The sequence below is a fragment of the Acipenser ruthenus genome, chromosome 3 (assembly GCF_902713425.1).
Source record: "Acipenser ruthenus chromosome 3, fAciRut3.2 maternal haplotype, whole genome shotgun sequence".
NCBI classification, from domain to species: domain Eukaryota; kingdom Metazoa; phylum Chordata; class Actinopteri; order Acipenseriformes; family Acipenseridae; genus Acipenser; species Acipenser ruthenus.
The window spans coordinates 63,070,730-63,359,087 of record NC_081191.1 but is presented as its reverse complement, the minus strand read 5'-3'; the positions used below and the strand labels follow the sequence as shown (position 1 = coordinate 63,359,087).

At 37.8% G+C, this 288,358-nt stretch overlaps 1 protein-coding gene across 1 annotated transcript; it reads left to right on the top strand.

Annotated features, from left to right (window-relative positions):
- The first annotated feature begins 58,205 nt into the window (after positions 1-58,205).
- On the top strand, positions 58,206-236,603 carry LOC117394325 (uncharacterized). The gene is made up of 20 exons (XM_059014740.1): positions 58,206-58,586; positions 98,558-98,624; positions 98,933-99,109; positions 108,794-108,895; positions 119,418-119,501; positions 120,532-120,710; positions 122,777-122,853; positions 123,661-123,778; positions 130,462-130,701; positions 134,216-134,479; positions 135,217-135,421; positions 147,580-147,668; positions 148,454-148,563; positions 175,976-176,194; positions 176,819-177,071; positions 178,127-178,290; positions 190,063-190,222; positions 211,469-211,672; positions 229,051-229,192; positions 229,997-236,603. The coding sequence occupies exons 2-20, from the start codon at positions 98,621-98,623 to the stop codon at positions 230,068-230,070; spliced, it is 2,865 nt and encodes a 954-aa protein (XP_058870723.1). The 5' UTR covers positions 58,206-58,586; positions 98,558-98,620; the 3' UTR covers positions 230,071-236,603.
- Positions 236,604-288,358: the final 51,755 nt, after the last annotated feature.

Genomic DNA, 288,358 nt, shown 5'->3' with positions numbered 1-288,358 from the left:
CAGGTAAGTAAGTTACAATATTTCATTACATTACTATTTTTGACAGAAATCTACGGTCATAATATCGACACTCACTCTTAAAATGATATAGAGACTTGTGTGTGCATCACCAGGATACAAATGCCTGTAAATAGTTGTTATGGCATTGCCATATTGGAATATAAAAACCTGTATTTCTGGATTATAAACAACTATCTGAACTTTACTGCATCAGAAAATTTATACCACTGACGTAATGGTGAAGAAACATTTATTTTTCCATATTCATTACTGAAGTTGTCTTATCTGCTTTATATAAAGCCATCTTATCAATCCTTATGTCTACTGTACATTATTTTAATTTATTGTCTTTGAAAAGATTTCACAGTGTCACTGTCAGTGGTCTGCTGTTCTGTGACAGTCTGTGGCCTGTCATCACAGACTAAATGAAAAGGCCATAACAGACAATCGCTAAACTAATATAAACTAATTATATAGTGTAGATACTGAAGCATATATTATTGATAATCAAACACATTAGAATTTTGGAAATTACACTCACCATGCAGTGTTGCCGATTCGCCACAGGTTTTGGAAGGTCCACAACTCTATTTCTTGTCGATCCCCATTTAGTCGCTGCCTCTTTTGATCAGTGGGATCCCGCTGCCTCGCCGGCGGTTCAAAAATGTAGGGTTGTGGCACCTGTTCCCTAAAATGAATTGAGTCTTTGACTTCATCTTCTGTGTTTTCACCAGCAGTTGCCATGTGTGTTTACCTTTTCGTACGTAATTTCCGTTTTTATTCCAGCCAGCACGATTTTTGAGTGGGTGTGGCCACACACCACACAAAATCCATCATATCTTTGTTGTTTATTAATATTTTTAACCGCATAAAAACAATTTTATTTCTGTTGATGAAATCTATACAGAAATGTATTGGTGTGTTTGACCTGCAAGATACACTTTAACATAGTAGGGCAAAAAAAAAAAACATAAGGCACTCAGGGCAGGATTTTCTAAAAACAGTGTTATTGTATCGAACTTGTGGTATAGTAATGAGAGCTTTAGTAGCAAGCGATTTTCTAAGGAAATGTGTTAATTAAATCAATCCGGAATTGTCGCAGGTCGCGTACATCACTTCCTGTCTCAATGACTAAATAAGGGGAACTCAATCAAAATGCATATTAACTAGATCAAGAAAAATGAGTGGAAGGCTAATTTGCTGTAATGGAAATGACTAGCGTACAGTGAGACAGCTCTCCCACTGGCGAGCAGCAGCCAATTGGAAATACAAAATAATGAGAATATCTATTTTGTGTATAATTTTTAAACTTCATTTAAAATGGTGCATTTTGTCATGCAGAATGTACATTTATTTTATTTTTCTATCTTCACACTTTACAATTATCTGCCATGTGGGTAAAAATTGAACAACACTGATTTTTTTGGATGGGGCGGGGGGTAAGCCATCTATGTATATTGGTTAAAATTAAAATTTCTTTTTCTTTTGTATGTATTTTAGTATGTACGTTTGTAGGCTATAAATAAATATGTTTGAAGTGTCATTTGTGTTTGTAGTTCCGGCCTACCGAGGAAACAAATAGTCACTCCACGGAGCTCACTTCCTCTTTTGCTTCTCAAAAGCAAAAAAGGTAAGGTAGGTATAACTAACCTGTCCAGTTGCTATGATTAAGTGTGTTTGAAAGCGCTCTCACTCGAGTTTTCTGGAGTTCCCCTGTAATATATATTGCTGGAAGTCGGCTCGCTACTTCCCTGGAATCCAAAACTTGGCTTCTGTGAACTAAACTGAGCTATAAACGCTGCGCAACTGCGCTTTGTTTAATCTTTTTTCTTTTCAACAGCCTTTGCAATTGTAGACTGCTTTTCTAACCCATAGCGCCTGCTGTTTTATGTTTTTTCTTTTGATATTGCAAGCTAAAAAAAAGGAAAAAGAGACGCGTGATTCCTCCACCAGGACCCGGCTCTGCCACGTGCCGCTGTTGAGTTGACTCCGCCAGATTGTCTCGGCCTGCCCACTCGGTGCGCTCGGCCCAAAAGAAATATCTTTTACTGTTCACCCGACTGGTGTGGTGACTGTTCCAACCCCACAGCTTGCTGTTGTGTGTGTGTGTTTTCTTCTAATATATATATATACCTCTTTCTTTTTTCTTACTGTCTGTTGCATCAGCAAGCCTACCACAACTCTTGAGCCTGTGCTCCACTCCGGTGTACGCTATGTGCTCCCCCGATTGTTGACTGCACACGGACCAGGTAAGACTGTCGCCCGCGCTATACCTTGGTACAGCTCCGTGCGCTCCCTATTACTGCTCTCCTATTGCCTGACCATAGTTACCGAGCCTGTGTATGCACCCCAAAGTATGCTACGCGCTACCCCGGGTTGTGTGACTACACGCGGTTAAGGCTAGGCACCCTTGCCCAGTACCCTCAGTGCCTCAGAGCCTCTGTGCTTCAGCTCCCTTGGTGCTTAGATGCTCCATGCCTCGGTGCTTCTGCACCCTCAATGACCGAACGCTTCAGCAATAAGACGCCCACAGTGCTTCGATGCCCTGGTTGCATCTGCGCCATGGAAGCTTCCTCCAGATGACAAGCACCTCCTCTGCATCCGGTGCCTGGGCATGCAGCACGCTTCCTCTGTTACTGGTACTGTTTGCTCACCTGCGATAAATAAGCTCAACATGAACAGAAGTAGCCACCGAACACTTACAGTATTATACGATGATGTTATAATATGTGCATACAGACGTGTGAAGGTGAGAGTGCACACTGTACATACAGTGTGGGGGGAGTCTGACAACATTACAAATACGTTAGGCAAAATCCATGTCAATGATCTCGATCACATTAGGTATTCCATTCATGTCCGTGGGGATATCTTTTGAAAGCAAGCCCCATATTGCACTTTTTAACTATTAGACTAAATGTTTACAGAATACTTAACAACTGCTATTAGGACCATGCTGCATGATTTGTTTACTATTATTAATAGCGTTAGAATTAAATTATACCAAAAATATTTCATAACTACAAATATTGAGTTGTCTCTGTATCGTCGGCGTCACAGCCGCGATCTGTTAAATTTTAGTTTCAAGGTGAGTTAGATAGTCTTTCGTTAATTAAAACCCTCCTTTTCCAAGTACAAGTTAACTCCTGATAAATTATGACAATTAACACAGATTTGCTTTTAAATTAAATTAGATTATGAAAATGCCAAAATCAATTTACATAACGATTTGTTGATTAACATCGGAGTTATCATTTATGAACTTTTTGAAAACCACAGGGCAAGGATATACTCATCAAAGTGCCTAAACTGAACAGTTTTTTCAATCAAGCGGTAAGTGACACTGACCCTGCAATAGGGGGAATGTCAAGTTCAAGCTGTACTGTTGAAGATGGCCTAGTACAGTCTGAACCAGAACAAGCTGAAGGGGCCCCCTCTCCAGCTAGAGATGTCTGAGGCTAAAACATGGATAGGTGATCCTAATGCACATGATGTTCTCAAAGCCGTTTTAAAATGGAGCCGCACATGGCGCCGCGGGCGCGGCGGTTGTATGTAGTCTGAAATCTCGGCAGTTCTAGTGTTAAACCCAAATATTTAGTTGTGCCTTTTTTTATATACAATATGTGTGCTTAAAATGTGATTCATCCTGCAAATATATATATATATATATTTTTCAATCTATGAAAAATTGACCGGGGGGACCATTTTTCATAGGCTGGTCTATGAAAAATAGTCCAGGGGGAACATTTTCCAGGGGGGCACAAATTTCATGTGACAGCGTCATGGGCCCCGGGGAAGTTTGGAGTCTGGAGTTTGCATACATTTTTCTGTAGCAGTCACAGTCGACAATGGTTTTGTTTCTATTTTCTTTATTGATTTGTGTTTAATTATCGTTATATTTTTTATGTAACTTAACATTTGAAAAAGTAGAAAAAAGCTGCAATGGTAGTATCAGATTCATTTAACCATTCATGAATGTTGTATGCACAAAACCACCTCTTGTCCAAGACATACACTATTGTAAACAAGTCAAATTTTTATACATGTATAACAAATTAGTTTTAACCATTAAACTAATCTGTATGTTTTATGCCAGTTTTGTTGTCCAGCTGAGGTCAACAACACATACTTAAAAAAAATAAAATGCGCAGGCAGCTTTTCGCAAAATATAAACAAACAAAACATTTCAGTAAAAACTGGTCTGTGAAAGTTATCTAACAGTTATTTATTAATGACCTTCATTCCCAACTTGTCTGTACTTATATAATAGCCACACACACATACGTTGCTATTACACTACCCACACACAATCATGATAAAAAAGATCTGATTTAAGAATATATTCAAGCACTGTGTAACTCGTTAACCTGCTAAACCACGTTGATGGTCATTGCAATAACAGAGGTGTTTCCTTGGCTTTACTGCAAACATGCTTCTAAACCAAGCGATGATACTTGCAATCTTAGCAGTGTCAGAGGAAGATCTTTTCAACTGATACAGTATTTTGATAATGGGTTTGAAGGAAACTGTCAATGACGTGTAGAAGTTTCAATATCTCAATTAAAATCTGCAGCAGGATTGTTTACTTTTTCTCAAAGTAGTTATGTTTAAGTTATTTACAGTGTTCACACTTTTTTTTTTAGGTAAGTGAATACATCTTTTTTTTTTTGTACAAACTCCACATGTGTAACAGTCATTCATTGGAAGCTTACTTAGCATCAAACATACGTTTTTAGCATTAAAATACATTTTAATGTTGTTATTATACACTATTTTATTTATCCTGTGCCAAAAATAAACCACTCATCTATGCTATTAAACATGAAATAAAAACAATGCACAGAGCAAATAAAAACAAACTAATAAAAACAAGCAAAAAAAAAAAGAAAGAAGAACAGTGATCGGCACGCTGCTCCTTGGGTGAGTCATATTGCAGCAATGACCAGTCCAACAGCAATAAAACCACGGGTCGCCTGTCAGAACAGGTGAAAACGTGAGCTAGATTCTCTTCCCTGAGGGTCTGTGCGTGCTATGAGGCAGCATCTGTGTCTTATCTGTCTCTGTAATGCTTGATTTTATGCACCTTTATCATCTAGAGATGTCCATGTTAAAAGAAACAATGAACACCTTGTTAAACATTTTAGGGAAGTCCTAGTCACACCTGTTACATTCATATATGTGTGAATTGTAGTATTACTCAATTTTTTGTAAGCATTCGTTTTATAGCTTGCTGTACTCTAGGCCATACTGTGATATTAAGATTACCATGGTATTTTTATTTTTATACCGGGGCCCATCTCTAGTCCACAGTATTTTTACAGTGCCTGCACTGCCACCGCGTACACAATCATTACACAACAGAATGTGGTGGTGGGAACGCAAAGGGTCTTGTGCAGGGCTGCTTTTTTTAAAACTTTTTATTTATTTAAAAAAAAAAAAGTTCCCCCTTCGGGGCGTTGGGCCCCAGGAAAAAAATTCCTTGTCCTCCGTCCTCTCAGTGGGCCTGGTGTTAGCACAATGCTCTGCTAACTGCTTGCTGGCAGAAATTATAAGAAACTAGTTGGAACAGTGAATGGCAGTTGTCAGTTTCAGCTTGATTGCTTTGAGAAATATTTCCTTACCTCAAGGTATTGAGTCAGGATTGAGGAGGATGTGCTTTCAGAGCAAGTGGCTCTTTCATTGTGATTGCTTCTAGCAAATTCAGATGTTATGATAAATAGAATGAACACACCATGCATGTATAACTGTCCCTTATTTTGCTGTGCATTTGAAAAAATTAAGAAAAAAAAAAAATCTATGAACGTTATACGCATGTTTAAATACCTCACAGTTCACTTGCTTTTCATTTGGAAAATGCAACAAACCCAGCTTAGACTGCCTATGAAACAAATGACTAATTTTCTTTCTTTCTGCTGCCATTCAGCCTCAAGGTGGTCAGTGTGGGCCTCCCACAGCATAGCGAGAGAGGGAAAAAGATTTGCCTTGAAGGGAATAGCTGCAGTGGAGACTGCAGCAGGTTGCTGTTGTGTATATAATCCAGTACACAATGTGCAGCCTAGCACACATTTTTTCATTCAGCAAACCTTTGGAACGAACCCAGCAATAGGGCCCAGGGTCAGGCAGACACCATAACTCCCAGCAGCAATCTAACCTTCAGGGAGATGGGGGAAGTACAGTGTAGTGACGGCAGGTGGAAAGGCATTTAGTAATCCAGCCTAGCTGCTGGGGCTTGTTGGGGCTTGCAGAGCAAGCTTGCTGCTGACTGGAAAGTTTTATCTACTGTTCAACATAGTGTGCCAGAGGGCTGATGGGACACCCCTGGTTTTGGCAGCAGGTTCCAGCTGCAGCCAGTCCCCTATTTCACGTAAGGGAAGGCAAGGGAGAATTAGAGAGAATGAAAAATACACAGACAAAAGGGTAAACTACAAAACCCTGCCAGGTCCATTCCTGAGTGTATGCACACTCCAACTCCAGCCCTTCCCTCCAGCCATTCCCTGCCCTTAACCTCTTGTGGCTGAGGTTGCCTGCTTGCATTAAATACCTTCCACACTCTCAAGACACATTTATTTCAAAACTACCTTTAGGGTTCACAGTGCAGCAGAAAAACTGATCAGGGTACAAAGCAATTAACAAACAGGTTATTTTAAATTAACTGCCCCTTTTTAGCAGCTGCCCAGAACAACTTAGTTACCCAGTGGTCTGTCTGGTAAAAAAAAAAAAAAAAAACAGCACAGAATCTTCCAGTATTACCAATGTATGACTACTGTTTAACGCTTGATCGACACAGTATATCAACAAAATGAAAAAAACCTACATACATTTTTCTCATCTATATGTTTGAAAACAATTCTGCCTATTCAGACTTCTTAAAAACTATTTCTATTAAAAAGAAAAAAGGAACTAAATAAAGAATGCAGACAATGCAAAGCTGCTTTTGACAGAACAGTTCCCTTACACGTTGGTTAACACAATAACACTGGGACACTTAAAATACAAATGAAAAACCATTAAAAATATAAAAATAGAAGAAATATTGCACAGTGACCCTTATTGGTAGCACATCAGTATTGATGGTAACATGTAACTGAAATTAGTTACCAGTGTACATGGTCAAACTACCGTGATATCACTAGTATGTCCAAATATTATTGTGTACCACTGTTCTACCAATGGCTCATACCATTGGCATTCACTTGTGCGTCCAATGTATTGTCATTGTAGTGCCAATGCATTACCATGCATTACCATTAAAGCCAGCAGTCAGTGTTTTGTAACACAATGAACAAAGTTCAGTCAGAAACCTCATGCGATAGATTATAGATTATTTATTTAAAGAGACTAGACAACACTACTACAATGCCCATGATTTATGCTACATTCACTGACCTTTGGCCTCACCTTTCGAATTACCCCTGCCCATGCATTAGCTTGCAGATAAGTGGAGAGGCTGGCCGGAGGGGAGCCATGGGCAGGGGGGCAAGATAGCTGCCCTCCCCAAAATGACAAGGCCATTTAAACCGCAAAACGAATGAACTGCTGCACTATAAGATAACTGACCTTTAGAGCCGTGCAAGGGGCAGGTAGCTTCCACTCCCCAAATTTCAACTCAATACCAGAAATTACCAAAACACTTTAGCCACCCGAACAGCTGACGCTACCCCCTGGCTAGGTGAGAACACAAACGCAGATTGTTGATCCCTGAGTAAGCATTGCATGGTCCAAAAGCTTTTGTGGCCTGAGTAATGAAGGCGGGGCAACGGTTTGGTTGTTGCCCCATAGAACAATGCAAAGAAAAAGCCAGATAATAGTATGATTCAATTTATGGCCAGCCCAGGGCACGGTAGCTACCTACAACCTATGGGGTTGCTCCCTGGGTTTACTAAGGTAGTGACAGTGTGCGTGCCACTCCCTGGACCGGAATGCCCAAGGAATCCATGCTAAGCGCTAGAGCATGATGCTACCTACCGCCAGCCCACGCTGCCCCCGAGTGAGAGCATGGCCCAGGAACCCTGCAAGACTGCAGAGCACAACTCGAGGGCACGACTGCTACCTACCGCCAGCCCACGCTGCCCCCGAGTGAGAGAATGGCCCAGGAACCCTGCAAGACTGCAGAGCACAACTCGAGGGCACGACTGCTACCTACCGCCAGCCCACGCTGCCCCCGAGTGAGAGCATGGCCCAGGAACCCTGCAAGACTGCAGAGCACAACTCGAGGGCATGACTGCTACCTACCGCCAGCCCACGCTGCCCCCGAGTGAGAGCATGGCCCAGGAACCCTGCAAGACTGCAGAGCACAACTCGAGGGCACGACTGCTACCTACCGCCAGCCCACGCTGCCCCCGAGTGAGAGCATGGCCCAGGAACCCTGCAAGACTGCAGAGCACAACTCGAGGGCACGACTGCTACCTACCGCCAGCCCATGCTGCCCCCGAGTGAGAGCATGGCCCAGGAACCCTGCAAGACTGCAGAGCACAACTCGAGGGCACGACTGCTACCTACCGCCAGCCCACGCTGCCCCCGAGTGAGAGCATGGCCCAGGAACCCTGCAAGACTGCAGAGCACAACTCGAGGGCACGACTGCTACCTCTGAGTCCTGAAGAATGAAGCGGACAACGGTGCGGCTGCTGATTACGAGATCCTAGGAATCCATTTGCTGCGAAATAATGTGGAAAAACATGGATCAACACAGGCAATTTTGCTTTAAATTTATTTAAACATAGTTGTTCAATAAAACTGCTTCTGGTGTGCAGAGGTCAAGGTTGAACGAGGCGCACTGTCACATTCATGTTGAAACGTAGCTGCAATTCACTTCAGTATCCAGTGTGTTGTTACTCTTGAACAATGACGAAAATGATAAAAATCACCCCTAAAGATAGGGTTAATGAGTTGCAATAGCCATCCAGAATACCAAGACTAACTCGGAGATAAATTAATATGAATACTATTTTTTGTTTTTTATTATTACTACACAGAAGTATTTGTGTAGTATCAACTAGTTTTTTAAGGGGGTCAGATTGGAAAAAAAGTTAGGAGTAGGCAGGCCAGAAATATTTTACTCTGCACATTTTTAAGCAATATAATAAATATTATATAACGTAATGTTAGTATATTGAACAAGACTTTTTACAGAGTACCATTACAACCATTTAAAAAATGTATGTGACATATTAATATTATAACTGTTATACTAGAATGCATACTATTATATAATATAATATAAAGTCTGAGATAATGATGTGACTGAAAAAAAGAGTAAAAATGCACACAAAAAACTTTTATCACACAATATGTGAGTGTGCCACTTAAAACAAATAAACTTGTGTCTTTGTTTCTATTCCATCTCTGACACAAAAATGAAAACTTGAATAAGTTAAAAACAAACAGATTAGTCCCATGGAAAGGGATAACAGCAGCACCTGGGAAATCGATGGAATCATGTTTCTACATTTTGGTTAATTTCCCAAATAATGACATTTGATGTTTCTGACCAAACTGTTAATCTCCTTTGTACAGTATACTTTTTAATGAGTCTCAAAAAAAAATCCATGAGTGCAAAATCGCACAAGAGTTGCACAAGCACGTCGGTATGAAGAGGTCAGCGCCTCTTCTACTGCTGAGCCTTCTGGATACTTATTTACAAAAGCTCCATGTTTGGTTTCAAAATGCCTTTTCACATTGTATTCCTTAACTACTGACATACATTCATTGCACAATAAACACATTGCCTTTGCGTTAGGTACAGTTGGTAAAATAAATAAGTATTTACTGGTCCACTCATTGTTGAATCTACGATTTTCACCATTGTTTTCTCTTCTTACTAGCTAGAGTAGAGAGAGCCACGTTTATCACTTTCAAAATAAGACAGAAAAAAATACTTTTAATAGCAACACAGGTAAAAAAAAAAAAACTAAAATCACCCACAGAGTACACAAAGCGGAACTCAATGAAACTGGCTTTGCTGGATACAAAAATAAGACATGTTTTAATCACAAATTGATTTATGATGTTACTTTTTTTCCATATTTATTTTAGTTAATTTTTATAATTTTTTCTGACTGTCAGTGGGTCACTTGGTTGTCGCCTGTGGGGTAGATGTGGCCCACGGGCCACCAGTTGAAGAACCCAGACCTAGAATGTAAGGCGGCAGCTCAATTGCTACCCCCTAGAACTATGGATGTACTGGATGCAACATTAATTAAATAAGGCATAATAATTTTTTTTTTGTTTTACCCACCAGCCATATTCCACCTGCTTAAATACAAGATAGTAATACAATTATTGTATTACTTGTATTGTAACGCTTGAAATGTTTTTGCTTACGATTGTAAGTCGCCCTGGATAAGGGCGTCTGCTAAGAAATAAATAATAATAATTAGGACTGTCGATTATGGTTACAGATAGCCATAGGCAGACAGGAGAGGAACTAAAACCTGCAGGAAAACAAATCTCTGGAGGTCTATGGCCCTAGGCTGCCTCCCCTCCAGGCATATACAGTAGTCGTTAATATTACTGGACTTCGGAACCAATATGTTTTTTAGCAGATATAATGTCTAACGTTGTTTCTTAAGTAGTTCGTAAGCCGAGGAAGTCCAGCAACCTAGGATTTTAATCATGTGAGAGGGGATGTGATGTTGAGCTGCGGTCATTGCGGCACCAATTTCATTGTGACAACAAAGGGTACTTTATTGTTAACCTGTATCCAGCAAAGGGCTTCCGAGAAGGAATCAAAGATGTGTGGAATGCTACGACAGCCAAAAGTAAGTCTAACTGCGAAATAGAATTGTGAACTCCATTTAATTTCAAAGAGGTGCCATTGAGATGGGTGAAGGGGATGATTTTAAATGCATGTGTAATTTCCGCTTTTGCTAGCCAAGCTCATGAGCTGGCAGTTTTAATCATTTGATTGGTGTTGTCTATTGTGGCGTAATGCAGGGAGAATGGCTCGGAAGATATTAAGCTATTTATGCTTTGAACATTGCAGTTATGGGGAGCAGACAAATCAATTATCAGACTTTTTCCAGAATATTTGCAAACTGCACTTCCTACTGGGCTAACTCCAAAGGTTTTGAAAGGAGGAGAGAAAAAATGGTTGGTTAGGTAGCCGTTAGATGTTTCTTTTAGGAGGAGGTTATCGACAGATTCCGGATCGTGAAGAGGAGATTGGAGATTGTGAGAAACGTACATTTTTAATGGAATTGATTGAAGCCCAGCTCGAAATCCTTGATTTAAACCTCTTGTAAGATCATTTAAAAAAGTTATATTGGGGTGTCCATTAAGAGCTTTAGATAGTTGTGGAATGTTGATAGGAGTAGAAGGATGTAGCAGATTGAGTAAAATATAAATCCTTCCTTGCCAATCATTGGACATATTGTTTATCGAGGGACAAATAAAGAACCGCTTATTCGATTGACGATTTGGTCTGGTATTGGAAGAGCTTAACATATGTTTGATATTTATGTGATTTGAACTAAGGTTAAAGTGAGTTCCCTGCCAGAACCATCGCTTTGCTTAATTTATAAGGTAGCATGTATAGTAAGTTTGTGCTATTCATATATAACACCGTGTAACAATTTTTTTTTTTTTTTTTTATGGTTCCTGGGTAGTAAGTGTTATTTCCTAATTGCTTATGCCTCAAAAGTATAGAAAATGGCTATTATTCCCCACAAACTTTGCTTTTGTGACCAGGACAGTGATATTTTGAAATGTACCTATTTCCAATGAGAAAACGGGCGAATTTGTGTCTTTTTGTTCACATAAAGTCAGAAAAAAACAACATATGAATCCAAATTAACATGTATTTATACTAAAGTAATACAAAAATGACTACAAAAGATTTAGAAGTGAGTAGTTTTTTTAGATTTATGATTATACTGTAAATCACTTTCACAAATCAGCCCCTAAATGTAGTCTCCCATCATGTTCTTGTTATACTGTCCTTCATTGACAGCTCATCCAGGAGCCTCAAAGCCGTGCTGCTCCATAATTATTATTATTATTTATTTCTTAGCAGACGCCCTTATCCAGGGCGACTTACAATTGTTACAACATATCACATTATACATTATTTCACATTATACAGATATCACATTATTTTACATACAATTCCCCATTTATACAGTTGGGTTTTTACTGGAACAATCTAGGTAAAGTACCTTGCTCAAGGGTACAACAGCAGTGTCCCCCACTGGGGATTGAACCCACAACCCTCCGGTCAAGAGTCCAGAGCCCTAACCACTACTCCACACTGCTGCCCTCACTGGCTCACTCGGTGCACCTCAAAGAGGATTACAACAGCATCAAGACCTTGCTGGGTCTGGGACCCCCGGAAGGTGCTGATGCCACCACTGCACATCAAATTGGGCCTTATGAAACAATTTGTCAGAGCTCTAGATAAGGAGTCGGCAGCCTTCAATTACCTTCAAGACTTCTTCCCTAAACTGTCTGAGGCAAAGGACAAAGCCAGTGTCTTCGTCGGACCACAGATAAAGAAGATCCTGGAGTGCAATGAATTCCCCAAGAAGCTCACTAGTAAGGAGAAAGCGGCTTGGAACAGCTTTGTCGCAGTGGTTCGGGGCTTCCTGGGCAATCACAAGGCCAAAAACTATGTGGAGCTGGTTGAGACTCTGGTGAAGAACTACGGCACAATGGGCTGTAGGAGGTCCCTCAAAGTCCATATCCTTGATGCTCATCTTGATAAATTCAAGGAGAACATGGGAGCGTATTCGGAGGAGCAAGGCGAGCGCTTCCACCAGGATATACTGGACTTTGAACGCCGCTACCAAGGACAGTATAACGAGAACATGATGGGAGACTACATTTGGGGGCTGATTCGTGAAAGTGATTTACAGTATAATCGTAAATCTCAAAAAACTACTCACTTCTAAATCTTTTGTAGTCATTTTTGTATTACTTTAGTATAAATACATGTTAATTTGGATTCATATGTTGTTTTTTTCTGACTTTATGTGAACGAAAAGACACAAATTCGCCCGTTTTCTCATTGGAAATAGGTAAATTTCAAAATATCACTGTCCTGGTCACAAAAGCAAAGTTTGTGGGGAATAATAGCCATTTTCTATACTTTTGAGGCATAAGCAATTAGGAAATAACACTTACTACCCAGGAACAAAAATTGTGTTACATAGTGTAATTGCTTTCAGAGGTAACTTTAGTTGCATTTTAGTGACTTTAGTTATATTTTTATATTTTAGTCACTCCTTGCTTGCTGGCTGCACCTACTTGTGTTTTCAGTTCTGAACTTTTATTTAAGTAGATTTATTTAATTGGCAAAACACTTTCATCGTTAATGGCACCCTTATTGGACTTATTATAATACTAGCATGGGAATGCTGACTTTCATTATCTTTGTGAAAAAAAGAGACAACTGTTTGACTAGGATTCAAAAATGTAAATAATTCTGACAGGCAAAAATGGGAACAGGCAATCCTCACCTGCTAGGTAGGAGTTAAGAGAAAATGGAAACTCATTGGTGACTCATCTGTCAAGAGGGATAAGGGCATGTGTGTGTATGTGCAGCTCAGCATTTAAAGTGTGTGTGTGTGTGGGGGGGGGTTATAGTGTGATAAATAGAGGGTTAGTGTCAGGATCTGCACTAGTCTATGACTCAAATAAGGGAAGTCATAGTTAGTTGGTTGTTATGGGGTAGAAACCGGGACATTCCAAACACTTGCTTCAAACATAATTTACTGTGGTAAAGTTGAAATAGCCTTGTTTGGAAATTCAGTCCTGCATACAATAAAATGTGATGGTTAAAGCTGGCAAAATAATTAAGTCTTAGAAGCCTTGCTATAGAAATGCAATGGGAATCAGTGGTTTTTTTTTTCCAGTTCGATCTTGTCAGCATCCCCTGGTGACATAAGTTGGATTTGGGTTTGTGTGAGTGTGTGGGGGGTTGTAAACTGAGGCTTTGGAAATAGTGCATTTGGTATATTCAGGATAGATGATGTTTGTCTGTGATTGGTTGTAAGATATTGTAAGACCTGTACTTTATACAGGATACATATCTAGTGTTTAAAGGGAGAAAGAACTAATGGTCTCTGAAACTGATTTTAAGTCCTAAAGGTGTGCTTTGGGGACAAGAAAAAGACCAGTAGGGATTAAGTTAATTAACTGACCAGATGGTGATCATTCAGGTTACCTCAACATAATCTACCAGTTGGTGCCAAATGGTCCAGCTAGGAAAATATTTAGACTCAAAGGAAATCAACACAATAGAATGAAATGGTCTAAAGAAATTACACTGCCACAGGAACATGGTGCTATTTACTGATGCACACAAATTTGAAGCTTTCCTTAGCAAAATGGGAGCTCACCTGAAGATGAACTATAAAACTCTATAAAACATTAAATGGTGCTACAGCTTCGATGTTATTAATGTTGAATTTTCCTGCCTTCCCCAAGTTTAGATTTAGACTATGTTCCCACCCTTTCTATTAAAACGTTGTAGGCAGTGGTCCAGATAAGCTGCTTACCTAATGTTTTTACGCATTAAAAAATCAGAAATACACACTAAATTTAAATGTAATGCTTAAAAATATGCAGAGCAATATGCTGCACAGCTTGACTGCCTCCCCTCCTGCCTGCCCTAAAACTTCCACTAACAACTACATCCCTGTGATAAAGAGAGAAAGGATCGATGCTGCAAATCTCCCTCCCGATTAGAAAGGGCGCTGTGTAAGGGGGAAGGTAAGCTGCCTCCTAGATCTGCCACCTCGATGGTAGGTGGAAACCGGAAGGTGACCATATTAGGAGGGGCGCGTAGCTGCAAGTACTCAGGACGATTCCATTGCAGTCAGCTGCGGGGCAGCCCTCTATTGGAGAAATCATGGCGACGCGTGGGCTGCAGGGAGGAGTTTGCTGGGTACAAAGGGGAAGCAGCTATGTCAAAACCTCCCCTTGCGCTGATAATGAAAGGCAAACGGCCGGAGCCTGTATTGTTTTTATGATTTTGGTTTACGTGTGTTTTGTGTTGCAGAGGAGGAGTGAGCCGCGGACCGGCGGTTTATAAAGAGCACGTCCTTGCACTGCACAGCACAGCACAGCACAGCACCGCACCACTCACGGCACCACGCTTCTCTGGAGCGAGAGCACTGCGCGCACAGAGAACGCGGGGACGGACAAAGTCCCGTTGTTGTTTATTTTTGGAAAAGCTGCCGTGTACCCCCCAATACCATCGCTGGTAAAGGGGTGGACTTATTTTGTGTTCATTGTTATTATTTTTATTATTATTAAAGTCCACAGACTGTTTTTGGGAGAAAAGGATTGTGTGGACTGGATTTATTTACTGCACCACTGCACCTGATCACACTTGGTGTCAGAAGTGGGATTATAAATGGACCCAACCGCATTGGCAGCGCTGTTGGAGGCGCAGGAGCGGAGGCATCAGGAATCATTGACGGCCATGATGGAAAGGATGCATGGCTTGTTCCTGGAGGCCAATCGGGGGAGGGAACCGGTGGTTCAACCAGCAGTACCCCTACCAAGGGTAAGGGTAGTGAAGATGTCGCTGGAGGATGACCCTGAGGCTTACTTAGTTGCCTTTGAAAGGCAGGCAACAGCAGCTCAGTGGCCTCGGGAGTGGTGGGCTACCCAGTTGGGCCCCAATTTGATCGGAGAGGCCCAGACAGCCTACCAAGCCTTGACACATGAGCAAGCCCTGGTGTACGACCAGGTGAAGCAGGCCATTCTCCAGCGGCTGGACATCACAGAGGAGACACACCGCCGCCGGTTCCGGGAGTACCAGCGCCCCCCAGGACTGCGACCCCGCGTGGTGGCCCAGCAACTTGTGGATCATGTGACCCGGTGGCTCTGCCCCGGCACCAACGATGCAGAAAAAATCACCGAGCTGATTGCCGTAGAGCAGTTCGTGAAGGTGCTGGGGCCGGACACCCAGAACTGGGTCACCAGGCATCGACCCACCACGCTAGAGGCAGCAGTCCGATTGGCTGAGGGGTATGAGGATGCCTTGGCATCAGCTCCCGTGGTCGTTACCCCCGCTCCTCCCTCCAACCGACCCCGGACAGGACCGACTCCGAGGACAGGACCCCCACAGCACTTCACCCCCTCCCCCCACGGGGCTACTTCTCATCGACACCCCACGGGCGGCCTTCCTCCACCCCAATGGAGGGCGAGGTCGACCCCCAGCGGGGTGAGAACAGAGAACCCCTCCCCACTGCCGAACCGGCAGCGGGACATACAAGCTCCGTGGGCGCCCTTTCACCCCACGTGTTACCGGTGCCATGAGGTCGGCCACCTTGCGCGGAATTGTCCGGCGGCGATGGAATGTGGTGCGGCCTCCCATTACCTACCAACAGCACCAGGTAAGTCCAGGGGTAATGATTGGGAGGGGCCTTGCATTGTTGATGTACGGGTTGGTGATGTGAGTACCCACGCGTTAGTGGACTCAGGATGTGGGCAGACTTTAATTGAAGAAGCTCTGTTGGCGGGGGTACCTTGGTGGTCACGCGGGGTCGTGGTCATTTCCTGTATTCACGGGGATAACAAGGACTACCCCCTCACTAAATTAGATGTGACGATTGGATGTCATACCCGCCGCGTAATCGTGGCAGTGGCTGCAAAGTTGCCATATCCAGTTATTTTAGGTCGAGACTGGCCATATTTTGAAACAATGATTAATAAAACGGTAACGCCAGTCTCCGGTAAGACCATGGGAGCAGCGGGGGAAACTATTGGGAAAATATTCCCGCTGCAAGCTGATTTGTTCTATTCCCGATTTCGCCCGAAAAAAACAAAAAAAGAGCGAAGGGTTGAAAAATGGGAAGGAATGTCAATAAGACAAGGCTGGGGTTTGGTGGGGGAAACTTCAGAGTCTGTTAAATGTAAGGGAAAGGGGATTGGGACTCAGTGTGACCTGCGGGGGCAGGTTACTGGGGCCCCCAGTGCTGAAGCTACTGTAGCTCCGCTCGATATCCCGAAGTTCTGGGACCGAGATGTGGACCTAGCGTTGGAACAAAAGAATGATCCTTCGCTGGCACACATCTGGGGGCAGGTTCGGTCTATCGAGGGGAAGGATGTAGAGGATAACCGGCCGCTTACATATCCTCACCACATTATTGTCGGGCATTTGCTGTATAGGGTATCCCAAGCCACGAGCACAAGCCAGATTGTAACACAATTACTCGTTCCTCAGTCTTTTTGACGTGAGATCATGCGGTTGGCTCACGATGTCCCATGTTCAGGCCATTTAGGTAGCGATAAGACTCGGGAACGAATATTGGCTCGATTTTATTGGATGGGAGTCTATAGTGAGGTGACGCGATATGTAGCGGGGTGTCCGGAATGCCAGCAAGTAGCGCCGGGGCGGGTTCGCCCGGCCCCACTGGTCCCACTGCCCCTGATCTCAGTTCCCTTTGAACGCATTGCTATGGACATAGTGGGTCCCTTGAGCCAGTCTGACTCTGGATACACGCACATTTTGGTAGTGGTGGACTACGCGACCAGATATCCAGAGGCAGTACCATTGAGATCCACTAGTGCCGCAGCAGTTGCTCGAGAGTTAGTACAGATTATAACGAGAGTAGGGATTCCAAAAGAAATCCTCACTGATCACGGAACGAACTTCATGTCACAGTGTTTGAAAGAATTGTATAAATTGTTGCAAATTAAGTCCATTCGAACCTCTGTTTATCACCCGCAGACGGACGGTTTGGTGGAACGTTTTAATCAGACTTTAAAACAGATGCTGAAGCGGTTTGTCACCCAAGAGCAGAAACATTGGGCTAAACTCCTCCCCTACCTGATGTTTGCAGTGAGAGAGGTGCCTCAGAGTTCGACCGGGTTCTCTCCCTTTGAGCTGCTGTATGGGAGGCAACCACGGGGCATTCTGGATCTTGTGAAAGAAGGGTGGGAGGAGCAAACAAAAACTTCCAAAAACATAGTCAAATACGTAATCCTGTTAAGAGACCGTCTGGAATTGGTTGGTCGTTTGGCACAAGAAAACCTAAAACTAGCTCAGCATCGCCAAGAGCAGCAGTACAACAAACAAGCAAGAATTCGGACTTTTCGGCCAGGTGATAAAGTACTGCTGCTACTTCCTTCATCAGAGTCTAAGTTGTTTGCTAAATGGCAGGGGCCATATGAGGTGATATGGGGAATTGGTAATGTGAATTATGAAATTAGACAACCCAATCGCCGAAATAAGACAGAAATTTATCACATTAACTTGCTAAAACCCTGGAATGAAAGGGAGGCCCTGTTTATAGCTGGTGACAGTTTAGAAGAGGATTTTGGTCCCACTGTCAATCCATTAGCTGCAACTAACATTCCGATGGGAGAACAGTTACTTCCGGATCAGAAACGTGAGCTCTTCCAGTTGGTGGAAAGGTTTAGTGATGTTTTTTCTGATTTGCCCGGCAGGACTAATGTTATTTCTCATGCTATTATTACTCCGCCAGGTGTCAGGGTCCGAGAGAGACCGTACCGGATCCCGGAGAGTCGCAGGGGTCCCGTTCACGAGGAGGTGGAGGATATGCTCGGGCTTGGAGTCATTGAGCCTTCCCGGAGCGAGTGGTGCAGTCCTATCGTGATGGTGGGCAAAAAGGACGGCTCCACTCGGTTCTGTGTGGATTTCCGGAAGGTCAATGCCATCTCTAAGTTTGATGCATATCCAATGCCCCGAGTGGACGAGCTCCTCGACCGACTGGGTAAGGCGCGGTTAATTTCGACTTTGGATCTGACGAAGGGGTACTGGCAGATTCCACTCACTCAGAGCTCAAAAGAGAAAACTGCTTTCTCTACCCCAGATGGCTTGTTCCATTTCCGGACCATGCCCTTCGGGTTGCATGGAGCTCCCGCCACCTTTCAGAGACTGATGGACCAGGTCTTAGCTCCTCATCATCAGTACGCAGCCGCATACATCGATGATGTAGTGATTTTTAGCTCCACCTGGAAGGAGCATATTATTAGGCTTTCAGCCGTCCTACAGTCTCTAAGGGGGGCTGGGCTAACAGCCAAGCTGGGCAAGTGTGCATTTGGCAAACAGGAGACCCAGTATCTTGGCTATATTATGGGTAATGGCCGGGTAAAGCCTATCGCCTCCAAAGTCCAGGCGCTGGTGGAGACGGCAATCCCGAGAACCAAGTCACAGGTGAGATCACTACTGGGGTTAGCCGGCTATTATCGCCGTTTTATCCCCGAGTATGCCACCATAGTCAACCCCCTGGTCGATCTCACCCGAAAGGCTGCTCCAAAATTAGTTAAATGGACAGGGCAGTGTCAGGAAGCATTTGATATGATTAAGAAGCGACTCTGTCAAGCTCCCGCTCTGATTTCACCAGATTTCAGCAAAGAGTTCATCCTTCAGACTGATGCCTCCCACATTGGTCTGGGGGCGGTCCTGTCCCAACAAGTTGACGGAGTGGAACACCCTATCATTTATTTGAGCAAAAAAATGGCTCCTAGGGAAATTAACTACTCCGTCATTGAGAAGGAATGTTTAGCCATCAAATGGGCTACTCATGCTCTTCGCTATTACTTGTTGGGGCGTTCTTTCTCGCTTGTCACTGATCATGCTCCTTTAAGGTGGTTACACACGATGAAGGACAATAACGCTCGGATAACTCGGTGGTATCTGGCGCTGCAACCCTTCCACTATACAGTGAAACATCGTGCGGGTAAGGAGCATCAAAATGCAGATTTTTTTTCAAGGGAGGGGGGACCATTGGGGAATGTAGTGTTGGCCGAGTGTTCCTTCGGCATCACTCTGAGGGGTGAGATATGTGATAAAGAGAGAAAGGATCGATGCTGCAAATCTCCCTCCTGATTAGAAAGGGCGCTGTGTAAGGGGGAAGGTAAGCTGCCTCCTAGATCTGCCACCTCGATGGTAGGTGGAAACCGGAAGGTGACCATATTAGGAGGGGCGCGTAGCTGCAAGTACTCAGGACGATTCCATTGCAGTCAGCTGTGGGGCAGCCCTCTATTGGAGAAATCATGGCGACGCGTGGGCTGCAGGGAGGAGTTTGCTGGGTACAAAGGGGAAGCAGCTATGTCAAAACCTCCCCTTGCGCTGATAATGAAAGGCAAACGGCCGGAGCCTGTATTGTTTTTATGATTTTGGTTTACGTGTGTTTTGTGTTGCAGAGGAGGAGTGAGCCGCGGACCGGCGGTTTATAAAGAGCACGTCCTTGCACTGCACAGCACAGCACAGCACAGCACCGCACCACTCACGGCACCACGCTTCTCTGGAGCGAGAGCACTGCGCGCACAGAGAACGCGGGGACGGACAAAGTCCCGTTGTTGTTTATTTTTGGAAAAGCTGCCGTGTACCCCCCAATACCATCGCTGGTAAAGGGGTGGACTTATTTTGTGTTCATTGTTATTATTTTTATTATTATTAAAGTCCACAGACTGTTTTTGGGAGAAAAGGATTGTGTGGACTGGATTTATTTACTGCACCACTGCACCTGATCACACTCCCCCAGAATACAGTGTCTTCAGTTACTAGGAAACTACACAAGAAAAAACAACCCAACAAACATTATCCAATCTCTGGCTAGCCCTGTTGTCTTTGCAGCCAATCACAGTAAGAATAAGAAAAATGTGAAGCTACACAGGTTGAAGCGTAAACACCCCAGTCCAGCTACAAATCCAACTGGAACCATCGTCAGAGCCAACTGCTTAAAAAAGGTGCCTATAATATTCAAAGAACGGTTTATAACTTATTCATGCATTTCCTTATTTTATTTATCTGTATGGCTTCATATTGAAGTTTTAACATTTTCACTGAGTTTAAGAATTTAAATTTAAAATTTGCAGAGTCATATGATACCTCGAAAAAAATGCACTGAGCCGATAAAGAACCCTGTAGAACACACACGTTGTTGTACAGTAGTTCAAAGTAACATTGCAGTTAAAATGGTAAGTTGCTCCCAGACCCAAAACTTTCTCTGGAGCGCTGGTTGTAGGAGAACATTTTGTTAAAACATTCAAGTCATTTATAGAGCAAAACATGTAAAATCTAAGATTGCCCATTCTGGGACAAACTTAGATCAAAATAAACACAAATACATTTTCAGAGTTTCAGACTCAGTGGGCATCTTGTTAAATAAATATGTTTCTGCACACAAATGGAGTTATGAGGTGACTCCTACAAAGTCATAGTTTCAAAACATGATTATTTACTGCTCTGGTAAGGTACTGGAAGTTTGAACTCAACCCAGTTAATGACCATGAATAATAACAACTGTTCTCTTCTTTGTCTTGTCTTTTGCATAAGCTAATCTGCTCTGACAGTTAGCGTTGCTCTTTTATTAACTCTGCGTCACTTGCAATCAACCACAGTGAAGTCAGGCAGCACAGCTTACTTGTATGAACTCACACCATTGGTTCCCTCACTAACTTTAGCAGGAGTAGGCTCCTAAGTGAACATCATGAAATGATGGCACTTGAATGTGGGTATTTCTACAGAAATGGGTACTGATTTTGGTGCCTGTGTTTTATCCACAGAACCCTAGTAACGTTTTGTGTACATTAGAGCAGGGTTTAGTACAACCTTTTTTATGCAGTCATGATTGTCTATATAAGAAGATACTTATTTGTTTATTAATAATATCATTATTTACAAAGTCAAATGTATGCATTTTTTCAACCAGCATACAGTGACAAAAGCCATTATGTGTTTACAATGATAAAGCTGCAGTGTCCAAAAAACATATTCAACCGTATCGTAATATAACGTCTAGGTGACTGTTTTACTACATTCTTCCATAGTTTCCCATTGTGTGTACTTCTCAGAAAGCAGACGTTTATATTCCCTAAAGGTGATTTTAACTGCACACCCACAAGCTTCTTCCTGTTTTGCAGGCTTCCTGACATTCTTTTTACACCTGAAGTGTGTTGTGACTACAAACTGCAGTTCTAAACTAGGCAATGATATGCAGTTGAAATCAGCAGTAACAAGCTTAAAGAGGAGGTAAAGCAGAGGCCATACTAAACTCTTAATTCTGTGCTCCTGCATAAGTATTACCATGTTATTAAAACTATTAGGGGGTTCAAGCAAATTCTTATGTGATTCTAATGAACAGTATATTGTTGATTACAGTATGCAGCAGCAATTGGTTACTAAGGAGAGGCAAAGCATGAGGCTTCTTAGAGGTTAATTTCCTTTAAATCTCCAAGTTTGCCAAGTAACTTTACTCCTCAGTAACCCATTGTGGCTTTTCCAATGGCTCATGTGTTTTCAGTATGTATCTTTGCTCATTATGTGACCGCTTGAATTGCAGGGATGCAGCAGAAGCACAGCACTGAAATATCTGGAAGGATCAGTAAATGTAGTTCATGTGTGTCTTTGAAAAGAATATCATTAAAAATCAAATAGATGTTCACCAATCTAGCATATTTTATAAGAAAAAAGTACTGTACAAAATGATAGTAATTCCTATTAGGTAAGATCTACTTATGTTTGTGTTTCTTCTGTGTAAACACAATGGTGCACTTTGGAAGAATTTAGTAAAACAGTCACCTAGTAATGATACTACAATATAATTGATGCCAAACATTCCAGACACCACCACCTTCCAGAAGCCAGATAAGTCATTTATTTATAAACAAAACTCAAACATATACAGTAATATATTTAATTAAGATATGCAATGCAAAGTTTTGCCTATATTTAAAATGATACAAGCACACACATTTTTCTTTTTTAAATGCATTTATTTATTTATTTATTTATTTATTTATTTATTTATATTAGAAAATAGATTTTGCACCCTTGGAAAGCCCAACTTGAAAGGCCAATATCCAAAGCCTTACAACCCTTAATCCAGAGATGTTATCAGTTAGAGACTGTGCAATGACTGGAAAAAAACTCTGTCCCAACTTCAAAGCCCCTCCTGAAATCTTCCCCACAATTCAAAAATGAATGAACTGGTAATCGTTTTCTAATCTCTGACAGTCCTTATTCCTGTCTGGTAGATGACCTTGTCTCGGGTTTGATTTTAAGGCTGGTCTGTTTGCCCAGGACATTAAAAAATGTCGACATTCATGGACAAGTGCTTCAAACATACCCGGTGGTCCATTGGACATGTGCTTCATAACTATATTTAACAACGTCTTGTAAAATGAAAGTGAAACATTCGGTAAGAAAGCTGACCCTTCCTCTATTAGTGTGTGCCGGCATCTATGTGGTACAGTAGCTAAAGAGCATACAGCTGCTGGGAACCAGCGAACACCACTTCTGCAATGTACACAGCAATACCTCTTTATATACCTCTTGTGTCTTGCCAAACAAGTTGCAGTTTCAGTCAACCATGCGTAGTACTGCAGTACTGTTGTACTATTGTATGTCACTGTGTGTCCCACACTGGCGACTGTACAAAGGTAAGTGGGAGTTTTAATTTGTCGTTGTGTGGGTGAATTATAATAGTTCTGCATGTTTTACATTTATTTTGCATTCTAGAAATTCAAGTCAAGTGACATGAATAAAAATATTTACTGTACAAGTTCCATTGCTTTATTTTAAGTAGATGATGTGCAGCACCAACCCACAGTTAAACTAGGGATGCACCAATTATCGGATTGGAATCGGGTCGATTATTAATAAAATACCATAATCTGTAATCAGCATTTCACTGTCATTGCCTATTATTATTATTATTATTATTATTATTATTATTATTATTATTATAGCTTGTGAAATGAGGAGCTTAGAAGCAGATTCTTTTATTTTACAAAAAAAGGTTAAACAGCACCCACAAGCTGGCAGGCCGCTTATATAGCCACAGCCACTTCAATGTTGCAACATTCATGCAGATTAGACAATAGTCCTGTTCGGATTTAGTACAGTAGAAAGGCCTGTCAGGGTGCTTCCGTCACGCCCCCCTCCCTCCCCTTGTTTCCCGCCAGCCGAGCCAGGCGGTCCCCGGGACACTTTTCCTGCATGCGGCAAGGTTAGCACGGATAAGCACAGCTCTACTGATGCAGACAGCAATGAGCAAATCCCTCTGCCAGCCCCTGCTACATGATTTTTATTATGATTATCCATGCTTCAAAAGTTCAGTCTCAAATCTGTGATGTTATACTTTAAAGTTCAAGATGGGGGTCAGAGGTTTAAGCGCCAACACACGCTCTATACAATTGCCAATCCCGTACCTGTGGATCTTCCCATCAATCAAGCAAACTCGGCATTGTCGTGGATGTGGCGGCTCACGGTAGGGAGTGCAGTCTTCACACTAGCATGCTCTACCTGGGTTGTGACCCGCTGTCATGTGGGTCGGCTACATGATTTCACAGTGCTTTTTGAAGAAGCAGGGTCGGGTCGATCTAGGTGACAAAGAAAGTACACAATGCACGTACGCAATCCCCAGCAGCAGCATTCACATGACCACCGTTTTATCTGTTCAGGCTTTCAAGATGGCGTGCTTGTTACGGACACTTCCATCCAAACTTCTCTGGATTGAATCGTTGGCCCACATGTTGATTAGAGCATGTTTCTTCATCGCTCCACACCATCCCTGCAGCAATCTGGCTCAATCCACAGAAATATGGATAAACAGAATAAAGTTCCTTGTGGAAGTGAAACCTTCATGCAGGCGTGGCTGTTTGTTACTTGGTCCACTTACGAACGCCAATCATGCATTTTGTCTCGCTCAACCCGAGTCAAAGCGCGTCTACCCATATCCTGAGGTGAGTCACTGCCGGGCATGTAGTTTCACACTATGCAGGATTGTGACCCAGTTAGCCAGAACCTAGGTCGGGACCCGGGTAGGAGCATCAGTGTGAATGGGGCTTTATTTATACTTATATTTGTGGTTGCAAACTTTTAGTCATGTTAACACATTATAATACATTTTAACAAAAATCTATGTAATGGGAAGAGATTATTCAGAATAGTTATCATGTTGTGTTTGTCTTTTCCGTAAGGCTATGTGTCTGATATGAGTATGTTTGATGCACTTTATTATTTACTGTTTCTTTGTAGTCTTATTATAGCATATTTATATACTAAAATATTTCAATATAAAACATTTTTCAATGCTTGTCTTTATTATTTTAAGTAGTACACTAGTTTATACGGTAACGTCACTGATTTTTCATGTTTGAAATGTTAAACAGAAATACAATATGAATAATACAGTACAGTTTGTAAGGTTTTAATGTTGCTTGACCTCTAAATACAACCATTTAATAACTCCACCCATCATTTAAGGTATATACATTTTTTAAGTTCAGAAAACATGTCACATTCTATTGATTTACCAGTGTTTTGCTAAATTCACTTCTGGCAGAATGTATAATCCATCAAAATACATACAATAAGCAAAATCTGTGATGTGTTCAGATTAACGGGAAAAAAAATGGTATTGGTCTCTGCCATTTATTAATTTGGAATACTGGTAATCAGAACTGGCCTCAAAAATCTAAATTGGCGCATCCCTTGTTAAAACTGACTGTCACCTTGAGCTATGCAAGCTATATGGTTTGGAGTGGCATTCTTTATAAACAAACTTTAAGAGCTATATATATAGAGGATACTGAATGATCGTTCGTGGTATACGGTTTTTATTCACCGCAAGACGATGTCCCAGTAAATCATGAGCCCCAACCGGACATACTCCTAAGGAGAATAAAAACGCATACCACGAACTGTCATTAAGTATTCTGTTCATACCACAAGTATATATTTTAAATAAATAGCAATATTAAATCAATTAATTCAGGGATTAATTTACCTGGCAGTTCTTTACTTTCATTGACTACAGACTGCTGCGATGTGGATTCATTTCGAACCCTGTTTATGGCCTCTTCACAACCCTCTTTTTAGACAGAACCTTGCGCTCAGTCTGTCAATTTATATCCTCTGTTGTTTCCTACCATTACCGGTATTAATGAAGGGGCTACATGCTGTTTGGATAAGTCAGACACAGTCAGATAGGTAACTGGCATTTTTTGGCTAAACTCGTTCTCAAGGAAATCGGGAGTACAAAACAAAACATTATTTCAGACATTTTAAAGTTGTATATAAAAAACGTATCAGTGGCAGTATTGTTTGAAATACCGACACGCAACTCCATCCTGAATTTCAGCAGCACACCTCTGCATTGAAATGTAAACAAAGACATATTCGAAACTAGTCCCGGTAAGCATGTTATCCCACTTGCGTGAGATAACAAAAAAATATCCCACGCTAGATATACCCACTCTTGTGGTATAAACAGTAATAAACTATGGTATATTTGCATATTAATAATCCTATGTATATGTATAATATATATATGTGATGCATATGCCAACATTTGGAAACTGTTCAGCTGGACACATAGCATGAAAACAAATATACAACCCGCCCCTCAGAATAAATACATATTTTTTTAATCCAGTCACTGTTAAACAAGCACTTTTTTTTTTTTTTGATAGATGCCATTTTCAATTACTAAACCTGACTTTATTAACATATATTTCAGAACCTTCAACACTTCCCATGATCAATGAATGCTGTACGGAAATGAAGGGTGTCACTAACTCCAGTCCTTCACATTCCATTGGCTCCTACATTATACTCAAAAGTATATGCATCATCAAATCATATTGAGCAGCAGTACGGAAACAATAGGCTGCTGCAATATGACTGGATATGACATATGCCAATAAACTGAGTTCTGGTCACATGTGAACACAATCCCTGCCAGGCAGTGCAGGGTTAGCAGCCACTAAAGAGAGAGAAAAAAAAACTGTACAGTGCGAGAGCGAACCACCTAGATTTGCTGTGATGAATTTTAAAGGATAAATATCAGGATTTTCTTCCTATGCATTGGGACACTGCACATTTGCTAGGAAATCAGGACTGCCCCGGTGTGTGTGTGTGTGTGTATTACCACACATTATAAAATGGATAAGAGATTTCCTTTAACAAGGGCTTAAATCTCTGATAAAGGACCTTGAATGTTATCTTTCAAACTATGTTTAATCACTGTTCCAAATCAATCCCTTTGAAAATCCGTTCTTGTACACGCACTCTGGATGTTTTCTGTCAATGTAGACTATTCTGCTTCCTCGCTGTCCTAACTATCTATTTAAATTTAGTATAGCAAATACAGTTTAAAAAAAAATCAAAATTAACAAGAATAGTTTGCTGTCAGTGGCAATACAGTAACCACAATAGCAATTAGTCTCCGGTTTGAATGACGAGATGAAATCAAACAACTGGACACAGTCTATTTACTTTCAGCAACTTTATTTAAGTATATCACAGTAACAATACAGGCACGTCGCATCTGTTCTCTAAAGCCAGGAGAAGGAGGCTTTGACTTTATGAACACACACTGTGAACAAGCTACTGAACAAACAGCACGATTAGGATTAACACATTCTGCAGATAATATTTGTATTGTATATATTTCCTAATAAATGTTAGGGCCTAATGGTAATTTAAATACTGAAACTTACACAAATACACGAACATGCACTGAAATCCAAAATAAAATAAAAAAATTTAGTCAAGTTTAATCAAGTTAGCTGTACTTTTATTCTTTACATGTTTTACAAACAGTTTACAAACCATGTTTCTTTTTCTGTACGAGGTACCTGATCTGAAGAACGGCTTGGGACATTTAACAACACGAGGCTGGCCTACTGACTATAAAGCCCTCTTCTTCGGGTTCTATACACCTTATTCACACCAGACTCAAAACGAGGCTTGGAGTGCAGCTGCTAGCTATATATTTTTATGAAGAGAAATCTCAACTTTCATTTCTGTGTGAATGTACATATTCTTCATTATAGTCACAAATTTGATTACATTTCAGTTATACTGTCCAGGAGCCAATTGAGCATTTCCAATCAGTCCTAATCAATAGATAAGTAAGATGCAGAAGCTTGAGATTATGCATGGATACTAAAGGGAATGTGTCTTGTGGGATGCAATGCCCAGTTTGTATTAAAAAAACGTATATGACACACCGAGTGTACTAAAAGAGACTTTATTAAGCACAACTGAACAAAATTACAAAAACGTTTAGTAACGCGAGTTAACAAAAAATATGCTTGAGTTACACAATACTTGGTCAGAAAGGAGATCCTTAACGTTACATTAACTCCAAATAAACTGTACAGGAATAACAGAAAGAGGGACGTTTGATTCTTGTTTTAAAAATGTCTTCACTTGCCTTATTATTATACTTAGACTTGTTCTACACACAAAACATTGAATGTGCTAATGGAACAGCGGATTAGTATACAACTGAACAGAATCTTAATAATGGGATTAATAAATGAACAGAACTAAGCTTGGAAAAATAACCCAAGCCTAGGTTATCGGATATGGTGTTGCCTGAACCCTGTAAGGTGACTCATTCTTTTTCATTGACCGGAACGCCTTAGCCCTCGCTACATCCATTCTCCTGCCTCTTAACTGTATTTAGAAAACAATTAACATATGCTTATACCAAACCAATAAATGTGAAACAATACAGAGGCTTGATATCAACATCAATATTAATTAAAGTAAACATTCTCTAACTAAAACTGCGAGATCTAAACATATTTTACGAATCTAGTATAGGTTAGTAACTTATTCACTTTCCGATCACAAATACGCTTGCTAATTTATCTTCTACTTCATGAATATAACCCTCAATCCAATTGCTGTACCCTTTCTGCTGCATATATTTTTGGAATCCTCACATTATTATCTGCCCAATTATCAATTTCTTCAACTTTTGTTTGAGGAACACATATTCAAGATTTTGTCCACATAGTGATATTATCAGTAGCTGTGGCGGCCATAACAGTTGCTCGCACACCAAGCCTCGTTTTCAACCAAACATGGCCGCTGCGTGAATAAGTCGTATTGTTTAAATAATATGTCTGTGTCTGGACTTTTCCACATTTTGTAGTGTTACAACCTGGAATTAAAATGGATTTAATTAGGATTTTTTGTCACTGATCTACACAAAATGGTCCATAATGTCGAAGTGGGGAAATTATTTACAAATAAAATTATTTACAAATAAAAAAACAGAAAAGTCTTGATTGCATAAGTATTCACCCCCTTTGCTGTGACACCCCTAAATAAGCTCTGGTGCAACCAATTGCCTTCAGAAGTCACATAATTAGTTGAATGGAGTCCACCTGTGTGCAATTAAAGTGTCACATGATCTCAGATTAAATACACCTGTTTCTGGAAGGCCCCAGAGTTTGTTAGAGAGCATATCTAAACAAACAGCATCATGAAGACCAAGGAGCTATCAAAACAAATCTGGGATAGCACCAATCAGGGTTGGGTTATAAAAAAATATCCCAAACTTTGAACATCCCCCGGAGCACCGTTAAATCCATTATTAAAAAATGGAAAGAATATGGCACAACCGCGACTCTGCCTAGAGAAGGCCGTCCACCAAAACTCAGTGACCAGGTAAGGAGGGCATTAGTTAGAGAAGCATCAAGAGGCCAATGGTAACTATGAAGGAGCTGGAGAGATCCACAGCTGAGATGGGAGAAACCGTCCATGGGACAAATATAACCCGGACGCTCCACAAAGCTGGGCTTTATGGAAGAGTGGCGAGAAGAAAGCCATTGCTGAAAAAAACATATCAAATCCTGTTTGGATTTTGCCAAAAGACATGTGGGAGACTCAGCAAACATGTGGAAAAAGGTTCTCTGGTCTGATGAGACCAAAATTGAACTTTTTGGCCTTAGCGCAAAACGCTATGTGTGGTGCAAAGCCAACACTGCTCATCACCCTGAGAACACCATCCCCACGGTGAAGCATGGTGGTGGCAGCATCATGTTATGGGGATGCTTTTCATCGGCAGGGACTGGGAAACTAGTCAGGATTGAGGGCAAGATGGATGGAGCCATATACAGGGAAATTCTAGAGGAAAACCTGTTTCAGTCTGCAAGAGACCTGGGACTGGGGCGGAGGTTCACCTTCCAGCAGGACAATGACCCTAAACACACAGCCAAAGCTACACTGGAGTGGTTTAAAAACAAGAACCTGAATGTCTTAGAATGGCCCAGTCAAAGCCCAGACCTCAATCCGATTGAGAATCTGTGGCAAGACTTGAAAATTGCTGTTCACCAACGGTCCCCATCCAACTTGACAGAGCTTAAGCAATTCTGCCAAGAAGAATGGGCAAAAATTGCAGGATCCAGATGTGCAAAGCTGGTAGAGACTTACCCAAAAAGACTCACAGCTGTAATTGCTGCCAAAGGTGCTTCTACCAAGTATTGACTCAGGGGGGTGAATACTTATGCAACCAACAAATGTCTTTTTTTTTGTTTAATTAACTTTTGTGTCACAATAAAAAATATTTTGCACCTTCAAAGTGTTAAGTATGTTGTGTAAATCAAATGGTAAAAATCCCAATTAAATCCATTTTAATTCCAGGTTGTAACACTACAAAATGTGGAAAAGTCCAAGGGGGGTGAATACTTATGCAAGGCACTGTATTTGTTCAAAGTCATCCCCATTATATTAATTGTTTTTACTGACAAGATGAAATTCGAAAGGTGTGTGTCCAGGTATTTTTCAGTTAACTGTTGAAATTATCTCGTTTCTCCAGCTGAACGCAAAATACGACATGGTGAGTTTCCATGCATGTTTTTTTTTTTAGCTTGAGACATTTGCTCGAGAAAAATGCCTTGTGTAAAATGCTTTTTTGGGTTTCCATTCGCTCAGTTTATTTTACTTGAGTATTTCACCCGATGTCATGCAAATGAATGGGAAAGAGGTTGCTATGTAAATTAGCTATGCGTAAAGTACGCTGTTTTTGAAGAATACCAGTGAGATTTTGTGAAAATGTGGTTTCCATGCGCAGAGAACTGTTACACAAGTGAATCTAAGCTGCTGTAATAAAGCAAAATACCTCGTGCCTGGTTGGTTAATAATGTGTTTTACTGCTCTTGCCCAAGTTGTTTATTATTATTATTATTATTTATTTATTTCTTAGCAGACGCCCTTATCCAGGGCGACTTACAATCGTAAGCAAATACATTGTTACAATACAAGTAATACAATAAGAGCAAGAAATACAATAACTTTTGTTCAAGCAAAGTACAAGTGTGACAAACCACAATTCAATAATACAGCAGATAATAGTGATAGTGACATCAGGATATGACTAAATAGTGATAGTTACATCAGGATATGATTAAATACAAAGTACTACAGGTTAAACACTTGGCAGATTACAGTATTCTGAAGTACAGGATTAAATGCAGTAAAATAGGGGGCAGATAAGAGCAAAATAAAGCACATTTAAATGAAGGGTGATAGTGTCCCAGGATACAAACAGAGGAGTTCTACAGGTGCTGTTTGAAGAGGTGAGTCTTGAGGAGGCGCCGGAATGTGGTCAGGGACTGGGCAGTCCTGACATCTGTAGGAAGGTCATTCCACCACTGCGGAGCAAGGGTGGAGAAGGAGCGGGCTCTGGAGGCAGGGGAGCGTAGCGGAGGTAGAGCTAGTCTTCTAGTGCAGGTGGAGCGGAGAGGTCGAGTGGGGATGTAGGGAGAGATGAGGGTCTGGAGGTAGCTGGGTGCAGTCTGGTCAAGGCATCTGTAGGCTAGTACAAGAGTCTTGAACTGGATGCGAGCGGTGATCGGGAGCCAGTGGAGCGAGCAGAGTAGTGGAGTAGCGTGGGCAGAGAGAACACCAGGCGGGCAGCAGAGTTCTGGATGAGCTGGAGCGGACGGGTGGCGGACGCAGGGAGGCCAGCCAGGAGGGAGTTGCAGTAGTCTAGGCGGGAGAGTACCAGGGCCTGGACCAGGAGCTGGGTAGCATAGTTGGTGAGGAAGGGTCGGATTCTTTGGATGTTGCTCAGAAAGAATCGGCAAGTGCGTGCCAGAGTGGAGATGTGCTGGGAATAAGAGAGGCAGGGGTCCAGGGTGACTCCAAGGTTCTTAGCTGAGGAAGAGGGAGAGAGTGTGGTAGATTCCAGAGGAACAGAGATAGAGAGATCAGAGGAGGGGGAGGAGGAGGGAAAGAAAAGGAGGTCAGATTTAGAGAGGTTGAGTTTGAGGTGATGCGAGTGCATCCAGGAGGAAATAGCAGACAGACAGGTAGAGATACGGGAGGAGATGGTGGAGTCAGAGGTGGGGAAGGAGAGGAAAATCTGAGCATCATCAGCATAGAAATGGTATGAGAAACCATAGGATGTGATGAGGGGGCCCAGGGAGCGGGTGTAGAGAGAGAACAGGAGAGGACCCAAGACTGACCCTTGGGGGACTCCAGTTAAGAGAGAGTGAGGTGTGGAGGTTGCTCCACGCCAGGTTACCTGGTAAGTGCGGTTGGAGAGGTAGGAGGAGAACCAGGCCAGAGCAGTGCCAGAGATCCCCAGGTCAGCAAGAGATGATAGTAGAATAGAGTGATCAACAGTGTCAAAGGCAGCAGAGATGTCGAGGAGAATTAGGACAGAGGAGAGAGAGGCAGCTCGGGCACACTTAAGTGAGTTGGTGACAGACAGGAGGGCGGTTTCAGTGGAGTGGGCAGAGCGGAAGCCAGATTGGAGAGGGTCAAGCAGAGAGTGGTTGGACAGGAAAGCAGAGAGCTGGCGGTGTACAGTCCGCTCGAGGGTTTTGGAGAGGAAGGGTAGGATGGAGACAGGACGGTAGCTCTGGAGGGAGGTGGGGTCGAGGGTAGGTTTTTTGATAGAGGCTTTTTTGAAGGCAGAGGGAAAGATACCAGAAAGTAAATATTAAATGTCATTAGTGGGGTGGCATGTCATTAGTAGTGAATACTGTTTCAACTAATTTATCTAACGACATAAAATGAAACTGACCAACAGGTATTGCAAATCACCATGGCTGAAAACCGGCGGAGACGGCTGACAGCTGCTGAGGAAGCATTCAACACCTTGGGCAAATACGGGTAGTGGGCACTTGAAAGGGAGGTGGCAGTTACTGATGAAACGGACTGAAGTGCAGCGTTAGTTTGTTCCCAAAATTGCCACTGCCTTCTGTATCTTGCACAAACTCTTGTCAACAACAAAATGAGGTGTTCAGGAATCAGTGGCTGCCTGTGAGACAGACGGGGAGGTTACCAGTGATGCCAAGTCTCACGAGAAAAAAAAGTGGCACTGCCTTTCAAAACAAGCCCACAACCCATGTTAGAATATGGGTCTTTATGCAAATTCCAACCTGTGACTCTCTAAAGCAAGCCCAATCCCACTTATTATAAGTGGACTTGGCAACTGTGAAGGTTACCTCAGCTGCCAGTTTCAATTGGACAGCAGCGACCTGAGGCTCGTGCTGTTAGAGATTCTCTCCTTTCTTTTAAGTTGTGTTGGATTTACTGTTGTGTTAAATATTAATGATGCAAACAAATAAAACACAATCAATATGTTAATTTGCAGTTTTATTTGGTCAGTTCTGAGAGGGCATCAACAACTTGTTGGATGTTGTTGTGCTGTTTTGTGCGATCAAGCTTGCTCATGACATCCAGTTCACCAACTATATTTATTAACGTGGATGGCAGACACGTGTTGTCTTTGGACATAGCTGGGATCAAAAAAAGTACAGGAATTAATTCAGTTTGACATTTAAGCAGCTCACTTGCTCTTTGTGTTTAACTTTAGTGTAGTTTTTACATAAATGTATTCTCAAACAGCTGCTTTAATACTATAACAAGGGTTATATGATAAGTTTATGATAAGTGGTTTTATACAGAACTGTAAACCCACAAGAGATTTACAACATGACAAAAAACAATAATAAAAATAGCTGCCCGCATTATCATTAAGGTGAACTACTCCACTGCTAACCATAAAATCGCCCATCAGCCTCTACTTTCTGCTGTCTTGGAATCCACAGTAACAACTGACCAGCTCCCTTGAAATATTTACAGTTAAGGATAAACACGCTCATCAACATTTACACGTGAAATGTGTAAAACTGGGCGTGGTTTTCCCGTATGTTTTGTCATTTACACGAGTAAATGAGATAGACCCTATCCCTCTCTTTGGCCTTTTTTTCGGCCACAAACCTGATTTACCCGAGTAATTCTCCCAAACGTGCATGCGAATTGCCATTTCACGTGTAAATTGCCCCGCATGGAAACCCCATGATTGTGCCCTTTGCAGGCTTGTTGTTAGTTACATATATAGCGGCTGTTGACATTAAACGGTGCACGCTGTGACAACCAGTGATCTTCTTTACGCATCTGGGCCTTACTATAACTTTATTTAACAATATGGTTGTCTGGTGTTTATGATCTACATTAAAGTTATACCTTCCATAGGAATTCCTAGTTAGTATACATGTAATCAGCCCTAAAGTTATCACTTAAATCAGTGGTTCTCAAACATTTTACAGCGCGGCCCCCTACTTCCGGTCTGTAGTAGTTTATGCCCCCCCGCCAACACAAGTACATACACAGCAAAAAAAAAATCCAACATACCACTCTCGCTAAATATTTAAAATAGTAGCGCATCAGAGGTTCAAACAGACATCCATAATATAAGTATATAGTAATGTAATTTTTAAGTGAGATACTGCTTACCGTAATTAGTGCGATGGGAGTGCCTGTTTTTTGGAGCAGAGCAGTTCCATCCTGGGCTGGATGCTTGCGACAGCTATTTGGAGATCCCCTTCTACCTGAAGGCGAGATTGTTGTTTGCTTTTGAAAAGCAAGACAGCCAGATCTCACTCAGTGGGGTCGAAGCAAATACTGTCTTCAGTGACCGGTAACTTGACAAGTCTAAGAGGGCTTCATCTGCCTCTGGCAACAGATTTCTACAGAGGTGGTCACAAATGGTTATCGAATCCAGTCATACTTATCGAGAGTCAATTTTGTCGTTCAACAGCAGAATGTTGGTGTTGGGACCTGTCTGCTAAATATGTTAGGTTTGAAAGCCACTTTGAATCATGCAGGTGTTCTGCATAAGGTGATCCAGTGTCAAGAAGGAAGAACCGCAGTTCATCCTTCAACTCAAAGAAATGCATCAGGATTTTTCCTCGAGATAGTCGCCGGACTCCGGGATGGAAAAAGCAGTGACTCGTATTCTGATCCCATTTCCCTACATAACACTGAAAACCATCTTGAATTCAGGTGGAAAGATTTAACAAAGTTCACTATTTTTATTACGCTTTGCAGAACGCAATTAAGTTCTGGTTCAATCTTCTTGGAACCCACAGCCTCCCTATGTATAACACAATGTGTGAAAGCAACATACGGTGCCACTTTCAGAACTTTTGCTTTCAGTCCAGTGATTTTTCCCAACATAGCACCGGCCCCATCTGTACATACACCAACACAACACAACCACTGCAGCCCTTCTTTACACATGAAGTTGTCAAGATTGCAAAATATTTTTTGTCCTGTTGTCTTTCCTTAAAGTGAATTGCAAAATAATAAATCTTCTTGCAGCTTCCCGTTGTGGCAGTATGTCACATACACAAGTAGCAGAGCTGAACTGGATATGTCTTTAGACTCATCGTGTTGCAAGGCATGTTTGGGGCTCTGTTTAGCCTGATCAATCAGCTGAACCTTTATGTTGTTGGCAATATCATTAATGCGCCGTGCAATGGAATGGCTTGAAGTGGAGTAGCAAATGTTTCCCCATGCATAATGCGACACATGGCTACCGCTGCAGGAAGAATGAATGTTTCTCCCACTGTGTGTGTGGCTTTTTACATTTAGCAGATAGATGGGAAACTTTGTAGGAAGCCATTAGTGCTTTTGCAGGGATTGTTGTTTGTTTGCTCATAAAATCCTATTGACCTTTCATTTCTCTTTCTTTCCCCTGAAAATACTCTGCTGGCTTATTATCCTGCGCGCCGTGTTTGGTGTGCAGATGCCTCTTCAGTTTTACCGGTTTCATGCTATCTTGTGCAAGCACTTCTAAACAGAAAACACTGTGTGAGTACTGCTCATTTTCAATCATTGAATAAGTAAAGCCTCTTGATATTTCCTCCACTTAACTTTATGTTGTGTTGTGGCCTTTTCTTTGCACTTCAATGCCTGTGTGGCTCATGTCTCAATATCTCCAACCGGCAATTAAGTTTAATTAGTCTCACTGTCTTGTCTGTCTCTCACTTCTGTTGTGTTTTTTTCTTTACCACGAACCAACCAACGCTTTGGACTCTTGACCGGAGGGTCATGGGTTCAATCCCAGGTGGGGAACACTGCTGCTGTATTATTATTATTATTTATTTCTTAGCAGACGCCCTTATCCAGGGCGACTTACAATTGTTACAAGATATCACATTATACATTATTTCACATTATACAGATATCACATTATTTTTACATACAATTACCCATTTATACAGTTGGGTTTTTTACTGGAGCAATTTAGGTAAAGTACCTTGCTCAAGGGAACAACAGCAGTGTCCCCCACTGGGGATTGAACCCACAACCCTCCGGTCAAGAGTCCAGAGCCCTAACCACTACTCCACACTGCTGCCCTATAGCTGTACCCTTCACCAAAGTACTTTACCTAGATTGCTCCAGCAACAACCCAACTGTATAAATGGGGAATTGTATGTAAAAAATACGTATGTAAAAAAAATAATAATGTGATATCTGTATAATGTGTATAATGTGATATCTTGTAACAATTGTAAGTCGCCCTGGATATGGGCATCTACTAAGAAATAAAATAATAATAATAATAATAATAATAATAATAATAATAATAATAATAATAATAATAATAATAATAATTAAAAGGTGCCAGTGAAATGCGCAGCACCGTCTATAGGCTTCGATATGTCTGGAGGCATTATGTTATACAGTGCTGTAAAGGTAAAGATGTGTGCGGTAATGTTTTTCCTGAAACTTTTCCCCCAGGATATATTCTGATATATTCTATAACCAGTAAGAAAAAAATGAAAACATTTGTTAACATGTTAGTTATTCAGTTAACAGTAAATAAACAAAAAAAAATGCTCCTTAAAATAGTGTGACTCAAATTGAATATGAAAAAAGTTGCCTCTGTAAAAACAGTAATGATGAAGGTGTTACAGTAGTGAGAAATATCATGTATCTAACTTTCAAGAAATACCAATAAAATGTGCTGATAATACCACAGCAGTAAAGGGGAACCATGCTTTTCTTTTATTATAGAACGGAAGTAAAATACCAGAAGTAGACATGAAAATGAGTCAACTTTATACATACAAGTAACTGGTATTATGTAATGTTGTTTTTCAACGTCAACTATAGAAACTCTCTGAGCAGTTTTTAATTGCACATTGTAATTGATAAAACTTACCATGGGTTTTAGCAATATTCATTTCTTTACTCACATATTGCTCTGCAATTATCCTTATACAATTACATTTCTGCTCAGTATTATACAGGCTGATAAATATGCAATCAGCAACATCCCTGTTTGGGGATTTGGCAGCACATATACAAATGTATTTCAAAAGTTGGTGGAAGTTTTTTTTTTTTTTTCTGACGAGGCAGTTGCACATTCATATCAAAACTTGGTAATGACACTTTTAACTTTATTAAGTACATTTATTGGCATAAAGTTACCAATATAAAGGCAAAAAACATGGGAAATGCTTTTGTATTTTTTGTGTATAAACATTTTACAAAAAGCCTTTTTTGAAAGGGTAAGATACTATTTTAAGAACATTTTAGATTACATAGAAGATTTGTCTTACATAGCCCTCCCTGGACTGTATTCCAAACTCTGAATGCAAGTTATGAAGAAAAATCTCTACATTCTAAACGACTATTAAAGTCTGCATTAGATATTTTAAAGATTGTATAGCCTACTGACACATGGATGTAGTAGCTAGCCTACAGTACCTAAGCCTATAGCTAGCCTACAGTAGCCTAATAATAATAATAATAATAATAATAATAATAATAATAATAATAATAATAATAATAATACATTGTATCTGGCCCATGTGTAGGTGTGGAAGTTGTAGAAGCTATTTACAGCAAATTAGGGCTCTAATTTCAAGCAATCAGCCCAATGCACTTTTATGAGTTGGTTTTTACAAGTTGTTTGCTTTTCCACAATCAATTAAGTGGAAAACTTGGACTGGATATGAGAAATCTGTAGCAGCTTGGGAGCTGTATTATCAGGTTCATAAAAAAAGCACTGTAAAATCCAATTACTTAAAAATGTGTCTACAACAAATTATAAAGATGATTTAAAAAAATGTGTTTTATACATGTATAATGGTTAATATTGACACATACTGAAAAATATCCTCAGATGAAGCACTGCATTTCCATTTCTGCTACTGTATTTTAAAACCTACTTCCATTTAACCCAATGTACAGCTCACAAGATTAGAGCTTCCCAATAACATCAAAATAGGACCCAAGGTTAGTGGATACTTAAATAGACCACAGTACTTTGGGAGGTTACACACTACGTAGTGTTGGGACAAACATGTGTTTTTTTTCTTCCTTTTTGCATTTTCTTTCATTTTGAACTAGCTTGAAAACAAAATAATAATTTGTACCACAATAAACTAAAAAAAAAAAGTCCCAGGACTAAAGAAAGGAGAGCAACACTGTTCTGTAGAGCAGAATGTGTGTTATTTATTTTAGAAGTCATTTATACATTGGTTTCCTTTGTATGGTTCCTTTTTCACGCGGTCATGTATAACAGGAAATTAAACCAAAACCAAACAAAGCAGACATGCATGTACCACTATTTCAATGCACTAGCTGTGCTGTTTCAAACTATTCATGATAAACAAGATATTTTTGTATGGAATTACATCTAGTAGGGGTTCACTATACAAATAAAATATAGACATGCCTACATTTAATAATAATAATAATAATAATAATAATAATAATAATAATAATAATAATATGGGTTATGCAGGTTTAGACAACATACAGCAATCAGTTGTTAGAATAGAATAACAATAATGTATCAGTTTAATATGTAGGTGATAGTTTTGCTAAAAAAAATATTCTAAGAAATTAAAAAAGGCAGGCAAGCAGCAGCATGGATGTTTAATAAAGTTCATAGGTATAGCTGGGAGATTGGTAAAAAAAAAATATATTTAAATATCAGTACTTCTATTAACTGAATTGTATTGACCTGGATCAAAGGGAATGTGTCTGTATTTGTTTATTTATTTATTTATTTATTTATTTATTTATTTAGGTTATCATCTGATTACATTCCTTGTTATTGAAATTACGGTACAATGGTACACTTGCTAGTATTGATTACAGTAGCAATATCCATAGTACCCTTACATAGAATATAAAAATAATTTCAGTGTATTTAGAACAACCAGTAAAAAATATATACACACAAATAAAAGATACATTTTAGCGAAACCACTTTACTTGTGTCTAAGTTTTATAATTCCAGGTCTGCTAATGTAAAATTATAGAGGGGCGGTAGAAATGCTCTGGCTAATATGTGCATCTGTTTTTGAAAGAGTTAAGAGAGAGAGAGAGAGAGAGAGAGAGAGAGAGAGAGAGAGAGAGAGAGAGAGAGAGAGAGAGAGAGAGAGCAGTGATGGAAGATTAAACCAAAATGCAAGAGTCTATGAGATTTGAGAAATTTTTCAAAAATCTATAATCCCATGTTTTTTTTTTATTATCATTGTACAAAATCTTTCTGAAACATTTAATCAGTGATCAAATACTGATATGCGGTATAGAGCATAGTTAAGCAACTTCTAAGTCTTGCTTTGTCATTTTAAATAGAAGACAAGAGTTTGGAGTTTAATGGCAGTCACTTCTGCAGCACTATGCCTTCCCAGTCATGTTGTACAAAATGGGAGGGGCGGGGACTATGTAGAAACCCAGTTTGTTTTTAATTAAACTGACAGCAGAGAAGAGCATTCTGCTAGTGGCTCGTGTTTCAGTTGATTTCTGTATTAAAATTTGTATTCATTCATTGGCTGCTAATAATGTAACTCACTTGGCTTAGTGTCAGCTTCCCTTTTCTACCTAGCCATGCCTAAATCCTTAATCATTGGTATTAATGAAAGTGAGAAATGCACTGCATGATGAGACATAATCAGCTTTTTAGTAACCCAATCCTGCTGAGTTTCACAAGACTAGGTAAACCCCAGCCCATTTTAAATTTATGATGTCAACCTGTAACATCCAAGGAGGAGAAGCATGCTTTATAGCTGAAAGGTAGGTGATCACTGTTGACAAAACTGCCAGAAAAGACTTGGCCTGCTCAAGCTGTATTAGACTGGGTAATCTCATAATGTACTGCAATAAAAGCACAAATAGCAGCTGCCGACCCTGACAGCTGGTCTGGACAATCTCTGTCTTCTCGACTGACGAACAGACGGCAAGCTAATAAAGCCCTGAAGAAAACCAACATACTCCTGAAGAGCACCTGTTCAGATTGTTATTGTCTCTTATTTATTACAATTATACCTTATATTTTAACACACTTTATTAAACCACAAAATTCTTCAGGCTGTTCCGTGCATTTTCCCCTATACCTTTTTTGTAATTAAAGAAGTCATGCCTCTCTGCTGAAGTATTTTCTTTCAAGGTTCAAGCTTCAATTTACAATGGTTCATACAGGTAGCTCTTTGTACCACAACACAACGGCTTTATTAGTGTACAAAACAACTGCATCCTTTTTTAGTTGTTTGCAATATATAACATGAGAATATTCTGATTCATATGCTGTGCTCCATGTAACAAAGCTTAAGCTGCTAAAAGGTTTCCAGAATGTCAAAACATACAATTTAATTACTGTCACTACACCAAACTCCAAGTTGATCCAGTTTCTCCCATGTGAGCTGACCACAATTTTAAGCATGGCATAGCCTGAAAGATTGAGGAATGTATATCCAGCAACTTTCAGGTCACTTCATTGTTCTTGTGAATGCATAAACACTAGCCTGTGATCATAGTGGTCATGCTTGAGCTGCTATGTGAAAAACGGTTGTGCCATAAGAATTTACTAATCTGGTTTGTACTGACAGCAGCTTGCATTTACTGTATCAACATTTTTTTCTCTCCTGTTATGTACTCCGAGTTTCTTCCTCTGTTAAGTAAATACCTGCACATTAGTCATCACACCATTCAAGTTATGATAAACAATGTTTTCATATACCATGATCTGCAGAGAAATAAGGGATTATAATACAACAAATGTCCAATTGCGTGCCTATGAAAAATACACGTTGGTGGAGATAGGATAACCTTAGATGCAATTGATTTTGCCAGCTAGTTCCACATCACTAGGGAAGAAGGAAGTCACCACCTTTGAACAAGGATTTGAAGTTGCCAGGTCAGAGGGTTGGACCGTGACAAAGCCACACACTTCCCACACATGTAGAAATGGAGGATAAGGCAGCAACTCACCAGGTAAATTAACCTGAAATGTATTTAATCCCCTCTGGATTTCAGTCATTATTATTAGTGTAATGCAGTTAAGGGATTCTAACCATTTTTAAAAAAAATGAATTACATAAATAAAATAAAACATATTCTAATAAAAAATAATACAGTTCTTCTTTGTTATTTCATGATTCATAATTTTAGGTAATGCAGTTAGGCCAAATAAATCTAATACATTCTAATAAAATATTAAATAAATATTTTGATGAATAACACTTAATGTATTTCACTAAGTAGCTTTTTAGTACTTTTATGTATTATACTAGACTGTCTAAGGCCCTTCACTAATTCACTGCTCTCAATATTTTTGATATGGAAGTCAGGCTTTAATCCTGATGGTATGCATCTTCAAACAACCCAGGATAACATATGGAAATAACATGCTAAAACAAGGTTGTCGGTTGTGTATTCCTTATCCTAAAATGTCCTACCGCACTAATGGAAGATGAACATAGCTATTGACCCCAGTGACCTTGCACATGTTTCCATAACCCTCTTGGAGAAGAATATATATATATATATATATATGCAAAACACTACTCTACATTCAAATAATCATTACAGAATAAGGGACTGTAAGTACCAGTGTTACCCAGTCAGTCAATCTATAGTCTCATCCAGCGGTCCAGATAAGCTGCTTACCTAATGATTTTACGCATTAAAAAATCAGAAATACACACTAAATTTAAATGTAATGCATAAAAAAATATGCAGAGCAATATGCTGCACAGCTTGACTGCCTCCCCTCCTGCCTCCCTAAAACTTCCACTAACAACTACATCCCCCAGAATACAGTGTCTTCAGTTACTAGGAAACTACACAAGAAAAAACAACCCAACAAACATTATCCAATCTCTGGCTAGCCCTGTTGTCTTTGTAGCCAGTCACAGTAAGAATAAACAAAATTTGAAGCTACACAGGTTGAAGCCAGCTACAAAGCCAACTGGAACCATTGTCAGAGGCAACCGCTAAAAAAAAAAAAAAAATGGCTATAATATTAAACAAACTGTTTTTATAACTTATTAATGTATTTCCTTATTTTACTTATCTGTATGGCTTTATATTGAAGTTTTAACATGTTCACTGAGTTTAAGAATTGAATGTTAAAATATAAGGAACGTAATTAATTTGCAGAGTCAGTGTGATACCACAGAAAATTGAGCCGACAAAGTACCTTGTAGAACACACGTGTGGTTGTACAGTAGTTCAAAGTAACATTGCAGTTAAAATTAAAGGCTCTTTGTTAATGCCTACCCCGTTACCATTAAAGATTGTGCAATATCTAAGAACATAAGAAAGTTTACAAACAAGAGGAAGCCATTCGGCCCACCTTGCTTGTTTGGTTATTAGTAGCTTATTGATCCCAGAATCTCATTAAGCAGCTTCTTGAAGGATCCCAGGGTGTCAGCTTCAACAAATTTATCGAGATTACTCATGACTTCAAGGTAATGTTGTATTTTACCCCTTGAAAATACATTTTACTCTCTCGGTGTTAAAATTAGAGGGTAAGTCATTCCTAGACCCACAACCTGGTCACATCGCTTCTATTTTGTTGTGTAAAGTACTGACTGACCACCAAAACTACAATTTACAAGATCTACACATTAAATACTTAATACTTTGTCCCCTTAAAAGCAGCTACATATACCTGTAAAAAAATAGAAACAATATTGAGAAGAATATTTGTGTTGGTTCATGTCTTCCCTTTAATGGTAGAAAATAAACAGAAATCTGACAGTTTATGGTAAAACAAATAATCCCATAGTTAGTTAGTGGTTGCCTACAGTAGCTACACTTCACTGAAAAATACCCAACGATGGGTAATACAAGTAATTCTGAATGCATAAAACATTATCAAAATATAGCTTCTGCTCGCTTGATGGTATAAACTCCAACTAAGGCTTCCTAAGAGGTGAGTGGTAGATATTTCTTAAAGAGGCAGATTTATTAAAATGGGCCCCATTCCCAAAGCTTTAACTCATGAGTAATTTAAATAATGTTCTTTTCAAGTTGTATTATTAGTCAGGTAGTGTTCAGTAATCCAGAAACTATTCCAGGCGGTTATTGGCTTCTTTAAGAATAGTCTTGAACTGCTTTATCATTTTTTTTTTTTTTAATTGGGCTCAGTGTGTACAGGACAATACTTTTAACAATGGCAGGTACAATTTGGAGCTGGGTTGTGAATAACATGATGCATTCCCTTGGTTAAAAACAATACATTCTACTAGGTTATCATGGTATTCCTGGAAACCTATGATGGAAGCAGACACAATTAATAAGTGACTTTTTAAGTAATAAGACCCAATGAAGTGGGCACTGCCATCTGGTAATGCGCAACTCAAGCAGTCAAGCACTGTGATCCCAACCCAAGGGCATTTAACATACTGATAAGGGTATTACCAGACCATAGTGGTATGACAGATATCTTAAGACAATTTTGTTTTTAATGTTCAAAGTATTAATTAGAAAATAACTTGTATTGCTACATTTGTTCAGTCCTGTTTTTGTGAACCCTTTATGGGCTTAAGGCTCATGGCTCATAAAAGAAAAGACTAACTATCTGGCTGACAAAAGGGTTATAAATTCTTGTTGGGGCAATGTTTCTAAACAGGATATGCTTTGATTATCTGCAAAATTGTTCTTAATGGAGCTCAAGATGTTCTCTGAATGCTCCCCATTTTTCAAAGATCATGCCCTGATGATAACCTCAGGGACCATTTTTATAATTATTTTCATTGGCCTTTTAACAAATATTCCACTTCTTTGCTCAATTTTATTTCAAGCCCAAGGTGGTTTCCCACATCTCTGCCTTGTAGTCATAATCTTGGTGGACCACATTCGTTATTTTATCACACATAGCAGGCAATATACAGTACTGTGCAAAAGTTTTAGGCAGGTGTGAAAAAATGCTGTAAAGTAAGAATGCTTTCAAAAATAGACATGTTAATAGATTATATTTATCAATTAACTAAATGCAAAGTGAGTGAACAGAAGAAAAATCTATATCAAATCCATATTTGGTGTGACCACCCTTTGCCTTCAAAACAGCATCAATTCTTCTAGGTACACTTGCACAAAGTCAGGGATTTTGTAGGCATATAGTCAGGTGTATGATTAAACAATTATACCAAACAGGTGCTAATGATCATCAATTCAATATGTAGGTTGAAACACAATCATTAACTGAAACAGAAACAGCTGTGTAGGAGGAATAAAACTGTGAGGAACAGCCAAACTCAGCTAACAAGGTGAGGTTGCTGAAGACAGTTTACTGTCAAAAGTCATACACCATGGCAAGACTGAGCACAGCAACAAGACACAAGATAGTTATACTGCATCAGCAAGGTCTCTCCCAGGCAGAAATTTCAAGGCAGACAGGGGTTTCCAGATGTGCTGTCCAAGCTCTTTTGAAGAAGCACAAAGAAACAGGCAACGTTGAGGACCGTAGACGCAGTGGTCGGCCAAGGAAACTTACTGCAGCAGATGAAAGACACATCATGCTTACTTCCCTTCGCAATCGGAAGATGTCCAGCAGTGCCATCAGCTCAGAATTGGCAGAAAACAGTGGGACCCTGGTAAACCCATCTACTGTCCGGAGAAGTCTGATCAGAAGTGTCCTTCATGGAAGACTTGCGGCCAAAAAGCCATACCTCCGACGTGGAAACAAGGCCAAGCGACGAAGTCATTAAGAACTATCTTCAGCGTAAAGAAGAACAAGGAGTCCTGGAAGTGATGGTATGGCCCCCACAGAGGCCCCCAAAAAAAACCCCAAACATGAGCATACACTCAAAAAATTTGTTAGGGCATTCGCCAGGTAGATCTTTTATATGTTCTTCAATAAACTGTGTCAGCTCTTGAGAAGCATTTTGCACCAGTTGCCCCCCATCCCCCCCTTCCCCCCTTAAAAGCAGGTACCTCCAATTAAACTTCCCTTTGATCGTTAGACAAGTGATTGCACAGGTGATAACACTGTTTGTAGTTGTTGGTTTGGGAATCATGACTTCTAATGATGCCAGTTGGTGCCAGAGCTGTTCAAATTCTGGAATCTGGGGTTACACAAAGATGTGAAGCTGGTTTGGTGTGACCCCTTCTGTTGTTTCCAGATTGTGGACATGTTATGAAACCACAGGTTTGTACATTAGACGTCCTGGACAAGGTTGTGGGAGGTCAACGACACTATGCAATGGCCGACATCTACACAATCGGCAATCCATTGCATATGGGCTCAATATCCACCAGGACAACAACAGGAGTCCCCAAACTATGAGAAACAGTGACCAGACTGTGAGAAACAAACAGATTGTATGGGTCTGGATGGAGGTCAAGAAGGCCAGCTACAGCTTCTCAATTGACTCCAGAACACCAAAGAGACCGTTGATTACTGAGTCATTCACCAGAACTGGCAGTTCCATCATCTGCACCTGTTTTGTTTACTGATGAATCGAGATTTCATCTGTCCACTAATAATCACATGAAATGGTGATGCCCGAGGAGAAAAATGTTCTCAATGTTGAATATGACCATAGGGACTCACTTATGCTACGGGGAGGCATCTGCATTGGAGGTCACATAGATCTTATTGTGCTTCCAAGGGGCAGATTAACAGCTCTGTGGTACTTGGACCCTGTAGTAAGACCATTTGCTGGTGCAATTGGTATTGCGTTATTTCTGATGCAAGATAATGCATTATGTTAAACTGCCAGCTTAGTCATGAATTATCTTGAGCAGGAGACTATATAGGTTATGGACTGGCTAGCAAGAATTTCAGGCCTTTTCATAGAACACCTTTTGGACTATCTAGAATGTTGTGATCGTCAGCATTGTAAACTTCCATGTGATATCAGATAACTTTGTGTTGAACTGACTGAAGAAATGGATAGGATCCCCCAAGTCATCATTTGCTGCCTGATTAGAAGTATGCCCTTTCGACAGGGGCACCGAGAGCCTTTGAAACTTTTTTAATTCGACACCATACTTTACTCGTAACTTAACACTTATTACCGGTACCAAAGGTATAAAAACTATTAAAAAGACTAGTGTATTCTTAAGGAATAGAAAGAAGACAAGCATTGACTTGACAACAGAACTGACAGAAGGCACAGGTGTCATTGTCCATCCATCAATAGTCCAAAGCACCATTGACCATTGTTCCATAGTGCAATTTCTGTGTTCTTGTGCATATTTTAGCCTTTTAGTCTTTTTCCCCTTTCTTAACAGAGGTATTTTTACTGCAACACACCCCTTAAGTCCTGATTTCAACAGCGACCTTCGTACTGTTCATTTGATGGACAACGACACCACCTGTGCCTTTTGCCAGTTCTGTTGTCAATTCAATGCTTGTCTTCTTTCTGTTCCTTAAGGATATTATCTTCAAGTATTGCTCATCCTTATTAGACAGCTTTTTGGGTCTCCCAGTCCTGGGTTCGTCAATTACAGATGATGTTTCTCTGTACTTGTTGATTATGCTTCGGATACCACACCTTGAAAATCGAGTGATGCGAGATATTTCACTCAATGTTTTTCATTGTTTATGCAAGTCAAGGTTATTATAATAGTAGAAAACACTAGTGGAGGCTTTGAGTAAATTGTTGATGCTCATAATGCACCAGAGTAGAAAAATGAAACATGTCTAAGACTTTTGCACAATAGTATATATATATATATATATATATATATATATATATATATATATATATATATATATATGGTCTCTGCAACCTCCCACCACCACTACCACAAACACATGCACAGTTGCTTTTTATTGTGGTCAGAAGTCATGATCATTATTGGTTGATTCTAATTTTAATATACAGTGATTTTTCAATTTGATGAAATAAATAAACATCACTAATAATAAAATGATAAAAAAAGGATAAACAGGTATCCAAGCTAGTCTATAGAACACTTTGTTTGCAAAAAAAAAGTAGGGACATGACACCTTTTTCAATAAACAGCAAAAGCACATCATCACAAAGCTTGATGAAAGTCTCATATTTCTAACTTAATCACATTAAATGACAGTTATTTCCAACTTGCTCTTTCAACCCTTTCTCTTTCACCAAAAACTGGATTAGGTACTCTGAATGCATTCTTCTTATTGCCAGTTATAGGCCCTCTCAATTTGAGGTAAGTATCATATGATACAAAATATTAAATAAAAATCCAAACAATTTAAAAATAATATATACTATCAATAATAAATGGTATGACGGTTAATGCGTCTTCTTCCCTGAGGTGTTAAAAGACCATACAATGTATAACATTTTATTGGGGAAAAATGTGACTCACTGTTGAGAGCCACATAAACTTGTAACGTATCAACAGTAGACCATGATGAAAGGGATATGGTTAACATCTTACTAGGAGGAGTTGCCATAGTGCATTAATAGCTCAACTTAATATGGCTTACCTCCTTGCGATGACCTTACAAACAGGAACTCTGCAAATCGACAGGAATTCCAAACTCTACATAACTGTGAATTGGTCAAGTGACTTTAGAATCATCAAATATATAATGTTTTAAATAGTAAAAATATACCCTGTCTGGCCACTTCATCAGAACCTGTACCTAAAATCAGTCTGGGACTGTTTGCCCTTCATGCTAGAAGGTGTCTTGAGGTATGTTAATGCTGAAGTAAACTATTGCATTCCAGATTAATCAAGGAGAACATTATTTGTTTATTTAGAAAGACACCTTTATCCAAGGTGACTTACAGAGACTAGGGTGTGTGAACTATGCATCAACTGCAGAGCCACTTACAATAATGTCTCACCTGAAAGACAGAATACAAGGAGGTTAAGTGACTTGCTCAAGATCACACACTTAGACAGCAAGTGAGTTGGGATTGGAACCGGGAACCTCCTGGTTACAAGACCTTTTCTTTAACCACCGGACCACACAGCCCTAACACCTGGGTGATGCCAAATCAATCATATAGACTTTATCTAATAAAGTGGCCATGCGGTGTATGCTCAGTTTGTTTATTGTAGCCGTGCATTTTAACTATGACACACATACAGTAGAACAAGTATTGGCTATGAAATATTGCACTCTTTTTTAATTTAAATTTATGGCAGTACATTTGGTTGACCTTCCTTACTCTCAAAGCTGAAGTTCAGTACATAGGTAGTAGAACAAATGCACAGAACATCATAAAAACTAAATTATAAAAAAATACAGAATCTATGCCCTGCTACTCTTTCCATCCATATGGAGAAAGAAAACAATTTCCATGCATGTTATCAAAAACTTGTTTAATCAACTAACATTGATATTACTTCAAGCAATTAGGAGCACGCTGATAATGATATGAGTCTTCAGCTGTAAATAATTACACTGCCTCAAGGCTATGCTTTAATTCTTGGCTCACTGTATCTATAAACAATAATCAAACTACAAAGTAAAGTTGTGCTGTTATGGTTCACAGTTTGTAAAAATGATTTATACACCCTATAGGGATGCCCATGGCAATTCTGATCTCCTGCCTGCAAGGCTAAGAGCTAATATGTACTTTTATCGATTAAGCTGGAGCCACACAACATGCACAGTGCCTGTTCTTTACAAGTACTGAAGCTGTTATTGTCTGTCAGCTTCTCTGGCGTGAAAGGGGGACTGCCACTGTGACTCAATAAATGGGGACATTAGGAGGAAACGTTGTAATTGCTACAACCCACATCTTGTTAATGAGTAATGTACAGTCAGGCTTCATGCAGTTGTAGCTAAACTGTTTATACAATTCATCCTTATGTTGCTATTACACTAATATAATAAAGTAAAACAATTGCATGGAATGGAAGAAAATAGATTTTGATATGCCTAATTAATAAATTGTGAATGGAAAAATAAATTGTGCATGCTAGTTGTTACCACTAATACTGTGTAGGAGGTTTGGTAAATAATCCCTAATCCGCACACAGTCTGAACCCAGACCAAAATAGAGGATATTTTGGGCTTTGATCATAATGGGGGTTTATTGTAAGCATTTTAGCTGTAATGCATGTTTTTATTTAACAGCTAGCAGTGATTCTTGTAAAATCCCTAACAATATACAAGGGCAGCAGTGTGGAGTAGTGGTTAAGGCTCTGGACTCTTGACCGGAGGGTTGTGGGTTCAATCCCAGGTGGGGGACACTGCTGCTGTACCCTTGAGCAAGGTACTTTAATTAAATTGCTCCAGTAAAAAAAAAAAAACTGTATAAATGGGTAATTGTATGTAAATTTAATGTGATATCTTGTAACAATTGTAAGCCGCCCTGGATAAGAGCGTCAGCTAAGAAATAAATAATAATAAAACTTGAAGATATACAAGAAAAATGTATTCCAGCCTACAAATCAAATTACAATATAACCATTCATTCAGTTAGGTACCACTAATATAAAGAAAGAGCAAATAAATAAAAAATACTGTTCACTACTAAAGATGCTTTATATCATTGTTTAATTCATATAATTCAAGTAAAGGTTCATATTAAAGCAATTTAAGTAATGTTGTAAAAATAATGGGGCAAATAAGGTGAAGCACATCCACAATATTGTAAAATCTAACAACATTAAACAAATAAACTAAGTAACATTAGCAACAAAAAAAAAAAAAAAGTTTAAACACAATGCACCTGGCTTGGGGTGATTTAAAAATAATTTTACAAACTAATTTTATTATCTAATGACTTAAATGTAACTAAACTGATTCTTCTTTAAAACAAATATATATTTTTTTGTCTTTGTATCTGGAAACAATTTTAACAGTCAGTTATGGTAACACCCAACAACCCTGCCCGAAGGAGCAATATATATACAGTTTTTAACTGTACCACCTGCTATATAAAAAGGTGCTGTATATATATATATATATATATATATATATATATATATATATATATATATATATATATATATATATACTATCTGAATTCAATATTTCAATATTTCATGCATGACAAATTGGGGAACGGTAGCCTTGTGGTTTCCTATAAGTTACCGATCTTGGGTGTCGCACAATGCCGCTCAGACCCCTTTCCCTTTTTTTAACTTTATTTTTTGGGGGGTTTTGCATTTTTTAATTTTTGTTATTTTTATTTTTTTTTATTGGTTTTGTGGGTTTCTTTAATTTGAGATACATGGCAACTGTAGTGATCCCGTAATGGGGTTACTAAATAAAGTACCCCAGGGGTCAACATTTTGGATCCAAATATAGCCCTCGACCGCCCCCTGGATGAAAGAGGAGGCCATGCAAAGTTTGGTTGCTCTGGCTCCTGAGGGGTCTGAATGCATAAAGTAACAGACAGACAGACAAACTTTCTTCTTTATATATTAAGAGATATCTATATCTATATCTATCTCTCTCTCTCTCTCTCTCTCTCTCTCTCTCTCTCTCTCTCTCTCTCTCTCTATATATATATATATATATATATATATAGTGTTCCCCCTTTATAAGGCATCCCTTTATACTGCAGAACAGGTTATAAGGCAGTACTGTCCTGGCTCCCATTTGCCCCGTAATGCTATTTCACTAACACTGGTGGTCTCGTTATAAGGCGGACCACAAATAGCATAGCTCTGGACATGGGTTCAATCCCAGGTGGGGTACACTGCTGCTGTACCCTTAAGCAAGGTACTTTACCTAGATTGCTCCAGTAAAAACCCAACTGTATAAATGGGTAATTGTATGTAAAAAATAATATGATATAATTGTAACAATTGTAAGTCACCCTGGATAAGGGCGTGTGCTAAGAAATTAATAATAATAAAAAGTTACGCCTTTCACACAAGGTCTTGTTGAGATATAGATGAGTCAATGTTAGTTTCTTACCCTGGTATCAAATTCCAAAAATACATTCTCAAATATATTATAAAAACTTTGTATCACAAAGTATCACCTAAGAAGCTTTTGAATGGAGTTCATTATTTGGTGCTTGAGCATCTAACGTATGTTCCACATCAATACCTAAAATTTGATTTAAAATAAAAAACATTTGCTTTCATACATTTATATGACTAAAAGCAATTCACTGCCAAAGTTTAGAATGGAGTAAAAAAATAACCTGACAGCTAACCTCATTCACTGTCTAGAAGGCGTCTGAGTGCCAATGTCACCAGACTAAGATGAAGAACATAATTAAGGAAACATATGAAAGCTAGAGCTGGGTTTCAGAGATTAATTAGCTGTGTGTCAATAATCTCATCAATACCCGATTAACAAATGACACATCACCCAATGAAGAGTATTGATTCCTGTGCACTCTGCAGTGTTAATAAGTTGAAGCTGTTTCGCTAAATAGGAAAACTAACAAAAAGTAGCTCTGTAACACAGAGTGCTGTTTTTTTTTGTTTTGTTATTTTATTTTTTGATAGAGGAAACCAGGAAATCAAAGACTTAAAAATCTTCTGTAATTAGTCTTATCTTGAGACTAATCAGCCAGTACCTCACAGACATCCATGCTTCATAACAATATGGATTTTGGCAGGCAACAAAGCACTGCAGTGTCCTAAATCACAGCATATTTTCTTTATTTTTTTTCTTTTTTTTTTAAGCAAGTTTAGCACACTTAGATTGATTAATGATAGATTCATGTATTTTTTTTTTACCAGGGTTTTATTAGTTATTGAAGTGTAGCTAAATAAAATAAACAATTTGTGTATTTTGTTTCAATGGCTGTGAACATACAAACACTTCTTAATTAAATTGGTTCCAATTATATTGGTTCTTCTTGTTAAGAGTGTTTGTAAATCTATAGTTCTGTAAAGTATCTGCTTTTAAAGAAAAATATAAACTCCAACCCCTTTTTAGAAACATCAAGGACAATTGCAAGCACCCAGTATAAAATTGTTGTTAAAAATGTTGAACAACATGCTTGACATTCTACCTCTTGTTTGCTGATTCTGCCAGAGAAAAGTGTAGGGGTAAATTTACACAATCAGATGTATGGTCTGAAAATGTATAATAAAGCCTGCATTTTGTGAATAGAGCCTGTTGTTACTAACAAGAAAACTTGTTCTACTACTTAATTCATGTTTTTGTGGCCCTTTAGTTCTTACATTTAACAAAATCCTTTTGTACTTCTATTCCACTCACATTTTTGGTCATATAGACAATCCAGCATGCAGTGTTCACTTGGGTTAGAGCCTTCATTATCAGATAATCCCCTCAATCATTTACTGGATTATGGCTAGACAAGTGAAAGGCATCAAGGTGTACAATAGCTTTAAGAACTCCTCAAGATGAGTTGAGAGTTCATTCACTAATGCGTATATACGTTCAGTTTCTTTTTATTGGAATGTAACTCCTACAGCCATATAAACTGAATGGGACATCAAGGTGAAATGGATCTTCTACCTGATAATTCCTCTAGTCTCCTTTTAAATTTCCAACATATTTTTCAATTAATAAATGAAGTTTCATCCAAAAGTATCAAAATATTATTTTTTTTTTTCTCAAATATCTAATCTTAGTGTCTCAGGCTCTTAAAGCTGTCATGGAAAAAGCACAATTATTTAATAAGTAAATATTAAGCAATACTGTACAGTATCTTTCAATTGTAATGTTGTAGTAAGGACATACGCAGACTAGTTCACTGATGTAGTAACAATAATAATAATAATAATAATAATAATAATAATAATAATAATAATAATAAAACAAATTAAAAATGCTTGGGTTAATCATGTTTGCTGCCAGCTAGTCATGAGGTGCCCCTATATCTACAGTAGAACCTATCTGATCCTGTAAGATACAATCCCCTCTATTAACCAATGGACCTCTTGAATGTCATTTATACATGCTGCTACCAACTGAACAGTGCTGATGGAAACTGATCAATGCAAATTTTATTATGGGTCTCCTTATAAAAGTTTGCCATAATAAAAGCATAGCAAAGCGTAATAAAGCATAGCGAAAGCATGGTAAAGCATAGCAAAGCAATGTAAAGAACAGTGAGGTCTTGTAAAGCGTATTAATTAACATGGTAAACCAGGGTAAATTATGGTTTATGCACAGTATTACCATGGAAGAAGCATGGTAAAGGTGCAAAAATACCATGGTAAACTTGTATAAGGGTCTAAAACAGTATATTCAGCTCTTTGTAGGACAGAATGGATTCAGTCACTTTTTCTATGCTGCCACTTCACATAACTGCCCAGATTAACCATGTTAAATAAAAGAAAACAAGGAATTAATATAATTACTGTACCGTTAAAAAGATCAAACAAGATTTTTTCACCGAACTCCAAACCCAGATTGTGTAAGGTGAAGTCTTTTGTTAATAAAGTTAAAAATAAATAAATAAATGAAAAAACACACTGACATTTTCTTAGGAAAAAAAAAAACTTGCTCATTTTCTTTAATTGCAAGTGTTTTTTTTTTTTTTTTTTCGTGAATAATTATGCAAGCCCACCTACAAGTGTAAAATTCCAAAAATACGTTTTTCGCAAATCACAAAGTTGGGGGGAAAAAATGTTGCAAGTTTTTGACTTCACATAACAAATGACCAAATAAGCTAAAATACTATTTATTCCAATCAAGAGGAAGCTTAGAGCTCACTAAGCTTTGTATAAATTAACTTTAGTTTTAGTTGTTAAGAGCGGTACGAGAAATGAAATAAACACAAAAAGATACTGTTTCTAAATATACCAAAAAAAAAAAAAAAAATCATCGTATATGTATCAAAATAAATACATGTGTCTCTACATTCCCCCTAAGATGTCAGCAGCTCCAAAAACACCAACAGAGGATGCCGATACCTTGGTAAGTTCTCAGTTTCAGATACTGGTACTGTAAAAACAGATGTTGGTGGCTCTGATTGTACTGTAGCTGTGCCCAGAACGCTCCCAACCTCTATGGGAATTGTTTCCCTGTTAAAGTGATAGGCTTTTTGTCTCAAATTTTAAATCATAATACCTTTTTAAATATCATCTATATACCATTGAACAGTTGAAACAGCATTTACGTTATCTGGGGAGTGGGTGAAAGCCCAGCAAAGACAAAACTGCCCAGATGGGGAACTGAAATGTCTTGAAAAGTGCAGCACACAATTACTCAGCCTCTCTATATTAAAAAGCATTATTAGTATATAAGTTCATACTTCTTTAATCATTTAGTATTTAGTAATCATCCTGGCAGCTTTGTCTTGGTTTGAAAGATTTTTTAATGTATTAAGAAAAAATATGAAAATTAATTATTTTTAGTATGTAGACCACTTGCATGGTATAGTTTTTAATATGTTTCGCTTTGTTTAGTGCCAATCTTATTTTTTGTTTTTTCCCTTTATGTCTGCTATTATTATAATCTCCCCTTCAGTAAAGTGTCCCTCTATGCTTTTGAACACTTTGAGCAATTGTCTCACTTTGTACTCAAATACACCTGCATCATTTGGGTATAGTCTGAGTTGTGATTCACTTCCTGTTTAGATTTATTTAAATGTATGTATTTCCACAACCTTGCAATATTAGCAATTTCCCTGCCTCTCTTTTGAATTTCACAGACTTTTGAATATATGCAAGATATTCGCAATGCAAGTGGAGTTGCATACATGCATACATGCATACATTCGCAAAATCGTTGAATATTTGTCCCTGTATTCAATGATTCAAGCTGATGGTCAGCCACAATCTGTGTTTGTAAAATGGACACTGATATTGATAGGATGGTTAGACAGCAGACACACATACAGAAAGAGAAACAATCTTACCAACAAAACCATTACACTGTATTCTTTAAGTGAGTCTATAATTTGCAAAAAAGCAGGTGCATTGCAGTTTTTTATAGGAGAGTTTAGAAAAAACAGAAAAAACAAAACTATACTTTCTAGAACAGTCAGCTCCTAAAGTTGTACAGTACACTAAAATGTTAATGCAATAAACAGCCAGCAACAAATAATTTCTGATTCAAGATATCTTGGAGTTTGATAGAAAATATAAAAAGCTGTGCAAGTTATTTATTTATGTTACTTATATCTTACATATTATCATACTTTTACAATATTTTAAAACGACACATTCTTTTTTTTAAACTGACTATCAGATACACATTTGCATTTTTGTATGCAAAACTAAGGTTTTCACCAATTTTAAATCAACTTGGTTATGATTTATGTTAGGGTTCTAGAAAAATTGGGTGTAATCTATTATACAAAGTTAGTACCGTGGGTGAAATTTTATGACTCACACTTACTCATTTGTGCAACTCGCTTAAACTTGTTCTACCTAATAAAATGTGATTGCTTAAGCACTATATTTTTTTTTGTCAGCATGTTTCAAATGACTCAAAATGATAAAATATATAATGTGTATATTCATTTTTATACATATTCTATGTTAAACAGATTCATTAATTGTTGTCAATTGTGTATAGTTTCTTAATTAACATAACATTCTTCAAAAACAACAAACAAAAAACTGCCCTTAACTAGCACAGACCCAAATCAAGGGTAACAGTGTTGCACCTGGATAAGGGTGTGTGGCCCGGATTATAGTTTTTCAGTTAGGAAGACATATTAAAGTTCAACTGGGTAACTATAAGGATAGCAGTGAGGATGATACTAAAAGTATCAATGTTACATCACTGTGTTTATTACAGGTAAAGAGGTAGGACGGGAACCGATTTTAACCATTTAAGGACCGTGATCGTTTAAACATGATCATACTGAAGTGTCTTTCTGGGCCTGTGATCGGGTAAACACGATAACAAACTCACTTCAATTTATTGACCTACTGGGCCACCATACATTGCCGTACAGGTTGGAAACACATTTGACTCTGATAGTTGTTTTTTTTGTGTAACGTCACTGAGACAGGAATTTACATTTTACAGGGCGGAGAAACTTCACAGCAGCACGCAGAAACAAAACATCTCAGGAACTTGTTCAGAGATAAGAAAGAAACAGAAAAACACTGTAAATCCGATGTATTCGACTTATAATTTATACTAAACATTTATTCTGTCTCATGTGTTTTAATATATATGTTTTTACAGCATTTATAAATATCAAGAAACATGGATATTAGTAGATAATGTTTCATTAACTAAATGTATCAGTTAAGTTTTTTTCCTTATTACTGATAATAATGGAATGAAAAACTATTATTTTATTTATAAATATTTTTTTTGAGAAAACAGTCGAGAGTAGTGTCCATTATTGCTTATAAAGACCCTGAGAATAAACGTTTAATATGGCATTGCAATCACTCAGGTGAAACAATGTCTTGTAATTTGCCCTAACAACCATATTTTTCAACAAAGGCCTCTCAGGTCATATAATAAGACATTATAAATGTATCTTTGAAAACACAAAGCAAAATACATAATGATAATAAAATACTTAACATAAAAAATATACTAAATATCATGTTGGAAAAAAAGAGAGGTTTTTATGTTTTGTTTTTATTTAACTATAATGTTCCCTGAGAATTATACCTGTTGTAGGGCTAGTTATAAATGCTATAATGTATATAGAGGTGTGTGTATGTATATGTGTGTGTGGCTGTTTGTTCAGGGGTAGGGGGCCTGCAAGTGTATGCTTGCCTAGGACCCAGTGATGGGTTAATCCGGCCCTGGGGGGTAATAGTTGTGTGTGAAAGTGGCACATACTCCCTGCATACCAGAATAAAGAGGCCTGCTTAAATACTTTTTATGTTGTTTGGAACAGTACACATTTTCTGTATTTTATTAAATAACTTTACACGTGCAAAGTTGATTATCTCAAGTTGCAATTTCAGGAACTTTGGGAACATGCATGTAAAAATCAAGGATATCTGAAGGACATCATTCACATAAAGTACTTGTTATTCAGTTTAAGGATTTTCTTTTTCCAGCATGCCAGTTTGAGTTTTGTCAATAGCTTTGGCACAAGACAAATACAACAAAATCAGCAACTGGTAAGCGTATCCTGACATGTTAACAAACTAATGAATAAATTAAATAAAACATTTAAAATAGTAAGCCAATTGGGCACAAGTGGTGATGCAATGAACTCATTTGTGGTCATCCAGCTCATTCAAGGTCAAAATGGTTCCCTTTCACTCTTTTTGTTGCTATTCACTCTCTGCAAATTAATTTTGTGAAAAGTGTTATATGAAACGCATAAATTAATCTCCAATCTCTTTTTTCAAATTAACTCTATTTTAAATTGAAATGCTATTGCTCTGTTTCAGGAGCATTAAAAATCCTAATGTTTATTAGAATACATTTATCATAACCTAAAACAGTTGCAAAATAAAGTTCCTGAAATCATGCAGTAAATTGCAAGAGTTATGAATTGCTGCTCCACCTGGAGTGCAGGTGCCACTGATCACTGATTTAATTGGCTCAAAAAAGTCAAACTTCTTCCTGCTTTTCAGCAATTTTAATTATAATAAAGAACATATAATTCGATTTTCTTTTTTCCTAATTCAGTAAAGAACTTTGTTCACTACCAAATTAAAACGTAAACACAGTTTAAATTGTGAAAGTCAACATTAAGCAAACGGCAGAAACAAAGTAGGTTGTATAATTACTATTTTCACAATGCTTGTAAAGCTATACCCATTGACTGTAGTTTCCTCCTGGGACGTAATTACAATTGGTGAAGAGAAAGAATAACACTGTGATGTTCCATAATTTAGGAATCATAGGTATAAGTGTTATTTTTTGTTTGTTTATTCCTTAAAAACACGCCACAGTCAGAACTTAAAAACTGCCTAGTTACTTTTTTGTACCTTAATGAATTCCGTTTATTTATTTATTTATTCTTATTTATTTATTCTTATCATGGTATAGCCTACTAGTGACTTTATAAGATATCTAACTGCATTTCTTTACTTTTAACTTCACATTGTTTGATTTGGCATCTAAACTATTTTCTTAACATATGACATAAACGTAAGCATTAGATTGAGTGAATACACAAAACAATTCTAAACACGTTCTTCTTATTAGCAGTGTTGCCCTGCAGTGGCAGGCTGAGATGAGAGAAGGAGGTTTAGGGGACCAAGAGGATTTACAGTTTTCAGTTGAGAGCTTAGGGGGTTTGTTGCTGCTTGGTGGTAAACATTACATTTTTCTTTCTTTCTTTCTTTCTTTCTTTCTTTCTTTTGTAAGTCATAAAGTTATGTAATTGTGTGACTTCATTTATGTTTGTAAATTTGACAAGGTCCACCATAGCTACAAGAGAAATAAAACACCATGCATCCCTAAACAAATTACGTTTAAAAAACTCACCTTGCTGGATGCAGATCCTACAGCAGAAAGCGTACGTCACCGTTACCATGCCAACGCAGACCTGATACAGTTTCAACTAACGGGATGTAAAGAGGAACTCGTTCAATCGAGGTAAGAATAATAATGTCTACAGTTTTGACATACTCTGAAGTGCAATCTCTTGGTGTTTGTCTTACTTTGCAAATTCTTTTTTTTTCTTTCTTTCTTTCTTAAACAGCACATTTTGCATTGTGTAGAACAGGACAGAAACTTTAATTTAAACATGGCTGGTCGATACTCTACCTGATACCTGCTATTCAGATATGCAGTTGTGTAGATGAATAGTAAAACTGAATTTACAATAAGTGATATATTTAACAGTACTATACTGATGCGCGGAAGAACGAGTGTTACATGGAAATATGGCATTAAACACTTACTGTTTTTCTATTGTAATTTAGCTTTGTACATTAACATGATTAATTGAGATTTTTAATGTCAGCGTGAAAACGCAGAAATGTACAGAATTTCAATGGGCATTAGGTACTGCTATGTTTTGACACGGGTACAATCTCACAATATATATATATATATATATATATATATACTCGCGTGTAACTAAAAATAACTACCAATTTTTTATGATCAGTACGCAGAAGAATATATAAAAGCTTACTGGAAGAAATTTAATTTGGGGTAAATAATCTAGGATAATTTCAAGGTTTATTTCTGACGATTCAGGTGATGTGGTGTTTTCTGTATTATGATAAGAGTATAATACTACTACTACGACTACTAATACGACTACTGCTAATAGTATGTTATCTAGTAAATCAATCATGCACATATATGATTTAAGGAGTTAAATGTTTAATTAATTAAAACAAAAACTATTTATACTGTATTAGAAACGTTCTGGCTGAGCCAGTCCCATGGCATATTTCGAGTAATACAATGCATTATTGGGGAATTTTTTGCTGCTTTATAAAACAGTTCATGTGTAGTAATCATAATGATTATTACAAACATAGAAAATCAAGATGAACTGCAACATTACTACTATAGACTGTTGCAATTTTGGGTAATGGGGCAATGCCTACATGGTATAACACAGGGTTTGTTTGTGTACTAAACCTGTGTTACACCATTGTAGGCATTGCCCCATTAACCAAATACTGTGATAACACAACCAAGTTATAGCGGTTAGAGTGGAATGGTTTTGACTTGTAAAGTAAAAGATACAATCTATTGATAACAACTATACAATACACAGGGACCTGTTTTCTGAGATGACTATTCCCAAAGTTGCTATGAGTCAGTCATTTTTGTGGTTTTGAAGTTGCTTGGTATCAAATTATTTATTGAACAGCAGTTGGCAGAAAGAGGCTAACAACTTTAACAACCAACTGTCTGGGCTTTTCATAGAAATCTTTTATAACCAAAACATGCATACACAGCATAATGGTAACAAAGGAAACAATTCACCAAATTAAAAACATAATTTCAAACCATGTTTGATTCAATAAAATGCATATGGACAAGAAAGCTGGATGGCTTTTTGTTTACTTTTTCTCACTGAGCAAAATTAAAATGTGAGACGCGTGTAGGCCTAATGGTTACTGCAAAATACCAAAAGCTTGGAGATTCTTCTTTTGCTATAGTCTACAATTGCATAGAAGCTACATGAGCCCTTTCAACTAACTGTACATGTCACTGAAAATATTTGTATATGTTTTAGCAATTTGAATAGTTATGTTTAACAGTGAAACTCTTGTAAGAGGCTGAACTGAATATAATTAAAAAGCCATCATATTTCTAAATTCTATTTTTTTCAAATCATTAAATATATAATATATATATTAGCTCAAAGAGCCAGCTGCCCAACATTTTGATATGTTGTACATATCTTTCTCAAGGAAGCCTGTTTTTTTATATATATATATATATATATTAAATTATATATATATATATATATATATATATATATATTATATATATATATATATATATATATATATAATTTTAATTAAAGTCACCTTTGTCAAAGATGTTGCACCAGAATGAAATAAAGAATAATTGGTGGGGGTTCAAGTTAAAATGTAGAAATGTAGAAATGTGCCCGTGACCATAGGGATTTTGTTGTGGAAGACAGCAAAGGAAAGAAGGTACAACTTAAGTGTGCAAGTACTGTTGAGTTACCACTATACATATTTTGACAGAAAAAAACAAAAAAACGCTCAAGCATTTTGGAAAGTAACTGAAAACACCAATTTCACCAAAAAAACGATTTACATAAAACTCGAAAATAGCTAAAAATAAGCACCGAAAACTTTGCAGTTAGACATTTTAACATTTAATTTTCAAAGATTGTGGTACAGTAGTCTGTATAAGAATACCTGCTAAGAGAACACTTCGCCTAAGAGAATACCTTGTGGTGAAATTGATTTTTCCCCTTGTAAATGCTCCGCCTAAAGGAACAGGAACTTCGCTTAAAAGGACACCTTTCTGGCACCGCTAGCGATTCATTCACAACTGAACAGTAATGTTTTGTAACCTGATAACTCATCATCATCAAACTTAAATTCAAATGGTTTATTCAGTCTTTTCAAATGTGACTTGTCATCGCGAGAGTGTCTTGAGGCACACTGATTGGTTTATTAAATCTTTCCAGAACCGCCGTTATATCATTTTATATTCTTATTTCCACGAGTGCAACAACGAAACCCGCCGCAGTTTCTCTTGCTACAAAAAGTTGGAAATTGTAAAAAAAAAAACCTGATTCAGAAACAAGTCAGCGTGCACTTGCTTCACCATTCTGTTAAATAATTTTGTACAAGTCTTGAATATTGCTCCTGTACAGGTATTCATAATTAATCTAGAGCTGCTACTACATTTTCTTAACGTGCGCAGGGGTACTGTGTTAATTTAGTTTGACATTTTATTAACGTTAGTTTGTCTGTTACTTTATTATTATAATTTATTAACATACACTTGCCTATTGCTTTTCTCTTACTTATTCTGTTTATAGGTTGATGCATGTGCATCATGACAAGTAATAAATATTTATTGATTCATATTGTGTCTGGTGGTCAACTCCATCTTAAAGAACACTTCGGCTAAGAGAACACTTTGCTTGCTTCCCGAGTGGTGTTCTCTTAGCCGGAGAGTACTGTAAGTACTCATTTCATAATCTGATTTCTGGGTATAACAATTCTGTGATGGTGGGTTCGGATGGAACATTGGAAGTGGGAGGGATTGCACAGTATTACCTGCTGGAGAAAACTCGACTTGATATATGAGCTGTTGTATACCAAGTTTCACTTATGCTTTCTTCTGGGGTGGGAGACGTTTCAACGGACGCAAGCTGGCTGAGCAAAAAACACTTCATCTTCATTCCGCAAACTGGTGTTTTTATTTTGTAAATATGCCATCAGGTATTCCCCAATGGGATCATCATTACATTTTCTTTTACGCCGTTGTGGTGCGCAAGTTGATGGAGATGGTGTGTTTTCAGTTTCTTCTTCTGTCTCCTCAGCAGCTTGCTCCTCTGTCAAGTTGCTGAATGTTCTGTGAATGATAAATGTAACAGAAAAAATAACTATTTTTAGGTTGTAATGCAAGCATTTAAGTGAATGTGCTATTATTATTATTATTATTATTTTTTTATTTTGTCAATGTAGTCAACTATCAGATAACACAGCAATATATTATTTCAGAGTGACTATAAAATACATTCTATGGGAAAATGTTGCCTGTTGGTATAGATTTGGAGCCCCGGGATTCTTCTGATACTTTTCCTTATTAACTAAGTGAACTAAATGAACTAAGATTTGTGTGATGTAATTAGTAACTTTGACCATGTCCTTAACATGTGTCTAAACAGAAGAAAGAAACCTCCTCCCTGTCCTGCATATATGGTAGTAGAAATGGCATGTTCTTCACATATTTCCACACTGGTTTTCTTAGCTCTCTGGCCACTTGTTCCCCTTTTCTTTTTGTTTTTTATGAAAGTAAATAGAAATAAACGTAAATAATCAAATGCTTCATTGCTATTTGAAAGAAAGATAGATATATAAAAATAGGTCTTCCATTTGGGAGTGTGGTCTATTAAAGAAAATGGAGGGAAGCCCTAATCCTTTGCATCTCCTTTGCGTGGCAGGGCCAATGGAATATAACTTGAACCACAAGATACCAAAATGAGAAAAGAACATTAAGGAAGATGTTTTTATTTTTTGTTATGATCATTTAATAGCACCCCTTCTCTAATGCACACTGAAAAAAGATGTATGTTTGAAATAAATATGTATCTATATTTTTAATTAAAATGTTGTTTGCTATAAGGCACTATGACGGGGTATCGTCACAGCCCAAGCTGTTACTGGCAGGAAAAAGACCCAGAGATAGAAAGCTGCAGTTGAAGCGCACGTATGCACACGTTTATTTAACCAAACAAACAGAAAAACAGGAACAAAATAAACACAGCACAGGGGCCAAAATAAAAAGTTCATACAAAAGAACAAAACACTTGTAGACAGGGCATTAGTCTTCACTACAGTGTTACAAAACAATTCAAAGATCACAGCACACCCCCCATACCCCCACATACCCCCACATACCCCCCCACTCACACCCCCCGGGTACCTAGGAGACAAGTTGATGTAGCTGTAATATTTATAACATAATTATCACTATCAGTTTACAAAGTGCATGCAAAGTAATGCATTGAGTAGAGTGAACGGATGATTTTTTTTTGGTTAATGATAATATTTATTTTGTTTGTCGCTGTGCCTGGCTGGACAATTTGGAGCTTTGCATTGCTGTTTGTGTAGATGTTGTTTTTTTTATTTTTTTTATCAGGATTGAAATGTCTTTGAGTTTATGGAAATTACATTAAAGTTACTGTAAGAATTATTATGGCAAATGTTTAGTATGTTAATTAATATGCTCCTAGTTAAAGTGTATTTACTGTCATTTCTGAACAGCTAATGTTAACTACTTGTATAGCTTGATGCAATGTTAATTCAGTAGCATTTGACTTGCCATGCCTGAGTGATCAGGGATTGACTAGTTTAGGCTAGATAGAATGCAAGGGAGGGAGAACAAAGGTGTTGTAGCTGTATCTGTACCTGCAACTGCAACTTTGTATAGATCTGATTGAATTATCCATAATAATAATATTTTGAATATGTTATAGTTTAATGATATTCACCAAGATTTACCAGTAACTAATGGAGTTTACCCATACAATACACAACAGTAATTCTTTAGTTTTAACTCGGAAGGGGTGTCACCTCAAATGTTGCCTAGGGTGCTGTTTAACCTAGTGCAGGTGAATAGAGTTTTTACATTACAAGCTTGAAACTCGGATCTTCCTATTTAAAAACCTGATTCTGTGTCTGAGCTTGAATCTCTCTGTCATATATCAAATGAGCAGTTTTCCCAAAGAATGCTTACTGGTTGTGGAGAAGTGGGGCATTGCAAATCAGACAGACAGCCTTTGTCTTGGCTCTGGGTTGGGTTCGTTTAGAGCTACAGTTTTAATGTACAAAATAAACAGAGATCACAGACTGCAAACAGACAATAGATCAACATCTATGATTATATTTACTTTTATGGGTTGCTGTCATGGTGTGGGTGTGTCAACACTTGCTTTCAGTGGCAGTTTTGTCAGTTTAGTTTTGTGGTTTTATGGGTGTGGTGCTTCATGAGAGGCTATCCTCAGAAATACTTGTTGTAGCTGATCTTACACAGCCCTATTGGACTAATATTGGATTACATTACCAAAGGTACCAATATGTAAGAGGTTCGATTTCTTCTTAAAAATAATTAATCTTCTTCAGGTAAAATTAATCAAAAATAGTTTATTCAGGAATCAAATGCAAACAGGAACAAGGAGCAAATCAAAGGTGATACATCAGGGATCTCACATACAAGTCTCAGTTGATGGTGTTCTGAGCTGGCATCAGTGTAGATGTTATTTACTTCTAAGCCCCGAAATTACTTTGTACATCACAGCTAGCTTACGTAATTACCTTGACCAATTTTGGTCTTATTTCCCTAGCCTGATGCATAGTGTTAGACAAAGCACATTAATAGTTAACATCTGCGTTTCTTCTTCACTTTACCAATGTCAGCAGAAACCCAGATAACAAGAAGTTACATTTAAGAACAATGATATGAGTTTTGCTCAATTCACAGGCAGCATAGCGCTATACCCACGCATCACAAGGTCGAACAACAAGACTGGTGATTGCAAACTGCTGATGTACACCAGCTATGTACAGATTAATTTTAAGAGTTCATTAACCCTGCGTTGATTCAGAGCATACATTAAACACAGGAAAATCACACACTGTTTACAGACAGGTTCAATGATTTCTCACTTCTTTCACCATTTAAATAGGAAGCATAATCAACAGGTAGTATAATGGAAAAGAACAGATGGCTGATGAAACAATAAGAGCTCGTGCAATTTAACTGGAAAAACCTAGTGATACATTTGTAAAGTGTGTTATTAGGCATTCCGTGACACTTTGCCTAAAGTTATAGTATGTCACTTTTAACAAAAGTGATTTTAGAACCACTTTTAATTGGTTTGATTATGGTTTGTATATCGGCTCAAAACAGTTTTCTGAGCAGAAAGAAAGGTTTTATCATCACTCCAAGGTCACAGCTGCACTTGCTGAGTTATGAAAAGCCAGTTACTCCCTACAAGGGTGTATTTTGGGCCACGTGCCAAGCAACAGAGCTAGAGAGTCAGGGCAATACATAGGCAAGAGTTTCAAAAGCCTTACATAATCCCCACTTTGAAACCTGAACACAGCTACAAACGCCAATGGTTCAAACATGCTTACCTGGGCAGCGTGACTGGCCTGTCTTAGGTTGTCAGGTCTGTTTTTACCCAATCTTACCTGTCCTGGGCTCCGTCACCTACATTCTACCCAGTCGTTACCTGACAGACACCCATGAGTTGCATAACCTACAGCAAATGTTGCAGCTGTTGCTGCATAAGAAGTCCAAGCTGTTGGCGATGATCACAGACCATACACCGTAAATAGAAAATATAGAAGGTCATTATTAGCAACATAGTAGCCTGGATTATAATCATAATTTTAAAAGATATCTCCCATTTGGTACCAGTATAGAACAGTTTCTCCTCTGTAGCTCCATGTGCCTTCAACAATTGTCTAATCTTATCTTCGGCAGCTCTTTGTACAGTTACCCAAATCTTATGATCTGCATGCTCACTGTGCAAGGTCTGTATGTCTGACAAGTCCACTTTAACCCTTTGCGGTCCTATATCGGACCTGGTCCGACATTGCAATTTTCCCTTTCCAGTCCAATGTCGGACCCTGTCCGTCATCATCAAAAAAACGTAAAAAACAGGTCTCTAGTCGTTTTCAATGGCCGAGTGAGACCGATAGGAGCTGAGAGAAGCCGAAAAAAAAAAAAAGGTGCGGATCTGAGCAATACACTTAGCCCCGGCACCACAGAGATAACGTGGACATAAACAAACAAGATAGCTGCTTCTGCATCCAGCACTCAAAGAATATCACAGACATTTGCAGAGCTTTTTGAGATGTTATAGTAATAAAATAATGACTTGGATTGCATTATTGAGGAGTTTGGTGATAAAACGAGTGATCAAGAGATGATTTATCGGTATGCACGACTATGAAGAGGTATGTGAAAAATAAAGCAAACAAGGGGTGGGGCGGGGCTGGAGATGCAGTACTGAGTGTCCTGTTGATATGCTGTGCCTTGTAAATCTGTTTTACTGTGAAAAAAATACTTTTAAACAGCGCGTCTAAAATAAACTGCACATGTGAAAATACAGTGCCTTGCCTTGCAAGTATTCACCCCCCTTGGACTTTTCCACATTTTGTAGTGTTACAACCTGGAATTTAAATAGATTTAATTGGGATTTTTACCATTTGATTTACACAACATACTTAACACTTTGAAGGTGCAAAATATTTTTTATTGTGACACAAAAGTTAATTAAACAAAAAAAAAGACATTTGTTGGTTGCATAAGTATTCACCCCCCTGAGTCAATACTTGGTAGAAGCACCTTTGGCAGCAATTACAGCTGTGAGTCTTTTTGGGTAAGTCTCTACCAGCTTTTACATCTGGATCCTGCAATTTTTGCCTATTCTTCTTTGCAAAATTGCTCAAGCTCTGTCAAGTTGGATGGGGACCGTTGGTGAACAGCAATTTTCAAGTCTTGCCACAGATTCTCAATCGGATTGAGGTCTGGGCTTTGACTGGGCCATTCTAAGACATTCAGGTTCTTGTTTTTAAACCACTCCAGTGTAGCTTTGGCTGTGTGTTTAGGGTCATTGTCCTGCTGGAAGGTGAACCTCCGCCCCAGTACCAGGTCTCTTGCAGACTGAAACAGGTTTTCCTCTAGAATTTCCCTGTATTTGGCTCCATCCATCTTGCCCTCAATCCCGACTAGTTTCCCAGTCCCTGCCGATGAAAAGCATCCCCATAACATGATGCTGCCACCATCATGCTTCACCGTGGGGATGGTGTTCTCAGGGTGATGAGCAGTGTTGGCTTTGCACCACACATAGCGTTTTGCAGTAAGACCAAAAAGTTCAATTTTGGTCTCATCAGACCAGAGAACCTTTTTCCACATGTTTGCTGTGTCTCTGTGATGGGGTGCAGCCTATTTTGTGGTGGTTCTGTGTTTTTGTTGTATTGTTTAGAGTGGATGTGAGTGAGTTTGGGGTGTGGTTCAGTGAGTCTGTGTGAGGAATGTGTGGAATGTGCCTGGGCTAATGAGGTGCGAATTGCCCAATTAGCCCAGGCACCTGTATAAAATGGAGTGGTTGGGTTTGTTAGGAGGAGAGTGTTTGTTAGGAGGTGAGTGTTTGGAACAGTGAAAAGACGTGTGTGCCACAGTCTCCCACATGCCTTTTGGCAAAATCCAAACAGGATTTGATATGGGTTTTTTTCAGCAATGGCTTTCTTCTCGCCACTCTTCCATAAAGCCCAGCTTTGTGGAGCGTCCGGGTTATAGTTGTCCCATGGAGGGTTTCTCCCATCTCAGCTGTGGATCTCTCCAGCTCCTTCAGTGTTACCATTGGCCTCTTGGTTGCTTCTCTGACTAATGCCCTCCTTACCTGGTCACTGAGTTTTGGTGGACGGCCTTCTCTAGGCAGAGTCGCGGTTGTGCCATATTCTTTCCATTTTTTAATAATGGATTTAACGGTGCTCCGGGGGATGTTCAAAGTTTGGGATATTTTTTTATAACCCATCCCTGATTGGTGCTTCTCCAGAACTTTATCCCGGACTTGTTTTGATAGCTCCTTGGTCTTCATGATGCTGTTTGTTTAGATATGCTCTCTAACAAACTCTGGGCCTTCCAGAAACAGGCGTATTTAATCTGAGATCATGTGACACTTTAATTGCACACAGGTGGACTCCATTCAACTAATTATGTGACTTCTGAAGGCAATTGGTTGCACCAGAGCTTATTTAGGGGTGTCACAGCAAAGGGGATGAATACTTATGCAATCAAGACTTTTCAGTTTTTTATTTGTAAATAATTTTGAAAAATATGTAGATTTTTTTTCCCCACTTCCAAATTATGGACTATTTTGTGTAGATCAGTGACAAAAAATCCTAATTAAATCCATTTTAATTCCAGGTTGTAACACTACAAAATGTGGAAAAGTCCAAGGGGGGTGAATACTTATGCAAGGCACTGTAAATTGGGCCTGACGCGCCTGAGACGTGCTGAATAAATGGACCGCAAAGGGTTAAAATTATTCATATTCTAAGGAATTTCCTCTAGAGTTTGCCAGATATTAGTTTGCTGTAAAGAGGAAAATGTATTTCCATCAGAAAAGTGGACTGTCCCTGTAACATTCATGCACATAGAATGTCCCTCTATCTTGGTAGCATTACCCTCATCTACCCAATATTCGGAAGACATGGTGACGAAGCACCAGGTTTTACCATAATAATGAATAACTTGGAAAATGTGTGCAGTTTTGATGGTCAATAGGGTACATTCACTAGACCCTGTCTTGTTACCCTCATATCCTAAATCACATGGCAAGGGCACTTCAGACACCACATATTGCCTACAGATATATGAAAGACCTTTCACCTCACATCCTGCCAGGGATACTGGGAGCCATGTGTCTTTCCTTCGGAACACGTGGGAGGGTAAGTCCTGGATATTATGTAGTATACCATTGTATAACATCCCCACGTTATTTAAAGCATATAATTCTGTTTCTAAATGACCTGCCACTGGAATAAACAAGGTGAAAGACAAACAAAACAACACATTTTTGTCTGACTCCATAACATTACCAGCAGTATCATTCAGTTCGTTCCAGACCATGTCCCTTTTCATTTCCCATTCCGAATATCTCAAATTCATGTTATATATGCTCGGAATACGTCTCGTCCACATGTAATTAGGGTGGGGGAAAGCTTTTCCTAATTTCAAGATCTGTGACTATGTAAAGGGCTGTTTCCAAATTATATCAGATATGTTTTTACCAGGATTCATTAACCTAAGCAGATCTCCCTTTGAAAGAACATTCGGTATCTTAAACTGAACCAAATCTCTTATCCACAAATAGTCCATTGTAAAACAGAATGGAGTCATGTATGTGTAAGGAGGTGGAGTAATTGGAGTAGAGTGAAGGGAGTGCAGTGATGCAGGGAAGGGCAGTAATGCATTGCTGTATCATGTCATCAGACTGTTGTGGTTCAGCAAGTGAAAGAGGATCCTGTGGTTGCAGTGGAGCAGTAGGATAAAGGCAGTCAGGGGACGTGTACGGTGTTCCGGTTAATGCAGCTTCCTTAGCTAATGTGTCTACCTTAATATTGCCATCAGCTTCTTTGGATGAGCCTGGCTTTTGATGTGCCTTGATTTTAATTAGTGTCACTGTTCTACCTTCTGCCAATTTGCATATGTTGCAATGTAGATGCGTAGGCAATGAATTCTCCATCTGCTGTGACCCAAACCCGTTGTTTCTAGATTGGAAGGTATTCTGTAAGGGTATTGACAACGAAAGCTGAATCAGAATAAATGTTGACAGATCCCTGTGAATGAGTTTGCAGTGCACAGGTGTACAGATGATGCAAGTGCCCCAAACAACGACAGACACAAAGTTCAGGGTTCAAAACAGTTCTTTTATTTCAGGTTGCAACCAGTTAAATAATAGTACTGGCTCTACACAACAATGTGTATCGCCAGCATATAAACCACGGGGTTCAGTCCCGAAATAATACAACAAGAATAACACACAACACAGACACGATCACTTGTCCTGATAGTGAGTGCTCTTAGTGCAGGTGTGGTGCAAGGCAATAATAGTGAAAGTGGTGCAGTGTAGTCCGGGCTTGATGCTGGCCTGTAGCGACAGCTCCTGGTTCATGTTAGCTGTCTAACAATGACAAACACAGACAATTAGTTTTGACAAACAAAACACTTAACACTCACGATATGTTTCTTAATTCTCCGTTTCCTTTACCGGTCTTTTCGATAACCATAACTAAGGAACAGACTACATCATCACATCCCCTGTTATACCCTTAGTCACGCCCCCTGTGATAGCTAGTTCAATCACGTCTCCTCCAATCCATGACTGACACATCGCATACCGCATTAGGGCAATGACTTCTGGCATTGTGACTCTGCCCCCTTCCTGGATGGCTGACTTCCGACTGACCCGGCAATGAACTGCCAGAGCATCCAGTATGAGGCACACTGTTCCTGTTATACAGCGCTCTCACAGGTCGGGAGGGAGATTGTTGACTAGGATTCATTCGCTCTCTGTCACAGTCCTGCATATGTGATCAAGGTTCGTAGAACAGCTTTTACTTCTGCCCCTTTGTGCTGAATAATTTGTTGGACATTGATGTAGTGAGTCAATTTCCTGGGAATGAATAGCAAACCCAGTGTGTTATTGGCCCTTGTCCCAATAGCGTGATCCATCAATATACACTGATGTGGCAGTGACATCGGGTGTGGTTGTAAAGGGAGACTGCAGATGTGTGTGGGGGGGGGGGGGGGGGTGCAGTCATGTGGGGTACTGGTGTATAGCAGGGCTGAGGGAAGCATGGCGACTGGTATGTGTTTACATGACAGGTTTCGTTCTGATAAAGACAGGGTCCACCCTGCCAATCGAGCGTTGGATATGCCGTTAACGCTGCCATTGAGCAAAAGTTGGATAGGAGTATGTTCTGTTTGCACTGTAATGTGTTGAAAACCTGTAATAAATTTGAAATATAGAACAGCCCAATATACAGATAGCAGGTGTCAAGTACACTGATCAAAAGCTTGCTCAACGGCTTTGAGTAGCCTTGAAGCGTAGGCGACGGGATGTAGCTTGGTATTTACTTCCTGTAACAAAACTGCAGAGAGAAGTTTTGGTAGCTGCAGTCTGCAAAATAAAGGGTTCATTAGAAGCCAGATTTCGGAGGGCATGTGCTTCTAGCAGGGAGGCTTTGAGAGATTCAAAAGCAGTCTAATGTTTGCTTTCCCATACCAACACATCCTTGACTTTCCTAGAACCTTTCAACAGATCATAAAGTGGTTTAGCCTTGGATGAAAAGTCCTCAAACTCACAACAAAAATTGACCAGACCTAGAAAGGAACGTAAAGCAGTTTTCAGAGGTTGGCACAGGCAGCCACTGTACAGTTTCCACTTTGTGTTTGTTTGGGGACCGTCCTCCTTCCTCAGTGAGTACCTGTCACAAAGACGGCCGGAGTGGGTGGCGTCAGACCAGAATCAGGAAGTAACACACAGAGAGATGGGGTTTTGGTGAGGCTGAACGCGTGATCGCGTTCAGCATTTAATAAACAGAACAGAAAATAAAAGGTTTGAACAGACAAAAACAGGACACGGCACTGGTAGCCAAAATAAAAAGACAAACAAAACGTACTACTAAACACTTAACAAACGGTGCACGGAGGGACAAACAAACACGGTGAGTACAAACACTTCTAGATATTATTTTTACTTTACTATTTTACGTTCTCCTTCTCTCTCACCCGTTCTCCACTCTCGAACACCCAACCTTGAGTGCAAGAAATGTGCGTCTATATATACTATTGTGCTGGGATTCAATTACTAATTAATTATTCACTTGAATCCCAGCACGTGAATTAATTCTGTGCAACCCCGTGCTCACATATTACATTTAACCAGCACGTGAAGTGATTTGTGCTCTCCTCGTGCCTAAATACAAATCTACACTTTTTAAATACACGTGAAACACAGACCCGTTTATATCCCGTGTACCAATGACTATACACCAACATTTACACACGCACGCAACACACAAATGCACACAGGGACAGGGCACATTGCCACAGTACCCCTAGAAAAGTAACAGAAGGTTGCATTGGTTGTGCTTTTTTGGGTTCAGCTTGAGTCCTGCATTCTCTATTGTTGTCAACAGCTCATCCAGCAGTGAGAGATGCTTCTCCTTTGAGTGTCTGTCAGTAAGTCATCGACATAATGTATTAAACATTGGGGTTTAGAGAAGCAGGACAAAATTTCAGAAAGTATTTGGTGAAAGAGCGTGGGAGAGTTGTGGAACCCTTGCGGAATTTTATTCCAGGTATACTGTGTATCGCCAAAAGTGAAACCAAATTTATAGCGTGATTCTGGTTTCACTGGCAGAGACCAGAAACCATTAGAAATGTCAAGAGCGGTGTAATAGCAGGCAGAAGGGGTTAACTCAGAAAGCACATTTGGGGTAGATGCCACTACAGGTGCGCATATAGGTGTGTGTTTAAGTTCCATGTAATCAATTGTAAGTCGCCAAGAACCGTCCGGTTTCTTGACTGGCCATATTGGTGCATTTACTGATGAGAGACAGGGACTGATTTATTCCCTGCTGCAGCAGTGAGTCCACTGTAAGTGGCTTCAGTGAGATACTTATACTGTTTGCACGGAGGTGGATCTCTGCCCAGAATTTCAACTTGATACTTTGTGTCATCTACACTACCACAGTCGTGCTTCTGTGTAGCAAATGCCCCAATGTGTGATTTTATCACACTTGTGTAAGGCTGCGGGGAAGCAAATAGCAAAGAATGCAAGTCGTATGTCTCAGTCCTTTTAATCGCATAAACAGCATGTGCATCTGAGATACAGACAGTCCTGTCTGTCTCCCCTTTCCAAATACACTGATTGGCGTAGTCTATACTATAACCCCTTTTACGCATAACATCTTTTTTGCATGCATCACTTGTAGGGCTAAACCATACCTCTATATGAGACATGAGGCTCTGGGCAGTCTTTATAGCCGTGCCCTGGTTGTAAAACACTCCCTTCAGTGATTATTTTATTACAAATGACTGCTAAAATACTGTAATCTTTCGTATCGTGCAAAAATACTGTAATTTTTCGTATACTCACTGTAATAAAATACTCATGTCTGGCACACAGACGGTTAACTGTCTGCTGTAATGTTTAGAGACAGTCTGTTCCTAACCATAAATGCAACCCATTTCCTCTTTTGGCACATACATCTAGGTTGTTTCTACTTCATAAAATACTGTAATCTTTCGTATATTCACCAAGTCAACCTGGCCTCAGGAAAAGGGATTTTCTTCAGATGTCCAATTGTCCTGCCCAAAGGTGTTTTCTGGTCGGGGGTCGACATCTTCTGGCTGGCTCGCCAAAAATGTAGAGGTTCGATTTCTTCTTAAAAATAATTAATCTTTTTCAGGTAAAGTTAATCAAAAATAGTTTATTCAGTAATCAAAATGCAAACAGGAACAAAGCAAATCAAAGGTGATACATCAGGGATCTCACATACAAGTCTCAGTTGATGGTGTTCTGAGCTGGCATCAGTGTAGATGTTATTTACGTCTAAGCCCAGAAATTACCTTGACCAAATTCGGTCTTATTTCCCTAGCATGATGCATAGTGTTAGACAAAGCACATTAATAGTTAACATCTGCGTTTCTTCTTCACTTTACCAATGTCAGCAGAAACCCAGATAACAAGAAGTTACATTTAAGAACAATGATATGAGTTTTGCTCAATTCACAGGCAGCATAGCGCTATACCCACGCATCACAAGGTCGAACAACAAGACTGGTGATTGCAAACTGCTGATGTACACCAGCTATGTACAGATTAATTTTAAGAGTTCATTAACCCTGCGTTGATTCAGAGCATACATTAAACACAGGAAAATCACACACTGTGTACAGACAGGTTCAATGATTTCTCACTTCTTTCACCATTTAAATAGGAAGCATAATCAACAGGTAGTAAAATGGAAAAGAACAGATGGCTGATGAAACAATAAGAGCTCGTGCAATTTAACTGGAAAAACCTAGTGATACATTCAGTAGCGGCTGCAGGATTTAATTCTTGGCTGGGCCCCAAATTTTCATGGACGGGCCATGCATGACGTAATGACGTAAACGTAATGACATAATTACTAATATACATACTGAGGGCACTCTAGAATTATACTGTCACTGTGTATGGCTCATGTAAAAAGGAGATGTAGCAGTAAATGGTGTTAAGTTATAAGTCATATACTTTTATGGAATTTTTTTATTTATTTTTTTAATCTATTATTAACCATTTGCAGTCCATTTATTAAGTGCGTGTCAGGCGCGTCAGGTCCAATTTATTTTCACCCGCGCAGTTAATTTTAGACGCGCTGTTTAAAAGTATTTTTTTTCCACAGTCAAACGGGTTTAAAAGGCCCTGCATATCAACAAAGCACTCACTAGGCATCTCCAGCCCCGCCCACCCTTTCGTTCGCTATAGCTTTCACATATACTAATAAATAAATAATAATAATAATAATAATAATAATAATAATAGTTGTACATACCGATCAATCATCTCCTGATCACTCGTTTTATCACCAAACTCCTCAATAATGCAATCCAAGTCATTATTTTTTTACTATAGGACCGCAAAGGGTTAATAGAATATAAAAATGACAGCTTTTGCCAAACAAAGAGCTGCCAATTTAAATGATGAACTCATTATATTAATCTAGCTAGGAAAAAAACGTAGCTATCAGAAATAGCACCATATTCTCCAAGAACACACACTCCACTAAAATATTCTGACAGTCTGAAATCCGATTTACCACTAGCTCGAAGGCCTCACCACAAATTCCATAACGTTAGCTAGCTACGATTCATTACCACACATAAAGCAAATGACTAACAAAAGCTCTCAAATTTATTTGACTTCCCAGAGTAAGCTTAAAGTAAAAAAGCTCTCAAACAGTGACTATTAAAATGCATGTTAGTTCCCTTGTAGTGAGCTTAAAAAAACGTCAGTTCTGTCGGGACAAAAACAAAACAGGAATAGAGGCATGAGTTGAGGATAACATACATCTCAGCTGCATTAGTTAAACTGAATTCAAGTTGATAAAATTACATGTAGGTACTTACAGTAGTTGATTTCAATCGGATGACTGCTTCACAGAAGTAGGCGGCAGGGCTTGCTTTTGAAGATGGTGATGATTTCGTCATAGTCCATAGAATCACAAGTCTCTCTCAAATGATAACAGAAACAGCGAATTTAAGCGAGCTGTAAGCATCGAGCTCCTGGCGGCTGATTTGATTTTGTTTACACTTGAGAAGAGCCGTTCCACTGTGCACGTTGTCAAGTCAAAGAAGTTTCACTGATCCCTGGTACTGGCGCATTTGTTGATTCATCGGTTTGTTTTCTTTTTACAATATTAAAAAGACTGGATTGTCGGGACATAGCTAATGCATGAGACGCAAATACAGCTACGGTTTACTGCAAAGTTGGCTAAACTTTCTGTAGGTAATTAGATAGCTAATTGCAAATGTAAAAACAGCAGCTGCTAGCAAGCTGGTTGCATGCGTGCCTTGCCGTGAAAAGAAAAATTACCTGTACGTCAAAGGCATAGCACGGTCAGACGATCATTCTACAAACTTGGTTTTAATTGTCTAATAATTGGCGCGCGTGGGATTTGCCTTTACATTCGGCTTGGCATGAAAAAGTTAAAATTGTCAAATCGCTCCATAACTGGATGGGCCCATGAGCAAAATAGGTGGGCCCAGGCTCCTCAGGCCCAAGCGTGGCTCCGCCCCTGGATACATTTGTAAAGTGTGTTATTAGGCATTCCGTGGCACTTTACCTAAAGTTATAGTATGTCACTTTTAACAAAAGTAAGTGATTTTAGAACCACTTTTAATTGGTTTGATTATGGTTTGTATATAGGCTCAAAACAGTTTTCTAAGCAGAAAGAAAGATTTTATCATCCCTCCAAGGTCACAGCTGCACTTGCTGAGTTATGAAAAGCCAGTTACTCCCTACAAGGGTGTATTTCGGGCCACGTGCCAAGCAACAGAGCTAGAGAGTCAGGGCAATACATAGGCAAGAGTTTCAAAAGCCTTACAAATAGCTCAAGATTATTAAAACCAGTTTGGGATCTGTAAATCGTTTGACGTTGAAAACTTCATGCTGTCTATTACTGTATTACAAATACCACATACGATAATGTGTCAAGGTTGTTTTGTCATTCCGCACAAATCATTGTTTTCCCAAAATACTCATTTTAAAAATTCTGCCAATTTTGATAACTGGTTCATTGTGCCATATCTGGGATTTTTTCAATACATGTGAGCTGATATATGTCAAGATATATTAAAGGGGTTAAGTGCAAAACATACCGACCAAAAGTGAAACTCAAAAATACAACTCAGCCTTTTACACTTTCTACAGTATACTTGCTGTTGAGTCTCCCAGGTAACTTTGTAGATTTCTACTACGTTTACAGTATGTGGTATACAACTCAAAACAGACCCACATAAATACATTCATAAAATAAGTGTATGTTTGTGAAAGGTCTCATTTATTTTCAATATAAAACAGTTTGTACAGAGCTTGTAAACAAGGTTACAATTTCATATAAAAATGTGTTTTTCCAATTCTATCCATTAATTGAATACTGTATATTTAGGGGGCCAAGCAACGTAGTTGCTGGACACCTATTGTTATTGTTAGGATTATTATTATTTTTATTAGGGGGCCAAGCAACGTAGTTGCTGGACACCTATTGTTATTGGTAGGATTATTAGGCTTCCAAGCCGTAGGCTGGGGAAGCCTATTGTTTTTGTTAGGATTATTATTTATTTTTCCTGACAAAACATGCTCAAAAACTCACGAAATTCGGTACACTGGTAGATGCCTATGGGGGATAGTCAGTGATATTCAGCAAATTTACGCAAGTCACATGGTTCGGCAGCCATATTGGATTTTGCGGAATTTGTTAAAACGTCTATGTATCGGAAACCGCTTACTGCAGAGTTCTGAAAATTGCTATACATGTTGAGGGATAGTCCATGATTGACTGTTAATATGAAGCTGATTGGTTCTGTGGTTTGGCAACCACATTGATTAATGACATAAAATTACCATAAAAATATAAAATCATCAAACTTCAAACATCTTCTTCTCTGAAACCGCTTATCCGATGAAACAAAAATTGGAATAAAACATCTCAGTATGGTCATCTGTTACGCTTGTTCAAGGGAAGGTGCTACTGTGAAAATCATGGCGTCCACGCTGCATGACATCATCAACATACACAACTGGCTATAAAACTGCATATAACTTCTTATCGGCTGCACCAAAATGCACTACATTTGACACGGATGTAGAGGACTATGGGATGTTGTGTCATGGTCAATATGGCGGCCTTTGGTCACATGGTGTGGCAGCCATCTTGGATTTAATGAAAATTTTGGACAATATTAAAAAGTCTTCTTCTCATGAACGGTAAATAGTACAGCTGTGAAAAATGTTGTACATAGTGCGCTCACGTCCACGATTGATTCTACTTAAGGAAAAATGGATCTGTCACATGGTGTGGAAGCTATGTTGGATTTTGCATAAAACGCTTAAACAACAACTCCTCATGAGCCCTTTGGTCGATTGATGTGAATCTTGGGTATACGTTATCTTTGTGCTGTCTGGAAAAGTTCCTACATCAACAAACATGACCGCCATGAGCCAATCAATATGGATGACATGCCAGTTTTGCCCATATTTCACCCTGAAATTACACATTCCCACCATTAGGGACAGCTGTTAACATGGAAAACTCAGCAAGGTATAGAAAAAATATCTCTAAAGCAGCCATTTTTCACTGGTGTTTAACAAGAACAGTTTTACTAACTCGTGTAACTTAATTACAGTGGAAAGGATGATAGTAATTCACACAGTACACTATACAAAGACACATACTGTAAACTAAGAACATTTTTTAAGAACTGTTGCAGCTGCATCCATGCGAAAAAACAAAAACAAAAACCTGCACATGCTTTAAACCAACACAATCGAAACAATGAAATGCATAATACATCAGCTTTACAAGTCACACAAATATAGTTTGCTTAAACATCGTTATCTAATTTTTACGACTGAACTGTGGTCAAACACAGTCACAAATCATGAATCTGTTGCAACAAAGCCGCGCGTTTAACCCATTTAAAAGGCGCGTGGGATGGATGGGGGGGGGGGGGGGGCGTATCTTTCATTGAACTAGTTATTTTTGGTAATGTATAGACAAAACTGTTCAGAATCGCTTGATCTATGAAATAGCATTGTAAGTATAAAGATTGCATAGTTATTCATGGAGAATAAAAAGCGGACATTTATTTATTTATTTATTTATTTATTTATTTATTTAAAGCGCTGTGGGAGCTACAGGATCTACTCGGAGGTAGGCTGACAGACTACTCATATCAATTTATAAATGATGTTTAATTCAGATATTCGTTTGGTTATTTGTATGTTTTAAAGTGTTTCTAGTATAAACCTACCACCACAATGTGTTGACAAGTCAATGGGAAAATTCAAAGTCTCAAAATAAGTTATACGCAGTTTGTAAAACTTATGAACAAATTTGTTTTATTAAAGCTACCATGAATATAACATATGACATATGTCAGTTACGTTCTACAGTTTATTTGAATTATATCAAGTTGTATTTATAGGGCTGTAATTCAGTAGTATTTACATAAGGAATTCAAGTGAATGGGTATACTGTACTGACAAGAATACTTACTGATATGGCGTCTTTTTTTATTTTATTTTGTAACTACATTCAGTTATAATTAAGACTAAACTGATAAAACTTTTATCATTGTGAGAAGTGTTGAATTTAAATCAAGGTAAGTAATGTTAAAACTTTACAATGCATTAGTAAGACCTCACCTAGAATATTGTGTTCAGTTCTGGTCACCTTGTTACAAAAAGGATATTGCTGCTAAAGAAGAGCAACCAGAATTATCCCGGGTTTAAAAGGCACGTCGTATGCAGACAGGCTAAGAGAATTGAATCTATTCAGTCTTGAACAAAGAAGACTATGCGGCGATCTGATTCAAACATTCAAAATCCTAAAAGGTATCGACAATGTCGACCCAGGGGACTTCTTTGACCTGAAAAAAGAAACAAGGACCAGGGGTCACAAATGGAGCATTCAGAACAGAAAATAGGAGGCACTTTTTTACACAGAGAATTGTGAGGGTCTGGAACCAACTCCCCAGTAATGTTGTTGAAGCTGACACCCTGGGATCTTTCAAGAAGCTGCTTGATGAGATTCTGGGATCAATAAGCTACTAACAACCAAACGAGCAAGATGGGCTGAATGACCTCCTTTCGTTTGTAAACTTTCTTATGTTCTTAAAACCACAATCGCAAATCCTCAATAGATGTGTGGCAGGATGGCTTGCAGTGGTGAGGTGTGGTGACGTCACGGACCAGGAAGTAACTGAACCAAAACAATGGATGGGCGGGTGAAACTGAACGCAACTGCGGTCAGCGTATTTATTAATAAACAAAACAAACGATTTGAACAAAACAACAAAAACAAAAGGGCACAAGGGCCAAACGAATAAACAGAAACAAGTATATCTTATATAGCAATTGTTCGTTATATTCTCCTCTCTCTCTCTCTCTCCGCTCCCCGTACTCCCCTCTCTACACTCAACCCCGCAGCACGGACAGCTGCAGGTTCTTATACTCTGGCCAAGGGGTTAACTAGCTGTTAATGATCTTATTACCCCTCGGCCACAGTCTGCACGCGTTTGGTAAAGATGCGTGACTGTCAACTAGTTAAATAATCAGTAGCTGATCAGCCACGCATCCTCACAGGGTTTTTAAATATACAAAACAATAACAAATACACGGCACTGTTATCCGCGCCGCAAACAATAATATGAATAATAATAAATAAATATATAGGGGCAGGACACTCCGCCACAAGGTGGCAACGAAGCAGTCAGTGTATTTAAAAGATGTATGGAAGTTTTTTTTTTTCACTGATCACAATATACATGATTAACCAAGGTGTGCAATATAACTAGCTTATGTGTAATATACATGATTAAGGTGTGCAATATAACTGGGCTACTATTGATGTGCAATAATTACTATTTATGTGCAAACTATAATGAGTTTATCAAGTGTGCTATATATATTTTTTTGATTCAGCCGGATATAATGTTTGTTGGGCCAGATGGTTAACTACTGAGTGCTATAATATAACTTTGGATGTGATTTATTATGAAATAATTTGTTCTTTATTTGAGCCTGTCCAAAAGGTCTATTACCTGCAGAGCACAATAAATGCTCCATTTGTACTGTCTCTCTGTTCCAGCTTCTTCTCTCCTCTGTCCTGTTTATAATTCCTCTGCATAGGATTCTTGTAGTGTTACTCATGAATCGTGCACATGTTATGTCCTAGTAGCGGTTTGCTGACAATTGCATATGGTGAATTGTGTATTTGCCAGGCACCCCTGATAGCCAATCGTTACACTATTATCACTTTCTATTGCTTTAAAAAAATGCACATTAAATGATAGTGGCATTAAAATATACAAAAATCAATACATGCTGTAGACTTTATTTAATATTGCAAAATTAAGAATAGGGCACCACACGTCGATTGACGTTGCGGTTTAAGACAAGAAGATTGTTGAATATTTGGCGCCAATCCAGCGTAGCGGGCAAAGTAATTGTTCAATCGACCTCGATTTTTTATAGACCATTGCTGCACTATCTGCTGCTATTGTCATAGTTCCACCTTAAGTTGTTTTTAACGGCAAGAGTTTTGAAAAATTCCCAAAATTTCCACAAGATCCAATATGGCGGTCCAACCATGTGACTTTTTCATTTGGGGATGCCAGTCTGGTTGTCCAGCCATAGGCACCTACTTACGTATGCGTTTTCATAACTCTGCGATGTTGTTTGTGCGGAAAAATAATAATAATAATAATAATAATAATAATAATAATAAACAGCAATAACAATAGGCTTCCCCAGCCTTTGGCTTGGAAGCCTAATAATAAACACAGCAATAACAATAGGCTTCCCAGCCTTTGGCTTGGAAGCCTAATAATAATAATAAACACAACAATAACAATAGGCTTCCCAGCCTATGGCTAGGAAGCCTAATAATAAACACAGCAATAACAATAGGCTTCCCCAGCCTTTGACTTGGAAGCCTAATAATAAACACAGCAAGAACAATAGGCTTGGAAGCCTAATAATAATAAACATAACAATAGGCTTCCCCAGCCTTTGGCTTGGAAGCCTAATAAACACAGCAATAACAATAGGCTTCCCCAGCCTTTGGCTTGGAAGCCTAATAATAACTATTGCCTATAGTTTAAATACCGATGAAAAGTACCTTTTTAAAATTAAATAGTATTGTCAACTGTTGGAAGTGATAACCTACTTTAATCTGTGTCTGTACAATATCACTGATATCCAGACTTGCTAGGTGTGGGTGTTGTGACAGCTATTTGAGGGCAGTGTGCAACAGGTATTGCAGTGTTTTGCAGGAATGTACTTTGAAGAGATCAACTCAATCAACCTTTCCATGTCTAATTCCTTACTGTCTGTTTTTGGGGATATTTGTGTGCTGCTTAAAAACCCATCTCCTTCACTAGAGCATCATAATCACTAAACATCAGAAACCAATAAGTAAACCACAGAAAATGCTGGTCGTCCCAATGTGCACTATCGTGGTTGCTACAGCTTTCCATGCAAATTGTTGCTCAACAAAGTGTAGATTAATCATTTTGCATCCTGATCCTGTTTAGACCATGGCTTGCATTTGCAAAAATATATAAATAAATAAGAAATTATCATTATGTTGTTCTTTTCTATTAGTAAAATCTTTGGATCGAGCCTCGTCAATTTACACTAATACACAAATTACACAAAAGCTGCCAATCGACAAATTGCCATTGCATCTGCAGTATACCGTGTTAAACACACTTTGAGCACAAAGTACTGATGAGTAAAATACACCAAAACTGTAATTCCCTCATTTTCACCAAATCTACAGTTTTGTTATATTTTAGTAGTTATAATGTGTGGTAATAAAATAAACTTGTAGAACTAGTAAAGTTTAGTTTTAACCATGCTTTTACAGTGTTTAACATAACATTTATACAGTGTTTACATAATATAAAAAAACCCGTCAATTTCATAATTATATGTATACCAGTACATGTTAATACAGTAATCCGTCGCATATCTGACTGCGGTGGGACCAGAGTAAGGGCGGATATGTAAAAAGTCAGATGAATGAATCCTGTTTTAAATACCATTATACACAGCAGTAACAATTACTATATCCACACAATTATTGTTTTGAGATTCAGCTTTTGTTAGGTAGCTCCCCTAAATCCCTTGTACAGAAAGATACAGCGTATTAATGCTTGTGACAGAGTGTGGGTGCGTGCATTCGCTGCTGAGTGACAGGCAGGAGATCGAGATGGAAGTTGAAGTTAATACACATCGCAGGCGAACAGGACTTATTTACACATCAACACACTGAACAGCTCACGTGACATTACCAGCAATGGCAGCGCAGGGAGCACATACAGTGGCTCTCAAAAGTATTCACCCCCCTTGGACTTTTCCACATTTTATTATGTTACAACATGGAATCAAAATGGATTTAATTATGAGTTTTTGCCACTGATCAACACAAAAAAAGTCCATAATGTCAAAGTGAAAAATAAAATCTACAAATTGTTCTAAATTAATTACAAATACAAAACAGAAAATAATTGATTGCATAAGTATTCACCCCCTTGAGTCAATATTTGGTAGAAGCACCTTTGGCAGCAATTACAGCCATGAGTCTATTTGGATAAGTCTCTACCAGCTTTGCACATCTGGACACTGCAATTTTTGCCCATTCTTCTTTGCAAAATTGCTCAAGCTCCGTCAAGTTGGATGGGGATCTTTGTTGAACAGCAATTTTCAACTCTTTCCACATATTCTCAATTGGATTGAGGTCCGGGCTTTGACTGGGCCACTCCAGGACATTGACCTTTTTGTTTTTAAGCCACTCCAGTGTGGCTTTGGCTATATGTTTAGGTTCATTGTCCTGCTGGAAGATGAATCTTCTCCCAAGTCCCAGGTCTCTTGCAGACTTCAGCAGGTTTTCCTCCAGGATTTCTCTGTACTTTGCTGCATCCATTTTGCCCTCTATCTTCACGAGCTTTCCAGGCCCTGACACAGAGAAGCATCCCCATAGCATGATGCTGCCACCACCATGCTTCACAGTAGGTATGGTGTTCTCAGGATGATGTGCGGTGTTAGGCTTGCGCCAAACATAGCGCTTAGCGTTGAGGCCAAAAAGCTCTATTTTGGTCTCATCAGACCATAGAATCTTCTTCCACTTGGTCTCAGAGTCTCCCACATGCCTTCTGGCAAACTCTAGCCAAGATTTGATGTGAGTTTTTTTCAACAATGGCTTTCTTTTTGCCACTCTCCCATAAAGGCCAGTTTTGTGAAGCACCCAGGCTATTGTTGCCGTATGCACAGTGTCTCCCAGCTCAGCCGTGGAAGACTGTAACTCCTTTGGAGTTGCCATAGGCCTCTTGGTGGCCTCCCAGACTAAGTGCCCTTCTCGCCCGGATACTCAGTTTTTGAGGACGGCCTGTTCTAGACAGATTCACAGTTGTGCCATATTCTCTCCATTTCTTAATAATGGACTTTACTGTGCTCCGGTGGATATTCAATGCCTTGGAAATGTTCTTATATCCTACCCCTGATTGGTGCTTTTGAATAACCTTATTCCGGATTTGCTTTGAATGTTCCTTCGTCTTCATGATGTAGTTTTTGTTAGGAAATGTACTAACCAACCGTGGGACCTCCCAGAGACAGGTGTATTTAACCTGAAATCATGTGAAACACCTTAATTGCACACAGGTGGACTCCATTCAACTAATTGTGTGACTTCTAAAGACAATTGGTTGCACCAGAGCTTATTTAGGTGTGTCATAGCAAAGGGGGTGAATAGTTATGCAATCAATTATTTTCTGTTTTATATTTGTAATTAATTTAGAACAATTTGTAGATTTTATTTTTCACTTTGACATTATGGACTTTTTTTGTGTTGATCAGTGGCAAAAACTCCTAATTAAATCCATTCTGATTCCATGTTGTAACACAATAAAATGTGGAAAAGTCCAAGGGGGGTGAATACTTTTGAGAGCCACTGTACAACACAGTGCACGAAAACTTTCGTAGGATCTAATATCTCTGAACTAATCTTCTCTGTTCAATAATAAACTGACATTGCTGAAGAGGTTGATCATGTTGGATAAACAGTTAGGGTGGATATGTGACGGACGGATACACAACAGATTACTGTATGTATATTTTTTCATCATATTAAAACCAAACTTAACTTGGCTCTGAGATTCCATTTTAAACTACACTACCTATTGAGAGAAAAGCAGAGGTCACAATGTCACATGATTTTATTTGAATGAAGAAGTCTGTTTATGCCAACTCTTACCATCTCCAACAAAGCAAATTAAAGACATTATAAGTAGGGCCCTGTGAAAATCGTGATTTCACGGGCTGCGTGGAAATCGTGAAATTAGCCCAATACCACGAATTTTACAATATTCATTTCATAATTATTTGTATTTCATACAAAAAAAATCACATTAACAAAACTGTACAGCTTTGCTATGTGTCTGCAGCAGATCACGTAAAGCAGTATCCAGCAGAAGTTTACACAGCAATGGAGATAAGATCACTACCCAAACTCGTCTGTTAACAGCAAGTATTCACTGAAAGAGAAAGGCGGAAATCCAGAGCAGTACTGTGACTGCTTTACTTGCAAAGAAACAAAAAATGGTCACTTCCATATTCCAAAAGTCCACTTATTAAATTTTGACCTGACAGAGGCATTTGTTTGCGCAAAAATCCATTCTGAAAAATTGGACAACCAGAAGTTACAGAAATTCTTCAGACAGAGTGTAGCAAATGGTGGAGCGATTCCTTCATCAGCCCAGCTGAGATATGAATACTTACCTAAAGTTGCCGAGTATCACAAGCAGGAGATTATGGAATTGGTAAAACAGTCTAGTTGCTTTTCAGTGGTCACACTGACAAGTCGACTGATGCACAAGATCAGTATGGGTTACACTGTATTTGTTTTGCAAGAATGGTGAACATGCACCTGACGTACTAGAACTGAAAGCTGTCCTTGCAGATAAACTTTACCTACTGGCTGTTAATTTCAACACCCTTTCACAAGCTATTGTAAAGTGCTTAAATAAAAATGTTGTTGCCTGAAGGTTCTTGACCTCAGGGTGGGCAGGACAATTGTCTACAAACATGATCACTTTGCGGCGCTCTTTTTTTCGTGCGCTGATCAAAGGCTACAAGCCATTCCTGAAAAAGGTCGCTGGTCATCCAGGATTTTTTGTTGGCCCGATACTCAACAAGCAAGATTTTCACATTACGAAAGCAGTGTGGTTTTTTGGATTTGCCGATCACCAAGGGTTTACATCTGTCAGTCCCAGACATGTTTGTGCACACTGCAATGGTGATCTGATCCTTTGCTCGTTTACCTCCATGGCACTGCTCATTTCCAAAGCAAAATGTCTTGTCAGGAAGCGCTCTGTAAAACAGGCCCGTCTCATCCATGTTATACACATCATCTGCAGAGTATCCATCAAGCAGTAAGGGCAACTTTGTCAGTATCTTTAGAAACTGATGCAGACGCACCAGCTGCTGCTTTGAACTTGATGCTGTGTCTCTTTTTAAAGCATTCTAAAAAACCACTCGAACAGGAGAAGTCTGAGAGTCCAAGTTCTTTGGCAGAATCTTCAGCCTTTTCAGCAAGCAGCGGCCCACTAATAGGTATGTTTCGACCATGTACAAATTTAAACCAATTCAACAGCATGTCTTCTAAATCCTCATACTTCCCAGAACACATTCTTTTAGTATTGGAGACCATGTGAGAATTATGACAGGTACTTAAAATCGCATCCCTGTCTTTGAAATTGTTGATGGATTCATGGAAAACTTTTCAGACAGTTTTTTTTTTTCTCCTTTCTCTGATAGAGCAATTATTTCAGCTTTTGTGGCTAAAGTTACATCTGATTGTTTACAAGCATTTTCTATTTTCATTCGAGATTAGAAACGTTTTGTATCCATACACTTAACTGTTATAATAACAGTTATGGAATGCAGCCGCATTGATCACGTGACCGCAAGACTAAGGTAAACCAAATGTGCCAAAATGGGTTGGTCATAGATTGGCAGTTGAAAGTGATATTAAGTAGGAGTGAAATTAATTGTGTTTCTGTTAAATTCGATTGACATTAACCGGAGTGTGACAATAACAGAAGTGATATTACCAGGAGTTTGTTTCCATTGACTTACATTATATTTGGGCCTTCGACATTTCAATTTGATGATAATAAGTGGAGTGTGACATTAACAGAAGTGACATTAAGCGTATTTGACTGTATATGTAAGGTCAAGTTACAAATCATATTTCATCTTAGTAGGATTTCAGTAATCGTCCATAATGAACAAATTGACTTTGAATGTTGATTTCTATTTATAAAGATTTTGCTTTAAGATATACAGTATATATCGTAATTTTATATGTTACAAAAAGTTTAAAGGGTGTATGTTTATTTTCACAACCATGCACCTGTACTATTGAACGGCACACAGAGCAACTGGAACATGTATTCATTTATTTATTTCTGTTCGTCTAAAAGATTTTCATCAGAGCCTCCCTTTGTATATTATACACTTGATCTTAGACAGGGAAAAGTCAGTGAACTAATCCATACTGCTAGTTTACTGATTTGAAAAACAGTTGTTCATATTAAGAACACCTAATTTAATCTAATGAAAGAGACACAACATGCCAGTATGTGTATGTATCTGATGTAAGCATTCCTAAAATGAAGAAAAACTCTGTCATTCCAAAGTTGCTCTTCTCTTTGACTTCCAGCTTGCACAGGGACTGCTGTCTGGAAGTGGTAACTTTAATTCTGATGCCGTTGATGTGGTCTGTCTGTGTGATCTTTGTAAGTAGATAAGGGTAGGGAGACAGCTTAAAGCAGAGCTTGTTTACAATGGGACAGAAGAAAACAGCTAGACATAAATGAGTGCTGACGGTTTCATGAAGCACAATTGGCTGATCACAGATTCAATGTGACTGCCCTGAACTGAGCGATGATCCGTACAGTATGCAAAATTCACTTTCTTGCTGGTCTGTGCCCACCAGCCTTGCAGCAGCTTTCCCAGAGCCCTGTTAGCTACAGCTTTGAATGGAACCAGAACTGAACAAGGCATTGTTGTACCCAATTCCTTTTGACAACAATCACATTCTTTTAAAAACTTCATAGATTTTACTTGACACCAGTTATAAATGAGGTTTTTTTGCTACAAAGTAAGCATTTTATGTGCAGATTATGGGAAAAGGGGGAGGAATTCATCACAAAGTGTATGTGTTAAGATGACAACCAAATTAATTCAAGGCTTTTCTATTTTGCATTCAATGATTTTATTTCACTGGAATTACTTGGCACATAACTCAGAATTAGCACTGCTATTTTAATATATTTATCTTTAATGAAGTCATGTCAAGAAGAGTTTCCCTTTTCATACAGTAACCCTTATGGTAGTGTTATAATCCCTCACAACTGCCCAACATTTTAAAATGTGGCTGTAGTTCATGGCTGATACAGTTCACATTTCATTTTGCATTCAATTCTACAGGGTTATGTAGAGATAATTTGCTCATTATCAGTCTGTAGTGACCCATTTTAAGAGCAGAAGTATTTTTAAATGAAGCAATGAAGAAAGACATATTCCCTTTTATCTGAAGAAATTAATTGAAAAACATTTTCAAAAAAGTGCCTGCATAAATGACCATTTGAATAGTTGTGGTCAGATGTCATCTCCTTTGAAATACTGTTGAATGTTTTGAGCTACATTTTCAGTTTTTGCTTTAACGATGCAGAGAGACTGAATAATAATTACGATAAAAATATTTGCATACATGCATATCTCATTGTAGTTTAGTGAAGACAGATAGAATTATTAAAACAGGCGAGTAGTAGTTCGTTTACTGTCAGTTCAATAACTAAATTATAAGAAAATTTAAAAGGCTCATGTGTAAAGCAGAGAATGCTAAGGAAATTAGTCTGAGAAAAGATATGAAAAGAGAAATAATTAACTTTTGGTTTCCTTTGAACCCATGAGCAACTAAACATGTTGTGAGTGGTAAAGTCTTACTGTTAAGTGTAACTCGGTGAAATTGATTGGAAAGCAGTGAAAAGAAAATCGTTTTTAAATAAGTTACAATTAGATACCCATTAATCTTTGTAGTATAAATGAATGTCTAGCTTAAGGGCTCTGTGAATGGAAAAACAGATTTACAAAACTCTTCTTTTGAATTCGAAATATGTCTTCACCTCTTTTAATTGAATTCTCATTTGGAATTAAAAACACAATTTAGTTGAGCAATCATTTTGATGAAGATGTTATATCCTAGATACATTTCAAAACATATTGCACTGAATATCAGCAATTTAAAGATTAAAACATTTAGCCATTTTAGATCTCAGACTAAAAGACAAACCACTGCAAAAACAACACTTGTTTTACAGCAGTGTATTTAATAGCATAAAAGCATAATATTGTTTTTTAAAAGAAGGTGAAATTACACACACACACATATACTGATGCACAAAAGAAATGCAACACTCAGGTCTAATGGAATTAATCAAATATTTTAAACATAGATATCAAACAAAATCACAGAAGATGTGAACAAAAATACAGATCAAAGAATCATGATAAGTTTTCAGCATGAAACATAACACACTGTCAGAATGAAAACATTACAAAGTTAGTATCGGGTATGACCTCCCTGAGCATTAACACAGTCCTGGCAGCGTTGACTCCAGGACTGTGGGATGTTCCTCCACCCTTCCTGTGCAGCTGCAGCCAGCTGGTGAAGGTTGGCTGGTCCTGTGGATGGCACTGGCGATTTGGTCCCACAGATGTTCTATAGGAGAAAAAGCTGGCCATGGCAAGATCTCAACATTGTACTCTCACAGACAGCCCGTCTTCAATCATGCCGATAACAACCAGGCGATCTTCATTACGAAAGCGGGGCATGGTTGTACCTTTCGCTGTTTTTGCGTTAATTAACCACTTCAGTGCCCTTAGGACATACCTAGTACGTCCTAAAAATATGTCGCTAAAATGCCCTTAGGATGTTCCTGGTACGTCCAACTCTTCAAGGTGCCCTGAAAAGCTACTGTCTTTTTTTACCATTTAAAAAATCTTGCCATGATTAGGACCCATTCCTGTAGCAAATGAACCATGGGATGGTATGAAAAAGCGTGAGAAAAAGGTTTGGGAGGCGTGACTAGAGAGCTCTGTTGTTGTAGTTTCTGTGGTGAGACAAGGAGTGGTTAAGACTGATGTTCGTTGCTTAACTTTTAAAAAGTCTTCTGTATATATAGCAATACGTTATATCAATTTTGTTTTCCACAATTGACATTTATATGTGTGATATATTCCCTGTATTTTATACTTTTGCGAGTTTTTTCCTCAGTTTCTTTTTTTCTTTCCTTTACCACAATTGAACTTGAACTTATCCCCAGCACAGCAGGGGATAAACAAGGGCTGTCTGTTTACCACATCCTCAGCTTGGATGGTGAAAGCTCAGAGGAAATTAGAGCTTTGCCGGTCACTCTAAGTGATATACGAAAGTTGACCGAAGATATCTTCTTGTAGGGGGTTTAGTTGTTTTGTTTTTTATTCAAATGGAATTTTACTCAGTCCTTTTAAAATTTTATAAAAAAAAAAAACGTGCTTACTATCTATGAGAAGATTTAGTTTTGGTTTCTCTTACAGAGAAATTACAAACAAGCAGGTAAATTACAGTGAGAAAAAAATAATAACCGAGTCGGATATATTTTAGTTTCAACAGAAATCAAACCGATATTCAGAGTTAATATTCTTCGTTAAGAAAAACCTGCATCACACTCAACTACCGTTGTCTCTCCTCTTCTTGTCCCTCCCCATAGCAACCAATACACACTCTTGATTCGCTGGTACAGTACTCCCCTGACCTCCCAACTCCCACCTAATAGGCTCTCTTTAACTGTCAGTAAATGTACTGTATTCAAGCCCCCAAAACACACAAGAGAATATTGCTGCAGATTACAGCCTCTCACAGTACCACTTCTAAAATGCCTTAAATCATGTAATAAAATATTGCAGCGTTTGTAAAGCATAGTATTAATAAAGGCCGCCCTCGTATAATTGCTGCCCTAATTTAAAATAAACGTTGCAGCGCCAAGTTGAATACAGTATTTTTCTATTCTTTTTTTATAACTACCAACAACATATTTTTGTTCGTTGCATTTCCTGTAGCTACAGAAAAACTTGTTTCCGGTTACTGCAGTTGGAAACCTTTTTTATTAGTAACCATTTATAATCTAATAGAAATCTTCCTTACCTATGTCATTTATCTGTAATTATTTGGAGGTATTTGGAGGAGATTTATTGTATTTCAGTGACCTACGCTTGTTTGTGTGTGTGTGTTTTTAGCCTTTTTTTACTTTTGGTTTGTTCGTTGTATATTGTGGTTACAGATGTGCTTTTTGTAAATTAGAAACCCATTGAAGCATGTTGAAAGACAAATTCAGCAATATATAGCTTTCAACATTGCCTTATGAATTAACAGGCACAATCACAAAACCGAGATGATAATGTATGAAGTTACCTTTTTTTTTTGTTTGTTTTTTTACACTTACGGCTCAATATTTTGGTCATCTTACCAGATATCCACACAAGGAAAGTTCAGTGTGTGTTGAACAAAACGCTATATAGATTTGCTTGGATACACTAAAAGGCGGATATAGTAATCGTGATTAAAGGAATGTATTGCAAAAATTGTAGAATTCCTGTGACCAGGGAGGTGGCAACTACCCTTGGAAGCAAAGAGGTTAAAATCATGACTTTTCAAATGGCTATTTATACAGATTCTTAATCAACTCATTTTGGCAATAAACTCAACTCAAATACCAAACACTGAGCACCTGGGGTTTTTACGAAATCACATGACTTGAGCTCAGTATTTTGTTATCCCAGGGAACAATACTACTCAAACAATCAACAAACCTATCTGTTCACTATTTAAAATGTAAATAACATTATGTATGTGCCCAATGAGCTATTGATGTAAAACTTAGACTGTTGCGTTTTCATTGTGCATCATCCTCGTCTACGTCGGCCTTTTTCAATCCACTGCTGGATGAAGGCCTCCCCAAGATTCTTCCACAAAAGCCTGTCTGCTGTGTCCCTCATCTGGCATGTTTCCTAATTTCATCTTGCCGTCTTCCTGGAGGTCTTCTTCTTGGTCGCTTTATATCTCTTGGGATCCAGTCTAGTATCTCCTTGGTCCAGCGATGGGCTGTTCTTCTTACTACATGTCCGGCCCACTGCCATTTCAGTTTTTTCACTCTTATAATAATATTGCATAGTTTTGTTTGCACTCTTATCCATTCCTTCATTTTCCTGTCACTTCTTGTTATTCCCAGCATGCATCTTTCCATACTCCGTTGAGTCGTTTGTAATTTTTGAGTCAGTTTTGCATTGAAGGTCCTGGTTTTGCATACGTAAGTTAGCATTGGCAGCACACATTGGTTGAAGACTTTCCTCTTGAGGCATAAGGGAAGTTTTCCTTTCAGAACCATGCTTAATCTTCCAAAAGCACTCCAGCCCATTTCACACATTTGGTTCTCTGTTGTCGAAACTAACTGTCCTAAGTATATGCAGTTATTGACTTATTCAAGCTTGATCCCATTAACTTCAATTGCCTGTGGAGTGGTATATTTATTGAACATGACTTGAGTCTTCTTCAGGTTAATTTTCAAACCCGCTTTGATGCTAGCCTTGTGTAGTTCTTGTATTGTTCGTAATTCTTCTGGGCATGTTGTAAATATGAGGATGTCGTTAGCAAATCGTAGGTGATTCAAGTAGGCTCCATTGATCTTCAGCCCCTTATTTTCCCAATACAGTGTTTTGAAAATGTCTTCTAGGGAGGCCGTGAAGAGTTTGGGGGAAATTGTATCTCCTTGATGAAATCCTTTTTTAATCTTCATTTGGGGGCATCAGTTTATATATATATAGATATATATATATATAATTTAGTTCTGATGTGTACTGTTTTCTATATGCTATTCAGTCTGTAAGTTTAATGTACAGTGCCTATAGAAAGTCTACACCCCCTTTCAAAATGTTCACCTTTTGTTGCCTTATAGCCTGGAATTAAAATGCATTAAAATCGTTTTTTTTTTCATTTATCTATACATCCTACTCCACAACTTCCAAGTGAAAAAAATACTCTAGAAATTTGTAGAAAATTAATTAAAAATAAAAACTGAATTCTGATTCACATGATTTCAGGATAAATTCAGCAGTTCCTGTAGGTTCCCTCTGCTGGGTAGTGCATTTCAAAGCAGACTCAACCATGAGCACCAAGGCGCTTTCAAAAGACCTCCGGGACAAAGTTGTTGACAGGCACAGATCAGGGGATGGGTATAAAAAAATATCAAAGGCCTTGAATATCCCTTGGAGCACAGTCAAGATGATTATTAAGAAGTGGAAGGTGTATGGCACCACTAAGACCCTGCCTAGATCAGGCCGCCCCTCCAAACTGGATGACGTTGCAAGAAGGAGACTGATCAGAGAGGCTACCAAGAGGCCAATGGCAATTTTGCAAGAGCTACAGGCTTTTATGGCCAAGACTGGTCAAAGTGTGCATGCAGTGTGCAACAATATTATTATTATTATTATTATTATTATTTATTTCTTAGCAGACGCCCTTATCCAGGGCGACTTACAATTGTTACAAGATATCACATTATACATTATTTCACATTATACAGATATCACATTATTTTACATACAATTACCCATTTATACAGTTGGGTTTTTACTGGAGCAATCTAGGTAAAGTACCTTGCAGTGTCCCCCACTGGGGATTGAACCCACAACCCTCCGGTCAAGAGTCCAGAGCCCTAACCACTACTCCACACTGCTACCTATATCCCAAGCACTTCACAAATCTGGCCTGTATGGTAGGGTGGCAAGAAGGAAGCCATCACTCAAGAAAGCCCACCTTGAATCCCGTTTGAAGTATGCAAAAAAATTCAGGAGATTATGTAGCCATGTGGCAAAGTTTTGTGTTCTGACGAAACTAAAATGTCACTTTTTGGCCTAAATGCAAAGCGTTATGTTTGACGCAAACCCAACACAGCGCATCACCCAAAGAACACCATCCCTACTGTGAAGCATGGTGGTGGCAGCATCATGTTATGTGGATGTTTCTCATCGGCAGGGACTGGGGCACTTGTCAGGATAGAAGGGAAAATGAATGGAGCAAAGTACAGAGAAGTCCTTGAGGAAAACCTGCTGCCCTCTGCAAGAAAGATGAAACTGGGACGGAAGTTCACCTTTCAACATGACAACGACCCAAAGCACACAGCCAAAGCTACACTGGAGTGGCTAAGGAACAAAAACGTAAATGTCCTTGAGTGGCCCAGTCAGAGGCCCGACCTAAATCCAATGGAAAATTTGTGGCATGACTTGAAGATTGCTGTCCATCAATGCTCCCCAAGGAACTTGACAGAGCTTGAACAGTTTTGTAATGAAGAATGGTCAAATATTGACAAATCTAGGTGTGCAAAGTTATCCCAACAGACTCACAGCTGTAATTGCTGCCAAAGGTGCTTCCACCAAGTATTAACTCAGGTGGGTGGAGACTTATCCAATTATGATCTTTCAGTTTTGTATTTTTAATATATAATTTTTCTCAATAAAAACTTTTTTCTCCTTAACAGTGTGGAGTATGGTGCATAGATAAGTGGAAAAAAATCCTCATTTAAATGCATGAAACTCTGAGGCACTGACACAACAAAATGTGAAAAAAGTTCAAGGGGGTGTAGACTTTCTATAGGCACTGTATGTGTCACTAAAACTTCACAGATCCAGAGTTCTGTGTACTCATTTCATCTGCTACATAATTGTATCAGAAAATAGTTTTGAACTACTGTGTGTATCAGAAGGTTAATTGAGGATGTTATTTATTGTCAAGAAAAACAAAAATGAGAACAATGTGTATACGTACAGGACTACATAGAATAAACAGGTTACTCAAGTGAGTTTTTTTCTTTTGTATGTTGGGGTGGTGCAAGGACAACCTTAGAACAACCTGACAGTTTGCATTGAATGCTGGGAAGGATAATCCTGTTTTTAAAACAGCTTTTATTTGTTCCTTAGAAGGAGTTGAACCTGTTTGCATGACACCTTTACATTAAAAGTTGTTCTGAAATGTTCTGTATAATGTAATGTGTCACACTTTGAGTGATTTATGTTGTCCCTTTAATTAATTTACTGAAAGTCCAAGTAGGGGTTGGGTTGTTAATATATATATATATATATATATATATATATATATATATATATATATATATATATATATATACACAGTACTGTGCAAAAGTTTTAGGCAGGTGTGAAAAAATGCTGTAAAGTAAGAATGCTTTCAAAAATAGACATGTTAATAGTTTATATTTATCAATTAACAAAATGCAAAGTGAGTGAACAGAAGAAAAATCTACATCAAATCAATATTTGGTGTGACCACCCTTTGCCTCCAAAACAGCATCAATTCTTCTAGGTACACTTGCACACAGTTTTTGAAGGAACTTGGCAGGTAGGTTGGCCCATACATCTTGGAGAACTAACCACAGATCTTCTGTGGATTTAGGCAGCCTCAGTTGCTTCTCTCTCTTCATGTAATCCCAGACAGACTCGATGATGTTGAGATCAGGGCTCTGTGGGGGCCATACCATCACTTCCAGGACTCCTTGTTCTTCTTTACGCTGAAGATAGTTCTTAATGACTTTCGCTGTATGTTTGGGGTCGTTGTCATGCTGCAGAATAAATTTGGGGCCAATCAGATGCCTCCCTGATGGTATTGCATGATGGATAAGTATCTGCCTGTACTTCTCAGCATTGAGGAGACCATTAATTCTGACCAAATCCCCAACTCCATTTGCAGAAATGCAGCCCCAAACTTGCAAGGAACCTCCACCATGCTTCACTGTTGCCTGCAGACACTCATTTGTGTACCGCTGTCCAGCCCTTCGGCGAACAAACTGCCTTCTACTACAGCCAAATATTTCAAATTTTGACTCATCAGTCCAGAGCACCTGCTGCCATTTTTCTGCACCCCAGTTCCTGTGTTTTCGTGCATAGTTGGCGCTTGGCCTTGTTTCCACGTCGGAGGTATGGCTTTTTGGCCGCAAGTCTTCCATGAAGGCCACTTCTGACCAGACTTCTCCGGACAGTAGATGGGTGTACCAGGGTCCCACTGTTTTCTGCCAATTCTGAGCTGATGGCGCTGCTGGACATCTTCCGATTGCGAAGGGAAGTAAGCATGATGTGTCTTTCATCTGCTGCAGTAAGTTTCCTTGGCCGACCACTGCGTCTACGGTCCTCAACGTTGCCCGTTTCTTTGTGCTTCTTCAAAAGAGCTTGGACAGCACATCTGGAAACCCCTGTCTGCCTTGAAATTTCTGCCTGGGAGAGACCTTGCTGATGCAGTATAACTATCTTGTGTCTTGTTGCTGTGCTCAGTCTTGCTATATCAAATACATGCATTAGGACCATGGGCTGCAAAAAGATAAAGATATTCAGCTGAGGTTGTTTTCACTTATTCAGTAGCCATTAGGTGTATTAGGCCCTTTGTTGTGGTGTATATCAATGATTGAAAACATTGATATTGACAACACTAAATAGACTAACTCAAGGAGCATCTCTCTAATTAAAGGTAAAGTAGTAGATAAAAGGTTCTACATTAATGGTGAGGCAATACCAGCAGTGTCTGAGAAGCCTGTGAAAAGTCTGGGGAAATGGTATGATGGGGACCTAAAGGACACAGTTCATGTGAGAGAAGTGCAAGGGTTGAAGAGCATAGACAGCAGCGCTTTACCTGGCAAACTAAAACTCTGGTGCTTTCAGTCTGGTCTACTGCCAAGGCTGCTGTGGCCACTGACTGTGTACAAGGTTTCTTTGACAACCGTAGAGAAGCTGGAAATTTTAATCAGTTCATACATCAGGAAATGGTTGGGAGTTCCACGCTGCCTCAGCAGAGTGGGAATTTATGGTAAAGGAATACTGCAGCTACCAGTCTCCGCTCTAACCGATGAGTTTAAGTACGCTAAGGTCTGACTGGAAATGACATTAGTAGAGTCACGCAACAAATCCTTAAGGGAGGCAGCACCTGTGTTGAAAACTGGAAGAAAGTTTAATGTTATATTAATGTTTTCAATCATGTTTTAGACGCGATCATGATTTTAGACGCGCTGTTTAAAAGTTTTTTTTTCATAGTAAAACAGGTTTAAAAAGCACTGCATATCAACAGGACACTCAGTACTGCATCTCCAGCACTGCCCCACCCCTCGTTCACTATATTTTTCAAATAACTCTTAATAATAGTACATACCGATAAATCATCTCTTGATCACTCGTTTTATCACCAAACTCCTCAATAATGCGATCCAATTCGTTATTTTATTACTATAACATCTAAAAAAAGCTCTGCAAATGTCTGTGATATTCTTTGAGCGCTGGATGCGGAAGCAGCTATCTTGTTTGTTTATGTCCGTGTTATCTATGTGGTGTCGGGTCTATCAGTATTCATGAGATACGCCCCTTATTTATTTATTTTTTCGGCTTCCCTCGGCTCCTATCGGTCTCACTCGGCCATTGAATGGTTTTCTCAGCTTTTTCCGGAGAAAAAACGACTAGAGACCTGTTTTTTACGTCTTTTTGATGATGTCGGACAGGGTCCGACATTGGACTGGAAAGGGAAAATTGCGATGTCGGACCAGGTCCGACATAGGACCACAAAGGATTAAGGTACATTTTGACAGGATGTATGGTTGGTCTTAGCCAAGGACGGTTTACTTGGCGCCATGACCAGGTGCTGCGATGTTTGGCCTTAGCATTGGAAGACAAGCGTAACATGACCAATAAGTTGCCACCAGTTCCATCAAAACATTACGCACAAAAGACAACATTCCTCCACCTAGGAGAGCAATCACCAAGATAAGGTGTTAAAACCAAGCCTGGCCCAGGACAACTGGAAGCTGCTAGAGACTGGAAAATGCTGGCAGATGTTGGTCAACGGCTTATTTTTCAACCCGAGATTTCCACCACTAACCTTTGACCAGATATTGTCTTGTGGTCTGGATAGGCACGCCTTTTTCACTTGGTAGAGTTAACAGTGCCATGGGAGGATGCTCTAGATGAGGCATACAAGAGGAAGAAACTGTGGTATGCTCAACTAGCCGCTGAAGTGAAACAGCGAGGATGGAGAGTCCGAGTTTTCCCAGTGGAGGTCGGTTGTCGAGGATTTGTGGCACACTCTACAACCCAGTTTCTCAGAGATGTTGGATTCAGTGGCCAAGAGTTGTGTCGCACAGTGAAAAACTTATCTGAAGCAGCAGAGAGGAGCAGCAACTGGCTGTGGTTGAGACCGAAAGATTCTGATTGGGGATCTCAAGCACAATAGAAAGAAAGAAATGCTGATGTACAGATAAGTAAGCTGGGTTGAGTTGAGTGGGGGACAGAGGGAGGTGATGCTGGGATACTAGAATCACCGTCGATCCATCTTGAGGTGTCGTGGGCTAGTCGACGAAACACAGAGTATTGAAGGTGCCCACTTGAAGACCCCGGAGATGTACCCTGCTTAGCTCAATCCAGACAGTTGTCATGCTGATGCACTGGGGAGACCACACTGTGGTTGATCCCCGGAACCAGCATCACAGCCGTTGTGTGTGCTGATGTGCTGGGGAGGCAAAATAAGCTGATCCCTGGAGCCAGCATTACACTTCAGCCATCAACACCAGGCAGAAGGATATCTACATCATCACATGGAAGGAAACGCAAATGGATGGAGACGCAAATAGATCACATTAGTTTACTTAGTTTTAGTTGGGGCTTATCTTTGCGAGAGCTGAGTTCAAATCAGCATGAAGTTTTAACATCTACTCTCATGCACTGGAATTCAGTATCAAAATTGGGTTAAAATTACCTTCACAGTGAAAGTATATTCATCTTAATGACTTATTTCTTTGTTTTATATAAACATCCTGCAACAAAGGGGCCAGTAAGAAAGATTTTCTTCATGCACTGGTGCTGAATTGGTTATATATATTTTACTTAAAGGACTATAAGCAGATCATAGAATATTTGTGCTTTTATAACCATTACTTTTTTTTCTTTGATAACCATTTTTACCATATTTCATATTCAGTATTTTTATAATTAAAAATGTGCGTCTTGGGACAGACGTGCATTAAAATAAATGCATGACACTTTAGATGAGAAATTGTTCTCACTGTTTTGAAAATCCTCTTCAAAAAAGCATAACAAAAAGCATAACAACATTAATTTGAAGGGTGAGGTATTATTTGGCATTAATAACAAATAAGAAACACAGAAAGTATTTTAATGTGACCTTCATTACGCATTCCCGTCAACGTTTCTTATCTATTTATGATAAAACCACTCCTGTTGTTGAATTAGTGCTTGACCCCTTTAGCGGAGATGTAAATTAAATGACATTTCAGTGTTGTCCCATATTTAAAATACTGCGTTAGTTGCGGATCATGAATGATGATCTTCATTCTGCAGCTAATTTATTCATTTAACAATTTCCCTCCAGAAGTTCCAGCAGAAGGCTCTGAAGCAAACTAAGCAGAAGAAATCCAAGTCGGCTGAATTTCTGATGGGTGAGCCTTGCTTGATGAGTTATTGCTCATAATTTGTGTAAGGATTAATTAACTAATTACAGACAAATGGCTTTGGGCTAAATTTTGCTCTTGCTTGTCAGGGCACAATTTGTAATTATTTTAATCATTTATTCTTCTTTTTTTCCTGAGATTCAGATTTAATTTTAACCTAATTGTGTTTTACTGACATCCGAGGAGGATGCGCTTGGGTATTTTTGGTAAAAGGAATCACTAGAAGGAATTTTCTGACTGTCATTGAAATGTACTTTGGTATAATGTGCTGTCCTGACCTTCTTGTTGTTTTGCAGGGGAAGAAGAGCGAGCTGCAGCAGAAGGCATTGAAAATCCTGCTTTTAACATCAGCAAGACAGACCTTTCAGCTTATCAGGCTTCAGAAGGAAAAGAAATTAAACATGACAGGCAAGATAGCAGCCTTGCAGCTCACCAACAAAAAAATGGGCTGCAAGCCCATGCTGAACCAAGAGGTGAAGCTTCATTTTTGATTAACCTCAAACTGAGTGACAGTAGTTTTGTTTCTGATCTAACCCTTGCATTCCAAGGCCTGAACTTACATTCCAGCTAGCACGTCCTAACAAGTTACCCTATAACTTAGATTGTGAAGTGTCATCAAATTGGGAGCCCTTTTACATCCTTAAATATTACATACACACATTCCATGCACACAGCCTGGTAGCAGTTCAGGATAATACATTGGTCACAGCAATACTATTCAGTAATGTGGAATTATGATACGGTACCATTTGTTAAAATACACCTGAATCACTTTTTTTTAAGGATTACTAAAAATGTAGTTTATGTTTATTGTTATTTAAAAGCCTTTAGATAGATTATTAAATGCAATGCACAAAGCACAATTGTGTTAACTTTATTTTGTTAACTGTCTTTTTAAGTTGAAACGATGAAGTTAAAACAAAAATGAACTAGTTAAGTTATGGAAATGTACAGGTTTAGTTCAACAATATGTTTTTAAAAGATTCTAGCTGTCAATAGTTTATTAGCTTAATGCCTTTTCATTTATACCAGCTCATGGCTAATGTTATACAGGAGCTTTTTCATAAATCAGTGGAATATCTTTCATAAATGTTTCTAGTACTAACAGTGATATCCAATTTTCCTTTTAAGAGTTGTACTTCATACAGCTGTAAATTAATTTTTATTCTGCTAGTAAAAACAGGTCAATGGAAATTGTATTAAGTAAGTAAAACACCAGAAGACAGCCAGACTATGTAGGTAAATCAAAGATATGATTTAAAGTAGGGATCTTTAGGGCTGCAAACATTATGCAAATGCATACATGAAAATGTGTTCTATAACCTCAGAGCTGATACTGCATAATCATTAAAACTGTGTCTACAATATAAAGCTGCCAAATATGAATTTAACAGTTAATGTATGGTATCAGTAAATGTATAGGTTCTGAAAATGAAAATACAGCCCTCGACCAGTTTAAGAACATCAATTAGACAAAATATAGGACTTTTTTTCTACCAGAGGATAGCGTACATATTTGAAATTCATGTTGTGGGTTAAAATTTCAACAATTCCAACACATTTCTTACATGGTTAAATATAAAACAACAATATGAAACAAAATTAAAATAAAGAAACATTTACAAAGTAATAATTATTTTATTATGCCATTGTTTAAGAACATAAATGAACAATAAGCCTTTTTATGCAATGTACTGTATACAAAGGGAATTAAAACTAAACACATGCACATACAATAATGCTGTTGGGATGTAGGACGGCCCCTTTGCATTACGTCATCTAATTGTAACCTATCAAAATGTATAAATACCCACGTAACTCTCTCTTGCGTTTGATTCATTCACATTCATCATGAAAGGAATTACAGATCAGTCTTCGGATGATGATCTGTTTGCCCTTTCACCAGAACAGTGTCAACCTTGACTCCGGCTTCTCCTCAGACTCCAGCTTTGGTTTCTCCTCATCGTCAGCCACGATCAGTTGTCATCCCAACTTCATCTTGCAACTACACAACAGAAACCGGAATCCCGGCTCTGCACAAATCCAGCATTCTTCAGCCCAGCCGTCTACTCCAGTTTGCCGCAGCTCTCGTCTCCCCCTTTGCAAAACAGCAGTTCCTGACATTAAGAGATTAACTATTTCAAAACATTAAAAAAAACTGCCTCAATGAAAAGAACATTCCATTCCCTTCATCTGCCCACAAAGAAAAGTTATTTTCTATCTACCTGTCTTCAATCAACACATCCTGATTCCAGTTGCTACAGTAATGACGTCATCACAAATCGCCGATCTCTAGTAACTAGATGCAGTACAACACCCTCAGCCGATGGCAGCCTGGGTGCGGCCATTTTGGAGTATGTAAACCAACAGTTCATTCTCCAGCCGCAGTAAGACACGTGAGTCATTTATCATCACAGCCAATACTACTGCTGCTCCTGTCCTCTCAGACAATTGGTTCAGTTCCGTTAACATCCCAGCAGCCCTGTCCAGTATGGAAAAGCTACTATTATTATTATTATTTGTAATATTGTTTATTTAGCAGACGCCTTTACCCAAGTCATCTTACAGAGAACTATGTATCAGCTGCAGAGTCACTTACAACAGCATCTCACTGAAAGATGGAGCACAAGGAGGTTCAGTGACTTGCTCAGGGTCACACAACGAGTCAGTGAATGAGCTGGGATTTGAACCAGGGACCTCCCGGTTACATGCCCCTTTCTTTTGGACCACACATGCCCTTATGTATTATCAATACAACAAGCCGGAATAATTCAACTAGTGAATCTAGTAAGCATCCAACAGGCCCCTGCAGATCACCTGGGAACCCCAGTGTATCAGGTGTCTATTCATCCAATGTGAGCATCCAGGTGGCCCCCACAGTCAACAATACAGCGTCCGCTGTTCTACTGCCTTCCCCTGATAACACTCTAATCTTCAATCCAAGGCCTGCCTCTCTCTCTCTCTCTGCCAGCAAATACTTTCTGTTGCCGATATCAATTTAGTCTTTGCTCATTAATTCACTAGATAACATTAGCAACAGAACAGTTGATTGGGGAGAACTCTCTGTCATTCTCAAATCCACATACTATTTCCGAGTTCATCATTGCATTTAGTCATTTCAGAGACATAATTTGTGAGGTTTTTACCCCAACAGGCGTCGTGAGTTAGACGATTACATCAAAATTATCTTTGACCTTACTGTTCATTTTGGTGGGACTACATTTTACGACTATCTCAAAGCTTTTCAGGAAAGCTGCAGCCAGTCTTCAACAGTGGAGTCAGCGCTTGTTTTGGGGCGCTCTAGATCAGGATTTATTTTGCTGTTTCTTCACTGGTTTACGTGCTCTTCCTGTTACATATGTGGCTCATCTTCTCACTGTACCATAACATGCTCCCAGATCATTTCTTTTTCTTCTCCCCCTTCAGTTACATCTGTACCTAACCGTAAAATGAATACTCCATTAATTTTCTTTGCTCCCTCCAGTCCCAAAGATAGCTATGGCCGCCCCATTATATTTTCAGGGGGTTGACAAGTCTGTAATAGTTTTAACAACATAGCTTGTTTGTTTTCTTCTTGCAGTTCCTTCACATCTGCAGCCATTGTGGAGACGATCACTCCCAAACAGTATGCCCGTTGACCCAAATCTTCAGCCACGACTCAAAATCACAGTTTATCTAATGGGTTTTCAGCTGAGCTATAGCCTACTCTACAGGGTTGTGCATTTATATAATCTTCAGCTTGCCTCATTTGTTAATTCTCTCTTCCATTCTATTACCATTGATTCTTGTCATGAATAATCGTGACTATGGAAACTCTCTTACTAACAAGAGTTTACTAACGCTGCTCCTTCCCATGGTTTCGGAGGGTACTTAGAAAAAATGGTTTGCTGCTTCTTGACCTGAAGAGTTTAAATTTATTCCTAATTCCGATCAGTCATCTACGTTGTACAAAATGCACCCAGTTGCAGTAGCTATATTTCTTTGGGGGTCTTCCTGGGCTAAAAAATCTTTCTTCATCCACTCCAGACAATTTAGCTACTGCTAAAATTATTAAAAGAGTCTGTTCGTCCTCTATCCATCATGAACATTTTCAGAAGAATCACTTGGTTAGCAGTTTGCCATCAATTCATATTAAGAGCAGATCACATTCAAGGCTACATGAAGCAGATTGCTGACGCACTTTCTTGTTTTCAATTTCAGAAATTCAGACTCTTGGCTCCAGAAGCGGATCCATACCCATCCCCGATTCCTCCCTTTTCAGACCTAACATTTCTGTAAATCATACAATCTATCCCCTTATCCTACAAATGCAGGAAATAGCCTCACTCAGCATCTCACCTCGCATGCTACAGACAGACTTTTCAGCCTGGAAAAGTTCCATACAAGTTTTAACATTCCTTTTGAATTGTTTGCTGTTTCAGTCACTGCATCTTTTTAACCTACCTCAAAAACTCTCATAAACGAGCTTCTTCCATTAAAGTGGTCACATCAGGCATTCAATTTCTACGAGCATCCATCTGAATACATCGAACCAGATTTGATACATGCTTACAACCTCAAGTTAAGTTTGAAACATTTCACCTGCTTTCCACAAAGAATGACACATTGTATCAAATATAAACCAATGAACACAAACTGCTAAATAAAGCACCACATTCCTGTAAATGTCAAAAGTAGAACTATGTGGCAAAGTTTTAAATAACATGTTTACACAGATAATCACGAACAAAGTAAAATAAAACGGAGTGGCATCTCGCTTCATCTTGGCAAGTTTGTCAACACCAGCCTGTACTATTTGTATGTCTAATGCATTTTGCTTGTCAGGTTAGCTCACAATAACCAAAAGATCGCTCAATCTCTCATCCCCAGTAGCTGTACGCAGGTATGTTTTGACCCTTTTCATGCATGAAAAGAACCTTTAATTTGCCAAACTAGTACCAACATTTGCGTACAGCGAAAATCTGTTAGAGAAAGAATTGCATTGATTGTCATGTATAACAATCACCTAATCATTTCTTTCCATATAAATGCATATTTAAGCAATGTAACATTTTAAGAATAATATTTGGTTCCCTTAGCCCCGCTCTCTCTGATTGTCAAATTTCTTTACTTCTCAAAAGTTTCCAACGTACTGAAGCTTTCACATCTAAGCCTTGTTTGTCCATTACAGTAGATATACTCATTCACTGCATACACACTTTTTGTTCCAGTTACCATTCTAACATTTTAGATAAAAACTGAAGCGGATTTCTTCTGGCTTTTTCGGGTTCTTAAGATGTTCAGAATTCACTGCTTCCTCTTGCCAGTTCAACGCTCTCATTCATCCATGCATCAATGACTTATCTATTCTCTAAAATGATACTCTGACCTTCCTTTTAAAAAAGAGCAAAACCGATCAAGAAAGGAAAGGCTCCTTGACTTTATTATTTCAATAATAAGTCCTTACGAATCCCTCTCTCCTTTTCATCAAATTTGTCTGTGGCAAGATGCTTCAAGTTCAGATCCCTTGTTTGTAAATGAAAACAGAACTATCATCACCCGCCACTGGCTTATCTTTCACCTCTGCCAGATCCTGTTCAGATCAGGGTTTCAGCAGAGAACTACTCAGCCTGTTCAGATCGGGGTTTCCAGCAGAGAACTACTGAGGTCATTGTTTTCGAATAAGAGCAGCTTCATCGGCCTCCCGTTGCGGAATTCCAGATCACCTCATCAAACAACTCGGTCGGTGGTCATCAGAAGCATATCAATTATATATCAGAACTGACGTCAACGTTCTTAAAAAGGCTTTCGCTCAACTCAATACTTAAATATATCCTGTGGCATTGGGACCTGCTCGGATATTTTGGGGGTCTCCTGCCTCGTCCAAACGACCAGTTAGTGGTCCCTCAAACCAAGCAGGTTCGATGCCAAGTTGTTTTTCCAGTCAACCTTCACATACCTTGCATTCCTTGCATTTGCATTATCATAAATACAATCTTTAAACTTATATTCTATGTCTGTGGGTTTGTTCTGAAACTACTGAACATTAATGCATTAATGCATGTTGTTATATATTCCACCTACAGAGATACGTTTTCTCTTTCAAACCTTTTTAGTGTAGTGTTATTTTTTTGTCCCCTACAAAGAACAGTCTTACATTTTTTTTCAAGCCTTTCAATGTAATGTTTTTTTTTTCTTTTTCTAATACAGTTCCGAGAACAGCTTGGCTAGACAACAAATCTGGCCAGTACTTTTCAGACCAGTAAACTCATTTTAATTATAATCTAAATCAGTTGAATTCTTTATCTTTAGAGAATACAATTTTCTTGAACTCAGATACATTCTTGTTCTTATTAAATATATATGTAAGATCTTATAAGTAGTGGAATATTACCCTTCCTTCCAATATTTGTAAATTATGAGTAAGTGATATGCTATGTATTTTTTGTAGGCTGTGAATTATGACAAATAGTCCACCCTGACGACTAAAGTTCTTTCTCCTTTCCATTTTATTTGTTCCCAGTGTTAATTAGCCTGTGGTTATACAGAAACAAAGACCAAAGCTCAAAGTGAAAAATACTTCACCCAATATTTCTTTTTCATTCTTGACTCCCAGTTCCATAATGTATCCCATGCGTAATGTACTAATTTAATAAAAATAGAAATGGGAATAGCACTTGAATTGAAAAGGTGCATTTCAGATCCTTTAACTCAATCACTTTTTTCAGCCAATCCTGAAATTTCAATTTATCTGAATCATGTTTCAGTATTTTTATTTTTCATCTGTGCATAACGTACCCAAAACCAAAAACAATGGAACTCTGACATCACACACACACTCATAGAAACATGGAAAAAGAAAACAGTAACTCGACTGACAGCGGTAAAACAAAAGTAAAAAAAATACTACTGTACCCTACATTAAAGTATTGCCTTGTACAATGAAATAACAGTTAAACACTTTGGCCCGTATTTATAAAACTCACCATCTCATTTAAAGTGCCAGTAACAGTGTTTAACATGACAGTATTTCATGGCATGATGCATAAACGCCATTTACCGTCAAAAAACATCACTCTTCGCAACGTTAGAATAATGTGCCCTTAGAGACCAACTTTCTCGTTAGCATATTATTCGTCTGATTCATAAATCTGTATTGTGCTGTTAATTGACCCTTGTCGGCATCATAACTAACACGTGCCTCAGACCAGGCAGAGAAGGAGATGTATCTTAACGATATCATTTCCTAGCATAATTTCTGCGTTTTTTCTGCGTACGTCAATAGTAATAATAAAATGTCTATGTTTAATTATCCAATAATTATGTAATTTAAGGATTTTTTAAAAATTTGTAACGCATACATTAAATTGCATTGTTAACTTGTCGGAACAGGATAGGCTACTTACTGGTTGGAAAACATAAATCAAGTTTGTAGCCTATTTGTTGCTCTAAGAAAATGCAGGCTTGGTGTGCTTGTGTGGACTGTGCATCAAGAGGAGGGAGATATCGTGGAACATGATCCTCCCAGAAGAGTAAGAAGATTCCGCAGATTTGAGCTGCCACATGCTCTGTGTTGATGTGATTCGAGGTATTGATTTAACAGCACAATTATTCACCTTTTTGGAGAGCTAACATGTACTGAAGTGTTGAACTGCTAGAAACAAGGCTGTCCCGGTATTAATGCGTATTAACTCAATGCATGATTAGGATTATGACATTGGTGAGTTTTGCAGGTAAAATAAACAAAAAAAAAACATTTCCTATATATCCATCAATGCCATGCGCAGAAAGCTAGCCTATGTAGCTTTGCATATTTTTCATAGCATTCCATCTACCGATAAAGGCAGCTCAAGTCATTTTAAAGTAAATTATGTAATTTATATTTTATTAAGCCCCCCAACACGTACATGTGTTTACTATTTACAGCTATGGCTAAAAGTTTTTCATCACCCTATAGAATGAACTAATTTTGCTTCATTAAGTTGAATGAAACATGCTGAATAATGTTATGTAAACATATTGGATTACATACCGCTTTGTAGTATTCCATATACTGTACTTTAAAAAAAACTGACAAAAATAAAAAAATGATATTGTGAAATCTAATGTGAAATACTGTACCACTATTATGGCTTCCGGTAGACTTTTGCGGTATCATTTTGTAGTTTCTTTGTACATAATATTTGTATGGTAATGTGTACTATATGAGAAACAGATTTAAGATGTTATTGTATGTATTGCATTTGAATGGATTGTGCAGGTACAGTTGTTGCCGCCTAATCGAGATATTGATAATCAGGATTGCTGCTTAAATGGGATACGACTCTGGGAGACGGCTCTTCCCAATGCTATTTATGTTGTTTAATTGGGACTTCACTTCATTTAATTGGGATACAGTATTTTCAAATGATGAATGGAGATTGCTTTTCAGAGCAAGGCAGGTCGCGTAGCACAGTGCAGTGAGTACGTGATTACGCTGTGACTTGCATAAACCACTTTGAACTCTTGAAGAAGGAGGAGTCTCCTGTGACTTCTCAGGCTGCTGTTGCAAAGAAAGTTGGCGTGTCAACAACGCAGATGCGATTTAATTTTGTTTAGGAATAAAAAAAAACATTTTATATTATGTATTTAACATTTAATCATAATGTGATGTGATTACTTTTTCTTTTCATTAAGAATCAAACAAATGTGACTAAGGTCATCTCAACTGCCTCTCGTTTAATTGGGACAGCAGCTTATTCGGGATATTTTTCCTTCTCCTGAGGCGTCCCAATAAAGCGACGCAGACTGTATTTGCAAACTGAGGGAGGGCGGTGTATGCCGTTGACGTCTTAAGTAGGGGACACTTTTGTATACCTCCGACAATTGGTTAGATAAAATCCCTCTGTAGCAATCAGTAGCAAGCCCGTTACTGGCCGGTAAAATAACCAGGCAGTAGTTTTATAAATCACATGTTAAATACTGCCCGGTAAAACATTTTAAATTACCGCCTTTCATGAATATGACCCTTTATTTTATAGATGTTATATTGTTGTTGTTGTTAATATTATTATTATTATTATTATTATTATTATTATTATTATTATTATTATTATGACTGAGGTACTAACAACAGACAAAAATATGCGTAGTAGTAAGAGGGATATCAGTTGCTGGTGTAGTACCCAGGTAAATATTAGTGTCAATTCATGGGGTGGGAGCCAGGGCTGCGATAGGAAGGGAATGTTTTTGCAACTTAGGATTGGAGGCTCAGCCTCTAGAACAGGGGAGAGAGAAAAGAACGGGTCGGACTCTGGAGTCGAGGCTGGCCCTATCATCCTCCGGGCCCCTGAAAATACTTCTCAGAGAGTCGTTAGAGGCGGAGTCTCGCGACTGGGTCCCAGTTACCGACCAGTTCGACCATCAGAGGATGGAACGGCTCATATGAAGCCTTAACATAAAGAAGAAAAGAGAATCTGAAACAACACAAATAATTGTTAGTTATGGGACTTGAGCACTAAGAGAATGAGGGCCACGTTCCGGGAGGATAAAGGAGGATGTAAGACAGAGCCTTCTTTCTTGAGGCAAGATATAGCGCATGAGCTGCGAAAGAATAGTGTGGCCGGTGATTCCCTCTGACCACATGAAGAACCTGTGGAGTTCCTGGAACTCTGGGTCAGGGAAGTGAGACTCACTATCCCCCCAGTGGGGACTGACATAGAGGCACGCGGCACATGAAAAAAGTGAGGAGGAGGAGGAAAAAGCAAACACAAGAGAAAGAGCAGGGCTGTGACTGGGTTTAAATAGGAAGTCTAGGACAGTACTTATCATTAATGCCATTGGGGTTGGAACCTGGTTTTTGGTGTCTGCTTTTCACTTTATCCTGGCTACATGTGACACCCTACACTTGGAGGGCATTGTCTTTGAATCATAGGTACTTCAACTTGTAAATGTTCTCGTTAGTTATTTTGAAGAGATGTAACATATGGCTATCATATTTAAAAGATTGCCTTTTCTGACCTTTTGCAACATGGTACTTAGGCCTTTGTGCTCGGGAGGGTCAGGAACTGTGAGAACTGAAGGTAAAGCTTATCAGGTAGCAGGAGTGGCGTGCTGCACTGGTGTTGATTTCAGAATTAACATTTCAGTTCATGTGCTTTTAATAATCAATAACCCCTCACTTCATGTACTTTCCACAGGAAATGAACGCAGACAAAATTACTTTGACCCACCAATGGATGAGGAAATAAACCCAAGGCAGTATGGGATGGAGGTCAGCACAGAAGATGATTTGGAATTAAGTATGCAATTTCTTGTCATAATATTCTCCTCAGTTCATTAAAATGAGGTGAAAAGATCATTCATTCTCTATCATTTACATTTTTGGGACTTTCTTTGTAAATATAATGTCTCGTACAGGGGACTGGACTAAAATTGGCACAGAGCTGACTGTCATTGACGAAGGTCAGTAATCAGTTGGTCAGTTGCAGTACCTGTGTGCACTTATTCCGCTATAGAAAGCACAAGCTCTGACAAAAAAAAAAAAATAGTGAATAGTGAGATCTACAACCCCCCTCTCCATTAAAAATGTGCTCTTGGGAGCTAAGTAAAATATGAATGTTATAATGAAATGTTGGTTATTATTGAAAAGCATTTTAATACTATTTATGGAGTTATCGTTTAGAGTAATATCAGGCATACCATTAAAACATAAAGCCTTGGATAATGTAGGTAGCTTATTTTAGAATAATTCAGCTGTCATTTTACAGACATATGTTACAATGTTATAAACGTGTATGAATTAAGAAGTGCAGATTTAAATCTACCCGCTGTACTTTGGTGCCACTGATGGCATGTGATTTGTACAGTTTTACAGTACACTAACATTGTAAACAAATAGTCTTTTTGTGCACATGTGCACCAGCACTGTAGTAGTCGTGTTTGTTAAATATTTTTTACATTCTATAATAATACTGTAGGTAGCCAACATTACATTTCATATTTGAAATGTTAGCAAAATTGTGGTCACTGTGGCTGCTTAGGGTGCAGGGAGAGTCATGGGAGGTGGTTAAAAACCTGCTTGTGCCAAGTTGTCGGTCTTGGCTTGGACCCACAGGGAGGTGTGCATTGACCTTTGTGCGCAAGTGGGGTCTGTGTAGAAAATGAGGCTGAGGACAGTTAGCAACATTGCTGGTCATGCACCCAACGAGCCCAGGCAGAGACTTCCCAGGCTGGGCCTTTGCCTCCAGGGTTCAGTAGCTAGGTGGCATCTGTTGCTTAAGTTTGGGAGGTAAAAATGTGAGCTAAATCCAATCTATGTGTTAAAGCTCTGCAAAGCTTTTTCTTATGTTAACGTGTGTTATTCATGAACATTTTCATGAATAACACACGTTTTCATGAATAACACAACAGAATTTTGGAAAAGGTTCATGTTACATTTTTGTAATAGCATTTATGCATTCTTATTATGTATTGATGAGACAAACTTACTCAGTATTCCTGTAAGCAGATCTTTCTACAAATAAGTTTGCCTTACCCCTTCTGATTTTTAAATACTTACTTTCAACAGTAATTTGGGTCAATATATGGAACACACATCATGGTAGGAAACAAAGGACAGAGCTATGCTGTCTAAAACAATTTTCACTAGTTCACCAATAATGCACACACATAGGAACCTGTTTAATACAATGGAAAGGATACAGTTGCACATGCAAATGTGTAAACACCAATCTATATCTTAGCAAAAATTGTATATAAAAGCATTTGCCTAAGCTGATCAGTTTTCAAAATCGTCCTTCATATGCAAAGTATTACTAAGATTAGGAAGAAAGAAGAACTCTAATTTGAGTAAACGTGCTGTTTAGATCAAAGGACATAACACTTTTTTATTCAATATAGACAAACACAAAGGGATTTGATTGCAATTGGTATGGAAATGTAAACCTCTATGTTATCAAATTAATTTGTCACTTTGCCACACAGCACACTGTAAAATACAAAGTGAGAATGTAAATTGTATATTACTGCCCTGTCAATGAACAAAAGTGTTAGTGTCAAGCCTGTTGACAACTGGATCTTTTTTTTTTAAATTTAGTGGTTGCCAATTATTTTTATTTTTCTCCCCAATTTTAGTAATGTCCAATTATTTTTAGGCTCAGCCCACCGCTACCACCCCTGCGCTGACTCAGGAAGGGCGAAGACAAACACACGCTGTCCTCTGAAGCGTGTGCCTTCAGCTGCCCGCTTCTTTACACACTGCAGACTCACCATGCATTCACCCAAAGCTACAGCGTCAGAGGACAACGCAGCCCTGGGCAGCTTACAGGCAAGCCCTCAGGCGCCCGGCCAGACCACGGGGTTGCTGGTGCGCGGTGAGCCGAGGACACCCTGGCCGACCTAGCCCTCCCTCCCCCCGGGCAGCGTTTAGACAATTGAGCGCCGCCCCCTGGGAGCTCCCGTCCTCGGTCGGCAAAGGAATAGCCTGGACTCGAACCAGCAATGTCCAGACTATAGGGCGCATCCTGCACTCCACGCGGAGCACCTTTACTGGATGCGCCACTCGGGAGCCCGACAATTGGATCTTAATGAAGAATGTACAGACTTCAGAAATTAAAGCTTTAAGGATGGTTTTAAGTAATGTTTTGCTAAGAATTATTTCCAATCCCATTTTAAACAATTACAGTGCCTATAGTAAGTATTCACCCCCCTTGGACGTTTTCACAGTTCGTTGTGTTACAACCTGAAATCTTGATGCATTTAATGGGATTTTCTTTTCCTTTGATTTACACAACCTACTCAACACTGTCAATGTGTGAAAAAAAAAAGTCTTCATTAGATGAGTATTCACTCCCTTTGCTATGACACTCCTAAATAAGCTCAGGTGCAACCAATTGCCTTCATAATTCACACAATAAGTTAAATGGAGTCCATCTGTGTGCAATAAAAGTGGTTCACATGATTTCATATTAAATACACCTCTCTCTGTAAGGTCCCACAGTTGGGTAGTGCATTCAAAGCAAAGATACTACCATGAAGACCAAGGACCTTTCAAAACAACTCCAGGATAAAGTTGTGGAAAGGCACAGATTAGGGGAGGGGTATAAAAAGATTTCAAAGGCAGTGAATATCCCTTGGAGCACAGTCAAGTCGATCATTAGCCTCTCTTATTCCAAGCACATCTCCACTCTGGCACGCACTTGCCGATTCTTCCTGAGCAACATACAAAGAATCCGACCCTTCCTCACCAACTACGCAACCCAGCTCCTGGTCCAGGCCCTGGTACACTCCCGCCTAGTCTACTGCAACTCCCTCCTGGCTGGCCTCCCTGTGTCCGCTACACGTCCACTCCAGCTCATCCAGAACTCCGCTGCTCGCCTGGTGTTCTCTCTGCCTCGCTTCTCCCACGCAACTCCACTGCTCCGCTCAGTCCACTGGCTCCCGATCACCGCTCGCATCCAGTTCAAGACTTGTACTAGCCTACAGATGCCTTGACCAGACTGCACCCAGCTACCTCCAGACCCTCATCTCTCCCCACACCTCCAGTCAACCTCCGCTCCTCCTGCACTAGAAGACTAGCTCTACCTCCTCTATGCTCCCCTGCCTCCAGAGCCTGCTCCTTCTCCACCCTCGCCCCGCAGTGGTGGAATGACCTTCCTACAGATGTCAGGACTGCCAAGTCCCTGACCACCTTCCGGCACATCCTCAAGACTCACCTCTTCAGACAGCACCTGTAGAACTCCTCTTTTCCCTCTGGACACTTATCACTCTTCCTTAAATGCGCTTTACTTGATCTTGTCTGCCCCCTATTTTATTGCATTTAATCCTGTACTTTAGAGTACTGTAATCTGTCACAAGTGTTATTTAATCTGTAGTATTTTATATTTAATTATATCCCGATGTAACTATCACTGACACTGTTATCTGCTCCATTATTGAATGGTATTTTGTTATACTTGTACTTGCTAGAACCAAAGTCATTGTATTTTTATCTTGCTCTTAATTGTATTATTACTTGTACTGTGATTATTGAAATGTATTTTTGTTTACGACTGTAAGTCGCCCTGGATAAGGGCGTCTGCTAATAAATAAATAATAATAATAAATTAAGAAGCGGAAGGTATACGGCAACACCCAGAATCTGCTTAGAGCAGGTCGTCCTCCCAAACTGAGCAGCCGGGTAAGAAAGGCATTGGTCAGAGAAGCCAGCAAGAGGCCAATGACAACTCTGAAAGACCTACAGCGTTCCATGGCTGAGATGGAAGAAACTGTCCATGTGTCAACATTAGCTCAGGTACTCCACAAATCTGGCCTGTATGGAAGAGTGGCAAGAAGGAAGCCATTTCTGAAAAAAGCCCATGTAAAATCCTGCTTGGAATTTGCAAAAAGGCATGTGAGAGACTCTGAAAAGATGTGGCAAAAGATTCTGTTGTCCGATGAAACAAAAATTGAACTATTTGGCCTAAATGCAAAGCGTTATGTCTGGCGCAAACCCAACACAGCACATGACCCAGGTAACACCATCCCTACTGTGAAGCACGGTAGTGGCAACATCATGCTATGGGGATGCTTTTCATCGGCAGGTACTGGGAAGCTTGTCAGGGTAGAGGGCAAAATGGATGGAGCTAAATACAGGCAAATCCTTGAGGAAAACCTGCTTCAGTCTGCAAAAGACCTAAAACTGGGCCGGAGATTCACCTTTCAGCAGGACAATGACCCCAAGTACACAGCCAAAGTGACACTGGAGTGGCTTAAAAACAAGAAAGTGAATGTCGTAGAGTGGCCCAGTCAAAGCCCGGACTTGAATCCGATTGAGAATCTGATGCAAGACTTGAAGATTGCTGTCCACCAACGATCCCCCTCCAACTTGACAGAGCTTGAACAATTTTGCCAAGAACAATGGGTGAATATTGCACGATCCAGATGTGCAAACCTGGTAGAGACTCATAGCTGTAATTGCTGCCAAAGGTTGTTCTACCAAGTATTGACTCAGGGGGGTGAATACTTATCTAACCAAGACATTTCATTTTTTTTATTTTTCATTAACTGTTGTTTCAAATAAAAATTCTCTTGCATCTTCAAAGTCTTGAGTAGGTTGTGTAAATCAAAGGGGAAAAAAATCCCATTTAAATGCATCAACAGTAACACAACAAACTGTGAAAACATCCAAGGGGGGTGAATACTTACTATAGGCACTGAAAATCACATTTTTGATGGGCTTAGATGTTTAATTTCATCTTTCACGGCACTGTCAATCTAACATACTGATTATCAATTTGTCTCAAAGAACAGTCTCTAAAAAAACATTCTTTAAACAGTATTTAACATTTTGTTATAGATTTACAATGTGTTACCTGACAAAACTTGGAAGTAGTGTAATATATTTTTGAGACTTAGGTGACTCGCTGAACTCTGGTTAAGTAAAAAACAGTTTTATGGCACCTGTTCAATCAAAATTAAATACTTCCATTCAACTGCCAGATTCCTACTGCAGGTTTGTATGGGAGAAATAATCTAGCAATAAAAGGCCATAATAAAAAAAGCAGTGTTTTAACTGCAAAACAACTAAAATTCAATGGTGTGGAAAATAAACTCTGCAGAAACTGTTAACCTTAAAATCACTACCGAGGTTTTTTAAAAGGTACATTTCATGTATTCACCAGGTACCTTGTCCATGCATAAATGATTATATTTTTAATGTCCAGTTTTTATTGCTGTTACAAAACTTTCTTTTGTAACGTTAGTTTCATTTTTAAGCAGTTTCAATGGCTTAAAGCTATAGTCAATTGTCTATGGCAAGCCAAATTATCATTTAGAGATATCTCAAATTCATTTAGAGATATCTCTAAATATCTGAAGATATCTCTAATCATTTCCAGATATCTGTAAATATTTGAAGATATCTTCAAATATTTAAAGATACCTCTAAATCATTTTAAGATATTTAAAATACATTTAGAGATATCTGAAAATTATTTACAGATATATTTAAATGGAGCTTTAAATGAGATATATAAAATGCATTTTTAGATATCTTTAAATCATTTTAAGATATCTCTAAATGTTTTTGAGATATCTTTAAATGTTTTTCAGATATCTCTAAATCATTTAGAGATATCTCTAAATAACATCCTGTTCATTTAAAGATATCTCTAAATCATTTGAAGATATCTTCAAATAACTTCCTGTTTATTTAGAGATATCTCTAAATCATTTGAAGATATTTTCAAATAACTTCCCGTTCATGTAGAGATATCTCTAAATCATTTGAAAATATCTTTAAATGAACAGGAAGCCATTTTGAGATGTCTGGAAATGACTTCCTGTGAAAATGCTCTATGTTTTCAATGGACTTCCTGTCTATTTAAAGATATCTTCAAATGAACAGGAAGTTATTTAGAGATATCTCTAAATGATTGAGATATCTCTAAATGAACAGGAAGTTATTTGAAGATATCTTCACTCGTGGACCCCATTCCTCAATCTTCCCATAGGTGGAAGGCTTTTTTCACTTGAACAGCCATTTATGTTTAGTACAGTTTGTATTTGTATGTTGGAACTACTGCACTAAAGTAAAGGACCACTAAGACACATTTCAAACAGGTAGGCCAGGCATCTCTTTTTAGAATTTAATGTAAAGTTGTGTGGATATGTGAATTTGAATACTTTACATTATTTAGTAATTATTATTATTTGTTTATTTAGCAGACGCCTTTATCCAAGGCAACTTACAGAGACTAGGGTGTGTGAACTATGCATCAGCTGCAAAGTCACTTACAATTACGTCTCACCCGAAAGACAGAGCACAAGGAGGTTAAGTGACTTGCTCAGGGTCACACAATGAGTCAGTGGCTGAGGTGGGATTTGAACCGGGGACCTCCTCGTTACAAGCCCTTTTCTTTAATCACTGGACCACACAGCCTCCCTTGACCATATACAATTAACTGCACAAGAAGGCAAACAGTATATTAATTACTTAATATATGACACGATTGTGTGTTAATTTGGCATTTAAAATAGTACTTGTGGCAATGTTTGGGAGGTTTATGTACACTAGGACAGTATGTAGAGGAGAGTGGAGTTTGGTTTGAGTACTCGGAAATTGTAATGCCTCAAGTACTTGTCTCGAGCAACAACAGATCTCAAAAATCCCACCGCTACTATCAAAGACTGCAAACTTTTAAATCTCTGAGGCACACTTTTTAAATATCAGTCACAGTGCTTTCCAAAATATTGTGCTATTTTATCCCTGGTAATTACCTTTTCCAGAAGTGAAAGTATTTCCAACTTTTTTTCAATTGTAAGCACAACTCGCTTTCACTTTCACGCTGTCCAGTGTATGATGTTCGTCTTTTTTAATTCTTTTTTTAAACCATATAATTGTGGGAAAAATTATAAATAAATAAATAAATAAATAAAAGTAATAGGTTCCTGTTTTGTTGTTGTTAAATGAACCTTTAAGAAACATACTATTCTAAAAACATTATAGTATCTCTAAATGTGTTCAATATGTATATATTATATAGTTATATCTTCACTAGCAACTTTTTTTTTTTTACACTAGCAAGTACACTAGCAAGTACTTTTTTTTTTTTTTTTACTTGTCTTTGCGATGTTAAAACATTATTTGCTTATTTAGGGTTTATTTGCTTAGAAAATACTAACCAGGGCTGTCAGTATCAGAATGTAATATACAGAGTGTGTGTGTGTGTGTGTGTGTGTGTGTGTGTGTGTGTGTATGTAGATATGGTTTAAATGTTTAAACGCTGAAGAGTTTAAATGCAAAGTTTAAATGTTCAGAAAAAAGTACCAAAAGCACATTCCTAATTTATATATATATATATATATATATATACATTATATATATATATATATATATATATATATATATATATATATATATATATTCTGAAAGCACCAAAAATAGTCATTAATAACACAATCTCAGTGCTGGTAATGTCTGTAACGTTTATCACGAGTCCTAAAAGACTGGTATTATTGTACTGTTATATGATATTCAGTTGGTATTTAAGAGAACAAAGTAGGAACAGTACAATAATACACATTTATGAGGTTCTTCTGTCACTGGGCCTTTAGTGTATTAGTTAGAAGTTAGTTTTATGCACAAGCAGTACCTGTGAGGTCTTTTATAGTATTTTAATTAAGCATCCCATGAGAGGAACTTGTATGAATTTGCAAATCCATCACCACTGGTACAACTGCTAACATATCATAAATCATTCCAGTTTCCCACTTCATATTTTCAGTGTTATAGAAACTCCTTGGACAAAATGTAATGTCACCTTTCACTTTGACCTGTGACTTGTTTAATTTGATAAAGAACAAATGCTTAGAGATAGTGGCTTCATACATGATACAGCTGTATTCTGTGATTCTCGAAGTTTGTTTTGTGGGTATTGTCAGGATGTGAGTGGTGCAGGTAATGATCCAAAGTCCACAACAACTGTTGTATTTACAAAAAGTCCTGGATTTTTTATGAAACAAAACACTCCCCTCTACCAACAATGTTAGTGGGGAATTTATAGTGAGCTTGAGGTCCCAAAAACAATAAAACAATAAACCATGAATACAGTTCCAGGGTGCCGTGCCCGTGTATCATGTTGAGGTGGGGTGGTAGTACAAGTGCTCTGGGTGGTAGTGCTGGCTCCATCGCTTCAGCTCCTGTGGTGTCCGTCTGCGCAAAAATACAAAAACAACACAACGGCCATCCCTGTGAAGGCATACCACCAACCAGCGTTCCCTCTAAGGCTAAAATGCGCACATTTTTCGCAGTAACTGGCAACAACCTTCGCACTCAATTTACTAACTTTTGCAAGTTATTATCATAAATGTCAACCTCAATCGAGACTCCAAAATCTCGAGGTAAACCTATAATTTTGAGAGCATTCTTGCATAAGTATATTCGCGTCCATCTTGCACATGATTTCTGATTTTCGGCAGTAAAAATGCACGTCACATTAGTGCAGAGCTCGCTCGGGCACCAGCAAATCTACTGGCACAGGAGGGTGGGCGAAGCAGGCGTCTGGCGATTCTGCCTTGGCTGTATGAAGAGGGCTGCTCATTAACTTTGCAGTTTTGAACTTGTTGTATAATCGAATACTAAATCAGTGAAGCATAATCTTTCTGCATTATTTAGAAGTATAAATACTCAGGTAAAAATCACAATACCTTTTTTGTTTTTTGTTTTATTTCAGAAATATCATCTCAAGCGTTTTGAAACTGGTAAAAATGTAATCAGACTATTAGAGTCAAATACACATTTGAGTGTATAGTAATTGAAGACATAAAGTGCTTTTTTTTTTTGCAAGTTGAGTTTATTCATCACTCACATGTCTGCTGAAACTCAACATGGCAGCTGCACCAACAAAGAAAAAAAAAAGCAATGTTTCAGTAAGACAGAGCTAAAAAAATTCTGATTCTCTATATGAGGATGGTGGGATAGTTTTGCTTTAATTTGTGTGATCATGTACGAGTCAATAACATTAAATATCATAATGCCAGTCGTAAACACGTAGAGAACAAGAAAGCAAATAAGACGGCAACAATGGTAAAGCACTGCATTCTTCTATGCTGAAAAACTAAGAGCTAAGGTACTGCGCTCAAGACGGAGCTTTCCCGAAGTAAGTAAGCTAAATTATTGTATTAAAAAATGAACAGTATATTTACAACTTTTTGAAACTTTCATATACTACTGAACATAATGTGAAAAATCTTTCTTTCTTTATTTCTTTCTTTCATGTTTTGGTTGAATACAGTAACATTACATTTATAAAAGTACACTAGGAAAAGTATTTCTGAAAAGGTGCATTCTGTAACTGTTTTATAAGTAAGGCTTCTGATTTTCGGTTTTAACCGATAAAACCCGATAAAACACCCCCCGATACAAAATAAATGAAATCGGTGGATAGCCAATAAAAACTGTAAAACACCTGAAAAACTGTGGAAATGGTTAATCAATTCACGCTGACTTTACCCTTTTTCTATTAAAAAATAAAACCTACTACAAGAATAATACATACGTTTCCCAGTGCTGTTGGGCAATGTCCCGCCTTCCTGACTTGCATCTATCATTGATTCGTTCTGAATACTTTAAACCTGCCCCAACCAGGATGGAGGTTTGTTAGCAGGATTTAAAGCTATGTTACAGGTAAAATGCGGAGGATTGAAAACAGATCTGTGTCGAAATGTACAAAAATGCCTACACACAAAAACCCCAGAAGAATATGCCCGTGACCATAAGAATTTTTCAGCACAGTAGAATGCAGAAATTATTTAGATTGCACCCGAGTGGCTCACCTGGTAAAAGCACAGCGGCGTTGTGTGCACGGTGAGCAAATAAAATGTAAGCCATCAAATTTACATTTTCTCTAAGTAAACTATGAAACAACACTTTGTGAAGAAGAATCACTTGGCAATTTTGCATACTTTACCATGGTCTTGTCATCATATCACAATACCATTTCTACAGTGCTTTTTACCAAGTATGACTTAGTTCTTTACCACGCTGCAATGTACTTTACTTTTGTAAGCCTTTGTAAGTGTACTTTGTTCCCCTTAGATAATCATAATAATTTCTGGGTTAAAGCCAGTTGTAACATTTATATTTAATTTACAACATTAAAGACCATCCACCCCAATTTGCCGTAATAAAAATGAGATCAGTTTTAAAATAGCCTGAATGCAGTGTACCAACATGGGACTTAAACCTTGACAATTTAGGTTGACACTAAATTACATGTTCTTTAGTTACAACACAGGAGACTTAGTGAGTTTCTCTCCTAATGTTTTTTTTTTAATCTCCAGGGTCAGTGAGAGAGGATGAAAGAGAGTTCTATAAAAAGCTGTCAAAGTTTTTTGAAGAAGAGACAACAGTCATAGACCTACCTGGTAAGTTTTAAAAAATACTTTGAATTTCCATGCATGTTCAGATACTTGTGAAACGAATATAACAGAAATGCTATTTGCCTTCATTTAAATGTAAATACATTTTTAAGAATAAGTGTAAATGTTCACTAAGGTTAGGAGGTGTTTTAAAAAAGGATAACATGGAACGTCCTCAGCCTTTCATCCTTCAGGGACTGGGAGCTCCACTAGCTGATCACAACTATAACACGACTATAGGCTTTTACATGGCAGCACAGAAAACAAATATGTTCAGATACATTTATAATAAATTGTCAGGACAGTGAATGTATTACTGTTATATAACAGATAAACAATTATAAGCAGGTATCCATAATAATGAAGGTTTGTCTCATTAATGCATGTTTTTTCCAGCATAAGTAATACACACCCGTTTAACCAATATATTAAAATGTGATCTAGCTAATGCTTTAAATAAATCTTTTAAACTGTTTATTTACAAAGACTATTTGAGGCTCATAAATTAACTCTATGTTTCTTACTTTGCAATAATATACCCTCAGTCCTTTAACCATGTAGAACTTGTTGCAGCAAAAAAAAATCTGTAAAATTGATGCACTGTAGTCATCAAAAGCTGAAGGGCATATTTGCAAGCTGTCAAAAAGTGGCATTATCAGTTTTCTATTTGTCAGAAGGTCTCAGTAGACTGTATATATGGAAAGGATAGCTTTTCAGGTTGTGTATATGAGTATACAAGTGCTTATAAATAGTCATATGTTAATAAAATAATAATAAAATGTATTTAAAAGAAGCTAAACATATTAGTGTGCATCTATCCTCATAGCCTTGCACCTAGCAATTAGTTTGTAAATTACATATAGTATGAAGATTTCCCATGACACCATCAGTTTTTATAAAAGCACAGGCATGTATAGTGTTAGAGTAGGTGGTTTTCAGACAGCTGCTGATTAATGAAATACATTGTGAAAGGTGTGAAATGTTCATTGAATGAATCTTATAAACAGCAAGGGTCTTGGTGACTGTGATTTCACAGGTATGATTACAGAGGAGGGAAGAGCAGGTCCAGGAGTTCAGAAATGCTCTGGAGTTTTCCCTGGTATCGCAAGCCTGCGGCAGGAGGTTGAAGATGAGGTGATCCCTCATTATGTTGAGCAGTTTGAGGAATGTGTGCAGGGTGACATGATCACAGTTGGCAGCCTTTCACTGGAACAGGTCAGAGTTAAAAACGGAATAACAATGTCACTTCTTCTTTTATGACATTAGGCTGTCAATTCTGTGCTCTACCTAATGGATACATTTGTCCTTTATCAGCTTAAAATATCCTGGTTACTTTTTTTGCAAAGCAGTTCAATTTTTTTTTTTTTTTTTACTATTAGAGCAATTGGAATATTCCTGAATGATAGTGTTGTCAAAGATTGAAAATTACATATCAGAAAGATGATAAACATTGGCAGTTCATGTAAAGACAGGAGATTTCAATGCTGAATAGACAGTTAATTTGCTGTTGGACGGCACAAGTAAATTATCTTACACCATTGGTCAACGGCACTTTCTGAAGCAGTGCACATTTTCCTTTTATACTTTCCCTCTCTATATTGTGATTGCCAGACCAATAATATTTATTTGTTTAAATTTACAGTTGTTACAATGGTGTTTGATTTGATGATGTACTACATAATTGCATACTGAGTCATACACACTGGGGAAGTACACTATGGGTAGCACCTTGCAGAAGCCATTACATTTTGTAGAAAGGTTTTAGAATTCCAGTTGAGTAAGGGATGCTAAAAGAAGCAATGATTCTACAAAACAAATTTAAGGGACCATACTGTATATTTTTACTTTCTACTTTCAAAAAGATATGGTATTTTAGGAGGCCTTTATTGACTGCCATATTGCTGTGTTGCAAACAGGAAAAATGTATTGGCTTGTGTGACAGGGATGGCTGAGTGGTGACGTCAGGCCAGGTGCAGGAACAAAACACAAAGGCAAGGTACTGCAGTGCAAAAGGCGCTGCGCCGTCATTTATTTTTTAACAACAAAAATAAAAGGTTTGAACAAAAATAAACACACAGAGAAAAATAAATATTTGAAATAAAACAAAATCACGAACACTAAACAATATAGGTCAGGCTGGGCAATCACCTTCACTGTTCCTATATTTAGTTTACTTTCAGATTCTCTCCGCTCGCTCTTTCTCACTCAAAAACACTCCACCCGGAACAGGGAATACTATGGCCGAAGGGTTAACTAGCTATTAATTATCCTATTACCCCTCGGCCACAATCTGCACGAGTTTACTAATTACACGTGACTGCCGGGTAATCTAACAATCACTAGCCGACAGTCACGCGTTTCCACAAGGTATTTACAAAGAAAAAACACAAAATACCAAACAATAACAAACATACAGCTTTGCCGTCATATTTATAAATACAATAAATAAATCATGATTCTAAAACAAATACAAAATAATACAAATGATACACAGGGGCGGAGGGGGTAGCCCATTCTAAAATACACAATATAAAATAAAAAACAAAACAATACATTTAATGGCAGGGCTTTTGCCCTGCCCCCTGTTTATGTACAGGGCTTCTTGCCCTGTTACAGCTTGGCAAAATGGTTGAATAATAATGAGTCTTCTATATACTCGTTGTAATAAATACAATGCTGTATTCACTCATAGACTAATTCCACCCACACATATTGCAGAAAATAACAAGTTATTCATTGGAAGATTTTGCTTCCATTTTGGAGTATTCTTTTTTAAGCAGTAGGGTTTTATGTAACTTCCAGCATACCTTGCTCATGACAGCTGTCGCAGTAAGATAACCGATTATTATTCTTTATTTATTTATTTTTTTACTTGGATTGCAGCAATGAGACCACTCATAGTTACCCAAAAGGTTTTCTTTACAATCAGTTAACCTGTTTTACTGATCAAAGGTTCTGTTTATGGCCAAACAATGCCATTGGTACAAAAAAGGCCTTACCTTATTGTTTTTATAGTGTGCAAAAGCCATGCCTAATCCTGAAACAGCAGAATAGCTTTAAAAAACATGCATGTTTTGAATTTCAGGAAAAGCATTTAGTGAAGCAGAAAAGGCTGTTAGGCTAAGAAAGGAATACAAATCTAATCAAAGACTGATGTCATTATTAAGGGAGTAATGCAAAGGTAGTGAACTGCAGCCAAGATAGAGAGATGACTTAAGTAATAGTAGAAGTCATTTCATATGCCTTGGTTGATCGAAACATCTTATTTCTTTTTTTCAAAGGAAATTGATTTCCAAGGGGATCTTAACCAGCAGAAAATAAATATATTACATGATAAACTTTCTGTGGGTTTCCAAAGGTATGTTTTAATTATTGTTGTGTACATATAGAGTATGTCCTGAACTAAGCGACCACCTGCTCCTCACAGCCTAGTGAAACCCTGGAAAGGATTTACTGACAGGAACCTTAAATAAGTTCCTTAAAAAAACACCTGTTTTAGGCATGAGCTCTGTGTTGGGATGTTCAGTTCCTTTTGTGACTCGTTCATTCATGTTTCATTGTAATGAAATGTCATACGTTAAAATATAAAGTAATAACGTCAAATATGAATTTTGTTTACAAGCAGTATCAACTTTATGTTTTATCCAGTGCACACTAGAAATGTGCATTTACTCCCTTTCCCTAAAGGCAGAGCATGCTGACTGACATAATGAAATCGGGAAAATGTACATCACTGTTTTCTGCTTTTTATTGTTGATATAATACAGACACCAGAATTTTTTTTGCAGTAATGTTAATCCAAAATGACCTACATACTTTTTCACCCCAATAAAATTCTGCTTTTGCCAGTTGGCTAAAAAAAAAGACAGGAGAGACTAATTATCCAGCAGTTCATTATATAGATTTCAACAAAATATTTACTCATTATGTCTGTAAAGCCTTTCATCATAAATGAAGGCTAGTATTATAGTTTTCATATTCCATCTACAGCTTTGAAAAATGTCCTATTGAAAGTAAGATGAGATATATAATCTAAGCTGAAGCAAGCATTCTACATAATGTGCAGTGTGTTAATTTTAAATAGATGGTGTTCTACTAGCAGCAAAGTGGTACAAGAGACCAGCAAATGTAGGTGGTTGTTAACACAGGCATTGTTATATTGCAGCGCAGAAAGTCAGTTGTTGAAGACACTGAAAAAACGCAAAGGTGATGTGATTGCCAAGTATGGTGAACTGACTAAAACCAAGCCTAGGCCTGACAGGATACGAGGAATGAAGTGGAAGGTAAGGTCTTTAAACAAGAATTATAAGAACTGTAACGAACAGGAAATGTTGTTTTCAATTTGGGTTAGAGAGCATTGATTAATTATTTTATTATTTCAATGGTTAATTGTTCTATAAGCTATTAAATATGTAACAACAGTCAAAACAAACAATAATGTGCAGAGGAAACTGGTATTGTTAATAGTGTTTTTAAAAAAGAAAATAAACTACACACTCAAAAAGCAATCCCTTTAAAATAAAATCATACAGATAAGTAAAAAAAGTTAAAATACTGTTAAAGGTGGAGTGCCAAAAAAACAAAAAAAATTGCATTACCACTGAATGGTTGAAAATATAACATATTCTATTTTTTTTTAAAGAAAACAAAAATAAATGTTGTTTCAGTAGTAGCCTAGTGAATCAGCTGCTATGCCACTATGCAGGCTTAGAGATGTAATGAATCTTCTATCAGCCTTTCCTGCCAGGGTGACAACTTGCTTTGAGGAAGGTTGTAAATGCAAGAGAGATTGTGGTATAATTCCTCAGACTGGCATTTCTGCCCCCCAGTCACCATTCGATTATCTCCCAAATTGCTGTGTTTCAGAGAGATAAAGATTTTTTATGGCTTGCTGACTTGAAACAACCAGCACAGCCAGAAAAGCAATGGCCAACCTGCCATGCATAGTAATTTCATTGGTAAATGACAAAATCTTTGTTTATACGATATCTCCAAAATTACTGCAGCAGATGAATCTAAAATATAAAATGTCACATTTGGTATGCAAAACTATGAAAATATATTTCTGTGCAAAATTCATGGAGGCATTTAATTTAGAATGTGTTTAATAACTAAGTCTGCCTGCATCAGTAATCCTGCCTTGAGGTTCGAAAAAGATTGTCATATTTATTCACTTTTTTTTTTTTTTTTTTTTTAATTTCCTCAGCCAAAAATTTTAGGGGTAAATGTTCATTGTTAATTAAGATGACTAATTAAAATTAAAATAATTAATGATAATGCTTAATCTTTAAATATTAGGCTATACTTAGAAAGAAAAGAAGTTTATTTTATGTTGTGTTTCCTGTATATTAAGGATATTTAAAAATGTGAACCCTGAAAAAAATAAAAAATAAACTAAGGACGTCTCCCTGACAAAAATGCTGAGGTTACTTGGTAGCAGCTTTGATCTCATCTGTAGGCGTGGTGTAATGTTATGGCACCTACGGCACAATAAGGACTCTAAACAAATTAACAAGCTCTGAAATGGAAAATTGACTCATTTCACCTTTTACCTTCCTAGAAGATTTAACATTTGCATCTAGGTACTAAAGCCAATGCATCTAGATCAGGTTGTTCAAAACCTTATCTAGATAGAATTCATACCAGGTGGGTTAGTTAGTCTTAGCCCTATCAAGCTTAAATCCCCCAACCTTCTGGATGCAGAAGTGTGGGCTAAACCGCTTTACCACCAATTATACTAATTTCAGTTTACTAAAAGGGTTTTGTGTATGCAAGGATGCTCAGCAAGGAGATTCGACAGTATTATGTTCAAGCTAATCATTACTTACTGACTGTTACTGATTTAGTGGACAGTGCCAAGCTCACTTTGCTCTCATGGTAAATTCCCTGTAATATAAAACAAGGCATCATGTCAGACTATTTCCAGTGTGAAAGTCCAACTTTATCAAGTAGAGACAGCACCGATTTGAAATTCTACTCATGTCACACGTCATTCATAGTCTCCTCTCTTCACACCTCAAGGTCGAAAACCATGGCTAGAGTTTCTTGTAGATCAAGTATTACTGCAATTTGTTTTAAGTTTTTGGTGGGTGCAGGTTAGGGGAGGGGGGATTTTGTTCAACCAAATTACAGTTAATACAATAAATATGTTGTCAATGTGATGACTACAAATTCTTAATCTTACTGTATCTACATCTAAAATGCATACAGTGAAGTATGATTTTTATTTTACTTTTGATCATTGATATTTGGACTTCTGCCTATAGTTATTTATTTGTCCAGAGGTAAAGTATCATTCTACCCAGATATATGCATACAAATATGATAGTCTGACTCCTGGGGAAATACAAAAATAATCAGGAACATTGGTTAAAATAACACTAATAATTGACATTTTCCTGTGCATTAATTAATATGGGCCCAATTCTGAACACAGGACAAGGTACTAACACTAAGGAAGATGTTGTTAGCACCTGATTATGGGGTTATACTTGGGCACAAAAAAGCACAATCAGGCTTTGCCCTGAAATGTGGTTTTAGTACCATGCTTTGCTGTGAGTTTTTACACCAACACTACTGCCAGGTGTCAGCCACACATTCAGGGAGTGGCCTCATTGACATGTTCAACTGAGTGATTTTGATAATGGGGCACAGGTTTGCTTAGCAATTTTAAACTGACCTCATTGAAGCAAGTCTTGTCAAAGAGCAAATGTTGCATTGAGATAAAGGGAGGGGGGGTAATGTTACTGTTCTAAAAACTTGGGGGAAACAACTATACATGTTCAGTATAGCTTGTTTATTATATGTGATAGCCCTATATATATATATATATATATATATATATATATATATATATATATATATATATATATATATATATATATTAATTCAATATAATAATGAATGCAGAATGAAAGTGGCTCGTATTGAAGTAACCCCATGAAACTCTGGTGATCATTTCATACCATCGGTACTTACAGCAATTTATTAAACATTCTTGCTCATTTAAAAGCAGGCTGACTTGCTCACAGAACAAAGCAGAGCCACATGCACAGTAAAAAGTATTACACATTAAAGGGATGTCAGTTTCTCTCCTCCACCTTCCATGGATTGGCCAGTACTAACCAAATTGAGCCAGCGCCCAGCCCTTCCATGGAAAACATGGAATGACGCAATGAAGCGTTCTTGAGTTTGCACATTGTGTTTCATTTTTTTCAGCATTTATCAAAATTGGGCCACATGTATTGTGACAAGGCAGAGGCCCTGCACGCTGAGAAATGTGTGTTTTGTGGCTGCAATTACACAGCCACACAATGTAAATTAGGGATTGTTTCAGTGGTTGTGTTTTATGGATTACTTAAAGTGTCTAAAATGTTTGTAGTCGGTCTACCTCTGTATGAGGCCTGGAGGAAGCCTGTGGGGACAGACCAGGAAAATCTAAAGGTATTGTGGTACTTGTAATGAACAAGTATGTTTGATTAATGGTAAATGGTTTAGTCATCCAGTTTTGATAGCTAGGACTGGGAAAAGTTTAGCTAAGCGCTCCTTGGTGGACTTAGACTTTTGTTTTGTCTATTTAATTTTGTGTAAATAAATACATATACAGGCATTGTCCTGTTTCAACCTATCTGTGGTTCAAAGTACATTTAATTTTACACTAGAAGACGATGAAAAAGGTCCCGAAAGTGGCAAAGCACACCCCACTTTGCCACAGTATATATAGCATGCAGTTATGTAATTAGGAGACTATGGAAATAAATACATTCATTATGTACTGTATTTCATGAATGTGTGTTAATCATTCACAGGATACCCTTATAAAAGTTTATCACAGTAAATCTGCACTGTAGTTTTGCATTTCTCCCATGGTTGTAATGTGAATTTACCAATCATTTGACATTTTTTGTCATATGCTTTTCCATACCTTTCTGAGCTTTACAATGCTTACCTATGCTCTACCATGCTTTACTATGCTTTACTACTCTTTGTAGGCAGGTCAGTGGCTGGGAAAAACTAAGGGCTTGAACATCCTCAAAGAAGATAGATAAGCCTTCAGTTCACTTGTGGGTAAAGCAACTTCCCCAGAAGAGGCCCATTCATATCCCTGACCTTTGTTCCACTGGCTTTAGCAACACCAGAAAAGAGACATGGGACATGGATCCAAAGCAGCATTGAGAAATTACTTTATGGAAGAGTCTGATTCTGTTGCTGATTAACAGAATCAGGCTGCTGGCTGCTGTCAAATCTATTCCTGCTCAGAACACTTGGGGAGAATATGCAACTGAGTCCCGCAAAACTTTTCCCGTTACAAATCATATTTGACTCTGTGGGAGGGTGTGGGATTCACTAAGCACACAGGAGACAGAAGATTTATTTTTGAGACCACCTCACCGGTGTCCAATTTTTATTTTTTCTGCACATACAAGAGGGCTGTGTTGCACCGTGGAGGAACAATACCGATGGTAAGGGTCCCGCTATGTCCAGCTATGATGCACGCGCAGGTGCTGAAATAATAACCAAAACAGAAAGCTAAAGAAAAAGGAAAATAAAACACAGTAATACAACTACAAACAAAAGGTAGCCTCCAGTACAGCTCAGGTTTCAATGATGCTTTGCTGTTCCTTCACTAGTACACAGGGGGTTGCCCTGGATTCCCCAGCTAAGCTAAGACAACGTCCCAGTGTGGGGACGTGATATTTACTTAAAGTGCCCGGGCCTGCCTTCTTCAGCTGGCTTCTTTTTCCGGCTCCAGATACTGGCATTCTTTGCCTGGTTTATTTATTCTGGGTTTTTAAACCCCGCTCCCATTGTCGTTTTCTCCTACAAGGGCAAGAGCGAAAGCACAGCAAAACGTAATATTTAATGGTCGCGCGAGCAACCAAGACCCGCCTCTCAATCACTCAGAGAGAGAGAGAGTCGACACACCCTTACCCAAACTGTTATTGCCATGATTGACAGGTGGATCCCACGGGGCTCCCAACCTCCCCCTGCAGGATCATGCCTGCGCCTGATAGCAAGCACAGGTCTACCCTCTTACAGACTCGTACAGTACAACAATGACGAAGGAGCTCGCTAAACTTTGTCTTGGCACACCTGGAAGAAGAACTTGTGCACAGCAAACTCTTGCACAGAGTATACCAAAGGGAAAATATTACAACTCCGTCCAGCGAAATGTAGAAAACAAGACAGAGCTGATCAGGCTTTTTGTTGGTTATTACAAAGATGATGCTGTGAGATGCAAACTAAAGATTCCACTGACTGTGACTGAATTGGAGGATATCTGGTTGATATTGCCATCTAGTATTTCCAGCAATCACCACGAAGCTGACACCAGACTTGTTTCTCAGGAACCCAAGTTGAAGGACCCTGTGATCATAAGAGCAACCGATACAGACACCTTGGTTCTCCTGACCTACGCTTATTCTGTATGCAAACCTGGCTGATGAAAAGGGACCATTAGTGGAACGTTAGTGTGAAAGCTATACATAACCGATTTGGTGAAGAGATGTGCCAAATTCTTCCAGGCTATCACAGCATCACAGGTTGTGATACAACATAATTTCCACATGGCATTGGTAAAGTGAGACCACTGACGAAGATGGAGAGCCTGGGGAAGTGTAATCTCCTCTTTGATCTTGGCACAATGCTCACCTCAGTGGAAGACATAGGGCAGCAGTGTGGAGTAGTGGTTAGGGCTCTGGACTCTTGACAAGAGGATTATGGGTTCAATCCCTGGTGGAGGACACTGCTGCTGTACCCTTGAGCAAGGTACTTTACCTAGATTGCTCCAGTAAAAACCCAAATGTATAAATGGGTAATTGTATGTAAAAATAATGTGATATCTTGTAACAATTGTAAGTCGCCCTGGATAAGGGCGTCTGCTAAGAAATAAATAATAATAATAATAATAATAATAATAATAATAATAATAATAATAATAATAAAGACATCACAGAGGTAAAACTTTCTTCCGAACCTGCATGTATGCTAGAACTGAAAACAAGAGTAGTACTGATGAACACCTCAAGGGGAACAACTTGCAAGGTTTATTTGGTATCAATGTCTGATACAAAACATTACTGACCCATTCATTGAAAACAGAGGATTGGAAGAAACCATTGAGAGTATCTGGCTGATATGGTTGACCAGGCCTTTTGATGACCAACAAGAAGATGACGAAATATACAGGATTGAATGTCATAGTTATGTATTTTTTAATTAAACTTTCACAACTGTCCATTAAGCCAAACTACCTTTTTGATTATATAGGTAATGGTGGTTGTGCGCTTAACCAACATGTCATCACCAAGTGCCATAAAAATCCATGTGGCTTTCAATCATGTCGCTTCTCTTGTTTTGGCCTCTCAGTCACATTGCAGATTCTCCATTCTGAATAGCTATGATCAAGTTTACTCATCTGACTGACTCACAGACAGAGAGTGACTTGGACATTAGTTTATAACTATCAAGTTAATGTTGTGTAAAGCACCTATCAACAGGTGTACCTCTCTTAAACAACTAGCCACCATGCTAAACTTGAGGACCTGAACTGAAATTTGACATGTATTTTGCTTCTATGAAAAGCACTCCCGAAAAAACCTGTATTAGATGTAAAAATAATAATAATAATAATAATAATTTCTGAGACAAATACAAGCTGCAGAAATACAATTTAAGTGCTTATGGTGACCATTTACAATTTTGGCAATTTGGGGTTTTTGACAAAATCTGAGCTGGCCCTAGGGCAAATTTCAGTCGGTATATGTATAGAATGCGGAAACCGCTGAAAAAACTTTAACAGGAAAAGCCCTTCGTTTTTCCCTGACATTGACCTGTCTATTGCTCTTACTAGGGTAAACTTTTAAAAGGGTATCTATATACACAAAACAGTGGAAGATGATTTTATATGTAGAGTGTTCTTAATAAAAGACGATTAAACAAAAAGTAATAACGTATATTCTTTTAGGTTGAGTGGAGTAAAACACCACAGCCTGTTGAAATCCAGCTACGGTGCCTTCGGGGTGTTAAAGATAAACTACCTCAAGGAAGCGTCACCCTCAAGGTCTCACTGTACAACCGACTTGGAGGCTATGCCCTTCACTGGTCCAAAGCAAAAGAACAGCTCTGGGCTGGGACAACACAGCCAGTCCAACACAACGGGAACTTTTACAATTTGGAGCTGCATGTCAATCAGAGTGTGTACACTGTAAGCACAAGCTGTTTCAGATAAGTAAAATCACCAAGTAATGTTTCTCCCCCTTTAAAGTGATAAATATGTTTGTATTCAAGAGAGGAAGGACAGGATGTGATCTGTGTTCTTTCGATAAGATTCACTTTATTGAAAAGATGCTGGGGGAATAATCTAAATTATTTTTAGATACTTATCATGCAAAATAAAAAAAAAAAACAAAAAAAAAAACATGGATTTATGATATTGAAGTAATTCCAGCACTGGAGCTTGAGGAGTCATGATTTAGAAAAAAGGTATTTCTTTTGAAGTCAAATGCTAACAATACTGATGTATCTATGGATTGTTAGATATAGAAAGTAGATATACACTTTTTTAAAAAAAAGAGCAGGAAATACAAGAAAAAAAAAACAAACATTTGCTGAGATAAACCTCAAAAAGTCATGTTTTACATTTAATGGGAGAACACAGTATGGTGAAGAAACACAGAGGATATAAAAATGATATGGGTCAAAACTATTATAATCACAATTGTATATGTATGTCGTTTTGCCCAAAACAAACTGGACATATATAGTAATTTGATAATGTGTCCAGGCCCATATATTCTATTTATATGATATTTAATATTAATATTATTGTATCATTTTAATTAGCTATTTTTCTTAAACATTTACATTTTTTACCAATAGTTCACACCTTGCCTGTAGACTAATATATAGATTGAAAGGGTTGTGAAAAGGTATTTTAAACATCTACTGTGTATTTATAAGGGGTGGAAAGGCAGTATATAAAAATGTGCTGGGGTACCTCTTTGTTTTACTGCAGGGAAATCCAATCTGAATATAACAGCAACTTTTCAAACATGACATTTAATCCATGCATGTAAATCAAATGGGAGCTCTATTATTCATTATTATAAGGGCATAGTATTTTATTGGATTGAAAATGAAGTACAAATGCTGTGAAAAATTTAGTGTCTTTTCTAAGGGTTTCAGAACACTTATCATGCAGACAGTGAGACTTGGCTAGCTCTCATAATAAAAAATTGCAGTCTAAGTATTTAAAAGTAGCAGTCTTTGATAAACAAAGCCTGATACTTGAAAATACATTTTTAATATGCTGTCAGATTTCATATTTTATGCGCCCTTAAATGCTAATGTGATATATAAGGAATATTGTTAATATTCGTGTCGTATTAGTCATACTCAGAATTTCTTTCTTTAAATTGCCATTATGATGCAGCATTTATCAGAAACTGATTAACATGACCTAAGGTACTCATTCTTAAAATATGATGAGTCCAACAATTTTTCCACATGTCAGCATTTATCTTGCAATATACAGTTTTCCAGTAAGTAAAAAAGGGGATATGCATTTGTAATTTAGTAAAAAACAAACAAACAAACAAACAAAAAATATATATATTTCTGGAAAAGTTCTATTTGGGTAATTCATATTTTTAGCCACATAGTTGAAACAGTTTGTCCTTAGATGCTGCATCTTAACAGTACAATACCAGAAATTGCAAGTTATATAGTAATTAAGAAATGATCATCGCAACCTTTGCTCGATCACATGACCTCCAAACTAAAGAGCAAAGGACACAGTGAGATTCTGTAGAACAGTGACTCCTTTTGCTGAAAGGTAAAGCAACACTGCATCTCTATAACTGCGACTGCAAACAGGCCTGGCTGTTTTGTATTGCAGTTCTGAAGCTGGATTGGAAACAGCTAGGGAACGAGTTCACCCCCAGTCTCTTGTCCTGTTGATCCCCTCTGCTTTGAATGATTCAATATTATTAATATTAATCAAACAACTTTTATAAACATGTTTTTAAAATCAGATTCACTAAAATATGTATTGCTTTAAATTTTTTTAAACAAAAAAAAAAAAAAATACAGTCATTTGTCAATTTGATCTTTTCTGGGTTGGATATCTCAAATTATTATTCTCCTGTCCAACTAGAAAAAACAGATACTGCACTCATGCATGCTTCCTTTTCTATGATGCTCAACAGATTGCTGACCTTAGTGATCAATTCAATAGCTTAGAGGTTGAATGCTTTCATATCCTACAGCCTATGTACTGAGCCACGCAGCTTTGTAGTTCAAACATATTCGAAGAACTTATTTTTAGAATTGTGTTTGCTGTAAATATGATTTGTATGAGAATATATCAGGTTTTATTCTCTTGCCTGCATTGCCCACGTTATCTTGTAATTTCTGGAGTGCTAGTTGTGGGTTCTAAGAGGAAATAAGGAATTAGCCATTGTAGGAGGAAGCCAAGAGCTTATTTTTTTCTTTGTGCATTTGTTGTTGGATTTAGCGGAATGCTGCAGTTCAATTTTATCTGTCTTAAAGATTCTCGTGAGGCTTCTCATGAAATTAGGTTGGCCCACAGTTTTTATGTGGTGTTAACTTCAAGTGGGAAGCGTAAGATTCAACATCTTAATATTGAAGAAAGAAGCCGGGCATGTGATGATAAACAAAATATCTGGAATTTTTCCCAATCTCATTATTTTTCTAAAGTCCGTCTCCGGTTATGTTTATGCTCCCGATTTCTACTGGGTCTTTTGATAGCATTGCTAAAGGAGAAAAAGATTTGATTAAGCTGTCTTTTTGCAATCTGGACCTAATGATTTTAACTTTCCAGAAGACTGTTACAAAATGTGGTAAATCTGTTTTTAATGAAACTTGACACTCGTAATGGGTTAATAACAGGTGCCATGGGGTAAGGGCATTTTTGTAGCATGTGTTTCTGTTTCACTTCAGCCTGACAAATTCCTTTGTATATTACTGTGACCGACTTATCATGTGTTTACACAGCACAGCTTTTGTTTTGCATCTTTCCAAACCTGTTTTTTTTTTTTTTGCCATGTTTTATACTTTAACTGTACTATAGCTGTAAATATATACCATATATGTAAGTATGCAATAGTTTGCCATAATTGTGACTATAAATGTTAGACAGCCTATTGTTATTCTGGCAGCACAACATATTTGGATGAATATAAATCATTTCTGTACCAAAACAAATTGTCAAACTTTCTATTAAAAACTGAGCATGACATCTTTCAGTAGATATTCATAAAGTAGTATATATTTGCATTAATTTCACTACATCTATACTACATTTACCTGGTAACATCAGGTGTGTGAGTTGGAAATACTAGTCCAACATTTTTTTTGTTCTGATATTTTAAGTTCTCGTTATTTAAGGTGTCCTGGCTACTTTGATATTTTTGATGGCTTTTTGTGAAATATCTACATTACCAACCCATAATTTGGCAATTGTAAATCTCTGCCTCCAATAACCCTCAGGAAAATAGCTTAAGCCATAGGCCACCACATCAGGGTAATTGACAGTTTTATTGCTAAAGCAAAGAAGTTTGTTTTAAAAATGTATTATATTAATAATAAAATAAAACCCTGTCACAAAGTACATTTGATCGAACTGTTAAACACTGTAGATGTATGCTGTTTAGTTAGGAAGTTTACATAATCTTATCCTGTTTCTATTATACATATAGATATTGCCTGCTAAAAGTGACGTTCAACCAGGCATGGTCTTCATCTTTGAGCTGTTTCTTCTTCCCGGAACAAACATCCACATGAATCAAGTGGTTGGCTGGGGTGCCTTCCCAGTTTGTGACAGCCAGTTTGAGACTCTAGAGGGCAAATTTAAATGCCCTTTGCTAAGAGGCCATCAAGATCCCAGGATTGACCAGTTCCGAAAAATTGAGGAGCTTATCTCGTATGATCTGGACAACTGGTTGTGCACTATTTATTTTCAGGTATGCTGTTTGATGCATAACACCTTAGTTAAAGCTCATTAAACTGACATTCAAATTAACAAATGCAATTACCTGATTTTGAACTAAGCATGAAATTATAGTAACTGAGCATGTGTATGCCAAATTGTTTTAGTGTTTTCAAACCTACCGTAAAAAATACTGCCTGTCAGACTTGGCTTAGGACATTACTGGTGTAGACTGTCAGACATATTTTGGTGATAATACTGTAAGTAACTGTTTCATTAATATAAACTAAAATATATACTGTTTGTTGCCATGACGTTCTTTGATGTGTAGTGTACTGTACACAAATCATTTAGCTGTCTAAGTGTATGGTTACTAGTTACACACTAACTTTTAAATTAAATAGAAATGAAGGACACTAATGTTTAGAAAAAAAAAAGTATTGGTCAAATTACTGATCTGATACCAGTTCAGTCTGTTTCAGTATTAGTCAAACATTATTTACAGAAGAAAAGGTTCTAATGACCTTTCAAATCATTTACAATTCTGGGGAATATTATTTACCACTCCTCTCAACGGGTTCAAGTGCTCACTACCTAAAGACTAGATGGTGTCCGTACTTCTAGTCACTCCTGTACTGTAAGCCAGTATTCAGTGGAATATTTCATTATTGGAATGTTGTATACAGTATATCTATATCTGGAGTTAGATTTTTTTTTTTATGAAAAAAAAAAACGCAAAACCAATCATTGATGGGACTGGCATGTTTCTAGGTAATCAAGCTTCCACAATCCGGGCAGAAAGAGTATGAGGTCACCCTTCAAATCCCTCCACATGTTCATCAAAGTTCAGACTGCTTTTATGCCTGTGAAAAAACTGAAGAGGGTCAAAAAGGTTGCAACACCCAGGAGTCTACTCTTAGGAGATCACAGCTCGGCCTGTCTGCTCGCTGTAGATGCTCCTCTTCATACCTGCAAGGTTAGTTACGTCTATCCTTTTATCACCATTCTTTCTATGCAAATAAATAGTTTTGCTTTGTTTTCAAAATAAATCAAAATAAAGTCAGCGACCTCTGTAGTTGGTAGGGAACATCTGAATTTGGAGTGGACATGACTAACCAGAGGTTCCCTTGCAAAACTTTCTGTTTATTAGAGAGGTATAGCAGTGTTTTTTTCTGGCCAACAATTAATACATGAGTAGCCCCCCTTCTAGCCCCTCCATGCATTTCATGTATATAAACATATTTATAAAGGCAGGTCCCTCTGTACTGCAGCATCTTGTTTACACAGGGACCCTACTGGGAGTAATACGCCTCATCAATCATATTACATTCATATCAATATGATTCAAACTTCAATACAACTCAAGGTACTAGAGAGTTTTAAATAACAGGAACAACATACTGCATTATGCCACTCTAAACCACATAACAGTGAAAACATTTAGTTGAACTAAACATACAGTATTATGATCTGATGATAGTTTTCATATAGTTTTGCCAAGAGGACCGAAATGAAAATGCATAAAACAGCAAGACATAAAAGAGTTAATAGAAACCACTGGGAGTTTTTCATTTTTTTTTGTATTTAAAAAAATAAATAAATAAATAAATAAAATAAGTTGCAATACCTGTTGGGTTGAGTTCATTTACTGACTGTAAGTACACATTCCACTACCTACACCCTATGTTCTTTTAGATGTAGTGATGGAATAGTCTCTTTTATTCCTAAAATAACGTATTTAAACTTCAAAGTTTCATCATAACCTTACTAAAAAATGGTGCCATTCAGATTTAGTCGTACATTTCTGAATCGTTCTCTGCCCACCAAAATCTTGATAATGGCTTCTTATTAACTCTATGCTGCCATAGGTTTACTTATTAAATATCTTTGATTGTGGTGGTGGTGGGATCTACCGAGAAAAATTATATTATATAGATTTTAGACTCAAAGGCCTGTAACACCTTTGCTGCTAATAAATACCTGCAGTGTATTGTCATTCACTTTGTAAGCTTCTGTGGCAATGTGCCCTGCCCCTGTGTGCATTTGTGTGTTATGTGTTGTATGTTGCATGTGTTAATGTTGGTGTATAGAGATTGGTACACGGGATATAAACGGGTCTGTGTTTCACGTGTGATTTAAATTGTATATTTGTATTTAGGCACGGGATTGCACATCACTGCACGTGCATTTAAAGTATAGTATGTGAGCACGGGGTTGCACAGAATTAATTCACGTGCTGGGATTCAAGTGAATAATTAATTAGTAAGATACGGAGCTGTGCTTTCCTAACTTTTCCTAAATATATGTAATAATTACCCTGACAAAAAAGTATCGCATAGCTGCAAAAATTAGGGAGATAAAATACTGTCGATACATACTATGACAATTACCGATACATATTATGACAATTAAATGTTGCGGTATTATTTATCAGTCAGGACTTGCCACAATGTATTGAAGTTTGATTATATCAGTCTGCATTCCACAAGTGAGAGGTCTTCTGACATTTCTGTTGTTTCAATGAGCTTCCTGATAGCCCATCAATCAGCCTTGATAGCTCACAGTGCCCGGCTGTCTGTCTGCACTGGTTACTATACAGGTTTTTCTAAGAAATTCATTGTTACCCCAATACACATTGAAAATGGATTGCGGAAGATGCAGGACAGCAAAGCAGTGTTTGGAATTACTACAAATTTTACTAAACAACGATTCTGATGCAGCAGAGACGGACACTAAGGAATCTGGTTCTGAAGAAGACTGGTTTTGCGAAGATGAATCTTCCAGCAGCAGTGACAGTGAGGAGAATGTCAGCGAAGCACTCAAGAGGCTGGTAATGATGGCACTGTTTGGAACACTATAAATCCTGGTGTTGAAGCTGCAGGTAGAAGTGGTGAACATAATATTTTGAGGGAAGTTCCAGGGCCCACGGCATATGCAAAACGCAACATTGATGAGAGCGCATTGAGTGCTTTTCACCTACTGATTGACATGCATATGCTTCACCACATACAGCATTGCACTGAAGCAGAAGCCCGACAACTTCAAGATGAACCCTGGTCAATGCCCTTGGAGGAATTAGAAGCCTTCATTGCACTAGTGTATGCCTGTGGAGCATTTGGTGCCAGAAGCCTGGATTACTGTTGATAGCTGTGCCAAATGCGCAAAGATAGTCTGCAGTAAGTGCACTGCATATTTTGAAAAGCGCAGGATCAACACTTAGACTTTGTAAACAATTGTAAATGAAGCCCATTCTGTTCAAATGTTTATTTATTCATGTCATTTCGATTTATAGTCTATGTAGAAATGCACAGCTTTGGTTGCGTGTATGCGCTTTCTTATGTAGGCAATATAAACCCATTTATTTAAACATTTTTTATACTTATTTACATAGTTTCAGTTGTACAGTTTTGTATGTGTATGATATACCTGTATATACACAAATTTATTTTCAAATATTTGTTTATTTAATTTTTTCCTGTTTATTGAGGTTGCGCTTTATGTAATATGTCTGTATATAAACGCATTTCTGTTCAGATGTCAGTTTATTTACAATGTTTCGGTTGTGTAGATGCTTTATTTGACGTTCCTGAATAAAACTACGACTTATATTCAATTGTTTGTCTTTTCAATATGATATTTATGTTGTTTTTAATACGCCGGTCAAATTGACCGCTCATGGTTTTTCTAGGTATGTGTATAACTGTGGTCATCCTAGGACGTTCCTTCACAGAAGCTAGTATTGAGTTAACTTTATCCTAGTATTAATACCTGATTGGCTGACTAATTAAACTATGTATTTTCTTTTAATTACATTGTCTTACAATGATTACAACTTTTGTTTATGTGGATATTGGCATTGTTGTCCATGTAACATTAAGAATGCACTTTACCATAAGGCTATATTTCTGATGGCTACATTAGACTGTCACTGCAAAACTGCCATTATATTGACTTACATGCTTCGCTGGTGGTCTTGACTTTCCAATAATTGAGTTACAATCCAGTGCTTCTATATGTGCTATGCCGTTTCACATTTCTAGTTATTATTGAACCCCTCTCTAAGTAGATGCAGTATGTAGTGCATTGAGAAATCAACACTGACATTTCTAGTCAGATATTTGTTTTCTTTAAAAGCTGCATAAGCTATGGTTTGAAATGTCTTATGCCTGGCATGGGCCAAGATTCAAATAGAATGAAACTCTAAAGTAGGTAATTTCACACTGACACAGACATAAGCCTTGTTCCTTTATCTGTAGAAGACATTAGAATCTCAGTGGGTTTGTACTGTAATGCATCAAGTAGGTTATATTTGATGGTGATAGGTTGGGTAAACAAACACAATATGTGGTAAGTCATTTCAAATTAAGAGTTTATTAAATGTTCACTTGATGGCTTTCTGGTCATTTAGAAATTGAAGGAAATGACTCCAGGGAAACCAAAAGGCAGATGAAGCTATTCACTTCTGTTATGTAACGCAATATTCGGAATGAGCATGACTGTGCACCCCTTGTAAACTACCCTATAAAAGTATGCTGTATACATTACCCATGTATACTGCACATATGTTAAAAGCACCATATACATATTGTGGCAAACCAGGGTAAATATGCCACTTGCAGGATCTTTCCACACTGTCTTCTAGTTTAAAATGGACACTCACTCAAAACCACAGGTAGGTTTTAAAACAGGCCGGGGTGTTATATTTATTTCTAAACAAACAAAAACAAAAGCCTAACTCCTTCCAGGAGTGCTAAACTAAACTTTTCACCAGTTCTAACTATACTGGACAGCTACGCTGTTTACCGGTCACAAAACACACATACTCTACAAGTAATAACCCAGTACCTTGTCTTAAGGTTCCCACACAGGTCTCTCCCCAGACTGTAGCCTTCACACAGACAACCTACCAATGTGCTGCCCTGCTTAAGCCCGGAACAACACTGTCCGATGTGATCATCACATCTCCATGGAGGAGGTCACGCCGTAAAAAAATGTTTGCGAGCGGGCACCACACACTGCCCGATTGAAATCACAGGAAGGGATACACAATTTTTGTGTTTTTCTTCTGATGTTTGACCTACCCTGGATGCGTAAAGTACAGTGGCAATGGGGCAAATCAATGACAATAGGCAAAAACATAAGACTATGACAGTACTATCTAAAATTTTGACTAGAAGGCAGCGTGAGCATGATACCCACATATGAGTGGAGACATGCATATATTCTCTCTCTCTCTATTAATACACACACACACACACACACGGTATTGAACTGGTTTGTATACAATGTCCTTGCCGATATCTTTTGAAAACAAGCCCTGACAGCCCCGTAACCATTGTACTTTTCAACTATTGGACAAAATATTTAGACAATACTGTAAAAATGCTGCTACAAGAATTATTCATTTAATAGTAATAGCGTTTCAATTAAATTATACCTAATCACGTTTTTATTTACAATGTAGGGAACATACTGTGTTGCCCAGATGCTTATAATGAAAACATGTATTATGTTTTCCCTTCATTGTAAATAAAAATTTGGTATAATTTAATTAAAACACTATTAATAATACATTAATCATGGTTATAGCACCAGTTTTTAAGTGCTGTATTCTGTAAATATTTAGTCTAATAGTTAAAAAGTACAGTGCTTATGGGGCTGTGTGGCAAAGTGGTTGATTGGGTACAGGTGCAGGAGTGATGCAGTGCGTGAATGAAACAGACAGAGATTATAATCCGGTTTGGAAAGTTTTATTTTGTTTTCCTGGTCTGGCGACCAAACAATAACCCCCCGGCAATACACACCAATGTGTAATGCACAGGGTAAATAACAACTAGGATTGCAGTCCCAAATAATAAACAATAATATCTGCCCCACAATAATACAATCACGGTCACCAGTCCTTGGTGTATGCAGTAGTGCCCGTGGTGGCTGTCTGGTGATTCACAAACAAGACAATTACTAATAGACAGAACAAAACAAACAAAACACTCACGAAACTGCTACATTCTCTGGGGTCTCTCACAGTCCTTCTAGGTTAAAATACAAAACCAACACAAAGGAACAGATTGCGATTCTCCACCCCCTTTTATGCCGTCACACATGACCCCTTGGTAAACAAGTGCAACCGCCTCTCCAGTCTGCGGCTGCCACATCATTTCCCTTCCGGGTCAATGTGTCTCGCCTTCATCCAGACTGGCCGACTTCCTGACCCTGGGAAAGAACTTGTGAGTGGGTATAACACACTGCCCGATGCGAGGGAGTCGCATCGCAAAATATTAAACATGTTTAAACTTTGCGATTGATCAGCCGCTCCTGTAAAATCGCATAACACACTGCCCGATGCAATGCAAAAATCGCGTCTCTATTGATCACATCTGGCGGTACGTCCAGGGCTTATGTATAAACCTGCCTTAATTACTAGCATGTATGCTTAATTAAAAGAGCCAGGTGATTCTGATCCCAGCTCAATAAAACAATCAAACAATTAAACAATGCAAAGGCAGCCACAAAACATGCATATCCCAATGTGCAGGGCCTCTGCACACACATTATATATATATATATATATATATATCTATATATATATATATATATATATATAGATATATATATATATATAGATATGAGTATATTGCGACAAGGTGAGGGAATCGAGAGAAGTGTGTGTGCACGGGTGTGAGTGGTGGTTGGCAGGGAAAAAGAGATCCTGCCTTCATGAGTCCTTGCCTGGAATGTGGCTGAGGCATAATTGGGTAATTGCCTATCAGTTAAGCCTCAGCCACATGACATAAAAGCAGGCCTTTGTTCTCAGTAGGAGGTGGACTGCTTGGGAGCTGGGAACAGAAAGGATTGCTGTGTATTTGACCACTGAAGTCTGTGCCCAGCCTGGCCAAATTAAAAAGAACGGTTTTGTTGGGAAAACTGCTTAGCTGTCCCAGCTCTTTAGTTTAGGGAACACCCCAGAAGTGATATATATCATCAGAACCACACGGCCCAAAGTGGTTTATACCACTTATAACGAGGCTAACTGTCATTTGGGGGATGAAAAATAATGAAAATAATTAGAACACATTTTAAAGACAAAACCAGAAACTTTTTATTGTGTATACATCCGCAGTGTAATATAGTCCTGAATTAAATTAAATTAAATTTATTGTTCACTTATTAAAAAAAAATTACACGTCTGTTTATTGTGAATGTCTGCATTGAAAGTGGCATCTCACTAGAAACTAGAGGACTGAGCACACGCTGGGCGGAGTTTCAAATGACACAGAGGAAGTAAAGGGAGCAGCTGCCATGGATGCTGAAGCTGTATTTTAATGTGAGTTTGTGTCCTCGTTTTTGTTAGTTGTCGGACACCCTCGTGTCCAAATTGTGCCAGATTAAGTTGAAGATCAAACCAGACTTTACGCACCAATCCGCCCGCAGTGTCAGGGGACAGTGCTTCAGTTTCCCGCAGATGCTTCAAATCCAGGCCGGTAATTCGGGGGGTGGTGTCTGGCCTTATCTTTACCTGCTTTTCTAAAGGTTTTCATGACTGACAGGAATATGTTATTGTTGGTTTTAAACTCGTTGTCAGCAGAGATGTTACAACTTCTGTTGTTAAAATATCTATTTAGTCCAGCTCAGCGTTATAAAACTGGAATTGAACTTCTTGCACTGGCATAGAATTCCCTTATGTTGTTGCGATTTTTTTTTTTACTTATTTCCTTAAAATGAATGTCTGTATTTTTTTCTTTAAACCAGTCTTTAAGTACATTAACAGCCCATGCTTTAGGTTTTTTATAGTGTTTTTTTCAATCTTTGTTTTCTTCTATTTCTTTTTGCTGTTCCTCATCTACTGTTTATGTTTCATCCCCGAATATATTAAGGAAATCAGTGGAATGTCACTCATTTTTGGCAGTGGTTTTGTAACTAATAACAAATAAAATGGCAGTTTGTCATGGAATTTAGAATGCAGCGGTGCGTAGTGATTTATTCAGTGTGAAGCGGCTCAATAGTATGCAAGCCATGGTATACGCTAGCTAGATGCATGGTCATGTGATGCTGTTTAGCCAATCAGAGGTTGTCATTTTTCCAAGCCGTATTTATATATATATAACATGCAGAAATTATCCACAAATTCAAAATGATCCACAAATCCACACATTTTAAATTTAAAATAGCATTTAAAATCAGTTTTAATGTTTCTTTGCAAACTACAAAAGCTAGTATCAATTTCTAAAGGGTGTAGCTTATTTTCAGTATGTTTAAACTTTATGCAAAAGTAATTGTAATGCAAACTTTATAAAAAAAAGTGATAACATCTGTTGAATGTAGTTGTTTTATTGTACTGTCATTTAGAAAATTGTTAATGTTAGGACACTGCCTTTCATGCTCTGTTAAGTTTGATTTGCACATGATGTGCAACATTTCTTTAGTATGAAAAGAAAATGCAGTGTGTTGCATAGCTTACTCGAGTTTGGACTCCTACTATTTAAAAAACTTTTTTTTTTTTTTGGCAGTGCACATCTTTATTTAACAGTTTTCAAAACTTGTCGGACTACTAAAGCTTTGAGCTTTCATGTACTGTTTTAATTACAAATGAGTTCTGACAGGTCTGCAGTGTAGTAACCTGGCCCATCTTAAAGTGATGTTGGCTGACAGCTCCATACCATTCTCAGAGAAAAAGAACATGTGGAAGAAATTGTTTTTTTACATTTCACAGCTTGCCACTTCCTCTGCTGGACAACCTTTAACCTCCCATAGAGATCCTAACACCCACAAGGGAAGTATTCCCACTAGTGCAAAGGAAGTAGAGAATGAGATTTATATTGTTAAGGGAGAGGGAAGCAGTGCATCCAAAAAAATAGGAGGCAAGGACCAAAAGGGAATTAACTTGAAATGTTTGTTTTTATTTTACCAGGTTAACTCCCTACCATTTATACACTTTTACTTAGATTCCGGTTGGAATTCAAGTCACATTTATGTGTATATAATTCATTTTTTCAAAAGGAAGAGGTGCAAAATAAATTGGTGTCAGATGTTGAAGAGTTGGTCTTAAACATATACGATTGTCTTTAGTTGAAATACAAGATAAAAAATATTTAGCAGAAAAAATAATGATGCACAAGTATGAGTACACTAGATTAATATGCACATAAAAGAGACATACAGGGCTATTTTCTAAGGAGGTCTGCTGGAGGATAGTGTTATACACTATTATTTTGACCACTTTTTCTGCACCTCTGTGCCCACGCTGTGAAAAATGACTTAATTCAGATCACATCTTAGTTTTTATCCAATGATACGAAGAAGTGGTTAACCCGTCAGTTTTACAATGTAGCCGATCACTGCTTGTGACCCCACTATTCATAGTAAGTACTGTTAACACTGACTTTCACAAACACAAGTGTACATAAAGCACTTTAACATTTTTTGCCTATAAAGTTATTGATGCACATCCTTTATGCACAGGAGAGCGCCCACAGAGTCGGAGCCTATGTGAAATGTGTGTATATGTATATATATATATATATATATATATATATATGTGTGTGTGTATACAGTCTTCCTACATATTTTATATATTTGTATTTAGTGGATAGATTAAAACATTACTTTTTGGTTCTTGGTGCATCTAAATAAATAATAATTACTTGAACAAGATGTCATTTTGATTGGAGCCGCCACTTTACAATCACACTTTTAATTTAAAATATTGCGCAGTTAACAACCTAAATCTTTTATACATATTGTTTCCTGATGTACTTGTACCATTTAATTTGATCAAAATACTGTAACTGTATTTTAATTGTTAATGTGGATAGCAACATTGCTTCTGGCTGCCAGAGTAATGAACGGCAATGATCATTTGTATATGCACACAAACATTTTTATTGGTAAATGCCAATGCCAGTACATTTGCCAGTATATTATATATGTGGCAATTTATATTTACTACAAACAATCTGTTAATATTACATTGTTGCATTGTCCTGCAATTGTACAGATTTTCTTAACAGTGTAACCTACATACAAAAATAATAAGAAAGATTAATACACAAGTAAAATAATAAAATATATATTGCATTTGCGTTTTGGGACAGGTTTCGATTGTGCTTATATAACATTGCTAACACATTTGAACCAGAACCATTTTTTGGTAGATTACGCTGTTTAAATTCTCATTATTTATTAATTTAAAGTTCCTAAGAATCACAGAAGATGAAGCATGAGATGCGATCTGCTGGCGGGTAAAACGGAGGTCCACTTTAGAAAATAGGATATTTTTTATCGGATTAAAAGGTGGAAAAATTCAGCGGATTTTGCCATTTCCACCAAAAATGAAACCCCATTTCCAAAATGGGTCCATAATGTACAATGGCAACTGTAGATGCACAAATATTACTGTTATTTAAAACAGTTTTAGATATTTTAATGAATCTTTTAAGAGAGTGTCACAATTGGGTCACCATATTAGTTTTTTTAAACAGAATCCCACCTGCAAAGTAGCATTACTACAGGCAAAAGGGTAGAAAATGCAGAGAAAGTGGTATAACAATATGATTATGTAGGTAATCCTGCCATAGTAAATATTGTAAATTTAGGAACAAAAGGGATTTTTTGTGTGTCACCCACTTAAGCCATATACTGAATTTCTTGACTGCAGACAGTTTATACTACTTATTTAAAAATATATATATATTTTTAGACATCTTTATTGTATTGCTTACAAAGTGAATAACAAATTCAAATCCAGTCCCAACATTGTAAACCTTCTGAAAATAATAGTGAGTAATTGTGTAAAAAGGCAGTTTAAGGAATACACTTGTTTCTAGGAATACAGTTCATAACCTCTCAGATTGTCTTCTATTATGCTACTTTGAGAATTACCTTTAAAAACCGTGACGGACACTATGGGTCATTGATTCCCCTGTATAAGTGTTTTGATTCCATTCAGTTAAATGAGAAACTGTGTTAGTTTACAGCATGATGTTGGCACATTTGACATTTTGTGAAATGGAAAAATAACAGAATTTCTGATTATGAATACTACAGAAACTCCCTAGTTCCATCCATCTACATCAAAGAAAGAAGTGCTGAATATTCATTCTTTCAATGTTAACCTTACATTTGTCAATAAATAATACATATCCTATTCTATACAGTACCTATCAACCCAACTCTGAAACTACTAACAACAATAGTTTAGAAAGCAAAGCTATAAACAGGTCAAATGAGAGAAGTAATGGATCATTTTGTAACTGTATACTTTACCGTTACCTTAAACATATTGATATGTAACTGTAGGCATTTAATATGTTTACGAGCAAAAATACTTATTCAAAACTACAGCTGTGTTAAAATTAAATATGAAGTCTATTCCAAGTGTGAAAAAAAAATTGACTGCATTCTGCAAGCTAAACAGCACTGCCATTAAGTAGATTTTAGCCTTCAGACGTATTGCTGATTGCAAGCCTCTATTTAAAACTTATTATTACAGATATAGTTAATTCCTGAAGCAAAAAAAAAATAATTATATCATCTTGGAAGTTTCCATATTTATTATATTGATGTGACTGGCTGCAAAAAAAAAAAAAAAAGTTTCTCATACTGAAATTTTTACATGTATCAAGCTAAGGTTTACTTAATTAGAACCTTCAGGCGATGAAGGAACCCTTTTTTAAATTCTGTGAATGTTAATATGCTAAATAATGCAAAGCCTCGGCTCTTCAAGCATGAGACACACATCTGGCGGCTTAACATTTAAATTATAGAAAAAAAACACTTCAGAAGTAATTTTCCAAGGGAAGGAAGAATGGGAAATGTATTACAACTAAATTTAATTTCTTTTTAGATTTTTCATCATGTCTAATTGCATGCATTAGACTGGTTTTACTTATGAGGTTTATTCAGATTTGGTTTAGATCTTGTATGGGGGGATTGGACTAGCAGTGTTTCTTCGTCAGCATTACCAAGTATCGAGAGATCAGGAGAAGAATAAAACAAATCTGCCAAATGCTGGCAATAGCAATTCCAGTAATAGCTGTAAAGAAAAAAAGAAAAAAAAAAGAAAAATGAGTTGTGTGGCTACAAAGTGCTTACACAGTATGACTAATTTTTTCATTTAGGCATACTGCATTTTATGGATTTAGGGGGTGGATTGTTTTAGAGGCTTGCAATATGTTGCTATGTAAATATCTTGCTAGAGATATTTAAATTTGAAATTACTATTTTTTTAGCAAAAGAAGAAAGCTGACAGATTTTCAGGAAATTGATTAGTCCTCCACTGAAAATAATAACAGTGCCATATGAGGAATTGTGCATTCATATTTGGTTTATCCAGTTACGGTATGTTAGTATTTATCAAAAAATGCTGCTGTTTGACAACAAAATGGTATATAAAATGTTTTTATTCTAATTGTAATCTCCAAATGTAGATTTCACATAGAATATTTTTAGAGCTGTCGTATAAAGAGAAATTTGGATTATCAAGTCACGTTTAGAGAATTGAGTTATTGTTTGAGAAAGTTTTACTCTATGTAAAAGAGTCTAAGCATGTCTTTTTCAGTGAATGAGACAGTGCACTAAAATATAAAAATTCTATTTTTTTTTTTAAGTTGCAGAATGCAGTAGTCAACTATTAGCTAATTTTAAAACACAGATCACAAAATAAATCTCTACACCTGTAGGAGCATGAAGTAAACACATGGCTTCCTCCCTGGTTTATATTACATATTAAAAGGGTTTTCCAGATAAATATACTATCATCAGAGATTGTTCTGCCAAAAGTAGCTTAAAGTTCAGGAATGGATATACAAAATGGAAAGTTTTGGGAGCAAACTTAATTTAACTGGTGAAAACAAGTTGGATTGAAAGACAGTGTGATTGTAAAGATAAATATAATATTAATAACTTTTTTACATACGTGTAGCAAATGGACCGCCAATATTATTAAAACAATATTCATAAACAATTAACAGAGAAATTAAATTGGCAGTGTTGGTTCAAATAAACAAGAAACCAATGTAGATCTTCTTATACCAATACCCTATGCATGCAGTGCAACTAAAATTCTGTAGGATTGTATTTGTCTTACAAAGCTACCAGAAACACAATGCAGCTATGACATGCTTCACTATGTTGCAGGAAAGGTTTGCAATAAATCAAAACCTGAAAATGCAAAGAAGACAAGTGATCGAATCTCTGCAAATGAAGAGAATGGAATGTACTATAAGGTAAGAATGTGGTTTTAAAATGTATCACCCTTGAAAGTACCCAAGCCACTCCGTCATTATCTTAGATTTGTCAAAATACATTTCATACTAACAGGTATTTTCAGTATTCAAAGCCAGTTTTGATGTGCTGAAATTCTGTGAAATCAGCAATGCCAGCAAACCCTTTTTTTTGCATTTCCTGAGCTACTGAAGACTTAAACTAAATTAATCAAAGACTATAAGTTACCTGCCAACTTTTGAAGTGGTAATTGCAAAACCTTCTTTGCTGATTTTGCAATGCTGTTTCAGGTTCTCGCTGTCACTGCTCCTTCAATGTGGCTTTTTGTTGATTGTTTCAAAAATAAAAGTCTCTGTAAGAATAAAAGAAAGAACTCAGTATTTCTTACAAGCACACCAGTCTTCTTACTAACTGATCTCTGCATCTCTTGATAATTGTTGACCTCATCAGATCTTTTTTGTTAGGGTTCGACATTTTTTTTAAACACATTCTTTAGCTCCCTTGAGTTGTTCTGTACATCAAAACAGCATACTTAAAAAAAAAATGCAGTTTTCCTGTCACATATTTAACTGATCATCTAATGATTTAATGCAGTGATCTCAAACCAGGTGCCAGCCATCATGAATTGTATCCAAAATGGACTACAGTACCAGGCCAAAATAGCAAAGGAATACTAGAATTTTCTAATTTAATTTCTTCACTGTTTAATGCTCTATTATGTGTGATTTGTGGTTTAGGTTTAGTGGCTAGGTTTATAGTGTTTACATGTCATTTGTATACTAAACAGAAAGAGTCTAATCCACACCTGAAAGCAGACTCCTCTTCCGAAGACAGTGTGAAGGATTTCCAGTATTGTTCATATGCAGACAAACTGGAAGAATACCGCTTCTCTTTACGGTAACTATTACATACTCCTTTGTTGTGTGATTAAAACAGTGTTGAATACTTTATAGTAGTGCCAGTTGGCAATGAAAATCTGCAAATGTGTATAGAGTAACAAAGGTGCAGTGCTAAGTATAACTCATCCTTTCCTAATTGTCAGACTTCCTGTTGGATAATGTAGCGCATATCAGAACCTTTAAACATTATTTTAAGACTTTCTGCAATACTAGACATTAAAGATTATACCCAAGAGATTGTGCTTTGACATGTGGATTAGGTGGCTTATACCAACAGAGTTCTCTAAATTGTGACAAAATTGGCCATTTAGCTCTAACAACTCCATAATACAAAAACAAATGCAGTTTGCTGTCTTAATGGTACCGGCCTGGTTTCCATGCAGCTTACCCTTACGGAAAAAACATGTATTTTTAATATATGGTAGAAAAGTATGATCCTTATATTTTTTATATATAGAAATTGGCCCCTTTTTATATATTTAAAATATATGGGACATATTTAAAATATATTTTTGTCAAATCCATATATAAATATATGGTGCACCATATATTTTCATTAGTCTCTAATCCATATATTTATTTTATATGGATTACAGACATGGAAACATGTTCGTAAGTCATACATTATGCTTACGAAGCTTCAGCAGTAAAAATCCCGTTTGGGAACCCTGTTTTTTTCTTTTTTTTTTACGTGATAATATATGTTTCAGATTGTTGCCATTTAACTTTATGGTTGAGTTGTTTTATAAGCAAGGTTATAAAAAATACTGAAGCTACTACAAATAGTAATAATAAAAAAAACCTTTGCAATAAATAAATGACAAAGCCTTTACACTTATTGCTTTATCCTAGACTTTTCTGTCCTTTAGTAATATGATGCAGTTCATTGTACACTAGCGTACCTACGAAGGAAAAGAAAGTCATGTATGTACCAAAATATGTATTAAATTAACATAGCTCTATTATTGCTGCCGTCTACACCAGGCTTGAGCAAATTCATTGAGCAAGAATCTGTAGACATCTACAATTATTTCAGCAATTTTTTTGCAAAACTCCAAAAATGCTAATTCAAAAGTATTCATACCCTTTGATGATATAATAGTATTGTCTACAAGTTGGTAAAAATGTCAATATGATAATGCATAATCTAATTCTAGAAAAGTGTAGAAAATGCAGGATTATAGGTGAACATTCTTAGAGAGTATAAAAGAGTTAGGCATAGGATAATTGCTGTCTTTACCAATAAGTCAATATGGGAAAAAGTAAGAGCTAGCTGAAGACCTTAGGCAGAAAATGATTTATTGTCATAAAGCTGGAGAAAGATGCAAGAAGATTTCCAAGCATTTGAGTATCCCAATTTCAACTCCTGTTTCTATTATCAAGAAGTACTCATGGTACTGTCACAACACTCCCTCGGTCAGGAAGAAAGAAGGTTCTTTAATCAAGAGCAAGTAGAAGAATTGTGAGGAAGATTAATAACAATCCGAGGCTGACTGCCAAAGATATTCAAAGTGAATTGGCTGCAAGTGGGAATGGTGAAGGTCTCAATGGTTGCAGACCAAGGAAAAAGCCACTCTTAGAAAAACGTCACAAAGACAATCGCTTAATGTTTGCAAAACAGCATCTGAATGATGGATATGAGTTCTGGTCAATGGTATGGTGGAGTGATAAAACAAAAGTCGAGCTATTTGGTCACACTTTAGGTTTGGAGGAAGTCTGGCATGGAGGTGGTAATATCCTTCTATGGGGCTGCTTTTCCACTAATGGCACAGGAAATTTAGTTCCAATACATGGTAAAATGGATTCCATAACATACCAAAAGATATTGGCCAATCATCTTAAATCCTCCACTACAGAACTTGGTTTAAAGTGCAACTGGACATTCCAACACAACAACAATCCAAAGCACACATCAAAATCTACTTCAGAATGGTTAAAGAAGAATAAAATCAAGGTTCTGGAATGGCCTAGTCAAAATTCCGAACTAAATCCGATTGAGAGTCTTTGGTATGAGTTGAAGAAGGCTGTGCACAAGAGAAGTCTTCAGAATTTGAATGAACTGGAACAATTTTGCATTGAAGAACGGTCAAAAATCACTAAAGAATCATGCCAAAACTCATTGACAAATATCCTAATCGCTTAATTATTGAGGTTATTATTGCTAAATGTGCCTCAACTAGCTATTAATTTAATTTTCTTTGTTAGGGTATGAATACTTTTGAATTAGAGTTTTGCAAAAAAAAATCTGAAATAATTCTAGACATCTGTTTTTTGTAACGTTTTTCTTTTCTTCAGCCACAAAAGCAAAACTTTTGCTAAAAAAGATTTTTCCTATAATTATTTGTGTTCGAGAAATTTCTAGTAATTATAAATTTCCATTGGGGTATGTAAACTTATGACTACGAATGTGTGTACGAATGTGTGTACTTCGGATGAGACGTAATACCGAGGTCCTATTTGTAAGTGACTCTGCAGCAGTCATGTTGCTGATGCAGCGTTCACCCCTAGTCTCTTGGTAAGTCGCTTTGGATAAAAAAAATATACTCTGTGTACCCCTATCTAATTAAATTTCAATAATGTTTAACTTAATATATTAGGAGTTTCCCTAAGAATTACAGCCTGAATCATATCAACAAAATGAATTACTTCAAATCCAGTTCATACCACTGTTTACACTGTTAGGCTACATAGTGACATGTTTAAATATCGGTAGTCTATTACAGATCCTTGCCTCAAAAGTAACTTCCCAATAAATAATCTTGAGTAACTATCTTCATCCAGAAGTTTGAAACTACAGTTTCAAAGAAAACATAACTCAACAGGGAACCATGGAAATATGTTTGGTGATATAGTGATATAGTTTTACACCATTTGCATTTACTTATGGTATTCATCTATATTTAGAAACAAGTAAAAGTATTATAGCAATATGACCTTTACTGAAAGGCTAATGTCTAAAGATTTTGTCTATAATAACATTAGGTATGCTGGGTTTTCCATTAATGGTGATAAAGCCTCTGTTCCAGAGTATAATACGGAAATGAATGTATTTTTTAAAATCAGTTAATCAGAGCATGTGAATGATTGATTTATCACGTCTTATAAGTCCCATATGAAATGACATTCAAGTAGTACCCAACGCTATTCTAATACCGACTCTCTAAGGCAAGACAATTGACCCTGTCAACACACTGTGTAACCTAAGTGAGGATACCTTGTGACACATTATATTATGTGATTAGATGTTGCTCTACACTAAAATGGTAACACACCCTGAAATGACAGTAAGGTATTCTGCTCTATTGACTGTGTTGAGTAACACCAGAAATACAAATCCATATATCAATAATGAAATGCAATACTAATACTTATTATTATGTAAGGTCAAACTATTAATGTTATTTGAAAAAAAAAAGGATTATTGTGCTATGGTCTTTGTGTAAGCCTTGTTGGCTGAACAGTGCACATGTGAAGTGGTTTTCCTGTTTCAGGTGCTTGGCAGTGGTGCCATTTCTAATATGGTAATAATAACTGCTTATTTGTAAATAATAATAACTGCTTCTTTGTAAACTGAACAAAACAAACATTTGTACAGGTTACATGAAAACCACCAACATTCCAGCTCCATTCCAGCATTCCATGTTCATTTCTGCTCTGTGCCTTGCTCTTAACTTCAGCATTTTGGGTTACCAGTAATAACAAATTAGGAGTTCCAAAAACAACATGGTCTTTTTTTGGCTGAGTTATAGTGTAAATTATTTTTATATTTTAAAATGATATAAAAACTAATTTGAATATTTCAACACAGCAAGAGCTGTGTTGAAATATGTCAAATATCAGTATAAAAAAAGGTAAAATAAGTAACAATACAGATTTTTCATATTGACTAAATTCACATTGCATAAGGAATGAAATACAGTTCCCCTGGTTTCTCACTTGTTGTCAGTGCTGTGTATGGTTTGCTTTAGTTTCAGTAACCAAAATACTGTTGCATGTTTTGTGGACAATCTGTTTTAATCAAACTGACTTGCACTTACCAATTAGGTCTAATTAGCCCAATTACCAAGACTCTAATTACACTGAAATGTACCCCCAAATCTCATACCAATTAAATGTATGAATTTTCTTGTTATACAAAAATGAATAAAAAAGACAAAGTGTGAAATAAACCTGTGATCTTAACCCCAGAGAGGCTAGAAGCCACAGAACAGCTATTCAAGGTTGAACATGTCCAAGGTTAAAGTTTCTATTGACAGATCACTTCTAAGTGTCTGATTAGCTTGTTACGCTGTATTAGTGAGACGCCCAACATTAAAATTAAAAACTTTGTGCTATGATGTTTTCTGCTGACACTTAAATATCATACAGAATGATATTTGTATTATCTTGTCTACACTCTCAGAACAGGAACAGGATTTTGATCAAACATTGGTATGACATATATGACAATAATGAGAGTTGAGACTAATGTAATAGAGATGTCTCACATAACTTTTGATAAAAACAAAACAGTGAGAGGCAAAAACAAGAACAGGGCCTTTAAAAAAAAAAAATAATAAAAAAAAATCTGGTCATGGCCTGCTACGAGTTTGAAGCTTCCGTTCCTGTATGTCTTTAGGAAACACTGTTAAAGAACTTTCATGACATAATTCAATTTATAACTGCACAGTATATACCTTCAGCATGCCTGACATATATGTGCGCTGGTTTTTATTATTTGTATTATTGTTTGCGGCGCGGATGAAAGGTTGCCGCCATTATGTGTTATTGTTTTGTATTTTTGATTTTAAAACCTTGTGAGGATGTGTGACTGATCAGCCAGAATATAAAAGCCTGCAGATTTCCTTGTTCGGAGAAGGGGGTTCAGAGTGGAGAACGAGTGTGGAGAGGACGTAATAAAGTAAACAGAAATAACAATTGCTAAATACTTGTTATTGTGTATTGTTTGTTTGTTTGTTTGTTTGGCCAATGTGCCCTTTTGTTTTGTGTTTGTTTAAGTCTTTGTTTTATTATTTAATAAAAAGTGCTGAACGCCGTAGCGTTTCAGTTTTGCCCTGCTAATTCTTGGAGTTGAGTCTGTGTTTCTGGTCTGACATGACCCCTGCAAAGCCATCCTGTTCACACATGTTTAGAATTGTTATCATTACTTCTTTTAATATTTACAGTCCTCCCCGGTTGTACTGCTCCTGTTATAAAGACACCCTCTTATTCTGGCAGCTATCCTTTCAAAACTGATGTGTACCAATATAAACCAATATTATTTGTACCTGTTATTCTGTCACCCTCCCAGTGCACCTAGCAAAGCAAACATTCATAAATGCATTACAGCCTCACTCTACCTCCAGCAAGATACTCATAACCAAATCAAATGCAGAAAATAGCTTTTGACACATGTCCTCAATGTTAATGTACATAATACACCAGTGCCATTGTTATACTCAAAAATAAAATAAAACAGAATTTTAAAATGTGAATTTTTTCAAGATTGCTTTTTTTTAGTGGCCCTTGTTATGATGCCAGCCTCGCTATAGTGCTATGTTGGCACTTAACTGGTAGTTGCAGGTACTTGCTGTAACCACTGTGCTACAATATACCAAATTTCACTTTCATTTACTGCATAATAAAGAATTGAGTTAACTGTATAATAAACAATGACAATTGCTTTTACTAAACTTTCCTGTAATTTGGCTGACCGGGTTAAAAAAACTAAAAAAAAAAAAAAAAAAACTTCAAAAGCTACATAGACGACACATGAGGGTAGCAGTAATGTTATTCTTTAATACAAACTACAACATTCCTTTCTAACACACATGTGATTTGACATTGAAACAAATGCAGATGCCTCCTTTCATCATGTATTCCCACTTGTGCTCTGTAAAACACCTTCACATATGTTTCTGTTTCAATCCTGTCATACCACGCTCGGTGTTTATGCCATACAAATAGAACAGATTGATTTTACCTTGAGTAGTGATGATAAATGAGACTTTAGAGGACTAAATGCCTCATCTCCTTCTTCTCTTTGTTTAGAATTGATAACATTGTCTGCATGTTGTACTTGACTGTGTGTGTGAGGTATCAAATTGGTATTTCATGCAGGAAGAACTGGGCAAAATGTTTAGAAACAGTATTTTTCAGTTATGTCTCAATTTCATTGAAAACAGAGTGACCTATTTATCAAGTTTAAAATCTTACAAATTAATTTCACTCTCTCATTCTCATGGTTCCTTAAAGCAGACTTTGTGATGTTTACATTTCTCTCTTTTTTTGTAAATGTGTAACGCTGCAGGCTACAGAATGCCACATGGTCATGCCGGATACTTCTACAAAAACAATTAGTTTATTTCCTAGATAAACTATGGCTAATAGCAAATACAAAAGCAAGTTTTCAAAGCAGCTGCAAATACGATACAGTTCCCTTTCAATTTGAAAACGACCACCAACCAATACTTTTGGGATATGCCTGCCTTAGGTAGGTATTTGTTGAGCATTTTATGTCAGTGCTGCCAATAGGCCCCTCCATGGAATGATGTCCTCAGTCCCACCTGCCAAGGGAATAAGTAGTCACTCCGTGGAGCTCATTTCCTCTTTTGCCTCTCACTACGGTAAGGTAAGCAATCTGTGTCACTAACCTGAGTGTGTTTTGAAAGAGCTCCTCTGAGTCGACTGGAGTTCCCTTGCATTCGTGCTGAGGGCTGGTTTGCCGCTCTCGTGGAATCAGCGGCTCCATTTTAGTATCTTTTCTTTCTCACTCGGTGCCTCGTTGAGCATAGCACCACGTTGAACTCGGTGCTTGGTGCACACAGCACCTCAGTACTCGGTGCATGTGGTGCTCGGTGCTACAGTGCCTCGGCATGCATAGCGCCTCGGTGCTCTCGCCCGCCACGGCTTTGGCTTGTGTGTTTCCCCTGGTGCATGCTGTGCACTGACCAGGTCGCTGACTACACAAGCCTACACTTCTGCATTAGCTGCCCCCCTGGTGCCTCCGTGCTCAGTGCACGGGGCTCGGTGCCCTTGGTGCCTCGATGCCCTCTGCCTGTAGACGGTGTTCCACTCCGCTGAAGGCTACGCGCTGCACCGGTTGTGTGACTGCATGCAGTCCAGGCTAGACACCCTTGTTCAGTTGCTGTGATCGAGCCTGTGTGAATCAGCTCTCTCTCTCTCTCTCTCTCTCTCTCTCTCTCTCTCTCTCTCTCTCTCTCTCTCTCGGTCTGGAGTTCCTCTGCAATTTATTGTTGGAAGCTGACTTGCCACTTCCCTGGAATCAGAAACTCTGCTTCTGTTAACTCCGCTATAAATGCTGCACAACTCCGCTATGTTTAATCGTTTTCTTTTCAACAGCCTACATTGCTTTGCGATTGTAGCCTGCTTTTCTAACCTTACACCACTGGCTGTTCTGTGCTTTTTCCTCTGCTATTGCAGCTAAAAAAAATTAAAAAAAAGAAAAGAAAAAGACGTGTGGTCCTCCACCAGGTCTCGGCTCTACCGTGCCCTGCTGTTGAGTTGAGTTGCTGGATTGTCTCGGCCCGCCCTCTCGGTGTTCTTAAAAATTCAGTTCACCCGCGTTGCCATGGTGACTGTTCAATTACCCTCACAGCTTTGCTTTTGTATGTGTTTTGGGTCTGATCGGTGCAGCTTCATCAGCAATCCAACTGTGGTTACTCCACATGCGCCTGATCCAAGCGTGGCTCAGTGCCTTTCAGCTACACCCCAAGCACGATAGACACCATCGGCTGTCCATGTCATGCCTATGCTGGGAAGCCCTACACTTGTGGAGGGGTAAGGCGTAAGGATGGAGTGATGCACAACCATCAAATGGTGATTACAGATGCATCCAACCTGGGTTGGGATGCGGTCTGGGCAGGCAAAGGAGTCAGTGGACTCCTATTTATGTGCTGGACATCCCTGCACATAAATATGCTGGAGCTCCGAGCAGTGCACTAGCCAACGAATGGCCCAAAGCGCTTTTGTACGCTTTTCCGCCAATACTGCTGCTCCCTGCCTTCCTCGAGAAGGTCAGGAGAGAAAAAGCGACAGTTCTCCTGGTGGCCCCCAGACAGCCCAGGAGAATCTGGTTTTCTAACCTTTGCCAGCTGCTGCAGGGCCAGCCCTGGGAGATCCTGCTGCGCAAGGCCAGCCCTGGGAGTTCCTGCTGCGCAAGGATCTCCTCAGTCAGGCACAAGGCACCCTCTGGCAACCAGAACCGGGCAGACCAGCTGTGGTCACTGTGTTGGCAGTAGTGAGGCGTCCCTCGTATGCTGTCCGCTCACGCTGTCTCGCAGCGGCTCTGGTATACTTTCCCAAAAGTATTGGTTGGTGGTTGTCTTCGAATTGAAAGGGAACGTTAGGTTACTTACCGTAACCCTGCTTTCCTGAAAGAGAAGACGATTACCAATCCTTGCAAGGTCGCATCACTCACATTCGCGGGTTCGATGCAAAAGAGGAAGTGAGCTCCGCGGAGCGACTACTTGTTCCTTTGGCAGGCGGATGTCACTCCACGGAGGGGCCTATCGGCAGCTCTGACATAAAATGCTCAGCGAATACCTACCTAAGGCAGGCATATCCCAAAAGTATTGGTTGGTGGTCATCTTCTCTTTCAGGGAACCAGGGTTACGGTAAGTAACCTAATGTTTCTATATCAGAAGTAGCAATATTTTAAAGGATTTGTACATACAGTGGTATTGTTATCCCAATATATGCACGATACAGTATGCAAGAAAACAGTTTGTATTTGTAGAGGCAAGAATTTAATTCCATAAAATGTGTATAGCCCCTGTTTTGAAGAAAGGTCTGTGTGTTAGAAGGCATCATTGTGTTTAGAATGGTATAATTGGATCTAACTACATGCAAGACCATTCACAAAATTAGGAGTGGCAGAGTTTTCCATTTATATGGAAAAATAAATATGAGTAATTTAACATGAGAGCATATATATATATATATATATATATATATATATATATATATATATATATATATATATATATATATATAGTGATGAATATATATGCCTGCCTCTGTGGTACATTAGGTAAGGGGTATTTCATATCAAGCTGGTATCTTCAAGAATGGTATTTTCAATACCCTACACTCAAATTATTGATAACAACGCCTAGGTTTTAGTTCCATAGTAGACAAAAATAAATATTTGAATGGACATGTTAATTCTTATACGCATACTGTCTCACATTATGAAAATCCACATATTTTATAGTGCAATTCCCCTTTCGAATGTGACAGTTTAGGTAATCAACTGCAGTTTGCACACATAAAGTGGGGGTTAAAAAATCTGCCAGAAAACATGCAGGTAGGGATGCAGGGTCAAAAAACCTGACAGCACAGCTGCCAACAAAATGAATATAGTGCAAGAAAACATGACAAATAAAGTCTTGCTGAAACCTGATAGAGCTAAATTAAGTCTGGTGTAATACTTTGTAGTATTTGGGACAAAAGAAACAGTGGTCAGCTCCAATCCCCTGTGCACTTTTAAGTAGTGTATATGTACATAGAAGAGAGGCAGGAAAGACCAGTGGAAAAAGGGGGAAACAGATCCCCCAGCTCTGAGAACAACTCAAACACAGATGTGAGCTTCACCTCAGATACTCTGGGTTGATGTACATACAGATTTCAAGGAAAGGAGGATTTAGCATTCGCCTGCTTCGTTACCATTTGGAGCTAATGGTGAAGGGGGCTGGTAATTATATGCTAAACACAATATGACTGCCCAAACAAATTCACATTGTTAGATGCACGTTTTGCCTATAATCCACTTGACCGAAGGTTGCTGATGAAGCCATGTCCAAAAGGCAAAGATACACAAGGCATATCTGGTTAAAAGTGTAGAGAATGGAATGTCCAGACTCCAAAATAATTGGCCTGTTTTATGGTATATGACAGATTTAGTTGTAATGAAGGAGGAGTCATTCTTTGCAATATTAAAACAGTTATGTGTTGCATACCCCCCCCCCCCCCAACCCTACCCTATAACATTGATCCTAATATTATTCCCTTAAAAGTATTCATGCACAAGAGTTAATATTTGTACAACTACATTGTAAAGCCATTACTTTGTTCAGTGAATGGCATTGATAAATTGAAATCAATTGACCAGTTTTAATGTATGATTTGTATACAGTAATTACCTGTATCTTAATATAGGTAAAGACTATGTCAGGGCATAATAAAGAATGTAATGAGATTTACCTGTATATAACAATTATTACATGAACAAACAGTCTTATCTTGTGACTTGTATTTAGCTCTCACTAGTACAATTATCATAGCAGATTACTAATAAAGTTAATGTGTTCGTAAACCAACATTTCTAAAACTGGTACATTTAAAGTATTGAACACTTGCTTTGATAATTCAAGTAGGATTAGTGCAACAAAACCTGATTTTGAAAACCCCGGCTTTTGGTTCAGCCATTGTTACTTGTTGTCGGCTTCAGTTTTACATCTTTCTCCGACAGTAACAAAAAATGCTCTGTCTGACCTTTAATCCTGAGGTCTGGCCAGTAGAGTTAAGAAATGTATTTTAAAGTAGCCAGACTGGATCAATCCCGTTACACAAACATATAGAGCAGGCTTTTTTCCAGAGCATTTAACTGGCTCCTGATACAATTTGTTCTGCATTGTTTGCCTGTTGATGCAAAAAGTACTGATCCCTTTGAAGTCTTCTTGCCATAAAGGAAACAACACTGAGCTTGGTAATCATGCATAACTAATAATTTTGAAAGAAAGGAGATTACCTAATTCTAGATGTGGATTTAATGGTTTGGCATTCTCCTTGTCTCTGACAAGAATGTGGTTGAAAAACTACTAGCTGTGACTTGTTTAATCAATCTTTTGGCTGCTTGGTTAAGAGTTGAAATCCAACTTGAAATAATTTCGAGGAGGTTCACAGCCAGTGCCCTATGGCATATGGATTAGAAGGCTGTCTGCCATATTTTATGATTGAGGGACTCACCGGGTTTTGTTTCTTGAATACGTCTTTTACTATTGGAATCATATAAAATAAAAGTACCATAATAATGTTTTTTGACATAAACAGTTTGAGTTTCTTCCCCACTCTGCAGAGAAAGAATTAGTGTACTGTTTATTGGTATTCCAGCTTGGCACCATAGAGCCCTGAGGTGGTATTGATCCCCTCACAGGTGTGCTCTTCTGACAGGTCTTGCTATCATGTCAGCCACACAAGGGTATATTTTGTGTGATTAGACTGTCTTCAGTTTTAAGAAGCAAGCTTTGAAATATTCAACGCAGTATAACATGTATCCCTTTTATTACTCATTTACTATACATCTTTCTACAAGGCAGCTTTGGAGATTACAAATTATATCTCATATCCATTTTATATTACAGTCGCCACCACTTAGAATGGGCACATTTGTATTTACGTGATTCGCCCACAGTAAGCGATAGACGGTATAAGAGGCATAGGAGTCTGTGTGGTCCAGTGGTTAAAGAAAAGGGCTTGTAACCAGGAGGTCCCCGGTTCAAATCCCACCTCAGCCACTGACTCATTGTGTGACCCTGAGCAAGTCACTTAACCTCCTTGTGCTCCATCTTTCGGGTGAGACGTAATTGTAAGTGACTCTGCAGCTGATGCATAGTTCACACACCCTAGTCTCTGTAAGTCGCCTTGGATAAAGGCGTCTGCTAAATAAACAAATAAATAAATAAAATATAAACTCCCACACAATAACCTGACATTCAAAATGTCCCCCAATCACCAGTACAGTAAACAAAACAAACAAGTGTGTATGTGGTTCAAAATCTTTAAGCCACTCATTACACTAATAAAAATGTTTTATTAAAATCTATGAATGTAATAAAAGTAAATGCAAGTGCAGAAATGTACAGAACAGGTAGGCTACATTATTGCAAATTGTTTCCAGGGAAGAACTCTGCGATACGCATCTTTTTTTGCAAGTATGCACGGCAAACTTTGTCAGCGTTTTCTAAAAATCCCAGTTCGGCTTTATATCCGGATACTGCTCCATAGCACGCAACAGTGTTAAAAGCGCAGCATGCACGCTTACGTCATCGGCGTCTGTTTCAGACAGAGCGTCCTGGTTGCCAAGGTGACACAGCTGAGAATTTTTGCATCCCCTCTATTTACACACTGAATTTTCGTACTGATTTTTATCCTGTGAATCAAGTTTTGTGGAACACATTATATATATATATATATATATATATATATATATATATATATATATATATATATATAGAGAGAGAGATAGATAGATAGATAGACAGAAATAGATATAGACATAGATATAGATATTATAATAGCTATTTTGTAGATCCCCCAAACAAATTTCACCCACAGTATAGAGACCTTTGGAAACTACTGTCGGAAAAATGTCAACAGCAAAAAAAAGTAGTAAAACATGAATATATTTTGATTTTTAAAAAAGCAATTTGTAAGGGAGTTCATAATTAATATCCATTAAAAGTCTTTTAAATACTAAAATGACTTGCATGTAAAACATTATTTACTTAATTTGTGTATTGTAGTAAGCAGATTTAAAAATATATTCTTACAATCTTATAATTTAAGGTTTTATGAAGTCTGGCTATTAATGGCAATTTTGAATTCCGTAAGATAGTACGTTCTCATGCTTTCCACAACATGTTTTACTGTATGTCATTACCGTGGTAAACTGCATTTTAGAAGGTTGCAACAGATCCCTTTTAATCCCCCTTGCTTATAAGGGTATAACCCAATTGTTTAAATAGGCAAGATCTTAGGCCATGTAGTATATAATTGTTATTACAATACATGTAATTAGTTTTTATGCTTCAGCTGCAAATAATTTCCTGATAAACTTGCACCCCCAGTAACATGATGTAATTTTGCTTCATGAAACTGCTGTTTTACAACCTCCAACTACCTACTTATTACATACCTTCTCAATGAAACAAAGGGCTCTGTTTATCTCAAACTGCCAAAAAACTAAAAAGGGTACTGATTATAAAACTGAAAACATTCCCAGCTAATTACTGAACAAGGTACCTCCATACAGTTAACATGATAAATCAATATATGCCAATAGGAAACATTAAAGATACACTGTTTTTTAATATGTTTACTGTGAAAGGAGAGTGTGTTTGTTTGTGGGGGAAGGGGAGGGGGAAGTGGTGTTATTTAATGACGTTTATAAACTAAAGTAAAGGAGGAGGGACAGCCACACTTCTTATTGTAACCTACCAAAAATACATAAATACCCATGTAACTCACCCCTGTCTTGAATTTGATTCATTCGCATCCCTCCACCTTCCCCATCTCAACCCCAGTATCTTCTCTAGGTACAATCTATCATTAGGCGGCCAGGTGGTGGACCCTCAAACCAAGTAGGTTTGATGCTAAATGGTTTCTTCCATACATCGCATAATCATCTATAAAACATTCAGTTAAACTCAAATTTCTGTGTTATGGGTTTTGTCCTGAACATAAACTGCTTCTTGGCTTCGGGGGTATGCATTTACTCCCGAAACAAACTTTACCCAAAGTATGGATAAAGGTAAATATGAAGGATCCTCTTTTTTTTCACATAACACATTAAAATGATGTCTTTGGAAACAGTGTGGTTTTTCAATAGAAATTAAAACCTGAGTTTTTTTTTTTTTTAATAAATTATATATTATCATTTTCTATTTTCGTTAAAATCGTAATATTAAAAGGGTCAGTATCATTACGCAAAACCCACTTTATATCACTTAAACCATCTGTATTGTTTTTAGTACTGATTCTTTAGAAGCCGAGACAGAACTAATTCTTCTCAGAAGCAATACATTTTCATTTCTTTGCTTTAAAAAGACAATTTGGGCAGTGAAATCAGCATGCCATTATTGTTTCATTACATTGTTTCATTGTTTTGGGTGCTATTATGTGATGTGATTGGTCAGAATGCTTGCAGTATTATTCAATCAATTGTATTATCATTATTTCTGTATTTCAATGCATAAAGTTATGAGATGTTAAGGAAGCAAAACTTGGCAATAAATGAGAGATCAATGATAAAGTAAAAAGGTTATTAGCAGAATAATTGTAACTTTATTTTAATCGGTATCTCTGCAAAAAAGTATACCTATCCAATGTTTTGCTAAAGGGTATATTGTATTGTATATTGTGAGAGTAGGGGGATGATATAATGTAGTCCTATAGTCTGTGGGTAGCAGGACTACATCCCCCAGAATACCTTGGGGGCTGGAATTAGAGCCAGAATAAAGTATGCTGTAATATAATGAGGGACACCTGTCTGTGATTAAGCAGACAGAAACAGGTCGAAGATGTAGGTAATTGTCTGACCAGTGAATAGACCTGTGTCTGGGAAAGCAAGGTATGGTGAACTGATGGCAAGTGTTTTTGGTTACCGGTAAACGGCTTAGCTGGTTTATAGTTAAAACTTGTCAAAGTTCAGTTAGTACTCCTTGAGTTAGTCTTTTGTTTTTTATTTTGTGTTGTATAAATAAATGTCACTGCTGTTTTCTGGAACACATCTTTTACACTAGAAGACAGTGATAAAGGTCCTGAAATATCAAATCATCAGCCAAGGAGAGGGTTCGTCACAATATATATATAGAACAATATATATAATAATATATATAGAACAGGCCTAGCAAGAGGACATCCTAAAATGCACAAAGAAAATCAACCTATGCAAATGATAGTCAGCACGATTGATAATCCAACTGTGGCAAAGTGGTTTGCAGTGCACTGGTGTAGAGGTGATGCAGTGCTCAAGATAATGAGAAACAACAAAGTTACTGGTGAAATGATGGTTTTATTTATAATCCAACGTCACTTGACAACAGTAAATAATAATGAGAACTGGTAATACAAAATGATGTGTATTGCTCAGTTAAATCCACAGGGTTCCGTCCCGTAACAATAGACACGGTATTAAACGCATACAATAAACACAAACACGGTCACAAGTCCAAAGTGTAGGGCTGCAACAAAGGGTACACTTTGACCGTCGATGGTTCGGAACACATTACCGAAGGAAGGTTCGAACCTTCGATGGTACTCATTTGTATAATTTACTGATAACGTCACCATAGCTACTTGTTTATATTTGATTGAAAATCCTATTATTTTATGGGTTATCCATAAAAATTGAATAAAACATTCACATGTAGTTTAAAAATATGTTATATAGAACAGTAATCATATTTTTTTATAATTTAAATAAAAATAAAAATGCACGTTGTTTATTTACACGTAATTGAAGATGTTTGCGATACATACAGTAAGCTTGCATTGCACAACTGCAGCGGACTGAGGCAAAACAAAGCTTTATTTAACAGTCACCGTTCCAAGCAGGTTATCAGTCACATTTTACTACTACTAAAAACATTATTAATAATACTAATTATAATATGAACTTAAACTTGTCAAGTGACCCAAGGGATTGGTTATACCTCCATGATACGAGTCGCTTGCACAGTTTGCATTCAACTTTTTTTTGGTCGTCTGGGAATTTAACAAAAAAAATCCCAAACAGCAGAGGGGTTTCGAAACATTTCTTTCAGTACTGCTTACACTATACAACGGCTTTGCTGTCGAGATGGCGAATGAAGAAATTTAAGGTTTGCTTATGGATAACACGAGATGGAGGGGGGAGGGACGGACAGTGCTCAGTTTTCAAAATTAAAATTATTAGCATTATCGTATATTTTGTATGTTTCAAACATATTCTACCATAGCACTTCTCTTACACTGTCTTGTACACTAGATGTTCAGCACATATTATACTGAAAAAAAAAAAAACACAGTGCGTCAATGGCGTCTGACGAAACTTCCTGGCTAGCGAACAAACCTCCGAACCTTCGAACCTTCGAACCTTCAAACACATCCCTACCAAAGTGAGTGCTGTAGTGCTCGTGGTGAATTTAATCGTGAACAAGGTGCAGTGTTGTCCGGGTTTAGTGCTGGCCTGTAGCGACAGCTCCGGATGTTGTTAGCCGTCTAATAACAACAAACAAGTAGATTTTAGACAAGATAAAACAAACAAAAGACTCACAATAACAGTACTCTTCCAGTTCAGCATTTAACCATACAAAGGAACAGATCACCCCTGAATGAATGGCAGGCCATTCAGAATAAATGTACCCCCAATTACTGGACTTTGACAATGGCGCTACTTGGACATGCGTTCTTTTTTTTTTTACTGTTTGAGGGATGGTACATTCACCCACTCAGGCGACCTATACCATTATGTATTCAGTAAAATATGTACTGAATACCTAATGTACAAGACGTTAGAGGTGTTATGGTAGAATAAGTATGAAACATAAAGTATACGCTAGCACTAATACTGATGTTAGTTGACCGCGACTGGAATTATGCGTCCCAAGCCAAATTATTTTTTTTATTCCTGTGGTAATCTCTGCGTGAGCGAGACAGTGACAGTCTGACAGCCACTACCTTTGACCTTATTTCTGATTGGTCCACTGCAGCACGAATAGCTTGTGGCGTGAATAGAAATAAAACAAATTTATTTCTAAATTCGCTCATGCCGCTCGCTACGGCTGTGGTGTGCATTGCTCCATTTAAATCATTCGGTTTAATTATTTTTTTATTTGCTCGCTCGCTTCATTCGCATCCAGCCCTTTACATTGAACTTCTAATGATTTGTCAGGTACCCTTCCACTGAGAAAAGTTTGAGGAAAATAGTGCCAAAAAGATTCATAAACGATTACACAGAGAGAAAAAAAGACTTTTAAAACAAATAACTTTTTCACTTGTCGGGCTGCTTATAGTTTATCTGAACAGTGCCAGATATCCGAATGGAGCAATATTACTGAACTGTACGTGTCTCGGTTTGTTGTTGTTGAAAGATGCTGTGTCTGTGCTCCAGTCAACCTGCAAGGCTGTGATTGGTTGACTTGGTACAGGATTGTTTGCTTTCGTACTGATTGGCTGGTTTTGGTGGATAAGAAAATTAATTTGGACCAATTGTGTTTGTTGTGTAGTATTTACTGTCCAATAGATGTGAACTATGCTGAAAAATGCAGCACGTCAAAAAGAAAAAGCCAGTACTTGCGCAGATTGTTTATAAATTTGATTCACAGGTGATGCGCTGACGTTCCAGCAGACTTCTACTGTGTATTAATGCCAGCTATAGCTGGAAGCTGATTGGCTGATGATGCTGAATTGTTATCTAATGTTCTATATAACGTAATTTTAAACTACATGTGAATGTTGTATTCCATTTATATGGATTACCTGTAAGATAATATGATTTTCAATCAAATATAAACTAGTAGCTATGGTGACGGTCACCAGTAAATTATACAAATTGGTACTTTGTTCGGTAATGTGTTCCACACCTTCGAAGGTCAAAATATACCAGTGTTCTCTGCACCCCTCCCCTAATTACCATAGTAACAGAGGACCCCAAACTTAGTTCCTAAGGAATAGGCTTGTATGAGTGTGTGCTGTGGTGTGATACTGTCAGTGTAAGTATCTACTGCATGTGCCTGTGTGTTTTCAATATTCTACTCGGCAGGGAGACTAGTATTGCTATACTATCAGCTGGACTAGATGACTAAAATAGCACAGCCTGGGTACCTTGTACAAACTAGAGTACAGTTTTTGCACAGTTTCCAACTCTCTGGGTTTAGCCCGCAGAGTGGATTTTTATTATTGCTGTTAATTGTACTGTAATTCTTGATATGTATTTTTTGTATACAACTGTAAGTCGCCCTGGGTAAGGGCGTCTGCTAATAAATAAATAAATAAATAAATAAATAAATAAATAATAATAATAATAATAATAATAATAATAATAATAATAATAATAATAATAATAATAATAATATGAAGACTCAAGGCTCTATCTGAGTAGACTTGTTTTTTCTCCTTGTGAGGGACTTTTGCATGTGGTAAAACAATACATAAAATAAATAAATATTATAAATCAAGCAGACAAATGTTTAGGCTAATGTCTTTAGTAAATGACAAGTACCTGTGCCCCACATGATAACGCAAACAAAGCTATAACTTTATTCATAAACAACATCCACAGCTCAGCTGCTGTGTTATATGGTAAATGTAAATACAATTAAACTGGCATTAATTTAAACACATTGCTGTTATATACATTTCCTCTGTATATTTTAAGCACATTTTTGGCTTATCAAGTAGAAGTATTATATTCCATGATAAACAAAACAATGAGGATCTAACAAACATGAAGATCATTTACAAGAGTGATGTGTACATCTGAAATGTACACTGGCTGAACATTAGGAAATATTCAGGAGAATGAATACAGAATTCAAGTTTACAAAGGGAAATATGGAATGCCGCATTTAATAAATATTAGCAAATCTAAATAACATAAGTTCTCAGTAAATAACAGAACATCAAATATGCTGCTGTTCTGTTAATATAAGAAATCATTTAGAGTCGGGTTAGAAAAATAGTTACAAACATGTACAGACACAATTAGCACAAAAGAGCCAAATGTAGTACCCTACCAAAATATATTTAACAACTCAATTAAAACGATGGAATTAAGCAGAGATTTCAAAGTTTCAATTGCCAGCTAAATTTAGGAAGATTTTAGTCTGCAATGACAGGTGAGAAATCCTCTTTTGGAGTGACTTGAAACCAACTTCCTTTGATGCTGTCATACAATAGAAAGAAGCATTATTATTAAGTTTGCAGTCTCTCAGTTGAACTGGAGATTACAGGAAAATAGCAATTTACAATTGTTGCTAAATTCTGAATATTTATTGGGTTTATGTGTAAGGGCTTTAGTCTGTACTGGTCCTAGATTGTTAATCCTGTTAGTGTTTAAGGTATTTGGTTGATGTTTGAAAAAAAATAAAATAAGAAGGAGGTATTAGATACAAGATACATAGAGTGAATACTTAATACCAAGAAAATATCTAGGTGCTGAGATGAAAAAAAGTCTAATTTTTAAAAGAACATTCAGTTTGGTAACCTGTTTGTTTGTGTTTCTAAAACAAGACTACAGTAAATTATGAATCACAACATCCGGTAATGAATCACAAAGAAATGTGATTGGAATCTAGACCCAAGAGGCTAACAGAGAAGAAATACAATAAATGAGTAAATTAAACATCTCAAAAACATATAACAGGTCACACCTTATTGATCAGGGCTGTGTCAAAGTGCCACAATTCAGGTTCGGGTGATTTTGTGTTTGTGACATGAAATTCATTCAGTTCAGGTTTTGGTTTGTCGTACTAGAAGTGCATTAAAATGTTATTTTGTAAGAATTTACACTCTCTGACTGTAATGCTATAATGAAACAAGAAGGAATAAGAATAGAATGGGAATCACTGAATATATTGAATCTGCTAATGATTCAGTGAGCCTCTGAGGTGCTCAGTCCAGTCACTGTCTGCAATAGGCAACAATTCTAAAAATGCAAAGTGAAATGTATACACACTATAATGTTTTATTTAATGGGATTAAAAGGTATTGTAAAAATTTATCAAAACAGTTCTATATTTCCAGCTATAATCCATCTGCTTTAATCTTATTACAAGTTATTTGAGGACTCCTGGTTTTGGAAAGTTATTGCTTCTTGACACACAAAATAATGCACTGCAATGTGTTCTATCGATTGCTATCTTTCAAAAGAACCAGCAAGTACAGTTATACCATTTATAATCTATATATTGTATATACCAAGCAATTTATTGTTCTTTTTGTGCATTGGTTACTTTCTGTTTCATTAAAAAATGAGCATAGATTTTTTATATTATTCTATCATAAATTCACGAGACAGGAGCAAAGGCTATGTGGAAGAAGAACACCAGGAATTGAGAATAGGAGAGAAGTTCTTTGTGATTTAGGAAAGAGTACAGGGTTTACCCTTGGCTCGCGGAGAGCCGTCCTTGCAGAGGGGAGAGCGAACCGATCAGCCTCCAAGTTTGGGAAGCAACCATTACTTCCCCCAAGGGGAACCAAGAGGGTAGAGAATGGGAAACCATGAGAGAGTTAGGATAGATTTGGCCAGGAGGCCCCTCTGGCTCCGCTGGCTGGGCCTCTAAGGTTGGGAGGTGAGCTTCACTTGCCCCCAAAAGAGGACCCCCGGCTCCCCGCAACTGTACCACCAAAGCAAAGAAATAGAGGTTAGTGATGATAATATTATTATTATTATTATTATTTATTTCTTAGCAGACGCCCTTATCCAGGGCGACTTACAATTGTTACAACATATCATATTATACATACAACCGCCGCACCCGCAAAACGTGTGGCTCCATTTTAAAACATTTCAATATCAAAATGAAAAACAAACAATCGGATACAACTTAATATTTTTATGCATAACATTTTCAGAGCAGAATCATTGTATTTAGTTTGAAAATTAAACTTTTTTCTTATTTTTTTCAAAAAGAAGCACATATACATAAACATGAAAAACTGTAATAAAATAAACTTTATGCAATAAACTTCTGTGTAAACAAGTGTAGAAAGCTGTATGCACATATAGAATTATAAAACATAAAAAACTAGTTATAAAAATAGCATAAAACAAAAATGTAACATACCTTATGCAACGTGAAAGCGCTTTGAGTGAAACAGAGTTCAAAGGCTGTCTGTCTGTGCAGCTTTCTATTACAGCTTTCTAAGTACGATTTACGCAGAAAACACGCTTTTCAACTGTACTAGTGCATTTGCCACAGACTTGCCTTTTCACCACTGGTGCAGACATCAAAAGTTCTGTTTTTATTGCATTTAGCAACCTGGCATTGTCTTTTATTCCATGTGCCAGTGGCGCAGCGCTGGCTGAAGGTTGAGGGGCATTTACCAGCCGGCTTTCGTGTCTCTTATCAAAATGTTTCTGCTGTAGCTCCAGGGCTAGCTGCAAAATGATGTCCCTCCGAGTGATTGTGTTGCCGGTGCACTCCTTGTACAAAACCAAAGCGCTGATGGCTGCCAGGTCCAAAACATTATAAAAAACAGACACAGGCCACCTTTGACAGAATACAGCCGTGCCATTTAATCCAGTATATCCACACCATACTTCATTGCTTTGTAAAATGCAAGTCTTTGGCTTTCGTTTAGCATCAGTCCCAATGGTCACTGATTTGTGCAGAGAGCTTAGAATATGCAATTTTTTAATTTTTTTACACCTGTAAGTAGCGTAGCTATATCACACTGTATTGTGATTCAGTGTGTATATTTTGTGACAACTGCTAATAAAATAAATAATATTAATAATATATGATGGGATCTCCCAGGGCTGGCCCTGCAGCAGCTGGCAAAGATTCAAAAACCAGATTCTCCAGGGCCACCTGGGGGTCACCAGGAAAACTGTCGTCTTGTCTCTCCGGACCTTCTCGAGGAAGGCGGGGAGTAGCGGTACTGGCAGGAATGCGTACAAAAGCACCTTAGCCACTCGTTGGCTAGGGCATTGACGCTTAGTGGACCTACGCAGCGGCGGAGGGAAAACCACAGCGGGCAATGGGTCATTTCTGCCGTGGCAAAGAGATCGACCTGGGCTTTCCCGAATCATTCCCAGATGTGTTCTACCACCTGAGGGTGGAGTCCCATTCTGATGGATGAGGACCTCCCTCGAGAGGAGATTCGACACCCAGTTCACCACTCCTGGGAGATAAACAGCCCGGAGGGGGGCTCCCGAGTGGCGCATCCAGTAAAGGCGCTCCTCGCAGGATGTGCCCTATAGCCTGGAGATCGCAGGTTCGAATCCAAGCTATGTCACAGCTGACCGTGACCGAGAGTTCCTAGGGCGTGGCGCACAATTGGCTGAGCGCTGCCCGGGTAGGGAGGGCTTAGGTCGGCAGGGGAATCCACAGCTCACCGCGCATCAGCAACCCCTGTGGCCGATAGGGCGCCTGTGGCTCTGCAGCGGAGCCGCCAGATCTGTGTTGTCCTCCGGCACTATAGGTCTGGTGGCATTGCTGTGGATCTGCAGTGCGAAAAATGACGGCTTGGAAGGAGCACGTTTTGGAGGACGCGTGTTCCAGCCTCCGTTTCCCAAGTCGGCGGGGGGGTTGCGAGCGGTGAGCCGGGGATACAGATAATAATTGGGCATGCTAAATTGGGGTGAAAACCGGGGTAAAAATAATTGGCGACGACTAAATTTAAAAAAAAAAAAAAACAGCCCGGAGGGATAAAAAGTACCTCTGTGCCCAGATCAACAGCCGAAAGCCTATGCGGTGTAACCCTGGGGGCCGGAAATTTGTAGTAGTGTACCAAGACCAGGCGTAGCTCTGATGCTAGCGGTTTGGGAAGGGCTACAGATCGCAGCATGCCATCCAGGTAAGCTGTCAAGAGACTTCCTGTGTTGGCTTCAAGCACCTGCGCCTCGGCTGCGTAAGCCTTCCTGAGATGCTCTGGAGCATCTACGGAGCTGAAGCACTGAGGTGTCGAGTCTCAAAGGCACCAGGGACACAAAGAGCACTGATGGTATCGAGGGTATCGAGTACTGCGGCTCTGGGGCACAGGCACGGAGCCTAAAGTGCCAAAGGTGTCAAAGCCTTGGGTCACCGAGACACTGAAGCACCGAGACAATGGGGCACCAAGGCCACTGATGCAGGGGAGTTCTTGACCGCCGAAGCACAGAGGCGTCAAGGCTGTAGGTCACCGAGGTGCCAAAGCACTGAGGCACCAAGGCCCTGAGGGCACCAAATGTACTGAGGCCACCGATGCAGGGCAGCTCTTGTTCGCCAAGGGCGTTGAAGCACCAAGGAGTCGAGGCTGTAGGTCACCGTGGCACCGAAGCACCAAGGCCCTGAGGCATCTAGGCCACCGATGCAGGGGCACTCTTGACCGCTGAATCACCGAGGTGTCGAGGCTGTAGATCACAGAGGCGCCGAGGCTCTGAGGCACCAAGGGTACCGAGGCCGAGGCACTGGGGCGCCGAAGCACTGAGCACTAAGCACCGAGGGCTTCAAGCACCAAGGGTACTGAGCTGTGTGTCTAGTCTGGGCTGTTTGCAGTCACACAACCAGGAACAGCACGTAACTTGCAACGGTGTGGAGCGTAGCTTACAGACAGTTGCAGACTGGTCTGCGTGCAGTCACACAAACAGTGCAGCGCGAAGCTTACAGCGGGGTGGAGCAATCCTCAGATGCCGTCTGGAACGCGTGCAGTACACAACCGATGCAGCGCGTAGCTTGCAGCGGGGTGGCACAGCCTACAGACATGGAGAAAAAAAGACAGAAAGAAAGAGCAAGAACCTACACACCGCTTTTTTGGGTGAGTGTTTCGAATAACCATGGAGTCTACTCAACAATAAGTTAAGGTAATACCAGGCCAACTTCCAGCAAACCAATTGCAAACTCGAAGAGAAGGGAGACAATCTAACAACTGGAAGAGGTTAGTATACACCCACCTTACTTACCTGGTTGTGAGAGGCAAAAGAGGATTTGAGGGGCCTATCGGCAGCTTTGATATAAAATGCTTAGTGAATACCTGACCTGTGGCAGGCATATCCCAAAATTATTGGTTGGTGGTCGTCTTTGAACTGAAAGGGAACCTCAAACCATCCAAATGACCGCAGTGGCGGTTCTAGTGTTAAAACGCATGAGACAGAATAAATGTTCTAATATGATTATAAGTCAGATACATCAGATTTACAGTGTTTCCCCTTTTTTATTCGCTCTAAACAAGTTCATGTGATGTTTTGTTTCTGCTTTTGTCTCTGCGGGCTGCTGTAAACTGTCTCCACCATTTAGACACTAAATGCCCCTCTCAGTGATGTCACACGAAAATATATATATATATATATATATATATATATATATATATATATATATATATATATATATATATATATATCAGGAAGTGAACGTTAGTCCCTCCCCTGTCCAATGATATGTGTTTCAAGCCTGTACTGCAAAGTACGGTGGCCCAGTAAGTCATCAAAACAAAGTGCATTTTTTATCGTGTTTACACGATTGCGGTCCTAGAAGCACACTTCAGTATGTTCATGTTAACACGATCCCGGTCCTTAAGGGATTAAACATTTCAGATATTAGAATTTGTTAGGTAATTATTAAATAAAATAAAAATGTGTTCATTACTCAACACAAAACAGTGCGGTCAATTGATAACAATCTGACAGTGTTATTTCACATATAACCTGTCATAGTCAAACTACTATAAGCAATTATTTGTCTTTCTTTTATAGTTTTAACATTACATCTTTTTATTGTAGAAATGCATCATCTCTGCAGTGAATTGTGCGATAGTAGTCCTGGGCAAGACGTAATCTCTGATTAAACTCGACAAAGAAATGTGTATCCCAGTGTCCACAGTGGCAGCGTTTACATGCATAAGTCAAGAGTTTTCCTCACGACGTGTTTGCCATACTTTTCAGGAAATGCATTGCTATGCAGTTCTGATTTAGGAAAAAAGTCAGCCATACCAATGCAGATTACTCAATTCATAGTCATTTAGGGGAGGGGATATTTAAATGTCCGTGTCTGCTTACTAAGTAAGAAAAGAACGACTCTGAATATCGTGAGGAGAGCTTCATGCTTTCCATGAAGATAAAAACATGTAACAAGAGAAATTAATTCTTGTGTTGTCACGACTGCTGAAACCTCGTGAGCCACAAGCACGATTCCTGCTCCGGTTTACATGGGTTTTTACAGCTATTTTTATCGTGAGAAAGCAACTGACCCTGCCCTTAACGCTGCACTGCCAAAAGGACGTTCTTTTGCTGTTTCACGATGTATTCAGTCATGCGTGTAGAGTCGATTTTCACATGCATGTAAACCAAGCCAGTGATAGCTCTTAGGTATGGTTTAAAGGAAAGATCACGTATATGTCATAAATGAGTTGCATTTGCTAGTTTTGCAATATATTTTAATTGTCAATTTGCGTTCTCAGTACAGCAGTAAAGATGTCAGCACCCAGGACAAGAAGAAAAATTTGCTTCCAGTCGGCTTTAAAAACACTCAATGGAGAGTTAATTGCCCTTGATTAGTGCTCAATAATAAAGGTGATGGAAGGTCAGTTTTTCTTGTTTTTAAATCAACACATTAATGAATGGATTAATACCTGTCTACAAATACTTCTTAAAGTTAAATGCTGGGGAAATATGAGTATCAGCACACCCCTACTATACAAGTGTAAACAACATAAACATTTTTTTAAGAAAATACAATTTGTAATTAAATACACAGTATAACTGGTCTAGTCCTGCCTCTCTACATACTGGCATTCTGTATCAGCATAATTTTGGGGTCCCAACTAAATCACTGTTAAAATTAAAGGTGTGATACCCTCTGCAATCTGGAACTTGTCTAGTGTGGAATCCGGCATGATTTGTTTGTCTTCTCTGTAAAGCCAATGTAAACCTGACTGTGCAGTCTGGCATCAAGTCACGTGATTTTTCTTTTCTAAGTTTATAATCAAGTATATTGCGTAAATAGCACATTTCCTGTGGGTAAAGTACATCTGCAGTTAAATACTTGTTTACATAATGGAGAGTAAAATATATATATATATATATATATATAGAGAGAGAGAGAGAGAGAGAGAGAGAGAGAGAGAGAGAGAGAGAGAGAGAGAGTATACCGGGACAGTACTCCTAATGCATGTACTGTAATGGATTTTTTTTAAAGTGTTGAAATAGTTTGTCATTTATACCTTTTTAGTTACAGTATTAGGTTTTACAGTGGCTACCTCAAAAACAGCACACCATATTATCTGGCATACTTTTCTGCCGGGTTAGACAGGTTTTAATGTACACTATTGGATGCTACAAGTTGTGTTATAAGTTTTACAACTGCTCTGTTGTTGAGTGACTGGGAGCAACATATTTTACAGTTTGTAGCCTTTGTATGAAAAATATTTCCTGTAAACATATATTTTTATTTATTTACAATATTTGAATGTTCCAATTGTTAGCTAGATTTTTTATCTTCAGCCATTGTTTGAAGTGCAGCAAAAACAAATCATTCTATTTTTTGTGTTCTTTTAACACACAAACCTTAACATACTATAGGAAAACAAACATTCAACATAAACTGCACATGTTTTCTTCCCTTCTGTTGTTTCCGTGCTCCTAAGGCGGGTGTTTGTGCGCTATCCAGTATCTTTTTTTGTTTCATTAAAAGCTCTGATTCACTGAAACTGGAACTGCAGTTCCCTCTCAAAAGGTAAAACATCCTCGCATTATCTCACTTCCCATGTTGCGTCACCTTACATTTCAGGAAATGTTTGATTTTATGCTACGTAAGAGAAACCGTAAACTGGAAAGCCGCACAATTTTTGCAGCGTCTCAGAACTCACATCCGCCTTAGCTTTAGATTTAATCTACCTCTAGGTTTAATAAATTTAGATTTGAATTCTTCCAGAGATGCTAAATCACGTAAGCCTAATGGACAAGTCCCCTTATTGAAGTCAAATATACTGTGCCTGCAAGACACCCGCCCCCTCCACCCCCATCTTTTTTTTCTAATTAAAGGTGCAAATATGAAATAATTTCACTGGTGATAACAGATTTCACATCTTGTTAGGTCTTCTCCCTTGAAGAGTCCTTACAAAAAGACAACTAAAAATATTTATATTCATGCATCATCAATATCTTCATTATATGGAAGGTTGAAGTCAAGTTGTATTAGCATTTGCAGATAATGGCATTTGACATTGCAGCATCTTGCCTTCATATCTTGCACAGTATGTTTAAGTCAGACAACCGTGGTTTTGAACTTGCACAGATTTGAATGTTTCATATTGCATATACAGTATATATATATATATATATATCAAAGTACCAAACATTATAATATATTTGTTTTTATTAGTAATATCAGTGATTGATTATTATAATTATTTTTGGATAATTTTTCTGTCACTGGATCAATGTGAATATATCTTTTAAAATAGTTTATTAGCAAAAATGGCTATGGAATTTGACTACATGCATGCAAATAAATGCATTCATACTATACATAATACACTGCACATGCATTAATACATACATTCAGATATATAAAGATTGCATGTACTACATTTACTAGCAGCTTTTGGTAAAATGAGGACTTTAAAATAAGAATACATTAAAACAAGCAAAGCCACAGAACAGTAATGGCAATTTAGATGTACTGGTATGAATGATGATTTATATCTTTATCTTTATATTTTACAGTAGATACTGTATGAAAGCCACAATGGCATATGTAATACAAACTGAACAATAGTAATACAAAAAGAGTAACAAGAAAATACCACTAAACTAACAGCAAGATGTTTATGTATTACATTTTTGCCGATTTGTGCTGGCTTTTGCACTTAGTGCTTTGATTTTAAAAATGTGCTGTCCTGTGCTGTGCAGTACAGTGACAGAGTAAAGATGCCTGTTTTGCTTTACAGCAGAATTGCCAAATGTGGAAAGAGAGATTGCATTTACTGTATGACTGTATTGTTTTCAGACCTCAGCATTCTTGCAGTGGGAAGGCTTGTGGCAGAGATGCTGAGCGCACACATTTTGTTCTTCGTATGTTCCTGTCAGAGCTGGGCCTGTCACAGTGGCGTTCACAGGAATTCTGGTTCATTATGCTGCTCCTAGCTTTGATCTGGTTTGTGAGGCTTTACCTGCATTACTGCAGCCAATGGCTCTTCCTCCAGGCCATCTCAGTTCCTGTCAACAAGTGAGTTTGCTTCCTTTGATATCCATCTGTGTATCGAGCTCAGGAGAAAAGTCCTAAAAAATGGTAACAGGAACATTTTTATCCCAACTCATTATAAATTCGATGATTTAGTCCAAAGTAAAAATATATATATATATAAATAAGAAAAGTGACATTATTAAAAGTGGTTCATTTTGCTATAGCAGCTCGGAAAGATTTGATCAGGAGAACCTAGTAGAGCGCTCACATATTCAAAAATGCAATCATTTCAATTTATCTGGTTGCAGTACAGAAAATGTCTTCTGCACTGTAATAATATAATGATTATCTGGTGAAGTGGTTTTAGCTTTCTACTTCTTGTGCTTCTTATTAAAAAAATATATACAGTAACTTGCAGTGACCAAAACATCCAGTAATATAAGTTAAGATAATCCTCCTATCTTTAATGTAAGTGCATTTTCATATATTATTAGCAATCTGCATGACCACATCTGTATTCAAAGCATATCATTAGACAATTGTTAATATGATTGCTCACCTAAAAGGATCACTGTAACTGAAAAGGAAGTGTATCAGTAACAAATGTAACTGCTGTCTGTCACAAGGGTGTAAACTCTGCTTTTTTGTGTTTCTCATTAATTCAAGGTTTTACTTTTACCCTCACACTGTGGAACTGAGTTACCAGAATTCCCTGCTTCATACCCGGGAGGAGTTGGCTATGGTAGTGGTGGGACCCCTGACCTTGAATGTAGTTATGCTACTTATGGTTCTGATCAGATGGGGCTGTCAGCTAATATTTGGCTCATTCCCGTCCTTCTTGTCAAAGTTTATCATGGCTATAGGACTGTGGACACTGCTGGACCCTCTGGCAGTGTTTGTAGTGGATGCATTCCTGGGGGTAAGTCACTTAAAATAACTTGGACACGTGCACTTTAAATAGAAGTTCACTTTATCATATAAAAGCGGTCACATGTAAATATCTTGAAGCAAAATATGAATGTTAGGTACATGCTGTTTGGCAATGTTTGCTGGCTTATGTGTTTTGTCTTTTTCTGACAGAACTCTGTGGCTATAGTGAGACAACATACCAACATACTGCATTTTAATTTAACAGCAATTCTTTAGGTTTGAAGTGTTTATGTGCTATAGCTTAAAATCTAAATTAACAGTCTTGTAACTGTTGAATGCTGCCAGTCTAAAATGTATTTTACTTGCAATGATAATTGTAAATTAGCTCTAATCATAACAATCTAATTTAGCTAACCGCTGCTGATTAAAGTAATGCATTTATATAAAAAATAAAAGCCTGAGTTATTGCAATATTTGGCATACAACACATTTTCCTATTGCAAAGGTTCTGCATGATTAGTATTCTGATATCCTAAATAAAATAAAAAAATCTCAAGGGCAGATAAAATAACATAAAATATGTTTATGTACTGACGATTTTTTGTAAATGCATTTGTACTTTGCTACTAATAAACTGGTGTAGTAACAATGTTTACTCGGAATACAAAATACTGTTTATCAAATTGGAATTGGGCTCTGTTACACTAGCATATGGTTTTTAATAAAATAGTTTCATTTTTCAGTTTGAATATATATATATATATATATATATATATATATATATATATATATATATATATATATATATATATATATATATACAGTATATATAGATTATATATATATATATATATATATATATATATATATATATATATATATATATATATATATATAGTAATAACATTAAATGGAGAGCTGCACCCTGGATTAATCAATTTAGGTCTCTCTGTGTTTCTAAATCCTCTTTTATTGCATGCTACACAAGCAGTAACAAGTTTGCTATATCAAGGGAAATGCTCTTTAATGAGGAGTTGCAGATACACTGACAGATTGCATGCCGTGTCTTCTTTACTATGCCGTCTTCTTTACATATATTTTCAGCACCTTGCTTGGAGTGCCGAGAATCCCATAGCAGATGCTGCAAAGCTCTACTGGCTCTTTTATAGAACACAGCACTCTGGAACTCCTGGTGTCATTATTACAGTCTTCCTCTACATCGTTATACTCATCTTCTCCTTGACAATACTCTACATGTACTTTCTCAGGTAAGCAAAATCAGCAAATTGCATTCTGATATTTCATAATAAATGGTTCATAATTATTTTAAAGTTAAGAGAAGTTAATATTGATATTTACAGTTGTCTGTCTCTCATGGTATAGACCTTCCCTTATCGTAGCCATGTTTGACTTATTTTCTGTATTGACAGCTCTTCTAAACTGATTAGTCCTCTTGGATAATAGTCCTTGATTACATGCAATTGCACCTGGAGATAGTGATGATCAGATGTGTTAGGCACCCAATCTCACGCATGTTTCAGCATCAAAATGAAGGTGGGAGTAAATAGTGACAATGCTATTTTGGTAAATGCTAAAAAATGGAAGGCAACATGCAAATTCAAATGTAACTGCATTGTGTCCTGCCATATTGTGATCTTGAACACCGCAAAAGTGGACGCTGGCGAGATTGGTTAGTATTGGCCAATCCATGGAAAGTGGGAGGCAGAAAGGGTTAACAAATTCATCAACAGATAAACATCTTGATTGATTTTGTAGAAATGAATGGGTAAAGGGTTGAACTGCAGTTTGTAACCCTTGATACCAAACTGTAATTGCATTACATACAATAATGTTTACAAAAAGTTATACAGCAACCTACTAAAGATCTGTCTTGAAGGATATAGTTATCCGAGTCCAACTATCTTAAGACGAGGAGACCCTTCATTGCTTTTGAACAATAGTGTCAGCTATGATCGATAAAAACATAATAATAATATAAATTCCAATTGAATACCTGTTTTTTCTAGATATTTCACTGGAATTCATTATAAATCTCAAGGTATTATAAAAAAAAAAAAAATAATAATAAAGTAGTGTCATCTCATAAGGTCAGATCATAGCTTTAATGACATTACAGTGTGCTTCCTTTGGATTTATCTGGCCCTCTTTTAGGAAATATGATAAGTGACTAATGAGACTTTTTAGCTTCTGGTCAGCATGTCTTTTGATGTAGAGATCTCCGATTGCTCACTTCCTCAGCTGTCATACAAATCAAAGAAGTATAAACCTTTCAAAAAATACTTATACAGATTTAAAAATACCTAGACATTGACCTGTACGTTGTTTTCTATATTATTTTAGTTTATGATCATACTGTATATAGTATAGCATCAAAATAGATGTGATTAATACATTATCAAATAATACTAATATGAGTGTTAGTAATAACATATATATATATATATATATATATATATATATATATATATATGTATATATATATATATATATATTCATTTTTTTCTAATCTTAAAATTGAAATCTAAGCTCAAAATATTAAGATCAAATTTTTGTGTGCAGCATGTATCACGTTTAACTAAATGGCCAATATTAAAACATAAGCCACACATAATGGCTTCTGCCACTCATCGTGCAGTGAGTTGTCGCACATGTAGGGCAGGGAGCTGAAGAGGGTTGATGAATTTATGGATTACACATTCCTATTGGCTGTCACCAGGAACTGTGACATAGCGTGTGACCTATTTCTAAAAAAAATGCCTCAAGCAATATGTATAGATAGAATGAACTGTTATCCTTCTTTTAAATTACATTTTAGGCAGCCCTGATACATCAGAATCAAAACATTTTACTGATTTTTCATCAGTAACTTAACAAATAAAGAGCATATGATGTGAAATTGATACCAGCATTATTGCATTAAAGTGATTGCAATGCAATGCAAAAAAAAAAAAACATTTCACTTGGTAATAATACAATACAATTCACATTTCTATGGCAAGCCCAAATATCATTTAGATATATTGCAAATTGCATTTTAATATATCTTGACATATTTAGAGACATCTGTACATCACTTGCAGATATCTTTAAATGAATATGAGATATATGTAAATAAACAATTTTGAAGATATGATAATTTCATTTTGAGATATCTAAAAATAAAGATATCTCAAATGGATTTATAGATATCTTTAAATAATGTTTTGCTAGCATGGTACGTCAGACTGTCATTTAGAGATATCTCTAAATGACTTCCTGTTCATTTCGAGATATCTCGAAATGAACAGGAAGTCATTTCAAGATATCTCTAAATGATTTAGAGGTAACGCGAAATGAACAGGAAGTTATTTGGAGATATCTCTAAATGAACAGGAAGTTATTTTGAGATATCTTCAAGTGATTTAGAGATATCTTTAAATTAACTTGACATTATTTTGAGATATCTTTAAATGATATAGAGATATCTCAAACATTTCAAGATGTCTGAAATAGTTGAAGATATATTTAAATATTTAGAGATATCTGGAAATTATTTAGAAATATGTTCAAATATGTAGAGATATCTATAAATGAATGTGAGATATCTCAAATGGTCATTTGGTTTGCCATACCTTTCATCACAAGGATCCCAAAGTGCTTCACACAAAAAAAGAACAATTAAACAATTTATTTAAAAACAGTCTAACACAAAATTTAATAAAACAGATATTGAAACAGAGACAAAAAATGTGGTTTTAATTGTAACATTTGAAAACCTAAGACACAAAGCTAGTTTATAAAAAAAAATAAAACAATTAAAATAGTCTAAAACAACAGTTTTATACAATTGGAATTTTAAAAGCTTAATTGTAAAATTTGATAAGATCAAAAGTCAGTTTGTAAAACAATTAAAAACATTAATACATTTAGGAAACAAAAGGCTAAAAAAGAAAATGTAGTTTTGATTGTAAAATAAAAAATAAAAAAACTAAGATAAAAATATGTTTTCAATCTTGATTTAAAAAGAGTAAGAGTCCCAGCATTCCTGACAGAAGGCAGAGCATTCCATAATTTAGGAGCTTTACAAGAAAAAGCCCTTATTTTTATTCATTCTAGGAATAACCAGCAGCCTAGCATCCTGTGATCTAAAGCCATGTTCACACTTAACGGTAAGATACTGGTAAAATTTGTTTCGGTTTAGAAGATACCCATATAATACCACTTTTTGTCCTAACTCACTTTTCAACACCAGTACAAGACCGTTACTGTTGTGATATACCTCTCCACATTTAAGCTGGTTTATAGCGATACTCTTACATCAAAGATATTATATTACTCAACTTCACAGATTCTCTATGTGGACCAGGGCTGCCAACTACATTTACAAAAATCCTGCCCACTTCTTGAAAACTGCCCAAAACCCACCCAATCAGATGTCAAAGTTGTGATGTCACAATCACCTGTTTCTACAGTCAATGATGTTGTTCCCTATTGTAAACAAATAGCAACTACACTATTTGCAATTGTACTTTTTTGAAATTGCATTTTCTGTGCTTAATTACTGAACATTCACCTGAAATACGAATCAATCAATCATTCCCTTTATTTAAGCAGTTAAAACCCTTGAGAACAAATTCTCATTTGATATAACACCTGGCCAAGAAGGCTCATACATTTATTTATTATTATGTTTAGGCTTGCTGTTTTTCTGTGTTTTTTCCAAACTTTTTTTCTGCTTTAAGAATTAATTGATCCCTGTTAAGCCATTTGTGTGTGTATCACGATTATAACTGAGAAACGTGTTAGTAGTACAATTTCTGTGGTTTGCTGCGTGCAGAATGTAGAAACTGTATGTAAACGACGGTGCAACATTCTAAGCGACTAAACTTGATTATTTATTTAGTTATAATACACAAAAATATTTATGCTGGACACACTTTATTACAAATTCGTAATTGTATTCACATTACTAAAGACTAATCACATTAAAATATTGCACTCTCATTTCTCGTTCTTCATTCTGTTTTTAAATGATAAAGTAAGAACTTGAACGATTTAAAAGACCAGACGGCTTCATGTTCACCAGGACAGTTACAGCAGACATGTCAAGTCATATGCATTCAGCGTGTGACTAACGCATTAACATGCTATCTCACTCTCTCACGTATTCCTAAGCTTATCTCAAACATTATGAGTAGAAACCAAAAATAATACATTGTATATGTAAAGATTTAAAATCTTTTTACTCAGGCGCTGCAAGAGACAGCAATACATCTGGGGCCTCATTGGAAAGAGCAGGCATGGGGCTTTGGTAACCAAGGAGACTACAGTCCCGCTCGGGCCTGTAGTCTCCTTGGTTACCACATGTACAGTGCACAAGCTTGGAAACCCCATGCCTGCTCTTTCCAATGATGCCGCGGATTTATAATCAAAATGCTTAAACATTTTCACTTCTACATTCATGTGAAAATGATAGAAACTTAAAATATGTGGAATCTGAGTTCTTTATCTATGGTTTGTTAGCTTCAGTTTAATTTATTTATGTATTTTTACATTAATTTAATGTATTGTTTTGGTTATGGTTCATTTAATTTTTCTTTTATTTATTTTGAAATCTGATTGCTTATTTGTAGCACTTGTGCTGTAAACGTAATACGCCAAGTAATTTGACTTTGTACTGTAAAGTGTTTTGAATGGATGATCACTATGACAAGGTGTATATATAATAAACATATTGTTACATTGATAAAACAGTTTTTGGTAAAAACAGTTTATTCTTTAGTATTTTTCTTGTTCTGTCCACTGACTGTGTTCCTTAAACCAGGGGTTATTAACTCTGGTCCTTTGAAATCTCCAACTATCCAGGTTTTTGATCCAACCACAAACTATAATAGTTTATATAAAAATCTACACTAGTTTGCATTGCATATAGAACTCTCACGTGTCCTAGATTATAGTATGCTTTAGGACATTTCAGTGTTTCATATGTAATATAAAGGACCAGAGACGAGAGGCCCTGCCTTAAGCAACGGCATAGCACACCAGCTGGAAAGTCTCACTCTTTGGCCTGGAACTCAAACTGGGGCTGGAAGTCTCACTCTTTGGGACTGTCAACCCTTGGCATCTCTGTTAGAGACATTACAGATTTTACAGACTCCCATCACTCCAATGCGTTTAAAAATACAGGTTAGTTACCTCAATGTATTGTGATGATGGGAGTCACATGGAGCCATTTGGTCACCCTATTATTGAAATGCAGTTAAATTTGTTGAAAAGCACTTTTTTTTACATTACTGTGATAAATAACATGTTGCTAGTTAGGGTTGCTTACAAAATGTAGATAAACTAGGCAAAGGCAAATTAACACACTGCAAGTTCAGTCTGTCATATTTAGACCAAACAGACCGCAGGGACAGTGTCGTCGAAACGACCAAAACAAAACCTACACTGACCTTCTGTAGCTCTGGCCAAAATAACTGGTCATATCTCCTGATACTAATAGTTAAAGCAATAGTTTCTGTTTTTTTATATTGTAATGATAAGATAGAATAAGGGCTGGATGAACTGGCATGTGTTAAGGTAGTTGAAGATGAACAGCCTGCTACTCTCAGATCTAATGTGTGTGGTCATGCTCCAACAAGAGACAAATTCTCACCTTTAAAGACTTCTTCCTGTTCCCAGGAAGGATTGTATTTTGTTTTATATTTTGCCCACGATTTTGGCATCTTTCTCTTGATGGATCTGATGGGTCTGTGTTACTACAATCACTCAAAATATCTACTTGTGTTGGTCTATTTTCCCGCGAAAAAGCAACAACAATCCTATTGGTGGATACTTGACAGGGCAGGAGGAGGAGTCTGTGTCTGTTTGTGATCTTACTCTAATTCTGATTTGATGTGTTACCAATCATGGCAAAGAAATAGGATTTATTGGTATAAAAGACAGTTTTTAGTTTTTTACCATTTAATCGAATTTCACTTTGATCGTACACTACAGTAAATTCTATGTAAATATAAAAAATATATAAATTAGTAAAACAAACACCCATAAGAATTGATTACTGTTTTGCAATATTTATTTAAACTATTGGAGAAGGTTTATAAATATATATATATATATATATATATATATATATATATATATATATATATATATATATATATATATAGGTAGTGGACAAAAAATGGAAAGTCACATAATAGGGCATTGGGCCACTATGGTATCCTGCTCTGTGGAGTTCTTGGCGGACCATTTTTGATGAAACTGGCTTCTAGCGCCCCAGGTTGAAATTTGCAGTCAATTGATCTGCAGTTGCTCACCTGTTTTGCCTTGCACTTTGAATTCATGCACGGATATCACGATCCTGGAGTATGCGCTTCCGCCCACTGTTGCCCTTTGCTGATGATCTCTTTCCCTCTGAGTTCCATGCCGACACCACCTTAGACACCGTTGCTCGTGAAACATCAGCAAGTTCAGCTCTCTTGGTCACTGACGCTCCTGCCAAACGCGCCCCAACATTCATCCCTCTTTCAAAGTCACTGAGGTCTCCTCTTGCAGCCATGCTAGCCATAATTATAGGCAACCAGGCCTATCCAGCATTTTTATACATGACCCTAAAGATGTTATTTTCTTAATGAGCCACACCTGTTTGGAAGCCCTTGCTTTCAATATCCTTGAAACCAAGGGCTTTCTATATAATAGAATTGTGAATTCCAGAATCAATTAAGCTAAATATTTTAGGTTTTCCACATAATATTTAATTACAGTAATAATAAAATAGCGACTGCTGTACATTTGCATTTGTACACCAAAATATAATGCTTATTACCATACTACAGTAAATGAAGTATTTTGCTACATGTCTTACATACCATGGACAGTGTGCGGATGCCTCAGACATCCCTTCCATTCTCATACCGATCCACCGGTCCACACTTGAACTGCTCCGAGTCATAACGCAACTGTACCAGTACGAAACTTGCTCTTGACTGGGTTTCATATCGATACAGTTATACAAGTACAACGCCGATAATAACTCCAGTGTGAACAGACGTTGTGATACTGTTCTGCAGTGATACTGGTATAAAAATGCAAGTGTAAACAGGACTTAAGAGTGCGATTACAGGGTAAATAACTGTAAGTAAACTGCTCACGGAGCCAGTGCAATTCTAGTGGCAGTGTTCTGAACGAGCTTTATATGAGACACCACACGTTTTGGGATACCAGAGAAAAGTGCATTACATTAATCAATTCTAGATGAAAACAAAGGCATGCATTGTTTATGAATATGACCTTTAACATGCTGGACATAATATAGGGAATCCAGTAGTTAGATTAAATGTCAACATGAATGTTAAAAACACCCAATAAAAGAATCCTATCGTAATTGACAGACAATATACATAAGAGATCACCAAATTCGGTCAAAAATTTTGAGTTTGACTTAGGCGGACGATATAACCCCCTTTCGAAAACTGGGCCCTTTGTGTCAGTTGTACCCAAAAAAAAAAAAAAAAAATGTCTGAAATATATCACAAATGTATTTAATAATAGTTCAGATATATAGGCGGTTGGGTTGTATTTTTTGGTATAAATTACATATATATTAGATAAAGGGCCCCAAGTAAGTAACTGAGTTAAACCTTTGTAAATAAGGCCCAGAAGGGGTCTTACTGAGCTAAACAACAGCAGACACAAACCCCACCTCCCTTTGTAACTGTACTCTGAGGGATGATTATTAACATCACTAAATAAAAAATGTAGTGAAATTGAAAGGTTGTATTTATTTAAAGAACATTAAAGTACATATTTTCACATGTGTAATAGTTTATATTGTTCAAACAATGCCTGCAACATGTGCTGTTTCAACTTCATCTGCATCTAAACGCTTTGCACTAACACTGGATACTACAATGGGTACCAGTGTGGTCTTGTAATATTACATAGTCATCTGTCAAATAGTATAACAAAGATACATTGCTTAATGTTATGAAATCTGGTGTCAGCAGCAATTATAGAAATGCCACACGGACAACTGAAAATGTGAGCTGTGCTTCATGTACATTTTATGATTTGAACCACATATAACTGATGATGTCTCTCAGCAGTGGGTTGGATGCTCTAAGCCTAAATATGTTACAAAGAAATACAAGTCATACATGTACACACTATGACACTAAGGGCAGGATTTCCAAAAGTTCGTAAATGATAACTCCAGTGTTAGTCAAGGAATCGGTATGTGGCATTGATTTTCGCATTTTCAAGCGGTCGTTGTGCCTATTTCATTATTAAATAATTGTCCTAATGTGATTTCCGAAATTATGTTGATTTACAAAATAATGTTAATATTTTAACAAGCAGTGCTTCTTGCGACTATTTCTTTTGTTTGTGTGGGAATTTAAAAGCAAATCCGTGTTAATTGTCATCATTTATCAGGAGTTAATTTGCACTTGGAAAAAGTGGGTTTTAATTAACGAAAGAGTATATAACTCACCGTGAAACAGACAGACCACGTCTGTGACGCCGACGATACAGAGAGAGAGTGTACAGGACCGGGGTTAATTTCTTTCATACTACCTTGACAATTCAATATTTGTAAAATATTTTATTCATACTTGTGGTTATGAATGAGATTTATTCACTTATTTGAAACATTTGTAACCTTACGGAACGTTTGTATTGCTAAAATGATATACCATTATTTGCACCCACTGAATTCTGCATACGTACATATATGACAGCTGACATCTACTGTAGATTTTATTTGAATTATACAACTGAAATCTTGTTGTAGAAAATGGTATATTAGATATTACAATAAAGTTTCCTTAGGTGATTGCGGATCTGCAATGCGTGCTTGTTTTTTAACACCTGTGTCTTATTGTGACAGAGAGAGTGAATCCATGTCATAAATCTCCCTCCTGATCTGTGAGGACGCTGTATAACAGGAACAGTGTGCCCCGGACTGGATGGGTTGGCAATTCATTTCAGGGAAAGTTGGAAGTCGGCCATCCAGAAAGATGGCAGAGTCACAATACCAGAAGTCACCGCCTTAATGCGGTTAGCGATGTAGCAATCGTGGATTGGCGGAAAAGCGATTGCACTCACTATTGAAGGAAGCGTGACTGAGGGTATATCAGGGGATGTGGCAAAGCGATCTGTTCCTTTGTTATGGTTATGGAAAGACCACTGAAGGACTATAAATGTACCATGGGTGTTGTATTTGTTTTGTCAGTATAATAATTGTATTGTTTGTCATTGTTAGATGGCTAAACTATCCGGGAGCTGTCGCTTGAAGCCAGCACCAAACCCGGACTACACTTCACCCCTGTGCACTATAATTGTATTTCACCACTTGCACTTAGAGCACTCACTGTGCACTTGTGATCGTGTTTGTGTTTGTTGAATGTTTATACGTGTCTATTATTTCGGGACTGAACCCCGTAGTTTTAACTGAGCAATACACATTGGTGTGTATTGCCAGTTACTATTATTTAACATTGCCACCAGGCAACACAGCTAAATAAAGAGCTGTTGGTTTGTGAACTGTGTTGTCTTGTTATTGCTGTGCACTGCATCACCTCTACACCTGCACACTGCTGTGTTGAGTTTATATATCACAGACGCAAGCAAAGAGTACCAAACAATTAATTATAAACAAATTGTGTATTGAGTTAGGGAGGTCTTTCGTAATTTTAAAAGCTTAATAAATATACTATGAAGTGTTACATGGTATACATGTATAATAACTAACAACTACAAACACCAATGGCACTTGAAACGTATGTATTTATAGCCTACAATTGTACATACTAAAATACATACAAAAGAAAATAAATTCCAACCAATATACATAGATGGCTTACAGTATTTTTAATTGCACATTAAAAGAGTTATATATAGTAAACTGTGACAAAATATCCTCCGGAATGGGGAAATGACTTATGGGGTGTAATCTTTATTTTATTTTTTTTAATCCATGCCGTCCGATTTTTACCCACGCACCAGATAATCGTAAATCAGCATTTTATATGTGAAGAGTTCTAAAAAAAATGTATTCTGCATGACAAAATGCACAATTTTAAATGAAGTTTACAAATTATACACAAAATTGATATTCCCATTTCCAGTTGATTGCTGCTCGGTGGTGGTAGAGCAGTCTCCCTGTACAGCGAATTATGCTTCCATCCATTTTTCTTGATCTCATTAACATGCACTTTGATTAACGAGTTCCCATTATTTAGTCATTGAGACAGGAAGTGGTGTACATGACCTGCGACAATTTAGATTTTTAACAAGAAATGCGTTCATTAACGACCTCATCGACTCAATTTCAAAGCATTAACGGATTGATTTAATTAACACATTTCGTTTGAAAATCACTACTAAAGCTCTTATTACTATACCACGAGTCCAATACAATAACACTGGTTTTTGAAAATCCTGCCCTAAATGTCATTTGATATAACAATCTGGATGCAAGTTCTTGGGTTGAAATTAGGCAAAACATACTCGTGGCACTTTAAATAAATGATCTTGTCGCCTCCTGCATTACACTTATGAACAGATGCCAGCATTCATATAAGTACTGATAAGTCTTACAAAACCACATTTTTTAAATGTACATATGAAAAACATGCACCCACACATAATTCTTAAGACAACCTTTTTAAAATGTTGAACTTGATTAACGTTTGATTGTTTTTTTTTTGTCACTTTACAACTTTTTGTGAGTTGTATGCTAGTTTTAATTTGTAATATAACTTGTGTAATGTATTTTTAATGCAATGCCTTGGGTCAAGACGGACATATGAACAATATTTGAATGCTTTATCCCATGTTTATGTTTGTAACAGGGCAAGGAGCCCTGTACATGATTGTTTATTTATTTTTAGAATGAGGTCTCCCCCTCTGCCCCTGTGTCTCATTCGTGTTGTTTTGTATTTGTTTTTTATTATTTTTTGTTATTATTATTATTGTTGTTGTTGTTGTTGTTGTTGTTTATTTATTTATAAATACAGTATAACGGGAAACCCCATCCACATTAAAAGTCCTGTGCAGAAGGTGACCATCTCCCGAGTTAATTAATTGTTTAATTGTTGCTAATCAGGAGATGGTCACCTGTATATAAGCCTGCAGTTCGCCGTGCTCGATCATTGTTCGAGAGGAGGAACAGGAGCGAGAGGAGTTTAAAAGTATAATTAATATATATATAGGATCAGTGAAAGCAATTTGCTCAGCCTGACCTGGGTTTTGTGTTTGTGATTTGTTTTTGTTTATCTTTTTATTTTGCTCGGTGAGCAGTGTGTTTTTTTGTTCAAATATTTTATTTTTGTGTGTTATAAGTACAGTACAGGCCTGTGTGTTTTCCTTCCTGCTTCTGGCCTGACGTCACCACTACGTCCATCCTGTCACAATGTTTTAAATGAATATAGCCTGAAGAGGTGTTGGAGCATATGCCTATATTATTATTTATACATGAAGATTAACTCAGTGACACTTTTTGGTAAATATGTGAAATAACAAATCCTATAAATTGAAATTACCAGTACTGCTACATGTTGGTTTTTTTTTAATCAAAATTATGGAATAGGTGTGGTTTTACATTGTATTTTATGTTCATTAAAGTCTGTGTCTGTGTCTGGTTAAGTGATTATATATATATATATATATATATATATATATATATATATATATTACAGTAGGAGTTGATATCCCACATGCAGCCTGTACTGTATGTTAATCTGTATGTATACACATTTCCTTTCTTAAAGAATCAAGGGCACTTCATTTTCATCCATTTAGAGTGCTTTATGTTTACCCTCCTGTCATTTTGTTCTTCATTTGTTCCATTAGGATTTTGTGTTGCAATACAGATGTTTATTACAAGGAAGATAAACATATTCTATTTGTCAGAGGTGTAGTAACATTGTGAAGCTGCACTGCAGGAGACTGCAGGCTTACCTTGTTACTCACAGGACACGAGTGTATGTGTGCAGGACATCTTAGAACCTTTTTAAACCTCTTTTTTTTTATTTCAGGCTGCATAACGGTGGCCGGATGTTGGATGTTTTCCAGCGTGTGCAAAGTGAGGAAGCTAGATTTTTTGTTCCACTGGATATGGAGGTGTCGAACCAGGAACTGAGTTACATTGTGAAAAAGGCTGAGCAATGGAGAGGCATTAATGGGGAAAGGAGGAAGGTTGGTGTGCATGCTTGAATGCAAGCATTTTGTGGTCTCAACAAAGTATGTTTTGAGGGAAATTATTCAGCTTCATGTTTTTCACCTAAAAAGCTGCCATGAAACAGTTTACATGAAGATATTAGAGGTCCATTGTTCTGAAATAAATATAGGTTATGGTTGTACACTACTGTATGCTCTTGAAATCCAGTTTACAGCTAATGTGATTCAAAAGCACAGTTCAGAAGCATCTCTTATAATACGTATCAGAGCATATGAGAATAGAGAATACAGATGTTATAGTTAGGAGCATGGTGATTTGTTGCTAAAGTTGCATTTTTATATGTATTACATTTTTTGCAGTAACTGTTTCACAAGTTTCAGTGTCCATCCATTTCATGTTTGTTTTATTGTACCAGGGAAACACCTTGTAGTTGTTAAAATCATATTGTTCTTGTAGAATATAGTATCTTGGAAGGTTGTTTTTTTTTTGGGGGGGGGGGGATTAGGTGGTTAGATCACGAATATACTAAATATGTCCTGGGATTGCACTGAGACACTGGCTGAGATAACCACGGCTGGTTTCTGGAGGACACTTGACCATTGAAAATGCAGTGCAACGAAGAGGAGAAAGAACAGTTAGGCCTTGTATTCAAGAAATTTGATCAAAATAATAACAATGCAGTGGAACCTTCTTCACAAATCATGGAGTACCTCATGCAGGGTAGTTATTGTCTGTAGATACTGCAGCATTACAGATCCTTGTTTAAACTAAAACCCCAGGAGTTAGCAGCCTCTTTGGGTGTAATCCTTCTTGACTTCTAATCCTGTAAAGTACAGAAACAGCCTAACAACATCCTTATTTTATTTTCCTTAGTTACATTTCAGAAAGCTGGGATATCATCTCAAAGGTCTTTAACTTCAGTCTAATTAGTACAGGATAATTATCCCAAACAGAACCTCAGCTAATGTTATTTTGATTAGTCTGTAAAATGTTGAAGATTTTTCATTTAAAAATAATGAATTCTTCATTTGTCTTCTCTGTCAGAAAATCATAGATGTGGTACAGAAATGTAATAAAAGCTAATCCTAATTTCTCTTTGCATGTAGACAGCAGTTTAGCTTCCGGTACAGTATACACTTTACTTATTACTTTTTTTTTTTATTGTATTATTATTAAATTTTTAAAAATCCAGAAAAAAATCTGGAGGTGCAAAAGTTTCTCTTTCACCGGGATATCTTAGGGGGTAGTGGGTCTGATCATTCCATTTGATATTAATGTAAAACACTGTTTTACATAAATATCAATTTTGCAATGTCTACTTGATTGCTAACTTAAATGAATGCTAATGTAATGTAGTATGAATTACGACAGTTTGTCCTTCATCACTATAATGTATGATATCTAATTTTAAGTTTGTTTAAATAAACCACTCCAAAATGAGGCCACAGATATAAAGTAGTTTGCAGTAAACTAAGCAGTTAATAACAAGCATGTGTGACAAGCTGGCTTTAGTGGTTACGTCAGACCAGAAAGGAGTACACAGACAGACAGTAGTTGCAGTGAATCTGAGACGCTGCGGCGCTCAGTGTTTTATTAACACACAGAAAATAAAAAGGTTGAACAAAACAGAAGACAGGGCACGGCACTTACGCCAAAGTAAATAGATGAACAAAACAGACTAACACTTAACAAACGATGGACTAACAGACAAACACGTTGAGCAAAAATAAACAAACAAGTATCGTGCTGGTCCTACCAGCATGCAATAGCAATTGTTAATATTTAACTTTATTTTACTTTCCTCCTCTCTCCCGTTCTCTACTCACCAAACTCCCAACCCCGAGTGAGTGAAACATGCATCTATATATACAATTGTGCTAGGATTCAATTACCAATTAATTATTCACTTTGAATCCCAGCACGTGAACTAAAACTGTGCAACCCCATGCTCACATATTATTAACTACTTTAAATGCACGTGAAGTGAAGTGCAATCCCGTGCCTAAATACAATTATACATTTTAAATAACCCCTGCTACACACTCCCATTTATATCCTGTGCAGCCATATCTTTACACCAACATTAACACAGCACATGCAACATACAACATAAAACACAAAAATACACACATGGGCAGGGTACATTGCCACAGCATGTTATATTGTAAGTCTCAGCCTCGTTAGAACATACATGTGTCAACCACCTCCATAATTTTGCCAAAAGTGGTGTCTCAGAATTCCATTTACATACCAACATTTGTTTAACCCATAAAAACATAAATCCCTTAAAAATGTACCTTTTACATATATTTATCACAAATTTAAGAAGAATGCCTAACATTTGCAAGGCATATCAAGTGTATTCTTTCCAAGAAACTACATTCCTTTTTGATCTCTGACAATTAACCAGGGAGGTGGTTCCAGTTAGAGATATGCCAAAGCATGCTTGCCACCTTCTTTCTTGTTGGCACCACAAAAAAGAACTTGCCAACTGATCTGAACTTCAGTTATTGGCCTATTTTTTGCTTTTTAAGCTCTCACAAAATATTGTCGTCATGCCTCTAAGGAAAAGCTGAATGTACCATTCACAATATATTGAGTTTAACATACTTTTAGTGTGACTCCCACTGTTGGTTGCAGCCAATTGTATCTCAATAACGAGGGTGTACTGTAGGCAAAATCCTAAGCAAATAGTACATTGTAAAGATGTGTTTGCTAACGAATAGCTTAATATGTTTATCATGTTAAAGCAGAATGTTATTCAATTTACGTATTTAAAAAAAAGAAAAAATACAAAATTAGCATTATGGTTTGTTTATGATTAGGAAAATATTTCATTTTGCTGATTTAGCAGCATGGCCTCGCTTACATATTCTCCAGGTTTCCACCAATTACTACATATTTCATATTGGGCCTAATTTGCCTTTATTGAAGTGATAAAATGCTAACACATTAAACACATTTGCCAGTATGATGAAAATTGAAGGTTATTACATTTTATGATTTTTATAGTATTCAGGCAGGCTATTTTTCATTTATATAAGAAGGGCCTTGTCATAATCATTTCAGCCATTTTTTCCCCGAGAAAAAAGGTCACTTTCCTAACTCAGGGAAGACGTATCCATATTAAACTAATTTGCCTACATGCAAATTTTTGTCATTTTTACCTCATTAACTATTTATCATAGACTTAAAAAAATTATATTCATGAGAGTAGAAGCCCAATGGAGCTGAAACTAATATTTTGCAACTCTAATGATTTTTTTGCATCACTAATTAGATAGAATAAGGTTGATATGATTAGGTCAGGATGTAGTGTTTTTCATTAAAAATGCATTTCAGAAACTGTATTCGTAATATGCCCTTGCAATTAAATAATGAATCCAACGTGTTTCTTATTATGGACCCAATTAATATCCAAGGGAAAAGCATAATTTTAATAATGTTGGGCCATAGGACCTTTATTAGAAAAAAAAGATGATATTTGCAGGTAAATTTATGATAGCGACTCAACCAAAGTGATGTGATGGATGTACAGGAGGAAACCTTACTTACAAGTTTAGGAGGTAATATAAAGCAATCCAAATTCGTTTTCTATGTTGTCGCTTAATAATAATCCATCATTCTTATTACTTTATACTCTGAAATCATAATGATAGAAGTAACCTATTAGTCCAATTCCATAAAAAGGTTGTGGATGGTTCAGCATCTGCAAACAGTAATGCCTTCTCATTGTTTTAAACTTTAGAATAGCAAAACTTTAGAATAGCAAAAATCACACTTGTTGAATCGTACTTCTGTAATTGAAAAGGTGTATTGTACTGAATGTATAAGTATTGCTGTAGCAGCCTCTTGGAAAAGAGGTCTTGAATTTCATAAGACTATCACAGTATGTATATTTTAAATTTAAAAAATCTGCACAATTAGTCACTACAATGGACATTGGGAAGTGGCTTTTTATGATCATAACAACAAACAAAAAAATACTGATTTCTTTGTTCATTTGTTATGTATCCATGCACCAGTGCAGTTACTGTATTATAAATTAAAAGGCAGGTGGGGGAAAAAGACTACTGAAAGACCTTTTCCTTTACAGTTGTAGAAAAAAAAGTTTAAATGAATACACAATTTTAATTGGAAATGTTAAAATAATTAATAAAAAATGCAGAAAAAAACTACTTAAATGTTTTATAAACATATTTGATGTTACCATTGCTTCCTTATACATACAGTGCTCGCTGTTCATCTTAATTTGCTACTAGATTACATGGATTTACAGGCCTTTAACCCTTTCCTGCCTAAACAGAATGACCACTTTGTGTTTTAGTGCTTGTAGTTTGGCAACCTTAAATCAGAAATTAAAACCCAATATATCCACAGAAAGGCATTAAGTAGCTGTTTCCAATGATATAATGTATTTTGTATTTGTATTTTTTTTTATATAAGCGGCGCCCACCAAAAAATAATTTTATAATAATAAGTAATGTTTTTAAAAACTGCCAATTTCTACCCCTTTCTAAGTGAGATATAAAAAAAATATTAGGACGTTATATATGCGAAATGTTATGAGGGTTTCAAATGCAAAATCAATTTAAAATATCTTCTACCGTTAAGGAGCTACACGATTTTGTCGAAGCCATTATTATTATAATTATTATTATTATTATTATTATTATTATTATTAATGAGTCATTTAGTAGATGCTTTTATCCAAAGCAAATTTCAGAGACTAGGGGGTGAACTATGCATCAGCATCTGTTGCAGAGTCACTTGCAACAGGACCTCGGTTTTACGTCTCATCTGAAGGATGGAGCACAAGGTTAAGTGACTTGCTCAGGGTCACACACAGTTAGTCAGTGCATAGACGCCGCATGAGTCTTTCGTTCGGGGAGGCTATTCCACACTTCCCCCCAGCATTTATTCAACCCAACGATGTACAGTAAGATACACACACATTATATACTGTATATATAATTAAGACATGCATTAGTTTTTTTTTTTTATTACTCTGTTACTAGTGAGTCTGAATACTAAGTTTCATTCATTGTGTTGAGTTTGAAATATAGTCTGTCTGACGGACACAAATAAAAGCTGTAAACCGGAGTCATTCTCCTGCGTCTTTTTGAGAAACTTGTACTGTATAATAATTTATAGCACAAAACAGACCTCGAAACCACTCAGTGATGCTACAGATATTTGACATTGTTTTTTTTTCTTCCACATGGCGGCCAAATAAATGAAGTTTAACATAGCACTAGCTTGTATTTTAAAACTGTTATGCCTATTTAAGCAAATTAGAAAAACAGTCAGGATAACAAGCTGCACTGTTTTTTAAAACCTTTAAACCTGTTCTGCAGTCCTACAGTAGCTATACCAATTTCGAACACCATTTCCATCACTTCACACCAATTTAAATCAATTATTAATACTAAATATTAAGCTTCTAAACATGCACTTACTATCTTACTTATAATCAAGGGGCATTCAATGTATTTCATAAGATATATTTGCATAAACAAATAACTGCACTCTTACCGCAAACTTTAGAATATCTATATGGGGCTGTGGCGGAGTGTCCCGCCCCTATTTATTATTATTTGTATTTTTGTTTGCGGCACGGGTAAAAGCGCCGCGTCTTTTATTGTTATATTTAAAAACCCCGTGAGGATGCATGGCTGATCAGCTACTGATTATTTAACTAGCTGACAGTCATGCATCCTTACCAAACGCGTGCAGACTCTGGCCGAGGGATAATAAGATAATTACCAACTAGTTAATCCCTCGGCCAGAGTATATAAACCTGCAGCTCTCTGCACTTGTTGTTGGGTGTACAGAGGAGAGTACGGGGAGCGGAGAGAGCGAGTCACATTTGAAAAAAACAATTGCTAAAACGTGCTGGATTCTCCAGCACGACACTTACTTGTTTGTTTGTTGATTCGTTTGGCCCTCGTGCCCTTTTGTTTTGTGTTTTGTTTAAATATTTTGTTTGTTAATAAATACGCTGAGTGCTACTGCACTCAGCTTCACCCGCCCATCCACTGTTTTGGTGTCAGTTACTTCCTGGTCCGTGACGTCATCCACTTCACCACTGCGAGCCAGACTGCCACAGGGGCTCAGATTGGCGGGAAGAATGGACGTTAAACCTGCCAAGCATTGTCTCCTCGAATGACATCGACATTCAACTAAATCCTGTATCTGTACTGCAGTGTTGATTTTGATATCCCAGCTGCCCTAGGGGTCTGGCGGTTGCCCAGTAGGAAAACGAGAAATATTGTTTGTTAGACCTGCTTTGCATGCTTGCAGGAAAAAAAATCGATCTTCTTTTCTCACAAATATTTTTTGTGTTGGTCAGAACAATTTCTTGTGAGGGTTTGGGCAATTTATTTTGGGGAGGCCTCCCCAAGCCTCTTATACGCGGCGCCTATGAGTCAGTGGCTAAGCAGGGATTAGAATTGGGGACTTCCTGGACCACCAAGCCATGGTCTGTATGACAAAATGACCGAAAACACCCCTATTTTCAGCACGGTCAGTTATTAAGTGCAGGCAAGCTCAGACTCACACACACCCCCACTACTTACAAAGTACATTACCAAATCTTTTGTAAAACATTTTAACCTTGAAATGTATGAATAAATACAAGTACAAAATGCAGATGTTTTTATTAAATTATTCAATTTTGCATTATGGAGAGAAAAATGTATATACAAAAGTTACAGAATTCAATATAACCACGAATAGTATATAAAAAAATAAAAAAAGTCCAAAGAAAAACAAACTATAACAACAACCAAAAAGCAAAACAAATGCATTTCATTTTTGGCATATAAACATAATGTACTATATATTTTCTGACTTTTAATAATTTTGCATTATGAAGAGAAAATCATTTATATACAAAAGTTATAGAATTCAATATAAACGCACTAACAAAAAAAGTCTATAGAAAAACTAAGTATATGGTGATCATAAAGCAGTAATCATAAAGATAATGGGGTGATGCAGTAAATGTAGCCACTACTGTAAGCAAGCAAATAAATAAATAAATAAAGAAAGAAATAAGTATAAATATGATGTATGTACCGTGAAGTACAAGCCTCCTCTCGACTTTTCTGCTTCAAAATGCATGCTGGTAGATGCGCCTCCCTTGTATGATGTCTTTGAAGTGTGTCATCAAAATTGGCATGTAGGGATACACATGTTTTGTTCCTAGTGCCTAGCCTTATTCATTGACAAGGCTCAGAAAGAAATTTGATTGCCCTACAGCTTATTATTGTTGCAAGACATCCCGGAAGATAGATTGTGTCATCTGTGCTTTGGCACCGAAATTAGAGCAGTCCGGCACATCTGGGTTAAATACATATATACAACATGACCAAAGGAAAAGCTGTGTTGTAGAGATACCAGATCATTTTATTGGGACTCAAACATTATTTAAAGATTGATAGTATTATTTATTAACTTTTACCACTATAAAGTGTTTTGAAACACAGAAATACCAAACCTTAATTAATTTATCAAAACAATGTTTAAAAAATAAAAAATAAACATGTGACTAGGGTTCACTAATGTTTTACAAAGTGTGTACACTTAACTGAAGTCAATAATCAATACTTTTTGTTTTGACAAATGTAAGGGATAAACACCAATTTGCAAGTATTGTACTATATATTCAATGTGTTTGTTTTTTTAACTTAAGTACAGATTAATAAATCATTGAACTAGTCAATGAAAACAACCTGTTACATGCATGAGATAATATAGCATGCAAAGAGTAACTTTTCAAAGAACAGAGGAAAAATCCATGCTGTATAATCTGTCCCTCGGGCACAGAATCAATAAAAATCCTCATTCAGTAACAGAACTACTAACATACTATTATTAGAAAACCATTTCTCAAAGAAAATCATTTTCACAAAGCATCTATAACATATATTGCAATCGATCAATCAATCAATCAATCAATCAATCTTAGTTTTATATAGCGCCTTTCATAGTTGACCACCATCACAAAGTGCTTTACAAGATGCAGTAACAACAAGAAAATCCATAATACTTTAAATACAGAAAAATACATAATACATGCTGTACAGCAACAAAACAAAATACTGCATAATACATTAAATACAGTGGAAAGTGCATAATACATGATAGTAGAATAATACATGAAATAGTAGTAGCAACACAGCAGCTGATAGCACATATCAGGCTTAAAGAGCATGGAAAGCAAGAGAGAACAGGTGGGTCTTGAGAGTTGATTTAAAGCAAGCGACAGTGGGAGCATCACGCACCAAAGCTGGGAGAGAGTTCCAAAGAGTCGGAGCTAAACGAGCGTTCTCCAAGTGTGGTGCACTTGCAGGCAGGGACATAGCGGGTCAGCAGATTGAGGAGGTATTTGGGACCTGTGTGATGAAGGGCATTGTAGGTGAGCAATAACCCTGAATTTTACAGGAAGCCAGTGCAGTTGGGCAAGACGGGGGGGTGATGTGATCACGTTTTTTACATCTGGTAAGGATCCTGGCAGTGACATTCTGAACTAGCTGCAGTCGGTTTATGGTGCATGCCAGGAGACCACCATATAGAGAGTTCCAGTAGTCGAGTCAATGGAGACAAATGCATGACAAAGTATCTCTGCATCAGGAGGGAAAGGTATGGACTTTGGAGATGTTTCGAAGATGGTAAAAGGAAGATTTGACCATGGAGGAGATGTAGGCATCAAAGGACAGGTTGCTGTCAAGAAGTACACCAAGACTTCGTACTGTGGTGGAAGGCAGCAGCAGACAGTTTCCGAGGTTCAGGGCAGCTATATTTAGATTCTTAAGTTGAGTTTTAGATCCTACAGTTTAGATTTGATTTGAAAAAAATTGGCAGACATCAAGGCCTCGATGTCTTGAATGCAAGCCGAGAGCCAGACCATGGCAGAGGGGCTTCCAGGGTCAAGTTTTAAGTAGAGCTGGGTGTCTTCAGCATAGGAGTGAAACATGGGGCTGTGTTGGCAGATGAGGTGACCCAAGGGAAGCATGTAGATATTGAAGAGAAGAGGCCCAAGAACAGATCCTTGGGGGACACCACAAGTCACTGGATTTGCAACGCCACTATGTCCAGCATAGAAAACAGACTGCATGCATCGGATAGGTAATAGGACATCCAGGAGAGACAGGTTCCAGAGATCAGTCAGGTCAAGGGTGGGTTTTTTGAGTACCGGCATAACTCGGGCAAGCTTAAGAGCAGCACGAACCGAGCCAGAGTCCAGGGACAGGTTGAGAGTGTGCATAATGAAGGAAGCCAGATCAGAAGTACAGAGCCAGGGGTCCAGGGGGCATGTGGCAGTAGTTGATTTTAACAGTAAGCCATAAACATCAGCAATGGAGAGAGGAGAGAAGGAGGAGAGGGCAGGAGGGGCAACCGGAGGAGCGTCAAGGTGGTCAAGTAGTAAACTGGGTTTGTGGTGGGAGGGCGTAGAATAGATGTCGATTTTGTGCCGAAAGAAAGGGGAGAAATCATGATAGGTAAGAGAGGAGGATGAATGGGAGTTGGATCTGTCGGTGGCTGATATAGGATTTGGTCAAGGGTCTTAAAGAGGACATTGAGCTTACCGTGTCCCATAGTTATGATTTTAGAGAAGTATTTCACCCTGGACACGGCAAGCGCACGCCTTTAGCTCACGAGATGGTCTGTCCAGATCTCTGTCAACCGTTAGTCCAGACGACCTCCACTTGCGCCAGGCAGACTTAAGCAATTGAAGTTCAAGGGTGTACCATAGGCAGTTTCGATCTTTCTTGACAGTTCTGGTTGTAAGCGGGGTAACAGTGTCGATGATATGAGTAAGGGTGGTGTTGTAGAGAGTCACCGCATCGTCAACTGAGGACGGGAGAGTACCAGTTAGAGGGGATGCAGAGACACATTCCGAGAGTTTCAGATGATTCAGCAGATTCTTGGGATGGATGGAGATAACAGTATCAGTAGCGGAGGATGGAGCAGTGAGATTAATATTAGCAGTGATTAAGAAATGGTAAGAGAGAGATATCTGAGATGGAGAGATTGGAGATATCAAGACCCTTGGTGATGAGCAGATCCAGGGTGTGTCCTCGGGTGTGAGTGGGGACGTTGACAGATTGAGAGAGTCCACAGTTGAAGTCGGTCACTAGGGGGGAGGAAGGCAAGTCAACATGAATGTTGAAGTCACCTAGGAGTAGGATTTTGTCAGTAGAAGTGCAGACAAGGGAGAGGAATTCAGAAAACTCAGCAATAAAAGCAGAGTTGCTCTTAGCTGGATGGTAGATAGCAACAAGCGTGAGGGAGAGGGGAGCTTGATGGTGAGATGCTCAAATGAAGAAAAGGCAGGCAAAGAAAGAACTGAGGAAGCGAGCACAGAATTTGCAATAACAGCAGTGCCCCCGCCTCGGCCAGTGAGGCGAGGTTTGTCAAAGAGGGAATAGCCCTTTGGGGTGGCTAGGTGCAGCGAGTGCATGTCGTTTACAGAGTGCCAGGTTTCAGCTAGACAGAGAAGATCAAGATTGGTATCGTTTATAAGTTCGCTGAGAAGCAGAGATTTGTTAGTCAGAGAGTGACAATTGAAAAAGGAGATTTTCAAGTTTGTAGCAGGCAGTGTAGGAGGAGAAAGGATTAGTAAGGGTATGTGCAGCAGGTACTTACCAGTGTTCATTCTGGGAGTGGAGAAAGAGTGATCCAGGGGATCCAGACGTTTGGTGTCAGAGTAGGAATGAGGCCTCTAGTAGCCATTAGGAGAGATTTGGAAAAGGTCCTGACTCTACCTGTCCTTGCTCTGACTGCCCTTGGACGTGTGGCCCTTAGATGGCTGGCGCTTAGAACGGCTGGCATTCTAAGACACTGTTTGCCAAGTTATACTATCCTGTAGGCCTAGAGCCGTATACTTAACACAATATTCTAATCAACCTCACAATTCAACACAGCCCAGTACAATTTACAAAACTTAAATTACAATTGTTAAAGGCAGGGATAGTTACCCCAGCATGCGTAACCACAGTTGCAAGGTAAATTAAATGTTTGCACAGTTAAGATGCCAGTATAAGTGCAGGCAAGCTCAGACTCACACACACGCCCACTATTTTAAAAGACAAAGGACACGCTAATCGCTGTTCACTTGACACAATATTCAAATCAACCTTGCAATTCAACACAGCCCAGCACAGTTCACAAAACTTAAATGCAATGCATTTTTTTAACTTAGATGTTCCTCCAAGCCATATCATTCCATGTTATACAGTATCTAGAAAACCTGTTCTAATTTAAGGAAACATTGTAAGGAATTCTTTGGCAGAAGTTCTTGAAAGTATCCGAATCTGGGTGATGTAAGGAGATGATCGTCCTTCCATACAAGTGCAGATGTTACAACCTTCATATTCATATCATTGTAGCTATCGGTGCCAGTAATTATGTTTTTATGCTCCCTCATTTCAACAGGCACCGCTGTTCTCTTAATTATGTCAAACAAAAATATTGAATTAAAATGAGCTTCCTAACTTTTTTTCTTTCCCTACAACTGTCTTTGCACGGAGGCTGGTATTAGGCACTGTTTTATGTTTCATCTTATTCCTAAACTGCGACCACTTGTGCTTTAGCCTAGTGGTCACTCAATATTGTGGCTGGGTACAAAAATAAACCAAAGCAAATTAACATGACTGCATTTCCAATTTAAAAAAACACAAACAAAAAAAAACAATTTCTTTGTGAGAGACAATTTCTCAGAACATTCTGAGAACGAAATAGTGTTAACTATTGAATACTTGACTTGGCATGTTCTAGGTTTATAAACAATAAAAACAATAATTACATGAACATTTGGGGTGGGGGCACAATAAGGTCTTGTGCCATCTTTTTCTTCCTCTCTCACTGGAATCGGAGCCTTGTTTATGAGAATTTTACTGGACTTATATTGAGATTATTCTAAACACCAGAGTTAGCACCTCTGTTCTTCATTAAAACATATCAATGGTATCTCTAATGCTGGGGCATTGTTTGAGTGACCCCATACTGAGCCAAAAAAAAATAACATACTGTGTTACACTAGAACACCTTTGAACGCACTCTTGGATTTTTTTTCTTTTTTTTGAATAATATATTCAAGTACAGGGGGCACACTTTTTCATAGGGGTGCGTTTTCAGGCAACAGTAGGACTGTAATTGAGTGGGTGGTGTGAAGAAAATAAAAATCGACCAAACATTAATGAAAACTTGAGTTTTAAAGAGTTTAAAGAGAAACTCCTGGGGGCAGGGGACCATATGTATTGCATACCTGGATGATTTTCTGGTTTCATTGAATAAAACCAATAAAATGGAAATACAATGTTCAAGTGACCTTATAGTGAGGGGTTGTTGTTAAACTGCAATTCCTTTTGAAAACAAATGGTGTATCTGTTATTTAAGTATTTTTTAATACAGTGTCAGGTATACAACATATTCCTATTCCCATAGTATTTGTTCTACTTTGTAAGCTACATTTCTTTCATTAATTCCTCATGGCGTTTCCTGAATGCATTTCCCAAAGAGGATGTTGCCCTAATACAAAGTTTACCTAATTACTGAAGAGTCATACTATTTGTAAAGAGGGCTGAACAGAGTTTTTATGCTTTGCTTATGGTAAAAAATGTTAACAAATATCTAACAGAAATCCACCAAGATTGTTTGCACATAACATATACTATAGTTACATGTGCAATATCCAGATTCTTTCATCCATGTTTTCGGATATGAATTGTAAAATGTGCTAATGCTAAAACAACTTCTCAAAACTATAGTATTAGTACCATCTTTCATATCTGCCAACAATTAGATATTACTCTATAGAGTATTTTTAGAGGTGTTCAATACAATAACTTTAGCCTTTTTGGATATCTTTACAAGTACAGGCATAACAAGGTTATTTATTTAAAGGCAATCATAAAACAAACCTTGTTTATTTAGTATAAATGTATATTACTTTTTGGTGCTTTATATTTATACTTTTTGATATACAGTATTATCTTGTTGTTTTCTTTAAAAAAAATCAAACACACCCACTCTCTAATATCTCTTTAAATCTAAGATTAACCTCAAGTGAAAATCTATTCTGTAATGAACACATTAATTATGTAAAAGCAGTGATGCATAAGGACCTAATTAATTGTCCGTTGTCATCCCCTTGATTACTATACCTGGAAGGGGGGTGTTAATTTCTATAATACTTAAGCAGGTATGCAAACTGTTTTGTCAGAACATTTCGACAGTGATAGAGGAGCTGCACAGTTAACTGTAATTTTTGCAGTAATTCATAAGAAGTTCCGTTGACATGTCTTAATAGCAGTTGATTGCCCTCAAGATGTTTTCACAACAAAATTCTGCAATTGCCGCATCAAGGTTTGCTCAGTAACATAGTTCTTCTTTCTGCGTCTAGATAATTTGTGACCACAGGCAAACCTTTGGAAACCCAAGGTGGTTTGCAACAATTCTTATGGGTAAATCTGTCGTTGTTTAGATGGCACAGATTGGAGCACTAATGAAGAGCAAGCACTCGGGGTTCTTGTCATTCTTATGCAAGCAATCCTTCTTAGTGATCTCCAGTTGGCAAGGTACTTAAAACATTGCATCTCCTATAATCTGACTCAGGGCTGGTTCATACTTCTGTCGCAGATGAATGCGATACGTCAGGCGCAGACAGCTATTCAAGCTGTGCAGCTGCACTCCGTCCATGCAGCAAATGTTGACATTTTTCAATATTATCCGACCCCATGTGATTTCAGGTCACGGACACATGAGAAAAGGCTGTACGACTTTCCAAAAAAGACACACGTCGCAAGAGTGTGGATGACGTAATTGTGACCTGTCGCACAAAGTCAGAGACCCTCAATTCCAACCAGAAATTATGTCGGAGTCTGAAGTATGAACCAACCTTTACACTTAATCATTTTATCCATGCACATCCCTTCAAGAGCTAGTTAACAACCTTGGATCATTGCTTATTTGGAAATGATTGTATTTTGTTGTAGATAGTGATAATTCAGCTTGATCTATTAATTTATTGATCGATTGGTTAATTCATTTTAAGTTTATTTTGCCTTTGCAGATTGCTAATCGGTATGGTATGTACAGTGCTGCATTTACAATATTACAATATAACTTTTTTATATTTGTCAAGATGGGTGGTTTAACAACAATGGCTTTACAATAACAGCCTTAAGATGATATATACTTAAATTCCAGTAGCAAAATATTGATTACAAAAATAATAATACTTTATTCAAATGTTAGTGTGTATAATTAATGTATGTATATATTATAATAGGTGTCTTAAAGGGGAATCTCTGTAAATAGATTAACTACTTTTACAACTATCATTTTTTTTGTCCAAAACAGTTTTTTTTTTTTTAGTTTGTACAGTACATTCAAATAAGAGTTTAACTTTTTTTTTTTATATCACTCTGCTGTTGAAGGGAACATTAAATCAGTATTTTCTTCCATGGCTATAAACATATGCTGTATGCGTTCATTTTTATTGAAATTGATCATAGAATTATATTTATTCTGTATCTGTCTGAAGCCATGTAACTTTGCATTTTCAAATGATATCTCTACATCATTTGCAAAGAGGTTATTTAGCAGGAAGGATTTAAGAATTTAAATTTTTTTAAGTTATTCTTGAATTGCCGTGGAATAAATCTGAAAATATTGATAATATTAATTCACCATTTTTACAAAGGTGATTTTGACATTCTTCTCAAAAGCAGACCAGCTTGTGTGACAAAAAGCAGATACACCAGAAAACACAAAATAAAAAAGAAAAGAAAAAAAGCTGATCTTGCAGTGACCTAAGAGAGGTCAGTAAAAGGTATTTCTGCTACAGAAGTGCAGCTCTTGTTCAAAAAAGCTGTGCATTCACATTAGATCCAAGCAGCTTCTTCAATTACAGGGGCTATTAGTGGACACTGCAATGAGGCTCCAGGGCCTGGGGCCATAAGGCTGGAGAACATTGCATTAGAGAATTCAATATGAAACACAACTGAAAAGCATATAGGGCTGTGGTTTGTGAAAAGGTCATGGACTTTCGAGGGGTTGAAAAGTGTGAAAACAATGTGACGGCCCACTGGTTAAAACACAGTTACAATGCAGTGCTCCGTCTCGGAACACCACATTAACCCTCAAGCCTTGTCTGTTTTTGTCTTTTGTATTGAGTATAATTTGAGGACAGCCTTCCAAATTACTGTTCATTGTTCTTGTTGACTGTGGCAAGGTTAACAACCTTTTATGTGTGTGTACTGGGTGTTTTGATCAAAGCCAAAAAGGTATATTTCTTTAAAATGTCATACATCAGGTAAACATTAACAATCCAAAGACATAATTATATTGAAAACCAGACAAAGTTGCTCCCAGTAGAATATAAAATACATTGAAAAGCAACAAAATCAGACCTTTTCATTTTTAGACATACTTGTCAGATTTGAATCTGTTCTAGATATTTGCATATTGTATGCTTTAGTTTTTATTTTGCAAAAATCTGAGGAAGCCATACAAATGAAAAATGGACAGAAGTATAATAAACACAACAAAAGCTCTCAACCTTAAATTAGTGGAAGTGGATATTCAGTGTACTTGTGCATACCAATTATAAGACAGATCATTTCTCAGGTGCTATTGTTGCCAAGGAATACCAGAAGTGCAAAGTTAAATTATATATATATATATATATATATATATATATATATATATATATATATATATATATATATATATATATATATATATATATATTGTGTTCACATGAATTTAAGATTGATTGGTAAGAGTGGCAAAACCACCTCCACGTGTTTTACATTTATGAATCTATTATGAATTAGTTCTAAAAATAATAATCCCCTCAACAAATATATATTATTTATTAAATAGCTTTTAGACAATGTTAAAGGGTAACCCAGTGCAATTAAATGTGTTTAGCTTATCACTTCTCAAACATAATTCCTGCAAGAATAGATTCACTTTTTTTTTTCATGTGTTTGTAAGGTCCCACCTTTGTAAGTCACTTCTGTCAACTGATAGCAAATGCTAGATTGTTGTTCAAATGCCATCAGTTTGTGACACAGGAATAAGGCCAACCAACAACCGCATCTGCCTATACTATCTATTATGTAAAGCGTTTTCTATGCTGAAATAGCAGTTGAACTATGTTTAATTTACTATTTTGAGGAAGGGATTTAACGGAGCATATATAGATAATGGGAGATTGTGTTGAAACATCAATGCTAAAGATGTGCTTATGTTGCCCTTTTATTAACAAAATAATATGTAGACTGTCTAGTCAGCTGGAAAAACACACACATAGCTGTAACTTGGTCTATTGAAAGCATCTGTTACCTTGCTGAACTTCTTATGTCTGTCCACCAATCATATAGATTATCAGAGGATTCTGTTGGCAAGTCCTAATATAAAACAGAAGGAACAAATTGCAAATAGCGGGTGAATGAATGAACAGCACTGTAGCAGCAAAGACAGTCAATAACATTTAGATATACAGAAAAGCCACATTCCATGTCGTGCATTTAGGAATACATTCTTTCCAACTGCAATGCGTAAAGATGTCCCATATTTAATTTGACCATATTATTGTGATTACGCAAAAAAAAAAAAAAAGTTGTCTCTTTTTATTTGGACTTTTGGGAAAATAACTACATTTAATTTTATATGTATTTACTTAGCAGAATGACATACCGGTATCTATTTTTGATTTATATACCATTGGATTCAGCAATTATTTTGTTAGAGTGTGTTTCTGAATGGTTTATTTTATATACATCCTATCAACATGGAATACTAAAAGTCCAAGCATTCATTTCAACCCCATGTTGCATTATCTCTTGTACACTATATATATATATATATATATATATATATATATATATATATATATATATATATATATATAACCAATACATGTTTTAAAGTGTTTATAATAAGATGTGCTTATTTTCATTTTCTTCATTATTATACCTTCTTTCACGACATGAATCTGTTGTAGTCTACTGGACACTCTAAAAGGATCAATGAAAATTACATCAAATGAGATCATTTTGTTGGGTCTTGACAGATTTTTCACTGTTTTCCTGTTTTGGACTCATCCCCAGCACCACAGGGTTGCTATGTGTACATTCATCCTAGTAATGCCTTCAAATGGTCACATTCTGTATTGAGCAGTTGAGCACTGGCAATTTCCCCAAGGCACTTTGGAGTTTGCAGGCAGGTACACATTTTCAGCTTATAAATGTCTCTGGCCTGATCGAGGGTTCTGAATCGCCGGATTAGGTGCAAAATGCCACTGTGGGGAAGTCTGCTGCCCATCTTGATGGCCGAGCCTTTCTGTTGGAATGACACATAAATAACCTATTATGTTCCCCACCCAAGGAAATTCAAATGCACCTGTCAATTTGATAAAGCACTCGCCCGGAGGGAAGCATTGTTTACATTTTCACTCCAGTCTTCAGAAAAGTGAGATTCTAATTATTTTCCCACTGTAAATTAAAGCCAAGTGGGACAGAACTGAAACTATAAGGAACCCGATAGAAACGCGTCTGGGGACAAAGGAAGAGGGAGATGGTAAATAGGCAGGTTGGCAGCTTTTGTCTTAATGAAAGGAAAAAGAAAGGTGAACTAAATACATTTTGTGCCTTGTTTGTTGCACTCATTTCATAAGGTCTTGAATTATTCAGCCAACTGCATTATACCCATATTTCATACATAACAATGTGCCAAAATTACATACCATTGTTTGTCACTTCAATGGTTTGAAAGGAAAGATTTAATTAGCCAAAAAGAGCATGCAAATAGAGAATACAATTAAACCTTAGAAAATGTGGTAGTTAATGAATTTCTTATATTGAGCATTCTGTATGTTTTCAAATACTACTGTAAATGTCCAAATTCCTCATATGCGATTTTTGACTGCATGAACTGATTACACCTATGACCTTTTACTCTCCTTAGATTTGAACTAGTTTTAGGATGCTATGGGCCTCTTATGATTTTGTTCCAAAATGGGTTACCACAGATTGAAAAACGTTAATTGTCAAAGCCCTTCTGTGTCTCCATTTTTCTTTTTTTTTGTTACACATTGCATGCATATAAAACAGCAATGAGGATGCCTTCTTTCACACATTTTTAATGTAGCTCCCTGCAACATAATGGCATCTCCTATCCGCATAGGCTGCTATGTAGAGGTCTGTGCTTCCAGTCTCCTTTGTGTCTGATCTGCTCTTAGCCATGCTAATGAGACTGAAACCAGTACTCACTGGCTGACTCTGCTCAGTTCAGACAACAGCTATGCACTGCATCAGATTTCTAAATACAGTGCAAAACTATAAACCCAGAGTGGATTCTTTAAAATGAGGTTAGCTCAGTTGAATCCTATCTGTGTAACCCGCAGCTGGTCTCTGTAAAATGCAGAGCCATAGATTCTAAATCAAGCACATCACTTAGTGCTATCATACAGAAGCAGATAAAATCCACTGATGATGCACATTGACCAGCCAGACACACACTGTTTGCATGGATGGACAGTGCTGTCTGTGACAGAAAAGGCAACATACTATTTGTGCAGATAGACGGATAAAATTATATCTCAGCTAAGCATCAAGTATACAATGTAGTTTAAATAACTTGTATGAATGTGATTTATTTTTATGTAAATGTAAACAATAGCATCTGTTTCTCCTCCGCACTGAAGAAAATACATTTTAGGTCTCGAAGGCTAGTGTTTGTATTTACTGTAACATGAACAGTATCAATTTGTTTGCCATCTTAACCAGTAATCACAATGGAGTTATCCCATTTAAAGCAGTTGGCGCCAAGATGGAGGACAAAGGGTGCCATTTCCTAACCGTGTGAGTCTCCTTCAGGCCCTGAGGCTGTAAATGTGGTCATATCATTCATATGCTTTATCTGCATGCAAAAAAAATAAAATAATAATACATCAGACTGAAGGGGCTATATACACAACCCTCTCAAGTACTACTGGAGAGCAGTGTGCTACATACTACATAGGTTGATTGTAAAGAGAGTTGTTCACTTTGAAATGCTGCTGAGGAAAAACACGAATTACAGTTTGCCAAAAAAAAAAACATCAGGGTTGATTTTCTGTTATATTGCTGTAGCAGTTTTTGTTGTAGCTTCCCTTTTAATGATTCCAAATATATAGCAATCTTGAATAGACCCCTGTGCAATTTATATTATAACTTTTAAGCTTTTTTAATTTTTTTTTGTAATGATTCATTAAAATGCTGTTTTGTTTAAGCAAGGCACTTTTTATATATGCAAAATCAATTTGTTGGCCACTTTTGAATCTTGTAAACTTAAACATTTTGAAAGTTCCCCACATGCTGTTTATCTTCATTGAACCTAATGAGCACTCTTGTAGAAAGCATCTTGATTTTAAGAATTGCTATCTGAGTGACTCATGTTTTAATGAAGCAATCTTCAGAACCTGTCACTGCTTGTCTTCATTATGAGTCAGTTTCCATGATCTGTTTTTGTACATTGAGATGATTTTCAGTCATGCATCATTGTTCACTTTTACTGAGTCTTATTCAATTCAATTCAATTCAATTCAATTTTTATATAGCGTCTTTTGCAACAGGTCGCCACAAAGCGCTTTACAAAGGCAAAAACAATACATATTAATGAACAACAGTAAGCATTTAAAAAAATAAAAGAATGCAAACAAAACAGAATATATAAGCTGTATTATAAAAATATGATTTTAATATAGATATAAAATAAAATAAAATAAATAAAATAAGTGGGAACAATATGGGGGCAAGAGGATATCAGCTCATCTAGATGCCCGGGTATAGAAATGGGTTTTTAGTCTAGTCTTGAAGACATTGACATTATGATGGTCGGTCAGACTGTAAGACCCCTGTATGGTGGTAGTTGAGCTGTTTCAAATGCTATAACAAAAGCATACTGTGTGTACAGAAGGACTACACAGCCGCATGTATAGCTGTGTTTTCACCCCTCGGTGACTGAAGCTAGGAGCTTCCTTGAAAACAGGTTAATCCAGATATTGGCGCTGTTGTTGACACAGCCACAGTATCCGATGTATCAAATATCAGGTGAACCACTGGCTCAGTAATGCATGAATGATTTTGAGTTACATGACCTATGTACATGTTTCATGCTCTGTTTCCTTTCACTGTTCTTTTTCATAGATGAGTGAAATGCATTGTAGGTTCAATAGCTTACTATACAACGCACAAGAACACAAAGGCAATGATACGAACATTACACCACTACTTCAGGGAGCATATTAACAGTGTTTGTGCTAATGAAATGAAATGTTAAGTCTGCAACACAAACAAACATATAACAGGATAAAAAAAAGGTTACTTGAACTCTTTAACATTTCTTAAACTATACACATAAAAATGGATAGATATGTAATTTATATTTAGGACACATTAGGAAGTTCATTCATAACGTTAAATTCACATTCATAGGAAAGTTTAAATTAACACTTGATCACCCGGAGGTGAGGCTCAAATCATCCCCAAGAATATATATCTTGGTAAAACAATTAATATTATTCTATTTTTTATATACTATATGTAAGTTTACAGTATACCACTAAATCCATCCCAAATAGCATACATTGCATGAAACTACTTCCATTTTACATGTTCTTGTGTTGATATTTTGATTGTATAAAAAGGAATTTCAGGTATTGTTAACACATCATTACTTTAAAATAGAGTTAATAGTTTCTCCTCAATAAATCCATTTAAAAAAAAACTTCAAAACATTCTAAAATAATAGGGTACTGCTAAAATTGAAGTCTTCATTTTGCAACAGTTTGTTTGTGTACGATATGAATTGTTTGTCTGCAAAGCCACACACATTAGAATGCCCTGCGTTCTCTCATGAAATGTTTCCAGTCTTTAAATCCTGTGACAAACATTAGAGTTACTGCAAATGGCTTTGCAGTGAGTTTGTGCTTGAGAAAGGGTTAACAAGTTCTTGAGCATCATTCTTTGTTTTCTGTTTTAAAAAGAGGCAATTATATTTTCATTTATGTGGAATTAATTGTTTGGAATGTGTACTGAGGATTTGTATAAGTGAGTGCAGGCAGGTATGTGGCACAGCCCTGTCTCTTTCTTTGTCTCTCTGCAGGTTTACTGAAAGCCATGATTGGTATGTCAAACCCTTGACAATTCATAATTAAACTGGGGTGTGGGTGTGGGTGTGGGCTGTTTGGCTTGTCTCACTAGGTGGCAGTGTACGATTACATCTGGACACAAGATCCCAGTGTTGGAGATCCCAGCTGTGACCCCCAGCATCGCTGTGAAACCTCAGGATTTGCAGATGATCATAAAGAAATCACAACTCATGTGTCTATCTACACTATCCATCTCTCTGGGCTCAGAAATCTCTACCGCCACTTCCTCCGTCTGCCTGATGGGGCCATTGTTGAGGTATTTCCCTGAAATGTGCTTTGTAGGGTTAAGAAGTGTTCTCAGTGTACTTATTGCATGGCATTAATGCATCAGCCAAAAAGCAAAAAGCAAGCAAAAAGCTTTGGTATTCATGTGTAATGCATGTAGCATGCACTCATTTCTCTTGTGCACTTCAATTTTCTGTAGTTTACGCAGGGGCCTCTAAACAAAACATTATTAGAAATCCAGGTGATAAATATGTAAAACCTGCACATGTGACATATTTAGTATGACAGCATGTGCCGAATGTAATGTAGTGTGAATAAAATGAAAGGTTTGAACATTCAGTCACATTGTATTCCAGTAGGTGTCTGAACTTGTCAACATCTTCTACATAGGTTGGCAAAATCAGAAACACCTGGGATTTGCAGCACACCTCTTTTGGGTAAATGGGCTGACACTTAAATTCGTAAAATAATTTGTTATGTAAATTAACCCCATGACATGCATTTTTTAACATAAAAACATCTCCCAGCAGCAGATCAGACAGACTAAGGAGAAGCGTATATTCAGCTCTCTGCTGTCAGGTGTTTCTCTGTCCAAGACTGCACAAATGACTAATGATTCACAAGGAACAGTCACAAAAGGGATGACCCACACCCAAACCCTTCAGACTTTAAATCAGTGTGTTCTGCCTGCCAATAATGGCCTTACACCCTGTTGAGGTGTAATGGTAGGTGTTTATAATCCATCGTCTGTATCATTAAGAAGTAACTGAGAAATGTTGTGTTTTGCTACAAACAACTTTTCAAGTGGAAACATTGTGAAACAAATGAAAAAAAAAATGTTTTAAATTTGTATACTGCTTACAGTTAAAAATCATGTTGTTCATGTACACTGCTTACTGGTCTGAAGATTAGTTATTGTTTTAAAAGCTACAAAGCAAAAACCAGAAAAAATGTACATACGTATTGTGATTGGCTTATATATATATATATATATATATATATATATATATATATATATATATATATATATATATGGAAATTCTGACCTGTGATTGGTTAAAACCTCATCATAGGAGCAAAAAATAGGAGCAACCTTGCTTCACTTAATGATTCATTATAGCCCCCCTGTCGGTAACAATAGTCTTTCCTCAGGGTAATAATTTTCCACTATGGCCCACTATATATAAGGGAAGGGCACCAATATCGATATTTTGATATGATATTGATATTGTTCGATATCGATAATGTTTTCGATATTGATAATAATTTCCATATCCTGATATTGTTGGATTTAAAAAAAATAATTCATGCACGCTCGCAGTCATACTTTTTATTGCTCATACTGCTAAAAATACAAACACAGTATAATCAAGTATATTTTCTATTAATATACAACAAGCCCTATGCATACCAATCATGGTCAGTCTCGTAGGCAAAAACCACACACTAAAGTATTATTTAACCATTGCATACACTACTTGTACCAAGTGACGTCACATTTCAGGATACCGGTATCTCAGTTTCCTGCGAATGAGAGGTTTATTTGAAATCCTGTTATATACATCTTTTCCTATACTGTATTGAACAGTTTTAAAATAGTTTTTGTTTGTTTGTTTGTTTAATTTCTGAGAGAAAAAGGATGAGTTCAGGCACAACTACAAAAGCATTTAAATATCGATGATGAGAAGGAAACTGCAGTGATCACTGCTGTGTCCCGTTACCCTCAGCTTCAGCACGGTACAATTCAACTGTAAGTTTTCATTCATTTTCTGTGCATGAAGAGACGAGAAAAACGTGGCTGAAAAATATTCAGAGATAAATTCACAGTCACGAAACACACTAAAGCAGTGGTTCTCAACCTTTTTCAATGCAGGGACCACCTTTTCACAACGGCATTTTTAAAGTATTTTTTAAGTGTATATGTATAAGTACATGTAGAAAGTAAAGTATTTATATAACGTATCTAACTTAATGAGATTCCTGGGCTTGAATCTTCTATACGGGGTCAGTAAGGAATGTTGTCATTTTGCGCATTGAAAGTTGCTGATGGCAAAGTTCCTGTTTCTTTTGTTAAATGTTTTTATTTTTTTCAAATTGTGGATGCTTTGTAGATAAATGGTGTCTCAATTTTGCAGGTTTTGTTTGACAAAACCGCCTAACAAATTGGGGATTGGGTTGTCCTCGGATCCAGTAAATATAAATATGTGCTGGTCCCCACAACCATTACGTGTAGCAAATTAACTATCGCAACTCATTGCACTCACTGAGTTGCCAACTTCGCTCGATGTACATATGAAAAAGACACCAGAATACGAAGACGAGGTGGGTGGGAAGCAATTTGAAAAATGTAAAAATTATTGGAGAGTGTACAGGATGTTACTTACCGCTTCTGGTGGGTTGTGATGATTTATAGCATTTTGGTTAAATATGACAGCGTCAAGAACAGACTTTTACACATTATTTCCAGTAGTGTTAATAGAATTTCATTTTGGCATGTAGTCTTGTGAGATATTAAACCTGGCTGATTCAACCCATATAATAACATGAAGCTGAAATCGGTCATTAACACTAGGGTACAGTTCACAAGTCAAGCTACAAATATAGCCTCTGTTTCTTTTACATTACCTTCTATTACTATTTCCAGCTAACCTCTCCAAAAACATATGGAAATAACAGGTCTGTTCCTATATCCCTGGCAACACTGTAGCACATATTTTATATTGTTGAAAATTGAAAATACTAAAACTGTGGTTTTAATGTTTTTTTGTTTGTTGTTTGTTTGCTTTAATTTAGTCATTCCAACCGAGTTAGGAGTATTCAATGCAGTGCACTACTTTTATGCAGAGTGAAAAGGCTGGGACAGCAAGATTACGTTATATCTCCTGAACAGTGACGAATGAGCACAGATTAGAAAGATGTGCATTTATGTGAATTCTAGATGTAGATTTAAAAAAAAAAAAAAATCCTGTCTAAAAAAAGAAAAAGAGTCTGTAATTTTGACAAGACAGATGTGCCTTCATAATGTGTAAGTTATTTAGTTAGTATTTGTTTCACATTAAAAAGCTGTTTCAGTTAATGGCGGCTTTGAAGGCGATGCTTGTTGTTTGCGGACCACCTGGAGTTTACTCGCAGACCACAGGTTGGGAACCACTGCACTAAAGTATATACAGGCTAACTTCACTATAACGAACCTCCCTGGGACCTGGAGAAAGGTTCATTATATCAGGGTGTTCACTATAATAGGGTTTGGCATTTTTCTGTATCAGAATAATGACAAAACGGCAAATTGAAATTGAACATCAATATATGGTACTTTTATGAAGATTCATTCACATTGATCAACATTTAAACGGTATTGTGACAAGGTACTCATGTGTGGGTAACCACATTGCAAGATGGAGAGACATGGGAGTTTGGAGTTGAAACGCCAGCACAGGTGCGCAGGATTTATTAAAGATAAAACAGAAAGTAAACAAATGGATATAGTGACGCTACCAACGACGGTAATGCACAGAGGAGACATACAAGACAGGCAGGCAGCAAGTCTCAATCGAGCGCCCGTCTGTAAACAATCATTTGATCAAACATAATAACTCCAAAAAGCACATAAAACAAACCCGGTTCCACTTATAAATTACACCAACGCTAATTCCCCCTGTGGCATGTTTAAAAGAAAACAGTAAAGAAATGAAAAAGGAAAGAATGTACACTTACATGCTAAATACAGTAATTACATGTCCTTTCTCTTGAAAAAACTATCCAGCGTAGATTGCTCCTCACCCCCGTTGCCTGGTTGCAGTTTGTGTGAAGATGACGGACAGGCATCGATTGCATTCATCATGCATGATTCGTACTACAATAGGTCATCTTTGAAATAGCGTTATCTTTGAATTAGTCCACCATTCTCTCAGTTTTCACTGAGAGAATAACACACTTGACACTGGAGAAAGTTCAGTGTCAGTCAGTACTGAGATCGTTGTATCCAGGTCGATCCTCTAGGTGATCATTCTAATAGGGCTAATTTGCATTGAAAAAAATCGGTTCTTGCTGTTAGGATCGTTAAAAACGGGTGTTCGTTAAAAGAAGGGTTTGTTATAGTGAAGTTAGCCTGTATATATTGTAGCGTGCACGGGGGAAGGCAGCAGTAGGGCTGGTAGGTGACGTAATCGCACACAAAGACATAAGCCCGATATACGCTCCTTGCAAGAGAGCCGGCCCTTTTGTACAGCGGTATCGGCACTTTAGTGCGAGAGGTCCCAGGTTCGCGCCCGCCGTCAGCCTGTTTGTGGATTGCCTCGCCCTGTGTGATGCGCCTGCCTGCGTTACCGAGATCGCTACAATATATATATATATATGTATATACAGTGCCTTGCAAAAGTATTCAGACCCCTGACCAATTCTCTCATATTACTGAATTACAAATGGTACATTGAAATTTCGCTCTGTTTGATATTTTATTTTAAAACACTGAAACTCAAAATCAATTACTGTAAGGTGACATTGGTTTTATGTTGGGAAATATTTTTAAGAAAAATAAAAAACTGAAATATCTTGCTTGCATAAGTATTCAATCCCTGTGCTGTGGAAGCTCCCAGTTTACAACGATGAAAGAAATTGCCCTAACGAGGACACAATCACCTTACCATTGGCCTCCACCTGTGAACCATTAAAGCTGCTGTCACATTTTCTGGATAGAAACCCCACTGTTGAAGGATCATTGGTCAGGCTGTGAATCTGAAGGAAAATGAAGACCAAAGAGCATTCTACAGAAGTTAGAGATAAAGTAATACAAATGCATAGATTAGGGAAAGGGTACAAAATAATATCCAAGTGTTTTGATATCCCATTGAGCACAGTTGGACCAATAATCAGGTAGTGGAAGCTGCATCACACCACCCAGGCACTGCCAAGAAAAGACCGTCCCTCAAAGCTCAAACAAGAAGGAGACTTGTGAGAGAAGCCACAGAGAGACCAACAATCACTTTGAAGGAGCTACAGTGGCTGGGAGTGGAGTAATGGCGCACCAGTCAACCATATCAAGAGCTTTGCATAACACTGGCCTGTATTATTATTATTATTATTATTTATTTCTTAGCAGACGCCCTTATCCAGGGCGACTTACAATCGTTACAAGATATCACATTATTTTTACATACAATTCCCCATTTATACAGTTGGGTTTTTACTGGAGCAATCTAGGTAAAGTACCTTGCTCAAGGGTACAACAGCAGTGTCCCCCACTGGGAATTGAACCCACAACCCTCCGGTCAAGAGTCCAGAGCCCTAACCACTACTCCACACTGCTGCCCTGCCCTGTATGGGAGAGTGGCAGGAAAGAAGCCGTTACTCAAAAAGTACCATCTGAAAGCACGTCTGGAGTTTGCCAGAAAGCATGAGAGTGACCCAGCTGCAATGTGGGAAAAGGTTTTGTGGTCAGATGAGACCAAGATAAAGCTTTTAGGCCAAAACTCAAAGCGCTATGTGTGCTCATGCCTCAAGACACACCATCCCTACAGTGAAGTATGGTGGTGGCAGCATCATGCTGTGGGGATGCTTCTCATCAGCAGGGACTGGGCATCTTGTTAAAATTGAAGGAAGAATGGATGGAGCAAAATACAGGGCAATACTGCAAGAGAACCTGCTTCAGTCTGAAGCTTGGGAGGAAATTCACATTTCAGCAAGAAGAATGGGCCAAAATCACTCCGACACTGTGTGCAAAGCCCACCATAAACATAACATAAGACCAATGTCACCTTACAATAATTGATTTTGAATTTCAGTGTTTTAAAATAAAATATCAAACAGAACGAAATTTCAATGTACCATTTGTAATTCAGTAATATGAGAGAATTGGTCAGGGGTCTGAATACTTTTGCAAGGCACTGTGTATATAATATACACACACAATTTCAGACAATTATGCCCATGATTTATTATGAAACAAAATGGTTTATTATTTCGTATTTTATATTATTTTTTATTATTTTAAATCATTTTAAACACATAGCAGAAAAAATAATTGGATTAGTTTGGAGAGTACTTTTATACACTGACTGTGCAGTAATGCAATTATAATGACACATGAACAGTATATGCTAACTCAAACAGTTTAATAGAGCCATGCTGAAACTAATTACAAGTTTTTAAAAAAGATAGGTAACATTTAAATAAGTACATTGACTTAAATGTAATAACTCCCCTATATATTCACAGAGGTTGCTCTGTTATTTGCATGCTGCATGTTGCCTAAGCACCACTGGCCATCCATTTTGCATTACTTTGAGATATGCGCATGCATCAGCGGTTCATTACTTCCACTATTATTAATGCATTTTTAAAATGTGAACTTTCAGTATTATAAATGAGATGTACCAGTACTTGATGGAATAGTTAAACAATATTACAAGACCGTGTTTTTCCCTGTGGATATTGTGAAGCAAAGCACCACTAAGTTAAAGTAAGTTACTGCTTTTCATATGTAAATATCAGTTAACGTCTATATATGTTTGATATTGCAATTGTGTTATTATATTTCTGTGTTTTGAAATATGTGCACGATACCGATTTACAATTTTCATATTGTTGCCCACCCCAAATGTGTATATATATATATATATATATATATATATATATATATATATATATATATAAACACAAAGCTGGGTAAGCAATACCACACAACAGGGTGTGCAGTACTTATAAAGTTACAGCACACCCTGGGTGTGTTGTGAGCCACGAGGCAAAGCCAAGTGTCTTCAGCCACCCAGGAAGTGTAGTAATTTTACTGCGCTTATAAAATGACTTTATGTTAATTTTTATTAAAAGAAAAAAAAAAAAGATTTTAAACGTTAAGCTTAATTATACAACAACTGGCCACTACTCTCCAATTGTTTTCTATGGAGGTCTGTCGTTTTGTAATTACTCATTAATGGAAATGATGAAACTTATTAATGACATCTGTTATAAAACCACTGCTTACTGATAAAACGCTTCAGTGGACTACAATTGGTATTTCAGACAAACAGAGATAAATAAATGAGTACAAGTTTCATTATTACCATGTAACATGCCACAGCGATGTTATTATCTCTTCATTAATACATGCAACAGGTGTGTTCTAAAGCATAAGGCAAAGCCGAGAAATGCCCTGATTTAGCTTAATTCACATCCTGGAGTGTGTCATTGAGCTTATAAAACATGGATTTATGTTTATTTTATTTAACCCTTTAAGGACCATGATCGTATAAACCAAGAGCCTATCGTGGATGGAATTTTAGATATGTGGGCAGAAAAATGATCCGTCCTTGGAAAATTTGCAAGGATGTCATTTTACAACGGTGGTTTAAGGTGGGCGGAGCGAACTTCACCCCGTGTTGCCTGTATGATACATGGTTTTTTAACCTCAAATATATTTTAAAAATGATTGCAGCACAGAGGTCCATGGGGACAGAGTTCCATGCCAGGATGCCCATGGACCAAAATGGGCCAATGGGCCGCAGAGAGCTGATATCCCCTGTGTTCAGTGTTCAGAGAAATTAAGCCTAGCATTCTGAATAGCCTCTTTCCAAAACAACCTATCAGAACAAAATAACACTGGTGTTCTTCCATGTGATTGGCTTTATATTCTCTTAAATACCGAATGTACAATCCGCAAAAATCAATCAAATTCTAACCAGCATAGGAAATTGTTTGATTAACAATGCTTTGTATAAGTCCTAATGTGTCATTTTAATTCCTCTTGTGTAAACAAATTATATGGGATGGGGTGGGGTGGTGATTAATGTACATAGCTGGTGGAGACCACTTTGAGCAGCTAATCTGCATACTGTTATTTGGGAATTATATGTATAAGATCCCCATAAGTAGTGCCTCTACAATGTTTAAGGAAAAGAAGCAAGTTTATAGCAACCATTAAGTATTTTAATTTAAATAGCTATTATGTTTTAGTGAACAGTTTAAATGAAACAAGTGGAGAGAGAGGGAGAGAGAGAGATAGAGAGAAAGAGAGAGAAGCATGACTTGAATGCAGAAAGACTTCTTACTTGCATGCTTACACATTGGTATGTTTCCGTAGTACAATATTCATAAATTAACATTGAGTTGTCCAAGATTAGTGCTAATCAGGCTCTGTGAAACTAGCCGATTGTCACAAGTAGTCCTCCAGACTTAAGCTCAGCGCATCAGCTCAACTGCAGGCTGGCAGGCAGGCTTGCTTGGTCAGGTGTCACTCACACTCAACACAAACAAAACAGCTCACTGCAATAACTGTACTGTTGTTTACTTCTATACTTTATTACAGACGTAAAGGGTCTTTCAGCCAATCAGAGTGCATGTTTCACCTGCTGTATTCCACAACACATCACAGAGAAATCCAATTGATGACATTAGTTGTACCAATCCAAGTTTTTACCAAGCTTTTTTTCTCCATATCGGTATGGTTGACATCCCCAGCTTTAAAAAAGCATACTAGTTATGCTGATATCAGTACTATTTAACTCATCAGCCACAAGGAGATTCATTACACTTTTACTCTTAAATACCCATAATCTGGGACATTTAACTTGAATGAAGGGGCAATTAAAGCAAAACATAATAAGGGGTGTGGAAAATACAGCCCTATGTCTTGTATCTCATGTGTGCCTCGTTGATGTGTTGGTGACCTTGAAATTGATTATTGACCTAATCATGTGACTTTAGGTTTCTTCTGGATAGAGATAATGAGTTTTGAAATAGTTGGTACCCACTGTCAATGATTCTGTTATTTAGGTTCCATTATAGGTGCTTTCCGGTAAAAAATAAACAGTTTGCTGCCTCAATTTCTGGCTGTAGCAATTAAACAGACCACCTGTTTATTTTGTAAAAGTTGAATTGTGTGATCCTGTTGATGAAGTTAAATACACCCCTTTGTATATAGGATAGAGTTTTGCCTGGATGTGTAACAATTAAATGTTATTTTAGTAAGGAATATTATTCTTTGCACAATTATTGTATACTAATATTTTAAGATGAGTTTAGTGTGTGTTAAATATTGACAATTTAAGAGAACTGTATTAGAAAACGGTGGCACGGTGGTGTAGTAGCGGCACGGTGGCATAGTGGTTCGCGCTGCTGCCTCACAGCGCCAGGGTCCTAGGTTCGAATCCGGCCTAGGGTACTGTCTGTGTGGAGTTTGCATGTTCTCCCCGTGTTCGCGTGGGTTTTCTCTGGGTACTCCGGTTTCCTCCCACAGTCCAAAGACATGCTGTCAAGGTTGATTGGTCACTCTAAATTGCCCTGTGTGTGTGGTGCCCTGCGATGGACTGGCGTCCCATCCAGGGTGTAGTCTCGCCTTGTGCCCTGTGTATGCCGGGTTAGGCTCTGGCTCACCACGACCCTGTAAAGGAGTAAGCGGTTATTGATAATGGATGGATGGATGTATTAGAAAACAAAATCAAGTTTACAATTTCAGTGCTGATAATTTATCTATATGACCTTCAGGTACCTAAAAGGTCAATGTCATTCAATCATTAAAAGGGCAATTGTCACAGTAACTTTGGAATTGAATCATTTTGATTTCGTACCATATTTCTTTGAAGAGAATTGGGAACTAAATGATTAAAAACAAAGCAAAGCTATATTCTTCAAACCAGGTAAGTTATCGTGTAAAAAAAAAAAAAAAAGTGTGTTTGCATTCTTGATGTTGAATGTTAAGGACAAGACCTGCTAGCTTGAGTGACACTTAAAAGGATGAAGCAGCAGCTTTTCTGAAACAATATTGACAGCAGTATTGCATTACAGCTGAGGAACATCTTGCATTTTTACCTTTATAACAGAAGGCTCTTTACATATTTAACATCATTCTCCAGAAAATATATAGTGGTTTTATGTATATAGATATGTACAGTAAGACCAAAGGGCATTTACAACACTCTGAAGAACACTTGAGGTGATTTTATTACTGTTTTATGTCATTTACCAAAGAATATAAAATAGAACCTGTAAACAAACTGATTTTGAGATTGAAGTTGACAGCTGTTCCTTGAGAAATAACATTGAAGTGTTTCTTGTTTTGAACAATGAATGCTATGCAGTGCTGTTGTTTTTCTTTTTAAAACAACTCTGTCATCTATTCAATTAATAAACAGCGGTGGATATAGACCAACACGATTTAGATCATTAAATTGGGCTCTTAAAAAAGGGGGTCTCAAAGCTGCATTAATGCAGCATTTTAATATATTCATACATAAATGTATACAAATATACAGTACTATAAATGCCACTGGTACTGTATACCTTATTTATACATTGCTCAAGGTTGCTTCAGACAGTTGTGTAACAATAGCCAAGCATTTATACTCCAGGCCAGTATGAAACTCACAATTTAATTAGATACAATTGTTGTACCATGGCTCAGATGAAACACAGCACATATCGGTTTTGTTACTAAAGTTCCATACCACCTCTGGTACTGGGCTGGGAAGGAACTGTAATATCCCATGTGTAGCACTGAATAAAATGATCAAGCAGCATCACTTTTTAACCTCAGGTATGACCGAAATCTCAAATACTACCTGAGCTCTCTGTGTAGCTCAATTTATAATGTCTGAAGTGAGTTTATGGTCTCTGTCTGTGCTCCTTGCATTGAATTCATCTTTCATAGGTTAGCCTCTCTTTAAAAATTACATTGGCTTGGTTAGGAATTGAAAGGCTTTAGTCAAAGAACATATAGTAAAATCCCTTTAGCATGTTTTTTTTGTTTGTTTTTTTTCACAGGATGTTAAAAATGTTTTAATTTCACAACATGAAAAGATGCCTTTACCTTGTTTGTGTCAAATATATGTCACCTGTCTTTAGTCCTACCTTATGAACTAATCGCTCTGTCTGAATTATCTACAGCTGTGTATACTGGGAGATGTATTTGCTCGTCAAGTTTAGTCAGTTGTTAAATCTTGTCCAGGACTGCAATCCTACAAATTCACTGCAGAGGTGCTGCCCACATTAGAAGATTGAGGTGTTTCTATGGAAACACGCAAAGTGAAATCATGATGATTTTATATCAAATGGATAAAAAGAAAGACAAGACAAATAATCTCAAATAAAATAAATGTGGTTATAGTGGGTTTGATCATGACAGGTTCTAAATCAGGGCTTCTCAAACTCGGTCCTGGGGACCCCCTGTGTCTGCTGGTTTTCATTCCAACTGAGCTCTCAATTACTTAACTAGACCCTTAATTGAGCTGATCATTTGCTTAATTAGACCTTTTTTTTACTTGTTTTCAGCTCTTAGACAGTTGCAGATTTCAAGTTAGCTATAACATTTTATAAGCAACCTGAACTCTGGAACTGTTTAAGAGCTGAAAACATTTTAAAAGGTCTAATTAAGCAAATTGTTAATTCAATTGCATGGAAACCCCATGACTGAGACCAAGGCCTCATTTATAAGGGTATCCTTGAAAACACTAAAAAAGGACAATACCAAAGTACAAACAACACAATAAAAACATTCACACTTAATCAGCTGCATATTGTGTTGAGTTGGACTGCTTAATTCAAAGCTGCTGCTGATAATTAATAATAATAATAATAATAATAATAATAATAATAATAATAATAATAATAATAATAATAATAATAATCACACATCCTCTATCTGAGTTTTTTTTTAAAGACATTGTTTTTGTTATGCTTGGAAAGGCTACTGCATACTACTACGACTGCTGATAATAACAATGACAGTAATAATAATAATAAATGTTGTGTTTTGTATAAAATAAAGCTTAAGGCTTTTGAATGTCAAAATATTGTAAATTGCGTCTGAGTCTAAAAAAAAGAACATAACTGGCTTTCCATATGCTTGGGTAATATTTGCAAGTATATTTATATATTGTGCTTGGGCCAGCCTGGTTTTGGAATGAGTTTACTGGTACCCAATTGTTATTGATTGATTGGTACTCAATAATTGTGCAGACAAGGACAAACGATGGAAGCTTTATTTTGTGTTGTCTAATCTAAACATTTTTAAGATGTTTATAACATTTTAATTAATACCAAACAACTTAAAACATATTAAAGGGAATTACTTAGATTTTCCAAGTATATGCACACCTCTAAACTGCATACATGCATACTGTACTGCATAACCTATGTCACATATGAGGGTTATGCAGCAAATAGGAAGCTTTGCGAAAAAGTGTAAAAATAAAAACAGCCTGAATATTAGCTTTCTACACATTTATAGCTTCCTTTCAAATCTTATTTCATAAGCAGTACAATATACCACCACACTATAATCCAGGGGTGTCCAATCATGGTCCTGGAGATATAATTAACTACTTCATGGTCTGGCTGTGTGGTCAAGTGGTTAAAGAAATGGGCTTATAACCACAAGGTCCCCGGTCCATATCCCTCCTCAGCCACTGACTCATTGTGTGACCCTGAGCAAGTCACTTAACCTTCTTGTGCTCTGTCTTTCAGGTGAGACGTAGTTGTAAGTGACTCTGCACTTACAACTACAGCTGATGCATAGTTCATACACCCTAGTCTCTGTAAGTCGCCTTGGATAAAGGCGTCTGCTAAATAAACAAATAATAATAATTGGTCCAATTAAACAATTTAGAACAGGGTTGGAACAAGGACCAGGAGTGGATGTGTTAACTTTGAACAGCCCTGCTATGAAAGATGCTAGGCATCTTTAAGCCCCATCTACCAAGTCAGTGCCTTATCAACGAACCAATATCCTTTTTATGGTGGCCAGCTAGATTTTGTTTAATACTTCATTTTTGTGTCCATCATCATCCAAACTAACAAACTGATAAATTGGTTTTTAACCTGCCTTAACTTTCCAAACTACTTATTGTGCTGAAATATAAGAATAGCATATTCATATTACTCAGTTATTGATTAGGGGCCCTTTTAGCAACATTCGCCAACCCCTAAGGCAATCGCAAAACACTTTTGCGGACAGTTAGCACACCAGAATCAGGCGCACGTGTGGGCAAACAGACTTTGCCCACCTATGTGATTTAGCAACATAACCCAATGTTGCTGCTCAACTCCACGACCCCTGCTGAAGGTATAACCATACCTTTAAATGTGCTCGTACTGTAATTGAGCGAACATTTGGAATCCTCAAAATGTGATTCCGATATTTGGATGTCTCTGGGGGACCCCTACAGTACAATCCTGAGAAGGTTAGCAATGTCATCCTGACTTGCTGTGTTTTACACAACATAGCTCTCCATAATGGATGTTGAACTTACAGAGGAAAGATTACAGGGGTTTGAAGGAAGCAGATGCTGAACTTGAAGCACCAGTGTTGGAGTTTGCAGATGCTGCAAGTGCCAGGCAGGTCAGACAAAGCCTTTTAGACAGGGGTTCACAGGTACGCATGCGGACCAGTAAAAAAATGCAGAATTAGTTATTGTTGTATAAGGCGCAAATGTGTACTGTCAGTATATTTTTTTAAACAGGAAAGCATTTATAACTAGAGTTGCAAGCAACTTTACGGCTTCCAAGCAGTTATCGTGAAATTTAAGCGCATTGGTTGTTATAGATGAAACGTTATCATCACAAATCATTTTGGACACAGCTGACTGTCAATTTTGGCAAAAATATGGGAATCACTGGTTAGATGAGCAATGCTGAAATCTCATTGGCCCACAGCAGCCATGTTTTGTACTTTAGCAACTTCCCTTGAACAACCGTAAAAGATAATCATACTTAGATCATTTATGCTCATTTTGGCTTCAATCAGTACTCTGCATGTTATATAACAACTATCTGCAGTCAATAAGAAATTATGAGAAGTTTTACAGCCAGCTTTAAATTTGACCTTTAGCAGAACTTAACCATACTATATAAACCTATTTATGTATTACACATTACACTACTTGCATTACCTATAGTGCTCATATAAACACACCAGTTTTGTAAAACAACAAAAGTCACTTCTAATAAATTACAAACTTTGCAATTCTGTTCAAGCCACAACAAATCAAAACCAATTTATATCAACACACATCCTATATTAAATAATAAAACATAAACACTTTATATATTACCGTTACAATTGTATTTCATAGAGCAAGCGATTGTGAAGAGTTTTGTGGATACTTTTTGTTACCTAAAATGACCTATATTATTAATTATAAAAGTCAGTCAATCGAAATCGCTCAAGCATACAGGTGGAAAATGTGGACGTGAAATGAGTATGTTTTCATCTGTGGTTTACGTTGAGCTGCTAAACAGCGATTAAATAATTATACACAGTGTTTTAGAGAATATTTATAGTAAAATGTCTGAATGTTTTTTGGGAGGATTCAATGTGAATAGCCGTGCAATCTTCTATACAATTCTATTTGATAGAGCAAGCGAATACTATTGTGTGTGAGCATGTGTGCAGTTGTGTGAAGCCAGCATATCCACGAGGATATTTCCAAGTAAGCAAATAACATTACGCAGTTTTTTTTTCTCTCTTCAAGTGGGTACTATTGAATTGCAACTGAATCGGACCTGATTTAGCTCTAAACACAGCCCAATAAATACAACTTAATATAATTAAAATAAACGGTAGAACGTAACTGACATATTGTCCAAACTTTTCAGTAAATCCAAGATGGCTGCCACACCATGTGACCAAAGGCCGCCATATTGACCACGACACAACATCACATAGTCCTCTACATCTGTGTCAAATTTTGTGCATTTTGGTGCAGCCGATAAGAAGTTATACGCAGTTTTATAGCCAGTTGCGTATGTTGATGATTTTCAAAGTAGCAACTTCCCTTGAACAAGCGTAACAGATGACCATACTGAGATGTTTTATTCCAATTTTTGTTTCAATCGGATAAGCGGTTTCAGAGAAGAAGATGTTTGAATTTTGATGATTTTATATTTATTGAATATCACCGACTATCCCCCATAGGTATCTACTGGTGCACCGAATTTCGTGAGTTTTTGAGCATGTTTTGGCAGAAAAAAAATTAAATAAATAATAATAATAATAATAATAATAATAATAATAATAATAATAATCCTAACAAAAACAATAGGCTTCCCCAGCCTACGGCTTGGAAGCCTAATAAAGGCAGCGACGGTGCTTACGGTTCAAAGGTGAGCTATACTTGCCTAACAAGGAAAGCTCCTGATTACATAATAACTTAATTTTGCTTATAGATTACTTTTTTTATTTCGTAAGTATTCACGTAAGTATTCACTTCTTCCTTCTTTTTTGTTTTGCTTTCAAAATACCCTCCATTCGTTATCGCAGGCGCTGTGGGATATATTCCCTAAATATGATAATACATGAACGTGTCTTAACTATATAACTGGATTTATTAATGAAACTGTGTGTCTCGAGAAACAGGGCAAACTGCTGTGTCTTAAGAAGGGGGCCTCTGGCTTGCAAAACATACTGAACTATGTGACCTACTGATTAGAGGACTGGTGCTTAAACTGGATTAGGCTGAGCAGACAGTTGAATTATATACAGATAATTCACACGTGCAACAACAATCATTTTGACGCAAGGAAGACATAAACTAGCGATGTCCCAGTGGAAAAGGACATTAAAACATCAAAGGACTGGGAGTTTAAAAAGGCAAGATACACAAATGATCTCATGAAAGTGGCTACTCAGCAGAGCGAAAAGACTATAAATATCCAAACAAAACTAAACATTGTGCGCTCCACATCGAATGCTAAACAAGGTGCTGTCACTCTGCTAAGCAAAGCTGCAACTCCGGGACTCTGCCTAAAAACAGAATCAAGACAGGACTCTGCCTGAAAATAGACCCAAGACAAGGAAGCAAGCTGCAAGTGAGTGAATGACCACAAGCAACGAGACTGAGGCCTGGCGGGAGGACTGCCGTAAAACGTACAGAGACTTATCAGACAAACCAGTCTAGGACTTTGTTGCAGCTGTTTGTTGATTCTATCGAGAATTGAAAGCATTGTTGCCAAGTTTGATCCAACGTGAGATTGAAGACTTAGTTGTGAGAGGACACTTCAACAGCGGACCAAAAGTCTAAGCTTCAAGGAACTGTTGAATATAATTCCAGTTGCATTTTCCTTTCATGGGACCAAATTAACTAATTGTAACACATTCACATAGAATCAAACTATTAATTATTTAGTTTGCACGCTTTGTGTGTGAAATAACTTTTAGTGAAACTTGATGAAGTAACTATAAGTAATCTACCTCATATTGTTGTCTTTAAAAATAAACTTGCCATATGCTTAATCTAGATACCATTAATAAGCGGAATGTGATATGTTCTAAGATTGTCTGCACGTTTCTGTCTGAGGCTGTGATTGTATGTGGGCGTGTGTGTGTGAGCAAGCTCCTATGTCACAGCTTGCTTGAGTGCTGCTGGTGTGTGAGGAGACAGGCGGTGTCATATTTCAACTGCCTGCTAGTCAAGTTAAGGCAGTGAGAGTTTTGAATTGTGTTTTGTTCTTAGAGAATTAGAGAATTACTTTCTAACTTTTCTGATTTCTGTCTATTATTTGTGTACATAAAATACTACTATTGATTAAACATTCCTTGTGTCTGCGCGTGAATGTGTGTTCATAGTAAATCCTTGATCTTTGTAACACGTCAATTAAATATTGTTAGTAAGAGAACTAATCAACCCAGATAAACATTAAATGATCAGTTATTGAATTATTGCTACAACACACAGGTCCTCTTAAAGGGAATGTTGAATCCTGGTTGTAACCTTACTCCCTCCACTATGCTTTGATTGGCTGGGCGCATGATTTGCTATTTGATGTGCGTTAGCCCACGCATGAGACCCGACTTCTAAATCACATTTTCGTGCGCTATCGCAGTGCTTCGCAAACGCAGTCATTTTTGCCCAGCGATAGCGGCTGCGCACATATTTGCTAAATAGGGCCCAGGGTGTAAAATAATGAAGATTATTAACATACTGTACACTAGCAGTGTATTTTTTTCTATGTCATAGTTATTCTCTTAATGTTTATATTAGAGTTGTCTAAATACTGTATCCAAAGTAAACCATGCTTGCTGGATATTGACCTAATTTATATTTTAAATAAAAATTAACCTTTAAAAATACCTTACAGCAACAGTAATTGACAAAATGCATCAGTTCTGCTATTGTGTGCATTTTATAATTACTCAGTGCATGATACACTTGATTGGAATTTGAGTGCATGGTTCATTAGTATTGAGGTCGCTGCAGCCCTCAGAAGAAATCAGAAGACATTCTTGAAAAACCAAAGTTTTTTTCTTTTTTTTCTTGCATAATTATCCTGTTTTTGACCTTCCTTCTTAACATATAATATATCTAGTAAATAACTTGATTTCCTGGTACATTTAATGGTTGGTGGCTATGTGGGTTAGATAATTAAATTACATATATTTACCATAAGACAATATTATTGTTTAATGTTGTGTTTCCATTACAGGTAACTGGAGACATCAGTGGAATAAATGTTTTACAGAGGGAAGTCAATGCAGTTCTGCATGAAAACATCAATGAAGCAGACAGTGAGCCAGGACCATCCTCTGCATGTGAACTAAGGGAAAGGAAAAAGAAAGCAGTATGGCGTAAGTATGGTGCCGAGACTGCACCGCAGAGCCGTTCTGTCTGATTTGCATTAAGGCCTTCATTTCATGTACATATTAATCGCAATAAATAGTGAGGTATTAATAGCAATACAGACTTAAGCCATCAATCAATCACACAATGTTGATGCTCAGTTCCACATCATCTACGACTGTGGTCTACGGTATGTAGTCCTAAAAACTGTACCAGTATAGGGATTCAAAATAAGCAGTTTCTGTGGCTAGTTTCATTTTATGTGGTGGTCTCTCTCTCTCTCTCTCTCTCTCTCTCTATATATATATATATATATATATATATATATATATATATATTTTAGACATTTTCAAGAAAATCAAAGATGACATTAATAAAGGGTAATACAAAGGTTTGGTTGAGATTTATGTCCCCTTTATTGAAATCATACTTTTAAAGATAGTTTAGACACTTTTTTTTGTCTAAAATATAAAAGATGTAAAATATCTAGATGCACAATCTGACCCCAAGGAAGTTTTATCCACCCCCTTTACACTACAAATGAATTGACCTTTCACTAAAATTGGTCTTGCCCTGCTTGTGACCTTTTTATCTGTATTGGTTAGTACACCTCACTTGGGGGACCCAGTATTACGATAAAGAGTAATATTGGGCTCACGTTACGCTTGATAATATTCAGGCTGCTTGATTTGTATAATACATCCAAGATCAATGTGATTCTGGGTCCAGGCTTTGGTTTTGTGCACACCCCAAGTTTTGCAATGCAGATATTAAAAGCAAATTTAACTTGTTTGCTTGGACTCCTTTTTTAGGCTCTACTAGAGTTGAGCCAGCAGGAAGAAGTTGTTTGGATTCCATGGCAGTTCCAGCAGTTTCCAAACGCTGACATCTACAGAGAAGGTTCTGACATCCTGGGCAGAAAAAATAAATACATTTCATTCTGTGCTTGGACATCTATTATGAGTGACTGTACTATTCAAAACATACTTAATTGACTATAAATAACATTCTAGTCCTGACAGTACTGTGTCTGAGTTTGGTGGATTCTGAATTTGGTTACACAACATTACTGGCAAGCTGCTTGTTAACACATAACAAGCCTACTTTATGATGCTGCCTTATGTACATGTTGTGAAGAATGTTCATTTTAAAAGATGGCTTTTAACTTTTCATAACTGAGCACCACTCGTGTAAGGACATCGGGAAAGGACACTGGCTGTTTTGGGCCTGCAGTCACAGGTGGCAAAAGGGGTGTTTTTTTGTTTATTGTTTTGTTTTGTTTGTTTTTGTTTTGTTTCAATTCTCATTCAGACAATAACAACGTCTTTGCAAGTGTTCTCTGCGAGTCATAGCACACGACCGGTCTTTGTTGTTTTCACCTGTGTCCGTCACACACCTGTTTCTACTGCCTCCGATTAAGGATTGCTACGGATTCATCTTCCCTGCTAGGGTGTTAATGTGTTGTGTGTTGTGTTATTTTATTACTTAGTTAGTTGTGTATTTTAAATGTGTATAATTCTTCATTTGCTTTTATATGTCTGTTGTGTCTTTTCATGTGCCATTTACCTGATGCTCGATCATATTCCCTTCTGTAAATGTTACTTTATTTGTATTATTTTCTTTTTCTGTTTTTGTGTTTGCCCAGGGACTGCCAATGAAAATTCGCTCATAGCTAAATCTGGGTGCAATACATCTTATAACATGTCAAAGATTAGAAATTGTACTTTATCCCTGTCAAATAAATGTTAATTATATTTCTTTTATTTTCAGAATCTAATTGGTATTTAATAAGCCACACAAAATATTTTAAAGTGAATTATGGAATGAATATACCATACAGTTTATTGTAACATTAGTTTCAAAAGATCTGTAAGGACATCTGTAAGCTTCGGACTATAGTGCCGAACACCCCCAACCGCACTCGGTGTTTATTACACTGAGTCAGTGTCGTTACAGTGTACAATTAATGTTTAGGGGTGTAACTGAGTGAAATCTCCTCTGATACTGACATTACCAACCTACATTTAAAATACAGACTTTGTTATTGTGTGACTAACAGATCTTTGATAGAATATGTTTTAAGCCAAACCCATTAATCAATGAAACATCCCTGTGTGGGGCATTGTTGTTTGAGGTCTGGGTCCAGAGTTGTGCGGGGGTAACGGGTGTTTGTATTGAATATGTGTCTGGTAGCGGGGATCCACTGGGCGGGTGCACACGCTCTATGAACTCTCAGAGTCTCTATAAATATAAATAAAGAACCAAAAAGTAAATAACAAAGTGATTAAATGAAAAATGTTATTTAAAAGCCCTGGGGAAGAAAATATGGCAGGAAAGTACAGCTAAGAAACTTGAAACAGAGTTTATGTTTTTACTTACTTGCTGTGTGCTCTGTGTGTTGGTGGTGCGCTGTTAGGGCGTGGGTGCGCACGGAGTAGTGGGGGTGCACCTAATGTTAGTCTGGAGAAATGGTAATACTGATACTGTGATTGCCTAAAAAAAATTGTACCTATCCGGGACAACAAAATAAGAATGTACTGTATATGCGTAAACAGTATTTTTTGTATTACATGGTTTTAAATCTGTTTTGTAATAGTTTTAGTTCATATGTAATGGTATATTCTGGGGGTGGGGCTAGTAGATTTTGGTATATATATATATATATATATATATATATATATATATATATATATATATATATGTATATACATGAGAGAGAGAGACAGAGACACGTTTGGAAAAAGTACTTATAGCAGTCGCCTGTTATTTTAATTATTCTTTTATTACTATTATTTGTTGTTTTGTTTTATTTCCCTGTACATACCTATAGTTTGTGAACTGATCCCGCCTGTTCCTGTGTGCTTGCTAATAAACAGTCACTTTCGTTTTGAAAAATTCTCTTGCGTCATCGCTTCCTCCCTGCACTGCAACATCTTGTGCACCAGTCGCTCACATGGGGACACCAGCTTTTAATACCAGCGTGTGTAAAATATTCAAATAGCAGTTTTTTTTTCTTTTAGTATAAGACTTACCTTTCCAATAGGTATTGTCTAGTTTTTTAGTAGATGGATACAGTTAATATAATTCTAAAGTATATACAAATACATAAAAAAGAAAAGCAAATGTTATTTTATAGTACAGTCCTGACAGACAACCCAAGATGATCAGCACAGCAGTCCTTCACGTCCCTTTTTTTCCAGCAGAGTTCAGTGCCAACACAGCAGGGGATAAAACAAGGGCTGTCTGTTCACCTCGTCGTCAGCTTGGATGGTGAAAACTTAAACTCAGAGGAACTTAGAGCTTTGCCGGTCACTCTAAGCGCTATCTGAAAGCTGGCTGAAGATATCTTCTTATATTTTAGTTTTAACAGAAATCAAACTGATATTCAGAGGTAATATTTTTCATTAAGAAAAACAACTGCATCACACTCAACTACCGTTATCTCTCCTCTTCTTGTCCTGCCCCATAGCAACCAATACACACTCCTGATTCACTGGTATAGTACTCCCCTGACCTCCCAACTCCCACCTAATAGGCTGTTGTTAACTGTCAGTAAATGTACTGTATTCAAGCCCCAAAAACACACAAGAGTATAGTGCTGCAGATCGGAGCCTCTCATGGCGCCATTTCTAAAATGCCTTAGATCATTTAATAAAATATTGCAGCATTTGTAAAGCATATTATTTTTAATAAAGGCCGTCCTCGTATAATCGGCATTTAAGGGCCGCAGTCATTTTGATCAATTTAAAATAAACGCCGCAGCGCCAAATTGAAGTAATACGGTATAGACATGGTATATTACACAACGTCTCCACAAACTGTCATGTGCTAATGCTTTCCTATCTAACTATCATATCCAGGAAATTCTAAACAGCCACAAACTAGTTCTTTGTGTTGTGTTTAACAGTACATGTTCAAAGCAAGCATTTAACACGTCGGTATCACCTATCTGTGTCAAAAGAGCATAATGCAATTATGAGTTTGAGGCCGTTTACATTTAGTACAGGTTAACAATTTTATTTTTTTACAAGATTGTTGAGAAAGCTGTTATAGAAAATACTGAATGGTGGGGAACATTAAATATGTTTTATATTACAGCAATTAATTACCCAATAAACAATGTAAATTAATTATTCAATTTGGAAATTAACTAGGGTCATTAGGTCTTCCTTGCTGCCCCAACGAGATGAAAAATGAAGATTCTAAAAGTCACTAATCAGAAGCAGTGATAAAATATCAATATTGGGCTCACATTAAGCTGGGTAATATTCAGGCTGCTTGATTTGTATTGAATATGTGTCTGGTGGCTGGAGCTAGCTATAATGAACTAGCCTACAAATCACAGCTTAATGGGAATCTACTTATACATATTGCTTAATTAAAGGTTGTGAGCTTATTAACATGTGTCTACGACACTAAGCATTGGGGATGTAATCTGTGCAAATAGAACTAGGTTGTAAAGGTTTTATAGATTGCCTATCATATTAAACTCATACTGTAGCTTAATTCCATGTCATTTTCATTGAGGATGCTTCATTTTATTGATGTTCAATTACCACCAAACTTCTTTAGTAGGAACCCTTTGGGATTTCCAAGTATCATGCTTATTATCCTATGCTTTCAGTTTTAAAATTTCCCTTTCAGTGTATAACAAGTTCCAGGGAATATTCAACGTATTCGATTACATTTACAACTAGTTGTATTTGAAACCACTGATCCACTATGTTTCACATATTTCAGGACGTTTCTGATGCTGTTGGTGAGTTTGAATCATTTCAAAGTTTTTAACAGAAGCATTATTATTGCTTTTACATCCTTGTATGGTCTCATTTACAGTTGTGGTTTTGTTTTCTGCTTGGATGTGTAGGTTGACGCTCTAGGCAGGCAATACCATCTTAATGATATAAGTTCTGCCACCCTTTATTAACCTGTATTAATCCTACTGGAGTTTTCCCCCGGTGTGATTTTTTGACCCACTTAGTAATACTATAGATTATTCCAACAGTGCCTCATATTTGGAGATTCTAGATTTTTAAATAAAGTACATTTGTTATCTATTAATGAGCTGTTTTCTAGTTATGTTGTGTAACCAAATTCAGAATCCACCAAACTCATTACTGCATACAATGAAAAACAGCATTAGCAAGGTCTTCCGGAAGTGCGAGATCAGCCATTTTCAAATGATATTTTGACATACTACCTACCGTATGTGAATTTATAAAAAATAAAAATAACAGCCTACACACCTGCTACAACTTATCATATTAATGTCCTCCTGTAATTACCAGTGCACAACTGAAATGAAGGGGAGTCACAAAAACATTACCTTCTGCTGTAATAATCATGGTGGTGGTAACCAACATTTATATCATACTACTGCCTACATATTAATAACAATAGTAATAATAACATATTTGGCATATAACGGCAATAATTAATGAAAAAATGATATGTGAAAACATCACAGTTTCAGCAATAATTGCATCAATAACTTAAACCTAATGAGAACTCTATTATTTTATATATTGCACTGAGTGGGGATCTTTAGCTGATTTAGTAGTTTGATCTTATCTTGAAGTACCATCGCTCTAACATAAAGAAACGGTCATACATATGGTCCAAAGTATGCGTTAGTCTTTGAACATTCTAATGCAAACTTCTGTGTTGATAAATCACATAGTTTCTGTTTGAATGTGCGTACGCATGGTTCAGAAGGGAATACATGCACAACCACAAATGATAAATAGAGGCCCAGCAATGTTAATATTACTCTAAAAAAGTAATATACTGCTTATTCCCATTTAATAAGGTATAGGTATAATATGTTTAATACGTGTATATATGTTATATTAGTTTTGACAACAATAATAATGATAATACTGTAGCGACCTGTGGAACTGCTGAGGGTGCTGCGCCCTGAAAGGACACTTTCTGTTGTTAGCGTTTGTCTGAAGCAGGTGCATGTATTGTTTGGGACGGGACCATGCCAGCGTTAAGTTAGGTAAGCAAGGTGTGTGTGGGTGTGTGTGGAGGAGTGGAAGTCAGTGAGGGTGATGTGCTGCAGTGATTGGAGGAGAGCAGGTTGGGGGGAGGGTGAAGTGCCGCTGGGCGGTATAAGAACGGGAGCAAGATTAGAGGAGGAGAGAGAGCTGTGAGCGAGTAGTACTGAGAGAGAACGAGAGTGAGAGTGAACCAAAAAGAAGCTGCGTAGAATCCAGTGAGAATCAGTGAGTGAGAGGGCCGAGATAGGAGAGACCGAAGCAATAGTAACCAGAGAAAAGAGGGCTTTGTTGTTTTTGGTGTGGTCTCAGCCCATAGAGACTGAATGTGCAGAGAAAATAAAAAGCGGACAATCCGTTTGCACCTGCTTTTTTTAAAATAAAGAAAAGAAAAGCGAAGGAGACCCAGTGTCACCACAATACTATTAATAATAACAAAATTATAATCTAAACAAACAACATGTAATGATATATGGACTTTTTACTGTTGATTCAAAATAGCATACTTTTTAAATTGAGCTTTAAATTTACACAGAATTCTTAATCATTTAGCAGTGGTTTCAGACCCAGATTAACACTAATCTTGGACTACCTTATCTCAGCTAACAATAGGTAGTCAAAGATGAGTGCTAATCAGGGTATGTGAAACCTAAATGTGATTACCTTTCAGTATTACATTTTAAGAATTAATAGTCTACTGTAATAAGTTATTCAAAAAACATAATGCTTTCTGTAACTAGTTTATTTAACAGCACTGGGTATCAATATTGACATATACTATGCAATATTTGTGCCGACAAATTTTTCTAGCTAACCAAAGAACTGCTAGTGGCCGCATTTTTAACTTTACAAGAAGTTTCAAGTTTCAAATTCAAGTTTACAGTTTCAGGTTTCAAATATTTGCTTCCAAATGACAAACAGTATTTGTAACCATTTACATTTCCTGCCAGCCAGTATGTTCTAAAAGGCAGTTAGTTTTCTCATTTATATTTGCTGATTTAGGTAAAAGCAAAGCTTTTTATAGTGCTTTAATTTGCAAGCCACTGAAATAAGCTCAAACATTGCAAGCCATATAAGGATGATGCTACTTCCAGAAAAATGAACGCATGGACACATTTTATTCAGAGCTCATAGTGTACAGGTATTTAAATTGACCATCCTCAAACCAATATACTGCAGGATTCATTTATGTACCTAACTCGATTCCTGTGTATGAACATGGGTTATCAAAACAAAGGGGACTCTTAAAAATTGAGTTTAGACACTGGGTAAAGTCATTCTTGCTTGATCACTCAGTGCAAGAATTGTAAAGCATCTACCTAGCTTAAAGTATTAACATATGTCTAACCCTACTAACCTTTCTGTTATGTATATTTTGGTTTCACCTAAATGAACTCTATTCATGAAAGCATGAATTCAGTATATTAAACAAATCTCTTCATTTAATACAGTTGATACTGATTCATAAAACAACAGGTGGAAAACTGGTCGTTTTCGACGTGTGTTTGTGTTTGAGAAATAAGGTCAGTCAGATCTAATTGATATCAGCCTAGTAAATGGAATAATAGGTCATTGGTTTACATAATGATTTCCATTACACGAGAGTAGATGTTAAAACTTCATGCTGATTTGAACTCGGCTCTCGCCAAGATAAGCACCAACTAAGACGTAGCTTTACAGTAAACTAATGTGATCCATATGTGTCTCCCTCCATTTACGTTTCCTTCCATATGATGATGTAGGTATCCTTCTGTCTGGTGTTAATGGCTGAAGTGTAATGCTGGCTCCAGGGATCAGCTTATTTTGCCTCCCTGGCGCATCAGCACACACAACGGCTGCGATGCTAGCTCCGGGGATCAACCAAAGTGCGGCCTCCCCAGCGCATCAGCATGACAACCGTCTGGATTGAGCTAAGTAGGGTACATCTCTGGGGTTTTCAAGTGGGCACCTTCCATCCTCAGTGTTTCGTCGACTAGCCCACGACACCTCAAGAGGGCTCGACGGTGATTCTGGCGTCCCAGCATCACCCCCCTCCGTCCCCCACTCAACTCAGCCCAGCTTACTTACCTGTCCCCAGCCAGAATCTTTCCGTCTCAACCACAGCCAGTTGCTGCTCCTCTCTGCTGCTTCAGATAAGTTCTTCACTGTGCGACGCAACTCTTGGCAACTGAATCCGACGTCTCTGAGAAACCGGGTTGTAGAGTGTGCCACAAATCCTCGACAACCCACTTCCACTGGGTAAACCCGAACTCTCCATCCTCGCTGTTCCGCTTCAGTGGCTAGTTGAGCATACCGCAGTTTCTTCCTCTCATACGCCTCATCTACAGCATCCTCCCATGGCACTGTTAACTCTACCAGGTGAACAAGGCGTGCTGATCCAGACCACAAGACAATATCTGGTCGAAGGTTAGTGGTGGCAATCTCAGGTGCAAAAATAAGCCGTTGACCAACATCTGCCAGCATATTCCAGTCTCTAGCAGCTTCCAGTTGTCCTGGGCGAGGATTGGTTTTAACACCTTTTCTTGGTGGTTGCTCTCCTGGGCGGAGGAATGTTGTCTTTTGTGTGTAATGTTTTGATGGAACAGGTGGCAACTTATTGGTCATGTTACGCTTGTCTTCCAATGCTAAGGCCAAACATCGCAGCACCTGGTCATGGCGCCAAGTAAACCGACCTTGGCTAAGAGCCACCTTACATCCTGTCAAAATGTGCCTTAATGTTGCAGGTGATGAACACAAAGGACATGAGGGATCCTCTCCTACCCAGAGGTTTAGGTTCTGTGGTGATGGGAGAACATCATATGTTGACCTGATGAGGAAACTGATCCTGCTCTGTTCCATTGACCATAGGTCTTGCCAGCCAATCTTGCGTTGTTCCACACTCTCCCATCTCATCCATTCTCCCTGTTTGGCCTGGGAAATGGCCTTTATACACCTCATCCTCTCCTCCTGCTTTTGCACCTCGTTGACTACCAGCTTCCTCCTTTGAGCTGGGGCCGCCTTGTGCCATGTAGGAGGAGTTGAACTGAAACCAAGACCCCCTCTTCCATGCTGAACTTGCCCCATGATATCACCAATTCGAAGGGCAGCCTTTGCATCTTCCACAGCTTTCTTTGCCGCCCACTTTCTTCCAGTTTTCAACACAGGTGCTGCCTCCCTTACGCATTTATCGCGTGACTCTACTAATGTCATTTCCAGTCTGACCTTGGCGCACTTAAACTCCTCGGTTAGAGCAGAGACTGGTAGCTGCAGTATTCCTTTACCATAAAGTCCCACTCTGCTGAGGCAGCGTGGAACTCCCAGCCATTTCCTGATGTATGAACTGATTAAAGCTTCCAGCTTCTCTACTGTTGTCAAAGAAACCTCGTACACAGTCAGTGGCCACAGCAACCTCGGCAGTAGACCAAACTGAAAGCACCAGAGTTTTAGTTTACCTGGTAGAGCGCAGCTGTCTATGCTCTTCAACCCTTCCACTGCTTGTTGTCTAACTTCTCCCACACGAACTGTGTCCTTTAGATCCCCGTCGTACCATCTCCCAAGACTCTTCACTGGCTTCTCAGACACTGTTGGTATTGCCTCACCATTAATGAAGAATGTTTTATCTACTACTTTGCCTTTAATTATAGAGATGCTCCTTGATTTAGTGGGCTTGAATTGCATTCGTGCCCATTCAATGTTATTGGTTAATTTGCCCAATAATCGATTAGTGCAGGCTACTGTTGTAGTCATGGTTGTCATGTCATCCATGTATGCTCGAATTGGTGGTAGTCGCATTCCAGAAGCCAAGCGCTCTCCTCCTACTACCCATTTTGATGCCCTAATGATTACTTCCATTGCCATGGTAAAAGCCAGTGGAGAAATGGTGCATCCTGCCATTATTCCAACCTCTAGGCATTGCCATGTAGTGCTGAATTCTGAAGTTGAAAAACTGAATTGCAAATCTCCAAAATAGGCTTTCACTAAATTTGTTATTGTCATCGGTACACTGAAAAAATCAAATGCTGCCCAAAGTAGTTCATGTGGCACTGAACCATATGCATTAGCCAAATCCAGGAATGTCACATGGAGCTCCTTCCTCTCCTTTTTAGCTGATTGAATTTGTTGCCAGATCACATAAATAAAAATGTTAACATTTACATCCAAGTTAACAGTTAACATATTTAATGTATTAATTTAATCTTAATACAAATGCCCCTCCATGATGGACAAGTACATGGATGAACCTACTGGACTGTTCCATGTTGAAATCTTACCCATTTTGCACTTCCATTAGCTGGATAGGTCTCGAACATGTAGCTATAGCAAACATGTATTTTCATTTTAAAACCAACTCTTTGTACTACACTAAGTTCTCAGTTTGTTTACCTTGCCTACCAGGAAGTCTGTTGCTGCTTTACTTCCATGGTAGTTTCATCTCAGCAGTGTCACCTTCTGGATCAACGCATGCTACTGTCAGAAAGCATGTCTGTAAATTAGTCTAAAAGTATGGCTTGCAAACAGATGTCCTTAACCTAGTGTAGTACCAATATCATGTTTTAAAATGAAAATACATGTTTGCTAAAACATGTTTCTCAAAACTGCACATTTGAGACCTAGATAATGAATGAATGTGCATGATGTATAGAACTATTATCTTAGCTGCAATTACTTTAAGGTTTTTTACTTACTAGTATAAAGATAATATGGTGATGTAATATAAAGATGATCATATTCATTAAGTATGTTAATGACCTATAGTATCTGTAAGATTAAACCTGTTTTAGGTTGTATCAAAATCTCCACTCTCACCTTCATTGCAGGAGATACAGTTTCCTTCTAAGGTGTGTTTACTGCATTGCTAGCCAGCTATAACCAATAAGACTGGCATTTGAATTACAAACTACTGTCATTCTGCAGAAGATGTTTTATTGTCCTCAAGGTATTCTGCAGTGGCAATACATTACCTACCGGTACACATTTTTTCTTTGTGAACTGCAGTCTCTCTGCCATCTGTCCTGTTGAAGTACAGGGGATTACCTGTCATCAACTGCAGTCAAAATACAAAAAAAAAAAAAAAAAACACAAAAAAAAAATCTTAAAAATGTATTTCATTTTAATGTGTTTGCACCCAATAGTATTAAAATGTTTAATTTGAATCCAAAATAAATACTGACTAAATAAAAATGGCCCTCTTTGTGTAAGCAGCTAAGTGAATCTTTTCTTTTGGGGAGGTTGTTTGGTAGATGTAGTGCTCTTAAAAGCAAATGTTCTGAGAAATCTGCATATGCAAATTATGTCCTAATGTGGAAGCAAGACCTTTTAATGATGAGAAGATGATACTAAGGTTAGAAAAATATCCAGGGAAGGAATTTTCAGGTTATAAAAATTCTGTTGCTTTGGGGTGGCTGCCACACCAATGTCTGAACACATTTTCAAATCCATTTTACCTCCAACAGTTCAACAGTCACACCAGTATACTGAAACACTGACAAGGCAACCACCCGACCTTATTTCACTAATCATTAGATAAACTCTGTATTTCTTTTTCAAATAATTCTTTGGTTTGAATACTAAAAATGTAATGAACTTCACAGTTCATTGACTCTGACATTGCTTAATTAATGGGTGCATTTTAAGTACATAGGCCTTGGTAATTGATTTATATGCATGATTTGCACATACAGCTGTTAGTTCCTATAGGAAAGTCATCACTCAAATGTGCATATTTATTAGATTCACTGTTTGTTTTGTTAAGTGTTTTTTTGTTTTGTCAAACCTTTTTATTTTTGTTGCAATAAATCGACGCAACAGCGCCATTCACATTTCACTCACCACTCTGTGTGTTTCTGTTCTGTGTCTGACGTCACCACCAGCCAGCCTGTCCACAGGGGACCAGAACTGTACACAGTATTCTAGGTGTGGTTGTATCAGTGCGTTATATAATTTTAATATAACTTATCTAGATTTGAATTCAACTGTCTTGGCTATATAACCAAACATTCTATTTGTTTTTTTATAGCTTCTCAGCACTCTCTAGTTGAGTTTCATCCACTACTACCCCCAAGTCCTTTTCATACATAGCTTCCTCTATTTTGTTACTATTCATGTTGTACTTGCCTCTAATGTTTTTGCACCCTATGTGCAAGACTTTGCATTTATTCAGATAAAAATTCATCTGCTGGGGCTCCCGAGTGGCGTATCCAGTAAAGGCGTTCCGTGTGGAGTGCAGGATGTGCCCTATAGTCTGGACGTCACGAGTTCGAGTCCAGGCTATTCCTTTGCTGACCGAGGACGGGAGCTTCCGGGGGTGGCGCTCAATTGGCTGAGCACCGCCCGGGGGGAGGGAGGGTTAGGTCGGCCACGGTGTCCTCGGCTCACCGTGCACCACCGACCCCTGTAGTCTGGCCGGGCGCTTGCAGTTGTCCTCCGACGCAGTAGCTCTTGGGTGGCTGCATGGTGAGTCCGCAGTGTGAAAAAAAAGCGGTCGGCTGACGGCACACGCTTCGGAGGACAGCATGTGTTCGTCTTCGCCCTCCCGAGTCAGCGCAGGGGTGGTAGCTGTGAGCTGAGCCTAAAAAAAATAATTGGCCATTCCAAATTGGGAGAAAATAATAAAAATAATTGGCAACGACTAAATTTATAAAGAAAAATTAAAAAAAAATTAATCTGCCATGTGTCAGCCCAAGCTTGAATCTTGTCTAAATCTCTTTGTATTATTTATTAGATATGTTGATTGGAAGTTGGCTACCCCTCCCAGTTTTGTGTTTCCATAGCTTACTGATTATGTCTTGGTCCAGATCATTTTTATAGATTAGGAATAACAATGGTCCCAATACTGATCCCTGTTGTACCCCACATCTTATGTTACTTCAGTGTGATGCCTGGCCTCTAATTATAACTCTTTTTCTTTTCTGTCTTGTAACCAGTTATGAATCCATGCTGCTACTTTACTGTTTATTCCGACTGATATAATCTTTAGGTATAGTCTTTTTCATGGTACTTTGTCAAATGTTTTTGAAAATCTAAGTAGATTAGGTTTTACGCACTATCCTTGTCCACTCTAGTAGTCACCTCCTGAAAGAAATCTAGTAAATTAGTTAAACAAGATCTACCATTCCTAAAGCCATGTTGGCTGTCTCCTATGATGTTACTATATAAATATTCCTCCATTGTTGGTCCTTATTATAGTTTCCATGACTTTACATATGATTGATGTTAAATTTACAGGTCTGTAGTTCCCAGGATCAAATTTATCTCCCTTTTTAAATATTGGAACAACATTGCCAATTTTTCAATCGAGTGGATTGGCTCCTTATTTATAGAATTGTTGAACATATAACATATTGGTTTAAAAATATGTTCTTTAGTTTCTCTGAGGACTCCTGGACAGATTCCATCAGGCTCTGGGGATTTGTTTATTTTAAGTGCTGCTGGCTCCCTTAGTACTTTATTCTCTTTTATGACAAACTCAAGTAATGATGTTTGTATACATTCTGTTAATCACAGCAGTCTGTCATTTGAAACCACACCCTTGTCACTCCCCCAGCTTCATTAGTTCGTGTCTCTTCAGGAATACGGGTAGAAAAAAAATACGTCTCCCGGCAGTGATCAAAGAGAGGACACACCTCTGATCTCAAACCTGAGTGCACTACAGCAGACATCTTGAAAAGACCTTTGAGACAGGCTTTAAATTTATAAGTGTAAAAGTTGTCAGGATGTTAACAACGAAAAAAATTACAGGTACGTTATTTAAATAGTTGTAGTGCAACGCAATATTTTTCAAAAACCCGCTACATAATCTTTAAACAATAGCATCCAACAGCTAGTGTAGTGCAGGTGCGTAGATCACCAATAGTACATACATCATAGCTATATACTAGATCTGCACACTGAACACTATGAAATGTGGAAGCAAAAATAATTTGCTAGATTGCCACAAATGTATTTAGCCATACAGTCTCCCAATTACCTAGACTTCCCAACTCCTGCTCCCAGATTTTTGTGACAGCTAGGGGCTTATAAGAAGGAAGAACTAGCAGGATGGATCCAACCTGTAAAAGGATGATGCGGCAGAGCTGTATCCCTTGGCACACCATAGGCCAGCCTAGTAATAGGCCTAATCCACTGTGGGTTACACAGGTCTTTTGTGTGAACACATCACCTAACCCTTTTTACCATCACATATGGTTTATGTATACTCTACTACAAATCGAGGGAACACCTCCCTAGAACTTGATCCATTTGAAGTGGAATGGCAGAAGTGTAAGATTAACGGTATGCAATTTATAAATTCTACAGAAGAAAATAAAAGCATGTACTACTGTTTATAGATTTTTAGAGTAAAGTGTTATTATGTTAATACATTTAACTGTAAATGTGTTAGCAGGACCTAATAAGCATTCCTGCCCTGGTACAACACTTGTATTTTTCGACTGTTCACATCCTAAGACAAGTAAAGGTAAATGTCACATATTTCTTTCATCTTACCACTTCAAAGAGTGCACAGTTTAAACTGCATTTACCAAACGTCCGTTGTTAATCAATAGTGACAAGTATGACTACCCAACAGGATTTACCAATAAAAAGAACTTACACAGACACAAAAAAGTGTTCTTTGTTAACATTATTAACAGATGGCACAACATAAAAAGCCACAGTTCAATCTGATGGTTCGATTGCCCACAAACAGCAACCTATTATTCGCTTTACTGTGTCAACTTCAAAACTTCTTGATTTTAGCTTTGTGTTTTGAGGCCCAGTCACCCACTATACTATATTCACTTTTATATATTGAATCACAAGCAAAGTGTTAACGCATTATTCTGTATTCTGTGTTTTTATTTACCACAGTACAGCTGTTAGGATTCTGAAGGAATAGGGGTACGAGTACACCAGCATTGTTTATAGCATTACATTTTTTTTATTCCATTTGAAAGCTGCATTTTTAAAGGAATGATCCTTGTATTTTTAAACATTATTAAGCAGGCACAAAGTATGACCTTTAGTGCACTATAACAGAATCCAGCTGTTCTCTGTATTAATTCTGATATAATCAATATCCTATTATGATAGCATGTTCAAGTTTACAACTTCAACATAATAGTCTAGGTATTTCATTTGTGCCAGTGAGAAATTGCAGATTGTAATCCTATTATTGTATGGTAGCAAGCCTGTACTCCACAAGCCTTCCCTTTAATTAACAAAATAATACATTTTAAAATTGATAGATAACAAGATCCAAATGTTAAGACTCCTGGAATAGCTACAGACATCAGCTAAGATTTGTATTTTGCCGAGTCACCAGAGCTGAACTAAAATGTTGAATTGTTACAATAAAGGGTCCACATTGATCCATAAAAGAGACACCTTTGTTTTCTAACTGTTGTTAAACTAAGATAATGCTGTCTCCTGATAATTAATTAAAATAGCTATTTTACTCGACTAAATGTTGTTTCCCTTTTTCTGCCTTTAGTGTTAACTCATTAATTTGCAACAATGAAGCATTTTCTAGACTGAAGAACAGTAATAACAAAGTGGTTTTGTAAGGGTTGTTTAATTCTTTGAATTTTTTTTTCATATAAAAATGTCCCTATATAGAATGACCATTTGGGTCTAGTACTGCATATCAGATTACTTTTATATTTTGTATTTGTTGAGAGAAAAAAGTAATACACAAAGTATTTAAAACATAAGTCACACTGACTTATTAACCATTATTGCTGGAAATACCCTAACCACCCTGTAAAACCCAATAACCCAATCATGATAACTGGTACTATTTCACATGGGATACTATTACTATTACACAATATTGTGTAGTTTATGTACTCAAGGCTACAAGATATTATGCGAACAAGGTGTCCGATTCAGGTTAAATGGGCAATAAATGCCCCACCTCCCTTTTTGTCATTACTGTAGAAGAAAGTGTATCCATTTTAGTGTTTACATCTACATATGTGAGATGGTTCATTGTATGATTTGCACATAATTGAATGGACAATTATCTGAATGCCAAGCAACACATTCACCTAACCACCATCACAAACAATCACAGGTTTGTAGTTTTTGTTGTTAGGCCAAATATATTGTTTTCTGATAAAAAGCTCTAATTGACAACACCAACATCCCCTTGTGGTTGCACATCTCGTCCCTTAATTTGTGGCAACAATATTGCAACTGGTCCTGCTCGGTCACAGAACGTTCCCAAACGCGGATACAGCAGACTCAGGGTTGTTACAATACTAAATACTTTTCAACTTCGGGATTCAATGACATGGGTTTAGAGCGACAGTCTGGGGGTGTGCATATCTCGATTTTATACTGTATTTTACATTTATATTTATAAATAAACAATGTAAAAAAAAAAAAAAGAAAGATTTCAAACTCTTGAGTTTATTCATAGTTTTTGGAACAAGATTGCATAAAATCAGTAAGATGATAATTTGTTCCTGAAATTTGATGCATTTTGACCCGGTGTACAAGATCAATCAAACCAGACTGGCACTGGCCTACCCTCTCTAGGTTTTCCATACTAAGAATGAGCATTTTCTAAAATCTAGAAAACTGTTGTATGATGACATCATATTTCTAGTGTTTCTTAAAATTTATATGTTTTTCCCTTTCACAAACATGGTGCAAATGGCAATCTGAAGAAAATGGCTTTGATAAATATAGGTATATAAAGGTATAAGGATTGTACAGTATGTCTGTCAAAAAATGTTTGCAAACAAAAAAGCATTTATGTAATCTGTACTGATGCACTGAAGATATCCATCATGATGTAACCGTGAGCAACTGAGATCTAAATTACCTTTGCCTGGCACAATTCCAATACACTATAAATGAGGTAATTGTCCTTGACTATAAAATTAGCATTTTCAGGACTTAATTGCTATCATTACATTTTTTTTGTAATTCTATTAATTTAACAGAATGGTGCATTTGGTTTTATGGTTATAATTTGCATTAAAACAGTGTACTTCTAAATAAAAATTTCTAAGAAACAAAATGGTGATTTCAGCCCTCATGATGCTTTCATAAATTCAACCCAGTGGAGCTTTGTCAAAGCAAGCCACTGTAGCACAACTAGACTGTCAACAAAGGGAAACAATTCTTACACTTTACATTATTAGAATTTAGTGAAGCTTGAGTCTTAATGGACAGTGCATCAATGCCTTCTTCCTAGTTTCTCCACACTGCTTTTAATGTTAGCTTATTATCAGTCAAACAATCTTCACTATTACATACCAGCACTTTCGTTCATACATAACCTAAAGCATTCAACCAAAATATCTTAATAAAACTGAAACCTAAGAAGTCTTTGGCACTGTCTTTACAAATATCACAAAAATGCAATTTGAGCTAAAAAAAAAAAAAAAAAAAAAAGTAAAAAGAAAGGAAACCTTTTGCCCACATGTGTTCAATTTTTCATTTACTTGGGAAACAGAAATACCTACTGTGACATGTATCAAATGCATGTCTTATTCTGCCCTCCCCATATCTGACAGCCCAACAATGTATTGTGATAGTGAATATTTCAATACACCAGGAAAACTAATAATTAATACAATAGCAGTGAGTGTTGCTCTTCAAAAAACAAACATAACAATTGATTTTGTATTTAATTATTTCCACCACTTACAGTTGTCCTCTTTGGATTCTGACAAATTGATGGATGTTAAAAATGTGAAAGAATAGGCAGTAACCAACATATTTAGACCACAGTCCACTTAGTGCATGACTGTGACCACATGGCATACCATACTACAACTCTTTGAGTCTGTAAGTCTTTAATTAATTATAAAGAGTAGCAGGTAACATGGAAGGAAACCAATTTGTTAATCATTTTATAGTTTTACAATTTTGACTGAAAGGACACTGGCTGTTTTAGGGTGTTTCTGTGTTGTTATGTGTTGTTATGTTATTAGTTGGTTAGTTAGTTGTGTATTTAAATGTTTATAATTCTTCATTTGCTTTTATATGTCTGCTATGTCTTTTCATCTGCCATTTATTTCTGTATCCTTATTAAGTCGCTTTGGATAATAATCAAAGTAGTTCTAAAAACAGAAAATGTCTCTCTGGTAATGGACACTGATGAATAAGGAGGACCTGAGGAGGTAGTGATAACCTCTCAAGCTAGTGTATGCTGAGGCGAGCTGTTAATTTAGTGGCAAAGAGATGGGGAGCATTAAACAATTCTCTTGTACTGATAGCATATGTTATAGTTGTATTTTAGTGTTTCTGATTGTGAGTTACAGTGCATATTTAGATCTACAGTATGTGGTGAGCTCAGTGAAAGTGCCCACCTTTCTCTGGACCCCAAGTACACACCCTATACCCGTTGCTTGAAAAACATAAATATATATATATATATATATATATATATATATATATATATATATATATATATATATATATATATATATATATAATGGGTCACGTATGCGGTTTCAGCATTTTATTCATTTGAGAATTTAAAGTTGCTATAGTTTCCATTAATCCATAGTAACTGTTTGACCTGTACAGGTCTCAGAAATAACACAATTTAAACACATCACTCATACAATGTCTAATGAGTGTAAAACTATGGTGGCACTGAAGATGATGCACTGTGTATGCAGCTTCATAAGTGTGAAGGTTGTAGAATCACAGAACACCTTCAGATAAAGGTGAGCAGTTATAGGTTCTATGGATAATTTGTGTGGTAAATGGCACAGTCCCGAGCTATTGCTGATTAGGTTCATGAATTTAAAACATATTATAATTAATAAAAGTGGCTGCTGAATACTAATGTACATGTTGGTTGCCTTTATATTTCATTCACATAGCAGCAATAAAAATAATATCTTCCAAGAATACACTGTACAGTACAGTTGTCCTTGTCTGAACAGGCTTTGTTTCCGCTGACCACATCACAACTGAAATATGACTGATATCCTATTGATATATAACATGCAAGTGTGGACTTTTCCATTGTGTATCTATACATTTTGTAAGTAGTACAGTTCTAGTTTGCAATATCGTAACAGATAAGATTGTTATTTATAAAACACCAGCATTGTAACATCAAAGGAAGTGGAATGTGAACTGAGAGTAGTGAATCAGCCAGAGTAACAGAAAATTAGAAGGTTTGTATGTATATTGAACTGCTATCTAATGAGGTAAATAATAATGAATCTCAGCATAGTTTAAGAACCCATGCACTAAGCAATATGAAGCTGTTTTTTTTTTCATTCTGTATTTCAGATCTAAGCAATGCTTATAATGTGTAGTAATAACCTGCTCAATAGTACGTATTTTTGAAATACCATTTGTCTTTAAAAAGGCATGTGCATATATAACAGCATTATTTATATACTCGCTGTCCAATGACACAAAAGGGTTTTTAATACCATCTTGAAATAACTTCCTTAAACTCAATACTATCTAATATTTGTAATACTTAACCCATTATGTTACTCATGGTAATTATGTTTTTCAGTAGTTTTACAGTTTCTGGCTGCTAAACATTGAATCTTTTTATAACCCAGTGTCCTCACCTAACTACATATTAACTCTCTAATCCCCCAGTGGGGTTCCTTTAACAAGTATTCATTTGTCCACCTCTGTATCAATGGGCCTGAATTATCCAGGAGGCTATGGTAGAAAATGTCCTTTTATTGCCACAGAGCAGAAGTTTATGCCAAAGACAGAAGTGACTGGGACTCGTCTATAGCTCAGTCCGCCAATGTAAAAGATCTGATATAACTGCAACTGAAGGAGAATCATAAGCAGGTTTACTTATCTTACAAACAAGTGCCACAGGAAATTAAATACATTGCTGAAAACTAATACAAGGTTCCACAAAAATGTATTCCTGTTCAAAACTGATGCATTTCACACATGCACCATCTGGCAAAAGAAGAACAGGACTTGTTCTACAGCCCAGGTTTGTTGAGGACTGCATAAAGGATGTTCTGAAGGAATTGCCTCCAAGCAAGGTTTTGTTCAAAATGGTGATTTAAAACCACAAGGAATAAAGTACATACGAAAAGGAGGAGTGTAGGAGGGAGATGTGGTGCAGTGCTTTGAAGCCCTGTCTTTCACTCTTTGAAAGAAGTCGACCGGAGGAAAGACCGACTTGCAAGCTTGCACCAAAGGCTCTCCCATGAACACTCTCAAAAACCTCAACAAGGCAGGCCCAGCAGGCCTGGCAAAGGAGGTATTACAGTGAAACATTGAGGACGATAAAGGAGCTGCTAAAGCCCAAATACACCGCCTTGCCTTTGCATTCAAGTGCTGACTTGCAGACCAAAGCTGCTTGATGTGGTGCAAACTTCAGTTCGGCTATGCATAATAATGTGATTATAATGACTAAACACATGACTTCAGAGAAAGAATTATGATGCCATTTAAAGATGTGTGCCACAGAGAAATGTTTTCAAACCAAACCTGCCAAAAAAATCACTCCGAAGCACATTGCCATCCCATGGTGCCCAAAGCTTCCTAAAATTAAAACACCTGGATATTCCGCCACTTTGTAGTAAATTAATAGACAGTACCGCTTTTAATAAAATAATGATGTTATTATGTATCCATACTGTCAATTTAGGCTACAGAACACATTTTCATATACATCTGTGGCAAAGTGGTGAGTGAATACAGGTGTGTGCAGTGCAGAGGGGATACAAAACAGACAGACAATGATTTCCAGGTGCAAGGGTGTTTATTGATTTAATTAACAATGTCCAGAGCCTTATGGTGAACACCTGTAAATAATAATGATGGCGTGATACAGCGCCGTGTATCACTCTGTATTTGTAAATCCCCGGGTTTGACCCGCAACCAAAAGTCCAGTTTTACACACCAACACTAAACACAAAACACAAACACATTTCCTAGTGATAGTGAATAAGTGCAAGTGGTGTATTACAGTTCTCCGTGAAATGCAGGGGTGAAACTGATGTCCAGGTTTATGCTGGCTTCTACTACAGCTCCAGATCGTGTTATAGGTAGTCTAGTTTAAAACAAACAGACAGTTATAACAAACACCAACAGACAAAACAAACTCACGGTTTACAGTATGGTAACACATGCTCCTTGTAGGTTATCTCTAACCATTTACCAAGGAACAGATCACGTACGCTATGTCCCCTATTTATATCCTCGCTCATGACCCCTAAGTTAACGAGCGCATCCGCTCCTCCAATCCTCAGATGCCACACTGTTTACCGTCTGGGTCATTGAGTTTAGATACTGTAGCTCCGTCCCTTTCCTAAATGACCGACTTCCACCTACCCTACGGAATAAATTGTCGTGCCATTTAATTAAGGGTACTCTGTTCTTCTTTCACCGTTCGTGAGGGAGATCTAACACCAAGAATCAGTCGATCTCTGTCACACATCTAATAATTTAAACAATTAATTGAACATAATTTAACAAAATGCATTGTTATTATTAAGGGACTGTGGCAAAGTGGTTTGTAGTGCACAGGTGTAGTGGTGATGCGGTGCTCAGTAATGATAGACACAAGACAGTTTACGGTGAAAAAGCAGCTCTTTATTTGCTGATAAATAATAATACCTGGCTCTACACAACAATATATATCGCTCAGGTCTGTCACGGGGTTCAGTCCTGAAATAATAATAGAAGTAGACACACACTTTAAACATTCAATACAGTTTATTCGTGATAACAGTGGTGTAGAGTGATCCGTGGTGGGTGCTGGCTTTTAGCAACAGCTCCCAGGTTAGTTTAGTTAGCCATCTACAAATGACAAATAACACAGGTTTCAAGACTGGCAAATAACACACACAAAAACTCACGGTTTTCTACACAGTACTCCTTGTAGGTCAATGCGTAACCATAACACAAGGAACAGATCGCTCGCCCACACTCCCTGATATAACTTCAGTTATGCCCCCTTCGGTAGCGAGTGCAATCACGTCTCCTCCAATCCATGACTGACACATTGCCTACCACAGTAAGGCGCTGACTACTAGTATTGTGGATTCGCCCCCTTTTTGGATGGCCGACTTCCGACTGACCCTGGACTGAACTGTTAAACCATCCAATCCGGGGCACACTGTTCCTGTTATACCGTGCCCTCAAATCTCTGGAGGGAGATTGTTGACTCGGATTCATTCGCTTTCTGTCACAGGGACATATTAGCATAATTCTCACTCTACTTCTATTGCCAAAAGTTTCAATATTTATTTAGATGTGATCCTACAATGACTTTCCAATGTTCCACATGTCACGTGTGGTTGTACTTTCTTTCACTTTACCAGAAGAAAATTACTATACAGTACCTGCTTTAAATGCACCAACCTATAGAATGTTGATTATTATTATATAGGTTGGTGTATTTTCTGTCTATTTCCATTATCACCTAAAACATCAAGTCTGTTATGACTATAAATGTATAGTGTGTACGTATATGTATATCAATCAAATTTATTTTGTATAGTGCCTTTCATGCCAAGGCATCCCAAAGCGCTTCACATGACAAATAAATATACTATGCAATAATATAATATCATATAATATATACAATAAAATATCAAAAAACATCCAAAAACAAATGGGAAAAAATACATAAATAAAATAAATAAATAAATAAAATACATATTAACAAAATTCTAAAATAGGCCATCCCAATCTACAAACAGGCCTCTGCATAAAGATGTGTTTTAAGCTTTGATTTAAATGCATTTATTGAATCAGCTTTACGGATTTCAATTGGAAGATTGTTCCATAATACAGGTGCATAATGACTAAAGGCCCTTCCACCACAAGAGCTACGTTTTATCATTGTAGTCACCAGAAGCCCAGCATCAGCAGATCTCAACTGGCGTCCTGGGACATAAGGTAAAAGCATATCATTAATGTAAGCAGGGCCATTTCCAGAGACAGCCTTAAATGTCATTAATAACATTTTAAAACTAACTCTGTACTTCACCGGAAGCCAATGCAAGCGGGCAAGAAAAGGTGTAATATGTTAAAATATTTTTGTACCTGTCAGAATTTGTGCAGCTGTATTCTGAACCTGCTGTAAGCGATTGATAAGTTTACAAGGCAGACAAGCCAATAGGGCACTACAGTAGTCCAGACAGGATGAAACAAACGCAATTAAAATTTCTACGTCAGATTCTGAAAAATACAAACGGACTTGAGATATAGTCTGCAAATGATAATAAGCAGACAACTACAGTTGAAATGTGATGCTGAAAACTAAGAGTAGAATCAAATAAGAGCTTATTTGGGGGGGGGGGGGGGGGTTGGGGCTGCCAATGGTCACTGCTTGTGGGATTTTATTTAATGCCGTTTTAGAGCCAATTAAAATAAATTCAGTTTTATTTGCATTTAACTGCAACAAAAATTTTGACATCCAAGCCCCTATTTTGTCAAGGCAAGTTGATAGTCTGGAGTTTACGTTTACATCATCTGAACTCATTTTAAAATAAATCTGGGTGTCGTCGGCATAAGTTGGAAATTAAAACCATGTTGTCTGATCACATTACATTGCAGTAGCATATACAAATTAAAAAGTAAAGGACCAAGAACAGAGCCCTGTGGAACCCTAGAAACAACAAGAGAATTAGCCGATTTTGATCCTCCAAAGAACACACATTGATGTGGGGAGGTTAAGTAGGACCGCAGCCAGGAGAGTACTGTGCCAGTAATGCCAATAGTTTTCTCAAGGCGATCAAGAAGAATTGTGTGATCAATGGTGTCAAATGCAGCAGATATATCCAAAAAGACAACCCCTGATAACAGCCCCTCATCTGCATTTAGTAGGATGTCATTAACAACTTGTACTATGTTGTTTCCGAAAGCCAGATTGACATTTTTTCAAAGAGATTATTAGCAGAGAGATATGCAGACAACTGAGCAACAACAACCTTTTCCAAGGAAAGGTAAATTAGAAATTGGACAATAATTAAACAAGACATCAGGATCCAATGTAGATTTTTTAAGTACTGGCTTTACAATTGCTAACTTTAAACTAGCTGGAACAGTTCCAGTTTTTAGGGAGAGATTCACAACATTACAAATCACAGGAGCAAGCGTATCTGCACCATGACGGACAATATTAGTCAGCCAAGGATCAAGAGAACACGAGGTGGAACAAGCTTTATTGATAATATCTAAAACATCAATAATATCAGTTGTAGCAAAATGCACAAGTCTATGTGGAGCTACTATGTATATATATATATATATATATACACAGTATATATATGTGTGTAACAGGGGACTTATCCCACGTGGCTGAATGAGTGACCAATGAATGGATGACAAGGTGAAGCAAGAGGTATCCCATTAAAATCAGCTTTTATTCATGTTAAAAAGAGCGTCAAACAACCACGCGTTTGGACACCAGCAGTGTCTTCATCACGTCACAAACTTTTAGTTGATGTCGTGATCACCTGGCTCATATATAGCCTACTATATCAATTGATCATATAATTGGTCATCAATTAACATTCAATTGAATAATACAGAATTAAAAACATTTTTAACAACAAGGCAACAAAAACAAACCAACAATATATTCTGGGGGCACATGTGTTCAGTATACAGTAAACAGGATTTTACAGATAGGAATTTAGGTCTAACATCTCATTAAGACCACCGCTGCTTCGTCTCTCTTATCTGTTCACAATCTAAAAGGATCTACAAGAGTGTGCTACTATACCTGTTTCTGGTGTGCACAAACGAGAGCATTTGAATTAGCTACATCAGCTATATATATATATATATATATATATATATATATATATATATATATATATATATATATATATATATATATTATAGGGGAAAGTGATTTAAACCACACATTTTTTTTGTTGCATATTCTCCTATAAAGTTGATCTTTATAGATATGCCACGTGTTCTATCCTGTTAAGCACACACTGGCTGCTGCAAACCTAAGGGTTTCCTCTTATATAATATCTCTGGTGTAACTTCTTTCCCAAGCGATAACATTTACCTTTCCATGCAAAACAATTTAGCTGTGAAAGCCATCTGTTCTCCAAAGGCTCTTTCTTTTCAGTCCCACAGGTAGCCTGTAGATGGGTTTCGCTGCACAGTACATAATATGTTTGGGGATTGAGTATTAACACATTATTTGCATTAGGAAATCATGTTGTCACCAGCTGGGTTAACAGCACACTACTTCTAGCTTTGGCTTGATCCCAAATTTAACAAGGCAGGTGTTAAACTGCTTTTATATGAGATATACCTTTGAGTATATCATAAGTCATAGTCTCTAACCTTATTCTGACTCAGGCAGACAGCCCTGGTGTTAACAGTTCCACACTGGGAATTGCACAAAATGTGATTGTTATTGTTTAGCTGCATCTTGCTACTGTAAATACATAGTGGAAATATTAACAGATGCATGTACACATACCGGTATAAATATAAGTTGAGTGTACACGTAACATAATAGGGTTGTGGAGACCAGAACATATAGTTGGAATTACAGATTTGAATGTGTCATTTTGTGCTTTACTCTCAAAAGTTAAGTCGGTCTGACTGACAGTGTAAATGTGTTCTAACTTTTCCGTGTTATAGCCTTAAGTATAGCATAAGAACTGAAGAATGACACTGGAAAAAGTTTATGGGGAAATAAAAGCTCATCATGTATTATACATACTGATTTATAATATATATTTAATGTATTCTGTATATCAAGATATATACTGTTGTTGTCTAAACTGTACTGTGTTGAGCATAATTAGATCCCTGCCTATTATTCTATCTTTCCATAGCTTGAAAACACACTGCATTTTTAAATACTTTTCCAATCTTATAATGGGTTATGTGTTCATACATATGAGCAAATACATGCATGTCCTGCCAATGACCATATGATGCACATTATTTGAGTGTACAGTATGAGGATTGGGAATTACACTGTAGGCTACTAGATATCTCTGGAGAATGAGCCGGGTTCTCTCCAGGCCTTTTCAGCCACCCAGCTAAAAAACCCAGAGCCGCCCGTCTTGCAGATGCTAGTGTGCCTTTAATGATAAGGCTTGATTGTGCTGCTAGCAGACTAGATCACTTGCGCGCACTGGGTGAAAAATAAATCTTGGAACCACATGACAGCTGTGTTGATGTGTTACATCTTGACACTACATTTAACCAATCAGAGAGTTGAAGGGGTGGGTTTTTCTATTTAAGCACTTTGAGAGGCTGAAAAAATAACCGCTTATTTTCAAAGCAAAAATAGTAACAATGAATGTGGCAATTACCAAACCGAAATGGATGATGGAAAAGAAAAAGAAAATGTAGAAAATGAAAAACAGCAACCCGATATAGTCAATGAAGGCAACTTGTAGAAACCGAATTGGAAGAACCGCAAGTGGGGCCAGTGCATAAAAAAAAAATTAACATTGTGATAGTGGGTATGATGTGTTATCCAGGACAATATTCTTTCATGTCCTATTAAGGTTATCCCTGTCTGTTTTACAAGTTTCATATCAAGGATTTATGGAGACCTGGGTAGTTAATTCTGGCCTACTGCATTAGATATTCTGGTGCTGTGAAATGTTTTATCATGTTTGTTAATTTACTTTATTTATTACTAATTGCTGTGCTTTTACTATGATATGACTTGCATGTTTATGTTTTTTTTTGTTTTTTTTTGTTTAATGGTTAAACGTAACTGCTTTGCTGTGATACACTTGACCCCCCAAATTGTTACATTTATGCAGATACAGTTTTCAACAGTTTATCCAATCATGCAACAGTTCGGGAAGCCCCGGGTGCCAATTACCACAATCCTTAGCCCATGCCCGCGATGGACATGAGTGGAAGCTGACAGTGTCAGGTCTGTACTGAGGCAGACAGCAGCAGATCCGCACTGTATTTCCCCATAGCTACAAAATCCTAATTGATGCTTTTTCATGTCAGTCCATGGAAACCACCTCCATTCACACTTAAAATTTACTCAGGTATTTATTAAGATCCTATTGCTTTATCAAAGCCAATGTGAAATCAATCTATGCAGTTTCAGTCAATGTTACTGGATAACAGCAAAACATATATGATAAGCATCTCTATATAGAAGTGAATTTATAAATGTATGAGATATATGAATTGGTGATGAAACTGAATTTTTGTAATTCAGTAAGCTAATATAAGGTTATGCTAAGGAACGCACTACAGATTTTGGTCTACATTCATCACACAACCGCACACACACACACAACTTGTATATCTGAGTATTCAGCCAACACGTTACACAACATAAGTTTAAGTGTTTGCTGGAAGCTCAGAGTGGGGTACTTGAACTAATAAATAAATGGGCACAGCAGACATCTTAAATTAACAGCAGAGAGCAGTGGTAACATATAGAGATGTGTGAACCGGTTCCTTTGAAACCGGGTACCTGGTTCCTGCTTTGGAACCGACGAACCGGATACAAATATCAAGGATCCGGTTCCAGCGAGTACTGTTATGTTATTAAGAACATAAAACCATTAAAATGATCAAATTTCTGTCAAAAATGCATTTGATAACTACAGTCAACCCTCTTTATACCGCCAGGTAAGGGCCATTGACAAAAACTGGGCAATAAGCGAGGGTGACATTATAGTGAGGGTCAAAATAAAAATAAAATAAATAAAAAACACACACACAACCTTCCATGTTTGCAATAAATTCAAATGTTTTACTTTTTTAGTTATACAATTACAGTACCTCTAGGCCATTTTAATAAAAACATTTTTTTTTTTTTTTAAACTACAGTACTAGTTCTTAACAAAACAGTAGGTATACTAGTGACGTTTTATCATCTTTTCCCATCTGTATGAAACATACATGGTTACGTTTGAGGTTCAGTTTATTCTTAAAAAAATAATAATAAATAAATAAATAAAACACTCATTTTGTTTCAAATCACCCAAACAACAATTCCGTAAAAACAAAAAAGCGTACAATTTTTCCTTTTTTTTTTTTACTGTACTGCTCAAGAACACTTTGAGGTGTCTCAGGTCTAGGCCGTTGTCCTTTTTTGGCACCAGAAAGTATCTCGAGTAGAACCCCTCTTCTTGAGAGGTGCGTTCTACAAGAAGAATGGCTTGTTTGAGAAGTAGTTTTTCTACTTCTTGCCTGAGGGCCAGAACTTGGAGAGGGTCATTCATGGATGTAACTGTGTTCCCTCAAAAGGGAGGAGGTCCCGTGCGTAACTGGTGTGTACGGTGGCGAGCACCCAGGAGTCCAAGGTGCAATTGCGCCAGTATTGCAGCTGATGTGTGAATGAGTGGGTCTGATGCCGCAAGCCTTCAGGGTCCCTGCTGAGGCTGCTGAGCTTGGGGCAGAGCACGTTGAGCCTGGCTGCCTAGGTCGACAGCCCTGGAACTGCCTTCTGGAGCGCTGCTGCATGGGTGCGCCACGCCCTGTGTTCCCTCTTCCTTGCAGAAGGGTCCGGTTGCCTGCTGCCACGGTGGCCTGCAGGCAGTGCCTCAGGTCACCCAGCAGAGCCGTGGAAGTCGGGACCGTCCGGGTATCGTGCGCGCCTGGGGAGATTGCCAGCGGCTTGACCTGCCCCACGCTGGAGAACGGGGAGAGAGTAGCGTGGACACTTGCAGTGGGAGCGCTGCAGGATTTCCTCTACTGCTGGCCCAAAGGTATGCCCCGGGGATATCGGCGCATCCAACAGTGCCGTCTTTTCTGCATCGGGGACCCTCGCCTGTGACAGCCATAGCTGTCTGCTAGCCACCACCAGGCTTGCCAGGCTCTGGCCTAGGGCTTGCCCTTGAAGGCCGGAGATCTGGAGCAGCATGCATGAAAGGAGGCGTAACTCAAGAGCGCGTCCTCCTCCTCTGCCATTCATGCAGATGATTCCAGCTCACTCTGAACTCCCCTGGGGGAGACAGGGGCTGGTACTGGGACTGGCGCTGATGGAGCCACGGTCGGAGCGGCGGTAGTCTGCTGCCGCGCAAACAACTCCAGGACCTGGGCCACCTATGCCTACAGGTCCATGATGTCCCTCGTCTGCCTCGAGCGCACCGCGAGCACCGAGGCGCTATGCGCACCGAGGCACCGAAGTACCATGTGCACCAAACACCGAGGAGATATGTGTTGCGAGGCACCGAATGCACCAAGCACCGAGGCTATATGCGCACTGAGGAACCGAAGTACCAAGGGCTGAGCATACACAGAGGTACCGAAGCACTGGGGGCAGCTAATGCAGTGGTGCCTACCCTAACTGCATGTAGTCAGCCACCTGGTGAGTGTGCAGCATGCACCAGGGGAGACACACAGGCCGAAGCCACGGCGGACGAGAGCTCAGTTAGTTGAGAAAAAAAACAGAAGGGAGAACACAGTTTTATTTTATTCTTTTGAAGGCCCAACGCACCGAGGTGGGCAGGCCGTGGCAGTCGGCGAGGTCTACTCGACAGAGGGGCAGGCTAGAGCACTGCCCTGGTGGAGCAACACACGGCTGACTGACTGTTGTTTATTTTACCCAAGCTGCAAGAACGACAGCCAGCAGAGTCACTCAACGGTGGGGCGGCAAGTCGAGGCCCATCGGAGGAACGGTGGTCTCCCTGAAGGTGTAGGTTGAAAGACAACACATCCACACACCAATACTGCACAGGCAGTCACACTCATTCGACAGACAGCCGAGAAAAGATGGCCTGTGACACAACTGAAGCCACTCAAAATGGAGCCGCTGATTCCACGAGAGTGGCAAGCCGGCTCTCAGCACGAATGCAAAGGAATTACAGTCAACTCAGAGGAGCGCTTTCAAAAACACACACGGGTTAGTGACACAGACACTTACCTTACCGTAGGTGATAGGCAAAAGAGGAAGTGGGCTCCATGGAGTGACTATTTATTCCCTCGGCAGGTGGGACCTAGGATGTCACTCCACGGAGGGGCCTATCGGCAGCTCTGACATAAAATGCTCAGTGAATACCTACCTAAGGCAGGCATATCCCAGAAGTATTGGTTGGTGGTAAGCGAAAGTTTTGTGTTGCTGCTCTGGCCACTGAGAGGCGGGAGATTAAACTCACTCACTGTCTGATCGATTATAAACAATAACTCAGATTGAGACGTAGTTTTTAAAGTAGCAGCAGAGACAGAATAACTCAAAATACAATGCATCTCAATTATCGTAAATAAAACATAACAATATCAATAACAACGAAAATATGCACAAATTACATGGTAATGATTGACTGCATATTATCAGCTGAAGTAAGACTTGTTTTGTAACTTGGATTATAGATTAAATCGCTTCACAAACTATAAGGATATTTGAAAAAAGAAAAACATTTTATAAATACTACCGTTTCATACCATATTGTAACTGTGTATGTCATATGGACAGGACATAATGCATACAGCTGAACTTCCACACCAAAGTAATTAACTTTAGTTACGTTAGATAACAAAGTCATTGAGTTAGTTAACAACTATAAGTATCTGGGTATTTTGCTGGATAGTAATCTCGATTTCAAGGCCCATATTAACCATCTTGCAAAAAAATTGAAATTCATGATAGGTTTTCTGTATAGACTCAGATCTTGTTTTTCTGTATTTACAAAAACAAAAAAGGTTAACTGCTTGTATATTTCTACCACAAATTGATTATGATGACACAGTCTATAGGTTTGCATCACCCTTAACATCACGCAGCCTTGACATATATTACAAACTCAAGTTATAGTACTTATCATTGTGTGTTATAAGGTTTGGCTGGCTGACCTCTTTGGCATTGCGAAGGTTGAAGCACTGGTAGATTTTTTTTTATACAAGGCTATACTATGTAAGCTACCTCCATATATAAATGAATACTTTACAGTCGCTTGTAGTAACTATAGTCTTAGATCACACTTATTTTGTATTTTACGATCCCTAAAGTGCGTACTAAGGCTGCTAAAAGATAATTTGCTTATTTTGCTCCATGGTCTTGGAATGACTTATAGTCTAAACTTAAGTTGCAATCCCAAATAACTTTAGTACAATTTAAGAGTGAGCTGCATGATTATTTAATTATTATTAGTTAATTTAGCAGACGCCTTTATCGAAGGCGACTTACAGAGACTAGGGTGTGTGAACTACGTATCAGCTGCAGAGTCACTTACAACTACGTCTCACCAGAAAGACGGAGCACAAGGAGGTTAAGTGACTTGCTCAGGGTCACACAATGAGTCAGTGGCTGAGGTGGGATTTGAACCGGGGACCTCCTGGTTACAAGCCTGTTTCTTTAACCACTGGACCACAGTGTGCTTGTTTTAAGTAGTTGATTACACCTGTATTGATTGATTGTCACTAACTGATTGTTTTTATTGTATTGAGTATGACTTGCCTATGTTTTAAATTAATTTTATTTCTGTATTTGTATTTTTGTATTGTAATATGTTTTATTGTATTGCTGCTGTCTTTCTTGGCTGAGTCTCACTTGCAAAAGGGATTTTAATCTCAATGTGATTTCCTAGTAAAATAAAGAAAAAGAAAAAAAAAATAAGCCATCAAACCGGGGGAAACACAATTGGTGCATAATAAAGCATTTATACTAGTCAACTTAATTATACATTCGTGTTTATATAAAGATAGAAGCAATTATTGATTAGTGCATAGACTGCTTAGTAAAGAGTACTCTTGAATGTGCAGAACTCATTTGTTCTTGGCTCATAACATAGTGGTTCAAAAGTATTTTTTTTGGTAGGCAGACTAACAACACACTAGCATAATATTGAATACAAAAATAAAATACACGAGCATAGTACTGAATATGGAAAAGACAAAAGAAATTGGACACTGACACAACCTGACCCTTTCTGGTTTCGTCTTTGTGCGAGAGCCGGTGGTCTGTGCTTGCGCCAGTGATTAGGATGCAGAAGTTTCACTTCTACCAATCTAATGTGAAATGTTATTCGATTGGTACGGTGTTTCTGGCATATTATACCATTATGAGGTGGAATCTTTAAAACATATTATGTATAAAGATATCAAAAGTAAGTACATTTCTTATATATATATATATATATATATATACAGTGCCTTGCGAAAGTATTCGGCCCCCTTGAACTTTGCGACCTTTTGCCACATTTCAGGCTTCAAACATAAAGATATGAAACTGTAATTTTTTGTGAAGAATCAACAACAAGTGGGACACAATCATGAAGTGGAACGAAATTTATTGGATATTTCAAACTTTTTTAACAAATAAAAAACTGAAAAATTGGGCGTGCAAAATTATTCAGCCCCCTTAAGTTAATACTTTGTAGCGCCACCTTTTGCTGCGATTACAGCTGTAAGTCGCTTGGGGTATGTCTCTATCAGTTTTGCACATCGAGAGACTGAAATTTTTGCCCATTCCTCCTTGCAAAACAGCTCGAGCTCAGTGAGGTTGGATGGAGAGCATTTGTGAACAGCAGTTTTCAGTTCTTTCCACAGATTCTCGATTGGATTCAGGTCTGGACTTTGACTTGGCCATTCTAACACCTGGATATGTTTATTTGTGAACCATTCCATTGTAGATTTTGCTTTATGTTTTGGATCATTGTCTTGTTGGAAGACAAATCTCCGTCCCAGTCTCAGGTCTTTTGCAGACTCCATCAGGTTTTCTTCCAGAATGGTCCTGTATTTGGCTCCATCCATCTTCCCATCAATTTTAACCATCTTCCCTGTCCCTGCTGAAGAAAAGCAGGCCCAAACCATGATGCTGCCACCACCATGTTTGACAGTGGGGATGGTGTGTTCAGGGTGATGAGCTGTGTTGCTTTTACGCCAAACATAACGTTTTGCATTGTTGCCAAAAAGTTCGATTTTGGTTTCATCTGACCAGAGCACCTTCTTCCACATGTTTGGTGTGTCTCCCAGGTGGCTTGTGGCAAACTGTAAACGACACTTTTTATGGATATCTTTAAGAAATGGCTTTCTTCTTGCCACTCTTCCATAAAGGCCAGATTTGTGCAGTATACGACTGATTGTTGTCCTATGGACAGAGTCTCCCACCTCAGCTGTAGGTCTCTGCAGTTCATCCAGAGTGATCATGGGCCTCTTGGTTGCATCTCTGATCAGTCTTCTCCTTGTATGAGCTGAAAGTTTAGAGGGACGGCCAGGTCTTGGTAGATTTGCAGTGGTCTGATACTCCTTCCATTTCAATATTATCGCTTGCACAATGCTCCTTGGGATGTTTAAAGCTTGGGAAATCTTTTTGTATCCAAATCCAGCTTTAAACTTCTCCACAACAGTATCTCGGACCTGCCTGGTGTGTTCCTTGTTCTTCATGATGCTCTCTGCGCTTTAAACGGACCTCTGAGACTATCACAGTGCAGGTGCATTTATACGGAGACTTGATTACACACAGGTGGATTCTATTTATCATCATTAGTCATTTAGGTCAACATTGGATCATTCAGAGATCCTCACTGAACTTCTGGAGAGAGTTTGCTGCACTGAAAGTAAAGGGGCTGAATAATTTTGCACGCCCAATTTTTCAGTTTTTTATTTGTTAAAAAAGTTTGAAATATCCAATAAATTTCGTTCCACTTCATGATTGTGTCCCACTTGTTGTTGATTCTTCACAAAAAATTACAGTTTCATATCTTTATGTTTGAAGCCTGAAATGTGGCAAAAGGTTCTAAAGTTCAAGGGGGCCGAATACTTTCGCAAGGCACTGTATATATATATATATATATATATATATATATATATATATATATATATAACGTTGCCTCTCTGTTATCGGCTTGTTTGCCCTTTAAAAACATAGACCCAGACACAGAACTGCACAGTGAAGCACTTTCGTGCACTTTTATTACAAAACAAAAATAAACAAAATAAAACAAAAACCTAGCTCTCATTACGTACTCACTACACATATGCAGGTCCCTGACCAACGTGCAGGGCAGCTAAGCTGTTTACCTGACATATAATTCCAACACACAACACTTTATTACAAACAGTATATACTACTTACAAAGTGACTGCTTGGACACAGAGTACTCCTTCCCATGTCCTTCTACTCAGCAGCCTAGAGCAGACTGACTGCTTCTTTTTTATACTCTGCACCTGGCTCTAATTTCCAATCATTGCCAGGTGCCGGTGATAATTAAACAAACAATAGAACAATTAAATCAAACAAAACCAATTACCTTGGCAGGGAGGCTTTACATTTTTCATATCGCAGGCCCCCTGTCCTGCTACATCTGTTACAATATATATATATATATATATATATATATATATATATATATATATATATATATATGGTGGTGCTGGACCCACATTAAAGGATATTGGTGGGGCTTGGGCACCACGGCACATACAACCTGGTGCCTATGTTTATATGTATAAGATGTCACCCCACCCCTCTTTTGCTCACACATTGACATACTGACATGCTTTTCTACATAGTTTGAGAACCAAAATTGGAATCAAAATACCTGGTTCCAAAAATCTCATCAAATGCACATCACTTGTAACATAGCCTGCAACTATGACTCAGATAAATGATGTTAGTCAAAGCCTAACAAAAAACAAACATCCATCACTATAAATGACAACTTTAATCTTTTTCAGAAACAAACAAATAAATTAAGCCCCTGTCAAAAGAAATGGTCGCATTCTGATCATGTACTTTTAAACATTTCTAAAGAATTGTTGTTAAAAGTAAAAGGCTGTAAAAAAATGTTCAGGATTTTGGAACCTTTCTTTAGTTACATAATAATCTCTTATTTACATAAATATCTCTTATATGTTTAAGTACCTTATTCTAGGTGTTTTATTCTGTTGACCCAATCATCTATCTCTGTTGTGGGGAACAGGTTAATGGTCACACTATGGTGTTCCAGATGTACTTGGATGTAACCAATTCTGTGAAGATTGGATGTTGTTGAAGCTGACACCCTGGGATCCTTCAAGAAGCTGCTTGATGAGATTCTGGGATCAATAAGCTACTAACAACCAAACAAGCAAGATGGGCCGAATGGCTTCCTCTCGTTTGTAAACTTTCTTATGTTCTTATGAAACTGTGATACACAGTTAATTTAAACAGTGACAATACTAATAACATGTTCAGTTTGTTTGGATATTTTATACCCATACCAAGTTCCTCATGAAAAATAAAAATAAAAAACACAGTGATTTGTGACCAATATAGGATGCTGTACAGCAGTGGTGAGAATCAAATCATTTTAAAATGTGAATAGAGGTGATTCAACATGTTGTGGACAGCTTATGCTTATAATTATTTTCAGAGGCTTCTATTTTGAGTTCCTTGAAATTGAAACTTAGTACATTTGAGGTAAATCTTGTGTACTGCTTTAATGCTTTAAGGTTATAATGATTTACTACTGGCTGTAAATACAAAAACCTTTGAATAGTGTTCACATTTCTGCAAGAGTAAGCTTCAAACACTGAAACCCAGTGGGCTCCAGACGGTAAATGATACAGAAAGAAAAAAACTTCTAAACTGTCAGACAAGAGGACACATTATTGACCTGTAACCTTCAAGAAAAAGTAAATAATAATAATACTAATAATAATAATCACACATGAATGTAGTTTGATATTTGACCAAATCTTACAAAATGATCATGCGTGTGTATATAATAAAATTAATGCTGTGTCTGTGCCTGGTAGCCCGCGGCAAAGCAGCATAGAATCAGTTTTGTATGTATAATAGATCACAGCGTTTTTCATGAATAATACAAATGCACTGAGTATATACCAGTGAGTGAGAATGTTTGTCTTTGGAAAGAATCAAAGTGAACATGTAATATTGTGATAATCTATATTTGATGAATTCAGGGCTGACTTGCCTTTGCCAAGCCCTGCTAATTTCCAGACAAGGGTTGCCTCCATAATTGAGTTTCCAATAACATTATGATTATTTCTCACATGATAATTGAATTGTAGGTATTTTTTAATACTGTAATATAGTAAATGTGTGATTATTATGCATTTGAATGCAGATTTTAGTGGCTACTTGAAGCACATCACTGCCTCCCTAACTTAATTTTCTATATTATGGCATATATTTTGTTGAACTTGTTAATGTAACAAAAAAAGAAAAAGGGGAGGGGGTTATTATGGAGTTTCTGTTTCAATTTTTCTATAAAGTTTTTTTTAACTGTTTATATTCATTGTACTGTATATATTGTATTATACTTATTAGTCTTTTTGTATTTATCTGACAAATTTATCTAAATGGAACTGATTTTGAGGAAACAAGATAAAACATAGGGCAGCAGTGTGGAGTAGTGGTTAGGGCTCTGGTCTCTTGACCAGAGGGTTGTGGGTTCAATCTCCAGTGGGGGACACTGCTGCTGTACCCTTAAGCAAGGTACTTTACCTAGATTGCTCCAGTAAAAACCCAACTGTATAAATGGGGAATTGTATGTAAAAAAATAATGTAATTGTATGTAAAAATAATGTGATATCTTGTAACAATTGTAAGTCGCCCTGGATAAGGGCGTCTGCTAAGAAATAAATAATAATAATAAACTTAAGGGGCACATTATGCTATCACCATCATGTTGTGATTTTGAAAGGAGTGCAGTGTTGTAGGGGTGGAGCCATTTAATAGAGAACCCAACGAGGCTGTTTGGTCCTTGAAACACTTTACTGGTTTATTTAAATCAGATCACTACGCATAACTGAACAAGAACAGTCACCATTTTCTTCCCTCTCCCTCCCATCTTAGCTAAACAATCCCTGAGTCAATCACACAGAAAAGTTAAACATCACTGAATCAACTCCCCAAACATTTCCCATAACAATTCTTACAGGTGTTTGAACGGCGCTAGCAGAACTCACTTAGCGCTGACCAATAAAAAAAAAAGTAGGAAGTCAGAAGCTGCTCGCAAATCAGGAGCAACTGACATTCCCATGTAGAAAACGATAGCCCTAGCAATTGCCTTTGCTGTGATTTTGATTAACAGAAAGCTGTTCTTTATTGCCATAGCAGCATTTGTTAAGGAAGTATTAAGAAATATTTACATTCATTGAACAATGTTGGCATATGTGACTGTAGTGTTTCGTTATATTCATAAACATGAATTATTTTTATACTTCCAGCCTTTGAAATAAAGAGCTTATTTAAGATTTATATGGGAACAATGACTTGAAATGTGGCTTCATTAACTTTAATACTGTTGTGAAAAGTAAATATTTGTATGAAACAGTTGTTAAAACGCGTTCCTAGTGCTATCAACTCATATGTATAACTAAACTGAGTATATGCCTAAAAAAGCACTGAAGTAAGACTTCATAAATGAATAATCCAGGGCCGGGAAGTCGGTCAGTCTGGAAGAAGGTGAGACTCCATTGCAGGAATGTATTGACCCAGAAGGGAAACGACGTAGCAGCTGCAGATTGTAGAGACAGCTGCACTCGTTTACCAAGGGGTCATGCGTGACAGCATAAAAGGGGACGGAGAATCGCAATCTACTTCTTCGCCTGGTTTTGAGCGAGAGAGAAACTGGAAGAACCGGAAGAAACCCCAAACAGAGTAAAAAAGGATTTGTGAGTGTTTTTGTTTGTTGTTTCTGTTAGTAATTGTCTTTTGTTTTGTGAATCACTAGACGGCTAACACGTATCCGGAGCTGTCGCCTTGGGCCAGCACTACCCGGAACAACACTACACCACAGTCACTGTATAATTGTTATCACCCACCACGAGCACTACTGCACGCACCCGGACTGGTGACCATGTACTGTATTATTGTGGGGCGGATAACGTTTGTTTCTCACTGGTGATGGTCACCTCGTAGTAAATGTTCATCAGTGCCAGTCCGGTTAGTCGGGTCTCTGACATGGTGCAGTGCAGGTAAGTTTTCAAGTGCCTCAAACAGCTGAAGGAGCGCTCAGCTGAAGAAGTGGACACAGGCATGGTAAACAGTACTTTTAAGATGTTGTGGATGTTAGGGTACAGTATCACAGTGTCCTCTAATATTTTGCATATTTCACTGCTGCTCTTGTCAGTATTGCCGTGCCTCCAGAGCTCAAGCTCTACCAGCTGTTTGTACACGGGGCATCATAGCCTCATACTCCTCTTTCATCTCACGCCACATAACTGGGGTCAGCATTGGCAACTTGTTGGGTAGGAGATATTGGGCTTTAAGTCAAGGCAAAGAACTGCACACTCGATCATTCAGCTGTGTGGTTAGATGATCCAAAAAGGAAGAAATAGGTTCAAGTTATTCCTGTGGCATTAAAGCTGGGATATTCAATCTCTGGGTTTGAAGTCTTGCTATACGAGGCATTGAGATAATTATTTAAATTTTTGCAGGCATTTTCCAACAGGTTGTTATAGGTGCTGTCTACTCTTTTGTCCCCAAGCAGTGAAACTAAATTGCTGGCTTGTTGATTGGCTTTCACAAGATCGCAAGACGGGTTCGGAAGAGCACTGCTGAGTGGAGTGAGATACTGCAGTAACCCTTGGCACACAGTAATAATACAGACCAGAAATTCAAATCACTCCATTGCGTCTGTTTTTAAATGATCAATGGTGGCAAACAAATTTGCATGGTTCACGATGACAGTGGAGAGGCACTCATAATGCTGTGACCAGCAGGTGTCAGAAAACTTCTGTAGATGCTGCTTAGTGTCACTTTTATCCAACAAACACTGCATTTGTTTTGGAGATGCAGTCACAAAAGCCACGATCTCTTCAACGGTATTCAGTGTGTTTTGCGAACGAAAGGGATTCTCGTTGAGTGTGTAATTGCGAGGTTTAGTGAGTGGTTTCTGCAGTGCACATACGCTGCTGAGGGGTATTGCTTTCTGATGCGGGCCTGCACTCCACGTATTTTGCTCGTACAGAGAACTGTCCTGATGAAGAATGATCCACATACCGAAGAATAAGGGACACTTGTTCTGTACAGCTAATGTCACACTCTCATCTGCCAGCAACGAGAAGAATTTAGCATTTCTGCATTTAAGTAGAACGCCACCATCAATAATTTAATTTTGTACTCTGTGGCTGCAGTACTTCGCGTTGCCTGGTGCTTGCTGCAAGTGTCTTCTCAGTGCCTCATCTCCTTTCGTGCAGTATTCCAAGAAAGCTCTGAAGTTGCTATGCTGTATTATTATTTTGATCTGCTTCCTGATTCCTCTGCTCATCAGAAGAAACCTCTGTTTTGTTCTTTTTGAAGGCTTCAAATAACCTTATTTGCTTCTGTTTGCTCATAACTGTTGTACAATTTGAAAAGCTTAAAATATTGTAACATGCACACACACAGCAAAAGAAAAGGACCACTGTCAGTCGCGGACCACACCAAATGAAATAACAATAATAAATAAGATTATTCTCTATAGATTCTAATCGTTCACACTTTTCTATCGATCAGCTCTCCACACGCCAACACTCTGTCAAAGTAAGGCACTCCCTTCACCTTATGTATCCTCTCAACTCCGCCCCTGTCAGCGTTCAACAATTCCGGGCCGGCATTAGCTGAACTCCGCCCCCTAAGTAAAATCAGGCAGCTGAGGGCCTGTCCAGGATTGGTGGACCCAGATAGATTGACGGCCATGTATTCCCCCCTCCCTTCTCTAGTCCCGCGAAACATTCAGAACGTAAACAAACAGACAACGCACAGACATGTCCTGCTGCAGAGCGAAACACCGGTTCACTTCATATATACAGATCACACAAGATTACTGCAATATTAAGAACCAATGGGACGCACAGTGCGTAACATGCGTATGGCTGCGGTCGCCGATGATTAAGCAATTTTGCTTAATATTACCATCAATATATTTTGTATTATGGAAAAATACAAAAAAAATCATTATGAAAAATGTAAATGTGGGTTATCAAGTTTTTCTATGTATTTGATTTATTACCTTTTTTCCATATAAATCTATATTTTTCAGAGCAGCCCTAAAGTAACAAAGGCATGCTCCACATCACAGTTTGGATAGCTATGCTATTAACTGTTTATTTATTTTTTATTTATTTATTTATTTTTTTTAATTTAGTCGTTGCCAATTCGTTTTTATTGTTTTCTCCCCAATTTGAAATGCCCAATTATTTTTAGGCTCAGCTCACTGCTACCCCCCCTGTGCTGACTCGGTAGGGTCGAAGATGAACACACGCTGTCCTCCGAAGCATGTGCCGTCAGCCGCCTGCTTCTTTACACTCTGCAGACTCACCGTGCACCCTCCTTAGAGCTACAGCGTCGGAGGACAACGCAGCTCTGGGCAGCTTACAGGCAAGCCCGTAGGCGTCCGGCCAGACTACAGGGGTCACTGGTGCACGGTGAGCCGAGGACACCCTGGCCGACCTAACCCTCCCTCCCCCCGGACGACGCTCGGCCACTTGAGTGCCGCCCCCTGGGAGCTCCCATCCATGGTTGGCTGTGGAATAGCCTGGACTTGAACCGGCGACATCCAGACTATAGAGCGCATCCTGCACTCTAGCGAGTGCTTTTACTGGATGCGCCACTCGGGAGCCCCATTAACTGTTTATTTTAAAATATAAGAAATATATATAACATAGAAAATAGTTTGCAAAATGTTTGTTTTAACCTCTCAGTCGCTCCTTCCCTCCTTTACTTGCTATTCCCTTTTCTTATTGGGATCAACAGTGCCTGTGTTTCAAATGAATCTCCCTTTACCTGATTATTTTGATAAGCAGCTGCCCCCCCATCCCCACCTCCATCTGCGCCATCACCAAAATATTACATGAATAAATGTCAAATGTTGGTATCTTGTCAAAATCTGGTACCTGTACCACAATTTAATCTATAGCTATAAACGTTATTTTTGATATAGTTAAAACAATCCAACAATTCATATTGGTGGTTATACAGAGAGTAGTAAAAAAGATTCTAAAAGTTTTACAGCAGAACTAAACTGATGTAATCCAATTAACATGACTTATTTCCAAACTAATATCAACAATATGACAAATAGTATCTGAACTCACATCAGGCAAACATCTATAATAATAATAATAATAATAATAATAATAATAATAATAATATTACATTCAAATTCACACAATTCCCATGTGTACAAAATGTCATGTGTTGTGAAAATGTAATACAGTATATCAGTAATTGTTCTAGATCTACCAATTAATAGATGCCTAAAATATATCATACTTTGATAATGTTCTTTACCAAAATTTGGTGGGTGCTTCTGTGATGTCAAAATATCATATCTTTTTATCTTCAACTTGAGCCGCATTAGTGACTCAAATTACAATTAAGGCTGGTGGAGTCTATGGCTGACTCTCTAACTATCCCTCACTCTATAATAATAATAATAATAATAATAATAATAATAATAATAGTACATATGCCACTTTACCGTTCGCCAATAGCAGCGGTCTGTTTAAAATAAGACAAATTAGTTACATGTGGAGAGAAATGTAAGTTTACAAAACACGAACTTTTACATCCAAAGACTTGGGTATTCGTTTTTGTTGAGCGTCCTCAGTCTGGGCATGCGCCAGATGCAAAATATGAAGATTTGACAGGCACCAAAAATTGTTGTGACAGCGGCACTAATGCAGACGGTAAAGGACACGGCAAAGCATGTCAGCAAAATCGTATTACAGAGAAAAGGCAGTTTGCGGCAAGTTTTTTCATCAAAATCAGGGGCAAATGTGTTAGAGGTTTGCCTGTCATGAAAATGGGGCCCAATATCTGATACAGTACAGCTGTCAATAGCTATGTGTCCACCAACAAGACAAACACATTTCTAGCAAATGTTCTAAATTTCACACAAAAATATATGCAATTCTTATCATACAAAAATAGGTTTCCATCAAACTGGATTTTAGTGAACAAACAGCTGTATGTAATGATGCCACGAGTTTAAATAAATGGTTATCGCCTACATTTTCTTGATCCGAAAACAAAAAAAAAAGTTGGATGCATTTCCATCCATATTTATCTATTCGCTCACTGGACTAGCGTATAAACTCTAGCGAATAACCTACCTCCCTGAGCATTCTGGTTATATAACGTGTAGCTGACTGTACAACATGTCTTTACATGTCTGAAAATAATCAACAGGTACAGAGAAACATCATCTAATTGACAAACCCAGGACTGGAAGACCCAAAAAGCTGTCTAACAAGGATGAGCAATACTTGAAGATAATATCTTTAAGGAATAGAAAGAAGACAAGCATTGAATTGACAGCAGAAGGCACAGGTGTCGTTGTCTATCCATCAACAGTCCAAAGCACATTTGACCATTGTTCCATAGTCCAATCTGTGTTCTTGTGCATATTTTAGCCTTTTAGTCTTGTTCCCCTTTCTTAACAGAGGTATTCTAGCTGCAACACATCCTGTAAGTCCTTAATTTCAATAGTGACCTTTGTACTGTTGATTTGAGGGACAACGACACCTGTGCCTTCTGCCAGTTCTGTCAATTTAACGCTTGTCTTCTTTCTATTCCTAAGGATATTATCTTCAAGTATTGCTCATCCTTGTTAGACAGCTTTTTGGGTCTTCCAGTCCTGGGTTTGTTAATTACAGCTGATGTTTCTCTGTACTTGTTGATTATGCTTCGGATACCACACCTTGAAAATTGAGTGATGCAAGCTATTTCACTCAGTGTTTTTCCTTCTTTATGCAAGTCAAGGTTGTTATAATAGTAGAAGACACTAGTGGAGGCTTTGAGTAAATTGTTGATGCTCATAATACATCAGAGTAGAAAAATGCAACATGTCAAAGACTTTTGCACAGTATATATATATATATAGAATAATAGATGGGCTTCAGTGAGTTACAGGAAAATATTTCCATCAAGGGTTTATGTGATTTCATAAACTACGAGAATGTTAGGTCGAGATACCTGGGTCTTTTTCAGGTAATGATTAAATAAATCACATTTATTAATCTTTTAGGTGCATGATACATATTTAAATACTATATAGTACACATAAATGTAGTCCCTTCAGATCTGTAGACTTGTGTAATCTTTTTCAGTACTGGAAATATTGAAATAATAATAATAATGATAATAATAATAATAATAATAATAATAATAATAATAATAATAATAATAATAAAATTTCAGTTTGAATACAGTTATGTTAAACGCGCTTCATGCAGATACTTTGCGACATCTATTGGCCATATTCCGCTGTTGTTGTTGTTGTTAATGTAATGTTGTATTTGTATTGATTCAGGGCGAGGCAAGGGTTCCAATGTGCTTCTTTAGTGAGACGTCACATCCGCTGCTAGGTGGTTCTAAACAAGCAGGGGGGTCAATGGCAAAAGGCATTAGTGCATTTTAAAACCTCTGTAAATTAAATTGTAAGAGGTCATTTTTAATATAAATCAAAAAAGAGTAAACAGCATGGTCTAGTGTTGTGCTGCAGACTGCAACCACCATTCAGAAACTTTCTGAGAAAGAGAAAACTGCAGTTTCGTTAGTCAATTTTAGAGACATGCCAGTTTGTAGGAAACTGTCAGAATAATAGGCTACTAATAAAAAATAAACACTACAATTTGTGTATAGACATGTAAAGGTGTCAACTAGTCCACATATTTTTCATTAACACAGTAAAAAGAGACCCGGGTCGGGTCAGGTCATTTAAACCCGACGGGTACTCGTGCCTATTGTAACAGCATCATTGTAATGAAGACACTACCGGGAATTCATTATTGTGCCGTTTAATTTGAGCTCTTTCAGAAAGATGGATTTAGCTGTTTTACATATTAATCTAACTCCTTTTACACTCCCCAGCAACAACAACAACGTGCAGCACGCATGCTGTGCTTAATATAGGCCCATTCTCACTGGTCATTGGCTGGGGTTACAGTACACGATTTGCATAACCTTCAACCACTCGCACAGCACGGGGGGAGGGGGGCACGCACAACAGCAGGAGGCAGGCAGAGACACTCACAGTAAACAGGCAGCAGCAGCTCACACACACACAGCAATAAAATAACAGTGATTCAATAATGTAAATTAACAGACCTACCCAAAAAATGGTAATCACAATTCCCCCGCAAGTTCAGCACAGAACACAAAGTCCCAATTTTTGGTCTCGTTTGACCAGACACTACAACATATTGTATATTGTATTAATTATAAAACCAACATTAGTGTGTGCAGTGAAACAAAGCACATTTTAATAGTTTTGTGAAGTATAATATTGAAAATTATATAATTTGAAAATTATAAAATGTTTTAAGGATATAATAAAATGTGATTATGAGGTGAAAGGAAAGTTTGTTTAATTAAGACTCGCATAAAAAAAGTAAAGCAAAAAAAATAAAAAAGAAACGCCTACGCTTGTTTTGCAGCCTAAATCACTCATAGTGGGGAAAAAATGGTTGCAACAATTTTAAAGAAAACTAGACACAGGAACGAAGCCCCAGCCTCATTTACATATGCTGACATTTCACAGAAAATATTTCACCATTAGCACTGCTGTAATGAAATTCTGCCATCAGCTGCTCAGGAATAATGTTACCATGAAGGTAACCTGTCCATAGTTTGTTATCAAGAACATACTCACGGCAGGAAGCTTTTTTTCTTATGGGTGCTGGGGAAAGGGGTATTTTTCTCTGCTTTTGTACAATCCATCTTCCTCCTTGCTGATTTAGTACATGATCACTCCTTTTACATGCTAATTATGCAGCGCTCCAGTGAATTTGTTCGTGGTGACATGTTCTGGACCCACTGGGACTGCAGCTCATTATGTGGCAATGTCCAGAAACATCTGATATTATTAGCTGTCATTAATCTGCCAGGGAATCACAGAGTGAGCAGCTCGCTTCACAGGAGCCAGTATAAAGAGTACAAAATGATGGCAACGACCAGCCTGACCCCTGAGGTCACAGGTCAACAGGGCTAAAAAGGGGGGTCAGCAGAGAATTCTGATGGGTTTACATTTTTTAGTAACTACATTAAAAAAAAAAAAAAGCAAACATGTCAGGTTTTAGACTGATGTATTTTTCATAAAGTACATTTTCTCTTACAATAAATAAATAAACCAGCTGCACCGGGATTTAACTCAAGTCTTGTATGTATATATTTGTATCCAGATCCCCCTCCCCCTATATCCTCAACATCTTCATAAAAGGGCATCAGTCCTGACATACAAAGAATACCCCATTATTGTGATTAAGGTGTCATTTCATTTATGGGATTATTTATTTCCTCCTTTGTTGAAGTCTTACAATTGGAAAGGGCATGGGCCAACTCAAGGAGGTTTGGTCAAGAACTCTTGTGACTAAGCTGTTTGTAAAGTCACATCTTCCTTAGCAAAGAGCATTCCTTTCTGGTCAATCAGATTTAGAAGTTAATAACAACATTTAAATATTAATGTAGGATAATAAGGTAATGTATATTTAGGGCAATAGAAATAAATATACTGCCTGTGTTGCACAAATAATTACTGTAGTAATGTGAAGTGCACACTTTAATGATTAATAGTTGTTCTTTATTTCATTCTCTGACAATACTGTAAATATTGTCATTTTGTTCCATGTACAAACTAACCATGCTATTTTGTATGGTTTCATTTGATTTAATTCAAAATCTGTTTTTGTGAACAACACGTTTACTAAATACATTTTTACATAACTCATGACTAAAAGATTTGTGGATTTGGTCCAATGAAGATAAACTGATGTTCATCATGGATTAAAGCTAATCGTGTTCTATTACCTGTAAAACATAAAATGTCATAGTAAGGTACTGTGTTAATATTGTCTGTACACTCATCACTTGATCTTGGAAAGTTATTGATGAGAAACGTATGTATGTATTTATAAATGTGTATACAATATGTATATCATCCTAATGGACAACCAATGTGACCCCTAATTAACATCCAAGACCTCTGCAAACTGACCTGATCATAGGTCAACCAGCATTAACCAGAGCAGGTCTGATCTTTATCATTTGATACTCTGAATCAAGCTGCTGATTTTATTGGTGTAGTTAATGACAGTTGGTATGATATACATCTAAGAGGTAGCATGGCTCCAGCCAACACAAAGGTTTTGAATTCAACCTGGTTTGCATCTCCACCAAGCATCATTAAAAATGATTAAAATCAGGGATCTGTAGACAATGTGGCTTCACTATTGGCTGCCCTGAATTAGTCAAGACAGACCCCTGCAAAGGTTGTGAAACGTGTTATCAACTTAGTCTAGGATGCTGGTCTTTAGACTTAGCAGCACAGATATAAGGAGAAATTCTTGAATAACATGTTGTCATGGGTGAAGCCAGACATGGGTCAACTGTTCAAACCAAGCTGGCTTTGGTAGCCACACTGAGCAAGAACAAATGCTCAGTGTGGATACCAAAGCCCTGCTCAGTCAATAAGGCAGTGCCCTTACCCTTACAACTAGGGTACCAATAGGGAGCACCTGGTTAGTTGACCTGGCACAAAGGATTTCTTGATAGAGTATTGGTTGCCTGAGAGGGAGGTGAAAACAAACTGAAGTATTAAGACATCTAGGTTGTAAAGTGTGTGTGATGTAGTCCAGGGGTACCAGAGCTGGTGGTGTCAGGAGGGCTATGCCCCCTCACTTTAAAAAAACAACAAAAACAGTGCACAGTGGAAAAAAGGCACTTATGTAGTTACTGTTATACTCTGCATATACTTTGTGAGATGTTTGTCGAATTAAAAGTGCATTCTCAAAATAATATTTTCAGTTATTCCTGAATACCACTGCAACCCCCCACCCCTGGCTACACCTTTACCCCCTGACTTTGGCCCTCCAGCTTTTAGAAAGGCTCCGGCACTGTTGCTGTAGTGTAATAAGTATCTTATTTCTAGGCATACTTTCACCATCAACAGGGGTAACCCAATTTCCATCTTCATGTTATCCTGTTGACAACTGCCCATGTAACTAACAGTGACCCATCCACAGAGATTTCAAAATGAAAAACCTTTAGTATAGAAATATATTAACCTGAAAATCCCTAACTCAAGCTATGCAACACAATGGATTTGGAACAAATATTGTTCCGTGTAGGATCACTGTTATTAATGAGTACTGCAGTGATTTATCAGTATCAATTGGCATGTAAAAAATATTTACATGTTACCGTTCAACCATAAGATTATATCATTACAGATGCATCTTCTTTTCCACTTCCCCTTAGTAATGAACCATTGTATTGCCATTATTGTCAATACATTTTCATGGATGCTGATTAGGTAGGGCCTGGATGCTGTCATCCAATCTTGCACATAGCAAATAACTCTATGCAGAGCAGAGGTATATTTTGGAGAACATCCAATGTAATAAATAACAGATGAGAGGGATGTTTCTAATGTGTATTTTATGATGCTGGGGGGCTGAAGTGGCTACATTTGTGTATTTAGTGGCTAAGTAGAAACAGCTATGACTGGGGCTCACAGTTCCTTTTAAATTCAAGTAATTTTAATTGAGAAATTGTTCTTTTTTGTTTCTAGTGGTTGTTTTAAGAAAGGAAATTATATTTAAAGTCAAGCAACTGATGCAAAAACTAAAATATTGTATTGCTTGAAATCTAAATCAATATTTCATTCAGAGAAGAAGAAAAAAACAATGCTATGTATCAATAATTAAGGAGTTTTAAAAAAATGTATACATGCAAAACATTGAAGCTTATTGTTATTGTTAGGATTCTTCTTCTTCTTCTTCTTCTTCTTCTTCTTCTTCTTCTTCTTCTTCTTCTCATCAAATTCAAACTGCTCCTGTTTGCACACACTGTAACCAATCAACATGAAACTTGGTAAGTAGCACCCTGTGTAGATTACAGTTCAGATGTCAACCAAGCTGGCGGCCTGACGCATTTTTTTGCAAAAACCTTTCAAAATCTTCGCCTTGGGAATCGGTGAACTAATTGATCTGAAACTTTTCATATGTCATCAGCAACCAAACCCGCTTCAAGTTTGCGAAGTAGAAGTTGCTGCGATAAAAGCTGGTAGTCAACGAGGTGCAAAAGCAGGAGGATAGGATGAGGTGTGTAAAGGCCATTTCCCAGGCCAAGCAGGGAGAATCAATGAGATGGGAGAGTGTGGAACAATGCAAGATCGGCTAGCAAGACCTATGGACAATGGAACAGAGCAGGATCAGTTCCATCATCAGGTCAACATATGATGTTCTCCCATCACCACAGAAGCTAATCCTCTGGGTAGGAGAGGATCCCTCATGTTCTTTGTGTTCATCACCTGCAACATTAAAGCACATTTTGACAGGATGTATGGTGGGTCTTAGCCAAGGACGGTTAATTTGGCGCCATGAACAGGTGCTGCGATGTTTGGCCTTAGCATTGGAAGACAAGCGTAACACGACCAATAAGTTGCCACCAGTTCCATCAAAACATTACACACAAAAGACAACATTCCTCCGCCCAGGAGAGCAACCACCAAGAAAAGGTGTTAAAACCAAGCCTCGCCCAGGACAACTGCTGCTAGAGACTGGAAAATGCTGGCAGATGTTGGTCAACGGCTTATTTTTCCACCTGAGATTGCCACCACTAACCTTTGACCAGATATTGTCTTGTGGTCTGGATCAGCACGCCTTGTTCACCTGGTAGAGTTAACAGTGCCATGGGAGGATGCTGTAGATGAGGCATATGAGAGGAAGAAACTGCGGTATGCTTAACTAGCCGCTGAAGCGGAACAGCGAGGATGGAGAGTCCGGGTTTACCCAGTGGAGGTGGGTTGTCGAGGATTTGTGGCACACTCTACAACCCGGTTTCTCAGAGACGTTGGATTCAGTGGCCAAGAGAGCACAATAGAAAGAAAGAAACGCTGATGTACGGGTAAGTACATTTTTTTCTTAAATTTAAAACCGCTTCATTTGAACATGGTTTAGTTGATTAACTCAAAGTTGACTAGCACCATCCCTGTGTCAATACAATTGACTTTTTCAAAAATGGTGTTAAACCAACTAAACATAGTTACAATGTACATTTTTATGTAGGGTCTTTCTGGCTTTAACAAAATTGAGAGGTTACATTGTAATAATTAATCTTGATGAATCGCTCATATTTTTATCCCTGCCGCCACCAGTGTTAGAGGTGTTAGCGGTATGTAATAGGCTGTATGCTAATGAATGCTTGTTTTATTGCCTGTATAAAACTAAACTGTAAAGAGAAATCCTTTGTGATCTTTAGTGCCATTGAGGGTCACCCAATACTTTGAGATTCACTGTACAGTGATGCTGTTAGATTTCTGCTTTCTGAATAATAAACTACTTTTGGTGAGAAACATTACCTACAAGAGCTTATTGAAATCAGAATCAGAATCAGTGTCAACATGAAGGTTAAAATCACCCAATAAAAAAATCCTATCATATTTGATAGAACATCCCCAGATTTAGTCAGAAATAGCAGGTTTGACTTAGGTGATCGATAAATAATTCCAATATGAACAATTTCCTGTTTGATTCTAAGTTCACTATGGAAAACAGTAGCAAGTCCACCTCCCTGCCCATTAGCGTGAGCTTTCTGGAAAAAAAAGAATAGTTAGGTGGAGAAGCCTCAATCAAGGAAACAGTCCAAGCCAAGTTTCAGTTAAAGAGAGAATATCAATGTTGTAATCCTGAATAAAATCACTAATTAATGGAGCCTTATTAGACAGATACCTGACATTAAATAAACCTAGGCATAAATTGGTCCAATCAAGAGCATGTTATTGAGCAGGGGTAATAGGAATTTCACCAACATTACTGTAGCACACACCTCTGTGTTTACTCAGCGGGTAGTGGGAATGACAGGATACTTCAACCTGAATTTCACATGCCTCTTTAGATTCCCTCCCCTCCCTAGTTCCTAGTTTAAATATGGGTAAGAACTGGGTATGCACCTGGTCACCCTAAGCTAGTCATAAGACGCTACCAGAAAATCTCTCCTAGGTGTACCTTGCCATGTCTTCAGGTATTAATCAGGCCAGGTACAAATGGGGAATGTAGGTATGTATATATTTAGGTTTCACTCGTAGTTGAAATTAGTGCATACAAGTCACTTGGCAGTATCCTGCGAGTGGGAGAGTTTATATGACACTGTAATGTTCTAAAAGCACCTTCTAATATGTCCAAGTGCCTCTCCATAAAGTTCTCTCATAAAAGGAAACTTGTTAGAACCAATTCTAGGGTAAATAATGTTTTCTGTTTCGACAGTAGTATGGTAATTAGTTAGCTATTATTGGGTAAGTCTGGGATATTAGTGACCTCCTGGTTACAAGCCCTTTTCTTAAACCACTGGAACACACAGCCTCCTATAATTAAAAAATGAACTCCTTTATTAACCATATATGAGAACAGGACAAAAAAATCCATATTTACAATATTTTTTTTGTAAATTGGACTTTAACCACCCAGCTGCTTATCCTGTGATTTCCAGGTGGTCGCAAGCGAGACCAAATCTGTCACTCCCATGAGAATAGTGTGCAGGGGGGTATATGAGCATCTGCAAAGTTTAACACATCTTTTTGACATGTTTCAGTAGATAAATAAGCAGAATATATTGTATAATAGTCTGCAGTTTTGTTTTTCGCTGGCAGATGGCAGCTGTCCCTAAGAAATGTGCTTGATAGACCCATCCATGGATAGCACAGCTGGGAATAAAAAACATGGATGCCAGCTAGCTACAAAGAATGAGATGAGGATATTTAATTCTTTGTTGATGTTACAAGGAACTGATTTATTATGCTGATGAAATACACTTCACAGATAATAATGCATATAACAACGATACACACCCGTACTTGAAACAGCGGAAGACAGAAAGTAAGTTCACCATATCAATCACCCTGTATGACATGATTGACAGTTTGCGACACACGTTTTCTGATGCATATGTACTAGATAAAGACGTTAGCATTGATGAGAGTTGGAAGGGCGTCTGCGATGAAATTTATAGCACAAAAAAAATTCTAAAAACTGATATGATTTTTTGTTGCACAGTTCTTATAATGCTGCAATTGTAAAAAGAAAAGTTATTTATACTTATATAATGCTGCCATTGGAAAAAAATGTTATTTTGTTATTTATATTGTTATAATGCTACAATTGTAAACAAATTGTTATTTTGCTATTTAAGTTCTATTGAAATAATATATTTCTGTTTTCATAATAACAATAAAAATTATTTTGAAAACTGTCCAAATTGTCCAAAATTATTTTTGAAAACTGTCCAAATTGTCCAAATTGCTTATTTCAGGGCTAAGAATGAAACATCTGCAAATAAATATATATATATATATATATTGACATGGATATTGACAAAATAAATGGGCAGCAGGGTGGTTAAAGACCAGTCAGTACTTTAAGAACTCTAAATGGCGCTAAGATAAGGGTTAAATAGAATCATTTAGCAAACAAACACCTGAGCATCAAATTTGAATATAAAATGGAAAATGTTTGTATGACACTGCGGTTTTCAAATTCAGAGAAAAAAATCCTAGAATTGAGTCCATATCCTTGCTTGCTTTATAGAAAACAAATGTTGTACTGGCTCATCTGGACTGAAAAGGATTAAATAAACATCTCTTTCTGAGAACACAGCAGTTGATAGCAACAGCACAGGAACCAAAGACTTATTAGAAGGTGCTCCTATTTTCTTAGAGAAACACTTGATCTCCTGTTGCTTCATAGAGGCCTTTGAGTGAAATTGACTACATGTACTAATGAGTAAAGTTCCTCTATAAAGTATATCTAGCATAGCTCCCTGCAAATTGAGTTTCCTTTTGTGCCAACTGAGGGTGGTTTGTACAAGCTGCAAGAAGTGCCTTTGAACTGAAGCTTGAGAGCATGGACAAAGGTCACCCTCTTTGTCTTTTGTGTGGGATGAAGGAGGGCAGATGCACAGTCTGCGGCTGCAGACTTCATGATGTGTTATCCAAATCTGCTGGTAAAGCTGTATAACTGCTTCCATAGGGTGAATATAAAAAAAAATATAAACTATAATTTTAGTGTATGCATCTGACAAACCCTTAATTGGTAATAAATAATGTTGTTAAATTAATTGTATTAAACCTCTCTATATATTTGAGCTGCTACCACAGTCAAAGTGACCACTAACATGTTTATAATGTTTTATTTTGTTGTTGTTGTTTTTTTTTTACATTTTAAGGAACAGGATTTAAGAATATTGCCTCGTTATAAACTGTTTAGTACATATACTGTACTATGCTTTAAACAAACAAGTTATGCGCCTATTTAGAATCTGCTGCACCAAAATGACATATCCCTTGGGAAAATAGCTGACAGAAAAAAATATGAGCAATCAGAAAAGGATTTAAAACACTCAATAGTGGTACATTTAGAATTACTAAAGGATTGTTCTAATGTATTTTTTTTTTAGTATCTCTAAATAAACATGTAGTGGGTTCCATGGAAAATGTCCCCCGGTACCATGGTAAACTTTCAGTACCTCGAGGCAAGTCACAGTAAACCACGATTATCATGCAGTGTAGCTTGAAGTATAAAACTTCTTTTTCCAGAAAAGTACGATAGAGAGCTTTTAGGAATTTAATTGACTGCATACCGCTGTTCCTTAACAAGATGATTTCTGCTTTAGATTTTTTTCTTTCTGTGTATTAACAAGTAACCCCGGTTCCCTCAAAGAGAAGACGATTACTAACCGACACTAGGGATATACCTAACACAGGTCAGGTATTCACTAAGCATTTTATGTCAGAGCTGCTGATAGGCCCCTCCGTGGACTGACATCCTCGGTCCCGCCCGCCGATGTATTAAACAGTCACTACGCGGAGATCTCGTTCTCTTTTGCATCAAACTCACAAATGCAAGTGATGCGACCTTGCAAGGTTTGGTGGTCGTCTTCTCTTTCAGGGAACCGGGGTTACATCCATATCGTTCCCTTTCAATTCGAAGATGATCACCAACCAATACTTTCGGCAAAAGTATTCCAAAGCCGTTGCGAGGGAGTGTGAGTGGACTGCATATGAGGGATGTCTCGCTATCACCAACTAGTGTTGGTGGTGTTAGCATGCAACTTCAAGGGCCCTTGCGCCTAATGAAGGCGCAGAGGGATCTACCACATTAAGACGGTAGAACCTGGTGAATGTATGCGGAGTAGCCCAGCTAGCCGCAGTACAGATATCAGTCAATGATGCACCTCGAAAGAGGGCCTATGACCTGGCCACACCTCTGGTAGACTGCGCAGCCACCCTCTCAGGTAGGGGTAGGCCGGCATTAATATACGCAGTCAAAACTGTATCCACAATCCAGTGGGACAGTCGCTGCTTCAAGAGGGCTTGACCCAGGGTCCTTTCACCATGACAGACGAAGAGCTGGTCAGACTGACACAGCGCTCTCATCCTATCTACGTAATCTCTCAATGCCCACACCTGGCAGAGGGAATTCAGTCTCCTATAATCCTCTGAATCAAAAGGAGGAGGATGGAAAGCCTCTATCTCCACTGATTGGTTCAAGTGGAAAGCCGTAATCACCTTAGGTAGGAATGCAGGGTTTGTACGTAATGATAGCCTGTTTCCATTATCCCAAACATGCATACAGGAACTGTGCACTGACAGAGCCTGTAGCTCACTGACCCGCTTAGTGGAGGTGATGGCCAATAAAGCGTCTTCATAGAGAGATATTTCAAATCTATGGAATGTATAAGCTCAAACGGGGCCTTAGTGACGTATAGACTCCACTTGGGGAGGACGTCTTTTCTAGGAGGACGTAGCCGCCGAGCACCCTTTAGAAAACGGGTTGCCAGAATATGGGTGCCTGGGGAAACTAAATCAATAGGGACATGGCATGCAGATATAGCTGCTAGGTACACTTTTAGCGTAGAGGGGACCTGCTTGCCTCCAGCAGATCTTGCAGAAACTGTAAAATAGTTGCTATGGGGCAATAGATGGGACATGACCTCTGGCCATACACCACTTTTGAAAAAACTCCACTATAGGCACATAGTGCTCTTCTGGAGGAAGCCCTAGCATTCTGCAGTGTACTAACGACTGCGTTTGAGAGCCCTAAGATGGACAGACGGTCCAGTTTAGGGGCCAGAACCACAGCTGGCCCGGTTCTGAGTGCCTGTTGCCTGAGTGAGGAGATCCGAGGGCTGGCCTTGCAGCAGCTGACAAAGGTTCAAAATCCAGATTCTCCTGGGCCATCTGGGGCCACCAGGAGCTGTCGCCCTGTCTCTCCTGATCTTCTCAAGGAAGGCGGGGAGCAGCGGTATCGGCTGAAAAGCATACAAGAGTGCCTTGGGCCACTTGTTGCCTAGGGCATCGATGCCTAATGGACCTCTGTAGCGGTGGAGGAAGAACCACAGGGGGCAATGGGTCATATCTGCCACGGCGTTCCCAAATGCGCTGCACCACCTGAGGGTGGAGTCGCCATTCTGACGGGTGAGAACCCTGCCTCGAGAGGAGGTTCGCAGCCCAGATCACCACTCCCGGGAGATAAACAGCCTGGAGGGACAGCATGTGCCTCTGTGCCCAGATCAACAGCCAAAAGGCTATGCGGTGACATGTTGTCCGTGCGGACGAGGACATGTTTGTTCTGGAGCACAGGAATGAAATGCTGGAGAACGAGATGAACTGCTCGGAGCTCCAGCGCTTTTATGTGCAGGGATGTCCAGTGACTCATCCAGGACCCACGGACTCCTCTGCCTGCCCAGACTGCACCCCAACCCGAGTTGGATGCGTCTGTTGTCACCACTTGACGGCTGTGTATCACTCCCATCACTACGCCTTCGCGCAGGTGACAAGTTTGCCTGCACCAGCATAGGGCTTCCCAGCATGAGTGAGACACTATTAGCTGACAGTGTCTGTCGCACTTGGGGTGTAGCTGAAAGGCACTGAGCCACGATTTGATCGGGCGCATGTGTAGTAACCCCAGTTGGATGGCTGATGAAGCTTCGACCATCAAAACCCAGCCGGAGACCCAAGAAGACCGTACTCTGCACTGGTATTAATTGGCTTTTGGCCTCGTTGAGGGTGAGACCCAGTCTCTCCAGATGGTCTGTCACTATTGCTCTGAGGGCCATTGCTCCTTCCTGTGACTGGAAGCAGATCAACCAGTCGTTCAACAGCCTGATCTCTTGCAGCCGCAAGGGAGCTAGGATTGCATCCACGCACTTCGAAAAAGGTGCGGGGGCTACGGAGAGACCAAATGGCTGCATGGAAAACTCAAAGACGCTCCCCTGAAAGGAGAAGCAGAGATATCTCCTGTGCGCTGGACGGATGGGAACGTGAAAATATTCGTCCTTCAAGTCCACTGTTGTAAACCAATCGCCCGGCCGGACAGACTGGAGGATGTGGCGATGTGTGACCATCTGGACCCTCCTCTCCAAAAACCCGTTGAGGTGTCTCAGGTCTAGGATGGGGCGAAGGCCACCATCCTTTTTTGGAACCAGAAAGTATCTCAAGTAGAACCCCTCTTCTTGAGAGATGCGTTCTATGAGACGAATGGTTTGTTTGAGAAGTAGTTTTTCTACTTCTTGCCTGAGAGCCAAGACCTGGAGAGGGTCGTTCACATATAACCATGATCCCTCAAAAGGGAGGAGGTCCTGCGTGGAACTGCAGTGCGTAACCAGTGTGTACGGTGGTGACCACCCAAGAGTCTGAGGTGCAATTGTGCCTGTATTGCAGCTGGTGTTGTTTGAACGGGCGGGTCTGAGGCTGCAACCATTTAGGGCTGCTGCTGGGGCTGGGGTGAAGCATGCTTTGGAAGCTGCCTGGGACGGTTCCGCTGGAACTGTCTCCCTGAGCCCTGGTGCTCCACATCCCGCATTTCCCCGTCCTTGCTGGCAACCCTGGGTATTAGCTGCTGTGGAGGCCTGGAGGCGATGCCTCAGGTCACTCCATGGAGCAGTGGGGATTGGGACTATCCGGGTTACCGTAGTAACCGCCGTACGCCAGCACTTTCCCCTGTCTCGTGCTGGGGCTTGAATGAGCTTCAGAAGCAACCTCAGAGCTGGGACCCGCATCTTGAGCTGTCTCCTGGACCTCTTGTCGATCTATCAACTCCTGTCTTCTAAGGCAGAAGAGGCGTGCTGTCTGACCAAGCACCAGACACACAATATGTACTTGTCCTGTGGGGGAAGGTTCGCCCTACAGCACATGCAAGGGTGAAAGCCCGACATTGTTCCTAGGCACGAGGCTATGGGCACTGAGTGCACAAAGGCACCAAAGTAGTATGCAGGGCTTTTGAACACCAAAGGTGTCAAAGCACCAAGGCCATAAGACTCTGGAGCACTGGGAGGTGCTAATGCATCGAGGCACTGGGGCAGTTGCAGTTGGAGTCACACAGCTGGTGCAGTGCAAAGCTTACAGTGGAGTGGAGCACTGTATAATTGCCGTCTGGATCACGTGCAGTATACCACGGTGCAGTGCGTAGCTTGCAGCAGGGTGGTGCAGCCTACTTTTTTTTGGGTGAGTGGTTTGAATGATTGTGGAATCTACTCAACAGTAGGACCAGGTCTAATGGAGGAAGCACATAGTTGTTAGTTGTCTTTTTTTTTTTTTAAACTGCAAGGCAGTATTAATACACACAGACTAGAGAAACTCGTAGTGAAGCGCTCTTTTTAAGAGACAATCAAACAACTGGAAAGAGGTTTCTTATACCCACTTTACATACCTGGTTGTGAGAAACAAGAGAACAAGATCTCCGTGGACTATTTAATACCTCAGCGGGCAGGGCCGAGGACGTCACTCCACATAGGGGCCTAGGCAGCTCTGACATAAAATACTCAGTGAATACCTGACCTGTGGCAGGCATATCCCAAAAGTATTGGTAGGTGGTCGTCTTCAAATTGAAAGGGAAACACTACATTTATAAAATGAATTTGTTGATTAAAAATTAAACTATTAAAAGCTATATAACTTTAAATTTTCATGGGATTTTTGTTTTTAAAGGTGTGAAAATTACTATGTAAAAAAAGGGGGAAAAATTATGGTATAAATTATCTATCTGAAAAACACAATTTTCTTTGGGTCAGCAATTGATGCAATGTGATAACAACTAAATGCTACCGTACTTTATACCATTTTTGCAAGTACTTGTATTTTTTTTTATTTTTTTTTAAACGATTTGATGATTGACAATGAGGTAAGTAATGTATCGGTTAGGCTGTGATGTTTATAATTGCCATGGTGTTATAAAATGTATTTTGCTTAAAAATATTTATTTAATTTGTTAAGTTGTTTGTGGTAAACTTCCAATACATAAATAACACACACACAAAAAACATATTTATCTTGGCAACTATTTGGGCATTTTTCTTGGTTACTCCTTTCCCAACAAAACAAAATAAAAACAATACTGGCATATGCTATTGTCTGTTTTATTTAAGTCATTTGTGCAAGGTAATGTGTCTGTGAGTGAAATTTAAAAAGGAAGTTGCAGGAGAAAAAAAAGTGTTTTTGGGGGGGGTTGTTTCATTGTTTCATGTTTTTGACTGCACTGCACTTCTTGAAAAAAGGTCTGTACTTTAATAAAGCAGAGATTCCATAATGAATAAAGTTATGATTTATTACAAAACATTTGAACACGTAGCAAAGTAGGGTATGGCTACCCCATACGTGGTGAAAGAGAGCTTTGTTCCAAAAAATGTCATTATAATTTAAATTACTTGATGTTAAAAAGGGCCGAAAACAAAGCATTTCTCCTTCTATGATTCCAGTGCAACAAACAGGAGTAGACTACTTCTAAATTAGTTCTCCATGTACCCAAACGTGGGGTAGAAGTGATTTTTCGGATTATGAAAACCAGTCGCTTCTTTTCACAAGGCAGTCGGAAACATGAAATAAAGATTTGATGAATCAAAAACAGTTGGAGAACTGTCGGAAAACAATCTTTAGTAAAAGAATGCTTTTCTCAGATAATAATTAGACATACTGTGGTTGAAATACAATGTTCCCATTCAATTCGGATACAACATTTTAAAAATACTATGGCTGGTACAATACTCAAAACAATAAACTTGTATACAAATTTGTATTGTGTAAGCACCAATCATTTAATCCCCATAATTTCTATATTAACAAACACATTGCATTTTTAAAATGAATTTGTTGATTAACAATTAAACTATTAAATGCTATTTAACTTTAAATGTTGTTCCTGGGAATCAGGTATACAAGTACCAAAACCACCCTCCACCCCAGCCTGCAGCAGGTAAAATGAAGTGACTTCACCTCCCCCACTCTTGCTTTGAAGACAGGTGTTATGGAACTAATTGATGTTCCAGTGTTGGACGAAGGTATATTGGGCCCTTAGACCAGAAAGTATACACCTCCCAACTGCTTCCCAAGGAGCACAACAAGATTTATTCCTGACCATATATGTCTTTATTCCAAAGTGCAAAATGTTTTGTTAAAGGAAAATCAAAATTGCTTTTTTTGTTTATTATTATTATTATTATTATTATTATTATTATTATTATTTATTTATTTCTTAGCAGACACTCTTATCCAGGGTGACTTACAATTATTACATAATATCATAGTACAAAGTATCACATTATAAAATATCACATTACAGAATATCACATTACAGGTAAGACCAGTTATAAGGTACAGTAAATCAGTAGAAAATTAGACCAAATCAAATAAGAGCAAAATAGACAAATACAATAAATAATTACATTTAAGAGCGAGTTCTACTAAGAGCAGTTAACTTATAGTAAAAACAAGCTTATAAGAGTAAAGTCCATTAAGAGCACGTAGTAAGGACGCTAGTGGATGAGAACGATGTCAAATAAGAGCAATTACAAAAAACGTGAATACGGATACCTATAAGGGTAAAATCAAGTACAAGATACAGGAATTCGTTATAATTAAGAGCAGTAGTAGAATACGGCAAGGTATGGAGCAGTTCAGCGCAAGAAGAAGCTGACGCAAGTACTGAAACAATTGGGTGCCATATAGTCCAGTATAGTCACACGTTGTGAGGTTTACAAATGCTGTCTGAACAGGTGAGTATTGAGGAGGCGTCGGAAGGTGGTCAGTGACTGAGCAGTCATGATATCCGTGGGTAGATTGTTCCACCACTGAGGGGTACAGCTAAACAGGGTACTTACTGTTTGTAATATTTTGTAATATTAACAACTTATGATGCATAACACACCTATATTTAGATACAATGGAATATAAAAGTAATAATAAAATATTGAAATGCATAAATATCGCTTGGACAAAAATTCAAAGAAACGATAACAATTTTATTATATTTGAAATAAATTGATTGGAAAACTAATGGGATTAATAATAATTCAAGGCTATATTTCAAATTAGAAATTCAGAAAAACGAGAACATAGCATACATGTACTGGATGCATAGTTT

Coding starts and splice junctions, on each gene's coding strand:
- LOC117394325 (XM_059014740.1), top strand. Junction 130,702..134,215: donor TCAATCAGAGTGTGTACACT/GTAAGCACAAGC, acceptor TTATACATATAG/ATATTGCCTGCTAAAAGTGA. Junction 147,669..148,453: donor AGAATGGAATGTACTATAAG/GTAAGAATGTGG, acceptor TATACTAAACAG/AAAGAGTCTAATCCACACCT.